Source organism: Saccopteryx bilineata, chromosome 2 (assembly GCF_036850765.1).
Source record: "Saccopteryx bilineata isolate mSacBil1 chromosome 2, mSacBil1_pri_phased_curated, whole genome shotgun sequence".
In the NCBI taxonomy this organism is placed as follows: domain Eukaryota; kingdom Metazoa; phylum Chordata; class Mammalia; order Chiroptera; family Emballonuridae; genus Saccopteryx; species Saccopteryx bilineata.
This window is the reverse complement of record NC_089491.1, coordinates 36,547,990-36,833,923: the sequence shown is the minus strand read 5'-3', so window position 1 is coordinate 36,833,923 and position 285,934 is coordinate 36,547,990. Positions and strand designations below refer to the sequence as shown.

The 285,934-nt window shown below is 47.8% G+C and overlaps 2 protein-coding genes across 9 annotated transcripts in view; one reads left to right on the top strand and one right to left on the bottom strand.

Annotated features, from left to right (window-relative positions):
* Positions 1-49,264: 49,264 nt before the first annotated feature.
* On the bottom strand, positions 49,265-231,756 carry PAX5 (paired box 5). Of its 7 annotated transcripts, none has more exons than XM_066256744.1 (11): positions 231,365-231,755; positions 218,164-218,329; positions 212,908-213,105; positions 204,969-205,033; positions 200,793-200,921; positions 165,369-165,544; positions 134,191-134,247; positions 127,723-127,852; positions 93,382-93,483; positions 62,017-62,103; positions 49,265-56,230 (listed from the first exon to the last, which is right to left on the bottom strand). In XM_066256744.1, the coding sequence occupies exons 1-11, from the start codon at positions 231,411-231,413 to the stop codon at positions 56,154-56,156; spliced, it is 1,236 nt and encodes a 411-aa protein (XP_066112841.1). In that variant the 5' UTR covers positions 231,414-231,755; the 3' UTR covers positions 49,265-56,153. The 7 variants fall into 7 exon arrangements, with proteins under 7 accessions (XP_066112841.1, XP_066112844.1, XP_066112842.1 ...); XM_066256747.1 differs by lacking the exon at positions 231,365-231,755 and adding an exon at positions 228,610-228,684; XM_066256745.1 differs by lacking the exon at positions 231,365-231,755 and adding an exon at positions 224,105-225,255.
* Positions 231,757-271,468: 39,712 nt separating this feature from the next.
* Positions 271,469-285,934, top strand: part of ZCCHC7 (zinc finger CCHC-type containing 7) — a 256,276-nt gene continuing 241,810 nt past the window's right edge. Inside the window, exons 1-2 of one of the 2 annotated variants that reach the window (XM_066256737.1) lie at positions 271,469-271,572; positions 277,588-278,215. In XM_066256737.1, coding sequence (XP_066112834.1) covers positions 277,609-278,215 — 607 coding nt within the window. In that variant the 5' untranslated portion in view covers positions 271,469-271,572; positions 277,588-277,608. Of the gene's footprint in view, positions 271,577-277,587; positions 278,216-285,934 lie in introns of both variants that reach the window. The other variant, XM_066256738.1, reaches the window with a different exon arrangement.

The window sequence follows — 285,934 nt, the reverse complement described above, 5'->3', positions numbered from 1 at the left end:
GCATTAATGGCAAAGTTGGGGGGAGAGTCAGGGTAACTGCACTTTCCAGAACATCTTTTTAGTCTCTCCTTGATTTTAACTTTGTCAACATTTTACTCTTTGGCAACTTGGGTGGGGGGTGGGGGGGGCAGAGAGACAGCGCTGACACTGTGCCTTGTCTGGTGTCCCTGGCTGATACAAGTAGTCTTGCAGGCAACATACCTGGCTCAGGGCACTGTGCGTAGATAATGTGTATCAGAGGCAATGATGCTGGCTGGGTCTTCAGAGATGTTTCCTGGATGGCCCCACTGCCATTGCCCTGGGCTTGGCCTGCTTGTTTCTCATTTGGCTACGTTCCGGCCTCTCCAGCAGATACCATGCCTGTGGTATGGCCCATCCAACCGCCCTCCACTCCAGCCTCCAGGGCCCACTCTAACAGAGAGCTTTTCTACACACCATTTCCCCCGCGAGCCTCCCCAGTCCCCTTTTATTGCTCCCCATTGTCTGAGTCTGGGGCCTCCTGGCCCTTCTAGTCTGGTCTCCCACCACACCTTTCATAGGCCTAACCAACCAAACAGAAGGATCCACCACCTCTTCTGTATATGTTTTCCTACCCATAAGCCTCCTGCTTCTAATTCCTGTCCTCTCCCCCCGTGGAGCTCTCTCCTCCATCGCTCCCTCTTAGGCTCTGAATGTGGCAGGCACTCACTGCTGTGTGTGAACGTTGCTTTCTTTGTAAAAGAACTTTTACTTTTTATCTATTTTAAAAAGAATTCAAGTTCATTTTAGAAAAATTGGGAAATATAGACAACCTCTCAAAACACAGTAAAGAATAACTTGGAAGCCTACATCCACTGTCAATATTTTGGTGTGTATCTTTCCAATCTTCTTTCTTGCATTAATTTTCTTTTCATTGTGAAATATTTCAAAAAGACAGAATAGAGAATAATTCAACATTCTTCTATATTCCCACCCCCTCCTTTATATCAATCCAGTAGTTTTTCTATCTATTTTGGCAGATTTAGATTTAAAAACTTTGGGATGATATTGTACAAATTGTCCACACTGTTTTGAAAGCTTTTCTCCCTTATCCTCCACTCAATAAATCACAAATACTTTATTAAGGTTAAAGAGTAGTCTTTAAACAATATACAATAATAGCTTATTCGGTTAATCAATCTCTTATTTTTGGATATTTATAATTATTATAAACAGCACCACACATCCCTGACTATTTACTAAGAATAAATTCAGAAAAGTAGAATTGTAAGGTCAGAGAATATGGACATTTTGGTATAGCCTGTCAAATTGGCTTTTCAAATGATTATGTTCATTTACATTTCCATAACAACATATGAGAATATCAATTTTAATACATCTTAGCGAGCATTGAGTACTTTCACTTTTATAAGACACTGTCAGTTGAGAATGAATGAGGGAATGAATGGTAAGAACCCTTTTACGAGATTGACAGGGTGTCTTTGAGATACTGCCATCACACTGCCACTCCTTGTGGCCAGTGCACGTCCCACTTCCTGTGTGAATGTGTGTGGCAGGAGGAGGGTGGCAGGGAGGGCAGAGGGCTCGCTTCCAGTCCATCTCAGTGTGGCTTTTAGACTTCAGCCAAGTCTGTGAAGTGACCATGCAGCCAAAGTAATCACCCTTCTGTGGGCCAGGCTAATGTGCTCCTCCCTTGCTGCTTGGATCAATACCATACTTACTGCAGATTCACTAAATGAGCCAGCGCAGCTGGGAATGAGCTTCTAGAGACAATTACTTTGGAAAATGCAGCCATATTTTAGTGGGCACCACATGCATGAAGCTCTTTGCAAATATCAATATATATTTGCTTGCTTGACAAAAGCAGATCAAACCCAAGTCAAGAGATTAATCCAAATGATTGGACTGTAAATGATTCTTGTCGTGCAAAGTGGGGCAAAGCCTTGAGCTTTCCCATGGTTACTATTGTTCAGACTGTGCTGGAAATAACCAGTCTGGCAAAACTGGTTGGTGGTTGGCTCACGTTGTCTTCTGCAAGTTTATTGCAGGTAGAAATAGTTGATGATGCTGATGACAACCATTCATATTTGCATAGCACTGTCTCACTTGATCTTTACCACAACCTTGGAATGGTCAATAAGTGCTTATTTAATCAATCAATTCATTCATTTAACAAATAAGTATTGAATAACCTTTATGTACTGGCATTGTTCTAGAACTTGCAGCCTGCTATAGCAAGAATGATAATAAACAAGAGAACAACAATCAAGTGGCTAAGTAATCATGCATGGAGGGAAGTGCTGCAAAGAGGAGGAAAGATGGTGCTGTGGAAAAACATACAGGGTAGTGATACTTCGTTTTGATGGGTGGGTGTGAAAGGCTTCTCTGAGGAAGTGACATTTAAGTTGAAATTTGGAGGATGAGAAGAGTCAGGATTGAGCCGGGGTAAGAGGAGCCAGGTGTTCTAGGCTGAGGGACCAGCTGTGCAAAGGGTCTGAGCTGGGAATGAGATTGGCAGCTCCCAGGAAAGGAAAAGCTGCCATGTAGGGCTGGAGTGGGGTGAGAAAGGAAGAACAGCGCATGATCAGACGGGAGAAGCAGCCAGCAGCCGGACCATACGGGGCCCTGTGGGGCATGAGAGGAAATCTGGATTTTATTTGGCGGGGGGGGGGGGGGGGGGGGGTTAGAGCCATCAAAGGGCTTTATAAAGGGAAGGACATGATCTAGTTTACTCATTTAAAAGATAGATCCCGGGTAGGGAATGAATAATGTTCTATTCATTATGATAGCTGATTCCAGAAGAATGACAAGTGTGTGTAGACAGGTTGCAAACTGGGAGGGGGCTTCAGGTAGAGCCTCTGAAGGATGTTTTGGGGTGCGAGACCCTGGTTCTGAATTTTTTTTTTTTAATTTCACACTTCCTCTTCCAGTTTCTCTCTTCCTTGGGAGGGTTTGTAACTGACATGATTCTTGGTCCATTAAAGCGGAAGGCAAAGGAGGGCAGGAAAAAGAGGGCGTGGGAACACTTGAGTGGGTGTAGCGAATATCAGTCACGCTATCCCAGCCCTGTGGGCTCAGTGTGCTAGTTTTCACACTAAAGAACAGTGTGAGGGCCCTTCCTCATTATGTGCTTGGGGCACGGTGTGTGTGTGGGGGTACCTTCCGAGGGTCGCCTCAAGTGAGCTGGGCGAAGCTGCCCTCACTCAGTCACTGGGCTGTTGGTGGACAGGGCTCAGCAGCAGGTGGCCTGAAGTTACTACTCCTCTCCCTCCTCCTCCGCCTCCCCCTCCACCACCTCCTCTCCTCTCTTTCTCCTCCTCTTCATTTTTAAGCAATTTTGCTTGAAATAAAGCATTTCTCTGAAAGGCACATGTGAATTTCCTCTTGGGAGCATAAGAAACTTGAGGGTTTCTATTAGATTCTCTCTGGCCCCAGTGCATGGGAACCACGTGAGACTAGTGCCATCCCAGAGGTCTGTGACAATAGCAATGTCCATCACTCTCCAGAGCTTCTGGCGTGAGGCATCACGGAGACGGCTCATACCCACGTGCGTGACCTCCAACAGAGAGACACACCAGCAAGGCAGGACGGGGCCGTGCGGCAGGATCACATTCTGGGCTAGAAAGTGCATCTGCTCATTACCCGACCTTTGCTAAGTACACCAACTAATGGAGCGAGAGACATGAAAGATCTTCACAGGCCATGTGGAAATGTAATTCAAACCCAGCCCGAGGAGGTCACCATAAGTTAGATTAATCTTCATCCTGCCTTTCCTTACAAAGCTAACCTTTGCCTTACAAAAAAGTTCTTTAAAAGAGATAAGTCAGTGTTTATTCAGCATTTGAAGGAGTATTAATGCTAGTAACCCTTTTGGAAGTGTCCCAATTTCCTTGGGATTCATTCCAGGAAACTCTTTATTAATCTTTTACATCAGAAATGATTGTTTGGGTTTGAAATCTATCAAGTATTGAAAATGTAAATAAAGCTATCGGTGAAGTTCTGTTTAGTGAGGGTTACCGACTGAGAGAGTTGGTTGTTAATTGGCCTCTTCACCTCACTCTGCCACTTCTACAGAGGACCAAGTTCCCTCTATCTACCTTTAGATGCAGTAGACAGACCCTTTCTTTCATCTGGGCATCTTTGCCCTCATAAATGATGGTGCATGTCTCTCTGCCAATCCTCCACCTGCTCTCTTTCCATCCCGACCCTCCACACTCCGTGTCTGATCTTTCCCTCTCATTTCCATCATCCCTCCGGTCCTCTCTCTACTTCCTGTCCTATTGCTTCCGTCTCCTCCTCCCTTCCAGTTCCCCGTCTCTTTCTTGCTTTGGTCTGTATCCATCTCTGCCAGTCCTCAATATTAAGACCAACAAACATTACCAAACTGTTTCTCATCAGAGGCCTCTGGAACCCTCCAAGTCGTTCTTCAACATGTTGACAGCATGAGATCTTGAGTTCTTAAAGTTTATCAATCATTTTTTATTCATAGCCCTCCCTTCTTTTTGGCCTGAAGCCATCTTTCACCCACTAGCGGCTGCCTCATAGGCGCTGGGCTGGGAGTGGATGATGAGTTCCCTGTGTCTCTTCTCTGGCTTTCTAGGTTTCCTAGAATGTGACCCAGTATTCTCTCAGCTGTGTGCTCCAGACTGGAAAGTTCTACTATTCATCTGGAAGCCTCCATCCCTTTGAGCGCTTTAACTATCGTTTTGTGAGACTTTGTCAGCTATGGGGTTTCTTGTAGGAGAGGAAGGACCAGACTGGAGAGACGCTTGGAGAAGAGTGGTTGAGAGGACCTTGAAAGGCTGCTCCCCCCTCCTTCACATCTCTCTCTGTCAACCCCAAACCTTTGCTGATGCCCAGTTCCTTAAAGTACCACATTAGTTTCTCACATGTTTGTTTTCATTCTTCTTTTGTTAATGATCTCTGCTTCAAACTTAGGAGGGAGAATTCCTCTGATAAAATTTTCAGAAAACTCCCTTCAGCCTTCTTGCTGTTCCTCACTAACTTTCTGGTCTATGAGGGTCATCCATAGAACCTGCGGGGAATTAGAAGAACATCCCCCAGGGTGTGTGTGTGTGTGTGTGGGGGCAGTGGAGACAGAGAAGGCAAGATCTAGAAACATCTGAGAACTGCCCTGAAGAGCAAGGCTCTCCAAGCTGGATGCCTACAGTGTGGGCTGGTTAGCGACAGAAACCCAAATCAAAGGAGCTCAAGTAAAATCATGGGTATTTATTTATTCATTGGCTCTCACAACTGGCCTCTAGCCACTGGGTCCCAAGTCACAATAGCATCATCAGGACACAGAAAGTATTGCCCAGTGGTCAGACACTGCCTGCATTTGAATCCTGGCCCTGCCTCTTCTGAGCTCTGTGGCCTTGGGCCAGTTACAGAACATCTTTGCGCTTCAATTCCCTCTTTGGTAAAACGGGGATAGAAGCAATACTACCTTATAAGGTTACTGTGAATGTTAAACAAGTTAATATACTTGAAGTGCTTAGATCAGGCAGAACACAGTAAATGTATATAAATATGAGCAGCTGTATTTATTGCCAAGGGCTGCTATAACAAAGTGTTATAAACTGGGGGTGTAGGGGAGCTTTACACAACAATAAACAACACTTTTCTGTGTCTCAGTTCTGGAAGCCAGAAGCCCAAAGTCAAGATGTAGACAGGGCCTGCTCCCTCTGAAATCCACAAGGGACCCTTCCTTGCCTTTTCCTAGCTTCTGGAGGTTTACCGGGAACCTCTGATGCTCCTTGGTGTGTGGATGCGGCCCTGCAAACACGGGCACGCTCCCCGTGTGCCTTCACGGGCGCGCTCCCCGTGTGCCTTCACGGGCGCGCTCCCCGTGTGCCTTCACGGGCACGCTCCTCCTGTGCCTTCACGGGCACGCTCCCCGTGTGCCTTCACGGCCGCGCTCCTCCTGTGCCTTCACGGGCGCGCTCCCCGTGTGCCTTCACGGCCGCGCTCCTCCTGTGCCTTCACGGGCATGCTCTCTGTTGGTCTCCACAGCATGTGCCTGTCTGTCTGGGTCCAGATTTTCCTTTTTCATAAGGACACCAATCACATTGGATCAGGGCCCTAAAAACCTCATTTTAACTTGATTACCTCATGCAGACATTATTTCCAAATAAGTTATATTCTGAGGCACTGGGGGTTAGGATTTCAACATAATTTTCTTTCTGGAGGGGGGACACAATTCAGCCCATTACTTCTCTCTCTCTCCCACTCTCTCCCTCTCCCTGTGTGTGTGTGTTGGCTTCATTCACTGGTAGGTTTTCCATAGGCTTTGGCACAGGCAGTCATTGTAGTTCTGGGCTTCTGGTTTGCCATCTTTCCTAACAGTTTCAGCAAAAGTCCTTGATCATCTCTGTCTTAGCTTGAATCATGTGACCACCTTGGAACCAATTCCTGTGACTAAGGGTACATGGTGCTCACACTGACCATCTCTGGAGTCAGGGATGGGGTCAGGCACACTTAAACCGTGTAGACTGTGAGTTGGGCAGAAGTGGTAGCCCAGAATGAAGACTGGGTCTTGCTTCTGGAAAAGGGATGTTGGGCAGACAAGAGAACAGATGGGCCTAAAGCCTTAAAAGAACACAGTGAGAGGCCCGGAGCTGCCCTCAACCCTCTTAATGTTATCTCAAGTGGGGTTGGGTTTATTGGGGGGCGGGTGGTCAGAGAACTAGGGAAGACCAATAAGCAGGAGAACGAGAGGCAGATTTGAGCTCAGCATCTTCATGCTTCTGAGGCTAAGAACAGTCAACATCAGAAGGGACTTTTGCCTTAGTGGGGGGGGGGGTCAGTATTCTATTCCCAGAACTGAGTAAAGGTTGCTGTACATTTTATGGAGAATGCTGCAGAGGCAGTTCACAGTGTGGAAGGAGCAGGCTCAATCAGTGGCTTTCAGACATTTATTACTGTGAGCCACAGAAATGGATTTATATTTTGAACACACACACACAGTTGAAACAAAAGTTTCTCAATGCAATTTTACCTTTACTATGAGCACTGCACTCTGACACGGTTCCTTCTCGTCTGTTTCATTTTTTAAAACACTCTCAGCTCAGTAAATTGATTTCCCAGCCTGGCCTTTGGGAATCCGGACCATGACCTCTGACGTCCCTGGCAACTCAATGATTCTCTGGGATTTGATGACAAATACCATTGGGCCAAGCGAGAGGAACAGTGGTTTGATATTCTAAACACAACCTCCATAATTAACAGTGACAGCGACACTGGGATCCAGTTCCCTGGGCACTCAGATTAGTGTGCCTGCACACTACCTGCAGCCCACAGTCCTTCTGGGCCTGCTTCTCCATCTTTGGATGACTACTCTGTCAACTTATGACCACATCAGTCCTTTCCCCAGACACCTCTGGGGGTTCCCCCATTCCTCCCAGGGCAGAGGCTCAATATCTTTATCTGCTGACCCTACTGACTTTGTTGGAACCTCTCCTCCTGTTCCCCCAAAGCTGTCCCCATTGCGCTGCCCTTTCTCCACACCCAGACTCACAGCTTCACCCCACCCTCCCCTCAGCCTGAGTGTACTCCCTCTATTTCCCTTCCCCAAGTCCTCCCTGTCCCTTCAGGGGCAGTGCCCCTCTTCTGAGAAGCCCGCCGTGGTTCATTCCCTGGCCGGCAGGGATCATTTGCTCCTCTGAGCACTGTCAGCCTTGTGTCGTACCTGCTCTTCCTGGACCATGAAGTATTGGCAGAGAGGAGTGTGGTTTTGCTTGTGAGTTTCCCACAATACCTAGTCTGGGGTGTCCAGAGGAGATGCTCAGTAAATGCTTGCAGAATGGATGGATGGATTGATGGATAGATGACTAGCCAGATAGATTTCATGACGCTTAATCTAATCCATTTATTCATTTATTTAAGACAAATGACTGTGTGCCAGGTACTGCTCTAAGTACTGGGGACACCACACCAAACAAAACAGACAAAAGATCCCTGCCCTCAGGAAGCTTATGCTCTAGTTGAGGGGCACAATGAACAAAATACAGTGCATGGTACATTAGATGGTCATGAGGGCTAAGGAGAAAACAAAGCGGGCAAGGAGATGGGAAGGGTTTCAGTTATTGCAATTGTAGGTGGGAAGGCCTTTCTGAGCAGGTGATGTTTGAGTAAAGACATGAATGAGTGGGAATTTTGGGGACCAGAGCCTCCCAGGCTGAGGGAAGAGCAAGAGCAAAAGCCCTGGGGCAGGAGCCTGCCTGCTGTGTTTCCTTCAGAAAGACCAAGGAGGCCAGTGTGGCTGGAGCAGAGGGAGTGAGTGCAGACAAGAAAGGGGGGCAGCCCCGTAGTCTTTGTCACAGGTTGGGATCCCCAGGAAGCAGACTGTGATGGAGATTGAGGTGCAGAAGGCTTATTAAGGGGTGCTCTTGCAATCTCTACTGGTGGAAGTAAAGGAGTGGAGGAGAGGAGAGGCAAAGAAAAGGACAGGCAGAGGCAGGAGGTGAGCAGTGATGCCATCTCCCTGGTGATGACCTCACAGGGAGTCTGAAGATGGGCTAACCTTCACAGGTGTCCTGAGTAGGGGTGGGATGTCTGGACCTTACACCCCTGTGCTGATCGGCTATGCCTTGCAGACTCTGGGAGACACTGGAGGGTTTTGAGAAGAGGAGTGACATCACTAGGCCTATGCTTGAAAGGATCACTGGCTGCTGTGTGTGGAAGCAACTGCAGGTCAGTGAGGGAGCAGGGGTGGGGCAGGGAGCAGATTATCCCCCCCGCCCCCCAGAGGTGGAGGCGTGGAGGTGGTCAGATCCGGCACAGATTTTGAAAGCTGAGCTAATAGGATTTGCCAACAGATTCCACGTGGGATTTGAGATAAACAGAGGAAGCAAGGATGATTTTGAAGATTTTTGCGTGAGCTACTCAAAGGGCAAGGTTGAGATAACCTGAGACAAGAAAGCTGAGGTTTTAGAGGCGCCCCAGGGAGTAGATCGGGTGCTTGGCTCCGTACATGCTGAGATCCCGTTAGCCCTCCGAGCAGGCAATGCCAGTTGACTTGGACACCAGGTCTGGAGGGCAGTGTGGGAGCACGCTGCGGACTGATCCGCGTGGGGGTTACTAACACTGGATTATCCTTTGGTGGGTGCGTGTGTGTGCGTGCGTGTGTGTGTGCAAGTGTGACGGATATGGGAGAATGGTTGGATAGCTTATGCATGGCTGTCCCACCTGGGACTGCCCTTTCGTGGTCTGGGAAAGTTGCAGGGACTGCCCACGCCCCCTAGAATGCCATAGTGGTCTGAATCGTGTGCCCCTGTCCCTGAGCTGGGGGGTTTGAGGTGTGGGGCTTAATATTGGGGGGCTGCACTAGTTGCCCCTAAGGTCCCTTCTCGCTGTGATTTGGAGACTCTCTGCAGCATGGGGGTTCCTCTCCCCTCACTCCTCTGGGTTCACACACCTCGCCCTTGCCCGCTTTGTGCCAGTGTGTTCTAGTCATGAGACGCGCGTGATACTTCCCTCCTTGCATTCTCTGTCTCCTCAAACTTTCCGAAGATGTTCGTTGTGTGTGACCTGAAGAGGAGAGGGGCACTGACAAAATGAATTCTGACAAAGGTAATTGCGTGAAGCCTTTGTAGCTCAGCGCTGAATGGGGCTCCACACTGTCAGTTTTTATTTTATTCAAACCTTGGAGTTGAACGTCCGCCTGCAGGCGAGGAGTAGTGGGAGAGGAGGAGGATGGGAGAGGGCTGCAGGCCGACCGCATGGTCTCACCCCTGATGCGAGAGCCTTCTGGAGATAGGGACAGGGTGCCGTGTCCCAGGCCTTCCTTTGGTCTGGGGACTGGGACAATCTCTGGGATAGGCAGATAGACAGGCATGTGAAAGGCTTAGGGGACCAGCATGTTGGCACTGCCTGCCAGGTGGGCATCGCAGCCTTAATGAACATTGAGTTTCTTGATGAGGCAGGCACAGGCCTGTCCCCCGGGTGGGAAGAGGGGGCCACTGGCAGGAGGGGGTGACATTGACCTTGCAGAGCTGCACTGCAGCAGGCTTTCCTTAGGGTCCTCACCCTCACAGCTGACGGGAGTCTCTGGGCCATCAGTGCTGTCCAAGCTTGTCTCTCGTGCCCAGAGGTTCTCACTCCAAATGTTCTCAGCGGTTATTCACTGGACTCTCAGGGCGATTGGTGTGGCTGGTCCCCTGGACGGACCATGTGGCTGAGCCTTTGCCTGGACTCACCTTCCTCAACGTCCCAATTTTCACTCTGTAAAATCCACGTGACTCATCAGCACTTACTCTGGACCTCAGAATCCTTCTCAACACAGGCTCCAAGCAGCTGCCACCACACAGTGAGCACTGGCAAGTGCGATGCAACTTATCTACCATCCCTGATCTTGAAAAGGAAAACAAAGCTTAGTCAGCATTAGTATTCTAATGATATTGGAATTTAGTTAACGTGTACACCATGCCAAAAGTATCAGAAATTGGTCTGGTCCCTGTAATGACAAAGTTTTTCATAATTGTTTGATAATGAACATTTCTTTCTTTCTTTCTTTTTGACAGAGACAGAGAGAGAGAGAGTCAGAGAGAAGGGCAGATAAGGACAGACAGACGGGAAGGGAGAGAGATGAGAAGCATCAATTCTTTGTTGAAGCTCCTTAGTTGTTCATTGATTGCTTTCTCATATGTGCCTTGACTGGGGGGCTACAGCAGACTGAGTGAACCCTTGCTCAAGCCAGCGACCTTTGAGTTCAAGCCAGTGAGCCCCGCTCAAACTGGTGAGCCCACACTCAAGTTGGATGAGTCTGCATTCAAGCTGAATGAGCCTGTACTCAAGCTGGCGACCTCTGGGTTCTGAACCTGGGCCCTCGGCATTCTAGTCTAATGTCTATCCACTGTGCACCGCCTGGTCAGGCGATAATGAACATTTGATCATTGTGTGCCATGTTCTTCACTAGGACAACTTAGACTTAAAGGACCAGTGGGTACCCCATCCTCTTGGAGGTCATGCCTGAACCATCGTTGCTTAACACATGCATATGGACAAATACTTGAATTGCTCACATTACAGATCCAAACATGTAGGTAATTATGTCCTGCCAATCACTTCAGTGAGCAAGTCAGTCAAACTAGTGAAACCAGCCAAACTTCCTCAGCAGGCAATGTCCATGGAGCCTGCCACCCAGACCTAAATGAGGCTTCTCCTTCCTTCTATTTGCGACGCCTCCCCTGCCCCGGCCACCATTTCTCAGAATAACATCTCAATGAGCGAAGGGTGTGTTGGGATGGGGGGAATGTTTATTAGAACTAAGGGCTCCTGAGATGCTTTCTGGAGAAGTACGATTAGTCAGACGGGGAAGTCAAGAAGTGAAGGTACAGCCGCCAGTTGCTTCTGTCATGCTGTCCTCTTTTATAAAATCAGGAATTGTGCCCAATCACACTCCAGAGCATTCTGAAGATCTGGTTTTTGACTCTACAGCTTTGGATGAGCACACTTGAGAGGTTAGACATGTTGAGGACCAAAAAATATGATCCAAATATTTATCTAGTATTCCAACCCAAACTAGTTATCACCTACTAGGTGCTGGGCACTGGGCAGGTGAGTTAGTTAGGTGAGCAGGAGCCAGTTTCTGCTCCCAGGGACTTCACATACTGGTAAGGAATGAGCCCAAGACATGTAGAACTATAATACAGGCATAAAGTAGGATGGCCCAAATAGAGGTGCAGAGACTAGCTCACAGGAGTCTGGGAGTGTGTGTGTTCATATATACATGCATAGATCTGGGAAGGCTTCAAGGAAGTGGTGGTACTGATCAAGGCCCTTTTGGGATTTGGAAATGGAAGGGGAAGGACACTTCTCTGTCTTTTACTCAGGGCTTGGCACATTGGAGAAACCCAGCAAATGCTTGATAACCAGCTGCTGAGTCCCTGCCAATCTAGTTTTCCCCCTTGGGTCCCTCAGGCCATCAGACGGTGTTTACAAAAATTAATCTTGGGAACAGGATGGCAAAGACAAGCACAATTCATCACTTTGTCAGAGCTCTGCTCTGAGACATTGAAAGCCCAGTTAGGAGTCATTTCAAGGAAAGTTACAGAAACCCACTTGGAGCTCAAGCAAGAGGAGGGAGTCATAAAGACAGCAAAGACTGTCATGACGCCCAGTTACGAAAAGTACACATAGGCCCCGTGGAACTGGAAATACCTCAGGGATCTATTTTTTCCACTTTGCCACATACCCCCATCCCTTACCACAGAATGCTTGATTTATTCTTTTCTGTCCGTAGAACTTCTGTTTCATTCTGTTGGCTCTGCAGACTGCCTTTTCTGCCCATTCAGCTGGTCTCTAGATACTGACTGCTCACGTATGACCCACCAAGGCTTCCGCAAAATGGTAGCTTCTGCCCTGAGGACTCCGAGTCCTTCCTGCTCCATTCCTTGTGGTCATTGGCCAGTATCAGAGTGTCCCGATTCCAAAGTGTCAGAGAGAAACTCTGCTGGGTCAGCCTACGCAAGGTCTGCGCCAGCCCCGTCAGCTGGGGGCAGGGGCAGGCTGGGCCCTCACACGCTGCACCTGTCCCCTTCCCGGCTGCTTTTCCAAGAAAAAGGTGGGGAGGAAAAGATGGACTTCTGCAGCAGGAAGAGTGTCCATCTGCTGGCTGTCACATACAGTGTTGATGCTGAAGGAAGGAACGATGGTAGCTTTTATTCATACCCTTTCCCCTAGCAGGCCAAGCCTTTTTTTTTAATTTTTTAAAAAAAATTTATTGTGTTTACATAGATTCAAGTGTCCCATCAAATATATTTCCCTCTTCCCCACCCCCGTGTTCCCCATGATACCCCCCGTTGCCTCCTCCCCCCAACGCCTCTCCCCTTCCCTCCAGGATTTGCTGTCCTGCTCTTTGTCTCTGTGTCATGTATACATAATTTGACTATTATGCTAAGTGAAATAAGCCAGGCCAAGCCTTTGATCGTTGTTAGCAGCTCTCCTAGGTAAGTGGGGTTAGAGCTGGTCTCTAGGTACTGACTGCCTCAAGGGAGACACTGCCTGAGTTTAGACTTTAGAGCAGGGGTCCCCAAACTTTTTACACAGGAGGCCAGTTTACTGTCCCTCAGACCATTGGAGGGCCAGACTATAAAAAAAAACTATGAACAAATCCCTATGCACACTGCACATATCTTATTTTAAAGTAAAAAAAATAAAACGGGAACAAATACAATATTTAAAATAAAGAACAAGTAAATTTAAATCAACAAACTGACCAGTATTTCAATGGGAACTATGGGCCTGCTTTTGGCTAATGAAATGGTCAATGTGCTCCTCTCACTGACCACCAATGAAAGAGGTGCCCCTTCTGGAAGTGCGGTGGGGGCCGGATAAATGGCCTCAGGGGGCCGCATGTGGCCCCGTGGGCCGTAGTTTGGGGACCCCTGCTTTAGAGTTTAACTTCCCATAGAAATAGATATTAAATGGTCATTTGCTCCTGGGCCAGCCCACAAAGGCTATGCAATCAAGCCTTTGAGGGCCTTAATGGCCATTTAATACAAGCTTGTCTACATTTATGTGATAGAAAAACAAATCTAGAAGCAAAAGTTTTCTTACAGCTGGAAAGGGACTCTTAGTAATCCCCTGCAGCCCTGCCTTATACGGGGAGCCCAGGAGATTATGGAATGTGTTCAAAGTCACAGGCTGTTCAGTGGCGGGATTGCTGCTAAACTAACAACATAGTTTCACTACTGGTGAGGAAACAACATTCCAAGTGTACAGAACCAAGGAAGGAATTGGTTATTGTCGATCTTGAGTATGGACGCTTGAGCAAAGCAGGTTGAATTAGATAATAGATGACTGTCAAAAAATTCCAAAGGGCTTCCAAATATCAAATACCTTTAAAGGAATTTAAAGTTATAATGCATGAACCTCCCCCCCCCAAATAAATATTATATAAAATATATAGAAATACACACAGGTAGGTAGGTAACTGTATTTAACATTGTATATGTATATATACAGTTGACCCTTGAACAATGTAAGAGTGAGGGGCACTGACCCTCTTTGCAGCCAAAAATTTACAAAAAACTTTGGACTCTGACAAAATCTAGCTACTAATAGCTTCCTGTAGACTAGAACCTTACTGATAACATAAGCAGTTGATTATGACACATATTTTCTCTGTTATATGTATTATATGCTATATTTTTACAAGAAAGTAAGCTAAATAAAGAGATTTTATTAAGGAAATACATTTACAGTATTTATTGAAAAAATAATTTACATATAGTGGTCCTGAGCAGTTCAAACTCATGTTGTTCAAGAGTCAATTGTATATATATATATATCTAACATATGCATGCATGTGTTTGAGAGTGTGCACCACATAGCATATCTAAGGATACCACTAGTTCTTTATTATGTCTGTTCTTTTCAGAAGTTAAAATTACGTTTCTCTCTTATTTAGAGGAATGTAGAGCAGTGCTATATAATAAACTTTTTGCAAATGGGAAATGTTCTATTGATATATCTAATATAGTAACCACTAGCCACACATAGCTATTGACCACTTGAAGTGTAGGTAGTGCAAAAGAGGAACTGAATTTTTAATGCTATTTGATTTAAAAAAAATTTTCCATTGAGAGAGAGAGAGAACAGAAGTGGGGGAAAGAGAGAGAAAGAAGTATCAACTCATTGTTCAACTTAGATCCATTTAGTTCATTGATTGCTTCTCTCTCTCTCTCTCTCTCTCTCTCTCTCTCTCTTTATTCAGTGAGAGGAGGGAATATAGAGATAGACTCCGCATGTGCCCCAACCAGGCTCTACCTGGCAAGCCCATTAGGGGGCAATGCTTGATTTATCTGGGAGTTGCTCCATTGCCCAGCAACTGAGCTCTTCTTAGCGCCTGAGGTGGAGGCCATGGAGCCATCTTCAGCGCTGGGGCCAACTTGCTTCAATTGAGCTATGGCTGCAGGAGGGGAAGAAAGAGAGAGAGAGAGAAGCAAGAAGAGGAGGGGTGGAGAAGCAGATGGGCGCTTCTCCTGTGTTACCTGACCAGGAATTGAATTTGGGACATCCACATGCTGGGTCAATGCTCTATCACTGAGCCAACTGGCCAGGGCCTGATTGTTTCTCATAGTGCCCTGACCAGGGATGGAACCCCTGGACCTCAGCGCACCAAGACAAGACTTTATTCACTGAGTCACACAATCAGGGCTTAACATTACTTGATTTTAATAAAATTAAATTTAAATAGCTACTGTAGTTAGTGGCTAGCATATCTGACAGTGAGCATAACATTACTATTAAGCTTATCAGGCAAAACACACTTGGGGTTCTCAGGTGGAACAAAATGGGGAAGGACGGGGATAAAAAGGAGATAATAGAGATGGAGGAAGTTTAATTAAAGGCAACTGGACAAAAGTTGCCTTTTGAAAGGATACATGTTGATGTATGAGAGGGCATCTGAGGTGGCATAAACTGAGTTGTGAACAGTAAGAGGCAAGGAGAAGGGGGTACTTGATATAGTCAATATTCTTGTGATGAAGGAGGTGGTGAAGCTGCAATGTTTAGGCAGTTCCCTGTCTCAACCACCAGAGGTCCTCGTGGCCCAGCACAGCTTGGTTACTGAGGTGACAGGTGAGGTGTAGGTGGTGGGAGAGGAAAAATTGGGCAGAAAAAACAGCCCTTGACTGGGTCAGAAAAGAGTGGAGAGAATGGCTCATCACACTGTGCTAAGCCCCACTTTACATTCCTTACAAGTATGTAAGTTCTATTTTACCATCCTTATTTTACAGATGAGTAACTAGGTCACAGAGAAGACAGAACATGGCCCAAGTCACAGAACTGTTAAGATCATGATTAGGAAAGAAACTAAACAGTCTGGCTTCAGAGCCTGGGTTGTTATACTCTGCTACACCCATGGGAGCCTTCCTCTACATGGCTCTAGGTCCCTGCCTAGAAAATGTAGTATTATATGTCAGACTAAACTCAATTATCTCCATTCATCTCTTAAGAGTAAGCTGTTGGGAAGGTTTACATGAGGTATTGTATTCTTTTACTTTTTTCCCCCCTACAGCTACTTTTCATTCATTTGTGCATTTATATATTCAACAAGTAAACATGGAATACACTATGTGCTAAGGCTGGAAATATAGAGTCAAAGGAGCCTACCCTCAGGGATTTAGAGTTCCACAGGGCAGACATGAAATAGATGGAAATACTGCTCTAGCGGGCATGAAGGGCTGACTGTTTGGGGATATGAACAGAAACAGGGGGAGAGAGAGGATCCAGACCAGCTGGGCTGTCCCGGAAGGATTTTCAGAGGAGGACCCTGGAGCTGAACTTTGAGGACCAGGCAGCATTAGAACATGCCCACATATCTCCATTCTGGGTTTCAGTGCCCTCTTGCCAAATGCTGACCAGATTCATTGTTACGAGGAGGATAACCTTTTCTAGGAATGCAGAACTCAAGCTGTCCAATGTCTAACTACCCCCTTGGTGCCGAGTCCCTCGGGGGTCACAGACTGGTGTGCTGGTGAGAAGCAGGCTCTTCAGGCTCCTCCTGCCTCCTCTATGCATTGACCTCTTTCAGACTGGCACAGACAGTGAGAATGTCCCTCCGACGCCCAACCTCAGCGCAGGTCTTGCCCACACTCCAGGTGCCTGGGTTCCTGGGAGGCCAGCTCCGCAGGCTTGTCCAGCAAGGCTTGGAAGCCCAGGTCCCCACAGACCCGCTAGTTAATGAGTTCTGTGAAAACTAGGTCTATCTGTAATCGAAATGGGAGTACAAGGCCCGCAAGGTCCCCGAATTAATTCAGTCCTGTTAGAAAAGGAGCAAGGCCGAGTGCCTACTGCTGCTGGCAGGACCCGTGGAGAGGTTCCGTGTGCTGTCACTTCCATTTGGGGACCCGCTGGATTTCATCACTTCAGCACAATGTGGAAAACATTCTCCGAGTCTGTTATTCCTGTCTCCTGCTGCCACACCGAGGCGGTTGTTAACAATACCCTCTGCCCACCCAAGGCCCCTCCTCCATTTAAATGCTAGTCTGAGGGGCAAAGAGAGCATTGAATGACTGCTCCAGACTAAAAAGTTTTTATTATTTTATTCTCTTCTTATTCTCGCTCAATTTCCTTCCAGATGCAGACAGGTGGGTATAAAGTAAATGAAGCTAGAATTACAATTGCAAAAGACAGGTCTGGATGTAGTGGGGAAATTGGGTGTGGCTGGAAAATTTGTCTGGGTCCTGGTGTGTGTCTCCTGGAAGCTCCTGGGCCATCAGCACTACCATCCCCACCCCAGCCTGGCGTTCCTCCCAGTGGTCTGGGAGTGGGGAATTGGAGTGACCAAAACTTCCTCTCTCAGTGGAGAGGTCTGAGGATCCTGACTTAGCAAAGGAGAAATTCACCAAAGGCATCTTATCATGACAGCTTTTTTTTTTTTTTTTTTTTTTTTTTACAGAGACAGAGAGTCAGAGAGAGGGATAGACAGGGAGAGACAGACAGGAACGGAGAGATGAGAAGCATCAATCATTAGTTTTTTGTTGCGCATTGCAACACTTTAGTTGTTCATTGATTGCTCTCTCATATGTGCCTTGACTGCGGGCCTTCAGCAGACCGAATAACCCCTTGCTCGAGCCAGCGACCTTGGGTCCAAGCTGGTGAGCTTCTGCTCTAACCATATGAACCCGCACTCAAGCTGGCGACCTCGGGGTCTTGAACCTGGGTCCTCCGCATCCCAGTCCAATGCTCTATCCACTGCACCACCACCTGGTCAGGCTTATCATGACAGCTTTCAACAGGCACAGGACATGCCAGCCTCAGGCTGCCTTGATCACCATACCGTGTACTCCCTGTAGAATAGCACATAACCTTTGAATCGTTCTCTGTTTTTTGTTTGTTTGTTTGTTTATTTGTTTTTATCTCCTGTCTTTATTCAAATGCCATCTCCTCTGGGAAGCCTTCTTTGATTACCCCTCCTCTGTGCTTTCCTCAAACTCTGCTTATGTCCTCAATTAAAGGTGTTATTGGTCTGTGGAACCCTTCTGCATGACTGTTTCCACTTCCCACAGCTGATGACGCCCAGTGTAGAGGAGGCTTTGGCGATATGCATGCTGCAGAGTGATTCCTGCCCCTCACTTGTTTGTTGCATTTCTTATATCTCTGGTCCTCCGCAAGTCCCCCTGTACCATGGGACAATAAGACCTACCTTACAAGGCTGTTGGTGAGGAGAAAATAAGATCCCAGGTCCCCTTTCTCCATCTTGCAACCCTTCTTATCCACTGCTATTAGGGCCCTGGGTTCCGGAGCCAGACCGACCTGGATTTGAACCCTGGCTCCACCACTTCTAATCGTATCTTCAGTCCTGTTACAATCTTCCCATGCCTTAGTTTCTTCATTTATAAAATTATGATGGTAACTCTGGCCCCCATCTCACACCTCTGTGGGGAGGATAAAACGGGATAGTGCAGGTCCAGTGCTGAGCATAGGCCTGGCACAGGATAAACACTCCAATTTTATCACTGTTATTACTAAAATTGTGAGTGGGGTGGGGCAGCAATACCAGCCAGCGGGTGTTGAGTATGTAAAGAAAAGGAAATGTTTTTATTCTAAACTAGAGAGCACTATACAAATGTCCCCCTTGATAATGTTATATTTGTCAGTCAGGAATGATTAGGACATGATGCAGGTAGTCAGAGAATGTGGGACTCAGAATGTGCCCGAGGGTGCCTGTCCCTTCCTGGCTGTCACAGCCTCCCTCAGCCTCTCAGCTCTCCTGAGCTCAGCTCGATGCAAGTGAGCCAGAGGTGACAGACACTCACCCACTGATAGCCAGAAACTTAACCCAGAAGGAAAGAAAATCCATGGCTGCCAGCTCACAGGCATCCAGGAGCAATTGCTAGTGAGTCAAGGTCGATGACCAGACAGGAAGAACCAGGGCAAGGGTTGGCATTTGCTGAGGTTGCTAATTTCCAAGCTCTGGCTTATGGTGGAGCAGCAGAAATGTGCTTATGAAGTCCTGGGCCTTCTTTCTAGGCTCTGACAGTCCATGGCTGCCCCACGCTGTGTCCTAGAAAGACTGACTGGCCTGGGGCCATGTTCATGTTTGTACTTATGCCTAGGTCTGCATGTCTCATAGGGCTTATCATGTGCTGGTTTACATGGGGCAGCCTGTACAGTATTCAGTCTTACCTATGACATAGACATTACAGCTTTCTTACTGTGAAATGAGGACAATAACAGGCCCCACAGGCATCAGTCAGGATCAGCTAAGTAATGCTGCAGTAATGAGCACCTTTCAGATCTCAGCGGCCTAAAGTGGCTTCAATCACTTTGCAAAATCCCTCTTGGATAAGCTGAGGGCACTGGTCTGTGCTATTGTCATTGTCACTCTGGGGCTCGGATTGACAGAAGAACCATTATGTGGAACACTCTGATCTCTTGACAGACGAGGAGAGAGAATGGCAAGTCGTGCACTGACCCCTGGAAGTGACAGACCAGCACAACTGTTCATATTTCATGGGCCAAAGTGAGTCATGTGGCCACATCTATCTCCAAGGTGGGAGGGGGCACTTGTAACCCAACTAAGTGCCTGAAGTGGGCACTGGAAATATTTGGTCAACAGCAAAAGGCTCCAATGTCACCTACTGGTGTGGTTTTGGGAATTGAAAGAGTTCATGTACATTATGCACTTAAAACAGTGCCTGGCACCCAGTGAGTTCCGCATGGATATTAGCTAGGACCTCCACTACTGTTTCTACTACTTATCTTAAAGATGAGTGAACAGAGCACAGAGGTGCCAAGTAACCCACTAAGATCGGTAGCACGAGTTCCTTAGAGGTTGAACTCGTAACCAGTGCACTATATGACCCTACCCGTGGAGAATCAGACCCACTCTGAGAGCCGAGGCTGGGTCAAGCTGGACACAATGTGCCCTCAAGGAAAGTTATCATTAGTGAGTGCCTCATCTATGGTCTCACTGAATTCTCACAACAGCCCTGGAGAAGGGATTATTATTCCCAAAGCTAAGAAGGCTGAAACAGAAGTGTAGGGACAGAGCAAGGGAGCATGGTGAGATCCTCTGCCTTTTTTCGAGAATCCTGGCATTAGCAGCATCCCTGTGATGAGTTGTGCTGAGATGAATTGAATTCTGCAAGCTGGGGCAGCAGAGCCAGGGGCTCAGGACGGTGGTAACAATGACCCATGTGGGCTCATGTCTCTCACTGCTCTCACCTGCATGCTACCAATCCCCCCCCCCAAGATAGCGATTATGTTGTGTGCCCCTCGAAGGTGAGATGGGCCTGTTACAGCTCTGTCTCTGCCAGTACAGCTGGCTGGGAGCAGACAGTGAGGGGCTGATGGAGTGACCCGAGCTTAGCTGAGCTGGTTTTGAGTTGATCTGAAAACCTCATTCTGGGCGAACCCCTAGTTTCCACCAGAAGGTGCACCTGCCCATATTATAGAGAAGTCCGACTTAAAAGGATTTTAGAAAACACCATTTTATTTTTTTTCCCAAAATGTACAGCAAGTAATCAAGAACAGTCCTCCTGAGTCTAGTGCTATTTCCTCTCCAGTTCACTGCCCCTCCAGCCAAATCCCAAGTCTGGTGTAATGAATATAGAAAACTCACTTGTCATTAGTTGGACAAAAGCTAATGGACTGGAGTCCTTGAGGAGAGTGGGCCTCTTGAGCAAATTAAACACTCCCCTTGCAATCTTGAAATCTATGTTAAATTGTTTATCAAACACTCCTTCCCAGGTAGCATTAAGGTGAAATTTCCCAGGTTCTGGCCATTAGGTCAGAAAATCTTATTGAGCTGGAGACAGGAAGAAGGAGGAAATCTCAAAAACAGTTTTGTTGGTGAGAGGAAAAAGCACATTAGTTAAGGTCTGGGAAGGATCCATAAATATACTTCACCTCTGGTGTCACTCTTACCTTCACTTAGGGCAGACATTACTAATCAATCATACACTCTTTCCTGTAACTCAAAACAAAACCTACCTGCAAACCAGGGTCTAGGATAAGTGGGTCTGCCTGACTCTGGTAGTCAGAAAAGAAGATGTGTGTGGGGCAGAGGAATGAGAATGGGGCTGGGCATTCGGAAACCTGGCCCTGGTTCTACTATGACCTCCCTCTTTGAGACTGGTTCCCTTTTGTTCAACCGAGACTCCTTCTTAGCCTGCCAGCTGAGGCCATGGTGAGGACTGTCAAGGTCATGGCTACAGGAGCGCTGCCATTCCAGCGGGACTGTCTAGTTGTTCCAGGCACTGCTATTCAGCACACTCAGAAATGAGCTCCTCAGGGAGTTGAGACGTTCTTCGGAGGTGTCTTCCTCACGGGGCAGTTGATGTCTGGGTCCTGTGTGCTTCTTAACCACATGGGCTATGGGGTGAGAGATGGGACTTGGGAGGATGTCTTGGGTCTCAGGCTCCTGGAGCAGGGTGAGAGAAGCAGAATGACGGAGCATGGGAGAGAGAATACGGGAACCCTGTCCTGAGTGGCAGGAATTAACTCAATTGTTCACGCATTCATTCATAAATGTTTTCTGCCAGAACTCAACATCAGCTCAAGTTGGAGCTGGCTAACACCCTTAGATGGCCTTGCAGTCTCATGGCTGACAAGGGTCATCGAAGAGGAAATAGCTTTGGATGCACGTCCTTCATTGACTAGCTGTGTGTCCTTGGGCACATTTTACCTCTCTGAGTCTCAGTTTCCTTATCTGTGAGGTGGGGGTAATGCCCTCTTCAGGGAATTCTAATGGGGAATAATTGAGATGTTTATGTAAAGATGCCTGGCAAACAGTGAGCACTCAAGAAATGTTAGCCAGATGCTGGGCATCAGGACCAATGATGCCTCAGCAAACACTTACAGAGATGGAATTCATTGCAAATACCCCAAAGAGGGGCTTTTGGCGTGCCGGAAGCATTTTTATATTTGTTCGGGAGAAAGCAAATATTATTGGCCCTAAAACTGTGAGGAGCATGCTAAAGGCTCCGAATGAGGCTTGAAAATTGAATAACTTCACTTGCAGACTTTGCATCAATTTCATTCAATTTGTAAGCACTTGTCTCTGTATTCAGCAGGAAAAATGAATTCAGTTCAATCAATCAGCCTGTTAGGGGTGGGTAGGGGGAAGCCACCCTCGCTCAAAGGCCCAGGAGGCTCAGGGCCGCCTGGAGCGGATTAAGTGGGACTTGGTTGTTTTTGTGGTAAATTAGGAAGAGTACATGCCTAATCAGTGCTTCGCTCTTTTTCCGTATTCGCAAATCAGGCATTGGGAGAGGAGCAGCTTTGAGAAGCTCCCATGTTTGGGTGAGCGGGGCAATTACAGAAAGTCAAGGGGGGCAGGCAATGGCTACTCGTGAGGCCACGACTCGATGTCTTTGGAGTTACACCCAAGCAAAATCGGGCATGTCCACCCAAAAAAGGCAAAGGGGAGATGACAGAGGATTCCAGGAAGCAGCCCCTGTTTCTTTTTTTTTTTTTTTTTTTGTATTTTTCTGAAGCTGAAAACGGGGAGAGACAGTCAGACTCCCGCATGCGCCCGACCGGGATCCACCTGGCACGCCCACCAGGGGCAACGCTCTGCCCACCAGGGGACGATGCTCTACCCCTCCAGGGCGTCGCTCTGGCGCGACCAGAGCCACTCCAGCGCCTGGGGCAGAGGCCAAGGAGCCATCCCCAGCGCCTGGGCCATCCTTGCTCCAATGGAGCCTTGGCTGCGGGAGGGGAAGAGAGAGACAGAGAGGAAGGAGGGGGTGGGGGTGGAGAAGCAAATGGGTGCTTCTCCTATGTGCCCTGGCCGGGAATCGAACCCGGGTCCCCCGCACGCCAGGCGACGCTCTACCACTGAGCCAACCGGCCAGGGCCGCCCCTGTTTCTTTTGGTCCTTCTTTCTTCTATTTCACAAAATTTAAACGGAATTGCCTCTGGGCATGCCCCTGGCCATGGTCAAGTACAGAAATACCATTTATTTGGACAAGGACATAGCTGTAGAGGAATTTAGACCTGGATCTCTAATACTCACCTTGTCGTTCTTGCCCTGGTCCATAAGTAAAGGTTTGAAACCAAAAACTTGAGAGGTGAGTCTAAACATAGACATCATTTAAAATGACTTCAATTTTTTTTCAGTCTTCTTCCTCCTCCCTCTCCCCTCTGTCAAACGTGCCAGTTCACCTGAGGTTCCACGGGGAGTCTTTAAGTTAGAATTTCCCACCATGAGCTGCACTTCTATAAATGGAGTGTTCAGGTACAACAGTTGCTACCAAAGGCAGGAAGGAGTGTAAATGACCTATATTCCCCAGTCCCTGGCCACTGACTGCTGTGTGGTGATGGGCAGGTAAGAGCACTTAAAGGAGGCCATGACGTATGGCCAGGGCAGGAGAGGTGAGTGCTTGGATGGGGCCCAGGTTGGCGGCTGTCCTGCCCCACCTCCTTAATAAAAGGAAAATAGGAAAGGGGGAAGGAGGAGGGGCGTCTCCTGAGAGACTCCCTCTCGTCTGTAGGCGTTTGTGTTCAGTGAGAAGACAAGCGCTCGCCCCCACCAGCCTCCCTCTCCACCTCCCCCACAATGGAACAAGCTCTGATTGTGTTAAATGGTGACTATTCTCGTGCCACAACCCCGTGGGGACAGATTCTGGCGAAGATGATAGATAGACCTTGGAGAGGAGAGCAGATGATGTTTGAAAGCACAGCGCGGGGAGTGGGGGGGGGGGGAGAACCAGTCTGGGGCTGAGAGAAAAGAACACGTTTGTTTGTTTCTGTTTGTTTCAGCTGGATCTTGCTCAAGGGAAGTGGAGGGGATGTTGCAAAATGCCCCTTTTGGGTCTGCTGTGGAAGGCCAGGCCTAAGCTGGCCACCAGTTAGCATCCTGTGCCGCAATGGCAGAAGCCCTCACTCCAGGTCAGGCCTTGTGGGGCCTCTCAGGGTGCGGGAAAAATCAGACGTGGTCTCTGCCCTGAGCACCTCAGTTTGGGTGGAGACAGAGCATGTACAGACAAGGATGATGGCAGCACGACTCAGGCTGTGATGGAGGGGAGGGAACTGATATGAATGTTATGCGCACGTGTGTGCCTGTCAGCGGTGGCCAGAGCACGGGTCTCATGCAGATTAAAGACAGCAGTAAAACCTAGAAAGGAAGCAGGCACCTGTTTGTGGTGGGCCTCGAGTGCCAGGCGTCTCTTCTGAGGGCAATGGGAGACATGAAATGGTTTTAATAAAGTGAGCAACCAGTGACATCGGAGTTTTAGGGAAATGGTCACTTGGAATGGTGGAGGGTGATGGGCACAGAGCATGATCAGAAAACTGTGGCAGGGAGGGGCCCGTTCACTTCCTCCCCTGCCCTGGGCCCCAAACAAAAAAGCAAGCAAGCAAACAAAAAACCCCATGGGGAGCGCAGGAGAATTTCCATGGATCGAGGAAGTACTTCCTGCTAGACAGAGCAGAGTTTTACCCTTGGAGCCTCATTACGCACTCCGCAGGCCAGAGGCGCAGGCAGCCGGGTGGGGAACCGGAGAACTGGGGAAATGGGAGGGAAGGAGGAGTGTAATCACGCTGTGGTGGGAGCACAAGCTCTGAAATCAGGCAAACCTGGTTTCCAGTGAAACGCCACAGCTGTGCCACTTTAAGCGCATTAAGGTTTCTATATCACCTAGGGTAGCATAGGTTACGCTGCAATAACAAACAGCTCCAAAATCAAAGAGGTTTAAATGACAGAGGTTTATCTCTTGCTCATACCACATATACTTAAAGGTTTGTTGGAGGCCCTCCTCATTGTGGTAATTCCAGAACCCAGGTTTATAGAAGCTTCTTTTCATTCCTGCTTCCCAGTGACTAAGGCAACATAGAGAGAGCAGGGTGACTCACTGATTTTTTTAAATGAGCCATCTCATTTCCACTCTCCTTTCACTGGCCAAAGCTCATCTGGCTGTGCCTGTCTTCACAGGATGTGGGGCACACCTTACACACACACACACTGAGCCTCAATTTCCTTCCCTGTTAAGTGGGAATAAAACCACTGACCTCAGATGGGCATTGTGAGTCTAATGAGAGAATGCACATGAAGGTCTAGGTGCAATCTAGCCACACTCAAACAATAACACCCGGGGGGGGAAATATGTGGGTAAAAGGGAATAAAAGGTAGCATGAGTTTTAGAGTTGTCTAGATAGCGTGTTTGATTTGCCCAGAAAAAGCTGCTATGCCTGGAACAGCTGTATCTATAGCTCTTGCTTGTGACCCCAGGAGTCCCTGGTGCCCCTGCAGCTCCCTCTGGTGAGAGGCTTTCCTGTCCTCCAGGAGCCACAGGGCTGAGCTGGGGTGTTCCAAGGCAGCCTCAGGCCTCCTCTCCCAGACTGTGCGCTTCAAACACCGACCTAACATCTTTCCTTCGCTGCTGCCGCAGAGGCCCCATGGAAACAGCATTTCTATGCCAAGAATCAGTTCCCATTCATCACCGTGAAGCGCGATACCTGGGGGGAACCGGTAACTGAGACTGCGTGAGTCTCCAAAGACAGGAATGTGTCTGCGTGAGCTGAGTAATTAGAGCAGTTTTCTGCACACATGCCTAATCTTTATTTAAGACATTTCACTTAGGTACACAGCGAAGTTATTCAAAAGTCAGTTAGATTTGAGACATGTGTGTCATCCAACCATCTCTCTTCTCTGTTTTAGAATAGTTGAATAAGCACCCATAACCATAATTGCAAATATTTATTGGGGCTATGCGCTAAGCCCCTGTACTCTTCACTTTACTTAACATAACTCATTTCACTTTCATAACAACCCCATATTCTTTCTTGTACCCGATCTGAGGAACTCATACGATTCCCACGTAGTTTCCAGGTGAAGGAGACATAAGTAATCTTTAAGGGGAAACTGGTGAATAAAATGGAGAGTATTTGGTCTGTGAGACTAAGAAAATAATGGTAGCTAACATGTATTTAGAGAGCTAATTATGTGCCAGGCGCTGTCCCAAGGCCTGTCGTGTATTAGCTCATTAATCCTCCCACCAGCCCTACGAGATAGCTACTATTACCCCCATTTCACAGTTAAAATAACTGAGGTATAGAGGGATTATATAACTCTCAACATAACAACAATCAATAGGTGGTAGAACCAGTACTTTGACCCACATAGTTAGGATCTGAGCCACAATACCATATTGACTCTTGGCGCCCAGCAATCTCAATGTCTTAACTATTGGAGGGATGTCATGTGGAAGATGGTGACAGAAAGGTTAACTAATTTCTTGGTCAACAGAACCAGGGCTAAAGGTATAAACTACAAAGTCAGATTTGGACTCCACCTAAGAAAGAATTTTCCTCAGCTAGTGTTGCTCAAAGATCAGAGTTTCTTGTGGGTAATAAGCTCCCTGTCACCAGAAAGCCTCAAGAACAGACTGGATGAGCTCTCCCTGAGTCGTGTGGCTGGGGCGCCTTCCTTAGGCTCGGGGTTGGCTTCAGTGTTCCCTGTAATGCTTTGGCATGAGGATTTTATGAACATAACTGTCACGACATCTGACTATGGCAAAAAGTTCAAGCTATACCCTCTCCTTACTTAAAATGGGGGGCCAATGACATAGCTACAGGAGTGGCCAACTCAAAGGCCCAGGACACTTTTCCAGAGCTCAGTGGTAGCATCAAATTAAACTCCTAGCAAAGCTACTCTGACACATAATCATGATGCAAATAATTGTTGTTACCTGGGTGATCAATTAACCTAGGTTCACTTCATCGCCTCCGAGCAGTATAATTTTCATTAGTCAAACCTGCGTTTTTGTTTTTCTTTTCTAGCTTTATTAATTTACCTGACTTCTAAAGCAGTGCTCACGGTTGCTAGTTTTCCTTGATGCTCTGTAGGGTTTCATCCTTCTTGGTGCAGCCCTTAAAGAATGAGAAGCTGGGGGTGGGGGAGTGGTCGCTCATTCATTGGGCGAGGAAAGCCAGGCAAGGGTGGGGAAACCGCAGAGGATGAACTTGGGAGTGTAGCGGGGCAGACAAGCTGGCCGAAGAAACTGCAGTGATCCCAAGGAGGATCGAAGCCCCCGGGCCAGGGGAAGGAGTCAGTTAGACATTTTAGAAAAGGGAAGCTTGGGAGGCACAGTATGGACTAGACAAGGCCCTTACCTCAACTTCTGGGCTTTTCGTCTGGGTCCTCTGGGGCAGGAAGCAGTTTCAGCTGGGTGGGCCTAGGTTGGTTCTGGATGCGAGGACAAGAACTTGGTGGTATTTGATGAGGAAAAAGACCCAGCACAGGGGTCTTAGGAACTCCTGGTAGCAAATTCAGACCAGTGTTTGCAAACAAACCTTCTCCCTCCCCACCTCCTACCCCCACGGGGGTAGGTAGGCACAGGGCAGGGATTCTACTCCCAGAGCTGCCCCGACTCAGCGCGCACCCTTGACAGCACCCCCTCCTTCTCTGCCTCAACTCCACAGTGGCAGAACGGGCCTAGATAATTCCCCAAGGACCTTCCAGTTAGGGAACACGGTGGGGGTGGCTCTCAAACATCTCCTTCCCCTTCAAAAAGGCTGTGAGGAGCTTAAACCAACCATGAGTCTCTCCCTCCTCTGCTCCAGAGCCAAGGATTTCTATGAACTGGACTTTTTGATTTACAGTCCCAAGGGCAAACTGGTGCAGAAGGGAATAATAAGCTCTTTAGACTTGGAAGCTTTTTCAAGAAATGATAGATGTCCCCAAGGGAAGGTACATCCAGGAAGGTGTCTCCAGCCCCCCAGCAGGAATCAGTCACCCTGTCCCCTGAATGCCCAACACCTCCCTCATAGCATTTTCCACCTGGTATTTCGAGCAGCTGCTTATGTGCCTTATACCCATAACTAGGTCCCTGGCCCCTGAGGTCAGTGATTGTGTACCTAGTAGGCTCTCAGGTGAGATCCATGGGCTGGCTGCTGGCTGGCTAGAAGACCAGACTTCTCTGATTTTCAATCAAGTGTCCTACCCCATATACTAGGATGTATGGTGCTTAAAAAGCACAGGAGCATTGCTACCTTAGAACTTTTGCAAATAGAGAAAAGGCGATGGCAGGGGTGGTAGACACTGCCCAGTCATCCCCTGCAAGCAGACCCTTGGATGCTGTTCTTCACCTGACTCATTGACACGACAGAGCAGACCCCTGGGGGATGGGAACTGTGCTGGCCTGAGGGCCTCTAGTTCTGACTGTCCACATGGGGCAGAGCTTCCAAGAGCCCTGCAGGAACTGAGGAGACCCAGCCAGGAGGCCCGGGTCTAACCAGGGAGGAGGGCTGATGGTGCTGGGATCCTTGGCTGTGTGTTGAAGAGCACAGCCTCATAGATGCTCCCTCCTGAAGAGGAGGGCAGAAGAGAGAAGAAAGACAAAAAGAAGAGAATAAGAGCAAATTGCTCACTGTGCTTCTCTTTCGCAAACTAAATGCTTATTGAAATTAAGATAAGCTTGACAGACTTTTGTTAGCAGTTTTGGGGCCTGAGAATATTTTGCCTTGAGAGACTTGCATTGGAACTGATTCCACAACTAATAATGTGGTCTCTGTCACTTAACTCAAAAGTCCCTCCTGGACCCGCACAATGAAGCGTTAAAGAAATGAAATCCTTTTTTTTTTTTTTTTTAAACATATACAGCTAAGTTTGATTTGTTGAGAACATTTCTTCAACTGACAAGTTACAAGCCATGTCTGAGAGGCCCACTGGGAACTTTCAAAATTTGAGCAGCAGTTTCTAATCACTGACGATCATTAGCATTTTAGTGAATAGATTTTTGATAAGAAAAATCTTTGCTCTGTGGGAAGAAAAAAAAAAAAACCCTGACATTTGATAATGCAAACAGAGTAGCAATTTTAATTAGGCCTCCAGTCCTCCTTGGCACGGCAAACATTGTACAAGATCCAGATGTTTTCCATCTTATAAGATGTGACTTTAAGGCTGTGCCAAGCCATTGGTGTTGGGTACTATGCCACTGATTGGATCTCCAGGGTGAATGATAATTAACCACTGTTTACTGAGCACTTACTATGGGCCAGATGTGCTGTTTCACATGCATCATCTCAATTAGTCCTCAAATCAATCTGATGAGGTATCTATTATTATTATCATTCCTATTTTACAGATGAAGAAACTAAAGTTTTCAGAAAGGTTCATGAACCCAGAGTCACCCAGCTTGGTGGTGGTGGAAACATTAGCCCAACTCTGTGTGACTCTGGATTCTCTATGCTCACCTACTGGGCTATACTGCCCACCTAGATGTTATTCAAATAGAGACAAATAGAGTGGACAAAGAAGAGAATTGGGTTCTCACTCTGGTTTGTTACTGAGTGTGTGATGAGTTATGGGAACTCTCCCGGCCTTAATCTCCCAGTCCATAGAATGGGATGTGATCTGTCATATCTCCTTCACTGGACTCTGGGGGTAGGGGGGACTCTGAGAGAGGGGAGGCTGTGCTTAGGAGAACATTTTTTCCTTTTATGGAAATAGACCCTGAAACTTTGTATCTTCTTTCTATAGATCTTAGCCTCACCTTTTGGGGTTACCCAGAAAAACTCTGATTCCCTGTGGTATTCAGCTCTTGGGTTTTCTCAACTTTACATTCTCCAGACTAGAGCTTCCGATTTCTTCAACAAGTCTCTATATGCCATGACACTGAGTTTCAATATTTTCTGTAAAAGAGATCTGTCATCTTCAAAATGGGGATAATAGTGGTCACTGTGAAGGTTAAATGAGCTAACATATGACGCGCTGAGAACAAGGCTGGCACATTGTGCGCGTGAGTGCGTGTGCGCATGCATTTATTGTCGCCCACCCAGTTTCCCGTTCTTCCCTTTTAGTGACAGAGCCATGATTTTATTTGGAGCATCAGGGTAAAACATTTCTCAGCTTCCTTTTCAGATAGGGGTTTCTATAAGGTATAATTTGCATTCAGTGAACTGCTCAGATCTTAGGGTACCTTGCCATCATTTTCATGAGTGCATTTTAAGACGGAACATTCTTCAGCAACCTCCACTCTCATCTCCAAAGCAGCGACTAATCTGAGTTTACTATCATAGGTCAGTTTGGCCAGTTCTAGAATAAATGAAATATGTTATACACTTTGTGTCTGGCTTCTTTCGTTCATCATATTTTTTAGATTCATCTATATTATTGCATGTGTCTACATGTTGTCCCTTTGTATTTCTGAGCAGTATCCCATTAGATGACAACACACCACAGCTTACTTACTCATTTTCCTATTGATAGGCATCTAGGTGGTCTTCAGTTTCTAACTATTATGGATAAAATGTCTATGATAATTCATGTACCAGCCTTTTTGTTGATAAGTTTTCATTTCTCTTGGATAAATATCTAGAAGTGAAATTGCTGGACAATTGGGTGAATATATGTTTAGCTTTTCAAGAAATTGTTTTCACTTTTACTTTTAGGTCTATAATCTATCTATCTTGAATTTATCTTTGTCTGTAGTCTGACACAGGGTCAAGATTCTTTGTTTTTCTTATGGATATCCATTTGTTCCAGCACCATTTGTCAGACATTTTCTTTTCCCTTCTTAATGGTTTTGGCATCTTTGTTAAAAATAAAGTAGCAATATATGAGTGGACTTTTCTTTTTTTTTTTTTTTTTTTTTTTTTTAGAGAAGAGAGAGAGAGAGGGAGAGAGAGAGACAGAGAGAGGAGCTGGAGGCATCAACTCCCATATGTGCCTTGACCAGGCAAGCCCAGGGTTTTGAACCGGCGACCTCAGCATTTCCAGGTCGACGCTTTATCCACTGTGCCACCACAGGTCAGGCATGAGTGGACTTTTCTCTGGACCTTCTATTTTGTTTCATGGCTTTATCTGTCCTTTCACCAAAACCACACTGTTTTGATTTTTATAGCTTTATAATAAACCTTAAAATCCGGTAGGTTAAGTCTTCCCATTTTGTAATTCATCTGCAAGATTGAATTGGGTTATTATTGCTCCTTTGCCTTCCCAAATAAATTTTAAAATCATCTTGACTGGGATTACAATGAATCCTTAGATCAATTTGAAAAATAATTGACATTATAATAATACTGAGTCTTCCAATCCAGGATGTTTCATTTAATTTTGAATTTACCCAGTTTATTTAGGCATTTTTAATTCCTTTTGGCATTGTTTTATTATTTCAGCATCGAATTTTACATCCATTGTTAAATTTATCCTTAAGTGTCTGATGCTTTTGAACACTATTACAAATGGTATTTATTTTTAATATTACTTTCTAATGTTCACTCCTAATATATACAAACACAATTGATTTCATATTGATTTTATATATTGCAGTGTTCTAAATTTCTTTATTAGTTCTAGTAATAGTTTTCCTAGCATTTCTTAGGGTCTCTTATATCACACCATGTCATCTGCAAACAGACAATTTTAGTTATTTCTTTGCAATTCGTCTTCCTTTTATTTATTTTTCCTGTCTTATTGCTCTACGTAGGCTTTTTCCCTTTAATGTATCCCCCCAAAAAACTCTTAGTTTTGGTAAAAGTCAGGTTTTATGTCTTCATTAAAAAGCACAAATAGTCAGTTGCAAAAATCTACAGGGTATTTTTCCAGACCTAAGAACAAGCTCAATAATTTGACTTTAATTTTTCTTCTTGGCATGGAATAAAATTTAACTTGCATGGTAGTTTTTAGTGCTGTTTGCCAAGTACTTTTAGTCGTCCCACCTTCTGGACACAGGTAGAATTGCACGTCACTGATAACTCATGGTTAGGTGGGGCTGTGGGGCTGGCTTCAGCCAATAAGTGAGTACTGAAATGATATGTGTCACTTCTACACTAGGGCATTGAACTACTACTAATGTGGGAGTCTCCAGAACTCTCTTTTTCCTCTAATACATCAACCAATGATTTTTGAGATGAAAGTTACCCCATCTGCCTGGATCTCTGAGCGTCTACAATGAGCAAAGTCCCCTCTGCTGACCCAGTATGGATATATGGCTTGAGGGAGAAATAACATTTTGTTGTTGTAAGACACTGAGATTTGGGGATTATTTGTTATAGCAGCAGCACCTAGCCTAACCCGACTGATAAAACTTGCATAAAGTTTTAAAAGAGAGATGGCTAAGCAAAATGATAGGTGGAAGCAATATGTAGGAACACATTATTTGCCTCTCTGGGTGAGACAAAGGACACGCATCCTCAGAGAAACCAGTAGTGGGCCAGAGCCCAGAATCTTATACAGGCCTTGTATACAACCAGATTCCCAGTGTCATGAACATAATAGAATTTTTTTTAAAGTACTGGCTTACATTCAATTAAGTTCTCCTTTCAGCTCGTGCTTTGCAAAGTAGAAACACAGCATTTCCCTTCACTTTCCTCCTTGCCTGAAAATAGGAATGACAAAAACAACTTGTCCTTGAGAATTGTTGAGAGAATTTGTGCTGATTACAAAACGCTTTGCGAAATGTAAAATCCTATCTAAGTGGCAATTTTCTCCATTGCTATGCCAATTGTAATAAATAAATATTGTTTTTAAAGCTGGCCCCTGGCTTGCTTTCCCGTGGCCATCCCCATCAAACACTCCCGTGTGCCTGGGGTTATTGTCCACTCTGGATTTGCATGTGTGTGCATGGCGCTTCTGTAATGCTGTTTACTGAGGAGCTGAGTAAGCCCATCGTGTAGCAATAAAACGGGAATAATGTCATACCCCATTGGAGAGGTGATGGGTCAGAACAACTCACTCAGGACTACTACACTCTGTGCTCCCCAAGGGTAGGGAGGCCTGTTTCAGTTATTTCTACAGCCCTAGTATGCCTGAATTAGGGAATGTTCTCTGTGGTTATTAAAAATTTTCAATTCTTGGCCCAGCTTGAATTAAGGCCCTACGTTCCTGGCTCAGGTTATTACCATGGGTAGAGTCCATGTGTCTGCTGATGGTTAAATTTATGTTCACTGACCATTTACTGTTAGCCACAAGCTGGGAACTGTAAGGAATGTAAAGATTACTGATATAGTTCCTGATCCCAGTGATCTCTCAGTTAGTAAAGGGCTAAGAAAGACAGTCATTCATTCATTCATTCATTCACTTAATTCAGTCATTAGTTCCATTAGTAGTAATTCCACTAATATTGATTGATGTTCCATTTACCATTCTAACTACAAAACAAACTCTTAGCTCTCATAAGAGCATATGTTCTAATAGGGGGATACAGGTATTAACCAAATCATTACATTAATAAAACTTTTATTATAAATATGCACTGAAGAAGAGTCTAGAGTTCTGTGAGCACAAGAAAACCAAGGAACAATTTTGTAAGGGGAAGAGGCCGAGGAAGCCTTTTTGAGCAAGTGACTTTTGAGTAGAGACTTAAAAGAAGAATGAAGAATTACCCAGTCTGTGGGTGGGTAAGGTGGAGGGGGACAAGTCAGGGAGAAGAAACAGTATGTTTAATACAGGATGGGCTATATGGTGGCCACAAAAGGGGCACACAGAGGATGTCCCAGAACAAGTTTCATTGTTTCCAGGGGAATGAGAAAGGCTACCTATAAGAGGTGGTGCTCGGGCTGGGCCTGGAAGGACAGGATAAACTTTCCAGAAAAAAGAGGAGGATCAGTACAAAGCAAAGACCAGAGGGAGGAAGGAATAGAGGATGAGGAAGCTAGGGAAGACTATCAAGAACTTTGAATGCCAGGCTAAGGCATTTGGAATTCCCCCCCAAGGAAGGAGGGTCAATGAAGGTTTGGGAACATGTCAGTTATCAGTGATGTGATAAGAGCACTTGAGTGAGAGAGGCCCTTTCATTCACCCCAGGACACAGCCCTTTATGTGACCCTAAAGGATTTGAGAGCCTCTGGTACCCCTGGATCCCAGAGAGGGGTTCCAGAGGTCAGCTCTTCTCTGCTCACAAGGAGAAACCCCAAGGTTTTAAGGATACAGTGTAGGAGAAGCAGGAAGGTGAGTGGCACAGGGTCCCACAGCTGGGACCTTCTTCCCTAGAGGCAAGAGAATGTATGTGTTCTCCAGCTGGCCCAGAGCAAAGGGCTCTCTGTGTGCCAACTATTGTGTGAAAGAGGCTGACATGAGAAAGGGCCTAGTTTAAGTTTTAGACCTCATGAAGGTGCAGGGAAAAGAATCCCAAATCAATCTAAAATAAAGACTAAAGAGAATTAGTTGAGCCATGGGACTGTGTATCTCCAGTGCATGGCTGAATCCAGAGCTTAAACCAAGACATCAGGATTCTCTTTCTCCATTTCTTAGGTTTGCTTCCATCTGTATATTGACCTCATTATCTCCCACTGCAGTTGGGCTTCCTCTAAACAAGTGATTAAAGGAGTTGTTGGAAGCTCTAGCCTTACATTGCAGTAAAAAAAGGGAGTCTCTTTGGGTCACTATATAAATCTCAGGGAAGCACTCTGATTGGCTTTGATGTGTCACATGCCCGTCTGTTTGACTAATCACTGTTGCCAGAGGGAAGAGTTGCTATGGTTGCTCAGGTTTGTCCTGAGACTGACTGGTAGCCCCAGGCAAATCACACACACACAGCAGAGGAGAACAGAGCTCCAACGGAAGCCAAGCTGAGCTAACAAAAATAACCCAGAGCCACCATGCTCCTTTTATCAGGCTGTCTACTGTAGGGCAATTGACCCACAAGGAGTGTTTGTATTCATCCTAGTAATCTAGAGGGTCAGGTCATTTAAGGAGAGAATAATACCCTGCTCACAAAAGTGAGGGAATATTTAAAAATGAATTTGAAGTGATAAAAAAAAGAAGCATTCGATTTTTTTTTTTATTAAACAAGAACATCAGAAAAGCAAATGACATGTCAAAGAAAGTTGTTCTATTATGCAAATGAGATGCAAAACCAACTTTTATTTCATTGGTGAAAATGCACTATACAAAAGGCGGAAAGTACTGGAGTATCTGCACATTCCCGGATTCCCTAATTTTTTGTGGGCAGTATAATAATATGTAATTTTTTAATGAGCTTTTGGAGACAGACATGGTCAATAATTTCCATATGATAAGACTAATTAAAGCTATGAGTTCTGCTTTCAGTAGGGCTCTAGTTGCTCCTACAAGGGTTTTTTGATGCAGAAGGGTCAGTTGTTATGTTATTTTGGGGGGAAAGCCTTGGAGGAGGGTCAGGTGACCTGGGCTCTGGCTGTGGGCCTGTCCTCAGCTCACTCTTTGATCTTGGATAAGTTCTTTACTCTCTCTGGACCTCGATTTACCCAGCTGTACAATGAGTGGAATGACATCTGCGGGGCTGAAAGGCTGACTGACTGGTATGTGATCACCAGCAGATGTGGGATTATACCCGGTGACAGAGGCAGCAGGTGCCCTTGGCTGGGATGGAACCTCGGGAGGCAGCTTTGGAAAAGGAGCTAAGTTCATTTGTAGACACGGAGCATGTGAAATTCAGGGGAGTCACCTGGAGATTTTGGGAGTAGGAGTGGAGATGGGAGGTTCAGACCAATGTCCCAGATTGATGGCAGCATTTGGAGGCCTCCTGCCCTGGCCTCTGTGGGAAGAGTCAGTCCATCTCCAGCTGGGGCCATTTCTGGACAGGCATTCTGCTTAGAACAGGGATTTCACTGCTTGTTTTCCTTTTGGAGAGCTCGTGGTCACTGGTTCTCAAGGGGTCCTTGACTGTTTGGGGACAGAGAGTTGCCTCTGTACTTTCTGTTTCTCCCTGACAGCTCCAGGCTGGCTTGGAAGGTATGTGGAGATTGGAAGGAAGGGGGAGCCCAGGCAGGTGCACAGATGTGCGGGGGGCAGGGCTTGCTCTAACCCAGGGGTCAGGAGCCCATGGCTCGTGAGCCAGATGTGGCTCTTTTGATGGCTGCATCTGGCTCGCAGACAAATCTTTAAAAAAAAAAAAAATAATGTTAAAAATATAAAACATTCTCATGTATTACAATCCATTCATTTCCTACTGCTCATGTTCATGGTTGCGTGTGGCTGGAGCCAATCACAGCTGTCCTCCAGGACAACACCAAATTTTTATTGGATAATGCCTAACGTACACAGGTCGTTGTATGGCTCTCACGGAATTACATTTTAAAATATGTGGGGTTCATGGCTCTCTCAGCCAAAAAGGTTCCCGACCCCTGCTCTAAAACCATATGTGAGTGTGCATTCCTGTTTCACTAGACATTCCTGGTGAAACATGCTTATCAGCTAGGGGTCACACAAAAGTATATCAGTGCTCACCTTTGCTAAAACATTGGGATTAGCTCTGTGGGTCTGACTTTAAATAAATTTAGGGTCAAGGCCATTTAGAAGGCTTAGGAACTGCTGAGAGAGGAAACAAGTAGATCGGAAGGCTGTAAAAATGAGTTTAAATAAAAAGAAAAAAAGGACACAATTATTTGGCTTCCAAAATAGTTATATTTGTGAAATAGAAAGTGTATTGTGCACTGAAGAAAAGGCAAGTATATCTTTCCGGGCCTCTTCCCCTTTCCCTGCGGGCAGTGGGGGCTGGAAGGGCAGTGGCAGCCCCCTGAGGCCGGCTGTTCCACCCTTGGTCCCAGAGGTCCTGCCCAGCAGGGCTGCGGGGTGGTTGGGGGGCCGGTAGGTTGAGAAGGCCAGAGCCCCCCAGCTGGTGGTGGACCCTGATCTGGAGCCGGCCCCTCTCTGGCCTTGATGACCTCCTCTGGAAAATGGGGCGAGGAGCCCATGGGCCTCCAGCGGAGGTGGGGGGCCGAGCTGATGATGGGCCCAAGGCAAGGGATAGAAGGAGCCGCTGGAAGCTGGTAATTAATAAATGAACCACCCTGGGACCGCTGCCGAGCTGCCTCAGATGACATATCTGTCGCGGGCTCGGCAAACCATTAAATGACCATTTTCTGACAGAACGACTTCCCTGCTGCCTCCACCAAGCTGCCTTGACTTTCGGGGACATATTTTCTCTTCTTACCCTGGTTTCTCCTCTGTTCCCCTCCCCCAGCTCTCCCCACCTAGGACTCTGCCCTCCCTGCGGTGAAGCTATCCCAGGTTTCTTTTCTGTCTCTCCGGGGTCTCCCCGCCTCTGTAGATGTAAGTGTGTCTGTTTCCGCCTCTTAGTTTCTTGCGTCTCTGCCTCTCTCTGACTCGTGTGTCTCTGTCTCGCTCTCCTTCCCTTCCCACCATGGCATCTTTTCTCTTTGTGGCCGCCTCTCTCTTTTCCCGGTCTCTGGTCTTCTCATCTCCCTGGCTGCCCTCTCTCTCTCTCTCTCTCTCTCTCTCTCTCTGTCTCTCTCTCTCTTCCTATCCCCTAGTCCCTGGCCCATGCCACCCGCCCCCCTCTCTCTCTGTTTCTCCCGTCAGTATAAGGCTTAACTAGCCCCTCCTTGTCGGGCGCAGCCTCCCCCCTCCAGCCTCCCCCCTCCCCGGCTGCCTGACGGCTCCAGTTCATTTCTGCCTGTTTAATTGGGCCCCGGATGAGTTTGGTCGACAGGGCCATTCATCATGTGGCCGCGGCTGGCGGCGGAGCCCGGGGGAGCAGGGCTGACAGCTCCGCCAGGCTGGGATGCGGCCTGCGTCGGGAAGTTCACATATTTGGGCATTAGTGCAGCTATTAGTTTAACAAGCTTCGTTTATCCTTGTCACTACCACTTCAGCTTCCCATGTAATCATTTGAAATGTAGATTACAGCCAGACAAATGGGACAGCGCAAGACGCGCAGGGTGGAGGGAGTGACACACTGCTCGTTAGGGCCGCCTTCCCAGCCCCAGCCCTTCCCAGGAAAGGCTTTGATTAGCTTAATATTCCAATGATTTCTGTGGGAAGCACCAGTCACCTGGGCTGAGCCCCTGGCACTGGGCAGAGTTGCCCAGGGTGCACCCAGGCGAGGGTCCAGGCCCTGCCAGGGTAAGGTCCCTCTGGCCCAAAGACCAGCCAGCCCTACAAAGAAACATGCTGTGACCGGGGCCTCAGACCTGCCCCTGAAGTCCCTCCCAAAGGAGTCTTCCTCCAGGGTGAGGTGGCTTCCAGGCTTGGCCCACTCTGATCTGCAGCCTGAACCCTAGGTCACCATCTCCCTGTGTGACCTGGGCAAGGCTGGCCTTCTCTGGGCCTCAGGTCCCATCTGCAAAGTGGGGGCTTCAGATTAGATCACATGGGCCTGCTTGTCTCCATTTTCCTGCCATGACCCTTCTCACCTTGGTTCCTCTGACGGAGTCACCCAGCTTCCCGTCATTTCTATCCTTCACCTGGTGGACTGAAGTCTCTTTTCAAAATGTAACCTGACTGTGTCTATGCCTGCTCCAAAGGCCATCATGGCGCTCAGAATGGAGTTAGGACCCTGGGGCCGGGGAGGGGAAGGACAGGGCAGCGGGGCCCACCACAGCCCACCTTTGAGCTTTCCCTCTGGCCGCCCCTCCGTCGTTCACGCTCTTCAGCGCCTCGTACCCCCGCACATGCCTGGCGCCCCAGCTCTCTCTCACCCCTGCGGTTTCTGCAGGCTGTTGTCTCAGCTAGGAACACCACTCTCCCTGTGCCCCTTCCTCAAACATCTATCTCATCCTTCGGATGCTCAGCTTAGATGTCCCCTCCTCCAGGAGCTCTTCCCTCCCTCCTTCTGCCCGGTTCTTCTTTCCCGTGCGTCCCAGAGCCCTGAGCCCCTGCGCCGACACCAACGCACAGCATCGAATGGCTGATTTGTTTGCATGCCCCACTGGACCATAACCTCCACGAGGCAGGGTCTCCCCAGCACAGAACCTGGGCCCTGGAAGCTTCCCAACCAAAGTTTGTTGAGAGAGGAGACGGCGGGCAAGCCTTGATGTATCCCGGAAGCCTCGGGAGGAGAGGCCGCCATGCACCAGTGCTCCTCCCGGTAACAACCAACCGTAACAACCAGGCTCTGCCCAGGCTTCTTCCCCCTGGCTCCCTTCTCCCTATCCCGCTGGCTCAACCCGCTGTTCCCCCAGCACACCTTCAGCTCCAGGGCAGCAGAGTCTGGTTCCCGCCGGGAAGTCTCTGAAACAGCCAGGGTCCCAGGAGACAACGGTTGGCCACTTAGAGTTCAGCAGAGAAGAGTGTAAATGATGAGACTGTTTGAAGAGGTATGAGTCACACTAGGGAGACCCCCTGGGATGATGGGGGGTTGGTGGGGAGCCCTTACATCCCTAGGCTGAGGGACAAAAGGGAGGGAATGAAGCTGCCAAACCTGGAGAAAGAGCAGGAGCCATGGGGAGGGGCTGCAAGATGATGTATCCTCTAGAAGGCGGCCCCTATGTAACCAGGGCAAGGCAAGTAGAATCGGGGAAGAAGCCTCTGACCTCTCTCTGCTCTTCTCTCCCTCTTGTCTCTGGCTGGTGTCCCCAGATAGTCAGAGGGTCTAGGTGATGAGCTCCACAGAAATCAACCTCCTGGGATATAGGCAAGGCAGAGAAAACCAATGGTATGGTGGCGCTAGGGGACAAATGGAGAATACCCCACATACCCACCCCACCCACTTTGCCTCGGGCTGACCCCTCTGCAGGGGGGCCAGGACTGAGAGTAAATCCCCTACAGAGGACTCCACAGGGCCTGTGCACGATCCTCAGCTGCCTTATACATCTTCTCTCTGTCACTTCTCCCTGCCCGACCCAGCTGGGCCCCGGCCCTCCTAAACTCCGTTTCTGTTTCCTCCTCTCCCCCCGCTGAGGAGCTTGTCTGCGTTTTCTTCCTGACACCTTCTGAATAATGACACCAGACCTTGAAGCCAACGAGTCGTGAATCAAAGTGGCTTCTCGATATCATAAAAGAGATGTTCTAAACCCCAAACATAAAGATCGTTTTATCTTTATTAATAGTTTAATGCATCTGAGAAAGCTATTTGACATTTTTTACACCTCCAACTCTTTCCTTCATGCATTGCTGGTCAGATTACACCAGGGTTCAGCCACTTAAATCCACTTAATAACTGACTAAATTCTACACTGAATTTACATTGAGCTACAAGCTGATTCTAGGATACAGATGAATTTTCTAGTGGGAAAAAGAACCCCACACCGATGCCCTGACTCCAAAGTTGTAAATCCGCTTTAATAATGAAAAAAAAAATTAGCGAAAATATTGGGATTGATGTCATGTTTAATAGCGCAGCAGAGTGAAGAAATGTACCTTGGTTAATAATTTGGAGTATTTTCTTCACATATTTAATTGAAATGCCACACTTGCAAATACACATGTGAAACTAATTGAAAATACATAAAATTTGGGACATAGAAAGCAATGCAACTCTTTCTAACAGCGGGCAAGGCCAGCACATGTCAGTGCACCATATTGTCAGGAGGAAGGTTGGTCATTAATGACATCTGAATTGGAATAACATCTAATCGGTGAATTGTATCTATTGCAGATACATATACCAACATCACCACCACATCATAAACACATATGACTCCACTTAACATATAACTTACACATGCTGAAGCATACCTCTCTCTCTCTCTCTCTCTCTCTCTCTCTCACACACACACACACACACACACACACACAGACGCCCACACTCTGAGCACGTTCATGCAAAAATTCAACAGCACACACACATGCATCGGTTCATAAATTGTACACAGCTACTCCTTAGCTAGTCTTAGTGGAAAAAGGGGGAAAACCTGTCCTCTGCCTCTCCCTAACTTCCAGGAAAGAAAAAAAATATGTAACTGTCAGAAATGTGATAGGACTGTCGAAGACATATGGAAAAAACTCAAACAAACTATGTAAGTTGTACAACATAAATCCCATTTCTATTTGTTCTGCGACAGTGTGTAAACCACACATTTTTCATCAAGATAGAAAATTAAAACCTTCAGCAGGTTTAGAGTTGCTGGGGAAGTTGGATAGCAACCCTAATGTCCTGGCAGAGGAAGAAGCAACTGGTATTGCTGTACGCACATCAGGACCGTGATTGGCCAAATATTCCATAGGCATATTCTTCGTTTAAAATATTCTTTGGTTAAGCATAAGTTCAACTTCTGCGGAGTCCTCAGGAAGCCCTGACCTTCTCATAACACTTAGGGCTGCGTCTCTACTCCCCCAACCCACAGGCAGTGGTTTTGCCCGATGGAGCTCATCTGATTCTGCTCAAGCCTCCACGCGGCCCAGGAGCTCTTCCAGTGCTTTAACTCTAAACGGCTTAGCTTCTTCCTCATGAGGAATGTGCCCCAATAACTCTCAAATATTAATGAAAACCAGTAGATCCCAGTCCCTGGAGAATTAGATGATGTTACTATATTTCATTCACAGAAGTGTCTGTTTATCCCGAGATTTGCTCCCCCCACCCCACGCCAGTTTGTTAATCATAAGAGAATGTCTCAAGACTTCTTGAAAAGCTAGTGGTTTTGGTGGGCTTGCTGTGGAATGTCCCCCAAAGTCGTTTGAAGGCTAATTAATAACATCCTGTGGTTCATTCTCTTCTAAACATCATTCTTCCTCAAAAAAAAAAAAGAAAGAAAGAAAGGAAAGGAAGGTTCCTAGATCAGGCAGGCAGCCTTCTTTTACCAAAGCCTCACTCCTCTCTTCCCATGCTTTTTTCCCTGATGGACCCCAAAACCACCATTTTTAATAGGTCTCCCTGGACACCTTCTGTTCACAGGCAGTCTACTTCCTGGGCAGCCTGACACTTCTTGGACTTGTGGTGGGTGTTTTCCAATGACAGGTGCCTCATTGCGGCTCGAGTCCCGTGATTTCATTCTCCATTTTCTCCCCAGCATTGGGCGGATGCCAGCGTTGATTAAGATCCAGCTCACTGGGCAAGGAGGCTCCAGTGCCCTGGGGTTTCAGAGGGTTTCTTTGAGAGATGAAGATCACCACGGAGAAGGCCAGGTGCAAGGAGCTCTCAGTATCTTTGATCTCACATCTGGGACCCTGAGTCATCATGGTCAAGGTTTGGTCTCTGCCTTTGACTCATTTAGACCCACAGACTCATTGAGCCTTTGAGATGGAAGGACTGGAGAGCATGTGATTCAACCTTGTCTCCTTTTCCACTGTGCAGACGGCGAGGCTGAGCCCAGGCGAAGACCTTCTGATGTGGAAGTGAGAGGAAGTAGGCAGGAAGATGACGTCCTCTCTGGGGAGTGGGGCGTCTCAGTGGTGCCTCTTGAGTTTCTGAAGCAGAAACCCTGGGTCCCCTGCCATCTTCACACAAATCTGCGTCCCATCTCCCGCCTCCCTTCAGTGAATTCAACAAGCATTTATTCAATAACAATCAGTTGCAAAAAATAATGAAACGAGGCTCTACTCTGAACCAAGCCGTGTGCTACAGGTGATGGACACACAGCAGCGTGGCAGAAGTGTTGCTCGTGTTCCCACGCCCACTCTCTCCTCTTCCCAGAGTAACAGAATTTGTAACTGGACAAACAGGCCACTTAGCATAAAGGTCACATTCCTCAGTCTCCCGTGCAGCCCAATGTGACCCTGTGCTTCAGCTCTGGCCAATGGGATATAAGAAGAAGTGTCAAGTGACAGTTTCCTGGAACCTTCTTCAAGAGACAGCTGGTCGTCTTTCCTTTGTCTCCTCCAACCTGCTGCTTAAAATCCTGATGCTGCCACCTTAGACCTTGGAGCTGAGTAACACAGCCTCTGGAGGGCCAAGGACAACTAAACACGCCTGGTCCCTGCGGGCCGCCTGCCGCTGAGTTGCCATTTCAGCCCCGGATCCCCAGCCTCCAGACTCCACACAGGAGAGAGGGTAATCCTCTCTCTTGTTCAAGCCATTATTTTTCTGGATTTTTTCCCAGTCATTCATAGTTGATCTGTTCTAGTATGGTCAGTAAGATAAATTCTTGACAAAGGTTTGAAAAAAAATTCCATTCTTCCTATCTCTGCCAAGAAAACACTGGAGTTTTATAAAAGAAATTTTATTAAGAAACTCGATTCTCTGGCTGAAAATATTGGAAATAAAGAGATGTGTGTATGTATATAGATACATACAATCTATTTACGTCTATGCTTATATAATAATGCATACATTCTCTTTGGAAGAATAAGAAGAGACAAGTCATGGGAAAGAGAACTGGGAGCTTTGGGGTTGGTGTGGGGAAGGCACTACCTGCTTTTATGTTCTGTTTGAATTTTTTTAACCACATGTGTGTGTTATCTTTTTTTTTTAATGCACAAACTTTTAAATGAGTGAAAATCCATTTTCCACCCTAAAGGCCACCAGTCCAGTCACTATCACATGAGCCTTTCGATGCTGCCAAATGGACGTCCAGTTCCATTGTGGGCGTCTCAGTGAGGAGAGGCCCACCTCCTCCGCAGACAGCTTCATCTCTCCGTGGAAACGAAGAAAAATGACAGACCCCTCTGCACTGGTCTCTTCATCTGGGGAAGACACAGACCCTCCTCACAGCGCTGTGGTGACAGCGCCCGGAGAGTTGGCACATTCTAACTGCTCTGCGGAAGTGCCAATTACTATCATCACAGCCGGGCCTGCTGTCCTTCCTGCCTGTCCCATGGCACCTCCTAGGAGGTGCTGCCTGCTGACCTGCTTGCTCCTATAGTACAGCCTCATTTAACATTGCCATTGACAGGTTCTGTGACTTTAAGCAAAATGACATATTAAGAAGCCAATTTTACCATAAGCAAGTCCTAAGACCTCTCATCAACATTATAATGAAAGGATGTTATTCAAAGACCTCCTGCTGTATAACTGTCACCTGGGTTTGCCTGCCGCCAGCAGATGGGGCATGCCCCAAGGGTGGGGCCATGCCCAGTTCACCTTGGCACTCCCAGCCCCCAGTGCCGCCCGGTCCTGGCAAGGACCACTGACTGGCTGAAGAAGGGAGAAAATAGACTGGCAATTAAGTTTGAAATGCAGATCCTGACAGCAGCCCCCAGCTAATTGATGATTTTTATTGGAATTTTAGTTTTCCTGGGTTCACCTTTCAGCTGTGTCAGGGAGTGCCACGCCGAGGCCTGAGAGGAAGGGCCCCGGAGCTCTGCCTGCAGGCGCCTCCGAGCGAGTGCTTCTCCCACAGGGAGGAGGAAACTCCCCTTGGCATCGCATCAGGGTGGCAGTGCCTGCTGCTGGGTTAGGAACTGGGCACACAGCCAGAGCGGTGACACTTGGGGACTCTGCTGTGGGGTCACACAGCCTGGCTGCCCCTCTTGGTGCCCCTGTTTATCAGCTGTGTGAGCTGGGGCAAAACATCAGAGCTCTCCGGGCTTTGTTTCCTCATCTGTAAGAGTGAGGATGATAACACCTGTACCTCTCTCATCGGGTTAGTGTAAGGACTGAATGAGATAATGTGCTCGAAATTAATTTATTAAGGAGTCACAACTCTTTGAGGTATGCACATGACTTGACTGAATTTTCCCGAAGCTTCTCCAACTGTGCTGTGTGAAGCTACCCCGCCTCCTTTTCTGGTCAGGAGGCAGGCCCTTTATTGACATCTTGGTTATATCTAGAACTTTCTAATAAATTCCAATTACGGGAACACCCATACTTAACAGTTGTGTGAGCGAAAAACAGACTGCTGTTGTGTGAAGACATTGAAATTATTTTGTTACATGAACTGGCATTGCCTTAACCAATACACAGGTGCACACAGTAAATGAGGACATTACACCCACATCATACACGCTTTAAAAACGTCTAGGACTTTCAGCCAAGCTCCATAAAGTATGCACAATGTTTTAATTCCACTTTACAGGAAGGTTTCCTTTCTGATCTCTTCGGGAGCCTTCCCTATTAAAAAGGCCCCACTTATGGAAACTACTACTTAGCATTTTCGGAACTTGTTATCCTATTCAGCAGAGTCTAAGTCAGGAGGCTTTGAACTCGGACAATTACTGCTTTTGATTAACAACAAGAACTGATGAGTTGGCCTTTCCAGTGTGCTAAGCAAACTCAGCCAAGCAGAAAATATCACTGAAGGGGAAACAACAGGAAGTGATTTTTCTTGGTTACATTACGAGCTGTCGCGATATTTACACATGTTTGTGGATAATGTGGGAACCTCTGCTGCTCGCATGCCCTTCCAGACTACACGGTCGGGCTGGAAACGCCATGTTTCCCACTTGACCTGGGCTGTAAATGTCATTCTGTGACTGCAGGCAGCCAGCCCAGTGGAAAAGCCACAGGCCCGGGGGTGGGCCGGCCCGGGTGCGGCATCCCTGCTCTGCTCCTTTGCAGCACCTGCTCCGCCAGGGGTCCCTGGGGCTGCACCCAGGCCTGGGGACACCTGGACAGCTTTGGCCTCATATCGTCAGAGAGTTCGTCGGCCACGTAGAGCAGTGCCCGTTTCCTCACACCCACGCCAGAACTGGGTATTTTCAAAAAAGATCTTTGTGAAGTTGGCTCATGTTGCTTTAAATCTAGGATAGAAGTAATTAAGTTAAAATGAGATCATTAGAGTGGGGCCCTACTCCTACACGACTGGTGTCCTTATAAGAAGAGGAGACTGGACAAGTACAGAGGGAAGTCCCCGTGGAGACACAGGTAGAAGATGGCCATTCACAAGCCAAGCAGAGAGGCCTCAGGAGAAACCAACTCTGCCGACACCTTGACCTTGGACATTAGTTTTCAGAATTGTGAGAAAGTAAATTTCTGTGGTTTAAGACACTGTTCTGTGGCACGTTGTTATGGCAGTCTGAGCAAATACAAGCGGGCTCTCAGGTAGATGCCCCTGAGCTGGGTTGAAGTGGGGCTGGCAAAAGGTTCCCATCCATTCATCTTGAGATGAATCAAGAAAACAATGTTAATAAAAAAAATTGAATTGAATTTATTGGGGTGACACTGGTCAACAAAATTATACAGGCTTCAGGTGCACGATTTCACAACACATCCTCTGTACGCTGCATTGTGTGTCTACCGCCCCAGGTCAAGCCTCCGTCCATCACCATTTATCCCCCCATCTCCTCCTCCACTGCCCCTCACTCCCCCCCCCCAAGGCAACCACCACACTGTGGCCCCTGGCCAGGTAGCTCAGTTGGTTAGAACATCAGCCCAATATGCCAAAGTTGTGGGTTTGATCCCCATTCAGGGCACATACGAGAATCAAGCAAAATAAAATTATCTTTAGATTATCTGTAATGCGTGTTCACTGAAGAAAAACCAGGACATACAAAATCTCCTGGGAGGCTAAGGCCTGCAGTGGCCCAAACTTCCTGTGGTTGTGTGTCCTGCAGAGGGGGCCTCCCCTTGAGTGGCTCCCTGGGATGGTCACCTCCTTCTCCCTGAGGTGTGCAGAGCACGTCTCTCCCAGAGACAGTGTTGTGGCGTGCGTTGGGGCAGCTGGAATCGTCTCCTTACCCACCCCCACAGAGCTAGCCAGGAGGTCCCAAGCTGCTCGGGCTGTGGGGCTGGCGCTCCGTATACTCCCAGCCGCTCTGCAGCCTCCAAGGAGGATCTTCAGCTTCTCCTGGCACTCGCCACTGCCCCTTCCTTGAGCAGCACCATTGGCTAGGAAATGCCGAGCCCAGGCTAGCCCTCACCTCTGACCCAGAGCCCAGGTTAGCCCTTGCCTCTGATCCAGTGGCACCCACAGAGCCTCAGAAGGTGGGGAAAGGCCATAGTGTCTGGCTCCCTCACAGGTACACTGTCTACTGTCTCCTCCCAACACATCCCTTTCCGCACCCTGGAGCTTTGTGCCAGGGTACTTGGCATGCCTTTTCTTCCTACTTTCTCTAAAATTTCCTGATAGATTCCTGACCATTCTTCATGGCTCAGCTCAAAAGCTACCTCTTCCAAGAAGCCTTCCCAAACCATTCCTCCCCCAACTGATTGGAATCCCCTCTGTGAACCCACACCTGTTTGCCCTACCTATAGGTTGGAATTAAAATACACATTTCACCTGCCCCAGATGTAGGTTCCTTGCTGGTTCATTTCTGCATTCCAGGCTTCTCTTGGTCATTTTGGGTTGCTATAACAAAAATACCATCAACTGGAGGGCTTAAACAAGAAACACTTATCTCTTGCAGTTCTGGAAGCTGAAAAGTTCAAGATCAAGACTCCCACAGATTCAGTGTCTGGCAAGAGCCTGTTTCCTAGTTCCTCACCTGGTGGAAGGTACGAGGGAACTCTCTGGGGTCTCTTTTATCAGGGCACTAATCCCACTAATGAGGGCTCCATCCTCATGACCTAAGCACGTCCCAAGGCTCCACCTGCAAATATCTTCACATCGGGGATTCAGTTTCAATATATGAATTCTTTGGGGGGGCACAAACATTCAGTCTGTAGCAACCCTCCTCCTGCACCTAGCTTAACTCAGAGGGTCTCACCAGACTCCTGCCTTTGGATGTAAATTTTTGACTTCCTCACAGCAGGGAAAGTATCTTGACAAAATTCACATTTGTCATTTGGAAAAACTTTCACATGATGTATAAGATTTGTTCCTCATAACACCTTTTTTAAGTAAATGTTATGCAGTTTATACCCATGGTTTTAGGTGAAGGAACCAAGATTCCTGGAAGTTGACTTTCATCAGCAAACTGACCAGCAAGAGCCAGAGCCGAGACTCTCAGCCAAGGCTCTTAGGAGCCTTTATCCCTCTGCCAATTCCGCAGCCCAGGTTCGGCCCACACCCCCAGAGATCACCTCTGTACCCATCATCTGGCACGGAGCCTGGCTCTCGCAGGAGTGAGAAATGGCTGGGCCTGATGCTAAAGCATCCCGTGGCGGACTGCAGGCACTCCTCTGCCCCTCTGTGATGGCCGCAGAGGGCACAGGTGGGGCCGGAAGCTGCCTCATCTTCAGGGCCGGCACTGCCACCCGGACTGCAAGACTTGCTCCTGGCCTCTGTTCTGTGGTCATGTGGGGGCTACACACACCCTGGCTACTGATGTCCCATGCCCGAGGAGAGCAGGCGTGTGGCCACTATCCCAGGAGACCCAGGGACAAGGGCTGCCACATCAGGGTGGAGGCACTTGCTGTCTACCCAGTTTTAAAATGCTGCCACTCCTCTTTGAAGTGTGTGTCTCTCAGTCATGAACACTGGGAAGAAGGAAGCTGGGCCTGGGTTCCACCATGGCAGTCTCTCTCTCTCTCTCTTTCTCCCTCAGGAATCACCTTCGTCACCATCCATTGCTGAAATGAATAGAGAGGCCCTGCAGCCAGCTTTATTAAATATGAATGAGTCACAGCCCACGGCCCCCATGCGGTCACTCGCCTACTCCATCTCTGGCAATTACTGTGTTGCACATACTGTGCCAAGGGTTCGCAGCGGTCCCTGCCTGCCCTTGCAGACTGACACCACCCAGCAGGGGCAGGGCTCAGGTCTGCAGCTGCCTTGGCCCTGCTGGAAAGCCACCTCTGGGCTCCCATGCAGCCAAAACGCTCAGCTCTGAAGGCACAGGTACCTCCCACCAAAGGACTGTGAATCATCGAGCTCTGAGCTCTGGCCAGATACGGCCTGCAGCTCGGGAGCCCAAAGACAAGGTCTCCAGCTCTGAGCTTTGTTGGTATGTCTGAAGCATATGGGAGCACCCAGTTTTAGGAGCCAGCCTAGATCAAGGTTAAGAGCATGTGTGCATGCACACACTAGTAACTGAGCACAGATTTGATGTGTGTTAGCTTAAATCTCACAAGAAGCTCCTAGATTGGAAGCCTCATGCTAGCAGGGTCCTTGTTAGCCCTGTTCACTGCTGTGTCCTCAGTGCTGGGGACAGAGTAGATGCTCACCCACTATTTGTTGAATGAATGAATAAGTGATGTGAATGTTACTGACCATTTTAGAGCTAACAAAGTTAAGGTTACAGGACTCAACCAAGGTTCCCCAGCCAGTGAGAATCAGAGCCAGAAGTCCAGTCCAGGGTGGGGGTTCAACCACTGCTCCAGCCCTGGCCGGTTGGCTCAGCGGTAGAGCGTCAGCCTGGCGTGCAGGAGTCCCGGGTTCGATTTCCGGCCAGGGCACATAGGAGAAGTGCTCATCTGCTTCTCCACCCCTCCCCCTCTCCTTCCTCTCTGTCTCTCTTTTCCCCTCCCGCAGCCGAGGCTCCATTGGAGCAAGGATGGCCTGGGCGCTGGGGATGGCTCCTTGGCCTCTGCCCCAGGCGCTAGAGTGGCTCTGGTCGCAAAAGAGCGATGCCCCGGAGGGGCAGAGCATCGCCCCCTGGTGGGCAGAGCGTCGCTCCTGGTGGGCGTGCCGGGTGGATCCCGGTAGGGCACATGCAGGAGTCTGTCTGACTGTCTCTCCCCGTTTCCAGCTTCAGAAAAATACAAAAAAAAAAAAAAAAAATACATTCACTGCTCCATTCTGCCAAGCCCTGGCTGGAAGCTTCCCTGGACCTTCTCCCGGATAAAATTATCTCTCCACCCCTGCCCAGGCCACAGACCACCATTCTAGTGACTTGGGTTGGTTTGGACCCCAATTTCATCAGGAGAGCCAATAAAATTCCCCACAACTCCATGTGGCTTTGTCAAAGTTGCCAAAGACCATCCATGAGATGGTAAAATAAAACAAGACCAAACTTTATTCTGAACTTAAAAAATTACTTTTATTTTAGGAACCAATAAAATTATGGCAAATATTTACAAATAATTATCTCACATAAAGGTTACAACACTCATGAAAAGACACACAGATATTGAAACTACCTCAATCTTATTGCAAGTTTCTCCAACTAATCTAAAATAAAAATCTTGCAGTCAAACATTTAACTTAGAATAAGACCACATATTCCAGGTTTGACCAGAAAAATAAAAGTTAAAAAATTAAACCAAAACCCCACCCCCATTTTCTCCCAAATCCCACCCCCAGCCCCTGCCCTTCTCCCAACAAAAGAAAAATATGTCCAACATCTTTGGCAAATTGGCACTGCTGTAATTACATTCAAATATTATTACACACAAAAGCAACACACGTCACTAAGAAAAAAAAACACCACCATTTCCAATCAGTTATTTTCTACTAGAAAAAAAAATACAAAACATACACATTTTTAAGAAGCATTTTTTTTTTCAATCTGTTGGAGACAGATCATCTCCCACTTTCAAAGGCAATTCAATTGTGGTTTTGTTCTGTTGTTTTTTTTGTTGTTTTTTTTTGTACTTTTCTTTTTTTTACAAGTAAGCGTTTATGCAGGCATCACAAACTTTGGCGGATACAGTAGATACGTATTTCTTTGATGCTGGAAGGTCAGTCCCTAAGACAAAGTCAGCTGTCAAAGAATGAAAAGCAAAATCTGTGTGTCTTCCTGGCAAAGACTTCTATTTGCAATGTAATCTGTATTTCTACAAATACTCAATGTCCAAAGGCCACTAGAGGGTGAAAAACCAGGGCGGCATCTTCCAGTCACAGTCAGGGCAGAACCCCAGTCAGATTTCTACCCTCAGCCTGAACTTGGAAGCCCAGCAGCTGGGGCCAAGGAGTGGGGCCCTCGGTGTCCCGTACCCCACACCATGCTGGCGGCTCAGGGTCAGGGGGCAGGCTGGCCTCTTCCTGAGCCCCAGGACGGGCTGCTGCCAGGCTGGCTCACCTTCTCTAACCAAAGGCGAGGACAGCAGGCAAGAACTGGCACAAGGAGACTCAGCGCTTTCTCTGAGTTTCCGGTACATCCGAGATGTGGGTGCGTGTGCGTGCATGCGTGTGTGTGTGTGTGTGTGTGTGTTTGTGTGTGTGTGTTTGTGTGTGCACGCGCGCACACTCATGTGCACCTGTGGAAGGGAAGGTTGAATTTGGAGGCTCAGAGCTTTGCAGGGAGTTTCAAATAGACTCAGGACTTATTTTCTTTTCGGTTTTATAGAAATTAATTGGCTATTGATTGGTTGGAATGTTCAACTCTTCATTTCCTCAAATACAATAAAATAGTTTCATTAAAATGTATTCATGCTTGAAAATAAGGGAGCCATTAAATGGTTTCCTTTCTGTTCCACTCCGAGGGAAATGCACTGTTTGTGAATCAAAAATCCATCATCCCAAATCACTTGTTCTTAATGGTGCTTTTGGAGGAAATGAAGGACGTGGTGACAAGCGTCATGATTTGGGGGATAAGGGCAGCCCAGTGTCCACAGTGTTTGGACAGAGTGGGCCTGGGGTTGGGTGAGCGAGGCTGCAGCTGGGCCTACGCCAGCCAGGCCTTAGCATCAGGGAGGGGAGGACACCCTGCTGTTCCCCAGGCTCCTCTCCCTGGTCTTGCTCAGAGCTGCCCCAAACTGAAGGGCAGATTCCTGCCCTCTCCCTTCTGCCCACAGGCCCAGCTCACTAGGAAACCCACTCCACTTTTAGAATCCATCGAGATTCCCTCAGTAAACAGAGAAGTAGCTGCATTCTCCACGAGCCCCCGAGGGGTCTCAGATGGGGGAAGAAGAATGTCTAGACTCTGTGAATGGTGGCGATGTTCACCCCCAACTTGAGATGGACTAAACGGGATCCTTGGAAACACATGGACTGAAACTCTAGAACCTGTGATTCTGGGGGTGTCTAGGACAGGACCCCAATACTGAAAAATTATAGCAGACGAAGGAAGACTGGTGCCTGCCTGCTCCCAGCAAGCAGCCACGACAGAGAAGCACAGCCCCCTTGTCAGGAGAGCAGGTGGGCAAGAGGCTTGCTCCCAGTCCTCCCTGCGTCCCTGGGGACCTGGCTGCCACTCTGGAGGGAGCTGACCCCGGGAAAGTGCGGATCAACGCTGTGGCTCCACCATGAATATGCAAGAGGGAATCCTGAAGTATGGGGACAGGAGGGGACAAGGTGCTGAAGGGGCTGCGGAAGGTGGGGCAGACTGCTGGCTAGGAGTCACGGCCTGACTGTCCAACTTTCCAATAACGTATTTTGTTACCTTTTAAGAAAAGCATTTGCCTTGGACTTCCCTGAGGCCAAAGGAACTAAAGGAAAACATTCTCCAGGAACACAGGTATGTGTGCCTGGAAACCATCAGAGGCAGGCTCCTGGGTGGGAGACAGCGCTAGACTGCAGGGCTGGCTCTCAGTAGGGCCACAGGAGAGGTGGTCCAGCTCAGAGTGCGGGGGGCCCACCCCTCGCCAGGGGCCTGGACTTCCCTCTACCCTCGGGGCAGCTGTCTCAGGCATGTCTTGTTTCCAGGTATTTGTCAGGAGTGCTTGGTTAGTTTTTAAGATTTGCTCCCCATGGTGAGGAGCTAAATTCAGCTGAAATGTCAGCCAGAATGGGGTGGCTGGTGCCAGGTGCTGCCAAAGGCAGGCAGTTGCTCTGGGATGTGACTTCTCATAAAGGGATTTCACCCCTCGGTGCCCTGTGCTCACATCTGGGGCTCTTCCCTGCACGAATGAAAGACCCCAGTAGCACTGACCTACCCTCAAAGCCAATGGGGTAGGGTGGGGTAGGTCCATCATTTGACCTCACCCACTTTCAAAGGCCAAACTGTCTGCAAGGACCCAGGATAGGGAGGGACGGGGTAGAAACCAGGGGCTGGACAACTGAAGTTCATCAGCCTGGGCTCCTATCTCCTCCAAATTTGCAATGGAGGGAAGCAGGTGAAGAAGAAAGGGAGCACTGGACGCAGATTGGGGGTCACAAGTGGTGGCCTGTAGCCCATAGGCATACTTTTTTGGTTGACAGAGCATTTTAAAAGCTTTCACACTCGAATGCCATTGGAAGAGGCAAGCACTCTTTGGGTCCCAGGTCCTTCCACCCACTCTGCCCTCTGACCTGCCCGAGTTGCCAGGTTGCTCCACTGGCCTAGCCTGAAAGCAGGTGGTTCAGGGCCCTTGAGATTGTGATCTGTATATATTCCCAGATCTGTGAGCACCCTGATGGCCCCAACAACTCTGCCTAGCGGCTTCTGCATATTGTCACGGCCAGGCCTATACTCTGATCCACAGCAGAGAATTGAGGGAACATCACATGACACTGAGAGTCAGAGCTGGGCCATGTCCATGCCCTGTCAGGCCTTGTGGTGGTGTAGCCTCGGATAAGTGCCAGTCAATGCCTCTGAGCCTCAGGGCACAGCAGGAAAGGAGTCTAGATGAGTCAGAAGTGTTGGTGTAAATCTGGATAAGGACTCCGCAGGTTGGTTTTGGTGTTAAGGAGAATCAAGTTGGACCAGCAACACCACCAACACACCGGTCCCTCCATCAGGCCAGCCTCTGACTCCCTGCTCTTTCTTTCCTCATTGTGGGACTCGAGGTTTCTAGGGGATTGAAGGGTGTCTCTAAAACATACTCTCCCTTGTCAGGAGCATGATTCTGTTGAGAGCGAACAGGGCCTGGAGATCTAAGCATTCACTTCGCTTCCATCTTGCCCTGTGAGCCCCAAATCTCAAACTTCCTGTCTGTAAAATGAGCATCGTGATTGCCCCAGGGGGATGGTCACAGAGCACAAAGCACCATAAGGAACATCAGTGATGAGAGGGCAAACCGTAACTATGGCACCTTGGGAAAGGGATATTGAGTTTGATATGTCATCAAATTTTTCTAGGTTGGCGCTAAAGTATGAAAAATGTTCATAAAGTCCACAATGTCCTTTTCAAAAATTCAAAGCTAGAACATGGGGCTGAAGACCCACAGAGAGATGCTCAGGCCTCTTGCCACGGTGCTGGTGAAAGCCCTGGCCTTGTGTTTTCCATGCAGAGTTCTCTGGCATCAACAACTGTCCCTTGGGACCCTCCTCTCCAAGCTCCCAGGCAGCTCCGCTGGGCAGCGTGGGAGCCCAGTGGGCGAGAGCAGCTACGAGTATAAGAAAATGTGTGGGCATCATGTGCTCTTGTGCTTCTGTCTGGCAGCCAAGTAACCAAGTGGCCGTCTAATGAATACAGATGCGACCTGTGGACCAGCAGAGCCCCGGGGGAGAGAGGAAAGGCATGGAGGGAGCTCATCACAGGGCTGGAGAGGAGCAGGGACAGCTGGAGGGGTGCCCGCGGGGCCAGGCGGGCTCTGCTGAGGAAGGATGGTCGTGCCTGAGGGAAGTAAGTGCTTAAGTTCCTAAGTTGTGTTCAGGGAAGGCTGACCTCTTATTAATGGCCTTAGTCCATAAGGGGGACCGGGATCTAAGGATGCAAGAGGCCGAGAGGTCTATGCAGCAGACCCCTGACCCAACCACTTCCTTCAGAAGGGAGGAAGGTGGGGGGCCGGTAGTATCCTTTCTTCTCCCTTGCCCGTTAGGAGGAGGCTGGAGTTGTTCCCTCCAGCAGGTTCCAGGGGGGTAGGTGTGCCTGCAAGCCCTCATGGACTCCACCACACCCCAGAGACCAGGCTTCTTCAGCGTTCTAACAGTCCTAGGGAACCCCATTTTTGGCAATGCCTGAGAACCCTCTCCTACTGCCCCCACCGTGAGCCTCCCTCGCCGGGGCCGAGAGCATCACCACGTGCCCGGGGTCGGGGCCAGGTCCCAGCCCCCTCTGCCAGTCACTGCCTGGGGACTTCACTTTGCTGAGCCTCAGTTTTCTCTCTGTCCCACTCACTGTGGGGGGCACAGGGGAGGCATGTGCTGGTGGCCAGAGGAGGTCTGTGTCTCCCTGCATAGTCCTGGGCTCTCACAGCTGCGCCTCAGTTTCCCCTGAGGGGAGCTGGACTAGATTTTCTTCAAGACTGATTTCTACCCCTCTAGGTGCTCTTGTTTCCTACTTGGTCTGAATATTAGTGGGCCTCAAGTGCTCCCCTCTGTATGCTTGCTCAGCAGTGGGGGCCTGCCCCAGCTCCCTGCTTGGGAGGAAGGAAGGAGAGAGCTATCAGATGACCCTGCAGGCAACCCTGCTGTCCCAAGGCAACCCGCTCAGAGAGGTGAAGGTCTTGTCTGAGGTCCCACCGCAAGACACAGGTGCAGCCAGGACAAGACCTCTCATGGCCAATAACCTCAAGTGTGAGCTCTCTCTGTCCCAGGTCTCTGCCAACCTGGTGACATGCAGACATCAGGGACTGTCACATGAAATGACAAATTGCACTGTCATTGCTATAATTTAGCCCAGATTTAGATAGAACCTCCATCTGGCTGTTCTGAGTGAGCAAGGGAGATCATGCAAGGGTTGAGGTCTCAGGCAGAGAGCTGGTGGTCCCTGGAGCCCCCATCTGAAAGCCATTCCCAGTTCACCTACCACTTTCTTTCTGCCTGTCCCGTCCCTCTCCCAGGCCTTCCTCTGTCCCCCAAACCCTCCCCACTGGCTTTATCTGCCCACTCAGCCCCCATGAGTTCTACATCTCCCCCTCTGAGCTCCTGTGGCCCTTGGCCATGGCCCTCACCACCACGGCCCCTTGATCAACAGGCAGATACCCACAGTGTGAAGTCAGGTACCTGCTACCACTCGGCACCTCCATTCCCAGCTGTGGGCCAGGTTCCACGAGGACAGGGGAGAGCTGCCCCCAAGTTCCGGCTGACTGCTGCAGGTGTGTGGTCTCCAGTGCAAGCAGAGTCCTTTCTGTTAATTGTTGTCTACATGGCAGAACAGGCTTGCCCAGCATCCGCTCACTGGGGTCCTGGAGGGTGGGGGCAGTGTCCATGGTGGGTGTCCGAAGTGATCAGAGCTTGGGAATGCCCCAGAAGACACATTCCAGTTCAGGTAAGCGGTTCCAAGGGCCAGGGGGTCGGGTGGGGGGGTCAAGAGGACCAGGCTCCACCTTGGACCATGATCTCTTGGGTCCCGTCCAGCCTTAACATTCAAAGTCCACAACAGAATCAGCACCTGGGACATGTTACTTTAGAACAGTAGTTGATGGATCTCCCAGATGGTTCTTTGAGTCGTCTGGTATATGGAAAAGACCTGTCTGCACTGTATTGGGCCCAGGGAAATGGAGGCAAGAAGCCAGGGTATCTCCCCAACGTGTATTTCTCTTGGGGAGGAGTCTCAGCAGGGGGCTTGGAGCATAACCAGTCCAGCGAGTCTCCTAGAGAAGATGTTAGCGATGAGCAGGAGGCTGGGGCCCCGAGCTGGGCATCCTCCATCTTATGGACAGCTCTGCACCACGCTACAGGGGCCCCCAGGGCGAGGGGATGCTCCGCGCACAGGTCTAAGACATCCTGTGACACAGAGGGAGTGCTGAATGCATAACGGCGCGCAGTCAGCTCACTTGGACCCTTGGGCCCACAAAAAAGCAAGAAGGTATTTACACAGGTGTTGTTAAAATGACAAAAGCAAGCTCTCCTTCCCAGACCTGGGGCAGACAGCTGGGGGACTGGCAGGATGGGCTGGGCCTGCAGTTCTGTGCGGAGCAGTCGGTTGGTTTGTGGAGACCCTGTCACCTTTGGGAGAAGCTCACCGATTGACTGAGAAATAGACAGGTGTCTAGAAGTCCAGCAGCTGTACCATAGAACCCCAATGTCCCGGGCAAGAAAGTGACGTTTCAGGTGAGTAGGGGCTTGCTGGAGGATGGTCTCGTCGGGCCCCTCTGGCGGTCTTTGGAGGGGGCTGGGAGGCTATTGCCCTCAGTGATATGTGTCATAAGTGCTTGGCGTCTGCCTGGCTCCGAGGGTCAGTGACGGTCGTAGGCCGTGGCGGCTGCTGGTGGGGCCGCTCCTCGGGCAGCAGCACTGTAATAGTACGGGGAGCCTGGAAGAGAGAGAGGGGGCGAGGAGGTTGGAGGGCGACGCTCTGCCCACAGTCCCACGCCTGAGGCCAATGCCCAGAGAAAGGAGGGTGATGGCACTGGTGAGAAAAGAGCGGGGAACACAAGAGTCCTCAGGCAGGGCCAGGCTCCCTGGAGGAAGCAGGGCAGGCTGGGTTTGGAGATCTGGACGAGAGGAGACTGAGGTGTGTGAGTACACGGAGCAGGGCAGGGTGCGGGCGGCCTCCTGAGACCGCTAGACAGGACCAGTGAGAGGGCCCTGCAGGGGCACTGGGCTCCTCCCTGTCTCTTAGCTGCTTTATGCGACCGCGCCCGCACGTTGGGTGAGGCCTCCAGGAGTCTGCTCTGTGGTCAGAGGTCTCCCCAAGGATGGAAGCAGGAGGGGCTCTGGAAGACCAGCAGATTCTCAGAACCACAGAGGTTAGATGTGCCAGGCCATTGCCTCCTCCTACAGGCAGGGAAACTGAGGCTCAACAAACCAAAGTCATGTGCCCAGAGCCACAGAGCCCCTCAGAATCAGAGCTGGGCCTGGAATTCAGGGTGCCTCCCCCTGGCTCCAGACCTTTCCCCCACACTGCAGTTCACGCCTGGCCCCTACGCTGCAGGACTGGGTTTATCCACTGGACAGCAGCTGGGGCCCTGTGAGCCCTCCCAGACCACACGTCTGCTGGGTGGAAATAGTAAGCTTCTCAATTTCCCAGGGGAGGTGGCAAGTATTGATTCTGAAATCTCACCCAAATCCAAACCCGCCCTGGCAATTCTCTCGGATATCATTACGGGCACCAAGGCCTGGCGAGTGCCAGCTAGGCTCTATCAGCTTGGCTGAGTGAGCTTGGGCATGTGGCCTCCCTCCCCTCAGCCTCAGTTGTTTCATCTGTAAAAGGGGGTCACAGTAGTGCTATATGAGGGCACCATCAGACAAGGATATGAAAGTGCTTTTCTAAGCACTTTATATCCATCAACTCTTTTAGTTTCCACAATAATTCTATCAGGTGAGAACTAGTACTGTTTCCATTGAGCAGAGGAGGAAACTGAGGCACAGAGAGAGTAAGCAGCATGCCCAGGTCATACAGCCAGTGGTACCTCAGCACGTGCCACCACTCCTCCAAACGCAGCCCCGATGAGCAGACACACTGCTCCCTCCCCCGGCCCCCGGGAATGCAGCATGGCTCTGGCCTGCAGTGACAGGGGAGGAGTGGGCAGCGCCTTGCTGGGCTGTGCCTGAGGGCCACCCACCCCATGCCTCAGTATTCCCAGAGATGGAGTTTCGTGCTGCTTCCTCCGTCACCTCTCTGGTCAGAGCCTTGACCTAGAGACACTTGTCAGCCTCTTCGGCACACTCTTCTTCTCTTTTCTGTAGGATGGGGACAGTGATAGTTCCTGTGTGCCCTCTCTGCAGGCCTGGGTATGGCACAGGAGCAGGAAGACCACAGGGGCTGCCCCCTCCCTCAACGGGCCTCAGGGAACAGAAGATGGAAGCAAGCCTATTCAGAGGACCTGGGCCGGGCCTTCTGAGTCCCCCGCCTATGCCTCTCTCCCTCGGCTCTGACTCATCCCCTCTCAAAGCCGAACCTGGGGCCAAGCTGTCCCACAGGCGGTCGCAGGGCCGCAGCGTGAGGGTCCCATGGCAAAATAAAAAACACTCGCATTTACTGTGAGAAATGAAAACATCACCTCACAAAGCACTCTGTCTTCCTGGTGCCCATTAGACCTTCATCTAGAATAAACTTGTCCTTTCTTCTGTCATTTTTTCCTCTCTAATTCACATTATCATCAATTTGCTTCTTGACACAGTCATCATTCTGGGCTCCCACTCACTCCCTAATCCCTTTAAAGCGGCCACAGGGCTCCCATTCTAATCCTAATTGACCGCTGCTGCCTTTCCTCCCACCGCCTGCCCCGCCCGCTGGCCCCAGGCCCCACTGTGCTGGGCCACACTGCCCTGCCGGCTGGGCTGGCAGCTCCTGGGAAAGAGGCTCAGCATCGAGGGAAGCTCTCCTGAAAAGGAAGCGTGCAGCTTCATTCGGTGGCACTGCCAATGCTTACTTTGCTGGTGTTTCTGTGGAGGAGGCTCTGACCCAGCCAGCCGCGGGGTGGGCAGTGTGCGTGAGGGCGTGAGCACCTGGGAGTGTGTGTGTGGAGGGTCCCACCTGTTCCCACAGCTCCCGCTGATCTCACAGAAGCACCAAGGGGCCTCAGAGCAGGTTTCCACCCCTTGACACCCTCCCTAGATGGCAGACATCAGTCTACTTCCCTGCTCCATGGGACTTTTCCAGATCAACCCTAAAGTCCCTGTGGGAAGATCAGGCTGCTAGAGGTGAACGCGCAGCCAGACTCTGGCAGAGGGAGCCTGGCTCTCACTCATCGTCTGGAAAGTGAGCCTCCAGACAGCGTCGTGTTCGGCTCCTGCTTGAATAAAGCTGCCCGTGGCATGCCTGCCGCCCACACTGGTTGATGGCCTGGCCGTGATTCCCCAGGGCAGCACGGGGAATTCCCCATTGCTCATGTTTGTAACTGCCCAGCATTGTCTAAGCTTTTCCTGTGTTTCCTGTAGTACGAGGCCCGCCTCTTTGAGCTAGACGTCAGAACTTACTTTCCTAGCTTCCCTTGCTGCTAGGGCACAGGGGTGGCCCCTGGGACCTGCCAGGTAGCCTCTCCCGCATATGAGCTCATTTGGGAGGGAGCAACTTGAGCCTATGGGCTGAGAGACCCCATCTCCTGGGAGTGGTGGCAGAGACATTGAGCACCAGGCAGGGGCAGGGCAGGGCCCTCAGGCACCCTGGACGAAGCAGCACAGAGCGGGCAGCGCAGGGGTGCCACCTGGCAAGGGCAGAAGTGTTTACACAGAGCAGCCCTGGCGGTGTGGCTAGGTGTGGGTCCTGGCTATGTGTCCCATGCCTGTCTCTTTGGTCCTCCCAGAAATTCTTGGGGCCCCCAACACCCCTTAATAGACTTTTTTCCCCTTGAACCAGTGCTTTTCAAGAGCTAACCACTCTTTCACAAACCAGCACGAAATTTCTGGCAGGCCGGCATTAATCCATGGACTGGCAGTGGAAACCACTGGCTTAAATCAACCAAAATGGATTCTGTTGCTGGCAACTGAAAACCTGACAGATAACTACAATAACCTGGCTCTCAAAAAAATAGACGAGAGTTGTTCTCATCACATACAGGGTCTGAGTATTTAGAATTCTCAAGGCTTGTCCCTGCACAGGGAGGAGGTGCCTCTCTTCCTGGCTGTAGTCCTGTTCAAACCGGTCAGGGCGAATGAGAGTACCACATCACACACTGGCTACGAATAGAGGCTGCTGAGTCAGGGTGGCCTGAGTCTGGGTCCTCCTTCCGCCATCTGCATGCTGTGTGACCTCAGGGAAGTTAATTAACCTTTCTGAGCCTCACTTTCTTCTTCTGTACAATAGAGATAATAGTATAGACCTCCTAGAGCTGTTGAAGGATAAAACGAGATAATCCACACGAAGGGGTTTTGTCCAGTTGCCTGCACAATGAGCAAGTGCTCATTGGGAGAACAGAGGTTTGATTCTTCTTCCTCCTCTCCACATTGGCTCTGGCCCTGTCAAGGCACTGGGCACCTCCCCGCATGAACACACTTGTCCAACGTTCCCTCGCCTCCCGCCTGCGAACTCCCTGCATCAGAGTTCACATCTTTCCCACATGCAGCCCATGCCTATAAATGGGGATGTGAACTGGATTTCACTGCGGCTTGAGCAGCAAAGGCCTCAGACACAGGCCAGTCCCACTCTCCCCTCGCCATCCCTAGGGCTCCCAGGTGCCCACACAATGAGTTGAGATTTCCCAGTCTCAAGGTCCCCCATCCATGGCCCCATAGACCACCCACTTCCTGTGCCATGCCTTTGCCACCCTTCCTGAGTAGCTCCTTCCCCACTCCTCAGCCTCTCCAACTACCAGGCAAACAAGCCTACGGACACCTCATGAGAATTAGAGAAAGGTGCCCACTCTGGCCAGCTGTAGCCTTGTGCTGGGATTTGGGGCTCTGTGTCATGTATGGGATTCATTTCAGCCCCCACTTGTCTCCATGGACAGTTCATAGTCATATGTAAAGGTCCTAGGTCAACATGACCTTCTTGGGGTCATATCCCTATCACCAGGAGCCTCTCCCACAGTCTGGCCCAGGCCTCCTTTGTGTCACATCCCTGTGGGTCTTACAGCAGCTCTGGGACCAGGACTCTGCGTGAGGCTGATTTGCAGGAGGGGTCCCCAAGCTCAGGCCTCCAGACCAATCTCCCCACGCTTATCCCTGCTGGAAGACACTGGTTCAGGGAGATCATGGCCAGCCTTTGCCTCCTGAAACTGACAGCTGTGCCAACTCAAAGCTCAGAGCCTCTTGGTGGAGTGTTTAAGGAAAAACATTAAGTAAGTGGTCCAATACTTAGAAGTAATTTTTACCAAAACCAAAAAGCAAGTCTGAGAGATTGGTCCACATGTTTAGCTCCTCCAGGAGGTCAATGGTTAGAGCCTAGTTGTCTAGGAAACTGGAAATCTCCAGGCAGAGGGACCTGGAACACTCACTGGCATTGTTCCTTATTTCACCTGCAATGGTACATGATACACCAAAAGGCTTTGGGCAGCCCAAGGCCCAAGTGCACGGAAGGGTGGTGGCCAGCAAACGATGGTGCCCATGTCATGTGTCTGTTCTAACCACCAGAGCAAGCTTGGGAAAGGGCCAAGGCTGACTTCCTGACCTCCTTCACAGGCCCATGGCTTAGCACCTTGAATTTCAAGACGCCAGGTTCTTGCTTTTCTGATGAAATCTATGGTTCTCAGTCCTAAAATAATTCAGGATCCAGGGAATCACCAGGTTCTCACTTAATCAGGCCCTATTAAGTTGGACAGACAAACCTGGATGGTCTGAGAGGCACTCCTTTGTCCTTGGAGGAAAATTCCCAGCTGACTGCTGGGGGAGGGATTAGTGTGCTGCCTGTAGGCTGACTGGCTGGCTCAGGTGGTGAGTGACATTTGTGACCCCTGGGCTCCTGCTTCATGCTCCAGAACCTTTAGCTCCAGCTTACTCACTGGTTTCATGTAAGTTTATTTTAACAAAACAAAAAAGGCCTTTTGAGGATTGAGTGAGCCCTGCTTGCTCTTTGGGATGGCCCAATTACATAGATAATGTTCACATATCAGGCTGACCCCTAGCCATGGACAATCTACCCGTCTGAGGCCTGGGCAGAGGCTGGGCATCAGCTAAGCTGGGAATGGCATGCCTTGGCAGGCCTAGAGCCACATGGTAACTAACCAGTTTCGAATGGAGCTGATTACGGTGAAGTCCACAGCAGACATCACTAATCAATTCCTGGGCCTCAGAGTCCTCATCAAACACTGATAGCCACTATCAATCTGAGTTGGCCTCTTTGCTTGCTTTTATTTAGAGATTTCTCATCTGAATAGCCAATTAGTCTTAAGAAATATAAGTTACTTTGGGGCAGGCACTTCCCTCACTGTCCTCTTTCTGCCTCAATGCCCTTTTTGTCTTTGTTTCCCTTTGGTGCCGTTTCCCCTTACCACCAACATGTCTGGGGGAGGGCGGGGCCCAAGCAGGGCTGGACTGGTGTTTACTGTACTGTTCACTGTGCCCACCCAGCACAGCTCCCACACTGCATATGTCTGAGCAGGCTACCCACCCCCTTTCAGTGCCTGGGCTTTGGGATGTTGAGCGCCCTCGGCCCGCCTAGGCGGTTCCCCCGGGCAGCCGACGGCCCAGGGGCCTCGCAGGCCCTCTGTCAGTACTCACCGAGCAGCCCCGGGTTGGGGAACCTCCAGGAGTCGTTGTAGGAGGGATACTGAGGGTGACTGTAGGGGCTCCCGGAAAACTCACTCCCTGCATGTGGGGGGGGGGGGGAGAGAAACAGGAACCAAATGTCAAAGCAAGTTCAGAAAATGCAAATGGCGTTTGCCTCTTACACAAAGTGTAGCTGCTCTAGGAAGCAATAAAGGCAGGTCCAGTCCACACCCTTATTAAGTAGACAGCTGTCACTGGCATTGTCTAGATTTCCCCCTATAACTCTTTTCTATTACTGGAAGGGAAAACCAGCCTCTCACATGCATACCATGAAACTACTATGCTCCAGGTGTTCCTTGGGGTTACTGACCCATTTTTCAGGTGAAGAGACTGATGCCTAGGTTCTCTCACAAAACAGCCTCAATACACCAGCCAACTCCAAAACCCCAGACCGCCTGGTTCTCAGCCCTGACTGAGCCACTCCAGGACCCCAGTGTGGATTCAGCTCCTCTTCCCATGTGTTTCCTGAGTGAGTGTCTCTGGACTGAGAAGCCAAAGGTAGCTTCTACTTAAGTCTGGCCTTCTGTGCTGAGAATCCAGAGGTGGCTGCTCCCCGGGCCTCAGCCAATGAGGAAGATGGGACATCAAGTCAGGCCCTCCACCAGGGGGAGGCACACGGTACTTTGCTGTGATGAAAGGACAAGCCACAGAAGAGGCAGAAGGTGGGGGCCTCTGACATTGGGGAAGGGGTCGCTGTTAGCTGCTCCGTTTGTGCTCAAGCAGGAGGTGCCCCTGTGCTGGGGTGGGGACAGCATGGGTGTGTGGGGAGGCATGGCGGGACTTGAGGATGACTCCCTCCTGCCCGGCTCATGGAGCGGTGATGCTTGTGTCCCGCACTTTCCCGTGCTCTCGCTTCCAGCCCCAGGAGAGCTCTTCACCACCAGCCAGCCAGTCCCCAGGAGGAGAATTCACAATTCCTTCCCCTACAACCTACTGTCTGTCCCGTCCCTGAGGCAGGGCTTGGGTCTGACTCATTGCAGTCTCTCAGTGCCTGGCCCAGGTTGTGTTGGAAGCTGGCTGCCGAGTGGCCTTTTATGCCACTGGTTACAGAGCATGTGGTGACAGGAGTTACACAGCCCATGGGACCACCCTCAGCCCAAACAAGTTTCCATAGAATCTTCTTAAGGATGCCAAAGGGCCAAAGGGCAGGAGCCCCCAGAAGGGACCAGCCAGATGTCAGAATGGGAGCACTGCTCTTCCCCCGCCAGCATAGGCCCCAGTGCAGAGCCCACAGGACTTGCCAGGTGTGGCCAGCTGCTCCCAGTCCGGGCCCAGCCAGCCCCTCACTACCTCCCCACTTCCACAGGCAAACACACACACACAAACACACACACACACACACACACACACACACACACACACACACGTACTCCTCCCCAGACCTCTCTGGGGGCCACTCCCAGCCTGACAGGCTGAGCCTTCCAATTCTCTGTTTTTTATGCCTCAGTGGTCAGGGTGTCAGGTTCCGGCATAGGGAGGGAGAGCATGGTGACAGTGCCGGGCTGCAGCAGCCCGGCCTCGGCATATCCATCAGCGCCACGGCGCCGCCGCCTCCTCCTCCTTGGGGGCTGGGTGGGGGAGCGGAGAGCCAGAGCAGCCTGGAGAAGGGGGCGGCCGCCCTCGCCAGGCTCTGGGCGCGCGGTGTGAAGCTGCCCCGTCAGAGGCACTTCCTGACAGTGCTGCACCTGGGCCGGGGGCATCTGGCTGCGTGGGCAAAGGCCACCTCTCCATCTTCCTCCAGCAGCACTGTGCCTGCCTGCCAGGCCCAGCTCCACGCCACCTTTTTTTTTCCCCCCCATTTTTCCGAAGCTAGAAATGGGAGGCAGTCAGACTCCCGCATGCGCCCGACCGGGATCCACCCAGCATGCCCACCAGGGGGCGATGTTCTGCCCCTCTGGGGCGTCGCTCTGTTGCATCCAGAGCCATTCTAGCACCTGGGGCAGAGGCCACAGAGCCATCCCCAGCGCCCAGGCCATCTTTGCTCCAATGGAGCCTTGGCTGTGGGAGGGGAAGAGAGAGAGAGGAAGGAGAGGGGGAGGGGTGGAGAAGCAGATGGGCACCTCTCCTGTGTGCCCTGGCCGGGAATTGAACCCGGGACTCCTGCACGCCAGGCTGACGCTCTACCACTAAGCCAACTGGCCAGAGCCCACGCCACCTCTTCTAGGAAGCCTCCCTGATCAGCTTCGTTTCCCCTGCGGAATTCACCACCCTCGTCACACCCAAGAAGCATTCACCTTCCTTCCCTCAAATGCCACGACAGCAGCTTAGAAAAGTGAGTCTTGTCCAGTCAAGAGAAGATCTGGGCAAAGCACTGGGGACACTTTCTGGGGTGAGGGGAGCATACGAGCCAGGATGGATAGGACTTGACAAGCAGAGGGAGGCAGGGCATCACAGGCACAAAGCCCGAGGGCTGGACTGGTCAGAACATGACAGGACATGGCCAGGTGTTCATGAGGCCCCAGCAGAGGCAAGCCACCACGCACAGTGGGGTGGGGCAGGAACGTTCTGCTTTCCTCCCATTAGGGTTGGGAGCAGGGAAGCCTTCAGACTGGGGAGGGCCAGAGCCGGGAGGACAGGCCAGCAGAGGCAAGCCTACGGTCAGGCTGGGGAGACCAGCCGAGTGAGTGCGGCCCCAGTCTAAGTGAGAGCAAACCCAAGCCCAGGAGACAACGTAGCTACAACATCCAAAGACACAAAATAATGCTCCTTAAATACAGAAATGACATTCTTATGGCAGATAATGAAAGTCCCCAAACATCCAAAGACACAAAATAATGCTCCTTAAATATAGGAATGACATTCTTAGAGCAGATAATGTAAGTTCCCAATTTTGGCTCATTGTCAGGCCCCTAGAAGTCCAGCCAGCTGACCCAAGATGAAGATCACACAATAAACACCTTCTCTTATGATTGCCCAGCACAAATAACTCCCTGAGCCCTTCTCCTCTTTCCATAAGTCACCCGTATTGGGAACTATACCCCCCCTCCATACATTTAGTGAAGACTGCAACACACTCGAGCATCTCGTACAACTGGGTTGGTGAGTGAGTGGAAGTGTCCCCCTGAGGAGGACGTGGACCTTCCATGAGGCGGGGAATGAGGGTTTGAGTCAAGTCTCTCTTGATGACACAGGGCCAGGAGAAGCCAGCCAGCCAGCCATTGTTGGTATTCTTTGCCTTGGGAAAAGGCATGGTGGGGCCAGAGGGGGCACTGCATGAGTAAAAGCAGGGAGGTAGGGTGAGGCAGATGGTACACGGTGGACCTCTGGACACTCGGGACTGATTCCTCCTCTTCAGCTGCCACCAACAGGACCAAGAACAGAGGGCCGGTACCCTTTCAGACTCATGGCTAGGGTCACACCCACAGGTATGCTCTGTCCCCCCACTCCTGCCCTGAGCTGCCTACCCTGAAAAAGACCACAGAAAATGGCTCCAGACAAAGGGTGCTAACAACAGTTGGTGGCTGCTGGCTCCTCCTGGCATCTTGACATCAAGACCAGTTGGGCTCAAGCTCATGGAAGAGTCCAATGTCCTTCCCCAAGATTTTGGCAGATTGGTCAAGGGATTTGCATTTACAGCCCAGGTGGCCCTGGGCAGGTGAATTTACCTCTGGAGCCTCAGTTTTTACATCTATAAAATGAAGGGAAGGAAAGTCCCTACTTCTTAGACTGGTGGAGAACATCAAACAACTTCACAGTTGCAGAAGACCTTTGCACGCCCGTGTGGCAAGCATTGGTGCCTCTCTTCATTGACGGTAGAGCAAACAAGCTCAGTCACTCCTGCCCACACCCCAAACCCTCTGAGCACCCCAGTCCTCCCACCCCTGCCAGGCTCCTGGGGAAACAAAGGGGCAGAAGGAAATACAGAGTTGCAGAAATGTCAGAATAGGAAGGGAGCTGAAGAGTCATCAAGCTTTGACTTTACAGATGAGGAAACTGAGGCTCAGAAAGGAGAAGGGATTTGGCAGAGGCCAGACACGGAGTCTCTTGAGGCCAGAAAGGCAGAAAGGATGGCCTGCTTGGGAACTATCTCTTGGAGAAAAAAACAAAAAAGAGGGCGAGACTAGGAGATAAAGAATGCTGGCAGTTACACAGCCCTCCAAGGGTGTGGCCTCCCTCTGACAACACCCTGGAAGACAGTAGAGCCTTAATGGCTGCAGGGCCCAAGGGAATTGGCTCCCCACTGGGCATCCAAGGACTGGCGACCACTCCCCTCATTCCCATCCAACCCCAAGCAATGTGCTCCTTCCCGGCATTGATGAGAAATGAAATCCACCCCCCCCCAACACACACACACACAGAGCTATCTTACATGGAACCTCACCAATGTCCGCTATTACTCATCATCCCAGATGATTAGGACTGGGACAAATTTGAGAGATAATTTCCCTCAACCTCCCTTGTTTCCTGGGCCACATAGCCAGGCAGGGACAGAACGGGGCCATAATATCCCAACTACATTCTGGGCCCTGAGACTTTTACCATATTAAGGAACACTTCATTGGGCTGAGCCAGCAGGGGGAAGAGGAAGTCCTCCCCCTCCCATCCCTGGTAGGTGGGCAAATTTTCAAACACACAGCAGAGTTGAAAGAGTTTTTATGGTGAATACTTGTATACCCACCACCTAATTCTCATCAATATTTCTCAACTTGCTTGACATCTATCTCTCCATTTCTAGCTTTTCATTCATCGCATTTCTTATGCATCAGAGTAAATTGCAAACATCAGTACATTTTCCCCTAAGTATTTCAGTGTGCATATCATTAACTGAAATTCACTATTTGTTTACAAGTTTTTTCTTTGGATGTAAAGTGTACATATAAGGAAATGGGCAAATATTAAATGTATTCTTGCTATATTTTGACAAATGTGCACACCATGTAACCCAAACCTCTATCAAGGTATTGAACATTATCATCAGCCCAAAGAAAGCTCCCTCATGCTGGAGAAGGAGACTTTGGTCCACTGAGAACCCAGTTATCTGGGGATCTGATGGAGTTAACCTCCATGAATACAGAGCTCTAAGATTCGCACTGACAACCCAAACCCCGATTGTGGAAGGAGGCCCCTGGCCTGCCAATCAAAAACCTTCCAAAGCCAAGAAATGTGTCTTCTTTCCTCGAAGACACAGAAAGAAAGCAGAGGCTTAAGAAGTTTAGGTTACATGGTGGCTTTCCCCCAAACAGCACTGTCTTCTGAATAAAGAGGAGCTAGTTGTAAAAACCAACAAGTTAACAAGAAAGGACTGATTAAAATAAAAGTTTAGAGGAGGCCTCAAAAAGTGCACTTAATGTAGCTGTCCTGGAGAATCAGGGCCAGGAAAAGCGTCAGAACCAGAGACGGTTTCAATTTCCCCTTCACTAAAGCTGGGAGATGGCAAGAAAGTCGAAGTTTCCTAAAATTCTCAGAAGTGACAGGTAACCCAGCTCAGTGTAGCTCTTAATTAACCCAAAACGACACCTGCCAGATGATGGGGATTTGCAGAGCGCGCTGGGGGCCGACCCCATCTGCAGATGGTGGGCTCCCACCTCAGCTCGAGACCTTGGCCGGCTGTAATTAACATACACAAAGTCTTTCAAAGTGACTTCGCAGTCAAGTTCTGTTTCTGAAGGGTTGAAACTGGGCTATGAGAGAAACTCTTTGCAGATGAGGAGGAAGATACGGATTTGAAATGGATCGTGAGGTTTCTCCAGCTCCTCCCCGTGGTTTTGTAGAACTGCACGATGTGTCATGGCTCAGGGTCGGCAGGTACCTGGTGCAGAGCTATCTATGGTTACAGTGACCACAGCGCCCCACACAGGCAGAGTCAGCCTTCCAAACATGTATATTACATATATATTATATATAATAGTGTGTGTATTATATTACTACATTGTATAATGTATTACGTACATAATACATGTATATACACATAATATATATACACATGTGTATATATAATAATCTGTATCACATATGCATGTACAGGGTGGAATAGAAGTAGGCTTATAGTTGTTTGTATGAAAAGTAATACAATAATTAATAAGTAATAATACAAGAATAAGCTCTGTGCTTCTTGTACTCTCAACTGTAAACCTACTTTTGCTTCGCCCTGTATATGGATATGTGTACACACACACACACACACACACACACACACACACACACACACACACAATGGATTCTGGGACTCTGTCAAAGCTCTATGAGTGACCTTGGTTAAGTCTCTTCTCCTCACCAAGACTCAATTTTCCCATCTGTAGAAGTGGTGTGTATGGGACAGGTTTCAATAACTGACTGCAAAGGGCTTTCAGTGCTGAGAGTCTCCCCTCAACCGTGGCCCAGCCCCTTGGGGGCCAAGGCTTCCCAGCCTCTGCCTATCAGGGCCAGTCCTCCGGGGCTCCCAGCGGGAAAGGAGAGCCAGGTAAAGCACTCAAAGGTCAGCTCTGTCAGCCGGCTGCCTGCACGCGGACCATCGATCCATTCCTGGGAAAAACCTCTTCTCCCACCAGCCCAGGCCAGCCACGAAGGCCTTCAGAAAAACCAAGAAGAGAAAAACCGAGAGAGAGGGCGAGGGTGAGGGAGAGAATGCAGAATGTGTCTCGTTTCCCTTTCGCCCAGAGCTGTTGGCTTTGAGGTTGGATGGTGGAGCCGGGTGTGCCACAGCGAGGTGGGGGTTGGAGCGAGGGGGGGGGTTAGAGCGAGGGGGGGGTTGGAGCGAGGCGGGGGTTGGAGCGAGGTGGGGGTTGGAGCGAGGCAGGGCTGAGCCTCTCACTAACCAGGAAGTGGCTGAGTGATGGTTCTGGGTCTCAATTGTGCCTTCAGCCCACTTCCTGTTGTCTGTACTACAAAGACCCAAATGTATGGGCCCTTCAGGGGACTCAAGGGAAACCCCACTGTCCTATTCCACAGCACCCCCACCACACACCAGGCTGGAGGACCAAGCCTGTTAGTAATGTCCAGAAGTTCAGTGGTGGCATTCAGGCCTTGCAGGGTCTGGTTCCTGAGGATTTTCCCAGCCATCTGGCCCCTTGCCCCCCTGCCTGTTCCAGGCCATGGAGATGCCATTCCTCTCATTTCCATGGGCCCGTCTCCGCCTGCTCGTGCTGCTTCCTTCATCTGAAATGCCACCTTCCTCCCTCTCCTCTGTCTAATCCTCCAACTTGTTGAGACCCAGCTTTAACACCACCTCCTCTAGGAAGCCTTTCTAGAGCAACTGTCCCAGCTGAGAGAGCATCCCCACACTTTCCCTGAGCCCCTAGCCCTGGGTCCATCCTGCCCGCCCAGACTCAGGGTGGATGTGACCCCATTTCCCTTCTCCTCGTGGTGAATCTGTGCCTCTCCCCTGAGGGCAGAAACCAGGACTGGTCACATGTGACTGACAGATTCCAGCAGCCCCTTTGGCCCCCGGCACAGGGCCCTGCCCATAGCACAGATGCTGGTGAGTAAGAGCTGCCTGTGCCGACAGATGTCCCTTGAGCCAGTCCCTTCTGTGGTCAGACAGAAATAGGTACTAGATAGCATTAGTGAAACACTGGACTTTCATCTTTGAAAGATGCATGAGACAAAGAGTCAGAGAAAGGCAGCAAAACGCACAGAAGAGGAGTGGGCTATGTTTGCTGCAGAGGCCAGGGTGCAGGCCCCACAGGGGGAAAGGGACCCTGACTGGGTGCTCTCCTGAGGGACTAGGACCCCCACCAAGCCTCTGTCGGCCCCCCTGCCACAAAATCACAGCACCAAAGTTAGCTCATTCCAAAAGAGCAAAGAGGTATTTTTGTTTGTTTGTTTTAGCAAAACCCACTAGAAGTGACAGCTCAAAGAGAGCGGGACCAACTGCGTTTCATGAGTTGCAGCTGCAACACTGGGAAGGCTTTTCCTTGCCACTCATTTGGCCATTGGAAGATGCTAGGTCTAGAAACCTGAAGACTTTTATTTGAGTGCCCAGAATGTTGCCAGTCTAAGCTGCCAGGCGGCAGGTTCCAAGCGTTACTTTGGAATAACATTGAATTGTATTCCTGAAAACATCCAACTCACTCACATACCTGTGATGGATGTCTAATAAACTCACAAGGATCTTGGTCAGCCCATTCAATTCAGCATTCACAGTGGCTCTATTCCATTCAGAGCTCTGTGCTAGGTCCCCCAGTCCTCAGGAAAACTCCCTGCATCTAAAGGGATTCGTAGACCCAGAACTAGACATTTCAGATGCCAGCGAAGGGCAATGCAAGTTTATGAGCAGAGCCAAGGTTATCATTTGTTCTGGCTTGGAAGTCTAGGAAGCCTTCTTGGAAGAAGTGGCAATAATCTGGACGCTGAAGGACTTGAAGCTGTATCTTTTAATGGGTCACCAAAATCTGTCCCTCTGCACCTTTCACCAGTCCCAGCTGCATTTTGAGAAGTCAAAATGCACTGCCCTGTCCCCATGGAAAGGGGCCTGGGGACAAGGCCAGTCTCCAGCTCCTCAAAAACAGGAAGTAGTTCAGCAGGACACAATGTGTCCTAAAGTGGAACAAGCCGCAGAGGCCCAACTCCTCCCTCTGTCAACTCCCTGACAAGGTCACTGCTCATGTAGTACATTGGCTGATAGACCCAGAAACCCTTGACAGCTCTGAGCCACATCATGATTTTTATAAATAATTGTGAAAAGGTGGGCACTGATCTTCTGCACAGGTGCTGAGAGCAGCAGTGGCTGCCGTTCTGTGTGGACAGCTGAGGTGATGGAAGGCAGTAGGTTTGGAGTCAGCCAGTCTCTGTCAAAGCCCCTCAGCCACTTAGCTGAGTGTCCTGGGACACACATCACTGGACCTCTCTGAACCTGAGTTACTCGTCTGCAATGCACATGAGAGCACTTACAGGACTAAATAATATCGACATATTTCAAAGTCTTTTGTGAATCAAAAAGTGACGAGCTATTTAAGATGTGGGCTTATCAGTCCTTGGGCTCAGCACATGCTCTGACTGTTGAAAACTAGGAGGCACAGGGCCTTGTTTTTTAATGAATATTACATTTCCAGATTTTGTTCCCGTATTTCAACAGGTGCCCCAAGTTCTTTTTTTTATTATTATTATTATTATTTAGAAATTAAATTTAATGGAGTGGCATTGGTCCATAAGAGCACATAGGTTTCGGGTAAACATCTCTATAGCATTTGAACTATTGATTGCATTGTGTGCCCATCACCCAAAGTCAAATTATTTTCCATCACCGTATATTTGTCCTTTATTACTTCCCTCCCCCTCAGTAACCACTTCACTTTTATCTATGTTTATGAGTCTCAGTTTCCAAATTCTTGACTGCAGGAAAAGTCTTGAACTAGGAGCCAGGACCCTAATCTTACCTGTCTCTACCACTGAGACCTTGAGCATGTCCCTTTCAGGTTCACTTAGCCTTCCTTGACTCTGGAGGAGTGGGAGGCATACAAGACTGGTTTCCAGTCTTTTGCCACTAGAAATATTTTTGCTCCCTGGCTCCCTCCCGAACGACCCTTTGCTTGCTTAAATGAGACCAACCTATGCTTTTGAAAGTGTTCTATGAGGCCTTTTTGTGGGCAGACCAACAATTTCTACCAGGCTGCCTATAAAGCTCAAACAAGCCTCCAGCCCCTATTACCAGTTCCCAGACTCATAACATGGCCTGGCGGGTTCTGAGCCCCCTGCCCCCACCCCCCAGTGCACTCCCAGAGCCTTCAGGGGCTTCTCTTAGCCTGACATCAGCCCTGAGCTGAGTTACTTTTCTGTGGCCTAGACCTTGGCCTGTCCCTCAGAGCAGCCAGAGGCCCTCCTCTGAAGAAATTGCCTCCCCCTGGCTGGGCCTGGCTCGGCAAGGAGGCCAGAGCGTCCCCACCACCGACTAATGAGAGGGAGGTGGTGGTGTCATACCTTGCTGGGAAGTCACAGTGCTAGTCCCGACCTGTGCCGCCTGCCATCAAATTTTAATGCTGCTGCTGACATATTTATGGAATATCTCACCAAGTGTTTGCGAGAAGACCAGACAAGATTTACCTCCACAATTACCAGCACGATGCGCGGGCTTTGCAGAGCACCGGGAGCTGGCGGCGCATAGGCCTGGGCCCCGGTGCGTCCGGGGAGCACACTCAATTCCACACTCCTTTCCTGCCCCCAGCACCCAGGGCGTGGGGGACACGGAGATGAATCAGACATGGTCCCTGCCCACCGCGAGCCCGCACTCTGCGGGAGGGGGCAACACACACATCCATTACTCGAATCCTGGGTGGCTGGGGACGAGCACGGGTAGAGGTAGGAGAGGCAGGCTGGGCAGAGGAGGGCATGGGGAAGTTATTTCTCTATCAAAGTCAGGGTCAAGAATGAGGCCGCAGATGGGGCCCTGCAGGGCCACCCAGCCACTTTAGCTCTGCTGGCCGCCCCTCAGCCTGGAAGGGCTCCTAGGGCTCTCCCCCCTTCCCGCTGCTGGCCTCAGGGTCTCAGAGCCCCCTTTCCTTCCGGACCCTTGCCCCCTTCAGTCCTTGGGGTGCCCTCTCCTGGGGCTGCCTTGGAGAGGATGAAGCCCCCCTGCCCCTCACCTCTCCTCACTTTGTCAACAAGCCCCTTTCTCTTAAAAACAAATAAAAACAAGCAAATAAACACCTTTCTGTAAGTTGAATTGTTGTGGGGCGGCTGTGTTAGGCTTGCGGGTTTACCGGCTGCAAGCACTTGCCTGATCGGTGTGAGCACGTGGCAGAGGCACGTGTGCGCAGCCTGTGTAAGGCTACAGGTGCTGCCCCGGGAGGGGTTCTCCCAGATCTCTCTCCCGCCACCGTGGGGTGCGGTTTCCCTGCTCCCTTGCCCTGACTTCGAACAGCAGGTTTTCCTTTGTTTACTAGCTCTTTCCCTTTTGTTGTTTATTTGCTCGTCTGTCTTTGTGAGCCTCCAATAAACGGGTATGGCCCGACGCTTTCCGGCTCCGCAGTTTCTCTACCGTCTGCCTGAATTCAATGTGAACCTGCCTGACCTCAACCACCGGCATTACAATTGTTCTACAGTGGAGCTGCCCAGAGGGCAGGAATAATGTGCAGTGACCCAGGCCGGTGGTTCTCTAAACCAGGACACCCCTCAGACTAGTTAAATCAGAATCTCTGGCCGGGGTCCGGTGTCAGGACGTTCAGACTTCCAAGGAGCCCGCATATGCAGCTGCTGTGAGAGCCAGCAGCACCCGAGGAGCTGGCAGCAAGGCAGCATTCTGGGCCCGCTCCAGGCTTCCCGGAGCTCTGAAAGGCAATCGCGGCTGCTGTGCGTGCAGTCAAGTTTCAGAAGCGCTGACCCACATTAAAGAGTTGCCAGTGTCTGCAGAGGCAGACTGGTGTCCAGCCCCCAGGCCCTCTGAGGAGCGTACTCGAAGAAGGCCAACCTGTAAGAAGTCTGGCTGCCAAGAGGGGCCAGTGGGGTGGGTGGACTCCGAGCAGGTCGCTTGTCAGCCACCACCATTACTCAGCAAGCTTGGTAAGGCACATGTTCTGTGGAGGGAGCTGAATCGAGACCACCCCTCAGCCCAGTTCTCACAACGGCCAAGACTGAGCCAGGAGGCAGGAGCCCCAGTGAAGTCCTGTCTGTATCACAAAGTCACTGGAGCAAGGCCCTTCCCCAGTCCAGGCCTCAGTTTCCCCGCGAGTGTTGCCAGTAAGTCAGCCCTGAAGTTGGAGAGGCTGATGGAGATCTCTCTTTTCTTAAATTAAATGGACACATACATCCATGTCTCCTGGGACCAGCCCACACACCTGGCTGAGAAGTGGCTTTGTAGGGAGGGATCTGGGAGGAGAGGAGGGGAGATGTCTTTGGGGGCCAAGGAAGGAGGAGTGGAGAAGCCTCCAGGGGGTGCGAGAGCCCCACAGGTGGGCTGGGAGAGCCAGGGAGTGTCTGCCTGGATGCAGGCACACAGAAGCCAGCATTTCACCCACCTAGCCCTTCCCCAGGTACTGAGTGCCTGGCACTGTCTAGACACTGAGGATACAGCTGTTGGTTCCTGCCCTCACAGAGCTTATATTGTAATGGCACAGACAGCAAATAAGACAAATAAAAAGAAAGCATACAGTATATCTCAATGAGAAAACATAAAGCAGTAAAATTTTAGATAGAGCGACTAGGGATGGCTTCACTGAAAAGGTAACTTTTGAATACAGACCTGAAGGAAGTGAAAGTCATGTGAAAATTCATAAGAAGGGCACTCCAAACAGAGGGAACAGCAAGTGCAAAGGCCCTGAGGCAGGAGTGTGGGTGGTGTGTTAAAGGAGCATCAAGAAGGTCTGTGTGCCTGAAGAGAAGTGAGGAGTGGGGAGGTAGAAGATGAGATTAAGGAGAGAAGTAAGAAGGGGGAGATCATGTAAGGACTTTGGCCTCTACTCTGAGTGAGCAAGAGGGACACAACCTGCCTCAGAGTTTAACAGGCTCACCCTGGCTGTTATGTTAAAAATGTACTAAAAGGGGTAAGGGTGGTAGTGGGGAGACCAGTAAGGAAGCTATTGCAAATATTTATTGAAAGATTGGCCTACCCACGGAGCGGGCACCTCTGGCCATTGGAGCCTAATGCCTCGAGGCTGGGAAGGGCCAGACTGTGTGGCCATGCAAGCAGATGGTCTGCTGGCCAAAGCCAAGGACCCTCATGGAGTGTGGCCAGCTGTGGACTGTTGGATGGAAGGGAAAGTATCATGGATTATAGTCCTGGCTCTGAATGACCTTGGGAACACCCACTTCCTCCCACTGAGCCTACAACAAAAGCAAAAACCAAGAGTACCCTCTAGGATGCGGTAAGGATTCCAGGACAGCATGGATGTACCAATTGTGTGTAAACTGAAAAGGGGTCTGTGTGTGGCAGCTGTAGGTGGTCCTGTCTGGTCCTGCCACACACCGGGAAAACGGGAGGGCGACACATCCCTGCTCTCCACTAGGGGGAGCCTGGGCAATTCATCCTCGAGCAGAAATGCAGTTTGCAGCCACCAACCTGGTCTTATCCAGGGAAATTTCCGAAGTCCCCAACATGGCCCTCTGGGATGGGAGTGAATGTGTCCTGGAGCTGTCCTCAGAGTGCCTGCCCTGATCCTGTGGTTGGCAGGACTTACCCTCTCCAAGAGATGCTCTGAACAGCCCAACAGCAGCTACTGAGAGGCTGGTACACGGAGACCTACAGTTCCACCAGGCTCATGCCCTGGTTCCCAAACAAACAAAACAAAGAGTAGGTGGAAAGGAAGAGCACAAGGAAATAAAAAGTCACCCCTGGCTCAAGGTGTTTGGTCTGCAGTAGGCAGCCTGGGTGGCGTTTAGTCCATTCCTGCACGAGTGTGTGTGCGTGTTTACATTCTCTCTTGGCCCACATGTCCTTCCGTGTGGCTTCTCACATCGTCGTGGAGCATCTGCTCCGCGCAGGCTCTGAGCTGAGCGGTGGCTGGCGCTGTGATGCGGTGGAGACTCGGGCCCGTGAGCCCCCTCTGTCCCCAGGCAGGTGGGGGCCAACGGGGGTTTGGATTTCCCAGGGTCTCTCTTGCCTCTCCATTTATCTGGAAGCTAAAAGACCCAGAAAGATTGCCTTAAAACAGGCAAATGGGGCAGGGCAGCCATGCATGGATGAGTAGGTTGTTCACTGAACAAGAACCACCAGCTGACCGGGCACGTGGGGACTGAGGTCCAGCCTGCTCTCCACTCACCAAACCCTGAATCTGGGCTGCGTCCCTTCACGGGGAGGAAGGAACAAGGTCCTGGAAACAGCGTGGGGACAGCCTGGGGAGAACCTCGAGTTACCTCTTCCTCGTGCAGTAGCTTCTTCACTTTGCTGTCACACGTCAGGAGGGGACCGTAAAGACGGATACAGGGCGTCCCCAAAGGCAGTCATTCCTGGGCCCACCTGGGTTCCCTTCTCTCAGCTCACATGTATTTGGCACTGAGGACGTGCTGAGCACTGACAGAGGAGCAGACGCCTGCGGGGCAGCACTGCCAGCACCTTTCACAGTCCGGGCAGAAACAGGATCCAGCTCTCAGGCTCCCGCATCTTTTCTTGTTAAAAGGGCTCTGGAGCAAGCAAGATGGACTCTGTCACGGTCCTGCTGCTTGGGCAAGTTGCTCTGTGTGAGCTGAGGCCTCAGCCTCCTCCTCTGTGAAATGGGATCACATCAACACAGGCTTGGTGGGTTTATTGTGAAGAGCAAGCAGCTTAGGAAATGAAAGGCAGCGCAGGTCTGGCAATAGAAGTTCTCACTAGACGTCAGGGCCTCTTCCCCCTTCTTATCCTGGACATCTCTGGGGGAAGACCATAAAGATGCCTCCACCATAAAAATTTGGAGACTAAAGTCCAGAGGGGGAAGGTGACTTCCCCAAAGGCTAGTAAACCTGCAGGCAGGACTGAGACCCAAAGGTGCTGAGTCCTGGTCCAAGGTGTCCTGCTTATACCACACACCTCCTCAGCCTTCCCCCCTCAGTCCTCCATTACAGCTGGTGGGATTCCACACACAGATGTGGACAGTGGTATCCCAGGGATGGGGGAGGGAGAGCAGGGGTATGTTAGGGTCAGCCCTGGAGTACAGAGGAGGGAAAGCAACGCAAGACTTGAACTTGCCCCTTATGGACGTGCAGGTGGGAGAAGGTGCCTGAGTTCCCACGGGGACACTCTCAGAACCCGCCAGACGTAAGGGTCCTCTGCCCCAACCGGGTCCTCAGTTGGAGGCCACCCCCCCACCCTCACTCTGCCCATCGCCCCAGTCCGGCCAAGACTGGTGGACCCGAGCCCCGGCCAGCCTCCCCCACCAGCCCACCTGCCTGCCTGCCTCCTCAGTCTGGCCAGCATGGTGGCAGCCCTGCCTGCTCCCGAGGGAGGCTGCCGCGAGGCCTGATGGCGCTGACGGAGGGGAGGGAGACCGCCAAGCTGTCAGTCTGGAGGTGCCCCTCTGAGCCCCTCCTGGCTGGAGCGAGGAGGGTGGGCTGGCGCTGGAACTGGGCTGTCAGGGCCTTCACAGAGACAAGGCCAGAGAGGCGCTGCCTGACAGCTCGCCCACCGAATTAGGACCATTTGCATGCTAATTTCCAGCGCTCTAACGGGCTGGCAGGCTGGCTGGGGTGTGGAGAGTGTACAGAGAGCAGCGCAGGGGCCTCCCCGCCTGCGAGGGAACAATGCTTGACTGATCGAGCTGCGTTAACGAGCAAATTATGGTAATTTTGTTATTGCAAATGCATAGAAATTTCCAAGGCGGGCAGCCATTCTGGCTGCTCCCTGCCCCTCCCCGCTCCTAAATACTGAACCCCTGTTTGTACACACGGGGTCTGGCACCCAGCTCAGGAATGAGGATTTGCAGGGGCCAGGCTTCCCTTGGAGCCCTCCTGGGGAGACCCGGGGGAGCTGGCATGGGCCAGAGCATCCTCCCAGCAGCATCAAGCCGTCAGACCCTGCACCCCACAACCCTCACCCTTTGTTGTCCCCCAGGAGGCCCTGTCTGGCCCCTGGGCCTAGCAATTCCTCAAAACCATGGAAGCTGGTTTCTTCCCATTCTGAGCAGGTAACTTGGGTGATGCTCCTCAAGGATACTCCTGGGCCTTGAGAAATTCAATTATTTCTGTGTCTACTCAACTGGGCTCAGCCCTCAGGAGAGCTCAGGGATTGTCTGATGATTGACTGGCTGAATGACCAACTGACTGAATGAGTGAGTGAGTGAAGTAAGGAGGAAGAGAGAAAGAAGAGATGAGAATAAGGGAGGCAGGGGAGGGAGGGAGGGAAGGAAGGAAGGAAGGAAGGAAGGAAGGAAGGAAGGAAGGAAGGAAGGCAGGCTTGAACTTCTCCCACAAATGAGGACAATTAAGAGAGAAGATCTCCCCCCCCACACCCCCTGTCAGCCTATTGGTGGTGTAATTAATCTAAGACCTAACCAGAGGAGTTTATTTGCCACCTGGCAAACCCTCCTGGAATTTGTAATTATCCACTGTCAAATTCACAATTTGTCCCAGTTTTTCTAGTGATCTTCTTTTTGATTAAAAGTATGTTTTTGGAAGTGTGCTCTGGAATGTACCCAGACAGAAACTATTTCCAAGAATGTGAGCTCCCTGCTCCCAGCAGCGAAGCGTAGGTAGCTCCAGGCACAGGGCCGCCTCAGAACCCAGGCTCCATAATGCGAACCTGTTCAAAACCAGTCAACTTATGGGTGGGGCCAGCAGGTCACACCTGGGCCACCCCATGTGCCCCATCGGCAGACCTCTTGTTTTATGACAGAGATTTCAAGTTCAGGCTGATGTTATTGACAGGTCGAGAAGCTGCCTCAAACCCATTCTGGAAGTCGGTGGGGAATAAACCATTCATTACAAGGAAGCCCAGTGCCAGGGAAGGTCTGTTCCAGGTGGCCGAGGCAGCCTGAGCCAGCCCAGCTCACAGACAGGTGTGGGAAGCAGAGGCCTAAATGCCAGCAGAGACTTGATAACGTCAGCTGGGTCGCAGCCAGATTTTTCTATTTGTCTGATTTTCTAACTGGGCCACAACTTCCAGAGGGAGATTGAATCCAGGAAAAGAAAACAATCATTTCTTTTCGTCTGGCTGCCTGACTCTGGGAAGAAAGCAGAGAGCAGAGGAGCTGGGGCCTTGGCGTGGCCCGCAGGTCCCAGGCAGGACCCCTGACAGCACTGGGCACAGATACTGCTGTGTCCCACGAGGCGCTTTTGCAGCTGGCCAGGCCCGGGGCCTGGGGGAAGGATGTGGGCTCAGGAAGAACGTGACAAAGTTGGGACAGGTGGGGTGTGAGTTCTGTTTTGAGTTGATCGAGAGGCCAGGTCATCCAGGGACCATCCCAGGGGCCATCCCAGGGACACTAAGTCTGCCTGAGGTTAGGAGACAAAGTGCCTCCTTTCCAGTGCTTCAGTGAAGACCGAAAGTGGGGGCGGGGTTGATATTTCCCGCTAGCCCAGGGGAGACCACAGAGCAGGCTGCCACCACAGCCAGAGAGCCGGCCTGGCTTTTCCTCTGACATGCCATGCGACCTTAAGCAGGTCCTCTTCCTGACCTGTGCACTGGGCTGAGCTCTAAACTCTGGTGGCGTCCAGCCCTGTCCAGGACAGAAGGAGGCGTGGCTGCAGGACCTATAGGGGCCATCTCCTGTCCCCTACGAGGTACGTGTTAGAGCAGACCCCTCCACCTACCACTCAGACGTACCCCAATCTAGGCCTTCAGGGCTTCTTTTTCAGGCAGATGCCTCCACAGCCAAGGGCAGGGCCCTCAGCCTGGACCTCCACTGAGTCAACGCCTTTGTTGCCATCCCCAGTTACTTGCTCTCCGTCACCCCCGAAAGGTCCTGGGTGCTAGTCAGTGGCATATGTCAGGTCTCTATGTACCAATTCCCTGGCAGCCATTTTCCCAAATGTCTCTTGCTCCTTGTTGGGGAGTTCTCTTTCCAGGAATTTCCCACCCAAAGTGTTTTCAGAAAGTCTGCACGTTCACAAAGCCCTAATGGAAAGAAAGTTCCAGGAGCCGTGGGGATTGGCCTCATTCACGACTCCTCTGTACGCCCCCAGGACCTCAGGGCTGTTTGTGCTGCCCCTTCTCTGTGTCACACAGAGAAAGCAATGTCTAGATTTTAGCACAGTGTTCCTAGGGTCAAACTCCACGTTGGCAAAGTCCTTCCCTTGTCATCTGGGCTCAACCACACGGTAGCTGCGTGACCAACCTTTAGCAAAGCACCGTTCCAAAGCCTCAGTTTTCATCTCTGTGAAATGGGGCTAACAACCATGCCCCCCAAACGGGTCCTCAGAGATCACACACGGAAGAGACTTGTATGTTATAACTATCTGTCCAGATGGTGGTTCCTATTCTTCTCATTGTTGTGAACAAGACTTCAAAATGGCCACAACTGTCACACATCCCGCTCTGGCAGGACAATGCCCAGGGCATTTGTGACCTGGGATTGCTCTTTAGAGAAAAGGACATGATAACTCAGTTGTCATTTTAAAATATCCTTTCCTCCCTCTTTCCTCTTTCTATTCCCCTTTGCACTCCTTCCCTCTTTCTTTCTCGCTTTCTTCCACCCTGGATCTCCGTCTCCCCGATTCGGGCCCTTTATTTGTGCCATTGCACATAGACTCCTTATAAAGAAAATTCATTTGTTCAGGGTCACCGCGTGGTTTTTCATTAAAAACAAATTACCCGCATTCAGGGAGGACATCTGGGCTTCGCGGGTCCCATTAATGACTATATTTCCAGCCTCCCCGGCCCGGTTGGGCTCCCCTTGCCTGTCACCCTGCGTTCCCGGCCCCAGGAGGACAATGAGAGTGACAGTCAAGTGAAAGGGAAAACATGAGGGATGAGGGCGAGAGGCGAGTCCCCTGAGAGGCGAAGGAGGGAAAAGTGAAAAAAATAAATAACTCAAACAGAGGGTAACAAGGGCCATTGTCTCAGTGCCTTCCAGAGAGGAGCCAGAGCAAATATTGGGAGAGCGAGCAGGGGCGCCAAGGTCGAGCTGGAGCCGGTTTACCACACGGCTGGAGTCTAAGCCCTGACTCCGCACTGGACAGGACAGGGAGGAGCGTGTTCACACTCAAATAAATCCACGTACATGCACTGAGCGCCTACTGTTTGCAGGCACTGGGCAGACGGAGGGTTCTGAGAGGAGCAACTGGGAGGTGGGAGCACTTGGTCACTGCAGCTCTGACGGGCTGACCGTGGGCAGTGCCCGGGGGTACGCTCGGGGGAGAGATGAGGCCCCTGTGGGGGTAGGCTTGCTGAGAGAGAGAGCATGTGATTTGGGCCTAGCGGGATGGGTCAAACATGGACAAGTAAAGATAGAAAGTAGAGGGAGTATACTAGAATCGGAAGTGTGGTTCCCTGATGTCCCAGCTGCGAGGCTTCTTCTGGGCCATAACAGATCTCTGGGTCAGGAGGGCTGTCCACAGCCCTGAGGGAGTTCTGAGGAAAACATGACCTTCCCCTGGGCCCGGAGCCCATTCCCTCATTCTCAGGGGAACCAGGGCCTGGGGGAACTTGAGACACGTGTGCCAGCTGCCAGGCCCTGCGGCACCCCTGAGTGGCTGTACCCCTGGTGAGGCGTGGCACCCCTCTGAACTCAGCTAGCATGTCTCTGAGATGGGGATAAACACCCAACCTCACCAGGTGCTTTCAAACTGCAACTGGGGATAAGAGGTGTGGCTTCCCTGTGTAGACTACAGAGCCCCGGGCAGGCTGGGGGGAGGCCTGTTGGTGGAGTTAGCTTATGGGCACAAGCGATGGGCTTCACTGGAAAGCTTTCGCCTGCCCCCTGAAGGCTCCGGGCACCACCGGAAGCTCTCTGCGGAGCTGTCCCAGACCAGTGGCCCAGCTGAGGGCTGACAGATGATGAGGGCTTGGAGACGAGGCTGCAGATTCCAGCAAATCAGAGAGAGGAGAACACAGACAACCCCAGTAGATCCAACCTGGTTTTTGGAAGGAGCCCAGCAGGTGTAGAAGCAAAACAGGCTCAGAACCTGTGTGCTCATCGCCTCCGCACTGCCGGAACCCTCCCTCTGCTCCCTCCTCTCTCCACCCCCATTGCTGACACAGGCTGTTCTCTGAGCGACAAGCCAAGCCAGAGGCTCGTCTCCTCCTGGATTCATCCCCCGACCCGGGGCAGCACCATGGGTGACCTGGGACACTTCAGCTACGCCCTTAACTTGCCCCATTATTTGATGTGGACAGTGTTTCTCAGATTTAGCAACACTCTCTGCAAAAGCAGCTTCCGACATGCCCTTCCCTGCCCCAACTCTTCTATGGCGAAATTCTTGAGCCTTCCATGCCTGACACCCCCAGTCTGGGCCCCCCGAGTCCCTGAGCGTACCTGTCATCACATCTGTCCCCCTAGGCCCTTACTGACTTGCCGTCTGCAACTACACACTGAGACCTTCACACAGACAAGGGCCATGGCTTCCACCTTCGCATCCCAAGCCTTATGCTTGGCACATGGAGATGGTTCATAAATGTGGAAGCAAGGAAGGGAGGAAGGTTAGAGGGAGAAAGGAGGAAAGGCAAGAACAAATGATGGTCAGATGGATGCATGGCTGGCTGGTTACTGCAACCTAATCAGCTCAAGACCCCACCATTATCTTTTATGTTCAATACAGTTCAACAGGAAATTAGTGTCTCTCCAAGCCCCTCCTTCCCAGACCCCTGGTGTCATCCTGTGGAGGCCTCTGTCTGTGCCACCTTACAGCACATCACACATTAAATGCACCACAGTAAAACTTTTCTGGCCCTGGCTGGTGGCTCCGTGGATGGAGTGTTGGCCCGATGTATGGATATCCTGGGTTTGATCCCCAGTCAGGGCACACACGAGAAATGACCATCTGCTTCTTTCCCCCACCCACTCCCCCTTTTCTGCCTCTTTCCCTCCAGCAGCCAGTGGCTCGATTGGTTCGAGCGTTGACCCCAGGCACTGAGGATAACTTGGTTGGTCCAAATGCGTCAGCTTCAGGTGCTAAAAATAGCTCAGTTGATTTGAGCACTGGCCCCAGACAGAGGTTGCTGGGTGGATTCTGGTTGGGGTGCATGCAGGAGTCTGTCTCTGTCTTCCCTCCTCTCACTTAAAAAAAGAAAAAAGAAAAAAAATAATAATACTTTTCCTTCTAAAAATATGAAAGGCTTATTTTTTATATTTTGTTTTTGAAATTATTTGGCCACAAGGAACCTATTTAATTTATGATTAGCTATGATTTCTCAGCAATCAAGACACAGACTAGGGAATTCTTGCAAACCGAGAAAATCTAACCTAAATATTGTTTTCAACTGTAATGAAATTTTTATGAGCACTAAATTTAATAGTTAATGAAGTTAACATAATGTTACAATTTGTAGGCACTTAACATTTATTAATGCCCGTTTTCCAGCTTCCTTTTTGAATTTTAGAGGCAAAAGGAGTTTTGGTGAAGTCCCAAATTGTTGTTAATTCCTGAAAAACTCTTAGGCCTCTAGTCCAGATCCCCTCCAGTACTCTGCACCCCGCTCACTGTCCTATAGGAAGTCCTGGCTGGGAGGCGAACCGCCTCTTCAGGAGCCCGAGTCTGGATAAAGACACAGTCAAAGATAATGTCATACAAAGTAGAAGGAGGGATGACTGCAGAGGTGAGCTAGGTCTTGAACCACGCATGGGCAGATGACTGCTAGCCAGTGGCTAAGGGGTGGTCTGAGCCCTGGACCCTGCAGGGCACTGGCTGCTCCGAAAGCCCCTAGCCAGGACTCAACCACCTCACCAGAGAGAACTGCCACCCAGCAGTCTTGGAAACCCCCTGGCAAGAAGTGGTACTGGGAGGCAATGCCGAAAGGTGCCTCAAAATCGCAGGGGCTCAGAGTCGGGCTGCTCTGCCGCTTTCTGTGTGGCCAGGTGCTGAGGACAGCTCCCCTGGGCTGTGCTGGAACTGCTGGGTGTCCCTGGTCTGCAGCCCTCAGCTGATCCTGAGGGTTTGTCTCCTGGAAGCTGACTTGGCCGTCAGGACTTAGGAGGATGAAGGCCCAACACCCAGCAGGCTCACCCATTTCCCTCAGGACGCCCACACTCTGCGCCTGTGTGCTCCTCTCTGCACCAAGTGGTCTGCCCTACTTCTCTCCACCCAAGTCTCAGACACCCTCCAATAATTCTACTTCCTCTAAAGCAAATCCCAACTCTATTCTCCCTGATGCCCTAAAAAGGCATCACAGTCCTGTTTGGGGTTTTGTTTGTTTAAAGAAACACCACTTGTACAGACACTTTAGGAAGACACTGGAGGTCAGGATCCCAGACATACGGTGTCCCGTACTCATAACTGGGTCTGCCAACCGCCATCAGAAGGAGCAGAGACAGGAAAACAAGTTCACTGGACACCTGAGCAGCCCGGAGGAGGTGAAGGTGTCCTTAAGCCCTGCTCCAAGTTCCCCAGCCCTGCACGGGCTCGGCTTCTCATCTGTCCTTGCCATGGGGGCCTGAGGTGCTGAGAAAACCTAAACCAGCAATGCACTCCCTCCACCTCCATGCTCCCCACAGGGACACTGCTAAGACATTAGAACAAATCATGGTGATCTTTGCTGCCTCTCTTGCCCTAAGGTTCCAGATTCCAAAGTCTGTAAGAACCATCCTAGGTGTGGAGCCCCTGACAGCCTGTCCTGGCCTGCCACCACAGTAATGACCTTCCGTACAGAGAGATGTGGCAACGGGTGTGCAGGAGTAGCATACCCCGAGACCCCCTTCCTACAGCTCCACCCCAGAAGTTACTACCAAATCACACACGATAGCCCAGGGCTGTTGCCTTTTCACAGCCCAGAATTGACGGCAACTTGAAAACATTTGCTGCCCACTTAGAGGTGGCAGGGCTCAGGGAGCCCTCTAGTCCAGCCAGGAAAGATACCACCAGGCAGGGAAGTCAGACTTAGAAGCCCTTGAATGGCAGGACCAGAAAACCCCCTACGGAGCATCTAATCCCATCTCCCCGAGCCCCTGACTCCTGTTGTAAGAGACAGCAGGAAGTTCCAACCCATGTCCCAAAGTAACACTGTGTCTGGCAGCTGGAACCAGAACCGGGGTTCCTAAACCTCAGCAGAACCTCCATGCTCCCAGCGTGCTTTCCACCTCTAAGTCTTTGCTTTTGCAATTGTTTTCTTCCTTAATGCAGCAAAGGTCTCATCAAGCCCACACTGGATGTCAGATTCTCTCCAGTTCCAGAGTCACTTCAATGCAGGAGCTGGTCCCATGGGCTGTCTGGATCAGACCACTCCAGACTCTTGTGTTCCATTCTAGGAGGACACAGCAGCCTCACCTCTGACCTCCATCCAGATTCGCCTGGGCAGAGCCTGCCACCAGTCAAAGCTGCTGTCTGTACCGCCTCAAGCCCCAGAGGTGTCCAGGGGGTCGAGGCTTCGGTGATGAAGGAGGCTCAGCCTGCCCTTCCTGCTCGTCTCTGTCAGCACCCCAATGCTTTGGCCACACCCAGGTCCTGCCTGATGCCCATGCTCTCTGGTCCTCAGGTCTTCTCACTCACCAGTCCCTCACCCAACAATGATCAACCGTTCCAGGTCCAGCTCCAATGACCTCTGGGAAGTCCTCCCCAATTTCCCCCACCTTACCCACTGCACCAGCAGACGCAGCAGTCTCCTCCTCTGCATTTCCTCAGCACATACCTAGATTTTAGCTCTTCACATAGCATGCAAGGATATTTTATGTTTCTCCAACTAGACTGTGAGCTCCCTGAGGGCAGGAGCTGTGTCTGCAACAGCGCACCTAGCTTAGAACTAGCACTCGTGTCTCTCAGGAAATGTTTGAAGAATGACAGAATGAACAAATGAATGGCCACCTGCCATTTCATCCTGGCTCTGCCTGGCATTCCCTAGGGTCAATTCCATGTTCCCGGTGTGGCAGAGTGCCTGGAGGCCACTAGAGGGCAGCAAAGAGTCAGACACGATCAACAGGTGGGAGACCTCAGCACTGTGAAAGGTGTGCAGGGAGCTTTGAAAGTGCCTGGGCCACAGGACTGCCAGGAACCTTGGCGAGGGGGAAGTAAGAGCTAAGAACAAAGGCCATCAATAACCCTGAGCAAACACTCCCAAGCCTATGCTTGGGTTAGGAAGGCACTTGGGGAGCAATGGTCCAATCAGCCACCTGATGCTCCTGTCTCGCCCACCTCACTGGCCAGCAGGCTCCTCTCGAGCCTGCCCATTCCCCTTCCTTTTGTTTTAATTATGGGAAGGGGCTGTATATAAGACTGGAAAAGGTGTCGCTCTGACTCCCACTCACCAGTCCCGACCATGCCTACAGAACTGTGCAGAGTGTGTTTTATCCCTGTCCACTCCCCGAAGGAGGCCCAGAGAATGGAAGTGGCATATCGCATCGCACAGTGAGTCCTGGCTGAGCTTGGCCCCCAGCTAGGCTTTGGCCCCCCTGCCTGGTGCTGAGATCCCCAGCACCCAAGCTTGCATGCTCAGAGTCAGCAGGGGCTTAAGGCGGACAATAAAGACCCACTCTCCTCCCCTCCAGACCTCAGTACCCTTCCTGCCTCGCACGGATTAGGCCTCCATAACTGCACAGCCATCATTTCAAATGATCCTTAAAGCAGCAGGCAAGGCAGGCTCAGAGTAGTCTTGGAGCTTGTGCCTAGTCACACAGCTAAGCAGTGGTGAAACCACACTCCTTCCACGCTCCCCCTCACTTCTCTTGGGGCAACTCCACAGCTCTCTCTCTCTCTCTCTCTCTCTCTCTCTCTCTCTCTGGGCCCTCCCTGCCCCTGTGCTCTCCACCTGCTCTGCCACCTGCCTGCATAGGGCCTAGCCTGGATGTCTATGTGGCCTCCCCAAATTGACAAGTCCAAAACCTAACCTTGCTGGCCACCAGCCTCCTCCTTAATCAGTTCCCTTCCTGGCCAACCCCATTCACCCAGATTGGGTACGTGAACCCACTCCAGCCAAGGGTGGAACTCATGCCCCATACCCAGTGCCCCTGCCCTCCTCTTCAGCTGGCCAAAGATACACGTCAGACCCGTAGCATTCAGCATCCGCCCCCGCTCCTGCCTGGAAACACTCTTGTTGGCAACTGGTTTCTCCCCTAGTCGGTGCTCCATTGACCCAGGGGGTATGAGCTCTGCTGGAGAGCTCTGGATTTAATGCCTGCTCAGCCAGGCCTGCTTCAGTCTTGCCAGCTGGGCTTCTCTTCTCCCCACCGCACCCAGCTCAGACCCCTATTTAAACAATCCGCAGCAGCAGCAGCAGCAGCAGCAGCATAATGAACACTTATATGGCACTTAATATGTGCCAGGCAAGGCTCTAAGGCCTTTTAGCTATATTACATTTCATGCTCATTCTTATTATCATCATCATCCTTTTATAGATGAGGAAACTAGGGCACAGAGAAGTTATCTAACTTATCCCAAGTCACACAGCTAGTGAGAAGCAGGTCGGTGATTCAAACCAGGCAGTCTGGCTCCAGAGCCCATGCTCCTAATAACCCAGCCTCCCCGTTTCACCACGTGGCTGCCCAGCAGCCATGGCTGCATTGCTCCAGCACTGGCCTGGGCTCTCATTGCAGCCTGGTCCAGAACCCCATTTCTTATTTCCACTAGGATTTCCCGAGTACTACTCAGGGCTAGGCACTCAGCCAGCAACAGGGGCATAGCAGCAAACAAAACAGACACAGCCTTGTGACTATGCAACTCTTAAGCAGTGCGCTGACCTGAGGGGAAAGCAGACAAGGGAGGGGTAGCACTGATTCAACTCCTTCCATTGTGCTTAGAATCACGAGTGAAAAGAAAAGGGTGCTGGCCCTGGCCGGTTGGCTCAGTGGTAGAGCGTCGGCTTGGCGTGCAGAAGTCCCGGGTTCAATTCCGGGCCAGGGCACACAGGAGAGGCGCCCATCTGCTTCTCTGCCCTTCCCCCTCTCCTTCCTCTCTGTCTCTCTCTTCCCCTCCCGCAGCCGAGGCTCCATTGGAGCAAAGATGGCCCGAGCTCTGGGGATGGCTCTTTGGCCTCTGCCCCAGGCGCTAGAGTGGCTCTGGTCACAACAGAGCGACACCCCGGAGGGGCAGAGCATCGCCCCCTGGTGGGCATGCTGGGTGGATCCCGGTCGGGCGCATGTGGGAGTCTGTCTGACTGTCTCTCCCCGTTTCCAGCTTCAGAAAAATAAAAAAAGAAAAGAAAAGGGTGCTTTAAAAGGGGAACAGTGGGGGCCCTGGCTTAGACGGTGTGGTAGGCAGAATGATGGCCCCCACCAAAGATGTCTACATCCTAACCCCAGAACCTGTGAGCAGGGTAGGTTATATGGCAAAGGGGAATTAAGTTGACCTGAAGGTAAGGAGAGTAGCCTGGATTATCCAGGTGGATCCAATTAAATCCCAAGGATCCTTACAAGTGAAAGAGGGATGTGGGAGAGAGAACCAACAAGAGGGCATCATGATCAGGACCCCGCCCAACGTTGCCAGCTCTAAAGGTGACGATGAAGAAATATGGGCTTATGGGCCGTACCCACCCGCTGGAGAAGGTGAGGAAACGAGCCTCCAGGACGAGCACAGCCCTGCCCACGCCCGATTCAGCCTGTGAGTCCATTCTGGACTCTAACCTCCAGGACTGTAAGGGGGTAAATTTCTCTTGTTGTAAGTCACTTGTTTGTGGTCACTCATTACAGCAGCAACAGGAAACTGGTACATTTTGGGTCAAAGGGAAGACCTTTCAGAGGAGGTGAAACCCACAGGGTGAGGGGGGCAGGGCTGGCTGGGCCAGGCGGGTGGGAGCAGTGGGAAGGGGCCAAGCCCTTGAAGCAGAAGAACTCACACGTGTCCCTCACTCCTCCTGCAGGGTCCAGCGGGCCTGGGCCTGCTCGTCTCTCGCCGCTGTTCCAGACCTCCTCACTGGCCTCAAACTCCTGCTCCACCCTCACCCTTACCTCCTACTTTGTCGAGAAAATAAAAACCATGAGTTAATTGAGCAATTTAATTGAAAGGCACTTAGAAATGATATATACCGATCTGTGGCAAGCAGAGAGCCCAGGACTGAAGGAACCCAACATACTCCTCCTGGGGCCTCCCAGCAAATAGCTCTGGTCTGTTGCAGCCCTGGGGGGTGAACACGACATGGTCAAGATTTCCTGGCGCTCCGGTCTGAAGCCCCCAAAGAAGTAGGGGGCCCTGGGGCCTAGGGGTGCATGGGAACTGGCATTCCTTGACTGGTTCATCTCAAAGACGGTTACCTTGCTTCTTGGACTCAATAGAGCCACAGGGCAATGAACGCCCCCTTTCTCTTCCCCAAGCTCAGGTTTAAGTTTCAAATGCCATGTTGATTTCTATAGGATTAAACAAATACCTTCAGATAAGAACCAATTATTACACTGGTCATGTCACTATGGAATCTTCGGTGCCAAAGTTTTGGCATTTGTTGGGACTTGATGAAAATAAAATATGAAAACTGTCTCCATTCCGAGCTGATGGGATGTGGCCATGTTTGCTTTATGCAGCGTAACGGATCAGTGAAGAGCTATATGGGGTGTGCGGAGCTGCAGGAACTGAATCGGCACACACCAGGGAAGACCATGTTGCAGATGTGGGGATGCCTCTGAACCAGAAAGGGCAGACAACACCCCGATGGCAGAATCAGGCTTCAAATCAACAGGAGTCCAAGCCAATAGGCTAGCGTTTCATACAGAAAAGCATAATGTCTGTATTTTCAGGCCCAGAAGTGTGACGCCTGAGTGTACCCTGGAGACAATCCCTCTCCATTGTCCTGAAAGCAAACCTCACAGATGGAAGCCTTCCCTTTGGAAGAGGTGGCAGCCAAGTGTCCCAGAACCTAGAAACCTAGCCTGGGAAAAGCAACTCAGATTTCCAGTTTCTACTTAATTCCCTGCAGGCAGGAGAGAGAACTGCTCCATACAATGAACCAGCCCATTGCTCTGCCCTGTAACAGCCTCAGAGAGACACAAGCATGATAACCTCCCGGGGCTTTGCTCAGCCTGTTTTTCCCAACGCTATCCACTGCCCCTGGGGGTCCACGAAGTGGTATCACCTTCAGCACCGTCATAATCAAATACATGCATCTGAGATTCAGAAGCCCAAGAGGTTAGAAACCAGAAATGTGAACAAATACAAAGTTGAAATCCTCCAACAGGTTGTGGTATGTCCATGTCCTAATCCCTGGAACCTGTCAATGTGACTTCTGTGGCCAGCGAAGGCAGGGGGCTGCTGTTTCTTCATCGTATGATGAAGTTAAGGATCTTGAAATGGGAAGATCATTCTGGATTACCTGGGTGGACCCTAAATTCAGTCGTGTGTATCTTCATGAGAGAGGCAGGAGGGGATGCAGCACCGCAGAGGAGAAGGTGCAAGAAGACCGAGCAGAGAGAGATCTAAAGATCGAGTGACACAGCCACACCCCGGAGCGCCAGGAGCCACAAGAAGGTAGATGAGGGAAGGACCAGATCTTCCCCGGAGTCTCCAGACCCTGCTAACCTTGATTTTTGGCCCAATGATACTGATTTCAGACTTCTGGGCTCCAGAACTGTGAAAGAATATGTTTCTATTGTTTTAAGGCACTAAGCTTGTGGTAATGTTGAATAGCAGTCACAGGAAACAAATACATGGGTCAATATTAATTTTCCCTGCCTCCTTCCCTTAGCAAACACCCACAAAAGGACCCTACTATGTGTAAGGGTCCATGAAGAGTACAGAAGACAAGTTAGGCCTGGTCCTAAACGAGGTCACCCCAGGGCAGAGGCTGATAATGGTCGGTTGAGGCCCTGGGTGCAGAAGAAAATATTGGGTCCCCTGTCATTAGAAAAAAGTGTAAAGTTGGGGTTTTGCGGGCCCTTCAGAAATCGGGGCCCAGGGCGCTCGTCCAGTGCACCAGCCGTTAAATCCGCCTCTACCCCTGGGGCATACCTAACTGGGCTACACACACGTGGCCACGTGGTATAACAAAGCCACATGTAAAGCTGTATCCCCAGGGAGGGCCACATCAGAAGGCTTCATGGGGCAGGTGATATCTGTGTTCAACCCTGAAGGGTGATATTGGATCTTAACAGGCCGGGGCAGGCAGGGGTCTAAATGAAGGGCGCAGAATCACAAGAGACAATGAGCAGAAAGAGTGAGTGATGCTGGGAACCAGTGAGTGGTCAGGCTGGGGACAGGCTGAGAGACGAGACCAGAAAGGCAAGTTGAGACCAGACCGTCGTGACGCCTGACTGACAGGCCAAGGACCTGCTCTGTTGAAAGGCCGTCTTAGCTCTAGGCCAACCCTGGGAGAAGTTCCAGCAAAGACCACGTGTACAAGCCAGCACCGTCCCGTGAAGCCATCCAAGAAACAGATTTGGATATCATGTTGGAAACAGTCTCAAAGACGGGATACTGATTTGGACCATGAGGACCAGGAACTAAGGAGTGTGTACACCAAGTATAGATTCCCAGCCCTGACACACAGTGCAGCATTGCATGAATCCTGGGGGGTATACGAGAAGGAAAGACAAGAAAAGTAAGATGAAACGGAAGGCAAGAGACATGCACAGAAGGATACACATGTGCCCTCCCTCTATTTTGGGGACAGAGTCTCAGGAGACTGCACTGCTGTGCCAACCCTGTGCTACCCCCTGCCCAGCTGCTGCCAGCAGGTTTGGTTTGGCTCATCCTGTGCTTCCTGCTGCCACCAAATGGGCAAGGAGCTGCCATCAGTTTCCACTGGGGCTCTGCCAGGCCCGTGCCCATTTGTATTTTGAGCCCGGTAATCAGGGCTGGAGGAATCACGGGGGCCAGAAGGCAGCCTCTGTTTGGATAAACTCAGGAGGGTTCAGCTGCTTCTCTGAACTCAGACTCTTGGGGGTTTGCAGAGGGGAGGCAGCAGGGCCAGCTCGGGGGCCTCAGCCTCACCTGCCCACATGCTGCCGCCTACCCCTCTGGCATCACTGAGAAGCCTGTGTAGATGAACTCGGAGCATACACAGCAGCGCAGAACAGAGGAATGAGTGCCGAGTGGAGGGCAAAGATCCAGCTTCAAGCTGTGCAGCCTCGGAAGATTCCCTAACTGCTCCGAGTCTCAGTTTCTCCTCTTGGGAAACAGAGACTACACTCCAGACCAGCCCACCTCACAGGGCTGTGGCATCAGAGGGCTCCTAGGAAAACACTTTGCATTCTTTCAAATGCTATGTAAATTCTAGGGGCCACCTGAGGGGCTGTTCGTTCAAGTGGCTTGGTGAGGCTGCCCTAACTTGCTAATAGTTGGGAAATGAGTGGGAGTGGGGGAGGAGGGTGTGTGCCCACCACCTGTTCACCATATGTCTGGTATTTCCCTGTGCTCTGCACTGGCCCGTCCGTGCAACAGAAAAGGCAAAGGCTTTACAGGTGTGACCTTGGCAGGCCTCTTCGGCATTGGCAAGGCCCAGGGCAAGAGTACACACGGAGGCCACTTCCCATCTGTCTCATATTTAAAAGTCATAAATCAAGCTAACAAACCGTTAAATGAAACATGCTCTGTCCTCCTACCTTGTTAAACACATCTTCGTAATAACCTGGAAAGCCAGGAGTGAATTTAGAATTCTGGGACTCCTCGGCCTCTGCGCCAGGACCTGGCTCTGTGGGGAGAGCCTGGCTGAGCCACGCTCTGCCCTGCTCCCCTCCACCCCCGGCTCCACTCATCATCCTGCACAGCCTCACACACAGGTGTGGGCACCGAGCCCTCCCAGCCAGGCTCTGTCCGCACCCCCCACAAAGAGCCAGCCCCCGGCCCCGGGGTGCATGTGCCTGTGACACAGATCAGGGAAGAGGCTGGAAGAGGCGAGGGGCTCGGGTACCAGGTGGACGGATCCCTTTGGCCCTGCAGACCGTCCATGGTCCATCAGGGTGAGGGGGCCTGCAGGGCCGGAGTCGGTCCCTCTTGCCTGGGTCTAAGGGTGGTTCATGCTGGGTTAGGGCTTCTACTTGCTGGGTGACTTAAGCATGTCCTAACCCCTTTCTGGGCTCCATTTCCTCACCAAGAGAGCAGGGTGAATGATTCATCCATCTACTTCTCAGAGCTGTTGTGAGGCTCAAAAAAGAAACCCATCAGTTGGGAGGGGGGTGAAGTAGCCAGCCTGGCTCTGTCACATGCCCTGAGAGAGGCGATGGAATGTTCTGGAAGAGGAGCGGCCCCTGGAACCCCCGGGGTGTGGCCCCTGTGAGTGACTCAAAACGAGGGACAAGAACCCTTAAAAGGATTGAAACAACACTTCAACTTGATTTTCCCGCTGATCAATTTTTTCAAACATTTTTCAAAGAAATAATCCTTAGAGAATCCCTGCCACGCTCAGGCCCTTAGCATACAGCCACCAGTGCCATGTGATGTGCTGTCCATGGAAGGACATGTGGTGGCCTCCTTTCCAAGTGTCTTGAAAGAAACTGACACATTGCTGGCCTGAGGGCATCAATTTCAATGGCCACAAGGGTGTTCAGTTTAGAAGCAAGTGACAAACCGACCAGACAACATCCTGTCTGTTCTGAGCACACGGTCCTCAATTTCAAGGAGTAAGACCATAGAGACCACCTCAGGGATGCTTCCTCATGTTCATGTCACATCAGTGAGGTGGAGGAGGGAGGAGAGAGGATAGGGGGGCCCCCACTCCCCACTGGCTGGGTGACCTTTGACCAAGTCATGCACCCCTCTGTGTTCAGACTTCCCATGTGGCCAGTGAGAGGCTGTTTGAGTGACAGCCCAAAGCCCCCCTCCCTCCGATGTCCTCCTGGGTGCCGCCACTAGCTGGTCCCAGCCCCACCGCAGGCCCAGCTGCATAGCAGGCGGCTGAGAGTGCAGACTTCTGCCTGATTTATTCAGGTCCACTTCTCAGAAGCATAGAGGTCACCAGGGCTGTTTGAGGGGATACCCCCCCCCCCGAAACCCCATCCACTGCCTGCTGCGGAGACGCCAGCAATGCAAACTCACCAGGCACCATCCCTGTCAGTGTCGGTGCTGAGTAGCTGCCCTGTCCGGCAGGGGGGACGTGCGGAGGGTACCCAGGGAGGGTTGTGCTTGCCAAGTCTCGGCCTGAAGAATCAAAGCAACAAATCACAGGGTGAGCGTCTCTGCAGCTAGCCACTCATGTCCACAGCTCCCTGGACATCTGCACATTTGTCACGTCTAGACGCTGAACACCGACATGCCCCCAGCTCCTCACGTTCCTCGCATGGACACATATACACACACTCCACGCTCACACACACACACCTCCAGCCACCTTGGATGGCTCTGTTGTGTCCCTGAGAAACTGGAGCTCCTGCTCACCTCGCTCTCTACCTCCTCCCCCAGTAGGCCTTGGACTTCTGCACGTGAAGCACCCTCCCCTCCAGCTGCACGCAGTCCAACACCATCCACCATCAAAGACCAGCTCAGATGCCTCCCTCCGCCTCACACCCCAACAGCTCTAGTCCTCACTGAACTCTTCTTCCTTTGTCCGAGAGCCAGTCACTCATTCAACAAAGGCACAGAAGGCACTCCTGACACCAGACACAGTCCTGGGTACTGGGACCTGGAGGTCAAGGCCTCCGCGCTCAGAGGCAGACGCTGGTGAGTGCATGTCACCTCTCTGCAGGCTACGAGCCCCTGGAGAGCGGGTGTGACTCCACGTTCACCGCCCACACAACCTGCCTCCACCCCATGGGTTGGCACCTTGTGAATAGATGTGTGACCCAATGGCACATCTAAGTGTTACAGGAGCAGTGAGCAGAACTCCGAGGGAGATGCAACCAGAGATACGGAAGAGATGATGTTATAAAACAGAAAATGCATGGCCGCTCAACACTAATAAATGCAGAAATCTCAACCAAAGTGAACTTTCTAGAAAAACATGAATAACCAAAATTAACTCAAGAAGAGGGAGAAAATATGAACAGCCCACTAACCTTTAAAGAAATACAAAAAGTTTTTTAAATTATTTTTTTAAATAATGTGCATCACCCATTTAGCTTCTTGGACAAGTATTTTGGTTCTGTTTTGGGCAAGTTCTTTTGAAAATCCAAGGGACACATACTTCTATTACTAAACTGTTTCAGGATATGTGAAAACTAAAAAAGCCTTTCCAATTTATTTTGTCAAGCTAGAATAATTCTGATGTAAAAACTTAACAAAGGCCCACCAAAATGAAAATTAAAGGCTAGTCTCACAATTTATTAATATACATCAGAAAAATCAATCTCATTGATCAGGCAATATTAGAAAAAGAATAGTATACTATGATCAAATAAGGCTTATCTGGGTATGCAAGGATAATCAATATTAAAGCATTGGTTGCAAAATCATATTAATGTATCAAAGGAGGAAAATCATATGATTATACTAAAGTTATGGAAAAGGTATGGGCTAGAACTCAATACTAATTCCTTACGATACCTCTTAGCAAATAAGAATTAGAGGATACCTCTTTGATCTGATATTGATCTTAAATCTAGAGTCAACATCACACCTAACTGGTGAAATACCCGAAGCCTTCTTATTTAAATCAAGGACATGTCAAGGAAACCTGTTATTACTGAAAATTGTTCTGAAGGTTTGAGCCAGTATAAGAAGATAAACATATGAACATTAGGGAAGGGGGGAACACCAAACTGATTATCAGTTGACTATATCTGGAAAATCACAAGCAAATCAGCCCATCCACGAGAAACAGTAAAAAACTTTGGTGAGACAGCCAGGTAATGGGTGTCTAGAATCAATATTTTTCTAGAGTCTAGCTCCCCACTGCCTATTCAATTAAGTATAGATTTTTCAGTTTGGCTTCAAAGACCCTCCTCAATCTGTGTCCCCAACCTGTGACCTTTCCAGCCTCATCCACTCTGACTTCCCCAGCTAGCCCCCAAACTGCCCCCTATTCCTTCCTGTCCCCACGCCCTGCTCTTCTCTCTGTCCTATCAATTTCACCGGTCTCCAAACGCCACCCCCAAGGGCCTGCTCCTCTGTGAAGTGTTTCAAGGCCCTCCAAGTGTATGCCTCTTCTGAAGGCCGCCCTGCTCCCCACCCCAACCCTCCCAGTGCTATGGGAGCATTATGCCAGGGGACGGACACGATGGAGGTGACGATGTTAGTAACAGTAAGATAGCACTTACTTGTGCCTGACACTGTTACTTTTCTCCATACATTAACTCGCTTTATCATACTGACAACTCCACGAGGTTCGAACAGCCATGCCCACTTTATAAAAGAGGGAGCTGAGGAAGGACTAAGTTACCATCTTCCCCGTGTATAAGACGCACCCTTTCCCGAAAATTTTGGGGTCTAAAAACTGGGTGCGTCTTATACAGTAGTTGTAGATTTTTTTACTTGCATTTCCCGCTTTTTCACGCAGATGAGGAGTTGTATGAATTTTATGATGAATAAAACTAGAGTTCAATAACTTTATGTAATTTTTTTTCTTTCAAATCTCAGGCCCCAAAATTAAAGTGCGTCTTATATACTGTACATGGAAGCATCTTATACATGGGGAAATACGGTAAGTAACTTGCCTTAGGTCACACAGCCAGTAAGAAAAAGAGTGAAGATCTGACCCTTGTAGCAGGGCTCCAGCCGGAGCTTTTTGGGTGGAGTAAGCAGTGGGTGTGTGTGGGTGGGAGGAAACAAGTAAATGAGGAAGGATGAACAGATTAGAGTCGGGAAGAGAGGGTGCCGGCTGTCAGAAGCCAGAACAGAAAGTGGGCGTCAATGCCTGTTTGGGAATTAACTCACCAATGTTCGTCTGCTTCACCCGGGCAGGGCTGCCGGCTCCTGGCACACAGTAAGTGCTCATAATTATGTTGGAGAGCCAGAACGATAAGGTCAGCCAGGGCCTTTTAGCTGATCTGAGCCCCAGTTTAGCTACTGACCTTACTGTGGGGGCTCTGGGCACCAGTCTTTCCCAATTATTTTAATTTTTGTAGTTTTTTTTAAGTCTTTCCCAATTTTAAAAAAGAGCTCTTAGCTCAGTGATACCCAAGTGTCAATACTGGTCTCCATGTGCATATATACAAAGAATAATTTAGCTGTGAGTAGATTTTTTTATCTTAAAGTTCAAGTGCGCCAAAGCTCTGAAACCTCCACAATGGATCCTGTAATGTGAGCTGCTGCCTAGAGGGCGCCTACGTCCTCCGTGGGCAATGGCAGGCTGTGCTCCCAGCATCCAGCCACAGGGGGACCTGGTGTTGGCTCCAGCAAGGGTTCAGGGCTTGGCCATCATGCTAGGAGACCATTCCATCCCCAGTCCCTCCTCCCTGTGCACAGTCAGGAGCTGACAAATGGACACATATACCCTACAAATAACTCAGCCTCTGAGGTCTCTGTCACTGGGGAACTCCTTTGCATTGTCCATGGCTCCAATTTCATTCAGCAAATGTTCCTAGAACCAGGAGCTTCAGCCTGAGTCTGCATGTACTTCCCTTGGACTGGCCCCCAAAGCCTGGAGTCTGAGTTATCACTTGTGGTGTGGTGGGCAAAGAGGAGACAGTGTCTGTGTCTCCAGATATGTGGACCCCTCCCAACTCTGTGCCAGGCAATGGTGTAGGCTGTTCATAAACATTATCCCTTTTCGTCCTCACAGCTTATACAACTCTCAGTGAACTCCATGAGACCGTGTGGGGAAGTCACAGGGAGGCTGACCACAGCTTAGAACAGGAAGGCAGTAGAGCACAGCAGTCGAGCCCACTGTGCCCAGGCTCAAATCCCTGCTTTACCACCTACTGGTGTGTGGCTCTGAGAGACTTCACTAGTCATCTGAGCCTCAGTTTCCTCCTCTGTGAAACGAGGATAATAGCAGCCAACCTTCATCTAGCATAAACAATAGCTGAGACGTATAGAAAGGAAACTATGACCCGCACAGAGGCAAATTTAATGGCAGGCGCACTGGGCTTACACCCTGGGCCCCGACTTCTGAGGGGCCCCATAAAACCCCAACTTTACACTTTTTTTCTAATGACACCAAGTTTGGTTTCATATGTGCAATTTTAACATTAATAGTACATAATATTTTTTATTTATTTAAAAATATGACTAACATGTATTTTTATTTTCTCTGTCTTCTCTTTTTTTTTTAAGGGGCCCAATATTTTCTTCTGCGCCTGGGGCCTCAACTGACCTTAATCTGCCTCTGCCCATTTATTCTTGCAATGACCCTGTTAGAGAGCCCCTACTGTCCCTATTTTACTGTGGGGAGACTAAGGCACAGAAAGTTTAAATGACTTGCTCACAGTCGCACAGTAAGTAAGAAAGCTAGGTTTCAAAGCCAGCTGGACTGGCTGGCAAGTCTGCACTCAGCACACGCTTGCTGTGCCACCCCAGCAGCAACAACAACAACAACACGCGTCTTTCACGGGGCACTGTGGGGTCAGCAAGAGGAAGCATGCACACACACGGCACAGTGCTGGCCCAGGAGCAACTGCACAACACGGAATTATTGGCTGTGACCCTTAACCCCGGGGGCCTTATAACCATCATCTTGAAAAAGAAGTGGCAATTTGACACCCAAAAAACAGGGTCAGTATAATATTAAACTTTAAAAAACCAAATACATTAAAAATAGTAATTATTTAAATAAGTAAATCTAAATAACTGTAGTTCTAGTCTATGAGAAACTAAGAAGAAACCCTGTGCAGTTCCTCCCCCTGGAGGCAGTGTGCTTCTCCGCCCCTTCAGTGTGGGCTCAGCTATGGGCCTTGCTTTGGCCAGCGGGATGCGATGCCAGCAGACTTTCAGCAAGCTGCTGCAGCTGGGCACGCCCCCCACCCCCACCCCGTCCCTCTGCCATCACCGTGAGAGCAGGCCCTGGCCAGCCTGCTACAAGGAGGAGGGGAGAGAGCAGACGTGGGCCCAACCTATAACAGGAATCAAGCCCAGCCCAGATCAGCCAACCCCTGGGCAGCCCCCAGGAGCATGACCAAGAAGAGATGATTATTGTTTTAAGCCCTGAGCTTTGGGGTGGTTTGCTAAGCATCATTGTTATGGAGATAGCTGATTGATACAAGACTTTGGAAATGTGACCTGCTCTTAGATACCTATCCAAATCTGAGCAGAGGCTGGACACCAACCACCCAGTGGGAAAACTCAGATAGGAGTCAAGCCTCAAATTGGCTTTGATGGCCTGCAAGGACTCTTCCGGCACTGAGTGGGAATCCTATGGCCTCGGAGTGTATGGGCACCTTCACGGTCTCAGTCCTTTCTCTAACATGTTTCAGGCATGTCCCCCAGGCTGAGGGTGTTTAACAATCAGTCAACACAAGGCCCCTGCACGGGCTGGCACGTGGTAGGTACTCAGAAAATATCTGCCAAGATGAAATTAAGCTCAGCACGTTCAGGGTGATATAGCCATAGACTGCCAAGATGAAATTAATCAGACACTAGTTCTACCGTCCGAGAGGAACTTGGGTTCCCATCTCACCAACATCTCAGAAAGCCCTTTATCACGAACTCCACAGAATAAGTAGGTCTGATTTATCTGTTTTTTTGCTTAGATGCAACTTTTTCTTTTTCGTACAGCCCATTTCTAGGTAGGCTCTCTCTATGTGCACTAATGGGGGGAAATGTGAATCCAATTAACTTCAAATTTAGCTCATAATGAACTTATCTCATTTTGCTACCAGCTCGGTTCTCATCGTGTGGCAGTAATTAACCACTGGGGGTTGTCACTCCCAGACACATGACATGGAGATCCTCCCAGCCCCTCTCTTCAAACCCGTACAGAATTCATTACCCTGACAATGTGAAAACCCTTCACTTTGAATACCACAGGGCACCAACCCAACTCCCCCTCTACCTACCTGACTGCGTGTGTGAGCAGGGGAGAGAAGGAAGCAAGCCACTGAGAAGCCATGAATTGTTGTGAACAAGGGAGGGGGGGAGGGAGGATGCTGGTGGTGGCTCGATGGCCGGAGAGGGTCTGCCAGCTTGGACAGCCCTGGGCCAGTGGTTCTGCCCACAGGGGGCCATCTCCACACATAAGACCCAGGCTTTGAAGGAATATGGCAGAGCTGGTTGAGAGAGGCAATCTTTCACAAAATGGTAATCATATCCACTGGGGACTCTGAATGCCCAGAAAGCCTGCACGTCCTGGGAAGAGGCATCGGTAATTTGCATGTGACTTCAGCTAAGTTCTACCTCTCTCTAGGCCTTTGTTTTCCCATTTGAACACTCAAGCAGTGGGAACAGATGGCCTCTCGGGGCTTTTTCCTGCTCCAGCATTCCCTAAGTCAGAGGCAACATTTTACTCCTGAGTTGATGAACTGGAGGCTACCACTGGCTGCTAGAGATAGGTGTGGCGGGGTCTCCCCACCTGACCTTGGCTCTAATGCCCACAGTGTCAGACTCCCTGGGGCCCCTGGATTCAACCCTAGTGAAAGAAGGGTGAGTATTTGTCTTATTTTCCTGTCTCCAGGAAAGGAACTTTCAGAAGCAAATGGGGTTGCCAACCTGCACACTGTTGCCATGGCGTCCCACCCAACATCTGCCTGGGTGACCAAGCCCCTGTCCTGGGAGAGCAGCCCCTGCTCGCTCTGGCTAGTCTGCAGAAGGAGCTAGAAGTCTGATTTCATTTTGTTTGGGAATGTCTTGTCTGTGTGAACACTGACACTAATCCAGTTTTTGAAATATACAGTGAGGGCCAAAGAAAACTTGTACAAAGACCATGTTTAGTCCTCACACTGCTAATTTTCAACTTTTATTCATCCCTCAAAGTCCTCAAGTCCTGCCATCTTCCTTGTCTTTGTGGGTGACAACCCCAGCCTCTGAGGCATCCCAGCTTCAAAGACACCCTCCTCCCTCCTGTCCAGTCAGTCCCCCAGCCCCTCCTGACTCTCCACCCCCCCCCCACCCCCCGCCCCAGTTCCCTGTCCTCCATGGCCCTGATCTGTCCGGATCAGACTGTTCTTCCTTTTCCCCTGCCTTCCTCATAACCTCTTCCCAGGCCCCTGCCCCACCCTCTGTCTGACTGCCTGTCAAGGCAGCTCTCTAGCGTCCTGTCACAGAACCACACAGCTCGCCCTGAAGGGCCACGTGGAACCACGCAGGAACTCGGTGAGGGCTCCAAAGCCAAAGCTCTGATTCTGTCTCAGTGCAATGATTTAACCAGAACCTGCAGACCCTTCTAGAACATTTTCCCAGAAAACCCTTCCTCAAGGTCACAGAACCATGAGAAACCTTTCTGAGTGTAAACAAACATTAATAAAACTTTAAAAAGTGGGTCACGAGGGTAGGAAGCATAGCCTTCCAATGCATCAGGCACACACGAGGGTCATACCTCTAGAAGAATGTACCTGTGCTCGATGGTCCTTTACCATTATTAGATCAGAGCCGGCCACAGAGAAGTTACAAGCTAATGTGTAGGTTTCTAACAGGTAAAAACGATAACCCCCAACATTTAGGTGTTTTTCTCTGTAGGACATCAACCACTTTTGTATCTAATCTAGCAATTTTACTCAACACTTTTTAAAGATGCCTTTCCGATGGACAGTATAGACCCCAAATTTCTGAAATGCTCTTGGAACCAGAAGCTTTTATCTTTCTACAGCTTCCTTAATTTAGGAGTTGAATAAAATCTTTCCAGGTATTCCTTTTCTATGTGCATATGGGTTAGGTGCTTAATGTTTTCAAACTATAGTTTGATACTTGTTACAGAAAATAAGTCTACCATGCCTGAGTGACATGAGCTGGAAGATCTTCAACCAACACCAAAGCGGAGGACAGTAACCTGTCACCCGAGGGCAGGAGGAAAGAAACATCCCAACACCCGGGATACTCGGAGGGGAGTGATGCTGCTACACAAACCCTGGTGTGTGTGTGTGTGTGTGTGTGTGTGTGTGTGTGCGCGCGCGCGTGTGTGTGTGTGTAAACCACCAGGCTCCCTCCTTCCAGTGGCATTTGAAACGTGTGGCAATTTAAGCAGGGGCTGCTCTAGATCTCCCTTTGTTTGGACCTGCCACGAGGAAAGAGCGCGCTGAGCCAGAGGTGCACAGGGGGAGAATCATACGGGGAGAGGAAGGGCTGGCAGTGATGGAACTGCCCAACTGGCCGGCACACAATGGACGTGCTAATTGCCGATGAGCCCATCTTGTCATTATCGCAGACCTGGCCGGCTCCTAATGACAGGTTTATTAGCCATTAGTTTAGGGGGTATTATTTACTTAAAAATAATAACCCTAAATTTCTTTTCTCAAAATCACTTAATCCCCGCATTGAACTAATTCTGACTAGCCTTCCTTTAATTGTCCTGGCTAAAGATCTAATCTGGATGTGTAGAGCGGGGAAGACAACTCTGACAACTCATTAATCAGGGCACTGTTTATTCTGCAGTCTCAGTGCTCCCCATTCCTTCATGTGAACCAGCCTCATCCACTCCCTGGAATCACTGGGAACTTCCAGACTCCAACTCTGTTTAATTTCAAGACAGTGTTTGAATTTCATCTGCCTGGGATTCTAGGACAGACACTGGGGGTCAGCCAATATTTCCATGCACATTTATGACAAGATCTTCCTTGAACTAGCAACTGTCAATCCTACATAATAAATATACAAAGGCAGAGTTCTAATAAGCAAGGCTGCAGAGAGATCTGCCACCCTCCTGACTCTGGGCCTCCCTGCCAGGACAGGAGCTGCTCCAGGGACAAAGGGAAGCCAGTATTCACAGCTGGGGAATGCCAAGTATAGCTGTGAGCTAGCTCATGTCTTCATTCATTCATGCATTCAATTATACATTCATTCCTTCATTCATTCATGCATTCATTCATGTATTATTTGACACCCACTAAGTTCTAAGCACACTCCTGAGTACTCCAGAGGACCTGGGAGATAATAAGAAGGGTAATAGAAATAATAATAATAATAATAATAATGTCCCAAACAGGAACAATTAGCATTTGTTCAGCTCTTACCATGTGCCAGGCACCATTCTAAGTGTTTTGTATGTATTATCTCATTTAAGTATCATGGCCACCCTGAGAGATATAAATCTTTATAACCCCCAATTTGCAGATAAGATACCCAGCTAGAAAGAGGTGGAGCTGGATGCAAACCGAGGCCACCTGACGCCCAAGTCATGCTTTTACCACCCACCTCCTGCACTATGTTGCCTCCACAGGTGAACTGCCCAAGACAGAACACACCTCCCAGCAATTCTATTGTAGCACTTTACCAATGGAAAGGCACAGAAAACTATACCAGGTTTATATTTCATGGAAATGCACAGAAAACTATACCAGGTTTACATTTCATGGGGAAGGAGGGAGGGAAGGAGGGAAAGAAGGAGGAAAAGAGGTAGGGAAGGAGATAATCCAAGTGTCTATCATAATGGCTGTTACATAATTATGGTATTTCCCTATGATGAAATATTACACAGTTTTGAAAAACAGTGAGGTTGATTTGAATGTGTGAATTGTGGAATTGTGGAAAGAGCGCCAAGATACATTACTGAGCGAATAAAACAAAGTGTAGTAGAACACTCCGGACAGTATGATTCCATTTGTGCTAGTTAAAAATACATAAAATCTATATGCTGACAGATGTATAAGAACGTTATACCAAGTCTACACAAGGTGCTGTTAACTTCGGGGTGAGGGACTGTGAATGGGATGGTTGAGGTTGGAGGAAGATTTCCTTTTCATTTTATATTTTTCTTTATGGTTTGAATATTTAACTACATGCATGTATTACTTTTTATTTGAAATTAACTTTTTGATTTAAAATTAACTTTATCTTAAGAATCAGACACTGTCTTTGCCCCAAGGGGCTCACTCACAGTCTCAAAGGGGAGACAGTAACAAACCCAAGATGCTCAGCGTGCATGGTGCCTCCCTGCCCCCACTCCCACCTCTGCAGCTCTCAGGACGAGCTACCACAACAGGGACTCTGGCTCCCAAGGGCAGCGTCATGATGCTATGACCATCTTGGCCAAGTCACATGTCTACAGCTCATGGTCCACCAGGCCTCCGCCAAGCCAGCAGTAAATACAGTGATGTGCTGTCAATCTAAAACATGCCATCAAGCCATCTCAGTCCCAACAATCTGGCTATGACTAGCCAAAAGGTGGCACAAAACCTGACCCTGGAGTCCCTTGGGGCACCAGCTCTGACGGGCCCAATCATCATTTGCACATAGTTCCAATGAGCTCAGTACCTTGGTTTTCCAGCCCCTAGTAGAGTGAAAACAGCAAAATAAAGAGGAGAGAGACTTCTAGAGTTGGGAAATTTGACATTAGGAGAAGTGACAGGTGATAGGTGAGCAGCAAGAATGGAGACAAGATAACAACATAGTCAGACCTAAGACATACAAGCCTCAGCAGTCTGGGGTGCTCGGTGGAAGGGCGAGCCGCCTGCTTACAGACCTCAGTGTCAGGCCAGGTTCAGTAATGCCGGAGAGGTGACCCTCGCTGCTATTGATGGAGGGGAGTGAACTTATGTCACTCCAGTATAATGATGTGCATCTCTCTCTTTTTATTTTTACTTTGCTTTTTCTTATTCACTTTTAGAGAGGAGAGACAGAGAGAGAAAGAAAGGTGGGGGAGGAGCAGGAAGCATCAACTCCCATACGTGCCTTGACCAGGCAAGCCCAGGGTTTCAAACCTGCGACCTCAGTGTTCCAGGTTGACACTTTATCCACTGTGCCACCACAGGTCAGGCCTAATGTGCATCCCTTATGCAAGAAACTGATATTAGAAACCAACGTTTTGAAAGTTGGCTCAGGACCTATGTAACAATAGGTAGCAGATGGAGAAAAGCTCAGTTGTCCATCTCAGTCCTGGATAGGTCCCTGAAGAACCCTCACACAGTGCTTGGCAGCGGCAGAGATCGCCAGGAGGTTAGACTGCTGATGGGACCCACCATGCCCCCACTCCTCGTACAGCACACCTCCACCCATGCTGCTGGGGAACACCAAAAATGTCTCTTTGCCTCATGATGTCTCAGAATCATGGAGTCCCGTTGCCAGCGACCCCCAACTCCAGGCCAACAGTATTTCATCACATTCGCCCACCTCCAGGTTGCTAACATAAAACACACTTCCCAAACCTGATGGTCGGGGAAGCCCTCCTTCCCAAGAGTTAAAGTCTACATAAACTAGATGATTTCTAAGTGGAAAAAGGAAGAAATATGTGAACACCCAGAAAGCATCGAGTCCCCCTGAAGAGGTCTTTTCTAAAAGGGAGCAGTGTTGCAAGAGAGTCAGAGACAAGGGTCACAGGCTGGCAGTCTCCATCCGGACCCTGGCTCCACGCTTGCTGGATGTGTGATCTTGAGCGACTGGCTTAGCCTCTCTATTTCTGTTTTCCTATCTATAAATAAAGATAATCCTTACTGCCTTACAGAATTGTTGCATGGATTAAATTAACAAATGCATGTACAGCTCCCGACACAGCGAGGACACTCAGTAATGCCACCCACCATTGTGTGTGCCCTGCCCACAGTACCAGTGAATAGCGTGCGGTAGTTGACAGTACTTGCTCTGCTGAGCAATCCCTATTTGCCGGGCACTCTCCCATGTGCTTCAGGCACCTCATCTCAGTTACTCATCAAACAATCCTACCAGGTAGAAACCGTTGTTGTTGCGGTGGTGGTGATGGTGGTGGTTACTGAGAGCCGAGTGAGCCTAGTGGTTCAGAGCAGAGAGAGGCTCTGGGAGCAGACTGCCTGGATTCAAATCTCAGCTCTACTACTTACGAGTTGTTTTGTAACTGTGGGCATCTATAAAATAGGGCCAATGATAATATTATCACCTCATTAGACTGTTTAAAAGGATTGAAGAGTTAGGGCATATAAAGCATTTAGGTGCCTAGCCCAGGTAAGTTCTCCCAAACGTGAGCCATGTCATTATTACTTCCAATATTCAGAGAAGGTGACTGAAGGCTGAGAGGTCGAGTAACTTGTACAAGGTCACACAGACAAAAAAATGGGGTGTGTGGGGGCAGAAGGAATAGGTATCCAGGCCACCTGTGCTCTTGACCACCAGATTCCATATCTAGGGCGGGTCTGAAATGAAGTTAAGCGTTGTAGGAGGGCCTACTGGACTTCTCAAGCTGAAGTGTAAGGTCAGGGCAGAAGGACCAAGTGTGAAGCTCACTGAGGCCCAGCCAGTCCCGGACTTCAGGTCAGAAAGCTCTCTACCTCCTTACTGTGCCTTCATGCAGGTTCCCGACCCCTCTCTGGACATTCTCATCTGTGTACCAGAGTCTTAACCCCTGGCTGCCCACTTGGGGGGTGGGAGGAATAAAACAACCCTAGAGATGTGGGAAAAGCACATCACCCAGTGTTCTGTCCTACTACATCTGTCTGGCTCACAGCCCACTTATTTAAAGAATAATCAATAGGTAAACGTCTAAGGCAGAAAAGCCTCAGATAGGCTTCTCATCTCTTGTTAAGGGGCGTAGGCCAGTCATAAATCCAAAACCAGTGGCTCAGTTGGTCCACTTTTGGTTCAAAGGGCAACCAGATGGCAGACGTCACAGAGAGCCAGACCTGGAATCGAGACAGCCTAGCTACTTCTCTCATAGTTTCCCCAAACCACACAGTGAGGCCACAGTTGATAACTGCCGAGGGGGCCCACATGAGAGACAGGCTGGGCAGGTGTGCTGCTTGCCAGGGAAAACCAAGCCCACCCCGCAGAGTCACTTCCTAGGGTGCACAGCAAATTAATGTACAGCGGAGAACATGAGTTAAATTGCACTGCTAGCTGGCACTGCAGGCTGCCCAGTCTTCAGCCCATTGCTCCCTGCCCCCCCCCTTTCAGAGAGGACGAGGCAGGTGTAGGAGCTTCTGAGAGGCCCAGTATAGCTCAGATTCTTGCTTGTAAACCATTGCCAGTTCTGAGATCGCCCGTGTCCTGCCTCCCTCATGGGCCATCGGGAGCCCCGGATGGGATCACAGAAGTGAGAGTGCTTCATGCAACTCGGGGTAGGGGTCCTACTGAGCACGGGGAATTACATGGGGACAAGTGCACAAATCAGTCAGGCCTGGGTTCAGTGTGCCGGTTACTCACCACCTCAGTGATCACAACTGGGGAAACTGAGGCTCAGAGAGAAGACATTGTCCTGACCAATATCACACAACTAGCTAAGCACAGACCTAGGATTCAATACCAGCAGTCAGACTGCAGGCTTCTTGGAGGAGGTGGCACTGGAATTGGGTCTCAGTAAGTAGGGTTCCTCTATGATCGGGAGCAAGGCTCAGGCAGAGTCAGGTCCGGGTGGGCAGCAGGGCAGTACGATGGGTCCCATCACACCAGCGGAGGAGCTATGAGAGGCAGCATGCTGGGGCCTTGATCTAAACTTCCTCAGGCAGAGACAGAGGTTGGGGTGAGGCAGGTGGGCAACTGGGGTATAAGGTTTGAAAACTGGGGTTTCAGAGGTGGGAATGGAGAGCTAGGTTGAGTAGAGGGCACACATACTCTGTGATCAGTCCTCACTGTGGCTTGCAAGCCACTTTAGAATTGGGGAACCCCAGAGCCCAAAGGACACTAATGGTCAGCCAGTGCAGGGGGTCCCAGCTGTGTGTCTCTGGACCTCCCGGGGGACCCTGAGTCCTGTGAGACTGGTAGCCCCCAAACCACTACACCTGGATTCTGACTGCTTTCCATAAATAACTTCCCAGAAAGGTTTTATCTGAAGAAAAGTTTCTTGACAAAAAAAAAGTTAAAAAACTTAACAGCTGTTGGAAAATCACCTATTGCTCACACTGCTGGTGAGAGAAGCCCCTTCGAGGGCCAGGCCCTGCCCAGGGAGCGTGCACAGCCAGGCCTGGGGCCCTAGAACCGCCCTGCCCCAGTCCCAGTTTCCTTTCCTTGGTTTTCCTATTCTTTCTTGCCTCTTCCCGCTCCCTTTACGGAACACCTCTCAAGCTCAAGACACTGATTCTAAATAGTTTTTTCTCCCAGTAGTCCAGGCCACAAAGTCCCTGATGAAACAAAAAAAGCACTTTCCCCTATGAGCAGATCTAAGGGTGCAGGCATTCTCCTGGGCTCTGCAGGCCTGTCCAGCGTCAACAGGGGCTCTGGAGCTGGGAGAGGGCTGAGCCCTCATGGGGCAGGAGCCCAGAATAACCTGGGCCAGGGACTGGCGAGCACTAACAAAACCAGCTGGTTCCTGCCCAGAGACCATGGTTCTAAACCTGCTACGTGTGTGTGTGTGTGTGTGTGTGTGTGTGTGTGTGAGAGAGAGAGAGAGAGAGAGAGAGAGAGGGATTTTGTCACATCTTTGTATTTATTGACCCTGCTGGTCCAGGAAGGTAGAGGGACCACATGCAAGAATCAAATTTCACAGAATTTGCCACTGGCTTCCACCCTATGTGCCTCCAACAAATGATGGTATTTCACTGAGCCACACTTTCCAAATCTGCAAAATGGGAACCTACCCCTTGTTCTGCCTCTCAGGGCTCTTGGGCTTTGGAAAGAGAGGAAGGAGAGAGAAGGGGAATGAGAAGGAGAAGGAGCAAGAAAGAAGGCAGACCCTTCTGGTAAAAAGATGGAAACATTCAAACATGCATCAGCTTAAGATGTTGAGGGGAATATGAGGGAGGGGGGATGCATTCAGGAGAACCTTGAATCTATGTAAACACAATTAATTTAAATTTAAAAAATTAAAAAAACGTTTTAAAGTCCCACCGGTGAGTGCTTGTCACCATAGCCAACTGCGGACTATTTATGTGACCTTGACAGGTAATCACATGATTTCTGCCCTCAGTGTCCTTGTCTACAAAATGGGAACAAGAATGCCCTCTTCACAGGGCTGTGTGAGGTCTAAACCAGGTCACCTGGGAGGAGCAGCCACTTGGAGCCTGGACTTATGGCCACTGCACAGAAAAAGCCTGCCCGCCCCCTGGGCCTGGGCCCCAGGTCCCTAGCATTCCCCTCCCATTGCCTTCTGCTCCAGCTGTCCCCACCAAAATGAACGTACCAGGCAGGAAGACTCAGAGAATTAAAACGCGCAATCAAACAGCTTCTTGACAGGAAATGCTTTGGAAATTTTCGGCTCCATTTACTTCTCAATCTAATTTTGTCCTCGGATGCACATTATGCGCAAGATGGGATCTCATGTGGTTTGCCCAGCACTCCGCACACCAGCAGGAGGCAGCCGGCGGCTCGATCCCTGCTCTCGTCTCTCCCCACCCATGAACGGCGTAATGAGGGCACCCAGCAGGCTCCAGGGTGGCCTTGGGCAAGAAGGCCCTGCCTGGACCCCCTGGCACCCACAGGCCCAGCCTCTCCCACCAGCACCCGCGGAGTGGAGGTTGGGGACATCACCAAGTTACAGGGCTCTACATGCACAGCCACCTCTGGCCACAGCTCAGACTTATTGCCACCACCCCAACTGTCTCCCTTCCTGTTGCCAGGCTGCTCCAGTACGCAGCCCCTCTGCAGAAGGACCCTGTGCTCTTCAGCTCCCCACTGCCTCTGGCTCAAGTCCAAACCTCTCACTGCCCCCCATTCCTACTAGAATAGTGTAGGCTCCAGCCACCTCATCCCTCTGGCCCTGACCTTACCTCCCAGCCTTAGCAAATGTTGCTGCCATGTCCAGACAGCACCCAGCAAACGCCATCTATGTCACCTCCCGTGGAACACCCCACATGCCTTTCCCTGCTCTGCCCACCCACAGCCAGACGTTCCCCCCTCAGTGCTCTTGGCCGCTGTGCCCAGCTCCACGGCACAGCGCTTGCTGGCTGTTGGTAGACGACCCTAGACTGAAACTTTCCAAGTCAGGGACCGTGTCCTGTTGATCTGTGTCCCTGTGGTGCTGGCCCAGCGGTTGGCCTAGAGCTGAGACCAAACAAATGCTTACTGGTTCGTTCACTCATTTGCTTAGAAAACCTTTCCCAAGCCACTCTACTGGGCTCAGTCCTGTGTCTGGTGTTGGGAATTTTGTTTCTTTAAGAACAGGAGGTTTTCTCTTTGAGCCCTAGAGGCGACAGTCCTCCCCAGTGGAGAAAAGCTACAAGCTAAAGCTCAGCAGCTGCCAGGTTCTGGCAAAGAGAAAGGGCTCCCAGCCACCCTCAGAACCCCCGTGGTGGAGCTGTGCCACTGGGTCCTTGCTTCTTCCCCCAGGCCAGTCACTCACTATAAAAATCATTCAAATCCGATAAAAACAGCCCAGTCCCGTAGGCTGCCAGTCCCACAGCCTCTTCTTCCCGGGGCTCTCCCGGAATCCAGTGCCATCACGCCCCCTTTCTTTCCGTGGTTTCTGGCCTCATGTACAGATATTTTTGGTTTACATTTTTTAATTTCTTTATTTTTTAAAATTTTCACTTTTAGAGAGAGAGGAGAGAGAAAGAGAGAAGGGGGAGGAGCAGGAAGCATCAACTCCTATATGTGCCTTGACCAGGCAAGCCCAGGGTCTCGAACCAGCGACCTCAGCATTCCAGGTCGACACTTTATCCACTGCGCCATCACAGGTCAGAATGGGTTTAAATTTAATGATGTTACAAATCCTATACAAAGGGGTTGACTATAATCATTAAGTGACTCAAAGAACAAGGCCCTCCTAACCGCCAAAGCCAACCTCTGCTTCAGTCCTTGTATCCTGGATCTCTTTGCCTGCTTCTTAATTCTTCAAACATTTTTGGCCACTCGACACCATTGAACATGTTTCCTTTGTTTCAGGAAATTTCCACCTTAAGACTTTAAGCTCCTCAAGGCATAAGTCAAAGCTTGAGTTCCCAGCCTCTTCTGCAGCTAGGGCACAGGCACCTTACTGGCTCCAGCAAGCAGACACACGTGTGTGAGCCGTTAATTCATAAGGTAGTGACACAAGAAGTGGGCGCCTGTGAGTCCATCTGACAAGACAGAGGTGCCCAGTGAGAGCAGTATGAGCTGAGGGCTCCCTGCCCACAGGCCTATGTGTGGCATCCCCACAGAAGCAGTCCAGTAATGTGGCTCAGCTGTGGGTCAGGTGTGGTTCCTGGCTGTGAAGTCTCCAAGATGGTGATGAGCTTTGTCTTTCACCAATCACTTCTTTCCAGACTTCTCCATGACATCCTCTCTCCAGCCACCCCTGTTCTCTAGAGTCTGCTCCTCTCGACCCTTTTCATCTTTACATCTTCACTGAGTGACCCATCTCCTCCATGCCCATGACTTCCACATCCATATCTCCAGCCCTGTCCCCTCTGCCACTGCCCTCTGGACATTTCCAGTTGGGCATCTCTGGGGCACCATAAAGTCCAAGTATTCAAACGTTCCTCTTCCTGTTGTCTGCCTCAGCTAGCGGATCCATGATCTGCCCACTTATCCAAGCTCCAACCAGAAGAGTCACTCTTGACTTCTGCATCTCACCGAACCCTGGTATTTGACTATTGTCAATTCTATCCCTCTCTCTCCTGCCTCCATCCAGGTTCTCATTCTTTATCTCCCGGACTTGTACAACCCCCTTCAACATGTTAGGTCTTCTTGCTGAGTCTCATCCTCATTACGTCCACCCTCTGTCAAGACCCCAGAGAGACTTCTTTGAAGATGTCACTTCTACTTAAAGTCCTCTGAGGCTCACCAGCAACCGGAGGCTATGATCCTAGGTCCCAGGTCCTTCCTGGCCTGACCCACGTCCTCCTCTCCAGCTGCACATCTCACCACCCCAGGAGCTGCTGCACTTCCTTCCTCAGCCTGGGCTGTGTTTGCCCTCATCCTGTTGTTCCCTCTGCCTGGTATGTCCTTCCTCACTTGTCTCCCCAGCCAGGCTAATTTCTACTCATTCCAATCAGCACAGTGTCTCCTCCTGCAGGAAGCTTTCCTCGGCCACCTCCCCCCACAACCTCAGGAAGGCATAGGTTGCCCTCCTCTTTCTCGTGACATCTACTGCATGCTTCTCTTATTGTAGTTCTACCTTTTAAAAACATTTATCAAGCACTCTTGATGGGTCAGGAACCTTGCTAAGAATCTACATGCATTACCTCATTTAATCTTTATAACAGTCCTATGAGGAGAGTAATATTCTCATTCCTGGGTGAGAAAATTGAAGGTCAGGAAATCAAAGTGACCCTCCCAAGAAGGTCAGCAGGTAAAGAGTGGTGTGTCTAGGATGAGGACCAAGGGCTCTCTGACTCCACATCCCAAATCCCTAATGGTGAGGCTCTGTTGCTTTGCCTGGGAAGTCATCGGAAGTCAACATCCTCTGCATGTGCCCACTGTGGCATGACCTTGGCCAAGTCACTTCACCAAGTTTCCTCTTCTGTAAGAGGGGGGATCAAATCTCTCCCCACTATCCTCCCCCACAAGAATGGAAGGAAGATCTGAAAAATCATTTAGTAAAGTGTAAAGGGTGGTGCACATGCAAGAAAGTATTAGCATACTTTTAGGACCTGGTTTCACCGAACACTTTTCCTGCCCACCTTAGAACCAAAGGCCTGCCATCTCCTGGCTTTAGAGTAGGGAGGGCTCCCACTTGCCTGCCTGGCCCAGGTTGCCTCTGAGGTTTGTTTGTTGTTGTTGATTTTTGACAGAGACAGAGAGAGAGTCAGAGAGAAGGACAGATAGGGACAGACAGACAGGAAGGGAGAGAGATGAGAAGCATCAATTCTTTGTTGCAGCTCCTTAGTTGTTCACTGACTGCTTTCTCTGATGTGCCTTGACCAGGGGGCTACAGCAGAGTGAGTGACCCCTTGTTCAAGCCAGCAACCTTGGGCTCAAGCCAACAACCATGGGGTCATGTTTATGATTCCATGCTCAAGCCAGCAGCCCTGTGCTCAAGTTGGTGAGCTCACGCTCAAGCCGGCAACCTCAGGGTTTCGAACCTGAGACCTCCGCATCCCAGTCCGATGCTCTATCCACTGTGCCACCACCTGGTCAGGCACCCCCAGAGTTTTTAAAATTACCATCAAGCTGTTACATCCCCCATCCCAAAACACAATTGTGACACTCAAGTCAAGAAAGGAGAGAGGGGAAAACCTATGGCGCCTCGGCAAAGCGGCAGCTGGTGGAATTCTCCAGCTCCTGACCACCAGCTAGTGACGTCAGGATTTATAACTGTATTAAATGGTGTGACAGGCAGGCTTGATATATCAGTTCCCCCTTCTTCCCAAATCACAGACAATAAAAGCTTTGTCAGTGAAAGTCATTCATCATCATAAAGACCTGAGACATCCCAGTCATCAATTTCACTCACATCTTTAATACACTGGAGAGAGTGCAAGAGTTGAGCACCTCGGAAAGGGGGGAGGGAAAAAACACGAAGGAAGATTGAACAGGAATAATTACAAAGGTCAAAGAAGGGATTCCTCCGGGGGGTGCCACGGGCAGGGCTGGTCCCTGCTGGAGGTGTGCTCAGCCCACACAGGAACTGGGCAGTGGCTGGGTGTGCTCCGGGCAGCCCCAACCAACACAGACCCTGTGAGCCTGGGGCAGGAGCCAGCTGAATGGGTTGCAGGACCAGAGGGAGAATTGGGAGGACAGGGAGCCCTCCCCTGGGCTCCGGGGCCCCAGACTGGGTTCTATGGGAGTCTTTTACTTCATCAGCCTCATTAATACAAAAGAGATTTAAACAAAATAAGAAAATCACAGATATCTTCTTGGAATATACCCCTATACTGGCATAGGTGGCAGTTTGTGCCAGCTGTCTTCGTTTGAGCAACTATCCAGACAGACACTCCTGGTTGTGAAGGGTACCATCAAACTGCCAGGCCAGCTGGGAAAGTCACTGCCTAGAGCCGTTAAGTGTACCCTCTACCACCCTGCCCCTCCCCTGGACCCTCCAGGTGTCCTCTTCAAATTCAGCCACCTTGACCACCATGGAGACAAGGGTATAAGAGAGGAGGAAACACACCCCAAGGCTCCATCTGATTACACAAGTGGTCGCGCCCCAGCCCAGTCCCTGTGTGGACCCAGACAGCTCCCAGCCCAGTATCCTCTCGGGCACCCCAGTGTGGGTCCCTGCCAGCCTGCCCAAGTGCCTGGGCCAAGTCTTCCATCCTTCACCACCTGGACTGTTGCTTGGCATCTATTTTTCCTTTCAGGTGGGCAGGGCAATAAAGGCAAGCAAGGGAGCAGGAGGCTGACGGGGTGTGGTGAAGAGCTGGGTCTCTAAATGACGTGTTCCTGCAGAGAACTGGGACCCAAAGGGCACCCTTCCTCCTGCGCTGGACTGGAGAAAGAGTAAGAAAGCCTGTTTAACAAAGGCACTGACAATTAATGTGCTTTTGCGTTCTTTCTTGAAAATAAAACAACAAAGGAGAGCTTTTGTCTAGGTGGGAAGTTGTGGAAGTGCTGGGTCCCTCTCATTTGACAGAGAATGGCCTGGGGTGGGGAGTACCACTGGGGCCAAGAGCTCTAGGGCTTCCAGGAAGTTGCCAGAAGGTACAATGTACTGTTTCCCAAGAAAGAAAGAACAATGATACCAATTGTTGTCTGCCTTCCACTCTAATAACCTTCACTGGGGGCCTACAATAACCTAGAAGGATAAAGTTTGGGGAAATTAGTAACAACCAATCACAGCAGATAGCTCGTTTGTCCATCCATGCATCCATCCATCCATCCATCCATCCATCCAGCAAACACTTCCCAAGTACCTACTATGTTCCAAGCCCTTTGCTAGGCTGTGTTAGGGAAAGCAGAGATCAGAACCTCATGGTCTAAACTCTAAAGAGACAGTTAAGTTGGACACAAACAATCATAAATCAAGGTACAACGAGACAACAAGCCAACTGATCCTGGGCCCAGATAAAGGGAACATCACTCTGAATAAGGGGTAATTGGGGAGGGCTTCCTAGAAGAGGTGGCACCTGGGGACTGCTCCCTGGATATACGCCCTAAAGGCACATGGCAGAGACTGGCAGCCTGCTGGCTCCTCTGCCCCTCAGAAGGTACTGGAGAGCCCTTCACAGGCAAAGCCCTGCACCAGCTCGTATTTACCTTCCTGCTGGTGACACAGGACCTGAGTACCTGGCACCATTAAGGTGGCACGGGCTCCATGAGCTCACAAGAAAGGGTGCAGCGCCTTACAGCTTCCCGCTCATGTGCACTTCAACGTGGTTCTGCAAGGAGAGACTCGACCAGGACTATAACTCCCATTGGGCAGGTGCGTACATTGAGGCTCAGAGAGGGGGAGGGTGTTTTCAAGGTCACCGGAGAGTGATGGCAGAGCTGGGCTGAAGATCTGTGACCCTGACATCAAGTCAGCCCAGTGCTCTTCCTTTCACAGCAGACTGCCACCACCTACGGGCAAACGACAGACGCGTTCTAAGCTGAGGAACCAGCAGAAACAAAGGCCTGGAGTCAGGACCGGGCATGGCTGAGTTGGGAGGTGGTAAAAGGACAGGCCTGAATCAGCTTCCACAAACCCCAGGCCCCATCAGGCTAGCTGTACTGCAGGTGAATGTGAGAGAGCTCTGCTTGGATACCTCTGATGATGTGGAGCTTACTACCAACAAAAGCAATAGAGTAGAGGGGTTAGGAGAAAACCAGCTCTGCTACACCTTGCTGTTTGAACTCACTAGTACCTATGTTTCACAGAGTAAAAGATTTAATGAAACAAAACATATAACAAATGCTCAATAAACACGAGCTATCATTGCTATTGTCTCCTGAGGCGGCCTATTTCAGTTTCCAGGAGCTCAACACTGTTAACAAAAATTCTTCTTTGTGCTCAACTAACGCTTGCCTCCCGCTGGCTTCCCTGATGCTCCCCTTCCTTCCCCATGGGCCTGAGCGGCAGGGAAGGCAGCAGCCAGGCCCAGGTCCGCTGTCTTGAAGCCAAACATCCCTGGGCCGTGGATGACAAGGTTCCTTGTTCTCACCTACTCCTGGGCCTAGTCCTTTTCTCTCTGTAGCCCTGGGTGTCAAACACTCAGGAGTCGACCCTTAGCCCTGAGGATATGGATTCGCTCATCTATACTGCTTGAGAAAAGTTCATGATGACCCATTCAGAACATTGGAGAGGATGGGAGTTCTGTACCTACTGACAACGTGGGTGTCCATAAAACATGCAATAAACATTTAAAAAATTGAACAATATATAAAGAGTAGAAATCTGTTTGTTTTTTTTATGCATAGAAAAGGTTCTGGGAGGCCAAAATATCAAACCATCAACTCTGATGACATCAGCAGGATGAGTTAGGAATGGGTGAGGAGGTACCATCATAGGTTGCTGTATCTACTTCCCAACCACTTGATTTATTTTACAATGAGCCTGTATTACTTCCCTTTTTTTTTCTTTTTTTTTTTTTTTTTACAGGGACATAGAGAGAGTCAGAGAGAGGGATAGACAGGGACAAACAGACAGGAACAAAGAGAGATGAGAAGCATCAATCATCAGTTTTTCATTGCGACACCTTAGTTGTTCATTGATTGCTTTCTCATATGTGCCTTGACCGTGGGGCTACAGCAAACCGTGTAACCCCTTGCTTGAGCCAGAGACCTTGGGTCTAAGCTGGTGAGCTTTTTACTCAAACCAGATGAGCCCATGCTCAAGCTGGCAACCTCAGGGTCTCGAACCTGGGTCCTCAGCATCCCAGTCTGATGCTCTATTCACTGCGCCACCACCTGGTCAGGCGCTGTATTACTTCTTGATTGATAAGGGAATTATAAAAGGGAGGTTGAGAGAGACTAAAGCAAGCTTTAGAGCAGAGAAGCCGAGGGTGTGGTTCCCCCAGAGTAGCTCAGACATGGCTATCCTCCACAAAACAGTCCCCAAACCCTAAGAGAAGCATCCTTCCCTCCTCCATGCCTTCAGAAGCACTTGCCTTCTCCCATGATTTTCTTGTTTGTTTTACTTTGTTTTGTACATTTACCCGCATTTGCCTCCCCTATCAGACTAGGAGTATGTTGGAGGTGGGATCCTACAAACCTGAAGATCCAGCCTAGGCTATGGTCTGACGTGAAGGAGGAGGTGGGTTTTGATGAAAAGATAAGCGAATGAATGAATGAATGAATGAATGAATGAATGAATGAGTAATAGCTGAACAACAGCAGCTTTGCTAACTGCCAAGCACTACAATTTGGTGCATTTTCTCTTTCTGATAATGGCAAGGCAGGGGAGATCTCTGACCAGGAGAACAAGCAATTTCCAAATAATGAAATCGCTATTTTAGGAAGATGGATCACAGCAGAGTGGGCTGGGAAACTGAAGGCCCAGGAACCTGCTCGAAGCCTATTTGGAAAGGTCGGCTTCGGAGCTGCCTGCAAGTGTAAAAATCTATGAGTGCATTACCAGGACGGCCATCCAGCTTTGTTTATTTTTATCCTACAAAATACAAGGTCAGTAACAACCAGAGTACTTCCTGCTGAAATTACTTTTTTTAATTGACACTGCACTTTACACAAATATTAATTCATTTATTCAACAACTAGTTCTTGGGAACAGTGTGCTAACCTGAAAGCAGATCCTATTTTCCTTTGATCTGCATTTTAATCAAAGCGATGCTTGAATTTCAGCTCAGCTTTAAAATGATCAGCTCTTCAGTGTCTCTGAACCTCCTGAGTATCCTCCCACACACAAAGATTCCAAAATTCCAGGTTTCTAAAGAATCTATAACTGTGAGTCTATTTAATAATCGAAAGATAAATTCTTTAAACTCCAGTCAGATTCACATTGAATCTTTCTGGAATGCAAATAGCTTTCTATATCTGGTAAAGTTCACATCTTGGATATTAAGTTTTCTCTCTGGGTTGTGGCCCCCTGAAGCAGGCCACCAACATTTAGTTTGGAGAGGGAATGACATCACGGCCCTGGGAGAAAACACCGCGTTTTTCTGGAGAACTTTGCACTGGGCACTCCAGGCCCTCCAGGCCCTCCCTGCCGGACAGCTTACACACGGAGCTAACATTTAGGGAAAGCCATTCCAGGCCGGCCGGACAGCCTGAGCTAAGGCCCGGAGTCGGGCACAGGCAAGGCCTGCTGGACAGCTGTACGCAGCCCTTACTGGTCTGACAGGGAGGTGTTCTGTTGGGCCAGAGTAGAAATAAGAGGACACAGGAAGGATGGGGCTGGAGCTGGGTCAAAAACTCCAAAGCTCACAGAGGCCAGCAGGCAAGGTGGGAGAGACAAGCTGGCCAGGTGGAATCTGGGGCAAACAGAGGAGCACAGCTCATTTAGGGAGGGCCCCCACTTCTCAGCTTAGTGCTGAGTGGGGCCACATGGGTGTGTGAACCCAAGGTGGACAAGCTTGCCAATTTTTCAAGAGAAGTTAGACATTTTAGTCTTTATGTTAAAGCTCCTGGTTTTTCAGGCACTTTAAAATTTAACTTTTGATAGTGATAGATTGATAAGGTCCAAACAATTAAAAATGAAATGATATTCAATAAAAAGTCCCCTTCCCACACTCAGGTCACATGGTTATCAAGTTCCTGAGTATCCTTCCAGAGTTTATGTGTGTATTCACAAATATAGACATGCTGTCCCTCTCTTCCTTCCACAAAAGGTAGCATCTGGCTTTTTTATGAATAATGTATCACAAAGATCCTTCCCTATCAGGACATAAAAAGCTTCCTCCTTCTTCCCTACAACAGTGCAGTAGTACTCCAGAGTATGAATGAGTTATTCTTTATTTAACCAGTCCCCTACTGATGAATATTTGGGTTGTTCTCTGATCTTTAAAATGTTAGAGCTATTTTTTTTAAGTTTAAAAAACACTAAGCAGATGGCTTTCTGGCTGGTGACTCAGTGGTAGAGCATCAGCCTGGTGTGTGGATGTCCCGGGATTGATTCCCAGTGAGGGCACATGGGAGAAGCAACCATCTGCTTTTCCACTCTTCTCTTTCCCCCTTCTCTCTCTCTTCTCCTCCTGCAGCCATGGCTCTATCAGTCTGAGCACCTTGGCCCTGGGTGCTGAGAATAGCTCCATGGAGCCTCTGCCTCAGGCACTAAAAATAGCTCAGTTGCAAATATAGCTCCAGATGGGCAGAGCATCGGCCCCAGACAGGGATTGCAGGGTAGATCCAGTTGGGGCACATGCAGAAGTCTGTCTCCCTATCTTCTCTCCTCTCACTTGGAAAAGAAAAGAAAAAAAAATTAAAAACACCAAGCAGACAAAACAAACTTTGGGCTGGATTATGGGGATACCAAATACCAGTGGGGGAAAGTGTTGAGCAGTGCCTAGGTCTGAGTTCACAGCATGAATGCTGGTCTGAACTTTGCAGATACCTCAGCCTCTGGCTTGCCAGTGGAAAAGGAAATCACTTCAGTGGAAGACAGCTTCAGATGAGTCTTGTTTAAAGCTTCTTTGCCTTTTAGGTAATGAGATCCCCATCACCAAAACGACCAAGCCCTGATGTAGAATACCTCTCACCAAGGCAGAGTGAGAGGTTGGGTTACCTAATCTCATAAGTTAGTTTCCACTAACTTTGACAGTCCTCAGACTTGAATGTGAATTGGACCCACTGGCAGTGGAGAGAGAACTGAGAAATGGTCCCATCAAAGGCATCTTCTGAGGCTATATCTTCTTTTGGAAATGCCTTTCCCCCAAATTTTCAAATGGTTGGGATCATAAATCAAATACCATCTTTCTAATGAGGTTCCGCTTCATCCCTGCCCCCATCTCACTCGCTACCTCCCCTCAACCCCTATCTCTCTCCCCTTTTTCCCCACAGTCTGGTTCCTTCAGAATACCCACCACTATATCATGTTGTCATTTTTTGTGTGTTTGCTGTGGATCATGTAGCTCTCCCCAGCAGGGAAACCCAATGAGGGCAGAGACTGTCCACCATGGCCACCATCACACTCCCAGCCGGGCACAGAGTGACAGCCCACTAAATAGTAACTATTGGTATTCTGCTTCCTTTCCAATGCACACAGCAGTGCGGGTAGCCAGCACCGCCTATGAATCCTAGAAAAGCTCCCCGCCTGAGCGTGGTTATGCGGTATTATGCTGATCATAGCCTTTATTGTCACTTTCCCTGCACCTTTTGGTTGTCTGGACGCTTAAGGTATTTCTTGTTGTTGTTGTTGTTGTTGCTGCTGCTGCTGCTGCTGTTATTATTCATTATGATTTCACTCTGGGGGAAGAGTTATTTAGTTGGGTTCAACCAAGCCTCAATAAGGGTCATAAAAAAACAGGTCAGAGGAACTGTTCCCCAAAGAGAGATGAGCAGCCAGCCTTTCAGGGTAGACTGGCACTTGGCTACACTTTTTCGTACAAGAGCTCAGGGACATTTACTGAGGGTTTACCATGTGCCAGGCTCTGTGCTCAGACCCTGCATGGACCACACATGTAATCTTCTAAGGAAGTTGGGAGGAAGCTGGACTGCAGGTCCCATTTTGCAAATGAAGAACTTGGGCATGGAGGCTTATAAGTTGCCCAGGGTCATGCAGGTAGAATACAGTGAAGATGGGTTTTCGATTAGGCAGCCTGCTGACATTGTCAATTATACACTAAAAGAAATGTTTTCTGGAATTTTATTTTTATTTTATTTTTTCTAGAAATTAAAATTAATGGGGTAAAACACTCAATAAAATGGGTATAGGACGATAAAAAAATATTAAAAAAATGGGTATAGGAGGAAAGTACCTCAACATAATAAAGGCTATATATGACAAACCATCAGCCAATATCATACTAAATGGTGAAAAACTGAAAGCTTTTCCTCTAAAATCAGGAACAAGACAAAGCTGCCCAGTCTCTCTGCTCCTATTCAACGTAGTATTGGGAGTTCTGGCCAGAGCGATCAGGCAGAGAAAGAAATAAAAGGCATCCATATTGGGAAAGAGGTAGTAGAGGCATCACTTTTTGAAAATGACATGATCCTGTATATAGAAAACCCTAAAGACTCCACCAAAAAACTATTAGAAACAGTAAACCAATACAGTAAAGTCACAGGATACAAAATCAATATACAAAAGTCTATTGCTTTCCTATATGCCAATGATAAAACTTCAGAAAATGAACTCAAAAAAATAATTCCTTTTACAATTGCAACAAAAAAAATAAAATATCTAGGATGTGAAGGACCTATATACTGAAAACTACAAAGCATTATTGAAAGAAATTGAAAAAGACACAACAAAATGGAAAAATATTCCATGTTCATGGATCAGAAGAATCAAGATAATTAAAATGACCATATTACCCAAAGCAATATACAAATTTAGTGCAATGTCCATTAAAATCCCAATTTCATTTTTTAAAGAAATAGAACAAAAAATCACCAGGTTTGTATGGAACCATAAAAAACCCCAAATAGCCAAAGCAATCATGGGGGAAAAAAATGAAGCCAGAAGTATCATACTACCTGACCTCAAATTATACTAGAGAGCCACCATGGTATTGGCAGATAAACAGACATACAGACCAATGGAACATAACTGAGAGCCCAGAAATAAAACCAAATATACATGGACAAATAATTTTTGACAAAGGAGCCAAAAAACACATGATGGAGAAAAAAAAGCCTCTTTAATAAATGGTTGCTGGGAAAATTGAAAAGCCACATGCAAAAGAATAAAACTTGACTACAGTTTTTCCCTTTGCTTTCTGAGAATTAAAATTGGAATTGTTTAATTCATCTGATCACATAATAGCAGCAGGCTGTGAAGGCCAGGGCACTGGGTGATCCCCAGATTCAGCTTTAACTCACTGGATGTGGCCTTGAGGTCACCCCCATCTCTGGACTTGGGTCTCTCTAGCTTTGAAGTGAGCAGTTGGACCGGATGACCCCCCACCCATCCTACCTATCTGTAATAGTGATATGCAGATCCGGACTCCTCCAGATCTCCTCCTCCCACAACTGCCCACACACATTCAGATGCCCCCCTCGGCAGCGCTCAAACCCTCTCTCCCTACTATCTCACATCCTTGAATAGGCCAAAGGAGTCAGGCAGGGTAGAAATCGCCATGCCCATTTCACAGTTAGGAAAACTGAGGTTCAGAGAGGACAATCTGTTTGCTGAAGGACAGGACAGTTTAGGTGGCAAAGATGGACTTAAACCCATTCCTCCAACTCCTAGTCTAGAGCCCTTTCCTCTAGCCGCCAGCTACTGCTTAGATGAAAAAGGCAGAGGGGGTGGACTTTTCTTCACATCCAAGTTTGGGGTCCTGAAGCTCCAAACATCAAATCTCAGAGGTACTTGGAGGTCATTTTGTCTGTCTTTGTGGGTGTTCACCTGCTTCCTATGTGTGGTCTCTGTTAGAGAGGACAGTACCCAGGGGGAGAGCCTCAGACCCCAGGGACTAGGTCATCCACCAGGCCAGTGTTTCTCAAACTTCTGACCAGAAGAAGCCTCTCTCAGACTCTCCCTGCCATTCCAATCTACTGATGCAGAGAGATGGTCCTCAGGGGAAGGGGCCGGCAAGGACACAGGCTGCCCTCTGCCTTTGTTCTCTCAGGCAAAGGGTAGGGTGGGCACAGCTGGGGGCAAGTTTGCCAGGCCCTTCACTGATGCCCACCCACCGTCCTCCCTGGGAGGTAGGCACAGTGGCTGCCCCAGCAGCAGGCCTGTGGCCCAAGGACACACATGCAGATAATTAGTCCCAATCAGGATGAGCCCAAACTGCTGACGAAGCAAGAACTGACTGGCCATGTCACTGGTTTGCAAATAGTGAACAGTTTCTGAACCGTGGCCCTGGCTGTAGTGCAGGGGTTTAACTTAATATTTAATGTGGCATATAAACGACGGAGAGAAATCGACTCATCTCTAATGAGATCTTCCCTAGGCAGCCCAGAGTGTGAGGGTTGTGCTGGAGCTGCATGGAGGCCTCCTGCCCAACCCCTCCCCCAGACACAGGGCTGGCACGCCCCAGCTAGAGCCTGGGGTCAGGATCACAGTCCAACTGTGGGAGAAGGTAAGGCCTGGGGCTGGAAGACTCATGCTCTCCCCTGAAGAGTTCAGAACTGTGTCAGCACATCCAATAACAGGTGGAATCCAATTAAGACCACGTGGCGGTGTGGAGGCCCACTCTACCGGAACAGCTTCTGGGGGCATTCCTTCAAGGTGTTCTAACATTGCGTAGTGGGGTCAGCAACTGCCCCCTAGACAGTGTTTTGAAATTTTGTGGGGCTTTCCCACGACTGAAGGGCATTATTGGTTTATAGTGGAACAGTCCCATGAAATAGTTTTCCTTCGTTCTACACTATTGTCATATCTTGCCAAACATTCATATAGGTGAAAAATCTGTTTGTAATTATTTAAATCCAGAACTGAACATATAAATGTGAACTTACAATTTCCACAATCTTATAATACTCTGAATTTTCTAGGAGTACAACTACCGTGTAAGCCGGCCAAAGAGCATGCCTTGTTTTACCTGGCACTTTGCCAGAGCTGCTCACCTATTGGCAAAGCCACGTTCACAGTAGGAGTCAGTGTGAGTTCCTGTGTCCACACTCTTACATAAGCCTGTGTTCAGAGCTACTGCATTCACCCTGATTCTGGGCACGGGGCAAGCCTCAGACGGCTTCATTCAGTCTTGCAGTTAGATACAGAGTATTTACTTTTCAAAGACACAGCATTTCATTATAAACAATTTCACTTTTTTTTCATCTCATAGTTAAGGAATTATTTTGATTTTATTTGAAATCAGATCTGAAGACAGGCTATATTTTTATGGACTTAATTTCAGGAGAGTAAAGAGGCATTATTAATATTTGCTAACCCAAGGGGACAAGAAGCTGGATGGGACTGGGCAGAGAAGCCCGATTTGAGCACAGTACCACAATGCCTGTCAAGCAGGAAGAGGGACTGGGGATCTTCTGCTAAATCCTCACATACATGCATCTGACATGCGTGTATGTGTTTGTGCCTCTGTATGTATGTCCTTTATATTTTTTCACACTAATGGGATCATACTTAACACATTCTTCTACAAGCTGTTTACTTAAAAATATATCTTGAACATTGCCTGACCAGTGGTGGTGCCATGGATAGAGCACAGACTTGGGATGCTGAGGTCCCAGGTTAGAAATCCCAAGGTTGCTGGCTTGAGCAGAGGCTCCTCTGGCTTGAGCACAGGTTCACCACCTTGAGCTTGGGGTTGCCAGCTTGAGCCCAGGGTTGCTGGCTTGAGAATGGGATCAAAGATTGACCCCATGGTTGCTGGCTTGAGCCTAAGGTCGCTAGCTTGAGCAAGGGGTCACTGGCTTGGCTGGAGCTCCCCCGGTCAAGGCATATATGAGAAGCAATCAATGAGCAACTAAAGTGCCACAACCATGATTTGATGCTTCTCATCTCTCTCCCTTCCTGTGTCTTTCTCTCTCACACACACTGTATACATACACACACACACACACAAATATATATAGCTTGGACACTTATTCATATTAGCATAGACAGCTCTACTTAGTTTTTCTTTCTTCCTTTTTTTTGTATTTCTCTGAAGTGAGGAGCAAGAAGGCAGAGAGACAGACTCTCACATATGCCTGACAGGAATCCACTCAGCAAGCCACCTAGGGGGTGATGCTCTGTCCATCTGGGGCATTGCTCCATTGCAACCAGAGCCATTCTAGCGCCTGAGGTGGAGGCCATGGAGCCATCCTCAGCACCTGGGCCAACTTTTACTCCAATGGAGCCTTGGCTGCAGGAGGGGAAGAGAGAGGCAGAGAGAGAGGAGAGAGGGAAGGGTGGAGAAGCAGATGGGCACTTCTCCTGTGTGCCCTGGCTGGAATCGAACCTGGGACTTCCACACACTGGGCTGATGCTCTACCATTGAGCCAACCGGCCAGGGCCTACTTAGTTCTTCTTAATGGTTGTATAGTATTTTGTTTTGTGAAGGAGCCATAATTTATTTAATCAGCTCCTATTGATAGACACTGTTGTTTGCCGTTATAAATAATACTGTAATTAATAAACAGATGTAAGTGTCACTGTACGTCTGTGCGAATAAATCTGTGAGATAAAGTCCTAACTATGCATATAAACGTTCTAGGTTAGAGGGTAGGTGTGTGCATTTAAAATTGTCGCAACATGGCGACGCCCAGGATGGGCAGAGCATCGCCCCCTGGTGGGCAGAGCGTCGCCCCCTGGTGGGCGTGCCGGGTGGATCCCGGTCGGGCGCATGCAGGAGTCTGTCTGACTGTCTCTCCCTGTTTCCAGCTTCAGAAAAATGCAAAAAAAAAAAAAAGTAAAATTTTGATAGATATTGCCAGATTTTCCTTCAGAAAAAGATTGCACTGATTTAAACACTAGTAACAGTGTATGAAAATATCTGTTTCTCATACCCTAACATTGGACCTCAAGAAACATTTTGATTTTTGATAAGTAATAGGTTTTTTAAAAAGTGGCTCATGACTGTCTTAATTTGCAGTTTTAAAGTTATGAGTCAGGGGCATCTCTTTTCATATGCTGTTGGACATCCACATTTCTCAGTGACTTTCTTATTTATATTCTTTACCTGTTTTTTCAACTGACTTTTCCCCCTTTATTCATTTCTAAAGCTCTTTAGGAATTAGGGAAATTAGCTCTTTGTCATCTGTGTTCTACTTTCTTCCCTCCAATTTTATTCTTACTCTTTTTCCATACATACAAAAGATTTATATTTACATAGTCATTTATATAATTTTTCTTTGTCTTTTATATTTGCAACAGATTTTAAAAGGCCTTCACCACTCTAAGATTATAAAAAAATTTCCTTCGTGTTTCTTTTCTAGTTTTATTTTTTTACATTTAAAGTTTGATCAACCTGGAATTTACTTTGATATAAAAACTGAGGTATGGCTCCAACAGGCCCAGGGCCATTAACTGAACGATTAATTTTTATTTTCTCTACTGATTTGAAGTGTTGCATTTATAAATGCCCAGTATATTTAAATCTATTTTTGGACTCTCTATGCTGTTCCATTTGTCTACTTACTTCAGTTTCAGTAACAAATAGTTTTAATTATTGTAACTTTATCATAATATTTTTAAATATGCTGCTTTCCTCATTTCTCTATTTAAAAAATTTTCTAGCTATCTCTGAGTGTTTATTTATCCAGTATGCAATGTCATTTTGTCAAGTTCCAAAAAAAAATTGTTATTTTTATAGGATTGCTTTGAATTAATAGATTACTTAGAGGAAACTGATATCTTTATGATATAGAGTCTTCCTTTCCAAGAACAAACTATATTTCTCCATCTATTCTATATTCCTGTGTAGAGTTTTAAATTTATCCCTCAGCATTCTATTACATATTTTTGGTGCTATTATAAATATTCTATTATGTTTCTAGCTAGTTATTATTTACTTATGTAAAAATTAATGATTATATTTATAATATAATATATTTTAAATCTATATAATAAGTAGATTTGAAATACATATTTATAATTAGGATACTTCTAAATTTCAAAATTAAGCATAATTCTGACTTTGGTCTGGAATATTTATATATTTTTTCTGCGTGATAATGTAACTTTTAAATGGATAAATCAAACTACAAAAAAGTTTTTGGCCGAAGGTTTACCTGAAAGCCCAGCCCATACCCAAACTGGCCACTTGGGCCTATTGAAGCCTCTTGCAGACCCTTGGACTGCTAAACCATCCAGCTGGCTTTTGGCATCAACCGTAGATCAGGGTGTTCATCTCAAATTCCTCTGCAGGCAGGCTCTCAGATAGACGAGAGCGTGGCTGGCTGGGGGCCCGCGTTGAGGGGTGGCTGCCTCTGAGCCCCTGCCTACCACGACCATGTAGATGAATATGGCCCAGTGTGGCCAGAGCTTCTGATTTTTTCAAGGGAAGCCAGAAACTCAGATTTAAATATTTTAAATGTTGACTCAAATTTGTCAAAGTCCTATGTGGGCCCAACTTCCCATATCTGTGGGCTAGATTGTCCTTTGTCCAGTCTACTGCTTCAGTAGGCTAGAGTCTCAGAAGTGCAAGCACAGTCTCGGTGTTTACTGGCTCCTTTTCCTCCCAGACAGGCTGTGCACAGATGGTAGAAGAGATCTACTGGTGATCGGCCTAAAGCCAAGCTTCCCGTGAACCCCAATCCCAACAGCAACAGCAAAGCCTCCCTCCGCAGAGAAGTCCCTTCGGGGATCTCATTGGATCCTTAAAGGGCTCTGAGAGACCAGGACCATTTTACAGATAGAGACACTGGGGCTCAGCAATGCATCCAAAGCCAGACAGCAAGGAAGTGAACAAGGGACCATGTCATTCTTGCCACTTGACTGATCCCCAACACGGTGCCTAAATCTATAAACAGGGCCGTCCTGCTTCTGCCTGAATCCTGTGAGCCCTAGTGCTGGCAGACCTATCATCCCAGGTCTCAAAGCAGGCCCTTCCTGCTCTGTAACCTTGTCTGTAACCGGCCACCTCCTCGAAAGTTCTAACTTGAGTCCAACCTCCAGCTTCTGTGATGCAACTACAGCCTACCTGCATTTCAAAGTACCCCTGTCTCTGTCACTACACTGAGTCCCGTCTACCAGTTTACAGAGACATCCTGCTAACTCAGGCTGGACCCAAAGGCTCTGGCCCAGGTGCCACCTCAGTCCCTACTGTCTGTATAGCATCCGAGACTGAGTCCTGCCTGCCAGGTTGGAGCATCTCCCAGAGCTGGCAGCGGAACTATCCCAGTGCTGCTGGAGCGGGGAGGGGGTCTGTCTGGGTCCTTCCTGCCCAGCCCCTTCTGCAGCAACAATCTCAGCAACGACCAGCCCCCAAGAGTGGGCTCTTAGAAATAATAATGGTACTGGGTGCTTGCTATATGCTAGACAAAAGTCTAAGCATCTTATATGCATGAATCCTCACAACGCTATGGGGTAGGTGTGATCGCCATTCCCATTTTAGAGGTAAAAGAAAAAACACGATAGCTCATAATTCTTATATAACTTACTGAAGTTTACACAGCTAGTCAATGACAAGTTCAAACCCTGCAGCGGGCCTCCAGGGCCCCAAATCTTCATCTTTACACTGATAGCTGAAAGGGCAGGCCCTGGGCCTTCCAGAAAGGCAGCTGCTTTGCATACACCAAGCACCTTTCAGCCTAGACCTCCTGCCCTTCTTGACTCAACCTCTGCTTGGAAATCTGAAATGCCAACAACAATCTGCCAGGAGGCCCACTCATCCCTGAGGCTGGAGCCAACCGGGGCTCCCCATCTCATGAGGTAGATAAATCCTAAAGACCTCTGAACACTCAGCCCCCCACACAGGGGATCCTAAAATCACCAGGCCTCCCTGACACAGCGACTCCCCCCACCCCTCCCAGCCCACAGTCCCTGTGGCATCTGTTCTCCTCCGGTCTCATCGGAGCAATCTACAGCTGTGTCTTATGGCAGCCACAACCCCTGACCCCAGCAGTCTCCTGCGTGACCTGTTCCAGGACCTCATAATCTCATTAAAACGAAAATGACCATTCAAGTGCAAAAGCACCAAAAAGCCATTCTTCCTACCACATAGGCATTCTCAATCTCTCCTCTCTCTCTCCACCACCCCCACCCCCTGCCATTCATCCCCCCCACCCAAGTGCCCTCACCTGTCACAATGGGGTATGTCTGCGGCCCGGGCACGCTGCTCCCAATGTCGGCGGGGGTGGGGCTGGCCAGGCTGGCTTTCATGTCGTCTAGCCCGCCAGTCAGTGAGGCCATGGCTGAATAATCAGGGGTCTGGAAGAGAAAACAAACAGAGATGTCTCAGCATCGAGATTCTAAAGTACCCCAGGCACATGCCACTGCCACATTCCAGGCCCAGACACCTAGCTGGGCTGCCGGGCCAGTACCAGGACCTCAGGGGGCTCACGAATACCCAGATGCTGAGAGGGCAGATTCGGCTCGACAGAACACGCCAATGTCTAGAATTGACGGTTCTACCCAGGTGAGGAGGTGGGCAGAATTCAGTGTAGCTTCACAAGAACTCAAACCCCGCTCTCCGTGGTCAGCAGGCTCCCCTCGCCCAGCCCCCGCCACCAGACAACCAACCTTCATCTTCAATGCGGGGAGAGAGACATCAGCAACCAGAACTGAGGCAGAAATAAGAGCCTGCTGCCAAGAGGGTAGAAAGAAAGGTTTCTGATTCTGTGCTCTCACACCACAGACACAGAGCCACAAGCGGGTTAACAGAAATCCAGGGCATCATCCAATCCAAACCCACATTTCACAATGAATAAACTGAGGCTCAAGGGGAAAAGGGCCTTGCCCAAGGCCCACAGGGCAGATCACAGTGCAGGGGATGGTTCAGCATAACCTCTTACCCCAAATTCAATACATCAAGTCAACTGACAGTTTGGCAAGTGTTTGAGGATTCTGGAAGCATGGAAACACCTGTGTGCTAAAAACTGTGAGGTGCATATATCTGATTTACCGAGTCCACGCCAACCATGTGCACTTGGCCCATCAGTCATGCTCCTTCCTTTAAGCCATTTCATGAAAGCAGTGCTTGCCATGAGTCATTTCCTTGGCATCCAAGCCCACTGTCAGAATGGTCTCCAGAGACGGCAGCAAAGATGCCACCTGGGTCTGCCCATTCAAGAACAGACTAAATTATAAGGGTGAGTGACAGCCTCTTCCTCTCACCCAACCCTCAGGGATATTTTCAGGTAAAGAAAATATTTACAAACACCTAAGCCAAAGGCTTTAGTTGTGCATGCCATGCTCTGGTGTGGGGCATTCCCCCCAGGATCCTGGCATTGTCAATGGAAGACACGTTCTTGTTTGTCCAGAATTATGTCCTTGGCAGACAGGGAGAGGGAAGCAAGCAGTTTTCTGAAAGGAGTTGCATGCGCCCTGGGTAGCACAATGAGGACTGAACCACAGGGAGGGGACCCAGAGGAGTCGCTAGGCAAGTGGCAGGCAGAGGGGACTCAGACCTAGGCACATTCCTGGCGCTTTCCTCTGAAAATGAATTAGAAAGTGCTTCCTGGGCCGCTCAGATGCCAACCAGAGAGGATGGCAGCGTGAGTCCAGGAGGAGCTGCAGGCGCAGTGGCTGAAACGGAGCCTGGCTGAGGACAGTCTGGCCCGAGCTCCCAGCCTCGTCCATCATCTCTGGCAGAGGCTGATTCTGAAACACAAAGAGCACTGGCCTGAAGCCAGCCCAGGTGCTTCTAAGGGAGAAGGACAAGATAGGGACACGCCTCCCTGACATCAGGAATCACTGGAAAGCTGCAGTAATTAAGACAGTGGGGGATTGGCATAAGGACAGAAAAATAGAACAACGAAACAGAAGCAAGTCCAGAAACTGACTGGTGCATACACGGAACCCTGATGCATGAGGGAGGTGGCGTATAAATCAGTGAAGGATGACTCCAATGAACAGTGCGGGGTAACCTGCTAGCCATTCAGAAACAAGAGGGGAAAAAAGCAATCGGATCTTTACTTTACACCAGGCACAAATATCAATTCCAGGTGGATTAGAGACCTAAATGTGAAAGGCAAAAGCATTGATGTGATCAGCTCTAGGTCCAGCCAAAAATCTTAGGGAACAAGTCTGCCCTTCATGAAAAAGAAAACAAGTGGCCCTGGGATGCTCACACAGGATTCTCAGTCGCTGTGAGGACAGTAATGGGTCCCAATCAGACTGCCATTCTTCCCCAGTGATTCTGCCACCAGGAGTCCTTCCTGACTACCATTTTCCAGGAGGCGGAAGTCCTGCCTTCATTCTGTTGACCCTTACAAGTGGTGCCACGGCATAAGCTTCACAACCACGTCAAAAGCTCACATTCATCAATCACTTACTCTGCGTCAGGAGCTTTGCCTGTATCGTCCCATTTAATCCTCACAATCCCTCCATGTGGTAGGTTCTTTGCTATCCTCATTTTACAAATGAAGAAAACTGAGACTTCTATTACAGAGGGGAAGTGGCTTACCTAAAATTACATAGCTTTTAGGTGCCAGGGCCAGGATTCAAACCCAGGTGCGTCTACCTCCAAAGTCTTGACAGTCACCCTAATTATTTTCATACCATAGTACATCTTGACCCTTTAACAGATACGAAATCAATTTGCTAGTACCAACATTTAAAAAAAATGCAATTAGAATGGACCAGAACAGGAAATATCCAAGGGTCTCACACATAGGAAAAGTTCTGTTTGTAAATCTTTGTTTCACATATAAGTAGATACGTATGTACTAAGTGGAGATGAAAATATATTTCTTGCTATAGGTCACAACCAGCAGTCTTCATTCCATGAAATGAGGAGCTGTTGGGGAAAGGTCACTGTCTAGACTTCATCCCGCATCTGTAGAATGGCCTTGGTCATGGCGTTAGCCTCCTAACTTGCTAAGATGAAACTGTGAAGTAAAGCTCACCGGAAGCAGCTCTTTCAGTTCATTGGTATGTGCAAAGGCAGGAGATCAAAATGCCTCTGATAAAGGTCTGTCTCTTCCTAGATGGCATCTGCTGGAGTTTCTGGGGTCCCAGGGGTGGGGATGATGCCTCCTTCCTCTCTGTGCACCTGAGTGCCCTCATGGAGACCTGAGCACAGAGGCTGTTGTTCAGCATTTATTGAGCCTCTCTTGTGTGCAAGGTAACAACATGTGAAGACCAGGCATGCTCTTTGACCTTCATCCACAAACCCCAAGGGAAATGACACATGGTCCTAGAAGCTCCATCCATGAGAGATAAGAGCACAAAGTCATTAATTTTTACAAGATGGGAAGTGGTCAGGAAAGGTTTCTTGTGGCAGGCTGTACTCAACCTGGGTCTAAGCAATCCCTGACCAAGGCTGAGAAGAGCTGAAGGAAAGCTCAGAGGTTAAAGATCAGGAGTGACTCAGAAATAGGACACAGGGGACCTGGCCAGTTGGCTCAACAGTAGAGTGTTGGCTTAGCACGTGGGAGTCCCAGGTTCGATTCCTGGGCAGGGCACACAGGAAAAGTAACCATCTGCTTCTCTACCCCTCCCCCTCATCTCTACCTCTATCTCTGTCTCTCTCTCTCCCCTCCTCCCGCAACCATGGCTCATTGAGCAAGTTGGCTCCAGGCACTGAGGATGGCCCCATGGCTTCTCGTCAGGTGCTAAAACAGCTCTGTTGCCAAGCAACAAAACAGCAGCCCAGATGGGCAGTGCATTGCTGGGTAGGGGGCTTGCTGGGTGGATCCCGGTTGGGGCATGCAGGAGTCTGTCTCTGCCTCCCTACCTCTCACTGAAGAGAAGAGAAGAGAAGAGAAGAGAAGAGAAGAGAAGAGAAGAGAAGAGAAGAGAAGAGAAGAGAAGAGAAGAGAAGAAGAAAGAGGAAGGGGAAGGGGAAGGGGAAGAGAAAGGAAGGGAAGGGAAGGGAAGGGAAGGGAAGGGAAGGGAAGGGAAGGGAAGGGAAGGGAAGGGAAGGGAAGGGAAGGGAAGGAAACAGGACACAGGCCAATAGTTAGAGAGGGTGAAAGTAGAGAGGTAAAGGTGGAAAGGCCTACAAGCTGGGATTTGACTGTGAAGGGCGTGCACAATGAACACATGGAGGAACAAATGAACAAGTGACCCTTTGGAGGGCCAGACAGCATCTCAGCTGAGAGACAGCATCCCTGCACCCTCTCCACTCTCCACCCACTGCTGAGCCTTCCCCACCCTAGACTCCAGGCTGGAAGCTGGGTCTGCAAAAGAAAGCTGCTATTTCCCCTCAAAAAGCAGAGCCATCCTGGGTTTAAAGAAATTAAAAGAGGAGACATCCTGCCTTTTAATTTATTTAATGTCCACATAGAAGGGCCTTTTTACTATTTGATTTTGTTTTTGTCAACTAATTCACTATCAAAGTTTGTTCAGTCACTTCAACAGTTAGGTTTGGATCATCTTTTTAAGACATAAAATCTTCAACTTGTGCTATACATGTGAGAGAAGGTCCAGACATCCAGTCGCCCAACCACCACTGGCTGCCAGAGGGTAAAAGGAACTTCCCTAAAGAGCTGGGGCTCAGGGGCTGGCAGGACTTGGAAACCAGCCCTCGCTGCCCTTTTCCCGCTGTGCCTCCACCATTACCACCTCCCAGGGCTGGCCTGAGCCCAGTCTCTCTGCTTCAGTGGGATCCCACAGCTCTTACTCTGCTCCTGCATGGTGTGTGATTATTCCCCAAGTTCTCATCACCGTCTGTGTCTCTGAACTGCTTGTGATTTTTAAAGGCAACTGCACTCTCCCCAGTCTCCTGGGCTCCCTGGAACTCGGCTACACCGCTGCTCCTCAGCCACTCCAGACACTCTCCTACCTCTGCCTGGAGGACCCAATTCACTCTCATTCAGTGAACTCATACATTGTCCACAGGTCCCAGTTCAAATGCCACTTTCTCCGTGAAACCATTCCTGAGCCCTCTACACTTCTACAAAGAAATTGTAACTCCCTCGTCTATGCTTCCATATTTGCATTTTTCACAGACCTCCATTATCACACTATTATATATATATATATATTACATATATATAATGTTTGTTTATTTCCCTCTAAGTTGCCTTGAAAGCATAGAACACAAAACATCCCTAGAGCCCCCTAAGTGCTTGTTGAATGAATGAATGTATGGTCCATTAGCATGACAATAGCCACAACATTCAAAAATTAACTAGATTAGTGCTTCCACAACAGGTCCAAGCAATACACGAACCATCTGCCTCTACTTCTCAAGTCAGGTGCTCAGAAAATAATGTCCCTTTTATAGCATTAGTTAAAGCCCCAGAAGTGCCTTCACTGGTCTGTGATGGGATCAGGCACTCATCATTGGTTAGAGGCAGTGAAAAGAAACAGCCACACAAATAACTTTTTTTTAACCCCAGGAGATACAAGCATTAGAATATTCCAATTCCATGTCAGTCCTTCCTACAGTTCATTACCAGTGAACACTATTTTCTCCCGATAAATGGTTAATTTGTCTCTGATGAAACAATTGGAACATTGGAAACCACTACATATCCCTCTTCACCTTGGCTGCCAGGAAGCTCAGTCAAATTCAGTACTCCATGGCACAACTACATCATTGCTGGCATGTGGTGCAATGATCTTCCCCTTTCCTCCACATAATTTCTGGACTTTTTTTCATTCTTAAATTAAATTAGACACCTGTAATTGTTTATTTTGCAAGACATTTTAAGTCCTTTGTGAACGTGGAGGCTGGAAGAGGTAGAAAAAAGGAAGATGGGAAGAAAGATCAGGAGAAAAAGAAGAGAGAAGGCGCTTTTTCTAGTTACAGGAAAGCCAGGGGCTGAATAATGGAGGCAGAGACACTAGGAATGCACAAAGGCACACGTGTGTTTATACTGGTACACCCATGCACTTGTGAACAAAGCTGCCTGCCCCCCGCCCCTGGCCACTGACAGTCACAAACAGTAGCGGAGTTCCGTATTTCTACTTCTCTGAGCTCGTGGAGTTCTTTCCTAGGATATCATTTTGGGCTTCTGCTCCCTTCCCATCAGGGCCCCCTGTTACAGTCCTTGACTATGACCCAGAAAGAGAAATAAACTGAGGTCAGCAATTGACAAATTGTCCACTCCAATGCAACCAATTGAGATACAACTTCTCTGCCCACTACCTACTGTGAGACCTCAAGATTAAGAGCACCAGCTATGCACACCCTTCTCAGGAACACCACTCCAGATGTCTGAGCTAGAAGGACACTCAGGAACATCTTTCCCAGTCAGGAAAAGCTGTGGTATGGGGTGGGAAGAATGGACTTCATTGGCTCATTCTTATTGGTAGCATTTAGATCCTTGAGCCCCCCCCCCATGGTATAAAGAACAGGAAACTAGGAGTGATAACATGGGGTTCTTGCCTTAGCTCTACCTCTTTGTCACTTGTGAGACCTTAGGCAAGCCAGGAGAGCTCTCTGAGCCCTGTTTTCCTCATTAGTAAAATAAGATTTAGATCTAACCCCTTGCTATCTGCTTACCAGGGTGGCTGAGGATCTGAAGGAGAAAAAGAAGGGTAGCACTCCAGAAACTCAGCAACATTAAGGGTTAAGAAATCCTAGAAGGGACTCAAGGAGGCACGCGCCCCAGGAAGGTGTATGTTGGGTATCATTTGGGTCCCTAGGAAATTACCTGGAAAAGGACTGCCTGGGGTTGCACCAAGAATTGTCTCATCAGCACGGGGCACCACTGCCATAGCATGGAGGAGAAAAGAAACAGACACGTGAGAAGGAGGCAGCATGACGGAGGGCAGCGCAGGGGAACAAGGCTGCAGGGCTGGCTACCTCAGGCGTCCACCTTAGGCCACGAGGCTTCCCCATCACTTGCTGATTCCTCCAGGCTCACTGCTGGGCCTCAGGTGGCCCTCGGGAGCTGGGCCAAAGTCAGGTCAGCCACTCCCATCCTGAGGGACCAGACACCTGCCTATTTCCACACCTACGGGGGGCAGGATGAAAGCTGGAGTAGGAGAGGCGTGTCCCGAGGGCCGAGCCCGGTGACCTGAGGCAGCCAGGGTGGGACAGGGGTCTATGAGCTGGTCTCTCCCTTCACTGGCCTCTGCTTCCCCACCTGCCTGAGGACTTGCACTTGATCTCTAAGTCTCCTGCCACTGCTGACGCTCCCTGCCTCTATAACTGGCCACAGGACAACATAGAGATTTCCTCTTACACACATGAATACCGCCGAAGCAAGAAAAGAAAGATGGAGGAGGTCCTATAGGTTAAAGACTTCGAGACACATCCATCAATCACAATGTGGACCCTGATTCCAACAAACAAACTGTAAAAAAAAATACAACTGTAAAATAAAATAGGCACATTGAAACATTTGGAAATTGACACATTGACTGGGTATTTATTGACATTATAGAATTTGTGAATTTGTGTAATAATAATGGTATCAGGGTTATGCTTTTTAAGGCCTTATCTTTTAAAGAGTCATTTTGAAATAATAACAGATGAAGTAATATGATGTCTGGAGTTGGCTTCACAATAAAGTGAGGTTAACAAATGTGGTATATCTATGCAGTGGAATATTAGTCAACCATAAAAAGGAAAAGGTACTGACACATGTTACATGATGGATGAACCTCAAAAGCATGTGAAGTGAAAGAAGCCAGAGATAAGCAGAATGTCCAGTAGTGGTCACTGTACAGTCACAGGCCGCAGAGCAGGGCGGTGAGCTGGGTGGGGGTGGGATCAACTATAAACAAATACGAGGATGGTTGTAAAGGGACAGAACTGTGCTAAAACTAGACTGTAGTGTTGGTGGCACAACTTTGTAAGTTACTAAAAAAAATCAGACTTGTATGCTTCAAATTAGTGAATTTTATGGTTCAAACAATTTCATACTTCAATAAAGCTGTTAAAAAAAATAGAGTGTGCAGAGTGCAGGAGTATCAGTGAAACAAGACTAGTATGAGTCATTAATCATTGAATCTGAGTAAGGGCACTTAGAGGGTGATTAGACTATTTCATCTACTTTAGAAATTCTCCATAATTAAAATCAAAATACCCAAACAGTATGTATCTGGCTCAGGGCACCACTTGCTGGCATCCATCAGCTGCCCAACAAATACCCACGGAATAATGAGAAGACCCAAGAGGCGGGGGACAGCCAGGCATTTGTTCTTTTCATGACCATTACTGCTCCATCTTCACGGACTCCACGGTCCCAAACACAAGAAGTATAAGGTCTCTCGTCTGCCTAGCACTTTCCAGGCTGCAAAGCCCTTGCAGGTCCATTATGTCCTCGGGAATCCTGGGGTGTAGGCAGACACAGAGACAGCTCAGAGAGGGCAGCCTAGGTGTGCCAACTCTAAGCTCAGTGCCAGGTCATTGCCCCAGAAGTGACTTGGGAGAAGGCTTCACTCCCAGCCCTGAGGGTAAAGCTCTGACACGGTGAGACAGTGGCCTGTCCTTTCTGTAGAGCTCCCTGGCCGCAGACCGAGCTCTGCTCCTCCACTAGGAAGAGAGCTCTGAATCTGAGGCACCTTTTAAACCCAGGTGCACAGAAACTGCAGCTGCGGAGCACACACAGAGGGCTAGTTCTGTCTCGATGACAATGGATTGTACTGATGGGCAGGGAGCCGGGAGACCTGGGCAGACCCCACCCATCTCTAGGCCTCAATGATTCCATCTGTCAAATGAAGGAGATGGACCAGAACTGTCACGGTCCTTCTGGTTCTGAGACCTCACCAGGGTCTGTGTCCCACAGAGGTGGGATCCTCATCGTGTCAAGTGCGTTTCTGCCTGATGTGGCCGAGGCTGGGCTTAGGCTACATTCTGTGTTGGTGAAGATGTTGCCCATTTCACCCAGGCCCCTGCAGCCCTCAGGGAGGAGTGTGGCTGAAGCAGCCCACCAGCCGTGGGGCCAAAAAGATAGGGTTTAAGTCTGATATGGCCAAGTTCATGCTCTGTGGAACTAGGCCAGGTACTTCACATTTTTGGCTCCTTATCTCATTTGTAGCAAAAGATATATGACCTATCCCACCAAGTTGTGAGAAGGCACAAAGGGGGTGTTTTTTTTTTTTTTTTTTTTTTTTTTTTGTTCTCTGGGCCAAACATATAAGTAATCACTTTTAAAATGTGGAAAAGGGCAGTCGGAGGGATCCTGTGGTGGCATCAGTACCACTATCCCAGGGTGATACTGAACTATTATATAATTTTGCAGGATGCTATCATTAGGGGAAACTGGGTAAGGGTATATGGAATCCCTCTGTATTAGTTCTTACAACTGCATGGAAATCTACAACAATCTCAAAATAAAAAGTTCAATTCTTTTAAAAGAATGAAAAACAAAAAATAAGGTTTTAACATTCTATACCCATTAAACCTAATAAAAATTAAACTTGAAGAAAAATGTTTGCTGAATGAAGGGACTATGTATGATGCTTGCAAAAGTACTCCATATTCTACAAAGTGCTGCTGTTAGTATTACCTGGGGGAGAAGGGGTACCGCTAAGGGTTCTGAATGGCCTCCCACTTCCAGGAAGTCTTCCCTGATTTCCCCTGCTCTGTGTTTCTAGAACTCCTAAGTGGGCATATCTCTACCACTGCACTTAGCACTCTGCATTGTACACTTAGTTGTTTAGGGCCCTCATCCCCCAACTAGAGTGTGAACTTCATGAGGATGGGGCTGTGTCTCCCTCATCTTTGTGACAGCAGCTCCTGGCCCAGTGCCCAGCTCTGAACAGATGTGACATAAATGTCTGTAGAACCAAATGAACTGGGACAGGTATGAGGGCCTGGCTCTGCCAACAGCACCAGAGGTGCTTCCCAGGGTCACTGAGAGGATAACTGATCTCAAGTTGCTTTAATTCATCAGAAAGTACCATCGTCACAAAAGCCATATCTTGTATTCATTCAGCTCTCCAGAACTGCGCCTATGCTTGAGCCAACCGTTTGCAGTGAAATTGAGGGGCTTCCATGAAGAGATTTGCAAAGTTGAACTGACTCATCTCTTCCTGTCCTATTTACAGCCTGCCAGGCCCCCCCAGCACAGCTGCACAGCCCACACTCCCAGGTGGTGTGGAATAGCAGGGGAAGCCCCTGGGAGGAGACTAAACTCAGATATTACGGTTTCTTTCTGGAAGAAAGTTCTCTAGCAATGACTAAACAGGAGGTACCCCTCTCTATGGGGGCCCAGCCCGGCCACTTACAGAATCTTAGTGAGCCTAAATCTCAGGGCACAAAGTGGATCAGGGGTTCTAGAGGCTAATCTTTTTTTTTTTTAAGATTTTATTTATTGATTTTAGATAAGAGAAGAGAAAGAGAAAGACAGGGGGAGGAGCAAGAGGCATCAACTCATAATTGCTTGTTGTATGTGCCTTGACTGGGCAAGCACAGGGGTTCGAACCAGTAACCCCAGCATTCCAGGTCAATGATCTGTCCCCTGTGTCACCACAGGTCAGGCTGGAGGCTGATCTTTATTTGATGCTTGAAACCCACCAGTGATGGGGAGCTCACTACTTATTGAGGCAGCCACTCCATGGCCACACAGATCTGGCCATGAGAAAGTACTAAATCTGCCTCTTTAGTCCTCTCTATATTAGTCTTGGGTGTGCTCTCAGGAATCCAGTCCCAACAAATGTCCTCCTGAGCACAGGTGTCAGTGCTGTCCCCACCAGAATCCAGTACAGGTTGCTAGTCCCCCCACTCTTCCCTGTGCTCACCAGCTGGGGTCTCAAAAGCTTGCTTCTGCTTTTCTTGTGGCCTCATTACCTGGCTGACTCATACTAATCTCACAGTCAGTACAGAGCTCACTACAAAAGTTCATTAGAAATGGAAAGTCATTTTGCATATGAGTTTTCTTAAAGCGTTTGTTTTCTCTCACCCTTAACCAGTGTGCTATTTGCAGAGCAGAACACGCAGTGCTTATAAACCTTCCCTGGTTTCCCACTGCCTTTGGGTAATGTTGATCCAAGACATATAGGCTCCAATCCAAATCCCAATCCTTTTTCCCACTTTAATTCAGATCTACCCTACTTCTGAGCACTGCCCTCTACGTGAACCACACTACACACACTCAGTGCCCAGGTCCCTCCATTCAAAGGCTTTGCTCACGCTGTCTTCCCAGACTCACTCCAGTCCAAATCCTTGTCCTCTGTGGCCCAGTCAAATACCATCTCTTGCTGGATGCTTTCTTAAGTCTCTTCGGTTGAAATAAATCATTTTCTTCTCTGAAGTCCCATGGCATTTCCCCCATACTCTGTTTAGGACATCTGTCCCATGTTATTTTATTCCAGTCGTTTGGCACCAGGTCTGCTCTCCCTTTGGGATGAAGAGGTTCTTATAAGCAGTATCTCTGCCTGGTGAAGCCAGGTCCCACCAGCAGACTGGGGCAGGTCCTATCTGACTGAAGCTGGGAGAGGGAGAGAAGGAAGGAGCAATGGATTCTGGGGCCTCCCTGAACCTTGAGAAATCTGCAAGAAGAGGAGGAAGAGAAGGCCCTGGGCTCAGAGCATTCTGCTTCTTGAATGTGTCTTCCCAACTACAAGAGAACAGATGACAAGGCTTGGAGCACTAAGCTCCACTTCTAGAGGATGAGAGCCGGGACCACCAAGGCTCCTGAATGATAAGAAGATGCAGTGGGCAGAAGTCGTGTGGGGGGAGAGGGAGGAGGACGCCCTGTCTGGGAGATCAGGGTCTGCTTGTGTGATGAGCAGCTGTAGACCCTGGTGTGGAGAAGAGGAGGGAGGATTCTAAAATACAGCTCTGTCCTGGGCAGCCAAATTCCACAGGCTTCTTCCAGGCGGCCATGGTATGGCCCAGCTGTCCCATCCTGCTACACGGCTAGGAAGAGAGGCCCATTACCCCCAAAGAAATGCAGGCTTCTACCAAGGGGCCTGAATAGGAGCATGCAAAGGAGGCACCCCTCCCCCATCCTAAGCTGGTATGGGGAGTGCAGGGGGCATCCCAGGATGCTCACAGTTCACTTCCTTTTGAACAGACTCTCCAGCTGTGTATCCTGGGCCCATACATGGAAAGACTTCCCTCTGCATTCTAAGATCAATGATCAACAGGGTGCGTGCAGAGAGGTGGGCATGGCTACCCTACCACCACCACACCACCTCCACCCTGCTGCTGAGTGGTGACACATGTGTTCTCTCTCTCTCCCACACACATCAGGTCAAAGGCTACTTCTCTGCCCCTTCAGCTCCCCATCAGAAAGAACTTGCTGGCTCTGGCCGGTTAGTTCAGTCAATTAAGAGCACTGTCCCAAAATGACAAAGTTGCAGGTTCAATCCCTGATCAGGGCACACACAGGAAATAACCAATGAATACACAACTAAGTGGAACAACAAATTAATGCTTCCTTTCCCCCTCCCCTCTCTCTCCCTTCCCTTCCTCTCTCTAATTCAAAAATAATTAAATAAGCCCTGGCCAGTTGGCTGGAGTGTTGTCCCAGCGCTGAGGTTGATGGTTAGATCCCTGGTCAGTGCACATACAGGAACAGCTCAATGTTCTTGTCTCTCTGTCTCTCTCTCCCTGCTTCCCTCTCTCTCTGCCTCTCTGCCTCTCAAGGAAGAAGAAGAAGAAGAAGAAGAAGAAGAAGAAGAAGAAGAAGAAGAAGGAGGAGGAAGAAGAGGAGGAGGAGGAAGAGAAGAAAAAGAAGAAGAAGGAGGAGGAGGAAGAGGAGGAGGAGGAGGAGGAGGAGGAGGAGGAGGAAGAGGAGGAGGAGGAGGAGGAGAACAACAAGAACCTTCTAACAGGCAATATTCTGCAAAAGCAAACAGGCAGCCTTGGGAGGGAGTGCCCACTTTGTCACCAAAGTTTGCTGGGGCCAAACAGAAACTGTGCAAGGGAAGTACCAGAAAAAGAAGGCTGAGAAGGCCAGGCCTCCTACAGCTACTTTGGACTCCTGGGTTTGCAATTCAGAAGACTCTACCAGCTCTCACCTTAACGCTCACACACAGAATAACAGTCAGGCTCCCTTGCATGGCCTAGATGCTTACTACATACCACCACGCCAGCTACTGTTCTAGATGTTAAAACACATTAATTTATTTAATCCTTGCAACAATCCTACGAAGTAAATATTAATGATTCCTCTTTTACAGATGACAAAAATGAGGCACAAGGGGCCAAAATAATGTATCTGAATCACCGCCAGCAGTGCGACCCCAAGTCCAAGGTCTTGAACACCACCCTACACCAGCTCTCCGCCGTTGTCATTACCTCATGCCAGTGTGGATGAGAATGCTGAGGCAGAGCAGGTGTAAGCTGTGGAGAGGGACGTTAGACTCAGGCATCGTCTGGTCCCAAAGTCTGTGTTCCGCACCGTGATTCTAAAGTGCCTCCGGATGAGGCACCGGGGCCCTGAGAGAGGAGTGCCCACTGCTGGGCCAGCTGCACCTGCAGGTGCTTCGTGATCTCTTCCGACACCTACCTGCTCCGACCTGTGACAAGGCCCTTCCTCCACCCTGAGTGCCTCTTCCCTTCCTGGTCTACCCACCCCTGGCCTGTAGGAAATGTTTACAGATGGGTTTAGTCATAGATGTCAACTTTATCCTTTACTCTCCCCGCTTAGACTCAGAAGACAGCTGTGCTAGGATTTTTGGTCAACATTAACAATCAATCTTAACGTTTCTGGAAAATAACAGAAAAAAAAAAGAAAACGTGACATTATTAAGGAAAATTTAGGCATTAAGACTGTTTGCGGCCCTGGCCGGTTGGCTCAGCGGTAGAGCGTCGGCCTGGCGTGTGGGGGACCCGGGTTCGATTCCCGGCCAGGGCACATAGGGGAAGCGCCCATTTGCTTCTCCACCCCCGCCCCCCCCCTTCCTTCCTCTCTGTCTCTCTCTTCCCCTCCCGCAGCCAAGGCTCCATTGGAGCAAAGATGGCCTGGGCGCTGGGGATGGCTTCTTGGCCTCTGCCCCAGGCGCTAGAGTGGCTCTGGTCACAAAAGAGCGACGCCCCAGAGGGGCAGAGCATTGCCCCCTGGTGGGCAGAGCATCGCCCCTGGTGGGCGTGCCAGGTGGATCCTGGTCGGGCGCATGCGGGAGTCTGTCTGACTGTCTCTCCCCGTTTCCAGCTTCAGAAAGAAAAAGGAAAAAAAAAAAGACTGTTCGCTTGGTTCAGGCATTGTGCTTTTTACTGAAGGTAATTAACATTCAGCCTTTTCGAAAGATCAGAAATTAAAGAAAGGGTGCCCCTAGGTTTGGATTTTATCTGTTATCCATAAGCCCAAATCTTAGCTAATGTAAATAAGAGGGGGCGGGAGAAGGTAATAGAAAAAAAACAACTAGCACAGTAACAACGGTGTTTCTGTTTAACCACCTTTCTATCAAGATTAACTAAAGAGCCCTTGCTTTTAATTACTGAAAATACATTTGCATTTTGCAGTTATGCGTCAATTCCATGAATCTTGCATTTTGTACCCGGAAACAAAGCATAATAATTATTTTTTGTGCTAATACCTATAATTTTCTTAAGCGACTCAGCCACTGGCCTTGAGATTGGGCACATATACAAACACACCTGTGACGGTTTGGTTGTGGTTTGATTTTTAACAATTTCTTTTTCTCTCTCCTCTACACACACGTACGTCAAATTTAGCCTCCTGGATTTATTTCCTTCACCTCCCTCCCACAAATCAGACCTCAAATAATATATACCTGCTGGCTAGAAAGAGACTTCACACAAATAAAAGCTTTCAAGCCAGAAGCAGAGAAGTTCACATCTCCACCTCCTCTGGCGACTCCAACAAAACAGCCACTTTCTGCCCAACTGTCCAGGAAAACCCTGAAATCTCTCATTTTCATTTCCAGGAGAGGATGAGATTTGATCCCCAAATAAAAGAAAAGTTCAGTAATAACAGTAAGCTGGAAAAACCCAAGCAGACTTCTCCTTGCCACTCGTGTCAAGCTCACAAAGAGAAAAAAATCGTACCATCCGACATGGTTGGGAGAGTTTAATCCAAAGCAGTGCTAATTAATATCCCCGGCTTTCCAGAGCCAGCACCACATACAGCTGCAAGGGCAGCGAGACTGCTCTCCCTTCAATTTTATGGGAAGAACATTTTCATTACAAAGCCTCCTCCCAGGCCCTCCTCTCCCAGCCAGACTAGGAGCTGGAGAAGGGAGCACATGATCCATATATCAGAACTCTTTCTCTCCTCATTAATTTTATTATTTATATCCAATTCTAAAAGTTTATCAGTGCAACTCCCTGTGCACTGGCCAGTGCCCTTCTGATAAGCCGTGGCCCCTTCCCACATCCTGTCCTCAGGGGCACTTTCTGCACTGGTCACCAGAATGCGACAACTTTTTAAAATCTGCCTTGGAGAGAGAGCTGACTCCTGTGGCGTTTTCTGCCTTTCCAGCACACGTACATCTTTTTTTTTCTTTCTTTTTAAACAAATGTTGAAGATTCTGAACTTACTCATTTGTGAAATATGTGTGGATTTAATGGTTTAGCATGAGCTCTGGGGGATTCCCCAGAGACCCCTAAACCCTGGAGGATGCCCCTACGAGCCCCCACCCAAATCAAGCATCTCTCAGCTGTTCCAGGAGAGTTGACCCATTTTTAACCCAAACTGCCCAACCTTGGGCAGGCCTGGTGGGACTACGTGTCTTACCGTTCTATTCTGAAACTCCGCATGCTCAAGGTTGTCTCTTTCCAGCCTCCTAAAGGGACCCCAAATCCAATCTAAATGTCTCGAATTTACCTGTTTGTCTTTTATACATATAAATAGCTGCATTTCCATTCTCTCTTTGTTTCTCATTTTCATTTGGTTCTAATATCTGCATGTAAATGTCGGAAAATAGCATCTGTAATTGGAGATTATGAAGTATGGCCAGCTCCTGACAGGCCGCTAAGGAAGATGGATTATCCTCATTTTTCTGTAAATTTTGTCAATTTTGGAATTCATAAGCTATCAACACTGATCAAAATGGGACTTCACAGCTGTGTCAAAAAAGAAAGAGAAAAAGAGATCGGGAGCGAGAGTGAGCACGCAGGCTGGCGGCTGCGCACAGGGCTGGCGGCGAGCGGAGCTGGCACAGCAGACTGGATGCCCAGTGGCATCAGCGGCCACCGCGCTCGCCTGCGCCCTCCTCCCAGGCTGGCAGCTCCCTCAGCATGGGGTAGCCCTGGAACGCAGGGTGGGGGCTGCCTCATCCCCTGACTAAATCAAATAGCTAAATCACACCACGGGAAAGCCGCAAATCCTCCAAGGCACCCACTCAAACCCAAGACTTAATTTATTGCCAGGCGCTGCTTCCCTTATTTATCCGCAGGAGTCCGCAGGCTCCCTCCGCGCCGGCCTCCGAGATGTCCGACTCTTTCCAGACCCTCACAGCCCACTTGAGGCAATTGTGTTGGTCTCTCTCTCTCAATTTTCCCATTACTGGGAGTAAGTACTGTTGGGACTCTGTAATAGCCCAACTGCAGCCCATATCAATAACAGATGAGGTTTAATCGTCCAACACAAAAATTATTTAGGCGCAGTAAGGACATTCAATGTCATTTGCATAATGGCATTTCTATCGCACGCACCTAACCCGTCTTGCATAAACAAGGCCTTGGGACCATAAATAATAATAAATCATGACGTCTGCACGCCTCTTGCGGTAATAGGAGCCACTCTTTGTGGAAATTATTTCAGCAGGAAATGGGCACTGTAATTTTAAAGACATGTGGCACGGTGAGGCGTGGTAAATCACAGGGCGGAGGTTCCCCAGGGGCAGCCTAGGACCTGCCCTGCGCCCACAGCGACATCCCCTGGACACTATTTAAAAAAGGGCAGATTTTGAGGGGGAACCTGCCGACCCCTAAAACAGACACCAGAATGGCCAAGCAAACAGGAGGACAGGGCAGCCAGAGCCCAGCACAGGGGCAGAATGGAACCTGGAGAAGCCACCAGGCCTCAGGGCAGAATCCGTCTTTGTTCCAGGGAAATGGAAGCATGGTAAGGACAGCCACTGTCCAGTTTTGTCTGTTCTGTACCCTGCTATACCCAAGAGCAGTGCCTGGCACCCAGCAGGGCTCCAGAAATACCCTAACAGAAATATCCTAATGCCACGAGAGGAGAAGAACCTGGGCCCGGGGAGTGAGTGGATGAGAAGAACCTGAGAAAAAGGTGAAGGTGAGCCGGACAGAGGCACGGACCATGGGGAATTAAGGCAGGAACTGGCACTCAAGTGCTGATACCACTGACGTGAGTGACAGAGTAAAAGTGCCTGGTAAACTCTAAGCCAGACTGCAAGGCTGTGGTGGGGTGAGAGAGGCACAGATGGGGGATGGTGAGCAGAGCAGCCAGCCTGCAGGCTCGGGAAGCAGACACACTAGGTTAGAATCCCAGCTCCACCCATCACAGAGGGGTCACCTCACCCCACTCCCTCGTCTATAGAACGAGCCTAATAACGGTACATCGCTCACAGAGTTTTTCTGAGGGTTAAATGAGATCATGCGTGTAGCGACCAGTGCTGGCCCAAGCTTTGCCATCATTATTGGTATGGCTGCTAGTATCCTTCAGGAGAAGTTAGTTCAAGTACAACTCTGCTTCTTACTAGCTGTGTGATTTGAAACAAGTTACCTCGCCCCTTCTGGCCTCAGCTTCCTCTGTCCAAAAAGACCCTTAAGGTCCCCACTTAGAGATTCTATGAAGCTGCTATGACCCAAATGAGGTCATGCTGTGAAGCTCATTGTTAGTATAATATGCTGTCTGCCTGGGAGGGACAGGAACACTTCTCGGGAGTATGAGCCAAGAAAGAAGGGGAGAGCTTCCCGACACCTGCCCAGTGCCATCTTCAGCTACCCCTATCCTTGGCTGCACCCCAAAAAGTGTGGGCTTCTTAGAAAACGGTCTGGCAGGATATGCACCAAACAGCCACAGTGTTGCCCCTGGGAGGGAGAAGAAGGGGTTGACATTGGAGCTACTAGTTTAAGTTATTTCCGCAATGTGTTCATTTTACTAGATGAGAAGTACTACTGTGTAGTCAAGATCTCTAAAGTAGACGAAGTTTCCTAACTCTATGCCTTGGCACATGCTATTCCCTCTACTGGAAAACCGAAAGCTAGGAAAATGCCAATGGATGAGCGATAAAGGGCCTGTAAGTGATTTAACAACAACAGCGTCTCTCTCCCAGAGGAACTAAGAGAAACAGCAGTCACTTCTCCATTGAGGCCATGCTGTGCTAGGAAGGATGTAAATCCCATGCCCGCATAACCTCGCGGGAGGCTGGGCGTCTGCCATGCCATCTTTGGCTTACACAACACCTCAACCCCACCAAAATGTGAAGACTTCGCTCAAAAGCCAAATGAAGTCTGCAGTTTAGTTATTAGTATTGTGCTGATGTCAGTTTCTTTGTTTTGACAAATGGACCATGGTTAAGTAAAACATGAACAGGGGAAGCTGGGTGAGAGGTTTGTGGGAATTCTCTGTTCTATCTTTACAACTTTCCCACAAATTTAAAATTATTCCCAAATAAAAAGTGTTCGTAAAAGTAAGTAAGAAGTCAGACTTCACTCATATAAGAGAAAAGTAAATTAAGACTACTATGTATCGGCCCTGGCCAGTTGGCTCAGTGGTAGAGCGTCAGCCTGGCGTGCAGGAGTCCTGGGTTCGATTCCTGGCCAGGGCACATAGGAGAAGCACCTATCTGCTTCTCACCCCTCCCCCTCTCCTTCCTCTCTGTCTCTCTCTTCCCCTCCCACAGCCGAGGCTCCATTGGAGCAAAAAGATGGCCCCGGGCACTGGGAATGGCTCCTTGGCCTCTGCCCCAGGTGCTAGAGTGGCTCTGGTCACGACAGAGCAACGCCCCGGAGGGGCAGAGCATCACCCCCTGGTGGGCGTGCCGGGTGGATCCCGGTCGGGCGCATGTGGGAGTCTGTCTGACTGCCTCCCCATTTCCAGCTTCAGAAAAATACAAAAAAAAAAAAAGACTACTATGTATCATTTTTCATCTATCAAGTCAGGAGACTGCTAATACATTGTGTGGGCAGAAGGGGGAAACAGGTCTTCCCACTTCCCAAGATGAACCCTTTGGAGAATGGGGGTCTGTCTTTCAAAATTCACAATGCATAATCACTGATCCAGCCATTCTATATCTGAGAATTTATCCTGCAGGTATAATCCCACATGTGCACAAATAAGCATGGACAAAGATGCTCACTGCAGCCTTTTTTGAAAAAGAAAAAGATTGGAAGCAACTATTAGGAGATTTGGGCTCCTATGATGTATCCCACATAATGGAATACTACGTTGCTGTTAAAAATAATGATATGGAACAATCACCCAGAAATATCTATTAATGGAAAAGAGCAAAAATAGAATAATGCATATAGTATACTATCATTTGTGTTCAAGAGGGGGGAAATATATATACATTGAAATACACATATATACATGTATACCTTACCCTCACCAAAGTATTGTATGTATATCTCTAAAGAATACAAAAGAAGGCCCTGGCCAGTTGGCTCAGCAGTAGAGCATAGGCCTGGCGTGCAGGAGTCCCAGGTTTGATTCCCGGCCAGGGCACACAGGAGAAGCGCCCATCTGCTTCTCCACCCCTCCCCCTCTCCTTCCTTTCTGTCTCTCTCTTCCCCTCCCGCAGCAGAGGCTCCACTGGAGCAAAGATGGCCCGGGCGCTGGGGATGGCTCTGTGGCCTCTGCCTCAGGCGCTAGAGTGGCTCTGGATGCAACAGAGCGACGCCCCAGAGGGGCAGAACATTGCCCCCTGGTGGGCATGCTGGGTGGATCCTGGTCGGGTACATGCGGGAGTCTGTCTGACTGCCTCCCCATTTCCAGCTTCAGAAAAATGAAAAAAAAAAAAGAATACAGAAGAAACCGATAATGTTGGTTGCCTCCCAGGAAGGGAACTGGGTGGATGACAAGAAGGAGTAAGGAGGAGACTTACTTTTCATTGTATACGTTTGCTATTGTCTAAAATGTTTACCACTTGCATGTAGTATTAAAATTTTTTTAATAAAAAAATAAGAATATTGTTCAGGTAAGTAGCAATGAGCATGTGCTCCCTGGATTTGAACAGGCTACAGCTATGCCAATGGGCCCCTCAGGATCCCGTTTGTTCTGAGAGGTGCCCTGTGTACCTCTGCATCACCCAGCACATCTGGCATGAGTCTCCCAGGCAGTGTGCTCAGTGGCTGGCAGCTGGATGCATGAATTCATGCATTCACCTGTCCAGACCCCCGCCCACTCCTCAGTTCGGGGGAAGGACTGAGACACCCCTATGCCAGACTCACAGCTCCCGGCAGTGTCTGAGCTGGAAAGGTTTGGGGGTATCTCTATTCACCAATTTTCAGATGGATACTTGAGACCTGGTGAGGGAAAAGACTTGCTCAAAGGGACACCACAGGAAAAAAGGTGGGTCCAAATCAGAGTTCAGGTCTCATAAAAAGTGACCCTTGCAATTGAAAGAAGGAAAAAGGCAGGCTACATTTTTCTGGTTCTCAATTGCTTCATGGCTTTGCATTGCACAGGGACACTCACTTAAACCTCACCAGCCATATAAGGCAGGCACTCATAATCCCCACTTCGTAGATGAAGAAACTGAGGCTTAGCAGAGCCCTGTAACCGGCCCAAGACCATGCAGCTGGTAGACAATGGAGTTGGGACTGAGTCCAGCCAGTCTGGCATTAGAGCCCACACTCTCAAACACCATGCTCTCCACTCCCTCAAAGCCACGATTGGGGCTAGAGGCTTATGAACCTGTTACTGGGAGACCACAGCTGGCCCTCCCCGCTGTTAGAAGAGAAACCTGGTGTGTTACTTCACGCAGTCCATGAGATGCAGACTGTCCGTTATTCACACAGGTTCTCCCAGGCCCTCCTAAAGAGCAAACAGAGAAATCACGACTGTCCTCCAGACCCAGGGATGACTGCCACGGGTCACTCCTTAGGGTGTGCCCCATGGAGGCTCAGGCATCACCCCAAAGTGCAATTCAGTAAAAGTAACTCTAAGGGGACTACATGGTGGTTACCCAATTAAATGACTTTATTTGGGAATAATTTTAAGATAAATAGAAAACTCACAGATTATATGTTTTCCAAGCAATCCTCTCTAAATATTGCATCTCTGAATCAAACTAATAACAATTGGAGCATTTTGATGCCTAACAACTGGGAGGAGGGAAGCTACTCTGTGCCCACAGTTAGATGCAGACCCAGCGGGGAGTGGCATTGCCATCCTCTTGTGAACACGGAGGGCCTCTGACAGGGACTGACCCTGATGCCTTACAGAGGTGAGCTGAGCGACCACTGGTCAGCAACGACAGCAGCTCCTTAGAAAACTGTTTGAGTCCAGGCCAATACAGAGATCTCTGGATGATGGAGACCCCGAGGTCCCCTCCATTTAGCACTGTCACAGCAGCTCTGCCCCAGAAGCTTTCTGGGGCAGGTATAGCCGCACTCCCAACTCTGTTGTTAAAAAACAAAGTCAGTGAAATTCATTTTGGACAACTAGCTTTGATCAATGCTACTTCCAGTACCTTCCAAGATGAAATCTATGTCAAGGTAATCAAATCTAGTATCTTGGTAAAATAAATTGCTGTTTACAAATCTGTTCAATGCTGGGAAACAGGTTCTAAAAATAGAAATTGTTCTTAGATTTTAAAATTTTTAGAATACTTGGCTCACAGCCATTCTTCTTGACAAATTGGATCAGCTGGTCCAGTTTCTTGGGCCACACTTTGAATGAGATAGAGGAGCAGGTCTTCAAATCTCAGCACCACCACTTACCAGCTGCAGGGCCTTGGGAGAGTTACTTAGCCATTTTGTTCCTCAGTTTCCTTATCTGTAAAATTAAGATAATAAAAATCCCCACATCATAGGGATATTAAAAGGATAGTTGAGTTAATACACTTGAAGTGCACAGACCAGTGCTAGGCACACCGTAAGCACTCTATTATAAAGCGGCATGGTCATAAAATGGAGAGTATCCAACTTCGAGTTCTCTCTGCCAGGATGCAATACATACATCATTCCCAAAAAGAACTTGAAAAGTGTAATGGACACGTGTGCTGCTCCCTCAGAGAGGTGCCCCACCCAGCCCCCCCTAACCTTTGGGAACTCTGCCATGCTGAGCAGCCCTGCTCTGAGCAAGGCTGTGTGTGTCTCTTGGTGCACAGGTGGCCAGCTTGTTTTGAAATCAGGTCACTGTTACTGGAAACCAGTTCGAGATCTAGAGAATTTCAAGTAGTTGACTTCAGTTCCTAGAGCTTGGAAAATAAACTTCCTTATAACCAGCCAGAATCAAGGCCCTCATTTTCCAGGTTGCAAAGCTGCTAGAGATTATGACCCCAAATCTGCCATGTTATAAAATCTAATGGCCGCCTGACCTGTGGTGGCGCAGTGGATAAAGCGTCAGCCTGGAAATGCTGAGGTCGCCGGTTCGAAACCCTGGGCTTGCCTGGTCAAGGCATATGTGGGAGTTGATGCTTCCTGCTCCTCCCCCCTTCTCTCTCTCTTCTCTCTCCCCCCCTCCTTTCTAAAATGAATAAATTAAAAAAATTAAAAAAAAAAGATTCTGATTAAAAAAAATAAAATAAAATAAAATCTAATGGCCAACGTCAGGCCCTCCCATAAGACTGTCCTATAGCTGAGCTTCTAAGGCAATGAAGGTTCACCTTTCAAGGTTGGATGTGAACATTTCTGAGTTGTTCTGCACACTCCCATGTCCCAGCACAGATGCAGGTTTTTGACTTCTGAGCAATGAAAGAGAAAACAGGTGCTACTGATAGATCCCAGGCTCACCCAGGCCTTTTGTGGTTACAGCCAATTGTAGGGTAAGGGTTCAAGGGTGAGCTGGGAGGCGTCCCTAGAAGACACTTAAGGCAACTTATTTACCAACAGGCAGGCCCCCAACAGAATCTGAACACCCCATGGCCCAATATCTGTTTCTTAGCTCTTCACTTCCCAAACCACAAGAAATAAAGAAGGAATCATCCATGACCAGGGTCAAAACAGGAGAGAAATGGTTACTTTTTCCAAATCCCAGCAGCCCAGACAAAAGTTAGTAGCAAGAGAATCTATAGTGAGGCCCCCAGGGCACACTTAGCATGGGATGTCTCCAGACTTATTCCATATGCTGTAATTTGACACCCAAATTCTGTTCATAAATGAATTTGTTGAGAACAATCTGTATAAATTACTACTCCTGTTCCTAAGAGTGTCCCATAGGGAGGCGACACTCCCCCTCCCAGCAGCTCCAGACGCTATCCTCACACTCCAGCAACCAACAATGATGAGCACTGAGGTTTCAAAGACGATAAAGACCACACTGTGTAACCAAACGTACTGCATGCGTCTTGCCAGGAAAATGTAATGTACAAAAATTTAAACCTTGTTGGGCATCAAGCGTCATCCTCTCAGTTTCCTCATCTTTAAAACGAGGGAAATAAACACCACCCTGGAAGAGTTTGCTATGAGAAGTAAATGAATAATACAAATAAAATATTTAACTTCATGCATTGTCCAGATATTATATTATTACATTATATGTTGTTATATTACATTGCATTATATTATGTGTGTATATTGTTAAACAGGCTTTCCAGAGTCACCAACCCTCCCACTCCAGCCACCTGCAATGACTCCCCCTTCCCTAGATTATATGTGCACAGGTCTCCATGCTTTTGCTCCTCCTCCTCCCCATCTGGTACCCCTTGTATATCCTCCTCCATACCCACTTCCTGTGTAGCCCCTAGACTCTAAGCTCTGAGGGGGCAGGAGCATTGCCTGCCTCATTCAGGCATTCTCTGAGGAGCTGAATAATAATAAATACCATCTATTGAGTGTTTCCATGTGTACACACAAGAACCTCACCTCTGTCCTTACACCAACTCTGAGAGGGCATCCCCAATTCCTCCTATGGATGGGGAAAATGAGGCTTGGTGAGGCTGGGCAACTTGATCAGATCACAAAGCCAGTAGGTGCAGGCACCGGGTTCCGGGCAGGACCAGGCGAACTTCAGGGCCCTTGCTCTGGGCCACCCTGCCATATGGCCAACATGAGTGAGCAACAAGTGCTGCCTGGGTCCGCAGACAGGCTGAGTGTGGCGGGCAGTGGCAGGCATCCCTGTGAGCGCAGTCGCAGGCACTGGCCCCCCAGCCCTTCCTCCCAGGAGGGACATTCACAGGCTCAGAAGTATGGGAGTCTAGGTTTGATGACCCACTTCTTCCTTTGAGACAAATCTAGGAGACCAGAGAACTCCTGTCCTTTCTCTGTTGCACCAACAGAGGAAATATTAACTTGCTTGTTTGCAGGGGATGATTCTTATAATACAACCCGGAATTAATAATTCATTATGAAGATTTCTTAGCTCCTCAGGCACAAGTTCTAAAAGTGGTAAAAATTGTTGTTCTGATTAGTTTAATGGGATTTCCCCCTCCAAGCCTGAGCTCATCTGCCTGTGTACTCTGTAGCCAGGCAAACAGCAAAAAACAGAGAGAATCCAGGGAAGTGGATGTTCCCAGCAACTCCACAGCTCAACTGCTCCACCACGGCAGGTCAGACAGCGCCTCTGGTCCATCCCTCATCCCTCCCTCCTGACAATGCCAGCCTCTCTGCCACCTCTCAAACTCCCATCCTGCCCAACCAGCCCTGACCTCTTTCCTACAACGACCTCTTCTCTCTGCCCTGCAGAACTTATGCTGTGGCAAAATGCTCCTAGGTCTGTGATGGCGAACCTTTTTATAAAAACCGCCCACTTTTGTAGTGCTGGTTAACCTGGTCCCTCCTGCCCACTAGTAGGCTGTTCCATGTTTCATGGTGGGTGGTAGTGGAGCAACCAAATGACGCCGTGATTGGCCCATTATGAAAGCTGGACTGCTCACTAGTGGGTGGGAGGGACCAGGTTGACCAGCACTGCAAAAGTGGGCGGTTTTTATAAAAAGATTCACCACCACGGTCCTAGGTGATAACAATAATAATAACAATAGAAGTGGCTTTAGCCGGTTGGCTTAGTGGTAGAGCATTGGCCTGGCATGTGGATGTCTCAGGTTTGATTCCTGGTCAGGGCACACAGCAGAAGCGACCATCTGCTTCTCCACTCCTCCCCCTTCTCCCTCTCTCTCCCTCTCTCTCTCTCTTTTCCTCCCACATGGTTCAAGCGAGTTGGCCTAGGGCAGTGGTCCCCAGCCTTTTTTGGGCCACGGACCTGTTTAATGTCAGAAAATATTTTCACCGACCGACATTTAGGGTGGGACGGATAAATGTATCACGTGACTGAGATAAGCGTCAAGAGTGAGTCTTAGACAGATGTAACAGAGGTAATCTGGTCATTTTACAAAAATAAAACATCGTTCAGACTTAAATATAAATAAAACGGAAATAATGTAAGTTATTTATTCTTTCTCTGCGGACCGGTACTGGTTTGCAGCCCGGGGGTTGCAGACCACTGGCCTAGGGTGCTGAGGATGGCTCCATGGCCTCTGCCTCAGACACTAAAAAATGGCTCAGTTGCTGAGCAATGGCCCCAGATGCATTGCCCACTACTGGGCTTGCTAGGTGGATCCCGGTCAGGGTGCATGTGGGGGTGGGGTGGGGGTAGACAATAGAAGTAACATTTATCCACTGTCTGTTATGGGCTGGACCCCCTGCTAAGCTGTTTTTATGTTCACCTCATTTAATCTGTACCACCAAAACACAAAAACTGTCATTATCCCATTTTACACAGGAGAAAACTGAGATGAACACAGTGGGAAAGCCAAGTTGGTTTAAAACAATAACTGCACACAGAGGATGAAAAGCTAATGTTTGTTTGGGTAGTGAGGGTGACTAGCATGTTCAAAGCCAGTTGGACATGATGTGCTGGATTATAAGAACTAAGGTAAACAGGCCTTTAGTATGAGATTTTCCATTCATCTGACAGATCAGCTGTATTTTCTCTCTCTCAGATTTGGCAGTATCTGTTCGTCCTGCAGTCTTACTTCTTTGAAGGGTCAAGAAAAGTTTATGATTTTCAGTTTGCTCACCTTTATTTCCGGTTTTAAATATATGAGTGACAACTTCCAAGCTCTTTACATGTCAGAATTGAAACTGGAAGTCTCTCAGATCCTTCTTTTATTAAAATTTTTATTTTATTTTATTAGTGTGTGTGTGTGTGTGTATGTGTGTGTGTGTGAGAGAGAGAGAGAGAGAGAGAAAGAGAGAGAGGAGAGAGATGAAAAGCATCAACTCGTAGTTGCATCACTTTAATAGTTGTTCATTGATTGTTTTCTCATATGTGCCTTGACCAAGTGGCTGGTTCCAGCCAAGCCGGTGACCCCTTGTTCAAGCCAGCAACCTTATGCTTCATACCAGTGATCTTTCGGCTCAAGCCAGAGCCTAGACTTGAGCTGGCAACCTTGGGGTTGAACCTGAGACCTCAGCATCCCAGACTGATGTTCTATCCATTGCACAACCACTGGTCAGACTCAGATCCTTCTTATAAGAGTACATTATTTAGCTGTTCAGCACAAGTCTGTGAGTAGTAAACTCTGTTTTTGTCTGAAATGTCTTTATTTGACTTCACTATTAAGTAGTCATTTACCTGAGTATAGGTTAATTGTTATCTCTTAACATTTGAAGATATTTTCTATTGTCTTCAGACTTCTGTTGATGCTTTAAAAAGTGCCGTCAATCTAAAAATTACACTTACTCTCTGATTGCCTATATAATTTTCTCTTTGTCTTGGATATTCAATTTCACTATCATTTTACCTAGACATTCTTATATATATTTTTTAACTTCCTTGGGATTTAGAATGCTTGTTCAACATAATGATACATGTCTTGAAATAATTGTATTCTACAGCCTAACCAGGCGGTGGTGCAGTGGATAGAGCGTCAGACTGGGATGCAGAGGACCCAGGTTCGAAGCCCCGAGGTTGCCAGCTTGAGCGTGGGTTCATCTGGTTTGAGCAGAAGCCCACCAACTTGAACCCAAGGTCGCTGGCTCCAGCAAGGGGTTACTCGGTCTGCTGAAGGCCCATGGTCAAGGCACATATGAGAAAGCAATCAATGAACAACTAATGTGTTGCAACGCGCAATGAAAAACTAATGATTGATGCTTCTCATCTCTCCTTTTCCTGACTGTCTGTCCCTGTCTATCCCTCTCTCTGACTCACTCTCTGTCTCTGTAAAAAATAAATAAAAATAAATAAAAATAAAAATAAAAGAATTATAAAAAAAATTGTATTCTACAAATTCCTTAGCCATTATTTCTTCAATACTGCTTCACATCTATTTTTTCTATTTATTTTTCCAGAGCAACTATTATATCTTTTTTTTTTTTTTTTTTTTGTATTTTTCTGAAGCTGGAAACGGGGAGAGACAGTCAGACAGACTCCCGCATGCGCCCGACCGGGATCCACCCGGCACACCCACCAGGGGCGACGCTCTGCCCACCAGGGGGCGATGCTCTGCCCCTCTCGGGCATCGCTCTTTTGTGACCAGAGCCACTCTAGCGCCTGGGGCAGAGGCCAAGGAGCCATCCCCAGCGCCCGGGCCATCTTTGCTCCAATGGAGCCTTGGCTGCGGGAGGGGAAGAGAGAGACAGAGAGGAAGGAGAGGGGGAGGGGTGGAGAAGCAGATGGGCGCTTCTCCTGTGTGCCCTGGCCGGGAATGGAACCTGGGACTTCTGCACACCAGGCCGATACTCTACCACTGAGCCAACAGGCCAGGGCCTTCAGAGCAACTATTAGATGTATGTTGGACCTTACCATGAACTTTTATCTATCTTCTCTTTCACACTTTCCAACTCTAGATTTCTGCACTGCATTCCTGGCTATTTCCTCAGCTCTGTCTCTCAAGTCACTAATTTTCTATTCAAATGTGTCTAACCTGGTATTTAGAAAATAAATATAATTTTCAATTTTGATGACTAAAAATTTTATGTCTAGAAATTTAATAATATTTTCTTTCTAATTTGATTATCCTATTTTCATGATGTTTTATTCTTTTGTAATGTTTCTAGTCCTTTTTTCATCTCTTTAGTCATTTGACAGTCTTTTTCAGTTTGCTAATTTAGGTTCCTAAGAGTACTAATTTTCCCGGTATGTCTCCTGACTTGCCCCCATTTTCTGTGTGGTTTGCAATTTTTTAAATTGTGAGCTCACCTTTGGCAATCATTTACTCTGTCAGCTTGTATATCCTGGATTGTGGAAGAATCCCGATAAAGAATTCTTCCTGTGCTTCTGCTAGGCATCTCAATAATTTCACAGGTATGAGCCCAGTTTTTATATTGATTTCTCTTCTTGGTTTTCTTGTGAATGATACAAAGTGAGATACCACGCTTGTACATGGCATAAGTTTGGGATTTCAGCTTCCCATGGGAAAATTTTGTTCCACTCCAAGTCCCACACAGAATCAAGCTTCCTCACTGCTTTCTCATGCCTGTAGGTGAAATCTGCCTTGCACTCATTCCATGGAAAGTTTAGTCCTTCTGGGTTTCAAGTATTTTGCAGGAGTTCATGTTCCAGCTCCTATCTCTCAGAAGTCTAAGGCCATATCATTTGACTCAACACCAGCATCAAACCCCAGCCTCTGTTTACTAGGAACTGTATCCCAGACCAGGACCCTGCGCCGCTGGGTCAGTAGCTCATCCACTTAAAGTACTGGCTCTAAGCTCCTTCTTAATTTATAGCACCCAAGGATTTCCCTCTCTTTATTTGGATCACAGATATATATCAGAAAATAATTTATTTTTACATTTGCTCCAGTATTTCTATTGCTTGAGATGGGAAGGAAGTTACAATAGTTCAGACCTTATTATCAAAACCAGAAATTTATATTTTCTCCCTCTCTCTTATTTTTTTTTAATTTACAAAATAATAAAGGTTTGGGTTTTCTTTTTTAAAGAGCTTTGTGAACAGCCAAATTTCTTAAGCCAGACTTCCAGTGCATCCTCAAAACAAACAAGCTATAGGACTGAAATTACCTGTTATTTGTCTTTTCTTTGTCTTTAGTTTATTACAGATATTGGTTAGTCCTGTTTAGGGGGAGATAGCTCTACTCAAAAGTTAAATTTCACACAGTACCTTTGGTTGCTTCTGTTCCTCTTATGTTATGCCACATGGCACAGCACAGGTAGGTGGTCAATGTCACTGACATGACATATCTGTAAAAATTTCTTGGATGAATGAATGAATAAATGAATGAAAGAACATCCTAGCAAGGCCTAGGCAGCTCTTTGACAATTTGCTTGTAATCTTTAAATCCCACATACACAGAATTGGCCTGTCATCTAAAAGAATGAAACAGACAGGAGGAAAAACTATAAACAAGTCAAAATAAAAAGAGATGGAGCTCCAATTTGTTTTATCTCTTACAGAATGTGTGAGTTGAAACGGATCTCAAGGATGATCTAGTCTAATCCCCCACCCCAAAAGCGGAAACCATGACCCAGACAAAATGACTATCCCAAGAGCCATCATAAAAGCCCTGCGGTCTGTCCTATGCTTTTACACTATGACAACTTGCTCAGTATGCCCTCAAATATTCCCCAGTCTTTCAAATCCGACGAAGTAATTTTTCTTGTGTAGACAACCTTCTGTTTTATCCACAAGAAGGCAAAGTGGCTCGGAACATTCAGCTGTTTAGAAAATATTTTAAGTGCTCTTTAGGAAGAAATAGGTAACACTTGGAAACAGGCAACTCCAGTCACCACAGCAAGTGAAAAAGACCGAGACCCTGCAGAGTCTATGTAATTTTTATCCTTGGGTCACTTTGAGATGATGACAGTAGAAGGATAAGGGAGAGTATGGCTGGTCTTGAGATACCCAGTACCTCTAGAGATTAAGGGCACAAAAATTCCAGCATGATCCTGGTCATTATCTCATTATGAAGGCAAGATGACATCCAAGTTAAATGTTGTGTCAGCATCTCAGTTCAGAAAGAGGGGGTTTCTACTCCTTCTCCTCATGCTGGGAGGAGCTGAAAAAAGAACTCCTACTCTTCTTGCTCCTCCCGCCCTGTTATAGTTCCTTCCATGGGAGAAGTCACTCATCTGACTGGTCAGAGCCCAGGACATTCACTGGGCCATGTTTACCCTGGGCAGCATCACTGTGCCTTGGGGTCAGAGGTCTTACTCGGTTTATCAGGCTTTCAGGTGGCAACTCAGTCAGACCGTGCCTGCTTCACAGGGAAGGCCCAGCCATGACTTCTCTCGGTTCCATTTTCTCCATCTGCAACTGGGTGGATGAGCCATCTGCTTCTTTAATCTTTAAAACATATGATTCTTCCTTCCTTCAATACCCACCAAGTTCCTGCACACCAAACCCTTGTCATCAGAGAAGTCAAATATCAACCACTAAATTCTCCTTCTCAGCAGAGTTGAGTTGATGGTGAGGTATATTTCTAAAGACAGAAGCTTCCCCAACTGGGTGGGGGGACATCTTTGCCCACGTACCTTGGGTGGCAAAGGTCACAAAGCCCCTAGGTAGTAGCACATCTTCCTGAAGTATCAAATGTGAATATCTAGGAATGGCTACCCCAGAGTGTCTGGGATTTTTCTTAGTTTAAACTGGGCTATTAGAAAGGCTACATTCTTAAGCTGTGCGTTCACAGCTGCCCTGCCCCTACAGAACGCACCTTTAGCAGGGTCATCACATTTACCCACAGGACAGAGCCCTGTAACACCTGCGGCAGCACCTCTATGGGTATGTTGAAGATTGTGTCCACTGCCTCTGCAGGGGCCCCCACTAGAACCCCATAGGACAATTTTCTTCCCACTTAAGTGTCAGAGAAAACATGGCTTCCTTTGGGGAACTGGCCTATTTTCTCCTAGTGGACAATGAGAAGCACACAATTATGTTTCCCATTTTACTTTGACCAGCAGGAAGTTCAGAATCAAATCTGAGCGCAACTCTAGTAACCCAGGGAGCCTAGCTAGAGAGTAGGGGGATCTGGGGTAGGTGGGAAGAGGTAGGGGAGTAGAGGAGAGAGGAGAGATGCAGTGCATCGTGAGGCCGCAATTCCTGGACAGTGCCACAGACTGGAGAGATGACCAGCCCCAGACAAGGCAGGCAACCGTCTCCAGGGTACATCAACATCCAGGGGACAGCAACATTGTCACACCTTGGCAACAGACTCCTAGTCCCCAACCCTCCAACTCTCCTCACAGCAGCCAGAATAACCTTCCAACATACACTGGATTGAATCGTAATAATCTGGTTTAAAGTCTTGTAGAGGCCTCTCTTTGCTCGATGAGGAGCAGGAAGGGGCACGAAGAGTTCTCCTTGGAATATAACTAGGCATACAGTAAGCAAGGAATACATAGTCACTATGACAACTACTACAGTAATGGTGAGGACCTGATGCATTTTTTTTTTTTGTATTTTTCTGAAGCTGGAAACGGGGAGGCAGTCAGACAGACTCCCGCATGTGCCCGACCGGGATCCACCAGGGGGCGATGCTCTGCCCATCCGGGGCGTCGCTCTGTTGCGACCAGAGCTACTCTAGCGCCTGAGGTAGAGGCCACAGAGCCATCCCCAGCGCCCGGGCCATCTTTGCTCCAATGGAGCCTCGGCTGCAGGAGGGGAAGAGAGAGACAGAGAGGAAGGAGAGGGGGAGGGGTGGAGAAGCAGATGGGCGCTTCTCCTGTGTGCCCTGGCCGGGAATCGAACCCGGGACTCCTGCACGCCAGGCCGATGCTCTACCACTGAGCCAACCAGCCAGGGCCGACCTGATGCATTTATGAGCTCCGACAAGGGCAAGTCAGTGCAGGCTGAAGTGGGTCAGGGAAGGCATCCCAGGGAAGGCAGGACCTGCTTGGCCTAGACAGAATAGATTTAGAAACAGAATGATAGAATGTTCCATGCAGGGAAACCCTGAGCAGGAGGTTGGAGTGAGAACAACAACATTGAAAAAGTAATAATAACTGCAGTCCCTGCCACCCTGCCTGCTCAGAGCCATCCCTGGTGTTCCACGCACACACATGCACACACACAGGCACATGCCGGCTCATGGTTGGTGGCCCCCTCAGACAGAGAAAGAGCTCAGCCCATATGGGGCAGTGAGGGGTCAGACCCAGCCACAGTCAGAGTATCTCCTGGGCAGGCAGGGAGACATGGGGTGGTGAAGGGTCATGATGGGGATAAAGGGCTGAGGTTGGGTTTTGAGTGGTGGGAAACCACGTGGGGTTCTTATGTGGGGCTGGGCTTTCGGAAGAGAGATCCAACAGTCGCAGCAGGGTCGGGGCGAGGGGCAGAAGGCCCCAGTGGAGGCTGCTTCCTCGTGAGCAGAGTAATCCAGACCACAGTCTCAGGGCTGTTTAGGGCACAGTCACCACAGCAAAGCAGAGCCTCCTCACCTGCACATCCCAGCCCTCTGGGATTTAGGTCCCCTCCGGCTGGTCCAGCCCCATGGCCCTGACTTCCTTCCACTCAGTCTGCATTCTCCCACCCGGGCCAGCTTACAGTTCCCTGCCACACCTGCATTTCTTCATTACTTCACCCACGCTGTTCCTTCTGCCTGGAATGCCCTACCCAGACAACTCTACAATCTCCACAGATCTGGACTCTGCCTGTCTCTCAAGGCACAGCACCAATGACACCTCCTCCAGGGAGCCTTCCCCCTTTCTCAGCTTGCATACCTGTCTCCTCACCCCCTCCTCTCCTGATGGACACAGAACCGCTACACAGGAACACGAGCTCCCTCAAGAAAGCAAGCATGTCTGGCACCTCATCTTCTTCCGAACAGTCCCAGCCCTTTTTCTGACTCAGGTAGGTGGTGGTTCAAGGCCACCCCTGATGACCAAACTCAATCATGCTCAAAAACACAAACCGGGCCCTTCCCAGGGGTAGGAGGCCCACAGGAGTAGGCACTGCTCGGCCCCAGACCTACCAGCCTGGAAAGATGCCACTGTTCAGAGGGCAAAGCAGCACATGAGAGTAGGAGGCATTTCTGGTGACTTCCTCTGTTAGACAAGGGACAGGCCTTCTTCTAATTTAACCCCTGTGACCTTTGAACTTCCTGGGAGGTCAGCAGCACGTCCTCCTTCCCCAGCTGTCTTTCTGTCTCTGGCCCAATGGGAGGGAGGGCCCTGGGCCTGTTCCATTTTGTGCCCGTATTGATCTGTTGGCAGCAATGGGCTGGATAATTAGCCAGGAATTAGGGTTTCTATTACAGCCAGGAGGCTGCTCCAGCTGATTTATCACCTGAATAATTTACTGTGATTGAAAGGAAATTAAAATGAACTCCATTTGACAACTGTGAGCTTTTATGGGCTTTAGTGAAGGCTCAAAAGCCAGATTAATAGCCTGGTGTTGGTTAATAGTCTTCCGAGAGTAAATACGGCAGGCTGTGCTCAGTGGCAGCCGTCCTGCCGCGGCCGGAGGAGGGACCAGCTCCCGCCAGGAGCACAGCGCTCACGACAGCGTCAGCTCGAGTTTTCCTGAAACAGATCTCACCGTTCCAAACAGAAACACGCACGCACACACCGCCACCAGCAGTTGTTATTAATTTTTTTTCCCTCTTCTCCTCCAAGGTGATTTTACTCACTCCACATGTAGGAAAACAGAATTGCTTTTTCGATAACCATTTTGAAAAAGAAGTGTTTCAATGCCCCAGGAGTGTGAATATATTAACCCCTTCCACCTGGGGCCAAGGGTTTACTAAGTTTCTCTGTAAAGTGAGAAGCCTGGGCCCACCCACCCAGGGTAGATCTTGGCGAGAAAAGCAGCAAGGTGAGAGTGGGTCCTGAGCTCATGGAAGTCACTGGCAGGACCCCAACCTGGCCTTGAAGAAGGTTCTTGCCATGGGCGTTTGGGTGGATGATTTAGGAGGATTTGACCACGCAAGCCTTTGTAAGTCTCTGAGGGTTCTGGAATGATAGGCAGGCTCTGGCTGCAAAAGGCCAGTTTTGAAAATCAGCCAGTCAAAAAAATTGGCTTCTAGAATTTTTCAGAGGCATGAAGGCCCGTGCAACCATCTCGTACAAGATGAAGACAGAAGATCCTGAGGTCAAATTCTAGCTCTGTGACCTGAACAAGTCCCAGAAGCCCCCTGGGCCTGGACATAGGATGAACAGTCTGAAAAGAAATGTTCCAATCTGTAAAATGGGGTACACAGGTTGTGTCCAGCTTGCTTAGTAGGCATTTACATTGAGAGTCCAGCGAGAGAATGGACGTGAAAGGTCTTTGAAAATTGTACAATATCATGCGTAGGTGAGGAAGATCACTGTTGTTATTTTTATTGCTGCTGCTGTTAGTTATTGTTATCAAATCACAACTCTACTGCTGCAAATATGGAAACTGAGTTCCAGAGAAAAAGCCACTTGCCCAACAGGGCAGAGTGAGGACTCAAGTCAAACTCTCCCAACTCCAAAGCCAGCAAAGGCTCTTTCCCACCAGGCTGCTTGCTGAAACTGACAGCAAGACCCCGACCTAGGCTGCTAGCCCTTGGGAGTCACGGCTCTGCTCACAGTGGAAGAGGGACCAGCCTCAGCAGCCACAGCCCCAGGCCCTTCCGGGCACCACTGCCACGCCTGCGCCGACACTCACAGGCAAGGTAAAAGCAAGCACGAGGGACTCAAGGAACCTGTATCCTTGATGCGCCTGCCTTCCTGGCCCGAGGCCCCTTGCTTGGACCACCATTTGTCCAAAGTGATTGGGGACCAGGAGCGAGGGTATGTCATTCATAGTCCAGTGCCTTGTGTGTGTGCCCGGCAGCCCCGCAGCCTCACCTCCCATTTCTCCTCATTAGCGCACATTACCAGGAGGTGAAGCAGATTAACCAGAAAGCCCTGAGTCCATCATTACCCCACCACCAGGTTCGCCTGCAGGCCCCGCCTCAGCCCACCCAGTCAGAGACAGGCCCACAGCCGTGTCCACGTCATTCTGAAGGACACCGCACAGCAACACTGCTAGAGACAGCTTGTAATTCAGGTCTCTTCCCTATCAGGCCCCATCTCAACAACGGCCTATCGACCTGTCCCCCAATATCACCTCCTCTGTAACATCCCTTCATGCTCCTAGCTGAGGCAATGTCTCCATTCATCAGGGCTACAGAACCTCCTCCCTTGCCTAGCAGAGTATGAATCTACATCATACTGCCCCTGCGAGCTGGTGCCTGATGCAACCCTGCCTCCCCTAGGTGAGTGGCACTGTGCCAGGCTCACAGCCAGCGTGCAAGAAACACGTTGGATAAATGAACAAATGTGTGTCTGAATGAGTGAATGGATACATACGGGGGTGGGAGGGTATACTCCTCTGATTATGAAGTCCTACGGTCTCTGCCCAGTCTTTCTGGGCATTCTAAGCTAAGTGTTCTATGATTCAGATGCTGAGTTTCCGTGAGGATTATGTGAAACAGAAGGAAACACAGTCATTGATACTGAATGTCTGCACTAAGTAAATAAGGGCTTCCTAGACATGCCACAGGCTTTGTGTCTGGGCCCTCACTCTTCACCACTCACTCACTGGGTGACCTCACACAAGCCCTGTCCTCTCTCTGGGCCTCTTAAAGATAGAGGGTGGAAGCTTGCCTTTGTAGTCCCTGCAAGAGCTAAAGTTGTGTGATCCTGTCAATGGTTGGAAGATAAATTTTCTCCCAGATTCTGGAGGGAAAGGCCGGCTCCATCTAAGGAAGTTTTCCTGACTGCATTCCTTTTCTTTCTCCTCCTGTATCAGATGAAATGTGGCCTTGGCCTTCTCTCAGAAGGTCTCTGAGCCATGGGAGAGGCTGTTTGAGAAGAAAACAGACTTCTCTCTAAAACCCGGCAGCTAGGGTGTACAGGATCAGGTCTGTCCAGCCATACAACTCAGTTATTCCTGGAGGAGACTTCACTCCACTTGTAGGAGAAAGACCAAAATCCTGACCACAGCCTACATGACCAGATCCTCTCCCCAGTATCTTCTCCCACCCCATCTTGGCAGCCCATACCCTGAAGGAAGCCACTGGCTCTCTTTCTGGTCTTCATTCCCGCCACTCTCCCTCTTACCTCAGGGCCTTTGCACTTGCTCTTCTTTCTGCCAGACATATTCTCCCACACCCATATCCCCTCTTCTTCTTCTTCTTTTTTGTTTTGTTTTGTTTTGTTTGTTTTTTTCTGAAGTTGGAAATGGGGAGGCAGTCAGACAGACTCCCGCATGCACCTGACCGGGATCCACCCAGCATGCCCACCAGGGGGCGATACTCCACCCATCTGGGGCGTAGCTCTGCTGCAATCAGAGCCATTCTAGTGCCTGAGGCAGAGGCCACAGAGCCATCCTCAGCACCCAGGCAAACTTTGCTCCAATGGAGCCTTGGCTGCAGAAGGGGAAGAGAGAGACAGAGAGGAAGGAGAGGGGTAGGGGTGGAGAAGCAGATGGGCGCTTCTCCTGTGTGCCCTGGCCGGGAATCGAACCCGGGACTCCCGCACGCCAGGCCGATGCTCTACCACTGAGCCAACTGGCCAGGGCCAATATCCCCTCTTCTGATGCAGCCTAACCCCTTCAGGGCTTAGCATAAATGCATTTGCCCTTTAAGCTGACTTATTCTCTGCTTTATGCCTTCGAAGAACCTCAGACATCCCCTCCTCAGCACCTAGCACATCTGTAATACACAGCACTTTGGGTAATTCTTATGTATTGTGAGTTGTCCACACATCTGTAGGCTCCCTGAAGGCAAGTCCAAAGCCTATCTTGTTTATGAATGTACCTCTAGTGTTTGGCTCTATGCTGTACACATAGTAGACACTCATAAATGGTTGTTAAGTGAATACATGACTTGCAGCATGGCCTTAGGCAAGTCCCTTTGCCTCTCTGCTCTTTGGTTCCCCCATCTGAAAACAAAGTGGATAGATGGTCTGTGATACCCTCATAGGAAATGCTGAGAGGCAAGCAGACTGTGATAGGACGGTGACCCAGAAGCCTTGCACACTCCTCACTACCCTCTGGCACCTCCCCTCTGCATGGGAGCTTGTGCACACACAGCCTACAGGATTTTGAATGGCTCTTTCAGAAAAATTCCGAAGCATCATCTAAATAGCATGTAGAAGAAGCTCAGCATGGCTAGGCCTCACCACCAGCACCAGATAGTGAAGTTCTGAGAAAGTCATCGCTCAGAGGTCTCCGACTCACCCACCAGCTGGGAGACCTCAACAGGCAGGAACCATGTCTAAGCCACCTGTGCCGGCAAGGAGACCAGCCCAGGCCCTGGCACAGACTGGGCACCAGGAACTAATCTCCTGAATTGAATCTGGATTTTATCCAGGCCCAGGAGCCTCTCACTGGGCAGACCCTTTCTGGTCCCATCTCTGTGACCACAGCCAGTGACTGCTTCTCTCTCCAGGCAGAGCAGGGAGCTGCTCAGCAAGGGGTACTCCTCCTGCCTCCTTCCCTCTGCTGCGAATGACTCAGCTGGGTGTTTGTCCAGTGAGACACTTCTTTGTTTCCAGATGCTTGGATTCAGTCTCTAATAGCATGACAGGGCAACCTGGCAAGAGGGCTAACAGTGGGCACACCAGTACCATCATAACATGGCTACGGCCATAGGGTGATTATAATTATATATTTCCACCTTCACCCTGATAGGAAAATAACTCAAGACTACCTCAAGTGGCTCAGAAGATCATTACACCCTGCTGTGCAAAGAACCCTGGGAAGGACTGCCATTCAGCAATGGCAGAGCAGCCAGACAAGTCAAGCCCCCCCCTCCCAGCTGGCAGGAGAGACAGAGACACCAGGGCAAGAAGTCTCCAGAGCCCCAAACACATTCCCCTGACCTCATGGGATGCCTCGGCCAGCCCAGTTTGGCTGAGAACAGGAGAAGCCGCGTCTGAGTAGAACTTGGTGCTCTCACCCACAACCAGCCAGACGCCTTCAGGAGGACCCCCCAGGCCTGCGTTTGGGCAGAGGTGCAGCGGGCAGCGAGGCCTGGAGCATACCTGCTCAGGCTTGATGGGCTCCGTGGTGGTGAAGATGTCCGAGTAGTGCTGCCTCTCAAACACGCGGTCCAGCACCTCCAGCTGCTGCTGCGTGAACAGGTCTCCCCGCATCTGCTTCCGGAGGAAATCTCTGCCCGGCAGTGAGTGGCCGTTCGGCACCGGAGACTCCTGAATACCTTTGATGAGCATGAGAGAGGAAGGATGAGTGCACTTTACATGAGCTGCTGAAAAAAGACATGTCAGACACTGAGATTGGGAAAAGGGCCTGAGAAACCCACGAGCCTAGAAACAAACAAGGGGGTCCTGGCCCAAGTCATCCTGCTGGTTAATGCAGAGCTAGCCTCCTATAGCCACATGCCAGGCACTGAGCAAAACCCTTTTTACATGCACCATCTTATCTAATCCTCTCAATGACCCCAATGAAGACAATTACTTTCCCATTTTTCAGATGAGAAAATTAAGGTCTAGAGAGATCAAGTGCTTTGCCTGAGGACTGGAGCTCAGGTTGACTCAGAGGCTTAATCAGCAGGTGCCACTGCCTCTCTTGCACTGACAATCCACTTGGAGGCACAGTCTCCTCCCAGAGTCCATGCCCTTACCCAGGACATTTGCCACCACATCATATGACCAGGCAATAAAACACTGTTAGGAAGGCTGTGGGGAAACAGATACTTGTGTACCATTCTGGCAGAAGCCTGCCTATTGGTCACACACCTACGCCAGACAATTTGACAAAATCTATCAAGATCACAAATGCACATTCCCTTTGATAGAGTAACTGCACCTCTGGGAATTTATTTTATTGCTGAACTTAAATATACGGGAAGTGATACGTGTTCAGGTTCTAGCAGCAAAAGACTGGAAACAACCCAAGAGTTTATATTACAGGGACTGGTCAAAGACACCATGGTACGCCCACACTGTGGAGGACTGTGTGATGGCAAAGAGGAAAGAGCACGCCCTCTGGGACTTGATATGGAAAGAACTTCAAGATACATCACCATACAAAAAATAAGTACAGTAAAGCACAGCATGTAGAATTACATCCTTCTGTGTAAAAAGAAAGAAAATAAGACTTTATATGCATTTTGTATAAGGTATTATGTATTTATATATAATACACATATACAAATGCCTGTTAATATGACATGTTATAATTGTATAATATATACTGATATAATACATATATGCTATATACCCGTATTTCCCCATGTATAAGACGCACCTTAATTTTGGGGCCTGAAATTTTAAAAAAAATGTATTATATAAAGTTATTGAACTCAAGTCTTATCATAAAATTCATACAACTCCTCATCACTGTCAAAACTCCCATCCATTAGCTTGTCCTCATCTGTGTCTGATGATGAATCACTGTCCTTATAGATTGCCTCGTCCTCAGTTCCATCTATGGCATTTGAAATACTACAACCACTGTATAAGACGCGCCCAGTTTTTAGACCCCAAATTTTTTGGGAAATGGTGTGTCTTATACATGGAGAAATACGGTATTATATATAAAGCACGTACATATTAAAATGCACACACACACACACACACACACACACACGAACTCTGGAAGGAAACATTAGAGTGGTACCCCATTCAGGGAGGTAGGAGCTACATGGAGGTAAGTGAAAGGGTGGGAGATTTTTCCTAACATGCTTACTTTGTTTTGTTGTTTTGTTACAGAACTTTAAATGCATTGCCTATTCAAAAATGTAAATTACCAAGAAAGTACAAGGATTAAAGTCTCTATATGTTTTTTATTGTTAGCTCTTTACACTGTGATAGTCTCTGATGATGATGCTTACATGTCAACGAAAATATTATGAATTATCAATTTTTTAAAAAGCCAATTGGATGGAGTATCTTTTGTGAGCCTGGGAAGCGGCGGGGGGGAGGGGTGGTGCTTGAACCACTCAAGATGAGAGAAAACAAGGAAGACAGAAGTTTCTGGTGAAGAAATGGCCTCAAGAGCCATCATTTCCCAGGGCCTTCTAGGATCAAGTTGCTCATGCCAGGCTGACTGGAGACACTGCTGGAACCCAGGGCCAGAGGCACAGCCTCTGCCTTTGCCATTGGGAAGCGCAGGGGGACCCGGCCTGCATCAGATCCCACGCTGACAGGTGCCCTTCTCACACGGGACCCTGCCCTACCTCCCCTCCCCACACCCCACCAGCACACTCCTGACCTAGACTTCATTTATCTTGTCAGAACCCACCCATGTGAGGAATGAGGCCAAACCACGGAGCTTGAAGCAGTGGGATATTGTGTCGCTGAGATGCTGCCAAAAGTTGGTGTCTTCCCAACTGTCCCATCTGAGGACAACTGCAACACAAGGTCTGACATTTGAAAAAAGATACCAGTCTGGGGTTCACATGAGTGTTGGTCTTTTAGAATCCCTGGGGCGGCTGACAGCTCTGAGCACCCTGGCATCTTCTACAAGAAGAGCCTTCAGAGGTGGCTCATGAGAACCCTGAGAAAATGGATTCCAGATGGATTTTGACCAAAGAGGATACCATAGGCTGGGTCCCTGTGCTGCCCACAGGACATCATCCTCATTAACATCATGATGCCCCTTCTTTCATAATGACCCATCCCCACGGGCACCAAGACTGGCAGGATATAAGAGGGCATGACCCTGTCTGTGTCTGTCTGGTGTGTTCTCCCATTAGTTGGCATCCACCAAATTACCCTGTTATCAAAGGTGCTGTGTAACTGTGCACATGGACACACACTGCACACACACACGGACACAGACACACACACAAGGGGAAAAAGACTCCGCTTGCTCCTCCTCGGCTGTTACTCTGGCCAGTCATTCTGGCCCCAGCCACACTTGCCAAAGCGTGACCTTGGCCTTGGCCCAACAGCATTCCCACCAAGTTTTTCCATGTCAGAGAGACCATATCCGCTCATAAAAACTCTGTCCACCAAGTTCCCTGATACTCCCCACTCCCCATTCTGCCAGCCAGGCCTCAAACTCCTAATGCATGCCGGCTGGCTCCTTCTTTTCAGCCACCTCCTCAGGACTCCCACCAAGGCCTCACCTGCCCCCAGATGGTAGTGCCCACCTCTTCTCTCCCACTGGGGCTCCCCCATCAGACATGGTCTAAGGCAGCACTCTGCCTCCCCTGGGGAAGCTCAGACAGGGTGGCTCAATGGAGGACTCCTGTGTGCAAGGTCACTGTCCGGTCACTGAGTAGAGCCCAGCACAGAGTAAAGACTCAGGGCACTGGACCAATTCAAGTGCATGCGCTGGGGGTCCCAGCAGCCTGCCCAGGCCACCACACATAGGCCAAGCAGAAGACTTGCCGCGTCCTGCCCTGGTTTTCTGAAAGTCGGCCATAGCCGAGAGAGTATCTAGGCTGTGTTGGTGACCCAGACACTCCAAGGGGAGGCCTGTGGGCTGGGAAGAGCCACCTCTCGGGCCTCCTTCCTGACCAGGACGGCTCCTGCTGCTCCCAGCCCACTCAGCACCTCCACTTGCTTTCGCTGCTGAGCAGGTGGGTGAACTCTACCCTGTCACTTCGCACAGAGCCTAAAGTCTGTCCTTTTCTAAAGAAGGCTCCAGACACTCCTAAACATCATCATTTATTCACTCATTTAACAAATATCGATAAGGTGTTTACTTTGTACCAAGCAATGTTAAAAACAAAGACAGAGGGTACAGTGATGACCAAGAAAGGCCCCTCTTTTCAGTCTACAAAGGACAGCCCACTTTTGTCAAGTACCCACAGAAACAGACCTAGGACTACAAACAGTAATGCTTACAATAGGGGAGGAGTCAGGGAAGGCTTCCAAGGGAAGTCATGCTTGAACTGAGAGTGGAGGAGGAGGGGTCAGCAGGGCAAAGAGGGCAGGGGTGGGGAGTGTGCCAGGCAGGGCAGACGGCGTGCATACAAAGGCCTGGAGATGAGAGAAGATAAAAGGAACCAAGGGAGTGAGGAGAAAAGAGCCCGGGAGGCAGGGGTCGCCAGACAGCCACAGAGGCCCCAGAGAGGAGCTGGGGCCCTGCTGCAGGGACAGTGGGAAGCCCTGGAAGGGACTGAAGAGACATTCGCCCTTCACATTTCTCAGTTCCAGAGCCCCAATCACTAGTTCTTTCCGATCAGGCCAAGCTTTCTAATCCCTGCTCCCAAATATCCTCTTTTGGAAAGACTAGGGACTGGCAACATGAATTTTGCATTTGGGAACATCTGAAGGTAATGCATGGAGTCAGCCTGCTGGCCACAGGTGGTCCACTATGCCTGCGTGAAAGGTAAACCACTTGTCACTGACTGCACAGTGTTGCCAGGACAGACACAGTTTGCAAGCACATTGTCTCCTCCCCCAGGATGCCTTCCTTCATGTCCCAGCTGCTTTTCCCTCTAACTACTTTCTCTCTGGACCCTTCACTTTCACTCTGCACTATTAGCTACCATGAGGGGGGGAGAACAAGGGGAATCACAGCTAATTCATCTCTGTCACCTCCACAAGGAATATTTCTGGAATAAAAGAAAAATTAGTAATACTATTGCAACCACCTTCACTCTGCAGGTCTGGTCTGCAAATGTCAGGATCCCTCTGTCTGACCTCATTCATTCATTCCTTCTTCCCTCAACCAATCTCAGTGAGCCGGCACTGTGCTTACACTAGGCGTATAGTGATGGGCAGCCCTGGTCCCCATGGAATTATGTCCAGTAGAAGAGGCAAATGCTCATTGAAAAATAATCAGACCAGTAAAGGTAAAGTATCAATCAAAATAAATACTCTGACAAAAAGGCTTATGGTTTTCAGGCCAGGGACACAGTTGATCTGCCTCGAGGCACCACACACAGTGGGTGCACAAGCAAACAGATTATACGCTCAGAGACAACTAAAAATGAATACCAGAAAATCACCCCGAGCACAATGGCAGATTCTGAACCTCCAGGGCCCCAGCGGAAGCTACCGTAGTGTTTCTCTCATCTGGGCCATAAAGATGCTCTCTGATTTCACTGGGAAATGTGGTCTTGGAGACAGGCTGCAGAAACACTCGGACCCATTTTATTCCCCAGAGAAAAACCTGAACTCACAGTGTGAATAGTATGCTTAAATATATGGACAGATATGGGCAAAAGCACAAAGGTATACAGAGGGCATGGTATCTTTAAATCTTTTTTTTCTACTCCAAATCAAATAATATGTAATAGACCCAGTGCTGGGCTTAGTCAACCATGGCTGTCAGAATTAACATTCTGGAAGCTAGCTTCAGGGGAGCAAGGGGCAGGAAGCCCGTCTCGGAGAGCAAAGAAATGCTGGCTTTAAATTTCAGGTTAAACCAATGTTATTCACAACCCGGCTTTGAAGCTAAAAGCTTTACACAATCGGGTCTGGTCACGCAAAGGGGGAGGAAGCAAAACAGCCTCAGATTCCCATCTGTCACAAGAAAGCTGTCTCTTGTGTGTCTTAAAAGATCATAAACCCACTGCGTTTTCTTCAGAGCACAGCAGATTTGGAGGTTTTGCATTTTTCTTGGAGGGTTCTAGTTTGTTTCTTTAAAAATCATCATGTATTTTATGCCTGCAGATGCTCACTGGGAGGAAAAAAATAAAAAACAAACAAGAATCTCCATAATCTCTTATGGCATCATAGTCTTTGGGATGCAACCCCTGCCGGAGGCCTAGGAAGCCCAAGAAAGGAGGCTGGAGCCACTGGGTAGCCTCCCACCTCTCGTGGAGTCCCGTTTTCCTACAGAGCCCAACTGAAGCCTGAGCCCTTACACAGCCTCCTTCGTCCTTGCAGTCATGTCTCAGCATGGCAGCGCAGTGGCAGGGCCCAGTGGGAAAAAGGTTGGGAGCCAGCAGACCTGGGTTCTAGCCCTAGCTCTGCCCTTACTTGCTGTGTGAGCCCAAGTAAGTTCCTCTCCCTCTCTGGGCCTTGGGGGCCCCATCAATAAACTACGGAAGCTGAGTCAGTCATTTCTAACTGTTTTCTCCTCCAAAATCTATCCAGATTTTCTCTACTAAATAGTACTAAATGGGCATTAACTCATCTTCCCATTTTGGTTGTTTGTACAATCTTTGTAGGGGACTTCTCCTTCAATATTCACTCTACCCTCAAACAACTGCTGAAGCCTACCTTTGCCAATACTTGGTTTATGAACGGGCATGTGAAGAGAATGGGGCTGTTAAGGGGCTTCTGGGAGGAAGTCAGAGATAGGAAGAAATCTCTGTTTTCTACACTGGGGTACATTTACTCGTAATCTCTTATGAAGTTGTGAAGGTAACTCCCAGATCCCACCATTATTGATTTTATGTAGTACAATGTCCCCAAAAGACTTACCAAGGGTCCAAGGTCCTCTACAGATCTGGCCTGCAGGGTTCCTTGGAGTCTGACATCCAGCCTATTTGCTGCTTCTTCCCCCAGGACTCTGACACCTACCATGCCCCCAGATCTGCCTCCCCCATTGAAAACGAGGGGACAGAGTCAGGTCTTGGCCGGCCGTCTGCCACAGCAGCCTAGAACAGTTGGGAAGATTGAACTGGTGTAATCTGGGACATTTCCAGCTTGAGTCAAGTGAGCCAGGGGGCTTGGGGTTGATCTCCTCAGGTGGCAGCAATGGCTTAAAAGAAGGCTATAAAGGCCTGACCTGTGGTGGCACAGTAGATGGAACATCAACTTGCAATGCTGAGGTCACTGGTTTGAAACCCCAGGCTTGCCTGGTCAAGGTGCATACGAGAAGCAACTACTGTGAGTTGATGTTTCCCACTCCTGCCCACCCCCTTCTCTCTCTCTCAAGTCAATAAATAAAATCTTTTTAAAAAAAGAAAAACCAGGCCCTGGCCGGTTGGCTCAGCGGTAGAGCATCGGCCTGGCGTGCTGGGGACCCAGGTTCGATTCCCGGCCAGGGCACATAGGAGAAGCCCATTTGCTTCTCCACCACCCCCCCTTCTCCCTCTCTGTCTCTCTCTTCCCCTCCCGCAGCCAGGGCTCCATTGGAGCAAGGATGGCCCAAGCGCTAGGGATGGCTCCTTGGCCTCTGCCCCAGGCGCTAGAGTGGCTCTGGTCGCGACAGAGCGACGCCCCGGAGAGGCAGAGCATCGCCCCCTGGTGGGCAGAGTGTTGCCCCTGGTGGGCGTGCCGGGTGGATCCCGGTCAGGCGCATGCAGGAGTCTGTCTGACTGTCTCTCCCCGTTTCCAGCTTCAGAAAAATACAAAAATACAAAAAGAAAAAGAAAAAAAAAAGAAAGAAAAACCAGTCTATAAAGCAGAGACTGACCAACTTCAAACCAGGACAATTGCAACTTTAAGAAATTGTTTCAGATACAACAGAATGGAGCTCCAGTGGTGCAATCAGTTAGCGCATGGTACTTACACAGATACAACAGCAGCTTGCCAACGGTAATAGTGGCTCTAGAATTTCACAGGAGGGACTAAGCATGACTAGGAGTTATAAAAGTACGAAGACAGGTATTTGTTCTGGGGCAATATTACCAAAATGGCCTGCATACAGTTGAGAGAGCATCTCCTGCTTTCAGCAAAGAATGAAGGGTACTGCCAGAGATGATGGGTACACAGGCTTCTCCAAGCGCCCCTGAGCTCACCCTAGATGGCACACTGCTTGGGGCCAGGCACTGAGCCAAGTTATTTTTTCAGCATTAAATTCCACTGATCCTCAAAACAATCGTGTAAGATATGTATTATTATCTCATGTTACAGATGAGAAAGATGAGGCTCAGAGAAGTTGAGTAACTGAGCCTCAGCTGGAACCGGTACCTTGATCTTCTGCCTGAAGATCCAGTGCTCTCTCCACTTCCCTTTATTTTCATGTCAACTACTGAGACCAAACCCAGTGTTACCTCACGTGTAAATGGGGAAAATGGTATGCGGGACAATCCCTGGGGTTTTTGTAAGGACTAAATGAGACACGCCTGGGAGGTACCTCGCAGGGTACCTGGCATGAAGGAAGTGTCCAAACAATGCTAGATGTTGTCATCATCATTTTCACCAGGAAAGCCCTTGTAAGGCTTCCCCAGAACACAGCCTAAGCCTTCTGGACCCCCATTATCTGCCCTTCCAGACAGGGTCACCACTCCAGTCTACTCTTCATTCCTCAAGTGTCCCTTCCTATCACTTCCCTATGCCACCATTCTGTTTGTTCCCTCTGCTGGCTCACCTTTCGCCTCTACCCACCAAGACACAGCCTGAGCCCCACTTCCTCTCCGAAGCCTGCCTCTAAGTTCAAAAGCTGAATTAACTGTCTTCAGCTTGGGTTTCTTCAGCAAGCTGCACAGGCTACCACTCTGGCCTGGATTTTACTCCTACAACCCATCCTGCAAGTCAGTCCTCTCAGAATCCCCATGCTACTGGCAGAGGTAATAAGAAGCTTGTTCAAGTTCACAGACAATACATGACAGAGCACTTGCACACCTCTTACCATATTTTAGCATAAAGCTGAGCATTGTGATGGACATGGTACAGCACACTAAGGAAGTCTGGGTACCCCAATCAGGCCCAAGTTCAAATCCTCACTCTGTCTTTTACAAACCTATAATATTTGAAAAACTTCCTTAGCCTCTCTAATCCTCAATTTTGTCATCTATAAAATTAGGCAATAATGACACCAGGGAGATGATGTCAGCGTAATGGCGCAGTAGGAAGCGATACCGATAAATCTCCCCCAAAACTCAACAAGATCTTCAACCAGAAACAAAAAAACCTATCCTTGGAGCCTCCAGATGTTTCGCAATACACCCGAAGGTATGGTCAAGCAAAAAATTGGCTAAATATATAATCAAACCCCAAAGGAAATAGGGAGTAAGAAATGCTCCGCTTTCCTCACTAACCTAAACAGGGCTGCTTTCACTAGGAACTGAGAATATAGAAACTGAGGCGGGCAAAGGAGGTGAATAGATCCAGGCCACGGCACAAACGGCCGAACCAGGCTGTGGCACGGAGATCCAAGCCGAGGAAAAACTGTGCCTGTGGCAACCCAGTCAATACAAGCTAACACTTGCGCCAAACCCAGACAAAGAAAGACAAGTGGGGCAGCCATTCTCCCCATCTCCTGGTCGGCACACGCAGATAGTGGGCAAGAGATTCCTCTGAGTGCCTCAGCAGTGGGCGCTCGTGTTACCCCACAGAGAGGCAGAGTCAGGGGCCTTCGTGTGGGCTGAAAGCAGAATCTCCGGGCTGCCCCAGCACCCTGAAAAAGCCGCGCACAGGGAGGGAGCGAGAGCCAATTCCAACACTGGAACTTTTCCGTGCGGACGGGGGTTTCACTCAGAGGGTGAGGTGGCTGGCCTGATATCCTGGTTGGCGAGCATGGAGAGTGGGCAAGAGACACCTCCTAGCGCCTCAGGAGTGGGCGCCCGTGTTATCCCACAGAGGGGCAGAGTCAGGGGCCTTTGTGTGGACCAAAAGCAGAATCTCGGGCTGCCCCAGCGCCCTGAAAAAGCCATGCACGGGGAGGGAGCGAGAGCCAATTCCAACGCTGCAACTTTTCCGTGCGGGAGGGGGTTTCACTCAGAGTGTGAGACTTCCGGCCTGATATCCTGGTCTGCGCACAGATAGTGAGCGAGAGTTTCCTCCAAGCGCCCCAGGAGTGGGCACCCGCCAGTGTTACCGGACAGAGTGGCAGAGCCAGAGGTCTTTGAGTGGGCGGAAGCCCAGACTGATTATGCTAGCAGCTCTGACTGACTGAGCCTTACCCAGAGCCCTGTGCTGAGTGGGAATAGAGTGGGGAGTTGCCAGCTCTTTGAGCCTCTTACTATCCAGGCAGAGGCAGCAGCAACCCCATAGCTGGATTATCAGGCTACTAATTGAGGAAGGAAAGACTAGGAGAGAGGCTCTAGGAACACGGACTCTCTCACTGTCGGAGCCTATAAATGCTAATGAGCCTCGACTGCCAACGAGACTGAAGCACAATACATGACATCGCCATAAAGACTTATCAACTGCAAACCTCTACCTGAGCGTGCCAAAGGGGCAGAACCCGGGGTACAGAGTCACCGACCAGGAAGAGGGAGAAAAAAGAAAAAGCAAGAAGATAACCTCTCAAAATCAAGAATAATCTGCAGACTTTATAACCTATCTCATTTTATTATATTTGTTCGTTTGTTTCTCTTATCTTCATTCTTGATTTTTTTTTTCTTTTTCCTCCTCCAATTTGGTCGTTTAACTCTCTGCCGGTCTTACTCTCTCCTCTCCTTGAACTACACTACCCATAAGTGTTACATCTCCCATTATCTTTTCTTTCTTCTTCCTTTCTCTCTATGAGGGTTGCACTCCAAAACCCTTAACTCTCTCTCTCTCTCTCTCTCCTCTTTTTTCTTCTTTTAGTGGTTCCCTCTTTTTTTTCTCTTTCTCTTTCTTTCCTCCCTCTATATTAGTTTCTTCCTTTCTCCTTTACGTCTCCTCTCATTCAAACCTCAATAACGAACAAATTATCTTATCTGGGACTCAAACTTATGTTTGTGGCATTTTGGGGGGTTTTTACTTCACCTTTTTAATGACACCAGCAGTTGATGAAAGAATTGAATGAAGATAGTGTAAAATGCTTAGTAGTACCTGGCACATATTAAGTGCTCAATAAACATGAGTTATTTCTAGTAGTATTACTTATTTCCTTCCCTACTAACAGTAGGAACTCTCTGAGGACAGAGCCCATGTCTGACTCACATCAAACATGGGAGATGAAAATCAACGTTTGTTGACTGAATGAGTGACCTCAAGAGGTTGTAGGTCTGAATGGTCCAAGGGAACTCAGCAGTAAGATGGCCTGTGGCATCATCAGAGAACTCAGTAAAGAACTTTGAGGAGTGACCTCCAGTATACCAGTGATCCCAGAGGAGGACACAACTAAGGGTTTACATTCTACCTACTTTTCAGAAAGATTTGAGGCAGATCATAAAATTTTAATAAAGTTAATAAAATTTTTAATAAATTAACAAAAGTCAGTTCAGCTCTAAGCTTCCTGGAACACATACCAAAAATAAAACACAACAAGTCACATATTGCTCAGAGTCCAACAACAAAATGCCATTAATTCTTCTATTAAAAATAATTCATGGAGTTTCTAGTCTCTGTATGGTGGCGTCTGGATGTTCAGGGTGACCTAGAGACAGCTAACAACAAGGGGTCCTGAAGGAGGGCCCATCTAAGCCAGACCTGAGACAAGGGGAGGGAACAGACACTGAGATAAGAGGTAGGATTCCAGGCACAGACAAGAGTCAGTCAGCAACGTTTTCAGAGCATCTATTGTGAGCCAGGCCCTGTGCTGGGGACCAGGGCCACAGGGCTAAAACTGTCCCATGGCAGCCCAGAACGAAAGTCGATATACTGAGCGGCTGTATAAATCCCATCCTAAACTGGAACCGCAGACTGAGAAAAATCAAAATGGCATGGAGGAAAATTCCATCGGAACTACTATTATTCAGCCATTAGTTTCACTCAATCTTTCTTCCCGGAGAAGTAAAACGCGAAATTGTAAAATTGCCAAATACGTTCAGGTTCAACCAGAGTGAATCTGATTTGTGTCGTGTGTTACCCAATGAGTCATAGGCTGTCAGGGAGAGAAAGGTCCCAAGGGACCTATGATTGCACACTCAGGGATAGCAAAGGGATTTGTCTGGGGCTAGTAGGCAGGTCCTAGGTGAGGCCGGTCTGAGGTGCAGCAGGTTCAAAGACAGGTGGGTTTAGGAAAACACCAGGCCCCGGATTCCTGTTCCAAGCCTCCTGGGTCCATTCATCCTGAGCAACATACACCAAACTCCTGCTGAGTGTCTGGCCCTGGGCTTGGCACCTGAGCTACAGAGAGGCTTAAGTCCTAGCCCCTGCCCGTAAGTGGAGGGCACAGACAAGAGAATAATTCCAGCGTAGTAAAGTAGTGCTGGGATCCTGGGAAACGGAGACAGCCAGAGAGTCAAACTGTAGTGGCCGACCCTTATCTGTGCTTCCCCTGCACTAGGCACTATTCTAAGCACTTTACCTATTTAATCTTCACGGCAACCCAAGGATGTCAAGTCTGTTGGTGCCCCCTCCCACTTTGCAGGTGAAGAAATTGAGGTACAGAGAGGTTAAGTGACTTGCCCAAGATCACATAGCTAAGAAACAGAGGAGCTGGACTCCAAACCCAAACAATCTGTCTCCAGAGTCTGCTTGTAACCCTACGCTAAGCCACTCACTGAATCCAGACTTGGGGCAGGTGATCCAAAAAGGCCCACCGGAAAAGATGAAGCCCCAATCTTAAATATGAGTAACGAAGGAGTTAGCCAAAGAAAGGAGCAGAGAAGAGGAAGTGCGTTTCACCCAGAGGGAACAGCATATGCAAAGGCTTAGAAACTCAAGAAAGCATGGTTTATGGGAAAGGGCTGTAATTCAGTAGGAATTGAATGCAGGAGTTGGGTAGTGGGAAAGCTGCAACATGTGCAAGGCTCTTTCCTTCCTGTCTAGCTCAGCACCCTTATCTATTATCCAGAGCCTAATATATACTCTGATGTACAAACAGAACAAGTGCATTATTGAAGCTCTCATAGTGTTGGAATGAAGAGATGAAATATCTTTGTGTTTAAAGGAATCAAGATGACCTCAAAGAATAAGCAGGAAGGAAGGAATACCTTGTGTATTGCCACAGGACAAGTTTGTTCTCTCTAATCCATACTGTCCAAGTCCATTACCTCATACGGTAGTACCTAATTACTCCACCTTGCAGAGAGATATGCACACTAATTAGGAAGGATGTTAGCCACCATAGTGAAAATATTCCAAAGCAAATGAAATATTACTAGGAGCAAAAGGGTGATTTGTTTCTGTGAATCGTGCTTTTAAATTAGATCAAAGAATGCTAAAGGCCTCGTTTTAATTATACCTGGAAGGACTTCTCATGTGTGCCTTCCTTTCGGCTTTCGCTCACATAGCTGTCTATCCTCCACTCCACCCCCACTAGGCAGAAATAAATAAATAAATAAGGTTTAAAAATCATATTTACTCTGATATCTTTGCATTACTCCCATTTGAGTTTTTAAATTGCTCTTTATTTTTTTCCAAAGACAATGTAACTTAAAAAAGAAAGAAAGAAAAAGAAAAAGCTTCATATTTTGAAGTGTATCTATCTGATCATTGCACAAATGTTTTCAGGAGAAATCACTATATTTCTCCAAGATGGGTATGGGTTTTGTCATAGATCAAAGTGAGTGGGAGGAAAAAAAAGATAAATCATCAGAGATCCAAAAATACTTTTCATTTGGAGAAGATATCAGGCCATTTCGATGGGTCTGATGGAGTCCTTGTTCTGTCTCCATTACCCAAGGCAGGCAGCCCAGCCAAGAGCCGGCCACTGAGATTATATTCCCCATAAGATGGTCCCCAATATATATATATATATATATGATCTTCAACCTCTATTGATTGACCAATTTCACAAGCAAAGACTGGTGAAATGAAGCTGAAATGAACATCATGCTTTAACTCATTGAACCTATCAGGCCTGAGTTAATCTCACTGTCCACTGTCTCTGATAGAATTCAATTGATCAATCATGTTTCGGTGATAGTACCATTTCACTGGCTTATTGCTTCTTCATTTCAGACTTGACCTGTTAGATATACTCAGACTGACTCGACTCCTCTTGGATACACAGAGATCAGCCTCTGTCTGCCAACGTGTGTCATCTCCTGTCCTAGCTGAAAAGAACTGGAGAGGCTTTTGTGTATATCTGTGGTGTGTTTTTCCACCAAAAACACACATGTCAGTGGTAGATTTATAATGGCGTGAAATGAAGCCAGCACAAATTAAGAGGGGCTCTTCATTCTGTATAAGGCACCATCACTCCCTTTTACATACAACTGACTCGTTTGGGCTCTGTACTCAGTAGGGGCATATTCTTGTATTCTACTGGCAAGCGTGTGTGCCTAGCCAGGATAAGGCACATGTGGAAATGGTAACAATAGCAACAATAACAACTACCACTCCCACTACTCCTCAGGTAATATGTACGCTGACCTTCACGTTCACCTGCTGTTCTGATTCTCATGTAACCTCAAGACATGGACAAGCAATTATCATTTTCATTCAATAGACGACAAAATGGGCTCAGAGAGAAGGAAGTGACTTGCCCAAGGTCACAAAGCATAACAATCTGGCCAGGTGAGACTAAGGGCCCTAGTGTCTCAACTCCTGAGCACCTCTCCCTCTGCTAAGGCTGACTTCCAGGCAATTTTGAAATTTTAGAGCAATTTTGGGCTCACCATTCTGTTTCTGACTACTAGATGAAGAAAACATTCTCAAAATTCAATTCAGAGAATTTCAGAGTTTAGGATGGATTCTCAGACTGACTCAGCTTGGAAACTGAGGCCCAGAGGACAGTAAACAGTTATGCAAAGTCACCAAAACACACAGCAGCCCAGCCGAGACTCAAACCTGTATCCCAGGCTCAGGATGTTTTGTGCTGTCTCTCAATGCCTCCTCTAATTTAAGCCAAGCCACTGAGCTCCTATCAACAGAGAGAACTTCATTCTCCACTGTCAACATGGCCCAATGTGCTGTTACGGTTCCTTCGTGGCACTTAATTTAATTTTCCCAACTGCAAGCCAAGATGCTGCGCTTTGGGAAATCACGGGATGGGCTGGGCCCGGCTGTCTGCCTGGGGGAGGTGGCTCTTGGAGCCACAAGGCTGAGCCCAGCATGTAGGTCTCTGGAGGAAGCAGGGCAATGACAGTTTGCAAATAAGCCTTACATCTGCTCAGAGCTGGTTGTCTGCAAACACACTAATGGACTTTCCTCTGCCCGCAGGGAGCTGGGGAGGAGCAATAAACAAAGCAGGCGCCTCTTGGGGGAGCCATTGCTGAGGCCAGAGATGGTGGAAGTTAGGGGCTGTGAGGATTGGGGGAAGGGCTTCTGGGCTTCCCGCTAGAGCATGAGACCTCCCTTAGCCACAAAATGACAGTCTAGTCTACCTTCCAGTTACCCCAATCTCCACATCCCAGGTCCCCCAGTGGGGCCCTTGTCTGGTCATATTGATATATTCTTAATTTACTTCAGACATGGGAGGGATGTGGGGTGGAGGGACTCATATGGTCTGATCTGGCCACAGTGTAGACACCCCAGTGTAAAGAGATGAGACAGAGGCCCCTGGGCCAGATGGCCCTCATCCAGGTTCAGGAGATGGGAACGGCTACCCAGGTTCAGGAGACGGTTGGGAGGGAAAGTCTGCTGGATTTAGTGACTCACCAGCAGGAGATAGGACATGCCTCTCAAGTTCCCTGTTAGACACTCTGGGCTGCCATGCACTGGTGCCCCATCTCACTCTGAGCAAACTCCACAGTGGGTCGTGGCTTACAAGACCCTGCCATATCTGGGTACCCTGCCCTGCAGCCCCCACCTTACGGACCTCTCTCCTCCCTCTTATTCTGCTCCAGTCACACTGGCCTCCTTGCTGTCCTTCAGCTATGCCAAGCACAGCCCTGCCTCAGGCCTTTGCATGTGCTGTTCCTTCTCTCTGGAACATTCCTCCCCAGATACCAGTTTGGCTTGCTCCTACCTCCCTCAAGGCTCTCTCTGCTCCAATGTCATCTCATCGTTATGACTACCCTCCATAAACCAACAGAGACCCACACATGTCAACCCCTGCTTCTCTGGAGCACTTAACATGCTCTTTATTATCCTTATTTATTTATTCTCTCTTCTCTCATTAGAATGTCACTCGCAAGGGTAGATTTTTGTCTTTCTTGTTCACTGCTGTATCTCCAGCACCTAGAATAACACCTGGCACATAGAGGCACACAATAAATACTTGTGGAACTAATAGATAAATGTGAACATTTTGTTCAAAGTGAAAAAACAAAAAGAGGTACAAAGAAGACAGCCACTCCTTGATAACTTCCTCTAGAAAAAAAGTGGTCAGTCCCTCCCTGGAAGCTCTTGCTCTGTCACTGGTCACTTGTGACCTGACTCAGCTCATCTCATCTGAGCAATGGGATCAATAAACCCTGTGCCAAACCTGCAGCAGTGGGTCAGAGCGAGCAAGCCAGTGGACTCCAGATGGGATAGTGCTGTCTGCACAACAAGCATCTCGGGTCAGCCAATGAGGACAGAAAGTAGAGACAGTAAAAGGAAAACCATTTGCTTAATAAAAAAGGAGAAGATGCCCTGGCTGGATAGCTCAATTTGTTAGAGCACCATTCTAAAGTGTAGAGGTTGCCAGTTTGATCCCCAGTCAGGGCACATACAAGAATAGATGTTCCTGTCTCTCTCCTGCTCTTCCCCTTCCTCTCTCTAAATTCGATAAAATAAACATTAAGAAAAAGGGAAAGAGGCCCTGGCTGGTTGGCTCAACGGTAGAGCGTCGGCCTGGCGTGCAGGGGACCCAGGTTCGATTCCCAGCCAGGGTACATAGGAGAAGCGCCCATTTGCTTCTCCACCCCCCCCCCTTTCCTCTCTGTCTCTCTCTTCCCCTCCTGCAGCCAAGGCTCTCTCTTCCCCTCCTGCAGCAAAGATGGCCCGGGCACTGGGGATGGCTCCTTGGCCTCTGCCCCAGGCGCTAGAGTGGCTCTGGTCGCAACAGAGCGACGCCCCGGAGGGGCAGAGCATCGCCCCCTGGTAGGCAGAGCGTCGCCCCTGGTTGGTGTGCCGGGTGGATCCTGGTCGGGCACATGCGGGAGTCTGTCTGACTGTCTCTCCCCGTTCCCAGCTTCAGAAAAATACAAAAAAAAAAAAAAAAAAAGGGAAAGATGTGAACGGAGAAGGGCACCTGCCTAAGCTACACCCCTCGGTTCAAGTATTCATTCATCTTTTGTTGACCCCAAGCTTAGCCCTCTAAAAGAACCCAGTCTCAGGCCTCGGGGTGCCTATTCTCTGTCAGGGAGACATGGCCTGGAGATGGAGTTATGATTCAAGCATGGAAAAGCACCCTAAAGGAGCCCCAGAGAGTAGGCAATGGGGGAACAAAGAGACAGAGAACCAATCTAGTATTGGGGGTGAACAGAGAGGGGTCAAGGAAGGTTTCCTGGAGGGAGGAGGTAATATTTGAGACAGGATTTGGACTTGGGGGTATTAGGAAGGAGGCAGAGGGTATTCCAGAGAGGAGAGAAGATGTGGGCAGGGCTATGCTCACCAACTGAAGCCCCTGGGAGCTTGGCACCCGCAGACTAGGGTCAGATAGCTTTCATAGCTCCAGACACAAATCAGGCCAAGCTTCTCTGTCTGCCCAGCACTGGGTCTTGCGCCTAATAGGTACACAATATATGCAGGCTTTGCTTTTTAACTGAGTCACAGAACTTCCTCAAGGAAGGGACCCCAGAGAGAAACTCATTTGTTCCCATGGATGTCAATAAGAGTCATGATCAGATCAGATATTTTGGAAATCTGTGAGTTACTGTTATCAGGGAAGGGTTATGGCCTTTTGTGGGAGAAGTTAGGGGTGCTACCCAGTTCCATCCTGGGGCAGAGTGAAGAAGGATCGCTTTTGCATCCCACACATCCTTGGAATACTCCACCACATATTTAGGTGGGTAAAACCCTCTTTATAAGTATTTTAGCCATTAACTTAACTCTGTTTTACTGATACACATGAACTGGGGGTTTTAATTTACACTGACTTTTCCACAACCATCACACAAATTAAGGGAAGGTTATGCTTTGCTTTGTTGGAATTTTATCAAGGCATGTTCACAATTTCTGAAAATCAGTTTGTTGATAGTAACACCACCAGAGGTGTTGGTATTGCCAAAAAACACAGCTGTCCACATTTGTAGCTGCTGCAGTCATGGTAATTCTACACATAAGTGCAAGCGACTGACGATTTTATTATGTCTTTTGGTGTAGCCATGCCTGAGCATTTACATAATGAAATACATCATTTTATTATGATTTTACTTTTCTCTCTCCTTTTTGTCACAATCGGGGCATTGTACTGACTTTTTAAATTATGTATGTGGGTAGGTTATTTTTCTCTAAATTTCACTTTAGGGTAGCAAATGAAGCACTACAAAGGGTTTGTTTTAAAGAGGAGACATTACATCAACAGGATTAAAATCACTGTGTATGATTTCCAAAGCCTGTCCTGTTTTGCCAGTTGGTATTAGCCATGTGCAAGACTATCATTTTAACCTGTCCTCCTGAAAAAGGGTATCACCCAGGAGAGAGAATTCTCCAGAACCATCCTGAAAGACAGTAAGATGGGTGCCAAAAATGACCCTAAAATAAATGTGCTTTCTCAAGCGTGAGTAGTGAGAGCTTGTTCCTATGAGACAGCACCTGGATTCCCCAAACCCTCTGGACAATCATTCAGCTCAGACTGAACCAGAAAGGGACACCGATTCCTTAGAAACTTGTCCGTCGTGCATTTTCTCAGCTGTGTATATCAAAGTAAAGAGCAAAAGACCCAGGAAGGAAAGACATCCTGAAAAATCAGTGCTCTTGCTGTCCTGGAAAACATGCAGATTGAGCTCAGAGAGCAAGGGGAGACTAAGAAGGGGAAGACTAAGATTGGGGTGAGGTAGAAGAGCAGGGGAGGGGTGGAGGGGGTCTCCCTGCGACTTCTGCCACTAGCAGAGTCCGTGCATACATACCTCACTTTACTGCCCTTCACCTTTGTCATGTTTTGCAGATATTGCTTTTTTTATTTTTACAACTTGAAGATAAGACTCTCTACTATCAAAAAAGACTATGACTCGCTAAAGGCTCAGATGATAGTATTTCTCAGCAATAAAGTATTTTTAATTAAGGTATGCACAGTATTTTTTAGACACAATGATATTGTATGCTTAACAGACTACAGTATAGGGTAAACACAACTTTTATATGCCCTGGAAAGCCAAAAAATTTGTGAGGCTCACTTTATTGTGACACTTACTTTATTGTGGTGGTCTGGAACCAAACCTGCAGTATCTCTGACTTCTGCCGACAGTTAAGTGCACAGGCTCTGAAACAAGACTGTTTGGGTTTAAATCCCAATCCGGTAACTTATTAGCTGTATAACCTTGGACTGGTTATTTAACCTCTCATCTTTCCGCTCTGCAAAAGGGAAATAGTGATGGTACCTACACTTCTTAAGATTGCTGTGAACACAGTACCTATCACATAATGAGTGCTTCTGCCTTACTGCCAGCCTCGTAGAGCTGAAAACAGAGAGCATCCCACCCCACCACTGGTCATGCTGCAAAACCAGGGAACACTGGGCTCGAAGCAGAAACCGAGGTCCTGATGCCATCTTTCCTGTAGACCACTCACACTCAACTGGCCATCAGAGATCATCAATTCCAACCCCCCTCCATTTACAATGGGGATACTGAGGGCCAGAGAGGAGAAGAAAATGGACAGAGCTCACAGAGCAAACTAATGTTCAATTCCCAGTCTAGGCTCTTTCCACAGAACCACACTGCTTCTTAAACACTCTAAGCATCAGTTTGTACATCTGTGAATGAAGGCAGTTGTCACAGGGTGGTACCACAGATCACTGAGTGCAGTGACAGCAGGAGAAGCCCCCACTGAGCCCTTAGTAAGCCTTTACCAACTCAAGAAATGTCAGTCATTAATCAGCACACACAGTAGGTGCCTGACACATATTTACCGCATGCATTGTATTATCATCTCTCACTGGTGGGTAAGTCCCCCAAAGTGCAGGGCCTGTTATATCAGAGTAACTGACCTGGTTGGTTCTCAGTAAATATTTGTTGAGTGGATAGACAGATGACAGTAAGCCTGAAAGCAACTGAAAAAGAAAAATAAAAGGAAAAGGAACTCTGATGTCTGTCTGTAACCAGAGGGAAAGCGAGAGCTAGCAAAAAAGAAAGCAGCTCACTCCCTTATCTAATCCTTTAACATCTGTGCCATGTGTCAGGCCCGGTGCTGGGCACTAAGGGTGCCCCTGGGATGAATTGGAAGTGGCCCTGCCTTTGAAACTCATGGTCTGATATAGGATGAAGGCTTCTGTGCTCAGAAGCAGTCATGTAGCTCAGTGGTCCCCAACCTTTTTTGGGCCACGGACCAGTTTAATGTCAGAAAATATTTTCATGGACTGGCCTTTAAAGTGGGACAGATAAATGCACAAAATAAAATTATGCAACCGGCGTAAAAACTGTGGTATTTTTAAATACAATTGTCTAACTTACGAGACAAGCATCAAAAGTGAGTCTTAGACGGATTTAACAGAGGGGATCTGCTCATTTTTAAAAAATAAAACAGCATTCAGACTTAAATATAAATAAAATGGAAATAATGTAAGTTATTTATTCTTTCTCTGCGGACTGGTACCAAATGGCCCACGGACTGGTACCAGTCCGCAGCCAGGGGGTTGGGGACCACTGATGTAGCTGACAGCATTCTCTGTGTGAGCAAGGAAGGCTTCCTGTGGGAGGTGCCATGCCAAAAAGGAAGGTGGGGTGGGGAGTGGGGTGGGGGCTGAAATGCAGCCCTGAATTTTGGCAAACCATGGCATAACAAACAGGGATGCTTTTGTGCCTTTTTCTGCTTTTCCACTAATGCAAGAGACAAAAAGTGGATGTCAGAGCATCACGTCAGCAAGGCCAGACCTCCCCAATCCCTGACAGGCCTCAGTACAGAGGGAAGAAGAGGCTGTAGGGACACCCAGTAGGACTGGACTGGCCAGTCCAACAAACAAGGAGTTTATGAACCCCCAACCTAATTGTGCGCTGTGATCCAAGGGGAGAGCGGTGTGCATCAGCCACCCCAGCACCTCGGTCCAAGGCGACCTGGCCACCAGCCTCTCCCCCGCGGGCTGTTTGGGGGCCCGACCCTCGTGGGCCGACCTCCCGCCGCCGCCAGAGCCCCTCGCCTGGGCTCGCATCATCTGCTCCGCTGCCCAGCTCCCGGCTGCCGCCGAAGCGCTCCCCGGAGCCCGGAAAACTGGCATCCGTTGTTACCATAACAAACTCAATTGTTCTCAGCAGGGCCCCGGCAAATAAAGTCATTCATTACGGACCTCTCCCGGCCGCCTTGGGCCGCGCAGCAATCAGCGGGCCGCCGGCTGCCCCCTCGCGGGCCAGGACACGCGCCCGCGCCATTACCTGCCGGCGCCGCGGCCGCCACGCTGTGCCCGCGGCCCAGCCGAGCCGCGCCGGCGGGCGCAGCGCCGGCCTGCGATTAGTTTTATCTTGGAACGTCAATGGACTTATACTGATTGGCTTCCTGCCGCCAAATGTCAATTAAATTGCAAATGCTTGGCGGAGGCCGGGCAGGAGGGCCGCCTCCTTCCCGCGGGCGCCGCGCGTTCCCTTCTTTTTGCGCCATGTTCTGACGCGTTTGAATTCATTTCTCCTTCCACACCGCGCAGGAAGTCCCGGTGCCCTCTTGAAAAACCTTCGCCCTACCTGCCGGGCCAAGGGGGCGCCGGGTGAACAGAGCCCAAGAAGAGGGGCTGGCCTCTTGGAGGGGCTTTATCAGCAAGGCAGCACAGAGGAATCCCTGGTAATTTCTCAAAGATCTTGGCATATGTGTCCTGGTGCGACCCTGTGCAAATCCCTCTCTCCTCAGGCCTGGCTTGAAGGAAGTGGTAGCTGGGGTCCTGTGTCTGGGTGTGTGCAGCCAACAAGGTCTAGTAGGATCACTAAGATTCACCTGGCCCTGACTCTGTCCCCAGGCTTTTGTGGGCACTGTCTGACCTGCTCAACCCTCTGAAGCTGACAGTATATCCTTTACAGGCAAGAGAATGAAAGGTTAGGGATGTTGCCAGAGATCCCCTAGCCGAAAAGTGGCACATTGGGTTTCAGGCTGGGTAGCCAGACTTCAGAAGCCTGTGGCTTAATTATTGTGCCTTGGTGGAGGTAATGTGAAGAAATAAAGGGAAAGGGACAAGGCACTAACCTAGACCCTAGGCACCTGCCACCGCCAAGAACTATGCCAGGTGTTTCACATTCATGATGAAATTCTCACAGTAATTGTATGGCCTAAAGATTACAGTCCCCATTTTACAGATGGGAAAACTGACCCTTGGAGAAGTTAAGGAATCTGTCCAAGGTTACAAAGCAGCCACATGAAATAAACTACAAGGAGACTCTCATACTTCCATAGAGCTTCTCAGTTTACAAAGCACTTCCTCACCCATTGCTCCTCACTGAATTTGCACAAGACTTTGAGGAAGGCTTCCTGCTCTCTCTTTTGCCTGTAGGACCAAGGCCCAGAATGTGTTGCCCACGGTCACCAGCATGGGAGTGCAAAGCCATCACTCAAACCCAGCGTCCTGTGACTCCAAGTCCAGTGCTCCCTGCCCTACTTCAAAGAGGTCTTGAGACAAAGAGAACTCAGGCACGGGCTCTGCTCTTGTCCCCCGCCCCATTCTGTGGGGAGCTAAGCGGGGATACAAGTCATTACTGGAGTCAGGCGGGAAAATCCTTAAGGTCCTGGGAAGAGTGGGAAAGGGGGCTCCCAGAAAAGAAGTCAGTTGCTGAGGGGACTGACCAGACAACCAGGCCCCCAAAAAGATTTTGTTGCTTTTCCTCCACTGTCTCCCATAAACTGTCCTCTTTGCTGCTCTGTCTGTGTCCTTAAGGCTATGTCTTGGGAGAAAGGTATGCAGGTTCTTAACTGATAAAATGTGCTAGCATTTAAAAGATACAAACCTGACTGATCCTTCTTTTCAGAAAAGAGATGTTAGCAGAACAAAAGTACCATTCAAAAGTGCTGGATGGCATTTGTGTCTCAGACAGAAAGGAAACCAAGAGAGAGAAGATAGAGGAAGGAGGGGGAACTATACGGAGCAGGGAGGAGGGAGGAAGGAGAATCAGGAGCTGGAGGGATGTCTGGGCTTATAACATCCAAATCAAGGACCCAGAGGGCAGGGACTTGACAGATTACACAGCAAGATAGTGGCTGAGCTGGGACAAGAACCCAGGCCCTCCACTCCATGTCCAGCTCGTCCTGCCTCTACAAGCTGCCCTTGTCTACAACTTAAATGATTAGCTTCTGAAACATAGACCTAAAATTCTGCCAGTCTAAATTCTGGTAAGTCTTTTTTGTTCTGATGGTAGCCTGAATAATCCTATAGTTAGACCTGGCAGTATAAATAAAATTATCAGGTGGCAGGTAAGGCTACCTGTTGGGAGGGACAGTCTCAACACTGCTACTGTGGAGCAGTGTGACCTGAGGCAATTTCCATGATCTCTATAAAATGGGGATAATAAGAATATCTATCTGGTACAGTGATGTCGAGTATACAATGTGTTAATAATTTAAAATATACATAATAAACACTCAATAAGTGCTAGCCATTATAGCTGCAGTCTTTGTTTGGGGCCCTGATCTACGTTTATACACCTGGAACTTATGACCAAGTAAGGCAAGCAGCACGAGGCCCGCAGGGCCCGGCACACCTATCTGTGCGTGTGTATGTGCATGTGTGTATGCAGACCATGGGAGAGAGCACCCTCCAAAATGGTTGCAATCAGATCCTTTCTGGGGCCAGACTCAGATGGAGAATGGAGATTCTGAGGTCAAGCAAGAGTGCGAAGATGTTTGATGAGCAAGGCTCTGCGTTCAACTCAGCAGTCTGCATCCACCACATGGGCTCCAGACTTCCATAACATTCAAAGTCTTATTCAGTACATATTTGTTACCATGAACCAGGCCCTGTGTGGGGCACCAGATGACAATGGTGACTGCTACAGACACTGTTCCAGCCGCCATGGGACTCACAGTCTCACAGGGATGACAGACAAGTGACAAATGTGGTATTTTTGTCAGGTTCTGTGCACTGCAGATAGGGCCAGAGGAGCCCACAGTGCAGCATCAAGGAAGCCTTCCCTTAGGAAGTGACATTTAAACTGGATCTTGCCGTTTGAGCATGTCAGCTGGGTAAAGATGGTGGGGTAGGGAGGACAGTTTTTCAGGCAGTGGGGACAGCCTCGTAATAAAAGGCACCTTTTATTGCGAACATATCATGCATCAGGAGTCATCCTGAGCACTTTACACACATGACCTCATTCAGTCCACATAACCCCATCAGAAGCACAATTGTGCCCTCGATTTACATACAAGGAAATAAAATAACTTGCCCAAAGTCACGCGACCAGGCATCAGGGGAGTCAGCACCAGAACCCCAGTTGCCTGGCCGTACAATCCGTGCAAGTAACCCTTAGGCTACAAGCAGGACAGAACAAGTGGTACTCGAGGCATGGGGTGACTGGAGTGAGTATGAAAAGAGGACAGTGGAGAGGTATGTGGCCGGTGAGATGGTCTGAGCACAGAAAGCCTTGCAGCCTTGTGGAAAAGCTGGCTTCTGAGAATAAAGGGCAGCCTTGAATGGTGAAACCCCTCAAGCAAGTCAGTGTTCAGCACTGTATTTCAGAAGTGCCACTGGGGCTGCTTTGTGGAAGGTGGACTGTTTGGAAAAGTCAGGGACATTGGAGGTGGGGACCCACTAGGAGGCCACAGCAATAGTCCAGACGAGAAGAGAAGGTGCTTGGACCAAAGCAGTAGCAGTAGGGATGGAGATAAATGAGTAGATTTACAAGATATCTACGGCAGAGATGCAGTGACCTTGAGCATACACCTGCCACAAAGCCTTTTGTCGTGGCCACAGGCAGAGGCACAAACTTGCCGAGCTGTGAGGATGGCAGAATACCTGCTGCTGGCTAACTTAAATTCCAGGGAAAATAATAAATAGCAACCTCTCCCTCTCCTGTAGCACCAGAAAAGATTTCAAAGCATTTCTCACTTTGCTATTTTACACAAAAGTCTGTAAGGGAGATGTTACCATAATCCCAACAGATAGGAAGTGAGCTACCTAAGGTCACATAGCTGACAGAGGAAGACCTTGAAATGAACTCTTACTTCAGGACTCTCTCCTGCAACCGTGGAATGTCAGAGCCTGAAGACCCTTAAAATCATCTGTTCAAATCTCCACATTTTAATGTGCGGAAAACAAGGCAGAGAGGAGTGACTTGCCCAAGGTCACTCAACAAGTAAAGGCTTAGAATAGAACCAAGGACTCAACTCCCAGAGTTTATATCAGGACATCTGCATGCAGAGGTGAGGAAGGACCAGACTGATCCCCAATGGCGATGGTCCCGCCTCCGCCTGCCCTGACTGAATGCTGGCAGACATGAGACTCTGGCAAAGGGTCAACCGACCTGGGCCCTGCCTCCTCCCACCGAGTTACCAGCATACCACAAATGGCCAGTACACACTGCCCTGTTACCCCTCTTGTCCCTAACCCTGGATGGCAACTAAGCTGTCTTGGGTCAATGGTGCCACCTGGTGGCTGGTGCTGGGAAGTGTCTGACCCTCTGGTCGCCTCCCATCCTCCTTCCCAGTCTCTTCAGACAAATCTAATCTCCCAGCCCCGCCTTTCTCTCTGTTTCCTCATAGCTCAGTTCTTTTCACTACAGGCAACCTCCTCACATGTCTTCTCTAGCACCTTTCATCCTCCCTCCCTCAATGCTTCTCAGATTACCTTAGGTCAGGACATTTTCTTTATCTCCCTCCCTCCATGTTAGTCCCTTAGAACCAGGAAACGCTACTGAATATGATAAACTTGTACCAATGAAAATGAAAACTGGGCATTTCAAACTGAAATTAGACAAACACACACACACACTCACGCGAGTGACCAACCACCAGCATTCCAGAAAAAACCAGAATCCCTTATGGAATCAGAACAAAAATCTCCCTTTTCTCAACTGCGTTTCAGATCTGCCTTTCTCCAAATGCCAGGAGTCGAGATAAATACCAAACCCACCTCTTCCTCTTCTTCTTTTTTAGAAAATTAAATTTAACAGGATGATGTTGATCAATAAGAGTATATATGTTTCAAGTAAACATTTCGACAGTATTTGAACTGCCAAACCCACTTCTTTATTTCATTTTATTTTGTTTCATTCCTAATCAATATCATTAGTTGGTTTTCTTCCCACCAAATCTATGGCCAGGGTGGGGGTCTCAGGGGTCTTTAGGCTAATGCAGAGCTAAGTCGAGAAGAGGAGTCGTGGTTGGGTCCCAAACGCCCGCTCCCAGGCTCTCAGGGAGCATTGGTGGCTTCTGTCAGCCCCCCCAAAAGAAGCCTGCCGGGGGGAGAGCAAACCTCAAACCCTACAGACGCTCCACCGGAACTGGAAGGAAGCTCGGTCTCGGGAGAGGGTCCAGAAGCACTGCACACGCGTCCGCAGGAAGACAAGCCCGGCGTGTGTCAGGCCCTCCCCGGCGCAGAGGCCTGTGCCTCTCAGTGCCTTCAGGAGCAAAGCACAAGACAAACTGATGGCACCTTTTCAAGAAGTAAAAGCACCTAAACTGCTCTTCCTACCTGTATGAGTAATAACCTCAGAGTTTGCAGCAGCCTGAGCAGAGAATATCAAGGTCTAACCCAGGGACCCCTGGGCAGGGACTCCTTTCAAGGGGTCTATGAGGTTGAAACTGTTTTCATAATAATACCAAGACGTTGTTGAACTTTATCCTAGCTCTCTCACAAGAATACAGGGAGTTTTATCAGGCTCTAGGATGCCTGATATCACAACACATCCGATGCAGAAGATGTGAGAATCCACTTCTGTTCAAATCAGGCACTAAAGAGATTTGCAAAACCCTAAAACAACGCCACTCTCACTAAATATCCCTAAATATCCCTAAGGTCACCAGTAAGTCAGCCACAGAGCCAGGACAGGAACCCGGAGCCCCAGCTGCCCCCTCCCAGGCTCCCTCCCTGCATCCTGAGTCTGGGTGTTTGCATCACAGCACGGTCCCTGAAGCGCAGACCCTGCAGCCCAGGATTAAACCATAGTCCAGAGCCAGGGAGAAAGGGCCATGGGACCCTCTGTCCCACAAGGCAGCAGGGCATGGGGGAGTGAAGAAAGCTACTCCATTCCACCCCGAGGTCCAGACTTCCCTGGCAGGGACCTGCTCACAGCAGATGGGCCTATCCCCTCTGTGACCCCACAACTCCTGTTCTGGTGACCCCAGAACCGATTCTTTGAACTGAGATCCTCACACTGTGCCACCCTGCCCTTCACATTCCCTGGGGCTTTCCAGACACAGGGGCACAGTCCCATGGGAAACAGTGCTGGTGGGGGCTAGGGGACAGGGCCCCTGGGCAAAGCAGGTGGGCAAATGGGGGAGGGGGGAGGGGGGAGAGGGGAGGTGTTCAGTAGCACTGGCTCTCACGCAAGCTCTCACTCAGTAAATCAAAGTGAAACTCGGGGACCTAGGGGCCAGAAGGAACTGAAACCTGACCGACCACCCAAGGGACAGGCCCTTGGCACTAGGGAAAGGCCCAAAAAGCCTCTCTGATTGACCACCTGGCCTCAGGTCTCCTGCTTTACCAAGGAAACCTCTGAAACCTGTCTGACTGGGGCTCAGCTAAGGGGCTGGTGATGGCAAGGCTGGAAGGAGGAGCCAGCCAGGCTGGGGGATGAAAACTGGTCCTTATCTTCTCTGTCACTAGCTACCCCTGCAGTCCCCCGCAAGCCTGCCCCCACTGTGGCTGGACTACCCGGTGGTCTGAACAACCTCAATCTCACTGGTCTTCTGGGCTGCCAGGAGGTGTAGCTCCTTGGCCCTGCCCTACTGCTTCCCTTACCGCCCGGCCTGGCCTGAGAGCCTGACTGCCCACTTCCCTGACCCCCCCTCCTGACACACACACACACACACACGTATGCACGCACGCGCGCGCAGCTTCATTAAGTCAGGGCCCTGCTTCCCACAGGCTTCAGCTGCCACAGACTGGACTCAGCCAAACATGTTCTTCAGAGTCCACACTAAGACTCCAGAAATGCAAAGGCCATCGAGAAGAGAATAGAGCGCCAACGCTTGGGGCAAGTTGAGCAGGGAGCAGTCTGAGGACCGCAGCCCTAGACGATTGCTGCCATGGAAGGAAGCCTGCCAAGCAGGCCAATCCGATGGTTTTCCCCAAGGAAAACCAGACATCTACATGTGGAATCTTCTGATTTTTTAAATGTCAGTAACTAACTCAAAATCATTGTAAAAGCAAGGCAAGCCACGTAAAGCATGACTGCCAGGCTGGCAACTGCCTCCTGCACTCTGAGTGATGCCCTCCTGGCAAGTCCCTTGGTCCTGGTCCCTATACCTGCATGCCTGTGCATGCGACTGCAGGAATGACCTGAGGGCACATCCAGGGGACACCTTATGGGGTACCAAGAGGTGGTTGAGGGACTGTCCTGGTGAAACCCCAGGAGCGACCAAGATAAATTAGTGGTCACTTCCTCCCCTATCGGCAGTACGTCTGGTCTCCAAAGCTCCATGCTAACCCCTGGTGAACCTGAGGACCTTGGTCAGCTGTGAAGAACCACTGGCTCAGCATTGACTATACCACCCTCCCACCCCCCAGGGAGTAGGCTGGTTCTGGAAACCAGGCCAGGTCAACAGAACCTTCAAGCTTCAAGGATAGCATTCTTTGCAGAGGACCCTGCATGGATAATGGCCCAGTGACAGAAAAGCTGAGAGACTACACAGGGACAAGAAACACAGAAGGGATAAAAAGGAGGAATGGGAGGCCAGGGTAGGAAGGTCAGGGCTCATTGTCAAGAGCTGAAGTTAAGGGTTTAGTGAGTCAGCTGTTCCCAACCCCAGGGTCTGCTCAGGGTCAGAGTCAGGCTAAGGGTCCCTGGTAGCTTTCAACAGGGACAGAAGCTGGGCCTAGGAGAATGGCAGAAATGAGGAGAGAGGGAAAAAATGAGATCTGTCACATCCAATGGCAGCAGGATACCCAGCATCTTCTGAGTCCATTCTCTCCCTTAAGCTTTTCTGGGTTTCACTGTATGACCTGGTCAGACCCTTTCTCTTCTCCAAAACTGTTTTCCCACCTGAATAATGACTGGGTAACATGTCCTAGATGCTCTCCAAGGCCTTTCCAGCTCTGACAGGGGAGTCTGGAGGTCAGGCTGGTGTCCTCAACTCCCAGATGGCCAGCCCTCCCAGGTCCGGGCGCTCTGCCTTCTGCCCTCCGTCCTGAAGGTCCACCTTCTTGTGTACCCAGGGCCACTCTTCATGCGAAAAGGAGGCTTAACCCTTTTATTTTTCCATCAAGGGGGCTGGGAAACTAGGAAAGCCAGTGGTCCTTGCTCTGTGGCTGACACCTGGGGGCACTATTGTTCAGTCTTGATGCCCACAGCAGTAAACTGTAACAAACAGGAAGTTGGGGGTGGGCAGACCAGCTAGTTTCAGCCGACAAGGAGAACTGTGGTTGGAACCTGCTTGCCCTCAGCCGGTGACAGCCTCATAGCCTCCAGCCACAGCCTTACCACCAAGCCCTGGGGCTAAACACCTTCAGGGTATGACTCCATTTTATCCTCACAGTAAGAACTATATGATTTCACAAAAAGGTGGGATAGAAAACTGAAACTCATGGACATAGACAAAAATAAAGTGGTTACCAGAAGGGGGCAAGGGGAGTGAAGAGGGACAGATAAACAGTGATGGAAAATAATTTGACTTTGAGTGATGCGTACACAATGCAATCAACTGTTCAAATGCTATTGACATGTTTGCCTGAAACCTATGTGCTCTAATGGACCAATGTCACCTCATTAAATTTAATTTCTAACTTTAAAAATAATAATAAAAGCTTTACTATTCAGAAAAACAAAACTGGTGCCAACTCTATTTTCCAGAAGATAACAGGGAGGCTCAGAGAGATTAAACAACTTGCCAAAGGTTTCATTACAGAAAGTCCTCAGACCAGTTCATCCCTGGCCTGCGAGCCTGTGTCCTTGCCTCAGTACCTCAGCACCTTATTTTGGGCTCTCCAGAAATCAGAGGTCTGTGGAACCTTGGTGCCACAAAGGCTGCTTACAACTCCTGGCTCAGACTTGGCTGGCAGGTGGGGAAAAGAAGTAGGCAGGACCATTTCCAGATAGAGGGCAGTTACTGGAGCAGGTGCTGTCCGGATTGTAACAGCCCTCAAAAGTCATGGAGTCCAAACCAGAATGCCTTCCATGGTTCCTCTGCCCGTCCTTTGTCCAGCCCCTGCTCCACCTCCCAAGACGGGAGCTTTCCACACATCCCAGTCCCTTCTGGGAAATCTGAGAAGGGTCCACAGCCCAGGAGCAGCAGACAGGGTCTAAGTGTTCAGCAAAGGAAGAGGGTCCTGAGAGAGGAAGGCCAAGGCCTGCGCACAGTCAGGAGGACCCTGCCCCCCTAAAAAGTCTGTCAGCTTCTGAAACCCCTTACCTCCCCAAGATGGCTCCCACTGGAAAAGGGGAGTTGGTAGGAGAGCGCAAGAGTGAATACAAAAAGAGAGTGAATGAGTGTGTGTGTGTGTTTGTGTGTGTGTGTGTGTGTGTGAGAGAGAGAGAGAGAGAGAGACTGACTGTGAGAAAAAGAAAAAGAAAGAGAGACCAGGAGAAAGAAGCAGACACAGAGGGAGTCTCAATAAACAGACATAAACAGAGGCAGCTAACGCTGGATGAGGTGCACCCCCAAGCAAAAATATGAGAAGAAGCCCTGGCCGGTTGGCTCAGTGGTGGAGCGTCGGCCTGGCATGCAGAAGTCCCGGGTTCGATTCCCGGCCAGGGCACACAGGAGAGGCGCCCATCTGCTTCTCCACCCCTCCCCCTCTCCTTCCTCTCTGTCTCTCTCTTCCCCTCCTGCAGCCGAGGCTCCATTGGAGCAAAGATGGCCCAGGCGCTGGGGATGGCTCTGTGGCCTCTGCCCCAGGCGCTGGAGTGGCTCTGGTCGAGACAGAGCAACTCCTCGGAGGGGCAGAGCGTCACCCCCTGGTGGGCAGAGCATCGCCCCTGGTGGCCGTGCCGGGTGGATCCCGGTCAGGCGCATGCGGGACTCTGTCTGACTGTCTCTCCCTGTTTCCAGCTTCAGAAAAATACAGAAAAAAAAAAAAAAAAACAACATGAGAAGAGACAGAGAGAAGGCAGACATCCCCAGAAAGAGGGATGAACAGTCATGATAGGAGCCCCTGCTAAATGCCCCCAAACGTCCCCTGTGGGTCTTGCTGGACTTGGCACCTCTTGTGAAGGACAGGCCACCTCTGGGTTTTGGCTGCCCTTCCCGTGCCTCTATAGGCAGAGGGCAGTCCAGGGCCCAGAAGGCCGGAAATTCCTCTACTGCCTAAAAAGAAGCTTCTGGCCCCAGAGTCCACACCAGTGCTGGATTGGGCAGCTTTCTGAGTTAGTGAAAAGGATTCACACTCAGCTGACCTCGGTGTGTTTGAGGCCTTTCAAACTCTGGCGGGATGAGAGAGGGGGTGGTCGAGGGGACCTGAATGGGTCCCTGGAGACAGGCAGAAGGAGGCCCCACCAGAGATCAAAGGCCCAGGAAGGAACAGAGGGTCTAGGACTGCCCTTTCACCCAAGGCCGCTATTCACAACCCTGCTTGCTCTGCCAAGTCTGGCCGGTCACTACCTCCTCCTGCCCTTCAGGGGCAGGGGGAGGCACAGCCTCGGGCTCTGTGCCCCTAGCTCAGCTGGACCCCTGAGGCCAACCCCACAGCCTTCTCCATGAAAGCTCTCAGGTCCACCCAACTAAGAGACAAGAGGCTACAAGCCACACCTGGGCAGCGCCCTAACCTGGCTCTCAGTGCCATGCACAAGCCTCCTGCGCGTCTCTGTGCTCTGACCCTGTGCCAAGTGGCTGGGCTAGGGATAGAAACACCCCTACATGATGTGGCCCCTGCCCAGACAAGGCCATGAGAACGGCAGACTCAGAGTCAGGTGGCAGGAGGGAAAAACAAGCAGAACCACCTCTAGACAGAGGGCAGTTACTGGTACACGTGCTACCCAGATTGTAACAGACCTGAGAAGTCACAGGGTCTAAACCAGAATGCCTTCCATGGTTCTTCTGCCCGTCCTCTGCCTAGCCCCTGCTAACACCTCCAGTGATGAGGAGCTCACTACTTTTCCGAGATAATGCTTCCACCCTTGGAGCAGCCAGGCTGCTGCCTGAAAGCTGTTCCTTGCATTGAGCCACACCTTGCCCTCCGTAGCTTCCTATAACTTGCCTCCACTCTGCCCTCAGAAGCCCCAGGGACTTTATCTGCTGCTTCAGCCGCAGAACAGTTCATCTGAAATCTGGACACAGTGACCACATTTCCAAGGCTTGTGTTAGAGCCAAAGTTCCGGGGAGAATCCTAGGATTTCTAGACTGAAAGAGCATATGGCAATCCAGTGGTCTAACAGTGTTCTAACTTGTTTATTTTTGCTACAGAACTCTTGACTCAAACAACTTTCTGTGAAAGCCCAATATATCAAACAGAAGCACTCCTGGTTGAGACCCACACATACACATACCATCCTTACTAACTGTGAAACCTCAATAGAAATGTGACTGATCCATTCCACCAAGAAGCATTTATTGAGCACCTATTATGTGCCACACACTTATATTCAAACCACATTATCCAATGCAGGAGCTACTAGCCACATGTGACTACTGAGTGTTTAAAATGTGGCTAGTGCAACTGAGAAACTAAATTTCTAATTTTATTTTATTTTAATTAATTTAAATTTAACAACAGAAGCAGTGGAAAATATTTTTCTCTCACTAAAGTGCCACTTCCTCTAAGGAGTGTTCCTACATCTTTTCGGTAAAACTTGGCCCCTCCCTGCCTTGCTCTCTTTTCTGGTGTCATCTCACCATCATACATCACCTTACACTGTCCACTGAAGGGACTTTGGGCCTGCCAGTCTTGCCCACCAGCCTGCAAGCTCAGACAGGCCCTCTTTGACTGAACTCTATTACCACCCAGCCCTGCCCTGTGGCCTCGGCAGAAGAATGGCACCAGGAAATGCCCACAGAGCAAAACCCATGTCCAAGTTGGAGATGCCTGCGAACCAGAGCTGAACAAGTGACTCCACCTTGCGGAGCCCCAGTCAGTTCATCTGAGAAATGGGAGTGAGGACCCTTAGTAGTCTTCTTCTTGTTCCCTAATGCCTCTTTTGCCCCATGGCCTCCCCCCAGGCTGCTGAGGTCTCCTGAGAAAAGTGGTGCCACCGTCTGCTGTCCCAGTAGGCCAGCCCTCCAGTGCACCTGGCAATTCCCCTGTGATCCCCAGTGGCTGGCTCTTACTTTCTCCCGCACTCTGACTGTGCCCTTCTGCTGAAAACTCTCCTTGCACCGTCCTCAGGCTCCGCCCAGCCCCAGGCTGCTCCACCTCCAAAGTGCCTCCCTGGAGGGGCTGAGGGGCAGCAGGTGGCCGGACAACACTAGGGCACTGAGGTCACAGGAGCTCTCCAGCTCCCCCACCCCTACCCCCCAGGCACATCAGTTATGTGGCTTTGCCAACTTCTAAGTCCTCCCTTTAAAATGGGGGTGGCAATCTCTGACTTTTCATCTCTCCCTGAAGTCCATGGAAGGATCCAAGGAGCTACAGAGGGAGTTGGGGAAAGAGCAGTAGGAGCACTAGGCAGCATTCCTTCCAGAGAGTTCTCTGATGTGAGCCAGGGCACTCTGGCCCCGCCTCTCTGCTCAACTATAAACTCTCTCCGTGATGCCGGGTGGCAAGGTGGAGGGTTTCTGGTTTCTGTTTGGGTTCCCCATTTTTCTCAAACCTGTAAGCTTTCAAGACCATTAAATCATTCTCTCTTAGCCTCCAGACCACAGACTGGATCATCTCCCAAGTCTTTCTGGGGATCAAGCTCAATCATAAATTTCAATACAGGAAGATTTCTAAGATCATCCAATCCTGCACCTGATTCCTAATACTGTTGTACAGGAGCCCAGCAAGTGGCCATCTTGGCTCTACTTACATAACCGTAGGGACAGGGAACTCACTACTTCCCAAGGCAGCCCCTTCTTGCCCTAGACCATTTTGATATTTACAAAGCTCCTTTTATACTGAGCTGAAATCTCCTCTGCATCTGCCACACACTGTCCTTTGAGGCCACACAGCAAAGTCTCATTACTCCTGCCTTCTATGTCCCTCCAGACCCTTGAAGGAAACAATCCACTTCAGCTCATTCTTCTCTTCTTTGTGCCAAGACACCCCCAGAGCTTTGAGATGTTCTCCAGACCCCTCTCCACCCATATTACACCCATCTGGACAACTCCTAATTTGTCATTGTCCCTATTAAAGGTCAACATGCCTCATGGGCCACAGCCCTCAAGAATGATCTGACCAGCACAGAGCAGTTTAAACTAACAACCCCACACACTGACCATTCTACACATCTTAAAACAGCTTGAGAGGCTAAACAGTGACTGCTAATCAGAGACTGGCAGCCAATACAGCACTCCACAAACACAGTAAACAATCCCTCCAAATCAGGACCTGTCTGTTTGGCGGTAAACATCAAACTAGATTTTTTTTTCTTCCTCCAAAATTTCTGCCTGGCTCCTTCAGCCTCTGAGGGAGCTGTACCCAACTGGCCCCTCCACCATGATCAAACACAGCCTGGCCCCAACTTGGGCACATCTGCTTCAAGTCCAGGTGACAACAGGAGAAAAGATGACACCATCCACCCCATAAACCAGCAGAGATGGCAGGCCCGCCGCCTCCTGCAGTAACACAGCAGCACAACCACACACTGTGTTAAAGATGTCTGATACCGGCTGGGCGTCAGGAGCAGGGGAAAGAGGTGCGGGAGGTTCCCACAGCTGTGACTGTCCCCACGCACTCCCACAGCTCCAAACGCAGGCCACAGGTCAGCTTCTTCAATGCCTGGAACACGCAGACCACAGGCCAATCCACTGCTAGGCCGACTCAATTTTCTAGTTACAGATCTTAAGTACTTAGGCATGTGGTCACCAGAACATACATCCCTTACAAGGAGCTGAGAAAGGGAATTGTGCCAAGGAACAGAATAATTGAATCAAGATTTCTGTCACACTGCTCTCAGGCCCTAGACCAAGGCCTGTTTTTTTCCCCCTTTCCTAAGGATTTACAGACTCCCAGGGGGTCACTTTCTCTCTCAAACCCATTAATGTCAGCAGCACTGGCAGCCCCTCCAGGGGAAAGGACAGCCGAGTTAAGGTGGGCCAGTGTCCAGGATGGGGCAGCCAGCTCTAGCAATCCCAGCTGGTACCCCTGAAAGGCTGGAAAAAACCAAAGGGAAGACTGTCATCTTTGTAAACCCCAGGAGGCCCCGCACGCCTTGAGGCAGAGATGAGATGATTATTAACTTCCTCACCCCCGCCAGCAGCACCCCTGGAGGGCTTCTCCTGAGAGAGGTGTGCACAGCCCCCCATCCCCTCCACCGTGAGTGCCCGTCTCACTGCAGGACACCTAGCCTCTCCTTCTCCTCCAGGGCTCCTCCAGGGGACACCAGCGCTGCGCTCATACCCTCCACACCCTGCATCATATCTATACACGCAAGGTCTTCTTAAAGGCCACAAAGCTGGGGTCACAGGGCTCTGCCAAACTCATCTTTCTCCACTCAAGGGGTAAAGATAGGGGAGGCCAGCGAGAAATCCACAGCTACAGCCCACCACAACCCCGTGTCCCCACGTCCAGGGAAGGGAATGGGCATCTTTGTGTCAACTGCTGACTCAGTGCCCTGCTGCAGATCCTGTTGGGTCCTTCCCAGAAAGGGCGGTGCCTGCATCTCTTACCTTCATCTCTCTTACGCTTGTTGGTGTCAGCGCTGGGGGACGTGATGCCCAGGATGCCGCTGATGGAGTACGAAGAGCCAGCAGAGTCTGTGCTCACTGAGGACACCTGCGTCACGGAGCCCGTGGACACTGCACAGAGGGAGAGGGGCGGTCAGGGCCCCGCAGGAGGGCTGCGGGGACATGCAGGGTACAGGGGGAGCGGAGGCAGGGGGCTGAAACAAAGGCGCCCACTCTACACTGGGCTGGATGTGACCACGAGCAAGTGAATGGAAGTGCAGGGCCAGGGAAGAGAGTATGTGCTGAGGACATTCATCCTATGGCAGGCCACACCTGGGTGATGAGGGTGGCCTGTGGGCCTTTTGCCCAGGGTCTCAGCTGCTGGGGAAGATAACAGGGGAGGATGGGCAGTGAGGAGGGCGGACAGTGCAGAAAGGAACAAGGGACAGTGTAAGAAGGGGATTAGCTCAAATCCCAGCCTGCCCAAGGATACAGGAAGCAGGGAGATGGAGAATAGAAAGCGGGGAGCTGGCGCCCACCATCAGCCAGTGCTAAAAAAAGACTCATTAGGCAGGTTCACTCCTTGCTTACATCCCCACCCACCCATGCAGACACAAATACCCACACACCACACACATAGTCAACAAAACTCCCAATGGCAGACTGTCCCTTCTTTCTACAGATCCTCACTATCTTTTCTCCTTCCCGTATACCTAGATTGTAATATTAATTACATAATATTAATATAGTACTACATATAACATGTAATTATATATATATAATATATAAAATATTATGTTATGTTATAATGATAACATTTCCTGAGAACTTACTCTGTGCCAAATATTGAGGCATTATCTCATTTAATTCTGGGAACAATCTTATAAGCTAGCTCATGTTATTTATCCCACTGAAGAGATAAAGAAACCAAGGCTCAGAGAAAGTAAGTGACTTGCCCAAGGTCACATAGCTATTAAAAAACAGAGTGGTGACTAGAAACCAGAAACTAGTCTTAACCCCTATAGTAATCTGCTCTTCACTAATTAATAATGAAATGCAATAATACGCTCTACATAATGCAGTACTTTTCATTTGATCCTTGCGACAACCTAGAGTGCTATTATTTATCTCCACTTATCAAATGAAGAAACTGAGACTTCACAAAGGTGCAGTGATTTGCTCCAAGTCATCTGCCAATAAGCAGTAGCACCAGGACTCAGCTGTTGGTCTACTGACTTAAAAGTCTAGATTTCCCCTGCCCAGAAATGTAGGCAGAGGTCAATGACTTGTGACCGAAGCCAGATCTCTGAGTTCTTAAGGATAAGAATGGGGGAAGGGAGGTTTTGTGAGTTTCGCCTGAACTCCTGGCCCCAGAGTCCAAGGGAGAGGCCAGCCAGTCAGTCATCAGGGCCCTCTCAAGCTGTACAGCTGAATTTCCATTTCTGGGCTGTGGGAATTCTTTCTTGGTTCATTAAAACCTACAAGCCAATCTCAGACACATTTCCTTGGGCTATAACTAGCTGGAGGCAGGTGGAGCCGCCTTTGACTGGAACGGGTAGGAAATTGCTAGCAATGTTAGTGATTGCGTGAGAAGCTGTTTGTTGCTTTCCTTGGAGCACATCCAGCTCTTGCTCCTACAGACCTAGAGGGAACAGCGCCCTTCTTCCCATATTTGAGTTTGATTTTAGATCTTCCTTAGGAGACACAGAAGTAGAAAATCGTTAACTTCTCTTTTCTTTCACCAGAAGAAGATACTCAAAATAGATTTATGCAAATCACACAACCTTTTCTGTTCTTTGCATTAAGGCTCAACGGACAGAGGAAGAAGGAAGATCACAAGTCATCTGGTACTTGAAACAACAACAACCACATTAACCAAGGCTCATCCTGCTGCTATCAGAGCCAATGAGATTGGTTTCAATATTTTGTGATTACACTAGACTCAGAAGACCCGGGTTCCAATTCTTGCCCCACCACTTGCTGGCAATGTGACCTTGAGCTAGTTATTTCATCTCTCTAAGGCTCCCTTTCCTCACTCATCATGAAGTTTGTAAACTATAAGGGGCTGTACACAGATAAGATGTGGTTTTCACTAAAATTTCAGACATAAAGCAAAGCATTCTGCTGACCCTACAAGTAGAATTATTCCTCACAGTGGTCGGCAAACTCATTAGTCAACAGAGCCAAATATCAACAGCACAACAATTGAAATTTCTTTTGAGAGCCACATTTTTTAAACTTAAACTATATAGGTAGGTACATTCCTTATCGAGGTAGCGCCCACACGTGGTGTTTTATGGAAGAGCCACACTCAAGGGGCCAAAGAGTCAAGAGCCGCAGTTTGCTGACCAGGGCTAACACAACTGAAAGAATATCATCGGTTACTCTTATTGTGGCATTCATTGCTAAGTGACCTAAAATAGTTAAAAAGCTGTGTTAGTGAAGTCTCGGCCACCCAGAAGCCTTCTTCAAAACGCTTGGCCCAGCTCAGCAGAGCTGGTAGTTCCCTCCCTTTAGCTACCACAGCACCCTGAACTTGTTTCTTGAGCTTTATTCAGTGGTCTGCAAACTTCTCTTTGTTATATTCCATTAGACTGAGAAACCCTTGAGAATGGGGATTTTGTCCTGCCTCCTAATTAAAATATTAGTCTCCAATGCCAAGGTCTGCATAGCAGGGGCATAGCATACACTTTTTTAAATTGATTACTAAATGAAGAATAACTTATGGCAGGGAGGAATTCTGTCTTACCTTCATCCAAAGAGCCAACCATGGAGGATCACAGACCTCCAAGAATACCTAGTTTGTGTCCCTCGGCCCGCAAATAGGGAAGCTGAGGACCCAAAAGGTGAAAGAACTTACCCAGTTTACTGGGTGAGTTCATGACAGAGTTGAAACTATAAGCCAGGCTCTGCCTGTCTCCCATCACCATGGGGAGTTCAAGTTTTAATTTAAAGGCATGAAAACAGTATAGAATCTGAGGCATGATTAAGTGGAATTCACAGGGACTGCGGCAACCAGAACTGTCAAAGGCTTGCTGAATAGTTGCCCACTTTCTTACAGTAAAAAAACATTCCCCCAGCTCACCAGAGGGGTTTCCTTTATCTCAAGTGGATAAATAGTATGCCTTCAATAGACACGTGTCATTTTTATCTCAGTCTTTGCAGAGAAGGGAAGGCCAAGGTAAACTTCTGAACTCTTGATAGTAGACCCTTGAACAGCACAGGTTTGAATTGCGTGGGTCCAGTTAAAAGTGGATTTTTTTCAATAGATATACAGACAGCCCTCTGTGTCCTCTGGTTTCGCATCCACAAATTCAATCAACTAACGGCGAATCAGACTAAAAATGTTGTTTTTGATCTTCAGAAGCAGAGGGCCTACTGCATACATTGTTTTGTGCCATTTTATATAAGGGGCTTGACCATCACAGATTTTGGTATCTGTGGGCAGCCCTGGAACCAATCCACTGCAGATATTGAGGAACACAAACGTGTGGGAGCAGTCAAAACTTACACTCAGATTTTTGACTGTGGAAGGGGCAGAGGACGGGGGTGGTGCGCCTTCCCGAACCCCCACATTGTTCAAAGGTCAACTAGTAGGAAATATGACTCCCATTCTTATTGAGTTAGGGTCACTCTCAGACTTCACTCGTGAGTGTCAGAAACTTCACTGGCAGGCTTTGATAGTTCACAGAGTACACGAGATTGAAGCGAGAGAGAGAAAGTTTGAGAAGTTTTGCCACCTCTTCACCCAAGACTGCAAGTGCACAAAGAATTGCAGAAGGGCTGGTTGATAGAAGAAAAAAACACATTCAAAACTACTTACTGACTAATGATGCAGAAAATGTTATGAATAAGTACCCCTTTCTTGATTTATTACTTTAATTATCTGACATTCTATAGACCCCCATTAGTAGATTTTTTTTTTTTGGCTTAGATTTCAATTTTCTGTCTCATGCTGAAAGCTATTTATCATAATAATCAGTAAAATTCAAAACCTTTTAGCAGTATTTATAAAATTCATTTACCGGGTTCAGCCCTTGGAGAATGACAAAGAAGGCGCATTAGTACGTGTGCCGAAGTGTTTTATGCAGAATTATCTGTCCATAAGAATGATTAAAAGTTCTTTAGAATATTTGGAACCCATTTGATTTTTCAAATTTTTTTTAATAAAGTTCTTACCAATGCTGTGACTGGAAGCTGGGACCGGCTGGTTGGGTGGCTGTTGTACTTTTGTCCGGATGATCCTGTGGGTAATGGGACAAAATAAATGGCTATTTACCATGATAGAAAAAACATCTCAACTAGCTACGCATGGACAGCCAGAAACCCCATATTAAACTGGGTCACAGGTCAAGCTGGAGCAGAGGGGAGGGGAGATTATGAACCCAGGTTAGCAGTTAGGAAGTTGGAAGAATGATGGGCTCGTCCCAACTCAGCCCCTAACTCCCTGAGTGTCTTTAGGTAACTTGCACCCTTTTTTGAGCCTGAAATGCCTCTTGTAGAGAAAAGGATATATATTAATATTGTGAAGGCATCCCTTTTTTGGGGACAGCTCCAGCTCCAGTTCCATAAATTCACTGAGTGGTATTAGGGAGTTCCTTCCCTTTCCTGGACCTCAGCACCCCCATCTGTGGAATGAAGGAGCTGATCAAAGTGACATCTCTACCCACCCACCCCCACCCACCCACCAGAAGTCTTCAAGCTCTTGTTTTTCTGTGTTGGAGAGCTACGGGAGAAATAACATCCCCACCCATTGGAAGGGGATGTATGAGTTGCTCTGAAACTAGAAAGGGTTAAAGTGCTGCCAAGAGAGGCTTGGCTTGGTTTTGCTAAGAGAAATCTGCAAAGCCCTCGTGGAAAAGCTTCACAGTGCTGGGAGCCAGGTGTACCCTGTCTTGCCTTTCCAGGGACCTTGCTTCAGTTCTAATAGGAACCTGATTGTGACCCTGGGCAAGTCCATTCCATTGTGGACTCAATACAGTGAAGGAAGTAATTGAATCCCTTATACACCCCCCCAACTCTTATGGAAAAACCCAGTATATAAAAGGGATCATAGCAGTGCTGTCTTCCCTTGGCCACTGGGCAGCTCTGATGTCTTTCTGTAGAACCTTGGGCTCTAGGAAGCTAGTTTTATAAATTTCCAGCTGGAACCATGCATGGGGCCTCCATGAGACCCTAATCCCCTCACCCTCTCCCATGTGTCGATCAGGGCCAAGTCAGAAGCCCCTTTGGGGTCTGCAAGACACTTCCCTGGTGTCTGGGAGGAAGGTGGGTGGTAATAAAATAAAACTTTCTCAGCTTCTTTGAAAAAGTTCTATTCCAGCCTTCAACTATTCTCTTTTTAAAGAGCATTTATTAGAGTTTTTCCTAATCATAAAAGTATTTTTTGTTCACTGTAGACTAATTGGACAACAACTTTAAAGAAGACATCCAAAACCACACTTTGGTGTATAGTTAACCCTTGAACAACATGGGTTTGAACTGCATGTGTCCACTTACACGTGCGTTTTCAATAAAAGTACAGTCGACCCTTGGTATCCCCAGGTTTTACATCCACAGATTCAACCAATTGCAAATCAAAAACAGTATTTTTGATCTGAGGTTGGGAATCCACAATGTGGAGGGCCAACTATATGCATCATTCTACACCATTTTATATAAAGAATTTGAGCATTCAAAATTTTGATATCCACAGAAGTCCTGAAACCAATCTCCTATGGATACCGAGGGACCACTGTAGTAGAGAGTCAAAAGTTACAAGCAATTTTTGACTGCTCAGGGGTCAGCACCCATTAATCCTGCATTGCTCAAGGGTCAGCTATATTTCCTGTATGTTAGCATTCCTGTGAATATTTGGAACTATCCATTTTTTTTCTTAACAGAATCAAGAATAAATCATGTATACAGTTTTGTATCCTACTCTTCACTCTATAGTATAGGAATTTTGCACATTTCAGACCATTATTTCTGGAAATTCGTTTCAAGCTGCACTGGGTCTCCAGCTTATACAAACGGAGAGAAAAGAGAGGAGCGCAGGTGCCTCCACATAGCCTCACCGGGCTGCCGCCTTCTGTGAGCTCACGGTTCAGCACTAAGCACCTTGTCCTAGGGCATTCAGCATCCTTGGCTGGTCACCCGGACTGAACGTTTCTGTTCACACCCTAGCTCAACCACAACCCCTCTGGAGCCCAGACCATGTGAGTCTTCATAGCCTTTTGCCCTTTTTGACATGTCAGCATGAATATTGTCTCAAATACATCCACATTGTTTGTTTGTTTTGTATTTTCTTGCAACAATTAAACCACTTATTTTTACTAAGCAAACATGGAGCATATTGACAAAGATCTGGGAGAAGGGAGTCTTTTTGATCCCCTGGAATCAAGCTAGCATCTGATCTAATCTTTGTATTTTGAGCTATGTCACTATGTGTGTGTGTGTGTGTGTGTGTCTAAAGATATATAGGTATGTGAACATAAGTACATATCATATGTAAATATAGTTTATCTATGTACAAATATAGTTATCTATGTAAAATATATCATCACTATTTCCCACTAAAGTCCAGCATAAAGTCCTAAGTCTTCAAAGCATTGTCTGCCACTTAAATTTGTACATAAGCTCAGCAAAGAAAATTATAGTTTTCTTATTATTTTTTAAAATGTATGTAAGTGATAGGTAAAACATTACCAATTATCATAAATCATTAAGAGGCAGCTTCAGCATAGTGATTGAGTCTACAGGTTGCAGATCCAGGCTCGAGTCTGTAACCCAGTCTTCCCATTTGCCAGCTGCATGACTTCGGGTAAATTACTTAACCTCTACATACTTCAGTTTCTTCATCTGTCAAATGGGACCAAGATTCATTCCTACCTCATAAGGTTATCATGAGGATTAAGTTAATAATTAAGTATTTAGAGAAGAGGCTGCTGCATAATAAGTGCTCAATAAATTTTAACTGTTATCACTAGTGGTATCTTCACAAACATTAATGATCAGCTTCAACCTTAAAAGGTTCCTATTTTCCACAAAAGCTGGGAAGCTGGGGGGTGGAGGGAGAAGGTAGCCATCCCCACACCCAATTGTAAGGCTGCAATGGGGCTGTCCTGTCTGGGCAGGACCCGAATTAAAGGGAAACCTCCAAAGTTTTCCCCAGGGGTATAAATTTTGCCCATCTGCTTCCTGCAGCGGCCGGGAAAAAGAACAAAGAGCACCATCTTCACCAAGAAGAAATAACAGTGGAAGAACAAGACTAATTGAATCATAGCAATACTTAAAAAGAAATTAAAAATAAAAAAATAACTAGCAGCACCAAGACTTATCACAATAAGAGTCACACGCAGGACCTTTTTAAATGAGAGACAGCAGGGCTAACTGGCAGCTCACACTGACGGTACAAGCTTTACTTTGCTGAACATGAGTGTGATCCTGAACGCTACATGAACATCCAAGATGGTCCCACAGAGGAGGGGGCTCAGCAGTCAGCTAGTGCCCGTGAGTGAGGAAGCTAAAATCCAGAGTGCTCGAGTGACTTGCCCAGGATCACACAGGGAGTCAGCTCCCTTTCCTGAACACTTTTTTTTTGAGTCACATTCAAAGGAAATGGTCCCTTTGCTAAATACTTGCCTTATGAGGCATAAAATCTCTTTGGAGTCCAAATCCACTTAGAATCTGAACTTTAGATATTACAGGCATTTGTAATGATACCATTTCAACATCATCACCCCCTTCCACACACACACACACAATTTACATCGAAAGTCACATCTTTAAAAAAGAAATGGGGAGATAAGGCTGAAGAAATACCCGCATTGGCCACATTGATCAAACTACCTTTGGTACAGTAAAAACATTGGCCAGCAGCTGTTCTAAGAATCCAAAAGCCAAAGGTCCACTGGGCTAAGCTGGGAGAGGGCTCACGGTGACACCCCAGCCTGTGGCTGAAGGGAAGAAAGAGGGAGTGGTAAACAGTGTCGGAAGTCTTACTGCCCAAGTAAGGATTAAGAGCAGACTTTGCAAACTGTCATCCCCAGGCCACATCCATCACTGGACAATTTTTGTTTGGTCTGCATAGTATATTTATTTTTATTTGACTTAATTGCTAATATTTGAAAGGTAGGCGCTCTTACATAACTACATAGACTTCTAGCTTCTCTTGAAAAAACAAAAGACCTGGCAATTCTGGCCCCACATTCTCATGTGGCAACAACCAGTTGGTGCTAACGGAGCTGCTCCTCTACACTGGGAATGCCACTCAAAGTTCCCCACCATTTGGCCCCTGATTTAGAGACATGGGACTGGAATAGAAAAAGAAATATTCCTGTTTATTCCAATGTTTGGGCCAGCTCTGGGACAGTCACCACCATCTGACACTTGGGTTGGATTCTATTTTTTTTTTCTTCTTTTTCAAGTGAGAGGAGGGGAGATAGTGGGACAGACTCTTTCATGCCCCCCAATCAAAATCCACCTGGCAACCCTTGTCTAGGGTTGATGCTCTGCCCATCTGGGGCCATGCTCACAACCTAGCTATTCTTTTAGTGCCTGAGGTAGAGGCTCCATGGAGCAATCCTCAGCGCAGGGCCGATGCACTTGAACCAATCGAGCCATAGCTGCAGGAAGGGAAGAAAGAAAGAGACGGGTTGGATGGAGAAGCAGATGGTTGCTTCCCCTGTGTGCCCTGACTGGGAATGGAACCCAGAGCATCCACACGCCAGGCCAACGCTCTACCAATAAGCCAACCAGCCAGGGCCTCAGGTTGAATTCTAAGACTCCATCATGCAGGTTGTACAGCAGCCCAACATGTATTTGTCCTTAAAAAGTCACATCAAGATGATGGTTTGTGTCCCAGGAAATCTCCCACAAGCCTAGCAGAACTGGTTCAGAGCTGTTTAACCCCATGCCAGTCATGGTTTCCTAGGCTGGTCCCCTAGAAGACAGAGGTAAAGCAGACACTTCTAGTGGTGGACAGTGAGGATGACCCTGTGGCTACCAGACAGCTACAAATTCAGCCACCACTCCCTCCCTAGTTGTCTAAAGTATGGGAATAGTATAAGAATTTGCCTCCCAGGGAGGCAAGGGCTGGGAGAGGGAGCTGTGCACCCTTTCACACAATGGCATTTGCAAGACACATATTTAGAAGCTGCATCCCTATGAATGTAGTGGGAGCTTTCCTTCATATAGAAAATAAAACCATGCTGGGGTGGCTCAGGCTTCCTTGAGGGAGGAGGGACAGAAATGCAGCAACATGAGATTGTCCCATACCTGGTTTATTTGCACTGCAGGGTCAGTTGTTAAAGACACCAAAAAGCTCTCACTGAAGAATGTGGTGAGGAGCCAGAGAACGCTCCCAGAGAGGAGAGAAACCCTCGTGGAGGGGGACAGGGGAGGGATAGGGATCGCAGAGGAGGCCGCAGACAGGCAGCAAAACATGCAGGCTGCCAGGCTGGGAAATGGAGAGGGAATGACAGGCTTACTCCTGGCCACTCTTCTCACAGATCCTCAGTTCTGTCTCTGGCTGAGTCCTACAGGGCTGTGGTAGAAAGAGACCAACCTTCCTCTTACCATCAGGGGACTCAGGCCCTACTCCCTTCTCGATCTCAAAATTATTGTTATTTTGTACTTCCCCTCTGGGCCTCAGTTTCTATACCTGTCACAGGACAGTTAGGTTTTGAAGGCTATAGGAGACCACAGATGTGAAAACACCATGGAGGCATAGCTAGCCAGATCATGGGTATGGATTAGGACACCCAGGCGGCCTGAGGTTACCCATGGTCCCAGCAATCAGCAATCAGAACCCCACCGCCAGCCCTGCAGAGCACAGTTCTAGGCGCAAAGCACCAGCTGATCCAGGATTTCCCTAGACACTCATTCAAGTTCCCCTCCACAGTTTCCGCCACATCTGTCATCACTGTTCTCTAGTTCATATATTTCTTTCAAATAACTTTTTGACTTTAATAGGCATTATTAGTTCTTTACTATATATAAATGGGGCAGGAGGAGTTCATAAAGTTCACACTCATTGGTTTGGTGTGCTCGTTATATATCTACAATACATTCAAACAAATTCACCACAAAACAGTTTTCATCCTTGTGTTACAGAGGATAGAAACTGGAGCTTTGCAAATAAAGTATGTTTGTCCTGCAAGGCATTTTTTTCATGGAAATTAGTTGCTGCAATTTAAAAGTAGAGATTTCATATATACAAACATACATACGTACGTACATGCACACACAAGCCCTAGTTTCTAGGTTCTCTTTAAGAATGGAAAAGACAAAGGCTGGCAAACACTGGGTCCACATTCCTGGCAGCACTCAGCTGGAGCTGAGAAGCAACTGCCCCATTCCACAGGTCTTGTCCTATCTAGTTTGCACAGACCCATCTTTTCCCTATCATCTTATGCCTGCCCTGTTTCACTGGTTAAATTATCTGTCTGGCCAAAATAATTAGAGTTTGGGACCCCCACAAGCAATCAAAAGTTAATTTTTGATCCACCAATTCCATGTGTACCCTACACTGGGAAATCCCAAAAGCCCAACCACGAGTTTGGCAGAAGTCTCTGCAGAGCAGGCTGACTGCTCCTTCACCGCTCTGAGGAGTACATGCTTCACTCTATCTAAGGCTTTTGGAGACCCAGGAAAAAATCATGTTGCTTCGTGTCATGGAAATCCTACAACAAGCCAAAAGTAAGGGTCTCACAAAGCACACTGGAGCCCCTCATAATCCAGAAAAAGAACAGGAGTTATTCTTTGCACAATACCAAGTCTACCATAATAGTTCTCATTTTGTGCATAACTCAGGCTGTCCAGACTTCTACGTGCACGCCAGATTCCAGCCTGGACAAGGAGCCCCTCTTGAACAGAGACTAAATACTCTGCGTCTGATGCCCCTCTCTCTTCTCAACACCTTGCATAATGTCAGGGCCAAGGTAAAGGTTTACTGAGAAAAGAAAAACAGGCTAATGGTTTATGAAATAGCAGGACTCAAAATGTCAGTATATATTCACAGTACTCTGTGCATCTGAGTCACTATAGAAGGAATGACTGTCAGCACCAGAGGGAATCTAGAAACATTCTAGTATGACCATTCTTTTTGGTGGGTGTTAGGGGTACCCTAGCCCAGACAGGCTCTGCACTAGCAAGGATAGCGTATGACCTTGAAGAAATGGGAGTCAAATTTTCAGTCTGCTGGTTTCTCTTTTCTTTGAGGAGTTTAGAGAACAATTATTTCTATTCATCTCACAACCTCATCCCTGACTCTGTGGGGTTAAGAGGAGTTGAGACGACAACATCTACAGTGGTAAAATTTTTTCCAGGAATTTCTTTTTAAAGCTCTGAGAACTCTGTTAGACGTACCCTGGATCAGATCGGAGAGAAGAAGGAGCCACCATGGCTACTAGGAGGATCCCAAGCCTGGCACTCATGGTATTTCTCTGGTTCTTTCTGTGCATGGGTAAGATTTGGGGCAGCCGGGAAGAAAGGAACTCCCTAACTCCATTGCATGTTAGCATCCTGAACATATTCATGGAGATCCCACACCCACTTGAAACCACCAGGGCCCTAGGCTCAGAGAGAGGAAGAGCTCTGTTAAGATCACATATTGTGTTTGTGGCAGACCTCAGACAAGGAGCCAAATCTCCCAACTCCAAGGCAGGGGCTCTTTTCCTCACACTCATTGGCTCAATCTCTGCCCCAAAGGGAAGCAGGGATTTTCTTCCTAGGAAGTTATGAAATGGGCCAATGCTCAGTTCAGACCTTGAGCCTGGGCTTACAAAGGAAGTGACATTTAAAGGCCTAATTAGGACAATTTACTGTTAAGTGCTCCACACACGAAGTGGGGTAAAAAGAGCAATGGAAACCACTCTAGATTCACAAGAATCTCAAGCAGCTGGGGTGTTGGCATGGCCTCCTTTCCCTGAGGCTAGAACTCCTGCCCACTTTGGAGAGAAGAGAAGGGCAACAGAGAGACCCATCTCGCCCCACGAGTGTCCCTCCTGTCCAATGGCCCCTAAGGGATTTCGGTGAAAGGAGAGACCAGGTCTTCAGGAAAGGCACACACAGAGCCTCCAGGAGCCCCCATTCCACTCAGATCCTTAGTCCCCCATCACAAGCAGCAGCCTCTCACCTGTTGATGGAACTGACACTGGGCACCGTGTCATTGTCACACACTCGTTCTGCCAGCAGCCGGTCCCTGATCTCCCAGGCAAACATGGTGGGATTTTGGCGTTTATACTCAGCAATTTTTTCCACCACTTTGGGCGTGGCGACCTTTGGTTTGGATCCTCCAATTACTCCAGGCTTGATGCTCCCCGTCTCATAATACCTAGGAGCAAGGAGAAAAGAGCTTAGCCATGAGGAGCCAACAAAACGGATTTGGGCAACAAAATAACGGACTACCGTGTCCAGGAAATGTTCAGATTTGCACTGTCCTATAAAGTAGCCCACTAGCCATATGTGGCTTTTGAATGTTTGAAGTGTGGCTCATTTTAACTGGTACATGCTGTGAACTTAATACATGCCACATTTTCAGAACTTAGAATAAACAATGTAAATTACCTCATTAATAATTTGAATACTGTTTATATGTTAAAAAATTTTTTATGTACTGGGTTAAATAAAATATAGAATAAAACTAATTGTACATGTTTATTTTTCCTTTTTAATGTGTTATTTGACTACTTTAAATTTCATAGGTGGCTCACAGTATATTTCTATTGAATAGTGTTGGTCAAGATACTATGAAATCATTTATTCCTTTCTATTTAGCTATCATTTTACAGTTTATAGACTGTTGTCAAGTGAGTTTTCCCACCTGATCTCCCCAAGAGTTCTAAAGCACATACATGTTTTGAATGAGTGAATAAATAAATGAATAGGTCCCCATCTACTATAAAACAGGGATCAACAGATGTTAAACAGCTTTCTCATGGTCATACAAACCCCACTGGCCAAACCAAGACTATGGCCCAGCTTCCTGAGCTACAATTTCCCCAGAAGGTTGGCTGAAACATTTAAATGATCAGCCCTCTTGTCCCCTAGCAAATCTGTCTGCCTTCGATAACACTGTCCTTAAAATGCAACTTATGTTTCCATAAGAAAAAAAAACAAAAAACAACAACCCTGGTGTAAAATCAAAGGGACAGTAGGATTTCAGCATTAACTAGAAATATAAGTCAAAACCCAAGCAATAAAAAACACATACACACACACAAAAAAAAAACCCCGCAAGTCATGGCAGCTCTTCCAGGGGCCTCCCCTGAGGTAAATTGCTGTTTCTAAGGACATTTCCATGCTATCAGCTCTCCCTCGTTAACGCAAATAGGATGTCAGGGTTTTACAGTAAAACCGAGACCAGGGAGAAGGGTGCCATGAAAGATCATTTCAGGGGAAAAAATGACTTGATTCCTTTCTGAATCGGAGCCTTCCCTGGATGCCTCACTCAACCTTTACAGAGGGATTCTTGACTTCCTCTTGCCAAGGAGATTACCCTGCATTACCTTGCAGGGAAATTTCTTTTTAACCAGAAAGACGTTTTAGAAATGACTAGTAATTTTCAATCCTCACAAGAGTTTAGAATTGGTAGGGAAAGAGGTGATCCTCTCATGGGATGATCTACATTTAAAGAGAGGTTGAAATTCTCAGCCTAGGTTAAGTCTGGTTAGGGCCAAGTTGGGACTATTCTAGAAACAGGTGAAATAATCCAAGAGCCATGATCTGGAGGTGGAAATTCTAGTTTTCATTGAGAAGAGTGAGTCATATACAAATTTGGACCATAAGGCAAAACTCAACCTATCCTCCCTCTTGCTATAATTGCTGGAAAAAATTTTTTTACCAGTCACAAACAGGTTTTTAGAAATATCTAAGAAAATACTTTTTGGCAGAAGCCTAGAAAAGTACCTAAATCAAGGCACACAGCAATCTCTGCAGTCTCCAATTATCCTTTCAATTTTACAATAGAAAGTCATTCGGTAATATCAACACAACAACTTATTATTTAGGCACAGTGCCCTAAGGTTTACAGAGCTCTTCCTTCAATTATCTTGATTCTCACACCAATCCTGAAAGGCCAGCGAGGTCTTACAGAAAAGAAAACCAATGACTGGAAAACTTAGTGACTTGAGGAACACCCTTCTGGAAGTGAAGGGCAGCTCCAGCTTTTAAACCTGACTTTGAATCAAAGTTCCTCCCACGAGAGTGAACTGCTGCTTTGGTTGTAGAATTTTAAACAATAATAATAACCTCTTGCAATTGTAGAAAGCTTTACTGTTTACCAGGAATTTTAACATGTGTTTTTTCTTTCATTCACTTACTCAATCAATAGTCAATGAGTGCCTATTAGGACAGGCACTGTCACGGGGCAAGGGTCACAGACACACATACAACTCTGTGCTGGGTACTTAACATATGTTAGTTGAACGGAACTGAAATACTCAGGCAGCAACTCTGAAAAGGTGGCAGGATGAAGTGCCCCCACCCCCAGCACTTGTCCCATTTGCATGGCTCAGGTGGCAGCGCTCATGCCCTCCACCTATCCCACCTGAGCAGTGCCAACCATAGGAAGCTATGCTCTTGACATGAGAAGTCTCTTTTGACTGACACATGAGTCTGGCACTTAGAAGGCAACCCTGACACGCCAAGAAACCCCGTCAACTGTGTCAAGTGAAGATTCAGACTAAACGATCACTTTTTCATCTCAGCAAAACAGTCACGCATGCCTTTGGCTTACACACAGACAAGCAGCAGCCACCAACACACAGTGTAGTTCAGTGCAAAGAGCATTAGTTTGGGAGCAAAGGGGTGCAGATGCTAGTCAGTGGCTCTGACACTAGCTGTGTGACCTTGGCCAACTCACTTAGCCTCTCTGGGCCTCAGTTCTCCCATTTGTATAATAAGGGGAGAGTGTTTACCCTGCCTGCCTTGCAGTGCTGTTGTGAAGGCAGAAATGCAGAATGGTTAAGAAAAACTTTGCAAAATATAAAAAGTGCATGTGGCAGATTAAAATCTTCTCAGTATTTATTACAATGTAATTTACCATCCAATTCCAATTGGCCTAAACCTCCCAGACAGGCTCTAGTGAAAGAAGACACAGCCCGGCTTTCCGGGTGGATTTAAATGGGCCTCACATGCCACCAGGCTGTGCCTCTCAAGCCCCTCTGGAGCCTGGAGCTCTGCGGACTGAATGCCCTCACTCCTGGCAGACCGCCACCTTCCCAAGATGACGGGGGTCTCTTCCAGCCCCAGGGACTCTGCCTGCCTTGCCATGCAGCATCTGAAAACGATGGCCACCATGCACCGCACGCTCTCTACAATCTGTCACCCCGTGTGCACCCATCAAATTCTTTAGCAACCAAAAAAAAAAAAAATCCGTGAATGGAACAGCCCCAGTTCAGAAATTCCCAGTCACACTGTTTTAGGGCTGAACTTGTTTCTTAAAAGGCAGTTTTAATTAGAGTGACATTTTGTCCACTGTGGTTCTTAGTTATGAAAATAATGAGCTATGAAATTCCAATTTATTGTTGACAACTTAAACGGCCAGGCACCAGAGCGGCACATAACTTCCAAGTGCCACTCTACCTAGTGACATATCTATTCTGGGTTGCAAGAGGCTCCCAGCAGGGCCTGGGAGGGTCCCTGTCCCCTTCATTCTCCAGAGGAGATCTGGAGGGCTCCTACGCACCAGAATATAAGAACCCAGCCTCTAGACATCTCCTCTGAGAAGGGCTCAGCATCTTGCCCTGAAATGATTTCAATAGCAAGCAAAATGTCGGCTCAGCAAAGATGTCTCAGCAAAAACAAAGGAAGGGCCTTTCTTCCTCTTTCTCTCCCTCCGTATAATGAAGAGGCTTCTCAAGAAGATCCATTCGGCTCTCGGAGTCTGATATAGTCTAAAATATTTCCCTTCTTTCTCTCTTCTATTTTTGTCTTCATTTCTCTTTTATAAATCAACCATTCTCTTTTCTCTTTGTTACCTCCCCTACTCTATCCTCTTCTGCTGTCATTCTCATCCTCCATCCAAGAAAACCACCATGTAATAAGAACACCACAGCTGATGTCCTGCCCTCCTCCTTGAACTCTGCCTGGGGCTCATTTGCTGCCTAGTGCCAAACAGGAGTGGAACCCACAGACTTCACGGCTGAATTGACCAAGATGGACAGGGGAATGAGGAATAAACACAGGGATCAAGGTCCCTATAGGGGCTGCCAGACCTCTGGCCCTGAAATGTCTTCCTTGGACTCCTGCAAGTGTCCTCAAGGTTAGGAACTGCCGTTTCCGTCCATTTGAGAGAATTTCTTAAATTTTAGCAGAATGAAAAGAAAGAGCAAGCAGAAAGTCACTATGTCACTGACATACTTCAAAGTATTTATTTCCTATTCAGGCGTCTGTTCTCAAACCAAAATGCAAGCTACAGGATAAAGGTTGTTCTCTGACCCAGGGAGAGAATTCCTGAAAGAGCACTGAACAGCTAAAACCCGAGACTGCTCCCGGCCGCCAGGGCAGTCCCTAACAACTTCACACGCCTGGAAAGAAACCTGGATCTTTGGTTTCTGGGTATGGTGAGATGCGCAGAGTCTGGGAATCCTGAAGCCCTCTTCCTAGCCCGGGTACAGACTGGCTGGCCAGCCCTGGGTCAGTCACTTTGCCTCTCCAGGTTTGTTTCCTCATCTCAAAACTGCTTTCCTGGATGGTGCTGAGCCTCACTCTAGAAAATCAACGGGAGTGTTAAAGGCTATACAGCCCTTGGGGAGAATCAGCATTGTTAGTATTTTGCTTGTAGCAAATCGCTAGGTCAAGTGGCAACTTTCAAATGTCAGACTTCAGAGTTAGTGTTTGCTTGGATCTTTCCCCTCTAATTTAATATATACTCAAGGTGCCTGTCACTAGGAAGGAAACAAACCATTGAAGGAAAATACTGCCACCCAACATATGGTTGATGAAAACCCCAAACTGAAAATGAGAGCTGACTTTATAAAATGACATGTGTTTTTTTGAAAACATTAAAATAAAACATTGAACTCTGGTAATTTTGGTGATTTTAACTTGTGAATTTTCCACCCAGCCCTGCCGAGGCCCTGGGCTCCCCTAAGAAGTGCTGGGGAAATTCCTAGGAACCTCTTAGTCTTAGGCTCTTTGGAATAATTCACCAGGCTTTCAGAAAACATGTCATACTTCCTGAGACCCCGTTTCACCTGCCACTGGGGTTTCTCAGAACTACCCTGAATTGAATAGCCTCAAACGGGCTTTGCAAACTCTAATGTGCTGTGTACATGGGTAAAGGACCACAATGATTCTCACTGTGACACCGGCACACTGGACAGCTGATGGGTCATGTTTTAGGCCGTAATTTGAAAAATCAAGGGAAGCCTGGAGCTTCTGCCTTTACCTGCCAAGGATTTTGCTGACACAACCATGGCTGACCCGAAGCTGCCTGGAGATGTCGCAGGGCCTGACACCTTGATGAGCAAGTTCCACTATCCTTTGGCGGACTACATCCGGGAGTGGCCTTCCGTTCACAAAAACCCCCCCAAGCTGATTCACTCCTCCATGTCCTGAAACAGATCAGAAACAGAAAGCAAGGGAAAGGGTAGTTAGAACCAGTCACACAGAAGGTGAAGCGCTGTGGCTAATACCCAGAGCCCCATGGATCAGAAATGGCTGCAGACTGAACGTCTTGAGCCTGGAGTCTGATCGTGCAGACTACATAAACACCTCAGATCGCTTTGTAAAATTAACCTTAGCCTTTGTCAATCCTCAGCCAGTCAATTGGGCTAGTGAGAGCAAGCATCTCCATACTATGTTTCCTTTACTAGCATTTTCCTTGTAATTCTTTTTTAACCATCGAATATATGAAGACCTCAGTCTATACTAGGGACACAACTTATTACATACATGATGCTGAGGTCTAAAAAAGAACCTTGGGAGAAAATACATTTTAAAATACCTCAAATTTAGAGAGAATTTTAAAAATAAAACTCTTCCTTTTAACAAATATCTTCAAAAGTGAAAGGGACTACCCCAATAAACCTAGATCTCAGGGAAACAAATGTTTTTGAAATCAGCAATCTGATTAAGGGCTATGTACTTTTTTAAATTTTTAAATAGTATCTGCATGGTATTGAGATAAAACCCAACCACTGCCTTGATGAAAACACTTTAAGAAGATGAGTTCCATACCTCAATGAAGCAGGGGGGGGGGGGGTGAGGCTGATGTGCAGCTGTGACCACTGTACTCTCTCAGAGCACACAAAGAAATGGACAGATGATCACATTCCACTCTATGGCGCTAGGATTTGCTATAAGGGGATTTCCCTAAAATTTTTGGAGTATTTTGCAATTGACTAGCAGCTATTAGTTGGTTCAGGGGAAATAAGCCAAAAAAGGCTTCTGAGTTTCAGGTTTCACAAAGGTTCTGGGACAAATTTTAAGTAAAAAAAGAGTCTGGGAAAATATCTCCTCCACCCAATAAGCTTCCTTCTCTTACATCCAGGTCCACCTGGAGAGAAGCAAGGATACAAGTAACTTAAGAGCTAAACCAGGAAACACGGGGGTAACAACATTATTAAACATATAGCTACTAATCAGCCACAGACATCACTGAAGACTGTCAAAAGCCAGAAGCCAAGTTCAGGCATACCCATGTTGCTGGCAGCTCAGAGGCTGGGAGGGGGGCATATTCTAAACTGGGACTGGACTGTACCAGGAAAGCCAGGGCATCTCAAAGTTCTCTCTCTCTCTCTCTCTCTCTCTCTCTCTCTCTCTCACACACACACACACACACACACACACACACACTCCAACTCTAAAACATAAATAGCCACCTCATCTCAGCTCTCCATCACTTACTTCCCCAGCACTCAACTACTATCCAGGTTCATTAACATCTGAAATGGAGAGGATAAAACTACCCACAACATAATCTATTTCCTACAAACTACCAAAGCCATTCAGGAAACTTTCCTTCCAAGGAGTGTCCAAATTGAATATTTCCCCAAATTTCCAATTTCAGGTTGGTTTTAGAGAAAAACACAATTTTATAGATAACAACAATATTTAATTCTAGTTCTAAGCTGAATTTCTCTCTGATTTTCAAAATGAGCTTGAACTGATTTTGAATATTCTAAAGCACTCCAGACATAAGAAAAGGAAAACCATCCTGAACAGGATTTTGCAGTTAGGAACATGACTGCTCAGTTCACCTAAAACCAAAAGACTGCAGCCACCCCCTGGTCAAAGGCTTTAAGAAGGCTTTGTTCTGAGGTTGGGAACGCCTAATTTAAAAAAAGGTTGTATAGATCTTACAAGAACAGACTGGATTTAAGAAGAAAATAAATTCAAAATTGGTTAAAAAAAACAACTCCTCTGAAAGGACTAAAAGGAAGCTAAAAGCACACAGCACATGTTTGAGATAACCTGTTAGTCCAAGCATTGTAGCCATCTGCAACAGCCTGTTACCTATACCACCAGCAATTTAAACTTCCTGCCCAAAACACAGTGCCAACCTTCAGAGGACTCAAATTTCAAGAGCAGTCCTGTAAGACATTTGTGAACTTTTGAGACCATTGTATCATAGACATTCTAGGTGACAACAAGCCTCTAAACCCTATGCCCCTGACCACAAAGACTAGACTACCAATACTCTTCCAGAGTCTGATCCACATGTGCACAGCTGATATCAGACCCAGCTTATGGAAAGGCCCCCAAATGCACCTAGCCCTCCAGGGTGGTAAGGAGATGATTTACAACTGTGATCTGAGAAGACAATGTTTTCCACTTACCCTGAGATTAAAAAGAAGTGAATTAGATGCCTGAGAGAGGGGAGGCAGGATGGGGAAAGAAAAGAGGAAAGTGAGGTATAAGGGGATAAATGAAAGAGTAGGAACTAAATGAGACCACAAGAAAAGAGAGACTGGAAAGGAAGCCTCACATTAGAAAATCACAGGAGGAGGCAAAGAAATTAATTAGCCAGAATAGGTGAAGAAAAGAAAGGTGTGTTGCACAGAGGAGGTAAAGAGACAAGAAGAGAAAATGGAGAAAGCCCAGTCAGGGGGAATCTGGAGGACAGGGGACTTCAGTGGAGGGGGACTTTTGTTTTCTGGAACCCAGGCTCCAACCTTCCATCTCCTGAGAGAACACAAGTCTGCTTCTACTTCCTGTGGACTCCAACTGGGTAAGGGTTCATCCTGTGGGGAGTGCTGAGGGGAGACACAGACTCAGCTACACTTTTCAGAGCCAAGAAGAATTTACAGGGAGACCGACATAAAGATAGATGGAAAAAAATTAAGGCAAAGACCAGCAAACTGATACACAGCCCTGCCCCCACAAGACTGACAGTAAAAGGGTTAGAGCAGGGTTTGGGGGGAGGAGAAGAGTTGAACTGAAGCTGCCCCTGGGGCCTTTGTGGCTCTGATCTAGAAGGGCCAGCCTCCACAGATGCTCCTCAGGCCCTGTTCAGAACATGCTGTCCACCAGGGGCCCTGTCCACACCCATGGCTGGCCATAGGTCGTAGAGAGTGGGTCCCTGCTGACTCCGTCACAGACTGAACTTCATGACTTAAGGGATCACTAAAATTTCTCCAAGCGGCACCCAAGAGGATAAATAAAGGGACACACAAACATGCCAACAGGAACACAGGAAGAGGAAGGATGAAATTTCATTAATGGACTCTCTAAATGACAGACAGGTGCTGACACATATTGGCAGTCGGGCAATAGATACAGATACAGTTAAATCAGACACAACACCTTGCACACATGTGTAGACACCCAGACAGTGCACTCTCCTCTTTCTGGAGCCTAAGTCCCTCCCCCTACCCTTCTGTGAATCCTAGAAGAGCCAAGAACCAGCTCCAGGTTTGCCCATGTGAACTTCCTGTCAGTCCTTTTATCTCTCTGACCTCGATATCATACTCCTTAAAATGGATGTAACTAATGGTCTCAGGTAAGATGATGGTTATAAAAGTGTTTTATAACTGGTAACCATACCTGAGGGAGGGAAATATCTGGGGAGGGGGGGAAGATACATTGTGCAGATGGAAGTAATGAGTCTGGAATAGGAGGCAGGAGCAGGGGAACTCAGAAGCTCATTTCCTGGCAGTGCCTGCCCCACCATCCACGCTACTTCCCCACACAAAGCTGTCCCGTTCCAATGTGGGTTGGGGGGGACAACAAAACTAACCAGGGCCAAAAAGGGAGATGAAAAGGTGAGATTTTTATCTGAGCCTCTACTGACCCAGCCACTTCCAAGGTTCTACTGTGCACCCCACCTCTACTTCCAATTACCAACAAATCGAAGCCCCAGAGCTGGCCTACATTGTGCAAGCAAATAGCTTTGGACATCAGAACCATGGGCACTTCCAGAGAAGCCAGCTCTGGAAGCTAGGCTCGTAGGGGCCCAGCCCCCACCATGCTGCCCGGGACGTTGAAAATGGAAGGAGGGAGCACTTCTCCAGGAGGGGTTAGGATGAAGCCCGGGACAAGGAGGGACAGAGACACAGGCTTTAGCGGTTGGCTAACAGAACCTGGAAATAGCTGCCTTCTCCACCCTCGTGCACAGCTGGGAGAACAGCGGGTCTGACACTAGTTCCCAAAAGGCTTCTGCAAGACCTCTGGGGCGCCCCGGTCCGCAGAAGGAGGCAGTGAGGGTCTGTTGATCCCCTTGTCCTCGGGCGAGAATAGAAGCGGAGGGGCCAGCCTTCCCAACTTGTCCCCCAACCGCTCCCAGGCTGAGCTAAGAGCTTGCCTATCTCTCAGAGTATTGACCCCAACTCGTTTGTTTTCTGGCTCACTCACTCTTCGAGATCAGAGCCTCCCCCGAGCTCAGCTCAAGTGTGCTCAGGAGACGGCTGCGGGGGGCGCTGGGATCACCACGGACTGGAAACCGCTCGTGTACAGGCCCCAGACGATGAGGAATCGTTTGGTATGGGACCGGAACAAGCGGCTTCTCTGCGCAAACATTCGCGCGGCTTCGGTGGATTACCTCCGACTCGGGAAATTGACACAAAGAGAAACTGACCTGCAGGCAGTCAGCCCCAGCCGCCTGGATCGGCATTTCTCTGCCTACCAGGCCACTCAGCCCTCCGGGTAAAAACGGACCAATCCGCCCAGGGAAGCTCGCCTTCTCTCCAGCCGGGTCTCTGCTGCCTTTGTTAAATAAGGGATCCGCGGCTGGTGAGCAGGATCTAGGGCTGTCTGAGGAGAAGCTGGGTTGGGGAGGGCCCCCAGGCAGGGAGCAACCTTATGACCCGCGGCCCGTAGGGACCCAAGCGGAGCACCCGGCTGGATGCCGCCCAAGCCTGGCGCCTCGCTCCGGCCCAGCTCTGCAGCGCGCAGGAGGGAAACGCGATTCGTTCCACTTGGTCTTTCCTTGAAATCTCCGAATCTAATCCGGCGCTAACTCACCGTGAGGGGAGCGCGCATCTCGCAGGAGGCTGTGCTACAGGGTGAACTGGAGATCCGGGCAGGTCAAGCGGCCAGACGGCCGGCCTCGCTCCCGCCCAAAGTGACCCTTCCCGTCTCCTACACACACACACACACACACACACACACACACACACACACACACACACACGGTTTCTTTCAGGTGGGGGCGCCTCTATAGTGACTAATTGGCTCCTTCTTCTTGATTTTTTTTTTTTTTTCCAGGGGAGAAGCCATCACAAGGCAAGCGTCCTGCAGAGAAGGACTCGGTGTCTCTAAGGGTCTGTGTGTGAACCGGCAGCTTCTAAGCAGAGCCCAGCTTAGGGACCTCTCCTTGGCTGATTTTTTCAAACCTCACTCTTCAACTCCAGACGCCTTTGGAGCTCTGGAACCTGGTGTTCATTTTTATCTCTCAGCCTCTTTCTTCACATATATACACACAGAGGCACTGGTTGGGGCCCCACTTTCTCTTCAAGCCCTTGTCTGGATCAGCCCCACCGCTGGGAAAAAAAAAAAAAAAAAAGGCGCTCTCCGGGTTTGCGTGTGGGGCGCTGAGACTCAGACTGACCTTTCGCTACAACTTCGCGCCCTCCAACCAGACCGGCCAGAGCCCTCTCCGGGTCCCAGCCAGGACTCTCCCAGCACGCCGCGGTGTCGCCGCCAGAAAACCCGAGAGGCTGCAGCTCGCTGCCTGCGTTCCGCGTTGGTGGAGGCGGGATTCCCGGCGCCAGGTGCTCCAGGCCCACGCGACCGGGCACTTTGTTCCACATCCCCTGCCTGGGAGCCCTGCGCTTTGCAAACTTGGCCGCGCAGCGACAGAAGTCCGGGGTCCTCCCGGCCCCGCAGTTCGGCACCCCCAACCCTGTCCCGGCCAGAGAGTGAGAGAAGCGAGCGCGCCGCCTACTTACTATGCATGGATGCAAACGGGTCGTGCTTACAGTGTATTTCCATCGGGGCGCTCCAGGCTGCAGGCCGGCCCGCGCCGCCGCCTCCCGGCGCCCAAGGGCTGCCTCCAGGCCAGGCACGGTGCGAGCCGGGCTCAGCGAGCACCGCGGGAGCCTGCGGGCCTCTCCCGGAGTCGCCCTGCCGGGGATTGCCGAGAGCTGCGCCTAGAGGCGGGAAACCGCGCGAGCCCAGTCCGGCTGGAAGCGGGGCGCCCAGCTCCTCGTGGTTTCCCTCCGGGGCCGGCTCAGGCGGCGGCGCGGGACCCGGCCCGGGGCGGCTGGTGCCGAGGCGCCCGCAGCTTCGGGGACATCGCGCAGGGGCCCCCCTCTGGGGCAGCCAGGCGCCCTGGGCCTCCGAGGGGAGCGGCTCGGAGGAGGCCTGCGGGACGCCCGGCCCCGGGCCTGACTCAGGGGGCAGCGGGGCCCGCGGGCTGCCAGCCTGGTTCCGCGGCCCCGCTGCCGCTCAAGTCGCGCCTCGGCCCCTCGCTCTGCACCGGGTTCCTTCTCCCTCCGCTGTGAGTCCTGGGGGCGCGGACCCGCGGCCTCAGCCTCTCCGACGTCTCGGGTGAAGTTGCAGAGAACTTCCCCTCCGGCGGGGCCGGGGTCCGGACGGGCGTGCAGACGTTTCCGCCGCTGACGCTGGGGCTGCGACTCCGGCGTCCCCCGGCGCGGGCCGCCCTCATGCCCCGGGACGCGCTGCCTTCAAAGTTCCCGCGGCGCCCGCTGCTCCCCCATCGCGGGACCCGGAGAACTGGGACAGCGGCGTCAGTGTCCTCCTCGCCCGAGCGTCTGCTCACGCCCACCAACTCTTTGAGCCCCGCCGCCCTCTCTCGGGGGTCCGGCTCTCCTGTCTTTCGGTTGCCTCTTCCGGGACGGCCGCCGCGCCTGCCGTAGGTGTGCAGCGAGGGACAGAGGAGGGAACGGGAGGTCCTTTCCTCCAAAGCCGCCGGGACTACTTGTGCTGAGATGGAGCCGCGCTGGCTCTGCCCGCGCTGCCGCCGCCGGCGCCGGCGCTAGCCCTCCGCCTGTTCGGCGCTCACAGTGCGCCACCGCGCCGCCCCGGAGCCGCTTTCAGGACCCGCTGCGTGTGGACAGCGCCGCCCGGGGCTCAGCCTCCCTCCGGGCGGGGGCGGGGGCGGGCGCTACCATGCCAATCACGCTTCATCAAGCCAATCATAGAGGGGGCAGCCGGCCCTGGCCCGAGGTACCGGCCCATTGGCTGAACAACCGGCGGGCTCCGCCTAAATAGCGGATACCTGGGCAATGGGAGAGAATGGGAGGCGGGGCCCAGGCAGCGGCGCCACGTTCATTGACAAACGCGCGGCGCGAAGGCCTAGTGAAGCGCGGATAGAGGGAAGGGGGAGGGGATCCACCTTCAGCCTGGAGAGTCCCTTCTCACGTCTGGAGGGAACCTGCCCTCCTGGCTGCGGCATTGAGACCCTGGGGTGCCCTGAAGGACTGGGGACAGCCCAGGCGGGGCTGGAGAGTGAAGGTGAGGGAATGGTCTCCAGAAACACACACACACACACACACACACACACACACACCCCAGATGTTGGAGAAAGACAAGGAGTGCAATAGAGGACTGGCTTTGACTCTAAGCACCATCAGGCTCGTGATGGAATAGTAGTGTGAGTACATTTGCCCTGTTCTCAGTTTCTTCCATCTGTAAAATGGGCAGAGTTGACTTAATTAGTCTTTAATGAAGGTTCCTTCCAGTGGAAACATTTCATAATTTTACAATCGCCTACTAAGCCACTGTTTCCTCGTCCATCCTTCTCCCTCATTTTACTCCCGGGGCCTCCAATTCTGAGATAACTGAAAAGCAGAGACATTGAGGTGAAAGAAATCTCACATTCCTTTTAAGTTGGTAGCCAGGGTGCTCCTGAGGAAAGAGGCTATCTGAAGCTATGTATCGGGGTGCCCAAGCACTGAGCCCTGAGCGCTTCTTCCCAGCCTCCGGCCAAGAGCAGCCGGACGCTTTGCAGGCGATCCGCTCAGCTGGAGGCCTCTGTCCACAGGGGCGATTCCGCATCCGGCGCGAGGCCTCTTGGGAACTGAATGAGCCCAGTCGTGTCCAGGGCTAACGAGGGCCCCTGAAGGGGCGGGCGGGTCAGGTGGCGCATTCTATCTCCAAGGGCGGTGGCCAAGCCTTGCCAGGCATGCTACCATGCTGCAGCTTTCAGCTGTTAAGAAAACCTGACCTTCCCTATTCTGGGGAAGTTCTTATTTTTAAGACAAAATGAGTGGAATTTATAACAAAACCCTCCTGGTCCAGAAGGGCAAGGTCTTTGGCCAACGAGTCTAAGTTTCTCGGGGGTGGGGGGTGGGGCGGTAATGAGAACCTGGGACCACGATCAAAGGAACTTATCTTTGAAAAGGAAGCCTGTGACAAGCAATAAAACCCAGGAGGCAATAGTTCTGTGAGCGCTTGTATCTGCCAGGGTCCTGGCAGAGACACGGAAGACTCCTGCTCCAGCAGCCTGTTAGAGTGGCCCCAAGTCCTACCATTTCGAATTCATAAGCGATAATACTCTTAATATTAAACATAAACCCACCAAAACAAGGGCTCTGAGCTGCCCAATCCAGACCTGGGCTTGTAAGGAGGGCAGAGCTTATGTTGACCCCGAGAGGACTCCCGGGACATTCTCCTTTTCAGCCTCCCCTCTCTCGACCTCTGACTCCATTTCTCATATCCCTACACGCGTCGGTCCTCCCGCGCACCTTTTGTTCCTCTCCCAGGCCCAGCTGCCCCTGAACGGTAGTTAAGTTTCCGGCACTGACCTGTCCCCACCCCCTCCAGGGCACAGCTGCGGGAAACGGCCTCAGGCGGGCCTCTGGGGGGCCCGGGAGACGGCACCGTGCGCTGAGGTAGGGTGGTGGCGTTCTCTCTTCTTTGTCTGGAACTCGGCCTGTCCGGATCTTCACATCCCCCCGCCCCCGCCTCGAAGCAAGAAGATCCCAACAGAGAAGAGAGACCAGAATGAGTTAGGGTTCCCTCTTTCACTCCACTGATGGCGCACGGTGGATCGAAAGTGACTAGATTTCATCAGGGCGGCTTTGTGTTCCCACCAGAGAGACGAAGGTGGGAGGACGCCTTGAGGGATGCAGCAAGTGACATCTTCCACCTCCAGCCCCGCTCATTGAGCTCAGGCCTGGAAACTCAGACTTTAAAGTCTTTGAGCTTTAAAGGGCCGCGAAGCTAAACTTTTCCCATTTTACAGATGCGGAAGCTGAGGCTGAGGCGGGATGACTTGTCCAAGGTCACTAAGCAAGTATGAGGAAAGGCTGTGGGCCGGGAATCTGTTTCTCAGAAGGATCTCTCCAGTGCCACCCTCGGGGTGGCGGGGCGTTTGGGGGTGGGATAGGGTACAGTACCAAATCGAAGAACCCATCCGGGCTATGCCCGCGCAAACGGGTTCCCTTCCAATACCTGGGAGGCTTGGACAGAGTCCCCGGAGCGCTGCCGGGTGGGATGATGTAACTGCAGATGTCCAAAGCAGAATTAGCTCGGATTCCCATTTCACACTAAAGGTGTTCTGCTCCAGGGTGGTGTCGGGCTACCTAACCTCTGCGGCGAGAAGAGCCCCCTTGCGCACTGTGCGCAGCTCAGGGCTGAAGGAACCTCCTTCTGGGTCGGGAGTAATTCACCACCTCCGGAATGGGCCGGCCTCCGGGAACTTCTAACGCCAAAGAGGCGCCACCAGACCTGATATCTTGGCCACCTTGCCCAACATTACAGAGCACCGAACGGCGGCCCAGAGAGGTTACGAGACCAATCCCAGATTATACAGCGATTCCATCCATAACCAAACCGGACTTCCGCGCCTCAGTCCAGAGTCCGAAAGCTTACGAGCCCACGAGTCTGGGGCCAGGAGAGAGACCAGCAGGGAGTTGGTCTCGACGCCGCCGCCCTGAAAGCGGTTGGGCCTCGCTCTGCGCAACAGTCGCTTGGTTTCGTTCCCCGGGCAGCAGGACTTGGGTCTCGGCCCTGTGCTAAGCTGGGGAGACAGGAGACCCGCGACCGAAACCTTCCGGAAAGAAACCCAATTTATGTAAATCGAATTGCCTTTGAAAGTTTTGTTACCGAAAGAAAGCCTATTGAGAATAATGCTCGAGAAGCCAAAACACTTTCAAAGGAACGTCCACCTCGGTCCTCAGCCACAAAGCCTGGTTTCACTCGAACACACTCCCTCCTGCATCTCCTCTCTCCCCCACAGCTGGCCCTTCCAGGGCCCAGTTGCGTCTGGGGTTTGTGGCTGCTATAAACTCCTTGGGCCTGAGATTGACACCCCCAGCTCAAGTCGAGCTCCTTACTTGCTCTTGTTTCTGGCAAAGAGAGGCCCACAGGGCTCACACTGGTTACTCAGTTCGGGGAAAATCAGAGATGACACGGCTATGGCGGTCTTACCTTGGTGGGTCCTCTCTAATCCCCATTTTAAAAACATCAAAGAGAGAAAGCAACTGACCTGAGGTTACACAGCTTGTGGGGTCAGAACTGATTCCTGCTCCTGGGTCAGGGGTCTGCTCTGCCTACACGGATCTGTCTGTAGGAATTGTTGAAGTGGGTGAAAAGAAGGAAGAATTAAACCAGATTTTTGAGGAACCAATTATCTTTGTCAAGGTTTGTTTTCATTACCAGTGTACCCCAAAGCCAGGGGCCCTGGGACTACTTTTCCATCTCTAAAGACTTTGTGGAGGCCTTCTCCTAGGGCTTAGCTTCCCCATATGTCTAATAAGGAGAAGAACCCTTGAGATGAGCCCCCCATGGTGCTGAAAGCTGAAGATCCCCGGGTATTGCCATCATTCCACCAGGCTTGTTCTAGAGCTGGGTGTCTGGATGCCATTGCCTGGTCTGGCCATGTTTAGCCTAACCTGGTTTCCCTGGCCTTGGGAAGACTTAATTCACAGAGCAGCTAGCTCGCCCAATTGTAGTTTTTCTCCAAGGGATCTTCCATAGGTGTGTGGTTGGGGGGGGGGGGCGCATCTATCTACTCTTCCAAAAAGAATGAGAGGTCTAAGGGCAGAGAAATCTCCCACAAGTTCCTGTCCCTCTCTGGACCTCAGTTTTTCCTTTTTGGTACCACAAGGAAAAAACTAGACAAAGAAGATCCTTAACTGGCTCCCTGCTCAGGGCTGACCTACCCAATCTTGGGCTTAGAGCTAGAAGGGCATAGACTCCTTCCTCATTGTACAGAAGGTCAATGTGACATACAGTTGAGTATGTGCCATACATACAATCAACATTGAACTGAGGTCAAGAGACAGAATAGAATACAGTTCTAAAGAAAAGAAATGGAGGTCAAGAAGCTCGTAAAAGGCCTCAAAGTTAGGACAGGGAAGAAGCCCATGCAAAAACCCCAAAACCAGACGTGGATGCCCCCAGCCTGGCTGGCTTCTCCTTTCTCCCCTTTTCTAGCTGGGGCCCAGGCTCGGGCAGACAAGCAGAAGTGCAGTGTCACCTGAGATGTTTGGTTTACCCAGACAGATGGTCTTAACTCAAACCTGTCTTGAAGAGGGGGCGTGGCTCTTCAGCTTTTTAAACTCAGGCGGGCCTAGGGCACCCCCAAGCCCCACCCAGGCCCATCTCACTGAGGAATGAAATGCTTTATTGATTAAACGATTATTCGGGCGATTGAACTAATCAAAGAGCCCATCGACCGCCATGAATTACATTCTTCGTAGACAGCTTGTCGGGAAAGGCAGTCCTGGCCAGTCAACAGACCCTCCCCTGAACCGTCACAGGCCTCCAACCCATTCCCAACACAGACACAACTCCTAGTCCTGACACAGGCCCCTCTGGGAGTCTCACCTACTAAGAAACCCATTGGGAAAGAGAGGAGAGAGTGGGGATGGAGCAGAAGGGGTTTCCAGATTACCCTTCCTGCCTTCTCAGCCTGGGGAATCTTCTTCAACTCTACCTCTTCGATTGATTTCTGCCCTAACTTCTTTTCAGTCATGATTTTGGGAACATATCTAAGCCCCAGCAATTGTCCTGGGATTGGGGTATAAATTCTCTTTCTGCTTACTGACCTATATTTAAGGCTGAGGTACAGATGGAGGCTCATAGATCCACAGGAAGGGGGGAAGGAGAGTGCTTGACTCACTATCTGGGCCTGTGGGAGGCACACCTGGTCCTGTACCAGAAAGGCCTGTATGCATAAGTCACCAGAATTGAATGCCCAGGCGAGACACACATGTCCACTTCACTTGTGCTCTACTCCTTTGGAGGGTCACTCACAAGATAAAACTTGAACACATGGCACGCACACACACGCACACACACATACACACACAACAGAGACTTGTCCAGGTGAAATCAAAGTCAGGCTGGTGGGGGGGGGGGGGCTAGAAATGTCTCAACTAGCCTATCGGCTGCCTGCTCTCATCTGCCAACGTTGTGCCTGCTACTGGAGACACTTTTATATAAATAGTAGACTCAACTGTGCCCACAGAGGGAAGCAGTGCACACAATACACGGAGGGTCTGCACACCCTGAATGCACACTTCCACTCCTGGTTCGCCCAATAGAATGGAACCTGAGCCTGGCTGTTCACAGGCTTAGGACCACAGGCCCTACACCCAGCTCTGTGCCTAGAGGCTGGCACTTTTGTGTCTGTTGGCATGTACACAGTGAACAGCCATTGACATCCAAAAATGGAGAGGTCACTGTAACCACATCTTTCTCACTTCCAAAACTACTTGAGATATGACAGATGAACACAGACCCTTGTAGAAGTAGATATATACTCACTTATCCAAATTATTTATATGACACTCATTTTGTATACGAAAGAATAGTACCCAGAACACCAACTCATAAAAACCCATTAACACATTCATGAATATAAAGACATTCAAGCACATAAACTCTTGGATACACACTCAGACATTTGAAAATACGGTATACAGGAACACACAAACTCCTCACTCATGCACACTCTGAGTCTGCATGTAAACACATAAACCCCAACAAACTTTCAGGCCCCCAGATACCTACATAAACGTTATAGAAAAAAAAATAGACAAACTCTCAGGCACTTGGACTGATGCAGAAGACCGTGAATAGATTGGTGAAAAAATACACAAACGTGCCACAGACAGACATGCAGTCAATCTGGTGAAAATGAGGCTCACCCCCTCCCCCAGGGCCCACGCGCTTGGGGGCCAGCACCCGGTGGGCTCCCAGAGTTAGCGCGCCTGGAGCCCGTACCGCGGTCCTACCTGTCCGGCCGGTCCGAGGAGGAGCTGGGTAATTTTTCTCTAAATCCATTTTGATTTTTCAGAACTTGATGGAATATACAGGGGAGGAAAAGTTTCCACTTATTTTGTGCTTCTTCTTTTTTTTTTTTTTTCTTTTTTTTCCCCCCCCTGGTGTCAGGGGCTGCTCACAGGTCGGAATAATTCAAGCCTTCCGCTCCCCCGCCGAGCTGGGGTAGCTGATCACTGAGCTGAAACTAAACGTTTTAGGTGGAAAAAAAGCGTCCGAAGGCACCGTGAAATGATTAAGGAACTAAAGAGCTTCTCGCCATGTGAGATCATGTCCTGTTCTCGCCAACATCACAAGATGTCCCCAGACACGCCGCGCCCCCAGCGTGCGGCCCCGCACTGCCGGCCCAGAGCCGTGCGAGGGTGTCCGCGCGGTGCCACAGGCCTGCCCAGTGGGCCAGACGGGGCGGGCGGGCGGGCCGGGCCGGAGCGGTGCCGGAGGCCAGGGAGCAGCAGTGCTGCCACCGCGCAGCCCTGTACTTTTATAGGGGGCTCGGGGGGCGGGAAGGAAGGCTTCAGGTAGCGAGAAGCTAGCCGCGCACTTACGGGAAGGGGCCGACTCAAGGCGAGGCTGGGGCCCTGGTTTGTCGGCAGCACCTTCTACTTCTACAAACCCCTGCGTCTCGGTGTCTTGGCCCTCTTCCCCGTGCGCGGGGCTGCTGACCCCTCTGGGTGCCAACCCGGACGCGTAGGCGGATGCAGGCAAGGTTTTTGTTTTTAAAGAAATTAGCCAATCTGTCAAGCAGGTGCTTTTGAAAGAAGTGCAAAGGCCGAAGATGTTGCCCGGCTTCCAGTTTCCTCAGATTCACCCCTAGGGCGGCGCCCGTTCCCAGCGCTCCCAGCTGCCCCACACCCGTCCCAATTTGCAGCTCTAATTCTGTTGCGGGGTCCCTAACTCTGAGGCAGTGCCTTAACACGGAAGCCCCCGGATCCCACCCTGTCCCCCGGTTGCAGGTCTCCCCACACCACGTCTCAGTTTGGCCCGGAGCACGGAGGTTAAGCTGTGAAATGCTGGAGATAAAATCTGGGCCTCTGCTTTGGAGTACCCGGGCTGAGCAGAACCATCTCGGGCGGTCCTGGACGTTGGCGGTAGTTCTGGACACCTGACCCAGGCCCATAAATGGAATCCCTCTGCCCTCCAGCCCCAAGACGCTGCGGCGTCCCCGAGGCCCTGGACCTGATTCCAGAGAGGAACTCGGCCCGAAAGAGACCAGGCAGAGGTGTGGCATGTCCAGCCTGCTCTCCTCGGCTCAGGCTCCAGACTTCCTCTGCCTTTCCCCTCCCCAGTCCCGAGTCCGGCTGCTTGGCTCGGCCACTGGAAGCCGGTGGGGCCCAGCTGCGGGGTGGTCGAAGGGGCACGGTTCTCCGGGGCGGGGGAGCGTCCCCCAAGAGGACTCCTGGCCCGCCGGACAATGGCAGTTTCGGAAAGTGACTCGTCCTCAGCGAGGGGGTTGTTTGTTTTTTGGAGGGGGTGGTCACGAGGCTGGGCCGCAACCTAAGGGAAAGAGCCCAGGGCTCGAGCAAAGGGGGTGGGGGGCGCGGCGGGAACCGGACATCGCTTATTCACTGAGCGGATTTCGCCACAATCGGAAACCTGGCTGCGGATTCCCGGGCGCCCCACCACCACCAAGTAGTCTGCGCGGTCCGCCTGCGCCGCCTCCTTCCTGCAGCCTGCGGGCTGGGGGTCCCCTGTCCGGCGGTTCGATTTTCGGCCATTTCGGAGAGCTCGACTCTTCCCTTCGCGGCCGGGCCCCAGCTCCCGCTTCCCACCCACCGGCTCGGCCTGCGCGGGGAGGTGGCGCCCGGAGGAGAGGCCTGTCCGCACCCAGAGATCAAACGCCCTCCCGGAATTGACATTTCACCCCGGCCTGGGGGCGGGAGTCGTTTGGGTTTTGTTTTGTTTTTCTATTTAGAGGGTTTGTTTAGTTTAGTTTTCTGTGAGTTCTTTTCTCATGATCTGTTAGAGTCTTTTGTTTCGGCGTTCTGCGTGTTGTTTTTTTGTGGATTTCATTTCAGCGGGTTTTGCTCTGTGACTCTCGACCTTTCGGGTGGGTTTTGTTTTCTGTCTCGTGTGTTTTGATTTTGTGCGTGTTTTATACTTTGTCCTTGTAGGTTGTCTTTTTGTGTGTTGTTTGGAAGTCTGTTCTTCTGCGTGGTGCTTTGATGTGTTTTGATTTTAAATTAGTGGGTGTCGTGTGTTTTGTGTTAGCTGAATTTTGTTAGCACGTGTTTTGTTTTCTTCTATTTTGATTTTGTTTTTATGAGCTGTGCGCTCGGAAGGGGATTTTGTTTTTATGTTTTCATGTGTTGGCTTTAGCTCTCGTGTTTGTGGAATGCTCTGGTGAGTTTTGCGTGTGTGTTTTGGCTTTGTGAGGCTTTTGGATTAGGGAGGGGACACCGGCCACTACTCCGTTCCTGTCCGCACCCAAGAAGAGGAAGAGATTAGGCCAAGCGTCACAAATGGTGGGTTCGCCAGGTTCCGAAATACTTGACCTCCGCACCACCGCGTCCTGCTCTGCGTGTTCCAGACCAAGGCCAAAAAAAAAACAATTGTGCGTTCCAGAGGGGGCGCCCACCCCTAGTGACAACCCTGCACGGGTCGTGCGGCTCCAGTGTCCAGGTCAGAATTCACAGCCTCCCTCTTCACGGGGTACCCAGGCCCAGGCACGGTCCTGTTGACCAGTCTGTCTGCTGTGGGTCCGTCTTCTCTTGCGCCTGGCCAGCGTGCTTCTGACCTCCCGGACTTCCGCAGCGTGAGACCGAGGGCCGGCTTCCCGCCGCGGAGCAGGTGGCAAACCTATTCGGAGGACGCGGAATTGATACTGCGGCCCTAGAGATACTGGGCAAGGGGCTAGGGATGCGTGGAGTTTAGAAAAAGATCGGCGTCGGGGCCCTTGAAATATCCCCCAATCTCTCACTTGTCCGCAGCCCTAGAAGCCTAGAAACCCCAAGGCCGCTCGCTTTCGGTTTGGAGAGCCTGCCCTGGTTTGCAACCACAGACAGACAGATAGATCCACACTCGAACACACACACGCACAGCTAGAGAACGAGAACGAGAGCCGACGCCGTAGCAGCAGCGGCCTGCACGGCGGGACCAGCGGTGGCATCCCCTTCAAGGGGAAGCCAAACTGTAGTTAGTGTCCGGAAACGTTTTGAGGACAGAAAGGCATTTTTTTCCCCTGTCCATATTGCCGGAACTTTGATCCCGATACACGTGGATTTGTTTGATCCTGGACCAGGGAGAAAAGGACAGGCAAATTTAGAGGCAGAAAGACATGCTGGGTAAACCGGCAAGGAAATGCGAGGAAAAGAATATGGAGAGGGAGGGACCACGCTGTGGGGAAAGGCAACCTGGAGGCCCAGGAAAGGGGCTGGTGCCCGAGCTCCTCTGGCCCCCGCGCGCTCCAGCGTCTCTGGGAGAGAGAGAAAGCAGAAACCGAGAACCGTGTGACAGGAAAAGAGGAGTCGCGGCAGGGCTTGGCCTAGGCACGACCGGAGCGTCCCTCCAGCCTGGGATGCTGTAATCTCGGAAGGGGCGATCGACGTCGCGAGGCGGGAAGCCTAGCTCGGACTCTCCTCCTCGGCCGGGAGACAGTCGAGGACTCCAGGACTCACGGAGCCGGGATCTGAGCTCAGTTCCGGCGGAGCGCCCTCCCTCCGCCTCCCCCCACCCCACCCCCACCCCCTGCTCCCCGTCCCAAAAGGCCCAGCCGGGGATCGAGCAAGGGTTTGGCCAGGGCGGTCCGCCGCCGGGCCTCCCACTGCCCGAGCCCTGGGAGAAGCCGCGGTGAACGACCCCGGTCCTGGGCTCCGGGCTGAGAGTGGGCAGGAGCCCCTGTCCAGGCGGGAGGCGAGGAGGAGGCCCCGCCCCAAAGCCAGGAGCCCACTTCTGGCCGCGGCTGAAGCCGCAGCTGGACTCGCAGGACTCGGGGTCTCGGCAGTGGGCACGTGGCACCGCATCTCGGGCAGGCGGCGCCCCTAAAGCCCAGCCCCGCCCTGCTTCGTTTCCCGGGCCTGGATGGTGTCAGAGCTAAGGGTGGACGCCAAGTCAGGGCAAGGAGGTCTCTCTCAGCACGAGGGTGGCGCCGCGTAAATGGGGGTGCCCCTCCACACACCTTTCCCCGCGCAGAGCGGAAAGAGCGCACAACCCAGGCTAGGCGCGGCCGCAGGTTTTCAAGTGGCGCTCGCGGCGGAAAGGGGATGAGGAATGGTTTGGGTCAAGGCGCCCATTTCTGCTGCCAGGGGCGTCCTCTGCGCGTGCAGGGCTTCGAGCGCTGGCCGCTGGCTCTCTGGGGCATCATGTGCTAACGTCTCGCTACCCAGAAATACTTGGGTACCGCTAGAAAATGTGATGGGGTTGTGTTCGTTGAACCTGGTGCTCCTGGTGGGTTATTGCTATTGTTGCTTTACTTTACTGCCTTTCTTGCTTTTAATTAAAAGTGTTGAGAGAAGCCTCAAAGAGCACCGACTTGGGTCATTTAGATGGGTTCCTTTCAACTCAGATCCAGTAATTCAATTCAGTTCCTTGACTGGTTTCCAGCGCACAGGTACATATGGCAGTCGTCCAGTGTATGCCGTATACGTATGCACAGAGATGATTTCAAGGCAACTCTTAAAGAATTTTGAGATAAAATTTACTCTCCTGGAGTTACATTAAAATATATATAAATATATAAAACAAGCAGTCATTTTTCAAATTTGCCAACACATCCCAGCAATCCACTATTACCTATGAATCCAAAACGAAGCATTGAAAAGATTTACTGGCACTCATTGTTTAACATTGAAAACAAGTGTAAATCAGTTTATTTCTTCTTCTATTTCCTTTTAAGTTTAACAATGACATAATTTGTAAGTAATAAAACCTTAAGTTGTTAAAGAAAGTTTACATGTAGGATACTTTATTTCTAGCAATATTTATATGATGAACTGTTAGCTCTCCCAACCCCTTTTCCTTCTGATATTTCTGTGTAATGTGAGCTTTAAATATTCATGCACCAGCCCAGACTTGCATTTATTTAATATGTTTTAAGCTAATAACATTTTAATGTGATATAATTTGATTCCATGAAATATTGGAACATGGAAGAGCCTACTGTCAAGCGATTTTGAGTGAGTGCACAGGTTAAACAGTTCTTTAAGTTTTTGGACACAGATTAGAATGTTAAACGGAAATGAAGCCTGCCTATAAGTAGGCCCTTTAATGTTCTCCCTTACTTCATTCTCCATTTTCCTGTAATAACTTCAGAGCTCTAGCAGAGGATCACAGCAGGATTGGGGCACTTTCCTTGGAGCCTATAGTGTGACCTTGCAGATACCTCAGTCTGCTGGCAGGTTGTGGACTGATTATTTATGGGCTTGTTTGGTGGTTGTTGTTGTTTGGAAGGAGAAGAGGGGATTGATGGATTAAAAAGCCTGGATTTGAAAACATGCCTGAAATAAAACTGTGCTCTAAAATGCTTTCAGATTTGCTGCTGATTGCCTAATTTTAGCAAGATGGGGGGTCATTTGCTGGTAGCTTCCTCCAGAGCTCAGCCCAGAGTAAAATGGAAAAGAGGAGGTGGGCTGGGGTCCCAAAGGCCTTTGAGGTGAGCCCTGTAGCCAGCACCAGTGTCTAGCAGTCGCCAGAGATGCCACCCAACATGTTTACCTTCTTTTTCACTTTGTACTGGAGGTGGGGGGCAGACCTTCAGGTATTAAATGCCAATAGACTAAGAAATGATCTAAAAGAAGAAAATTTAAAGATGACCCCTAACTTATTTGCAGGCAGTCAGATGAAAGCCATTTAGCATACTAAGTTGGTATGAGGAGCTTATAAATATAGAAAAAAGTCATTTACCTTCTAAATGGTGAAAATATTTCTAATGGGAAATCATGACACTATATTCTCCTTTTAAATATATGTGTTTACCTATCACACAAGAAAACTAACAATCTCCTATTATTAGGAAGCCAAAAGGGGGCATTGGAAAGATTGGAGGTCTAAGACAAAATGTTTATACTAAAAGAATCATATAAAATTATTCATACTAAAATGCTACTAAAAATCTCAAGGAAAACAATTTTTAGGGCAAATGTTGGTAATTTTCTAGGGAGAGCTTTATAAATTCTTCCAGACAAACAATTAAGAAATATCTGTTCAGATTTTATTTAAAAAATATATATATTATATATATATATGGTTCTGTGCGTAGGCAGGCGGAGAGCTCTCAGACGGCTTCTTGTTAGGCACAAATTCTTACAAATAAGATATGAGATGGGAACAGCTTGGTGAATTGAAAGGGGGTGATTTTTTCCCTACTTTGGTACAGCAGTTGGAGTCTCATTTTTCATGCAATTTGCACGTAGACTCTTGTACTCCATGAAGTGACAAAAGAGAATTAGGCAGGATGAAAACCTGCCGGTGTTTCCATCCGGTGCCTCGAAGCGGTCCCTCAAAGCGGTCTTTTGGACACACGTTCCTGGTGGTGGGGAGTTTGCTGCCTCCAAACCAGGCCTGACCTTTTGTCTTTTGACCTCTGATGCATGAAATTAGGTAGCAAAAGAAAATGCGAAGAAAGGGATACAAAAACATGGAAAAACAGCCCTCCTTGACAATAGTCATTGTATCAGATCATAGCGGAGTTGCCCTGCACAGCCCAGAGTGCTTGTTTATAAGGTTTCGGGTCTTCCTGGCCGCTGGCAGTCCTGTTCTCCTTTGTGGGAGATCTACATTTGTTGGGGGCAGGGATTAAGCACTCTTTAATTAAGTTCAGAGCTGAGTTTTGTCCTGGCTCCTTTTACCAAAACCCAGTTAGTAAGCACCTGGTTCGATTCCTCCTTCCTCTGAGGCCCTCAGTGCAGGCCAGGTGCCGGGTTTGGGCAACCCAGGCAGATTTGGAGACCCAGACGAAAGCTCTGCCCCTAAGCCCTCAGGCCACCCAGGCAGAAGCTATTTCCCAACTGTCCTGGGGGAGGAGGAGCACCATACCACCCGGTTCAGAAGGGCCACATACCACACATAGCCCTCCACTCTTTCTCCAGACCCAGTAGGAGAATCTGATGCTTGAGGTACTGGGGTTCCCTGCCTCCTCGGCCCCATGGGCCAGTCCAGTGCCCTTCACTGTCATGGGTGCCAGAGAGGAAAACATGAACATTTGCAGAGAAGCCCTCAGTGAGTCTCCACACAGCAGTCATTTGATTCTCACAGTCACCCTGGAAAGAGGTACACAGCCCTCTTTCTGGGTCCAGGGTGTATTGTCTTTCACTTGAGCCCCAGGCCCTGTCCAGAGGAAACAGACCTCTATCTAGCTCCTAAGAATGTGTGGATGGGTATAAACAAACGGGGCTGCGGGAGAACCCAGCAGGGTAGTCAAACCAGACTCTGGGAAGAGGAGACCTTTCTTGGGGGAGGGACCTAGATGAGTGTTGAAAGGTCAGTAGAACTTTGCTAGATAAATAAGGACATGGAGAGCATGATTAATACTGCCCTTTTGCAGATGAGGCTATTGAAAGTCAACATATAAGCAGAATGCTGTGGAAAGACCAAGGGCTGATGGAGAGTTTGGAGGCTGGTAGGAAAGGCAAGTGCTTCTGAGGGAAGGAAATTTATAGTGGCTTGGGGAGTGGGGCAAAGGAAAAAAATGGATAAGGTGGGCAAGGCCCTGGTTGGGTGCCTCAGTGGATAGAGTTTCGTCCCAGAGTGCTGAGGTTGCAGGTTCGACCTCTTCAGGCCACTTTTGAGAAGCAGCCAGTGAGTACACAACGAAATGGCACAACTAAGTGGAATAACGAGTTAATGCGTTGCTCTCTCTCCCTCCTCCCTCCCTTCCTTTTTCTCTCTCAAATCAATGGAAAAAATTTAATAATAATAATAAAAAGATAGGTTGGCAAGTCCTTGTTAACCTCCCTTAAGATTGCCAGAGCAGCAGCTGCAGATATTCCCCCCTTACCAGACGGAGTGAGTGGGTCCCAGAGTCAAAGGGAGAGTGGTGAGGGAAAGGCCCTGGAACCAAAGGAGAGGAACACAGGAAAGCTTCATTTCTATTGATTTTCCACCTTCAGCCCTGGGAAATTTGTAACAATCCTCAAAAACCTCATTCTGAGATATTAAACAAAACAAAGCAAAAAACAAAAACAAAAAAAAACTCAGCCTGAAATATTTCCCATGCACCTAACTAAATCCTCCCAGGCTGTTGGAGACACTTCCGGAGCTAGAGCTGGTAGCCACCAATCACTGCTTTGCCCACACAGCCCTGAGTGCTGCTTTTCCAGTTTCCTTGTTTGCTGGCAAGAGAGCTCCAATGGGCAGGGTTCCACCTGGGACTTAGACTCTTCCAGCAGAAAGGCATTCTGTTTCCTTAGAACTGAAGCTTCTAAACATCAATGTTAGAAGAATCACATGCAGATCCCTGGGCTCCAACTCCAGAGAGCTTGATTTAGTGGTATAGGAAAGAGCTAGGAACGTGAATGTTTAATAACCTTCCCCAGGTGAGTCAGATGAGGTACCTGAACCATCCATTGAAAAGTACTGGCTCAGCCTGACAAGGCGGTGGTGCAGTGGATAGAGCGTCAGACTGGGATGCGGAGAACCCAGGTTCGAGACCCCGAAGTCGCCAGCTTGAGCGCAGGCTCATCTGGTTTGAGCAAAAAGTTCACCAGCTTGGACCCAAGGTCGCTGGCTCAAGCAAGGGGTTACTCGGTCTGCTGTAGCCCCACGGTCAAGGCATATATGAGAAAGCAATCAATGAACAACTAAGATGTCGCAACGAAAAAACTAATGATTGATGCTTCTCATCTCTCTCCGTTCCTATCTGTCTGTCCCTATCTATCCCTCTCTCTGACTCTCTCTGTCTCTGTAAAAAAAAAAAGGACCAAAGCACTGGCTCAGAAGCTCTTCCAGGTCAAGGACTAAACTGCTGTGATCCATTGACTCCTGCCCTCTTCACCAAATCTATACCTGTCTGAACATTGGGAACTTGAAGCTTATAAAGGTGGCAGCACCCAGATCCCAAAAGTACCAGCAACCCTATAAAAGTACCAACAATCCTATTTGGAAACCATTCTCTATGTACCTCCAAAGGACCAAAAAATCACTTGTATCCTGCTCACATTTTTAATTCAATTCCATTCAACAAAGAGCTCAGTGCTTAGTATTAGAGGGAGATGAGACTCTCCGGCCCTTGAGTTACCAAAGTCAGGGTAGAGAAATAAGCCTATAGTAAACGGTAGAATCATTAGGCTTTTAATTAAACATGGTTAGGAAAATGAAGGGGGAATCCTTTTCTGCTGGGGAGAATCTGTGAAGATTTCTTGAGGGAGGTGGCATTTGATCTAAGCTGGGAATTTGGAAAAGATAGGCAGAAAGGTGTTACAGACCAAGGATATGGGCAATGGTAAAGACTGAAAATCCTTGGCCTATTTAGGAATTAGCGGAGCATGAGAACAGTCAGTGAGTGTTCCCTGGTGATGAAACTGGGGCCAGTCAAGAAAAGAGAGTGCCAGAGATATAGTAAGAATTGCACTAAAGCAATTTCAGTTTGAACCACTTAGCCATCACTCCCAGGTGGTACCCATAGAAACATCTGCACATCTTCTGAGTGTTGCAAGAGCCTCCTTCTTGCTGAGCCCCTCTGGCTAAGCAGAGGTCACTGCCGCCTGCTTTTTGGGCTTTTGTCTCTGCCTTATGCCTAGGGTCACTTCCCAAGTAAGCACATCAGTGTCCCTCTTCTGCTAATGTCTTTGGTCATTACTATCAAGGCATATTTTGTCTTTCTTTTCTCTCATAAAAGCATAGAGAGTGTCTGATCCATCTCTGCAACCCCAGCACAGCATAGTACTTGCACATAAAAGATGCTCATTTGAGTTGTGTGTCTGATGAATGAAAACCTGGCAAAGGGGAGATCATCTCAACTGGGCCTCTTTAGTCCATGTCTCAAGCTTTCTCCTTTACCACATCGTAGCAGTATGACTTCACCTCTCTGATCCTCAGTTTGCTAACCTGTATAATGAAGAAATTAATTGTTAAACACTCAGCCTACCTCTCAGAGCTGTTGTGAGGACCAAATCATATAATAGCCTCACACTGGCAACATGAACTACTGTTACACTATGGGTTTGGATTCCCCAATGCTATTGAAAAAAAATCATTTTTAGCTGACTAAATATATTTCTCCTTTGGTAGAAGCACCAATGGCCCAGCATTTGACAGAAGCTAAGAGTGAAGGCTGAACAGGAAAAGACTGACAGTACTCATATGTTGAAAAAGCATGTGGTTCTTTTTGAAGTATACTTTGCCAGCATTGCAAGAGAGAAAGCAAAGAACAAGAAGTTTAACTCCAGCACATCTGAGAGCCATAGGTTAACAGCTGTCATGATTCTGCTGCTCAATTTTGGAAAAGACAATGTCGGATCTAGAATTTTGCTGGGAAAAAACACAGCTGGGCAGAGCTAAAAGGAGAAGGAAACCTCAGGTCCTGAAGGAAACATGAAAAGACATAATTGCAGTCAATAGTGCATTAATGAGGCAAACTCTCCTATACACACACATATCATAGACATTGTAGAAAGAATGTCGCTGTGGGAAAGCTGTTAGAAAGACAAGTCCTAAGTCATGTGTTCTGTCTAATACTTCTTAGCCCCTAGTTCCAGGAGACTCCTAGTGGGCATTCTGTTTGGAGAGAAATTGGAATAGGGCAGAGTCTCGAAGATGGTACAACAAGTAGTTTATCAATTAATGTATTGTTAAAATAATAATAAATCAGTAAATAGTTCATTAATGGCACAGAAACTTGGGGTAGTGAGCATCATTAAATTGTATAAGTTGTATTTAGACTGGCCTTTATACATCATCCCTTTGTTTTATTTTATTTTCTTAAATTTAAATGTATTTATTGATTTGAGTGAGGGGGGGGGGAGAGAGAGAGAGAGAGAGAGAGAGAGAGAGAGAGACATTGATCTGTTCCTGTATGTGCCAGGACAGGGGATGGAACCAGCAACTTCTGTGCATTGGGACAATGTTTTAACCAAATGAGCTATCCAGTCAGGGCTATAGCATTACTTTAAATAGTTAATCAGTCTGAGCTTGAATATCTCCATGGACAGTGAGCTCACTACTCCCTTATGGAGTTGGTATTATGGAATGGCTGCCAGAAAGTTCCTTTCCTCATTGAGCACACATCGGCTTCCATGTAACTTCTATCCACTGATCTTAGTTCTGCCCTTTGGGGATCATTGCTCTCAGGAAAGAACAAACAAGGTGGCATTGTGAAGGTTCCTGTGAAGATATCTGTTCAGACAGTATGAAGAGAGTTTCAACATCTTCCCTATATCATTGGATAAATAATCCCAGCTAGACCAAGTAGCCTTGGAATGGCATTTGGGGGAAATACATTCAGGTATAAAACAGGAGCAAGATTATGGGGCTGAGAGTCCAATCTGAAGAAAGTTTATGGAACCCCATTCCCATGGCTGTGTCACCAAGGGTTACAGATTCCCCATAAATCTAACTTTAAAAGGGCATTGCTGTAACCACCACTGTGAAACCATTGTCCCTAAGACAATGCTGGAAAGCTATTGAATTCAGCCCCTGGCCCCATTTGACAGATGGAAACACTGAGGCCAAGAGAAGGAAATAGAATTGCCAAAGGTTCCACAGTGAGTGAGTGGGGAGAGTAGAACTAACGAGAGCAACTGACATTTCTTAAGAGCTCACTATTCGCTGGGCACTGTGTTTTATATTTTACATATGTTACCACTATGAATTGAGTGAAGTCTCAACTCTGAGGCTTAGCGACACCAAGATGTACCCAGGATCACACAGTTAGGAGATGGCAGAGAGGGTGTTTGGAAGACAGTTCTGACTTCACAGTCATATTTCTTAACTGCTAACACTAACGGCTTCCTTAAAACTCCCTCCCTCCCTCCCAGATGCTCACTCTTACCCAGATTCTACCTCTGTGTGTCTGCCCTTGTGCCACACTGACTCCTAAAGAAAAGGGAGCCACTGGACATGGTTCTGGAGGATTGCAAAGCACTTTCATGTCTTCCTACACTTTATTTCAGGGGATCCTGACAACAGACCAAGGCGTCACTGGGCAGAAATTCGTACGCTCATTTCACAAAGTAGGACCAGTTGGGGTCCCTTCAGTCTTACTGGACCTTCTCCAGTGTCCTATCTATACATCTGAGTGAAGATCCTACAGGTTGAAAATGCAGAATGTAGGAATGAGAACCCATGCCCTTTGGACAGGGAAGAACAGACATGAAACTTGGCTAAGGAAAGTTTTAATTCTAAAGAAAAACGAGAGCATTTTCCTTCTTTATATGTTTTGAATAGAATAATGAGATAATCCTGGATTTTAAAAACTCAACCCTGGTGTTTATATTTTAATTTATTCTGAAAAGGGTAAGAGAGTCTGAAGGAAATGCAGTATGTGGGTCTTATTTTATGATTTGCTATGGTAAGCCACATCTAATCCCTTTCTTCAGTGCAAGGATTTACAAAGTATACAACAAAATGGACCTATCTGTTACTTTCATTGTATTTTCCACACAGTTTTATTTTTATGTAGCTTATAATGTTATAACAATAAAGAAAATTAAAAGGGAAATAAAATGATCTATAATCTTATCATCTTAACAAAAACAAGTCAGTGCTCCGCTTCTGTCCTTACCTGCTGGCAAAATTTTCATAGATAATTTATTAGTGTAGTTACAGCTTTATATTCAGGTTTCTCACTTTACAGTTTATCACTATAATTCCTCCCAGTTTTTATAATTATCATTTAAAAATAAATGTTTTCAATATTTATTTTAATGGTTGCCTAATGCTATTTTAAGTGGATATAGCATTCCCTAGTATTGTATATTTAGAAAGACTCAACTTAGCACTATTACAAATAATCCCAAAGTGCCATTTTTTCTGTTTTTTGTTTTTCCCTAACATCACCAGATCTAGATTTGCTGGGTCAGAGGGCCTGAATTCTTACATGCTTCTTTTTTTTTTTTTTTTTTTTTTTTACAGAGGCAGAGATAGACAGGGACAGACAGACAGGAACAGAGAGAGATGAGAAGCCAATCATCAGTTTCTCGTTGTGCGTTGCAACTTCTTAGTTGTTCATTGATTGCTTTCTCACATGTGCCTTGACCGTGGGCCTTCAGCAGACCGAGTAACCCCTTGCTGGAGCCAGCGACCTTGGGTCCAAGCTGGCAAGCTCTTTGCTCAAGCCAGATGAGCCCGCGCGGGACCTCGGAGTCTCGAACCTGGGTACTTCCGCATCCCAGTCCGACGCTCTATCCACTGCGCCACCGCCTGGTCAGGCACATGCTTCTTGATATATATGGACAAATCACTTTGTAAAAGGCTTTTTTAAATTTTATAAATTTACTGTGCCTCTAATAATGGATGAGTATGATAATTTCATACCATCCTCTTGTCCCAACCGAAGCCATTCTACTGACAAATGAAAGATAACTTGATGAGCCACATTTTTACTTGTTAAATAAATGGTTTGACAAACCTGTCATGGGTTTTCTACTCTCTTATCTCTATTGCTGTCATCAATTAAATGCCTTTACCAAGAATTTGAGTAAAGCAGCAACACAATTGTTATACCCACTTTATAACTGCTGCAACTGAGTCTCAACTCGGGGCTTTGCCCAAGGACACACAAGTGAATAAACGGAAGTGCTGAGACTTGGCAGTATCAGTCCTTGTATTGAACCAAAGATTTCTGCATTGGTTTCTTAAAACCTCCTGTAATATCTTTGTGTGTCTGTTTGTTTTTGATCTCTGCGTTTTTTGAAGAAGCTGGGAAAATACATCTACATCAGGTACACTTGTATCTCCTTTTAACAACCATCATAGACCTCCTTGCCTCCAATTGTTACTCCAAACATGGGCTCACTGTGGAAGAGATCACTGGAAGGAACTTCAGAGATAATCTCATACAATCTGCTCATTTTAGAGATGACAAAACTAAGGTCCAGAAAAGAAAGGACTTGCCAGGTACATTCATAAAGTTGGCAGCAAAGTCAATATCCACCTTTCCCTCACCCTCTGGTTTAAAATGTTGCCTAGAGCATATTCATGGGTCACTTATGTTTTATGAGATGCTAATAAGTGACTATTTTTAGAAAGGATTTCAGGGTCAAAACCTTTGGGGAACACTGGATACTTTATGTTTCTTTTGGAGCTCTCTGGTGAAATAAATCGGACAACACTGAGTTAAAATAAAACAGGCTTATTTATTAAGAGGCTTCCCAAAGTCTTTAACCCCCCAAATGACATTTGTTTTTATTTATTTGTTTTATTTTTTTGGTGTTTTTTTTTTTAAATTTTGAGCAAATATTTCCTCTTTACTAGATTTTATTTTTAAATTAAATTGTTCCTCTTATTTATTTATTTTAAAGTTTTTATTTAGTGAGAGGAGGGGAGGGAGAGACAGACTCCCGCATGTAACCCAACCGATCCAGTGGGCAAGCTCACTAGGGGTTGATGCTCTGACTATCTGGGGCCCTTGCTCTGTTGCAACCAGAGCCATTTTTAGCATGTGAGGCAGAGACCATGGAGCCATCCTCAGCACCTTGGCTTGAGCTCTAATTGAGCTATGGCTGCAAGAGGAGAGGAGAAGAAAGAGAGAGAGAAGCAAGAGGGGGGAGGGTTGGAGGAGCAGATGGGCACCCCTCCTATGTGCCCTGATCGGGAATCAAACCTGGGACATCCACATGCCAGGCCGATGCTCTACCACTGAGCCAATCGGCCAGGGCTTATTTATTTTTTTACTTGGTAGTACATACGTAAGACTCAAACTCAAAAAGTACAAAAAAAAAAGTGGAAATGCCTCTTCCTACCTCTGTCTCGTAACCACAGTTCCCCTCCCTGGTAATCTGGGACTCAATGTTACCAATATACTTCCAGAAGTAGTCTATTAGGTGTACACTTAACAATGTATCTTGGTGATTATTCCACATTGGTATCTAAAGAGTTTCTTTATTCTTTGTATTTTTTTCTGTCACATTGTGTTCTGATCAATATTTGAATCTCCATTTAAATATATTCTCCACCCTCAAGGAGCACACAGTTGCCTGGAAAAATGAGGTGTGTTCATTTATGACCACTAAAATAAGCTAGTGCCGAGGGAAGAGCCGATAAAGTGTGGTGGGCACGTAAAGGAAAGAGGAGCACTCTCGTGCCGGTTTGATTTGGGCTGGGAGCTGGCCCCTGTGCAGGTGCCTGCAGCTGCTGAGTCTCAGCTGAGGCAGAGTGACAAGCAGTTTTTCATCACATAACCTTTGTTTAAAAATCAAAAAGACCAGCATGCCTATATCTGGTCAGTCGCAACATTTAGATGCTGAGCACAAAAGCTTGATTTTTATTAACTATATTTGTTGCCCATGTTAATGGAACTGATCTTAAAGTGGAAGTCAGACATGTATATCAGATATCATTTGGAGTAATGAGTGTATTTTTCTAATCTTTCCAATACCAACCTTACAACTCATCTCCAACAGCATGCATACTAATTAATTTGTTTTCCATATAGTAATAAGATTAACAACCTCACATTTACACGGGGTACTGAGTCATGTTCAAATAAAACAAGTTCTAATGAGAAAAATTGGATACGGCAACAAATTATGTCCCACTCGGCAATCCAGGTTTATGTGTGTTTGTCTGTCTTTGCTACAAGTATTTTTGTCAGGAGCTCACTGTAAACAAGATGATTTCTTTCATGTTGGGTTAGTCTAGATAAATTTGTTTAATGAACAACAAAGTCATTGTAAACATAGCACATATCTGAATGCCTTGCAGCATGGCTAGGAATCTTTTAAGCTGCTTTAAAAAATAAAACCTGTTAACCACAGAAACAATATTAGGGGGAAACTATTAATATATCAAGGCTCTTAGATATGGAGCCTGGTTCAGTTCTCTCCTGAACAATTGAGTTTGTAGTAAAAATCCAGATTCTTGGATCCCAGACTCCAGAGATTGGAGTTTAAGAAAGACTGAGATTAAGTAGAAAAGTTTGGTTATATATATAATATATAAACCCCCAGCTGATTCTGGTGGGACATTCATAGGCCTAGATAATTCTGTCCAGCTAACAGAGGAAGAAGCTGAGGTCCACATTAAGGAGATTCAGAATCTCAGTTTACCACAAACTCACCCCAAGGAGCAAGAAAAGCTGGAATTGGGATGAGTTGAGTTTGAAATGGAGGGAAACCATAAGAGTCTTGGAAGTGACTGGCTGTCAGCTGGGACACATCCTCATGAAAAGGAACCTCTGAAAAGGAACCAGATGGATCAGAACCCACCATGAGGGAAGAGCCAGAAGGGGACTCCCTGGCCTGGGAAAGAATTAGTAGGTTACTGCAGATGATTACAACCAGCCTTCACAACCATCTCGTTTCTTGAAAGTCAAGTAAATGGCAGATTATGTGCAAACGGATGAATCCCAAAGGCATCAGAAGTTAGGCTCTGGAATGTCAGAGCAGAAGGGCCCTTCAACATTGCTTAGTCCAGTACCCTTGTTTTGTGAAGAGACTGAGATCCAGAGTAGAGCTACTTTTTCAATGTCATCTAGAAGCTTGAGGAGAACCCTGGACTAGAATCCAGATCCCTGCCTCCAGTTCTCCTTCTTGGCCCAGACCAGAGCAACAGAGTTTTCTAACATCAGTTTTTAGAATCATGGGTTTTTATGGTAATTAAATCACAAAGAAAATAAACATAAGAGCTGGTAATCTGTCTGGTCCAGTGAGTCCCAAAGCAGGCTTGTCATCAAATCCTTGGGGCAGAATCTATGCCAGATACTGCCATGCTATCTCCCCATCATTCCTAGCCCAGAGGTCCCGATATAGTAAGATATCCCAAAGCATCTGAGAAATAAATGAACAAGTGAATGAAGTCATGTGAGGTGGCTTCTAGCTGTATTCTTCACTGCCTCTGTGCCTCTTGCTTCTCAATGGTTTCCAAGCTCAATGGAGCAGAGGGCAAGAAGGCTGCCTGGTCTATACATGCATAGGAGTGAGCAAAGAGCTCGGTCATTTTGTCCAAACATCGAGTCAGGCAGTTTTCTAACTTCCTGTAAATGGGATCTTACTGGGTTTATTCTCTGTGTCTTGCTTCTTTCACTGAACATTATACTCTTATTTCCTGGCTGAAGTGGAGGTTACCAGTGTTCACTTTTAATTAATCATTAAACTATATGCAAATTTTTCAGTATCTGCATTATATTTCACAATAAAAAAAGAAAAACTCAGAGAGTCCAATGCAGTTACTGTTCAATTTTATCCTCAAGGGACAATCTAGAATGAGTGTTCTCTTCTAGTCTTAGGATAAGTGAACTGGGATTCTGCAAGAATTTTTAGAAACGGTAAGGATCCTTGGGGAAGTTTTTCACTTGGTGACTATAAAGAGAGTAGTGGCCACCAACACAGGCGCCTGGCCCATACAGGTTCGCATTTGATTTGGACAGACGGTAATGAAATACCAGAGCCAAGAACTGGTGGGCCATTAGCTTTAATCCTAGCTTGCACCCAGCCAGCAAGAAATACACACAATGGGAAAACACTTCCCTTTCCATTCAGGGCTCCCAAAGCCACTGACTTATCCGAGTTTCCTAGAATCAAAGGTTTCTAGCTCACCAGACTTATTCGCCTCTGTTTCCCATCTCCTTCTCTCTGCACAAACTCTGCACAAACTGGCTTCTCCTTCAGCATTTGGCCATCTTGACTGCTTCTCTTCTCCTCCATGTGGTCTATCTCTGCTCTCCTACAGCATGGGCTCCTCCTAGAACCTTATCACTCTTCCCGAAACAACGTGATCTCTCTTCCTTTTAAAACCTTTTGGCGCAAAAGCCCTCCCCTAACACACATTAATATAATCACGCCCATCCCAAGCAAGAAAGGCAACTAATATTATCACCTGGGTGAAGGGCTTCCACGTGGGCAGCGCCATCTTTAACAAAGTGAGCATAATATATTTTATCTGCCCAACAGCGACATTGCCTCAAAAGTTCCCAATTACCTTTCATTTCTTTCACCCCTCAAGCAACCATTCACTCAAGAGGGAGCAAAGCAACCCTGTAAGGCCAGGGGCTGCTGCCACCGTGGCCATTCACATGCAGGTTCTCACTGAATTTGAGCAGACGGTAAAGAAACAGCAGTCAGAGAATGGTGGGTCATTCTGTTTATTGGTGTCTCACCAAGACAGGCACGCCACAAGAAAAGCCAAAGGAAAAGCAGAAAACCCGCTTTTCCCACGGAGGGCAAGGGATCAGGGAGAAGAGAAAAAAGAAATCCTACCGCACCTCTCAGTTGTGGGGCAGAATCTCCCTTCCAGTAAACAATGGCCCCTCCCACGCAGGAAGGCAACCTGCAACCTCACAGATCACTATATCTGGCATTGCCCAGCCCCCAATGCAAACTATAAGTGAGCAAACAAAAATCATATTTACAAACTTATTTGCCCAATAAGTCCACACTTCTTAAGTCACACACAACTCCTTGTGCCTCCCTTAGCAAGTCCCCTAAAGTGTTTGAGCTTTGGTTTCTTTATATGTAAAATAATGGTATCATCTGCAGCATGGGGGGAGCAGGGAGTGACAGGTATACCTCTGATTGCGTCTGAATTTACATGTGTGGCAAAGTAGCAGTGTGGAAAATGGGAGTCATAGGCTTTGTGTTTATAAACCCCCAGAAAGAGTGAGGGGAAATCATTTTCCATTAGGAGACCCAGTTCAGCAACACTTCAGTATTACCTGCCTGGGCTGCCTTCCGCGTGCTCTGTGGGGAGTCAGGGTTTAATGAAGTAGGATAAACCACACACGCAGAGTAGTTAGCCTCAGCACAGGCAGGATTAACTTTACACTCCATTTGCAAGAGCAAAGCTCCTCTCCTCGAGTTTGTTATAAAGGGATTTAGAATCACAGAATGATAGAGCTGGAAGAGAGCCCCTAAGACATCATCATAATCCTCCCCCGTCATTTTATAGAGGGTCAAACTGAAGTCCAGAGAGCGGAAGGGACGTGCCCAAGGTCACCTAGTGAATTAGTGGCAAGGCTAAGGTCAGATCAGGTCTCTTGATATCCTAAAGCCTGTGTCCTCTCCATTTCATCATGGATTACTTTTATGGTTGCCTCGTAACAAAGTTGAGGTAATGCATTTCTCTTGATGGCTTTGCTTTGCACCCTGTTATACACATACCCTCCATATTAGTTTTATGGGTATATGAGCAAGCCAGGTAATGCTGGGGAAGAAGAATCCATGTTGCACAGGTTGCATTAGAAACATCTGAGATCTTGGGTTAAGTGCTGTACCCAAACCCAGGGGCTAAAATCAAGTAGCTCTCATGACACTACCACTAGCAGCAAGAGCAGCAACTAACACGTATATAGCATTTGCTGTATGCCAGGCTCTGTTCTAAGCACTTCCTACATTTGAATTCATTGGATCTTCACAACAATCCTACAAGGTATGTACTATCCTGTACATATTAGAATCATACACATTTTACAAAGGAGGAAACTGAAGCTGAGAGATTACATAACATGTTCAAGGTCACACAAATTGTAAATTGTCCAGCTGGGATTCAAAGTATGCAATCTAGTTCCAGAGTCTGGGCTCTCCTAATCTAGTTTCATCTACCTTTCTTCTCAGTTTACTTTTCTTCTGGATGCTACCCTCTAGAGCAGGGGTAGTCAACCTTTTTATACCTACCGCTCACTTTTGTATCTCTGTTAGTAGTAAAATTTTCTAACAGCCCACCGGTTCCACAGTAATGGTGATTTCTAAAGTAGGGAAGTAACTTTACTTTATAAAATTTATAAAGCAGAGTTACAGCAAGTTAAAGCATATAATAATAATTACTTACCAAGTACTTTATGTTGGATTTTCACTAAGTTTGGCAGAATAAATCTTTATAAAACAATTTACTATATAGTTAAAATCTATCTTTTTATTTATACTTTGGTTGCTCTGCTATCACCCACCATGAAAGCTGGAACACCCAGTAGTAGGTGGTAGAGACCAGGTTGACTACCACTGCTCTAGAGTATACATAACCCTCTCCTTGTTTTGTGTATTGTCCTCTGCTCTGGCCATGCTGGCCTGAGAGCCACGGCACCTCAAGCATGTCCTGACCTTAACTCACGCTCTTCCCTTATCCCAGAAGGCCCTTTCCTATCTGTACCTGTTAAAGATCGCCAAAGCCCAGTTCAAATGCTACTCCTTCATGAAGCTTTCATTTCTAGATTTCGTCGGTCTTCTCTATTCTTACAAGTCTTAACTTTTTGAGGAAGGTGCTGAATGTTTTCAAGAGAAACAGATGCTCTTCAAGATCCATTCTCTAACCTTCTCCCTTCTGTCTGGTGCCCTGGCAGACTGACCTCTCTAGACTCCATCAATGAGACCTTCGTGCCATCTTACTTCCTATTTGATGCTAACGGCAATGGGAAGCACCAGATAGAAAGCGGAGGACAAGAAAAGAGAGAAGTTAGAATATTTATTCTTTTGGCTCTGTGAAAAGGATGTAGCTGGCAATATAGGATTAAAATGATGAAAAGTAAAATGCTACTTAAAACTCTTCTGTGGCTCTCTGGTCCTTTAGAGTAAAGTGCAAACTCCTTAGCATGATGGTTAAGGCCCTTGGTGATGTGATCCCTGTTCAGCTCTCAGTTGCATCTCTCCCCACAGACCTCTCTGTGACACACCATACCAAAGGCTTTGCATTTACCCAACTGAGCCAAGCAGCCTCACATCAGTGTAGCTTTGCACTTGCTCTTCCTTTTGTCCAAACTGCCCTCCCCTCTCTACTCCTTGCAAGAAAAGTCTGTTCAGTTCCACCTCCCCTAAGAAGCCTTCTCTGAATCATACCTTCTCCAACCCCAAAAGACTGTGAGCTCCTCTAGAGTAGGAACTACTTCTTCCTTGTCTTTGGGTCCCCCCACCTAGCATAGGAACTGCCATACAAAAGACAGAGAGTAACACTTGTTGAATGAATAAATGACCATATGAAACAATTAATCAATAATTAAATTCATGCATGAAGAAATAAAGGAAGAAAAGATGGAAAGGAGGGAGGGAAGGAGAGAAAAAGGGAGAGAAGAAGGAAGAAGCCAACTAACCTTGAGTTCTTAACAACTTGGCAATATTAGGTCATATCTCTCCTGGTGCAGGTCTGGGTTTTTCTAGCTAGTTTCCATGGATACCATGGCTCATGTCCTGTCTCTTTGAGATTGGCCTGAACTTTGACCACATATCATCACTGCCTCAAATTTTGGCACCTTCCGCATCATGATTGTATGACTTATATCTGCTATTATAAAACAGCACCATCCTGGGGGGTGCCTAGGCACACTATGTCTGCAGTATCCTGGCTCTGGAGGGAGACATAATTGCTCATTGAATTGAAGTTCATACGGCCTCTTCTGAGCTAGGTCTATCATGAGCCTGGGCTTTTCGTTCAGGCCCCAAATAGACCTGCAGTGAGCCATCATGTCACTCTTTGCCACCATCCTCAACCAGTTCCCCTTGTGCTGCCCATATGGGAGCACCTAGGAAATTGCCACATGAGACCTGAAGTAACACTCCCAGACTTTGAGACTTTGGTGACAGTCAGCTCCTCAGGTGGTGTGCCAACACCAATTCCCCATCAGCATCTCAATTCTAACAGGTCTTAGTTGAAGAAGGTGCCTTTGGATGTCCCTTATTTATTTATATAAGATTCCTGAAAGGGTAACTTGAGAGAAAGAGAGAGAGAACACACATACGTATGTGTAGCATATGACCACAGAATAAGCACTGAGAGAGAAGTCAGGAGACTCGGGTTCTAGCCTCACCTTTGTCAGTCTGGTAAAATGGTTAAGTATGCAGACTCTGTAGTCATATTGCTGAGTATGAGTCCCAGCTCTACAACTTACTATCTGTTCTGCCTTGGCGAAGTTACTTAACCTTTCTGTGCTTCATCTCCCCATCTGTACAATGGAGATAACAATATTGTTTGCCTCATAGGGCTGTCATGAAGAATACTTCAGGCAATATATGTAATGTGCTTAGAATAGCGCCAGGAACACAGTAAGTGTTAAATAAATGCTGAGTTATTACTATTACCTCAGGACATTAGTTTATGCTATCCCTTCTGTCTGGAATGTTCTTTACTGTGGCTTGATGCACACCTAAGCCTTTCTCAACCTTCAAGTCCTTTCTTAAATATCATGTCCCAAAGAGACCTCCCTTGACAAATTTATTTAGAAAAGATCTCCCCCCAACACCAGTTATTCTCAATTACAGCTCTGGGTTTCATTTATAGCACATAACATAATTTGTAATTGAGTAATTAATTAATTAATTAATTTTAAGATTTTTATTTCTTGATTTTACAAAGAGAGGAGGGGGGAGAGAAATAGTTGCTTCACTCTAATTGTTCATTGGTTGCTTGTCTTATGGTTGTTTGTCTAGGCAAACCCAAGGTTTCGAACTGGCAACCTCAGTGTTCCAGGTTGGTGCTTTATCTACTGCGCCACCACAGACAAGGCTGTAATTGATTAATTTTTTAATTGTTTTGGCTTCTCTCCTCTAAGACCGAAAACTCCATAAAGGCAGGCTAGTTTTGATAGCATTCCCAGTGCTCAGCAAGGGGTCTGGCAGATCGTAGGTGCCTGAGAAATGTTTGTTGATCAAACACATGAACTATTGACTATGTGACTATGAAATGGCCTCATCCTCCTTCTGGTCTCATTATCTCTATCAGTAGATTAAAGGATCTGGGCTAGGGGCTTCTAAGTTTCTTAGAGTCTAGGATCTGTGTATGGGGAGACAAGATTTTTTTTTTAATTTATTTATTGGTTTTAGAAAGAAAGGAAGGGAGAGAGATGAAAATGCAACTCATTTCTGCATTTGCCCTGACTGGGGATTGAACCTTTAACCTTTGCAATTGGAGACAATGCTCTAACCAACGGAGCTATTGGCCAGGGCAGAAAAGATTCTTTTTTCATTTTTTTTTTTAATAGAGACAGAGTCAGAGAGAGAGATAGATAGGGATAGACATACAGGAACGAAGAGAGATGAGAAGCATCAGTCATCAGTTTTTTTGTTGCGACACCTTAGTTCATTGATTGCTTTCTCATATGTGCCTTGACTGTGAGCCTTCTGCAGACCAAGTAACCCCTTGCTTGAGCCCGCGACCTTGGGTCCAAGCTGGTGAGCTTTGCTCAAACCAGATGAGCTCGTGCTCAAGCTGGCAACTTCAGGGTCTTGAACCTGGGTCCTCCACGTCCCAGTCTGATGCTCTATCCACTGTGCCACCGCCTAGTCAGGCATAAGATTCTTTTTTTTTTTTTTTTATTTGTTTATTTTTTACAGAGACAGAGAGTGAGTCAGAGAGAGGGATAGACAGGGACGGAGAGAGATGAGAAGCATCAATCATCAGTTTTTCATTGCGTGTTGCAACACCTTAGTTGTTCATTGATTGCTTTCTCACATGTGCCCTGACCGTGGGCCTTCAGCAGACCGAGCAACCCCTTGCTGGAGCCAGCGATCTTGGGTCCAATTTGGTGAGACTCGCTCAAACCAGATGAGCCCGTACTCAAGCTGGCGACCTCAGAGTCTCGAACCTGGGTCCTTCCGCATCCCAGTCCGACGCTCTATCCACTGCGCCACCACCAGGTCAGGCCATAAGATTCTTAATGGAGCCTGGTTGGGTATGTGTGTAAAGGTGGGGTGGGAACTGGAAATGTCACATCAGCTTCTGAAACTGTGTTAGCTGAAGTGGCTGGTGCTGCCCAGGATTCAGTCCCTCTCCTTTCAACTCAAAAAGGTAGCCTTGGGTCAGCAGTCAAAAGACTTGGATCCACTTTTGGCTCAGCCTTTAATTTGCTGTGTGGTCTTGGATAATCTCTTTCCTTCTCTGGCCTTTCCTCATTGATTGAGAGGATTCCTTAAATAGCCCTGAAAGAGGTGCCCTCTGTACATCAAAGCCAAAACCATGTGGATCACTGATTTTGGCTTTATTCTTTTTAAATGGGAGTCTCCTCATTCTATCTCTTTAGACCTTCTTTTCACAGATATTCATGCCCACCTGAATACCTCAGTCACCTTACACTGAGCCTCTTGCACCTTTACAACCAGAAGGACGCATCAGAGCTTTGTAGCAGGAAAGGTTGTGCACTCTTTCTTCAGTTTCTAAAAACATATGCAGTAGTGGAAAAGGAAGAGGGTGGGGAATGGCTCCTTGTGCCTTGTTTAAATCTCACCCTTTACTAGTGTGACCTGGAGCAAATGGCTTAACTTCTCCAAGTCTCAGTTTCTTTGTATGAAACATGGGGACAACAATGCCCACTTTGCAGGGTGTTACAATTATTAAAAATAAAAGGGTAAGTAAAGGGCTGGCACAGTCCTGAGCACATAGTAAATGTCATCACAGTGGCTGTCCTTATCATTGGGAAGATGCCCATTTTTCAGTGGGTTTGTGGTCACTTGGGCTGTTGTCTTCCAGGAACACTAAAAATCATCTCTAGATTCTCTACCCTGGGTTCCAAGTGGTAGGGCAGGACCCATCTCATAAAGACACAGCATCTGGTGATTATTCTGAACACATTCAGTGGAGGGTGCCAGGTTTATTAGGACCAGAGACCTCAAAATTTAAAGAATAATTGAAGACCATGGGGTTCTAAGGTCCAGAGAGGAGCAGGAAGGTGAGGAGAATACAAAGGTTGTCTTCATTGCCTGAAGGGTCATAAAAAGAGTTACCAAATACTCTTCTTTGACAGGGAGGGACATGAGTGCTTCTGACTAGTTCCTGGGCCTAGAGATTTTTGCCAACATTACATGTTGGAGAGGAAAATCAAGCATTAGTCAGCAGTATGTCTGAAGAGAGACTGAGGGAAGCAGTGGGAACTAGTAGAGACACTGAACACTGGGGGGAGGGGAGAAGGAGGAGCAGCAAGGCCAGGGAGGGCTAACAGGATGGGCTGGACCCTTGCTGGAGGTGTGTGAGCTGCAGAGGGTGGGTAGGAGCTGAGAATGCTGTGGTCCCCAGAGCTGAGAACCAGGTTGACAGAGGGAAGTTACAGAAAAGCAGATTTGGGCTGCCTCAAAGGGATACTAGATTTGTCTCTGTTGCTCAGGCTTATTTTTTTGGTTAAAAGTGACAGAAACCCAAATTGTGGAACTTAACAGGAAAAGACTATTTTGGTTAATGTAAGTGGGTAGTTCAGGATAGAGCTTCAGGGACTTTAGGAACTTGAAGGATGTCATTGGATGTCTCTACAGCCCTTGCCAGTTCTTTCTCTGTGCTGACTTCATTCTGTCACTGAGCAGACAGGCACTGTAGACGTAGCTGCAGACTTCAATCTTATCCCATCTAAGTTCAGCAACCTCCATCAAAAAAAGTAGATACAGTCCCAAAGAAGGACTCTGATAGGCCCAGCTTGTGTCATATGCCCATCCCTGAGCCCATCACTTGGCTGGAAATAAGCTCTATGACTGTCGTCGGGTCTGGTCATATGCAGAACCATATATGTCAGGATCTGACTAGGAAATAGACACTTCTCTGAACAGAGGAAAGTTATTGGTTATACACAAGAAATGGAAGAGGTACAGAAGCCTTCCTTGGAACAGTGAAGCAACTCAGGTGTTACCGACTCAGGTATTACCAATGAGAGGCCACTGCTATTCCTAAACTGGAGGGACAAAAGGAGAAGGTAGAGTTACTGGGGTCACCCAGTGGAAGTTGGATTCATGATGGATCTGTCCAGGGGAACTTAGAGCTGAGGCATGGAAGAAATGCAACTGTAGTGGAGAAATTTGGCACCATCTCCCCTTCTAGAGAGGGGGAGAAATGCCATGGCTCCTCCTTTTCCTTGCCCTCCAATCGCCTGCCAATGCCTCTCATTGGTCAGGCCCATCAATACCCAGCTAACATGGGAGTCTGAGACTGAGGGCCTGTGGGGGCCTCCCCCACTGAAATCCTGGGTAAAAGCAGTAGATGGATGTAAAGGCAAACAGGCCATGGAGCAGAACCACATGGAATTAATGAAGATATAGCATTTCCCCAAAGAAAATTGGTACAGTTTCAAGAAAGGGGAAAGAATACTGGACAGTATTTGCCAACTGTCCAAGTATGAAATGGTTGCTTAATGATACAGTGAGATGTCCAGCACAGAATGTGTTCAAACAGAAGAGATTGGATGCTCATCTATCATGGATCCTATTAAGAAAGGCATTGTTGAGTATCTGGGAAGCTAGACAGGATGGTCTCTAAATCTCTTCTGGTTCTTACCTTGTATATTTTTGACAAGATTAATTATTTTCGCACATGTTGTTCCTCCTATAAGCATAAGCCATTCGTTTCTGTAATTAGCACAGAATAACAAACTTGTAAATGCAATGTTTTGATTTGGAACATGCTGAAGAATCTGGCACCATCAAGTGGGCCATTGATTGTGTTTCCATGTCGCACCTGGTCCTTCTTGTTACATCTTTGCTCCTATGCCCAAAGGATGGTTGCCAAAAATAGTCATAGACATAAAAGTTTACTTTTACTTTTTAGCAGAATCCGTAAACTGGATTAAAGTTTTTCTTCCCTCTTTGAAACTCCCCAAAGAAAAGAAATCACAAGAACAGATCTTGGCATAGAGAGAAAATGAGACAAAGAATGTAATCATTATTCTAGTGAGTGGTTTTCAGACTGACATCTGTACATTAAGAATATGTAAAAATACCAATTTCATGCTCTGACAACTTATTCTGCATCAGAGGTGGGGTAGTGCCTCGGGAATGCCAAATGGCAAAGCGTTACATAATGTCAGCTATTCATGTGCTCCTCTGATGAGACATCACTGGGAATGGGAACTCCTTAAGGTAGAGATGTCTTAAAAAGAGGGAAGGAAAAGCAGAAGCATAAGGAAAGGGAATGAAGGAAGGAAAAGGGGACAAAAGAAGAGAGAAGCTGTCAAATAAGAACAAAAGGATGACTGTGCAAAGAAAACTTTTATACATTAAAAAAAATACATACAATCCCAAATCTAAGTTACCATATCTGTTTTGATTTTTCCTGTTAGAATATCCATGTTTGATTTCTTTTTTTTATATGTGTAACAGTGAATTTGTATAACATCTACAGAAATCTAAATGTAAAAATGCATCCATGACTTCATTGCTCTAACAAATCAAAGTTGTATTTTCTGTCCCATTATAGTTCTTGTCCAAATGCATAATTTCACACAGTGGCAATCATAATATTGTAAGTAAAAACTCACCTGCTTTCTAAAATTTTGGTCATAGAAATTTCCCCGTTATCATTTGGACTTCACAATGACCAATTTAATTAAGAATATTCCAAAGTAGGTACTCTTCCCTCGAGGGAGCTCACCTGCACCTCTTCCCTCCTTCTCTTTCTCCCCCCAAGTGCTACCTCTGTCTTTCTCTCTCCTAAGCCCCAAGAACCCTTCTACTAACTCTATAACTTTCTAAATAAACTTTCTCTTATAATATGAAAAAGAAAAAAGAATAGTCCAAAGTATATCTGTACTCTAATTAACATCCATTCTTGTGTTATTGGTGGATCTTTTCATAGTTGTAGATAAAGCCAAATACACACCTTCATATATTCAATATATCCAACAGACCTTTATATGATAGACATGGTGTAAGACAAGAGGGATTATCTGGAAGAATTCTCCTTCAGGGTCTAGAGAGGTACAGAAGCAAAAGAACATAAATTACCATTCAGAGCTCTAGCCTCCTGCTGCTCAAAGCATGTTTCCTGTGGTTCACTGACCAGCAGCATCAGCTTCATCTGAGAGCACGTTAGGAATGCAGAATACTTGGCCCTGTCCTAGATATACTGAATCAGAACATGAACTTTAACAAGATCCCATCTTCCCCCCACCCCCACCCCGGTCTTCTTCGGTAGGTCTCTTGATTGATCATTTCCAGTCTTCCCTGACTTTCTAACCTCTTCTCTACTTTCCCACAGCCACAAACATACTAAGGTATCTCTCTCTCTCTCTTTTTTTTTTTTGTATTTTTCTGAAGTTGGAAACGGGGAGGCAGTCAGACAGACTCCCGCATGCGCCCGACCAGGATCTACCTGGCACGCCCACCAGGGGGCGATGCTCTGCCCATCTAGGGCATCGCTCTCTGTTGCAACCAGAGCCATTCTAACGCCTGAGGCAGAGGCCACAGAGCCATCCTCAGTGCCCCGGGCCAACTTTGCTCCAATGAAGCCTTGGCTGCGGGAGGGGAAGAGAGAGACAGAGAGGAAGGAGAGGGGGAGGGGTGGAGAAGCAGATGGGCGCTTTTCCTGTGTGCCCTGGCTGGGAATCAAACCTGGGACTCCTGCATGCCAGGCCGACGCTCTACCACTGAGCCAACCGGCCAGGGCCAAGGTATCTCTTATTTTAAAAGAACCACTTAAAAAAACCCTCAAACCTTGGTGTTGCTCACTTTGTCCTATAGCCCTCAAAAGACTTTCACATGTTTGTAACCTTATCTCCCACTTCCTGTCCAATCAGAGCACGCTGACTTCGGCTTCCCCCTACTTCACTTAGTCTGCTTTGAAGATGGGCTCTGGCTGCACACAGTGGACTCTTGGCTGCTGTAGGATGCTTCAGTTTTCACCTGGTATTGTAATCTGACACCACAATCAATCCTGTCTCCCAAAGTCTCTTCTGGAAGTCACTACCTCCCAGTTTTCTCTTACTTCTCTTACCATGTTACCCCAGTATCTGACACCCCGTTTCCTCTTGATCTTTTGCTGTTAACTCCTTGGCCTGCCTCTTAACCTTGGGATCCAATCCCCAGGGTTCTGTCTTTGATTTTCTTCTCCTTCTACACATTGTCCCTGAAGAAGCTTATTTCCATGCAAGGTCTCAGTTGTCATCTCTCAGTTGAAGACTCTTGAATATACAATACGTGTGCATGCAGAACTCTCTATTTTGAGCACTCTCCCTCTATACCAGACATTACCACCCGGATGTCCAAAGACATCTTGAATTCAGTGAGTCTACAAGTGGTCCCCTTAAAAAATCCGCTCTTTGGTCTTTATGTCTCAATAAACGGTTTCAGCAGCCATCTGAAACCCAGTGACTCTTCCCCTTCCCCACACTCAACCAGTCACTGTGTATTGTTAATTCTACCTCTCCCACGTCTCTCGACTCTCGGGTCCATCTCCATTGCCATTTTCCGGGTTCAGTTCTTGTCACCTCTCCCCAGGAGAGCAGCAATTGCTCTGCTGGTCTCTCTGCCTCTACAACTACCCTCCTTCTTTCATCTTTTTCCAAACTAAAGTGATGCTATTATTTGTAATATGAAAATATGATCTTGTCATATGCCTGATACCACTGCTAAACCTTTCTAAAGATATCCAGACCCTTTCAATCAAAATCTCGGGGAGGTGGAGGGAAGAGAGGGTATTTTTGACATTCTACTCTCCCTTGGTTGCAAATTATTGGCCAACAAAATAACACCCTTGGCTCTGCAGAATCAGCAGGTTCTTTGGGAATCAAAAGACTAGCTGCTCTCTGTTGCAAAGTCCCTGATTGACTCTAGAACAGCACAGTGCCTTCTCAGTGGAAGGCTACTGAAACTAGAGGATTTTTGAAAAACTAGTACATTGACTGCTTGCCTAGGTAGTAAAAAATTCTACTACTTCCCCTTTGTCTCAATGCATCTTTCTCCATAGTAATCACATCTAGTAGTGTGCTGTAAATGTTTAATAACTGGCACTTGCTGTGGGTGAATGGAGTCCTGTTTTAAAGCAGCAGCTAATTTCCTGGTATAAATATTCCTACAACGGCTGATTCAAGTTAGCAATGTGATGTCTTTCACTGAATATGTTGTCGGAAGAGCTGAGCAGTAGCATACCGTTATCTAGTATTTCCACTGTACAGATACAATAGAGGAGAGGCGAGACTCACAGGGAGAATATGGTCATGTGCCAACAGAGGCTGAGATTGGAATGATACAGCTACTGGCCGTGGAATGCCAAGGATTGCTAAGAACCTCGGAAGCCATGAAGAGGCACTGAAGAATACTCTCCTAGAGCTGTTAGAGAGAGTATGGCTCTGCTGACATCTTGATTTCAGACTTTTAGCCTCCAGAACTGTGAGAAAATAAATTTCTATTGTTTTAAGTCATCAGTTTCTGGTCATTTGTTACAGTAGCCTCTGGAAACTAAAAATATATGTTGCCAGCACACAATACATATGTTTCCCTAGACCAAGAGAGGTAGCATCCATTAGGACCTTTGTGATGGAGGCAGTTATGGACCAAGAACTGGGCTAAGCTCAACTCCTTGGAAGCCCCAAAATTCAAGCATCAAGCATGTCATTGTCAGATGCTATCCCAGGATATTGGCAATGGATGATGAATAGAATCAGAAGTAAAGGTAAAAGGAATATTTTTGTTTCTACTTAAAGAGGCTGTAGTCCTAGTTAAAGAGACAGACAGACAGACAGGAAGGGAGTGAGATGAGAAGCATCAACTCATAGTTGAGGCACTTTAGTTGTTCACTGATTGCTTTCTCATACGTGCCTTGATGGGGATGCTTCAGCTGAGCCAGTGACCCCTTGCTCAAGCCAGCAACTTTCAGCTTCAAGCCAATGACTTTTGGGCTCAAGCCAGTGACCATGGGATCATGTCTATGATCCCACACTCAAGCTGCGATCCCACACTCAAGCTGGTGACCCTGCACTCAAACTGGTGAGCCTGTGTTTAAGCTGGATGAGCCCATGCTCAAGCTGGAGACCTTAGAGTTTCGGGGTTTCAAACCTGGGTCCTCTGCATCCCAAGCTGATGTGCTATCCACTGTGCCACTACCTGGTCAGGCAAAGGGTATATGGTAAGTTTTAACTGCCTCTTTGCAGTTCTTCCAACACCATTTATCAAATATTTCATCTTTGTTCTACTGATTTGAAATGCTGTCCTTATTATGAACCAAAATGCCTGAGTCAGTTGTTTCTGACTTTTTGACATTTATTGGTGTCACAGTGCCACATGAGATCCATTTTAGTCCTGATAGTCTGAGGTTACCCTGCTGCTCCTTAACTGGTGGACTACTGCTATTTTCTTATTTTCATTGATTTTCTGCTGCCCAGTACAGCTCCTAGCAATACCTGCCCATTGCTTTCCTGGTCTCATTTTACACAATTCTATCCTGTTCCAATCTGGTCAAGGTTTGCCCAGATGGTCTTTGAAGACAAGAAACAAGAGCTTCTGTAATGCTACCTGAACAGAACCAGAATTTGTGTCTCCTGAGCAGCCTAGGGCTTTCTTTGAGTAATGTTCAGTCAAATACATAGACTCTCTTTCTTTCCAAGAAACCAAGGCAGACAGTTAAATCTCTTACAGCTCTTGCACAGCCAAGAACAGGCACAGAAGAGAGAAAGTAGAGAGTAAGTGCTGAGAGCAACAACACAGCAGGGCAAAGGAAGCCATTCTCGAGAGAGAAGCATTAAACTTTCTCAAGAAAATGTGCAGTAATAAATCTGTCCAGTAACAAAGCAAGAACAGGGATTGTTAGGGCCATGCAAAAATAGTTGTTGAAGACTGCACAGAAAATGTGAGGTTTGAGATATGGTGGATAGAAAGACAGAATATTTCATAATTAGTAAGTCTGATATAAGAAATACACGACACAGGTGCAGACTGGCATCAGCCATAGAAGAACATCAGGTCTAGAATAAAGGCAGAGGAAGAAGATATTGACTCTGTCAGAATAGAAATAGACCTTTGAAACCCCTTTACTAATGGTTTTACCAACTTAGTAAAAAACAATGGATATTAATGGCTGAAACACAAAGCATAACAGCTATAATTAATTGTGTATAATTGTGCTTAAGATGACATTGTAAATTAGTGGTAGTCAACCTGGTCCCTACCGCCCACTAGTGGGTGTTCCAGCTTTCATGGCGGGTGGTGGCAGAGCAACCAAAGTATAAATAAAAAGATAGATTTAACTATAGTAAATTGTTTTATAAAGATTTATTCTGGCCCTGGTCGGTTGGCTCAATGGTAGAGCGTCAGCCTAGCGTGCGGAGGACCCGGGTTCGATTCCCCGCCAGGGCACACAGGAGAAGCGCCCATTTGCTTCTCCACCCCTCCGCCGCACTTTCCTCTCTGTCTCTCTCTTCCCCTCCCGCAGCCAAGGCTCCACTGGAGCAAAGATGGCCCGGGCGCTGGGGATGGCTCTGTGGCCTCTGCCTCAGGCGCTAGAGTGGCTCTGGTCGCAACATGGCGACGCCCAGGATGGGCAGAGCATCACCCCCTGGTGGGCAGAGCATCGCCCCTGGTGGGCGTGCCGGGTGGATCCTGGTCGGGCGCATGCGGGAGTCTGTCTGACTGTCTCTCCCTGTTTCCAGCTTCAGAAAAAAAAAAAAAAAAGATTTATTCTGCCAAACTTAGCGAAAATTCGACATAAAGTACTTGGTAAGTAATTATTATTATATGCTTTAACTTGCTGTAACTCTGCTTTATAAATTTTATAAAGTAAAGTTACTTCCCTACTTTATAAATCACCATTACTGCGGAACCGGTGGGCGGTTAGAAAATTTTACTACTAACAGAGATACAAAAGTGGGTGGTAGGTATAAAAAGGTTGACTTACCCCTGTTGTAAACTGTATACAAAACTCATTTGGCAGGGTGATCTTGATTATTCTCAATTAATTTTTACTTGTTGTCAGTCTACAGTCCTGAGTAAAATAATTCATGCAAATGTCACTAAAAAGACATGTCTGTACTAAAAATTGCATGACTCTGGAGTCTGAGACAGGCAGGTGAAGAAAGTTGTCCCCTTATAGAATGAGACCTGAATAAGGTTTGCCCCTGTTTAAACATGTGTCTCCCTTCATGCATTAAGAATCTGTGGGGGCCCTGGCCGGTTGGCTCAGCGGTAGAGCATCCGCCTGGCGTGCGGGGGACCCGGGTTCGATTCCCAGCCAGGGCACATAGGAGAAGCGCCCATTTGCTTCTCCACCCCCCCCTTCCTCTCTGTCTCTCTCTTCCCCTCCCGCAGCCAAGGCTCCATTGGAGCAAAGATGGCCCAGACGCTGGGGATGGCTCCTTGGCCTCTGCCCCAGGCGCTAGAGTGGCTCTGGTCACGGCAGAGCGACGCCCCGGAGGGGCAGAGCATCGCCCCCTGGTGGGCAGAGCTTCGCCCCTGATGGGCGTGCCGGGTGGATCCCGGTCGGGCGCATGCGGGAGTCTGTCTGACTGTCTCTCCCTGTTTCCAGCTTCAGAAAAATACAAAAAAAAAAAAAAAAAAAAAAAAAAGAATCTGTGGGATTCAGGGTTCATAGACATTTAAAATAAAGACATTCTTTTTGGAGTGTGCATATTATGTCAACACATTACTGAAGACATGCTTTAAGATTTTTAATGATTCTTAAACAAATTAGAATCTCAATAGTTTTGCTAGTCAATGTTCATGATATAGTCACATAGATGTAAGCTTTGAGGAATACAATTTCAATTAGGAATGAAAACAAATGAGAACAGAGTCCTTGAAATACTAACTTCTTATTCCTTGGATTTTATCATAATGAGATTATACAGATTAATTTATAGTACATAAATTTTAAATTTCATGATTTTATAAGGAAAAGCAGTCTGTAAGAAAAATTAAAAGCCATCTATATGAATGCCCAAATTTTCAAGAATGATTTCATAGCCTGGATGAAAATTGCGTGCTCTCTCCATCACCTTGCAATTTGAAGAACTGCAAAATCATAAATAATAAAAAAGGATGTTAAACTTTTCAAGAAATCCAGATGGGTACCAATGTCATTGAGAATTCCTGAAAATCACCTTGATTGCTGCTTCAGACTTGGAGCCTGATTAAACAGCACTTACCAGTTGCGGTGTAAGGGCTTTAAGTGACAACCGTTTCTATAATTACATTTTAAATCTATAGGGGGTCCTTGGGTTACAACAGTCTCAATAGACAACATTTTGAGTTTAGGATGCTCACTCCCATAAAAACTTAAAAGAATTGAGATGTGAGTGTTTCAGCTTATGTCATTAGCGTTGTACTGTACTTACAGACGATGTGGGCAAACTAGTTTGGTTGTGCAGGGTGGAAGAATGCATTCTAACATAGCATACGAGTGAGGGAGTTGGCGTCCCTCTGTATCCTTACCATTTTGGACCGTTGCTGTTTTGGACTGTTAAAAGCACAAGTGTTCTATTTGTGTTAGGCTAAGGTGTGTTTTGACTTACACCAAAATTCAGGTTATGTCACTGTCGTAGGAATGAAACTGTGTCATAACCCGAGGACCCCTTGTATACAGGTAGTAAGCTCATATTTGTGGCAAATAAGAAACAAATTTTAAAGGGTAACATTTGGTCGTTTTACTTGCCAGCCTCTATTTCTGCCTCAACCTTTAAGACTTTGATGCCATAGAAGGAATAATGAATGGTGAACTTGATGCCAGTGTTAACACTAACTTCTGTTGGGACTTTGCAAATCCCTTCTCCATTTTGGGCCTTAGTTTTCCCTTCTGCAAAATAAGGGAGTTGTGCTAGATGTCCCTTTTAGTCATTATTCTATAGTCACTGGATGAGGAGAAACTGCCAATAAAATCATTGGGCAGCCAGAAGAACTCAAGTGTTTTCTTGCAGGGATTGACACTGGGTATAAAACAGGCTCTAAATCTTTATTTGCAGTATTAAGTAGCAGTGATTACGTCCATTTGTGAATTGGGTTGCTCATCATTCCTTAAAAAAATTTTTTTTAAAATATTATTTTAGAGAGAGAGAGGAAGGGAGAGAGAGAGAAACATTGCTTTGTTGTTCCACTCATCTGTGCACCCACTGGTTGATTCTTGTATGTGCCCTGACTGGGGATCGAACCCTCAACCTTGGCATATTGGTTCAATGCTTCTACTGAGCTACTCAGCCAGGGCTGCTCATTATTTCTGGCCTCCCCCGGCTCCCTTTCTCCCCACACCATGGTATGTATGTTCTGGACACTCAGTCACTGGTTATTTCTCCACACATGTGACTCACACTTGTTAGTTTCTTTTGCTTCTCTTGTTCTTTTGCCAGAAGACTCCCCTGACTTTTCTATCTGGTGAACTTACTCATTCTTTTTATTTTTTCCTTTGAATTTTATATTTTGACATAATTCCAGACTTAGAGAAAAATTGCAAAATTGTCATAAAGAATTCTTGTATATACGTTTTACCCCGATTCTTCAAATGTTAACCTTTGAACCACATTTGTGTTATCCTCTTTCTCTCCTTCTCCATTCCCCTAACATTTTTTTCTGAACCCCTTGAAAATAAATTTCAGATGATACTCCTTTACTCTTAGGTACATCAGTGCGCGTAGCCTACAAGATGGACATTTTCTTATATAATCATAATATAATCATAAAAATTAGGAAAATAACATTGATAACGGCACTAGATTTATTTGAATTTTGCTAACTGTTCCAATAATATCCTTTATGGCAAAGAAAAAATCCAAGACCGTGCGTTGTACTTACTGTGTGTCATGTCTCTTGCTTTTTCGCTGCTGTCCTTTATCAGGGAAGAGTTTTTCAGTTTAACTTTGTGTTTTATGACACTGACATTTTTTAAGAGATAGAGTCCTTCATTTTGTTTGTCGAATAGTTTCCTCATGATTATATTCAGGTTATGTGCTTTTGGTAGGAATGTCACTTAAGTGATGTGGTATTCTTCTCAATGAATTATGTCTTGCTTTTTTTTTTTTAAGTAAAAGTCCCTTTCCATTGCCCTCCACTTCCATTCCCCTCCTCAGTGGTTATCAGTTGGTGCCTAGCCAGTATTTTCTCTATGCATTTATATACACACTTACCTTTTTAATTATAACAAAAATGAGTACATAATAAGCCTATTGCTCTGCAATTTTTCACTTAACTGTATGTCTTGGAATTCATTCACTATATCAGTACATACAGATTCATATAATTCTTTTAAAAGATAGATGTATCCTTATTTATTTTATTCCCTATTAATTAATATTTATGTTATTTACATTTGTCTATCATAAACTATCTTTGTATATACATTTAAGAACATAGTTGCCTGACTGGTAGTGGCACAGTGGATAGAGTGTTGATCTAGAAGGCTGAGGTTGCCTGTTTGAAGCCCAAGATTGCTGGCTTGAGCACTTCTTTTCCTTCCTTCCTTCCTTCCTTCCTCCCTCCCTCCCTCCCTCCCTCCCTTCCTTCCTCCCTTCCTCCCTTCCTCCCTCCCTCCCTCCCTTCCTTCCTTCCTTCCACAGTCAGAGACAGTCAGACAGACTCCCGCATGCGCTCGACCGGGATCCATCCGGCACGCCCACCAGTGGGCGATGCTCTGCCCACCAGGGGGCAATGCTCTGCCCCTCCGGGGCGTCGCTCTGTTGCGACCAGAGCCACTCCAGCACCTGGGGCAGAGGCCAAGGAGCCATCCCCAGCGCCCGGGCCATCTCTGCTCCAATGGAGCCTCGGCTGCGGGAGGGGAAGAGACAGAGAGGAAGGAGAGGGGGAGGGGTGGAGAAGCAGATGGGCGCCTCTCCTGTGTGCCCTGGCCGGGAATCGAACCCGGGACTTCTGCACGCCAGGCCGACGCTCTACCACTGAGCCAACTGGCCAGAGAGCACTTCTTTATCATAGTTCATGGCCTTTAGGGTTTCTCCGGAGAATTTCCTGTTGGTGTTTTTTGCCATTAGAAAGCTGGCTTGTTGGTTGTTTTCTGACTACTTATTTGGCTTCCTTCTTAATAGGAAGGAAGGGGGTTTCTTTATTTCCCCTAAGCAGCCAGTTGTTCCCTACTCTGCTGTCCCACAACACTGTTCATACTGCACCCAGGCCTTCATTTGACAGACATTTCATACTGGGTCCACTCACTCCACAAGCATTCTCTGTGAGTTTACTATGTGCTTGGCCTTGGGGCTGGGTGTAGAGATAGGAGGAGGTCATCATAGTCTCCACCCTCAAGGAGTTTAGTTTTGAAAGGCAACTTTGGGCATAGAAAAGAGCATGGGTTTGGGATTCAGACAAGATGTGGGTTTGAATCTGTATAATTTAGAGCAAGTCACATGACCTTGTCAAGTTACAATTTCTATTCTAGTGAAATGGGTTAACACCTCCCTTACAGAGTTTTTTGAGAATGAGAGAGACAATATATCTCAAGTGGCTAGCAAGGGCTTGTTACATAGTAGCCTCTCAGCAAATGAATGGTAACTGAAAGGCAGTCAAAATGACTAGTAGTTCTCAGAGAGTCTAGGTACTACTAAAAAAATAGAATAAAAGAAAGGAGGTAGCTCCTCCCTTTGCAACGGAAGAGTAAGGATAAATACTATGTGTCTCTTGCCTGCTACAGTTCACACCTCATCCTCCCTGCTATCTGTATCAATGTCAGCCCCTTTGTCTTGGCCCCTCACCCAATTCAGTTGCTCACTGTTCATGTGGTACCACCACTGTCCCAGGGAAAGCAGATGCTTCCTTCCTCACATAAATAGGCTCTTAAGAACATTCTCTGTAAGAGAGGCTTCAGGATAGTTGTGTATTCTGCCACCCACGATCTCAAAATGTGGGGACCAGAGTCAGCATGAAGTGGAAAGACAAATACTGTGTGTGTGGCAACCTTAAAGGGAGAGACTCAGAGATTTGTATTGCACAGTTCTGCCTTTGATATGTGAGTGACTCTTGGCAAGTCTTCCCTTCTGAGCTTCAATTTCCCCATCACTGCAATAGGATACTGAGTCTTATGATTTCTAAAAGCCATCTGAATGAGAACTCAAGTAAAGGCAGTGTGTATATACACTGTTCTCCTTAGAAATTTCTTTATCCTTGGAACCCTTACAGCTCCTTATATCCATCTTAATGTCAAAGAACACTACACTGCATTGCAGCTCAGTTATTGAGGATTATGATATGGTTTTCACATTGCACCGACAGCTATGGATCCACATCTGGTTCTTGGTTTTATAGAGTGTACGTGGAATTAAGAGTATTTTCATTCCTTTAACACCTTTATTGATTGCTCATTGTCTGCCAAGCATTGTTAGCTGTGGAAGCTACAAAGATAAAATGTCAAAGTTTCTACCATCAGGGAGTCCACAATCCAGCTGGGAGACAACTATAAGATAAACAGAATATAATTGCCTTGATGGAGATTTGTCCAAAGTGTAGGAAAGCCTAGTGGAAGAAATGCCTGTTCTGTCGGAAGGTTTCTCCGAAGACCCAGGGCATAAGCAGAGGAGGATAGCAGTGTGTTCGATGGCCAGGGAGAAGGACTTTAAAGGGAGTGGGAATGCCCTCTTTAAAGGCACAGATGTGGAAGAGCATAGTATATTCTGGCAACTACCCAGGATTTAACATGGTGGTGAATAGGTAGGCAGATTCAGCTCATGAATTGCCCTTTATGCCATCCAAAGGACTCTAGATTTTATGAAATAACTTAGTGTGTGGGGGGAACTAAAACATTCTGAACACGGGAATGTAGTAAACCTTGGTGGAATGCATGAGTGAGTGTGGGGATTGAGTACAGTGATTTGGAGCATTTTCTAAGCTTGTGGACTTGGGCAACTTAACTTCTCTGAATTGTTTCCTTTTTTCGTGAAATAGCAATTAAAAATAAACCTCCACTTGATAAAAGGTCAATATATTATTCTATTAAGATAACATTTGTTTTACACAATACATGTTAACTAAATAATCTAGTAATCTCTGTGACTCATTTCTCAGTTGTTTCCTCTTTTGCAAAATGGGTCTTTCAATTTTACCTTTCATTATACCCTGTCCTTCCTTGCACTTACCATAACTTCAATTAAATTTTCTAATTACTTTTCTGGCCAAACTCTGAGATTTATAACCAAATTATCTGAATTTTGTGTTCCACACTAGACTTTTTGGTCTATGTGATTATAGACTTTATAAATTGTACTATAGCCTGACCAGTTGTGGCGCAGTGGATAGAATGTCTACCTGGATGCTGAAGACCCAGGTTGGAAACTCAGAGGTCTCTGGCTTGAGCGTGGGCTCATCAACATGATCCCAAGATCTCTGGCTTGTGCAAGAGGTCACTCACTGGCTCAGCACGAGCCCCCCCCCCCCAAAGCAAGTATGAAAAGCAATCAGTCAACAACTGCAGTGAGGCAACTTTGAGTTGATGCTTCTCATCTCTCTCCCTTTAAGTCTGTCTCAGAAAAAAAACCCCACTATACCAGCAGTTGTTAACACTGCCTGCCTCTTAATAGATGTTCAATTAATGTTGGCCGAAAGATCAATGTTAAGCTTGTCTTTAAGGGCTAGCAAATTGATAAACTATTTATTTGTAAAGTTGTATAGAGGGGTTTATTATTATTAAGTATTAAAGTGTGAGAACAGGAACCAAAGCCAGAGGCTCCCAACACAATCGTGTAGCCTCTGGAAACTTCTAAAGGCTCAGTCTTCACTTCAATCTTTAGCAAGAGTACAGCTCTTCAAGATTCAGAGTTAAATCTGCTGCCTTGTAACAAAAACACAGCCGGAAACGCCCTATTATGAACTAAATTCAACTTCGAGCTAGAGGTGGAAGGGACCTGCGTAGGTCACCTAGTGTACATAAGTTAGAAGCCAGGCGATCTCGAAGAGATTTCTTCCTTGCTGGGTACGGGGAGGGGAGATCCATGGGTCAGCTGGTTAAGCCGCCCGCTGCGGGCATCCTTCTGCCTACAAGAGTATTGATTGGGATCCTCTGTCACCTGGCCTAGGGAAAGTGATCCACGAAGTCAAGAGAGGAGGAGGCGGAGCCCACCTGAAACCCGTCCAGGGGCATCATGGGAGATGTAGTTTTTCTCGCGGGCACATAAGGGTGCGACCTCCCCCTGGTTCTGCCAGGTAAGCAGCATATCTTCTGGGAAAGTCATTCTAAGAAAGTGTCTCCGATTATATATGCATGTTAGGTATATTTGAAAGAAGCAGTGAAGGGAAAGGGGAAAAGCAATAAAGGCAAACCAAAAGATTACTAGAGGAGAAGGAAAGGGTTAACAAATATTACGCATGCGTACAGAGGGCCCGCAGGATGGGCGGGGACGGAAGATGATTCCCAGGAGCTGTGTTTTCCCCGGAAGTGCCTACCCTCCTCCCGGGTCCACACGGACGAGGTTTCCTTACCTCATTTGTCCTCGCCCCTCCCCGTCCCTCTACGCGTTTTGGTTCCTGGTTGGTGCTTCCTGGTCGCAGCTGCGGCAGTGAGTATGTGTGTGACGGACCCCAAGCCGCCCGTGACTGGGGGACCCTTGCCCGCCCTCCGCCTCGTTCTCTGGGCTGTGGAACTAGCGCGTGTCCGCTCGCCGGGCTCAGAGTCCCTCATCTGTCCCATACCCGTGGCGGGGCGCGCGGATCGTGGCCCCTCAGTGCGGCTCTGCCCCGCGCGGCTGACCAGATGGGCTTTGCGCTTTCCCTCGCCCGGGCAAAGCCTGATGTCGTGGTTTGAAAAGGGCGGGGCGCCCATGGCTTCGGTGGGGAAGGCGGTTCTGCCTGTTTTTACCTCCATCCACTACCCACAAGTTTCTCCTGTCTTTTGGGGAAGCCGGTCAGTCAGTTTCACGCGGAGGTCCCGCCGCACGGAGAGAGGGCCCGACCTCTGAGGACCGAACAGTCCTGGGCCGGCTCCAGCCTCTGTTGTCAGCAGCAGCAGCTGCAGGGTCACAAGAATTTCGGGAAATGGGCTCCTTCCCTCATGTAAAACGGGGTGATGGGGGCTCTGTTCGCTGATTCCTTTATCCCTCACATCCCGTGTGCCCGCAGTTAACTTTAAGGGTGAGCTGCTGGTGCGGTGGGAAAACTGACTGGAGGGCAGCAGGCCCGAGGTGTAGCCCGGCTCTACCGAAGATTAGCTGGTGACTTCAGAAATCGCATCTTTAGACTGAATTTACCCTTATTTCAGAGTACAAGGTTGAACTTAGGAGCTCTTTACAGCTCGAAGAATAAATAAGCTTCTCAGACCTCCTTTCTCTAAAGGAGATCGTTCAACTTAGTGACTGTCAGGTCCTTCCAGATCTCGACTTTGCGTTTTGAATACTTCTTAGGCTATCACGTCTAACGACTTTTAAGTGGGCTGTGTTTATATTTCCGACAGCATCATGCTTTGCGACAATGAGCATTGCTGTTTTCTAGAGAATGTGAGGGTGGGGAATGTACTGAGGAATAAGTGAAAGTGAGGATTGTTAAGATAGTCACAAGGATAAGATAAGATATATAGCAGGGCAAAGGAAAGAGATGAAGGAAAGGTAAAGGAAGTGCTTTGAGATAAGAGGAGTTATCATAAGAGGATTTATTTATCCCAAGAACAGCTGGACTTGTCTGAATAAATTTAGCATAATTTTTTCCCACCAACATCTTGTATTCTTTCCTTTTTTGTGTGACTTCTACGCATGTTTGGGGTCTCTACAGTCAGATTTTCTTCATGTTGACAGTCACTTTTGAAGAATTGAGCAGACATGTTAACAGAGTCAACTTCATATCTGTTACTGTCAGGATAGCTCATTAAAAGTAAGTTAGATTTGAGGTAGAAAATAAACTATTGATCACTGTCTGACAAAAACTGGGTTTAAAATCAAGCTGCGAATTTAAATTTCCTTGAGAAGGGTACCTCTGTTACCCAGAAGAAATGTTTTTTTGGAAGGAAATAAAGGAGCAAAAGGTCCAGAATGATCAGTTGGTAGACTGATAGAGAAGTATGTATTGGTGTTAAAGATTTTATGGCAAAATCCAAAAGCTTGAAGAAGCCTTCAGTTATCTAGTTTAAAGATTCAGTGAATGAATACTGCTCCCACTTTTGAATGTTGAGAGCCTTTGCAGTTACTCTCTATGGCTGTTTTATATTTGTTAAAACATTTTAATTGTTTAGGTAAGTTCATTCCCAAACTACTATTTAGTTTCTTAACATAACCTTAATCTTTCTTGGCCATGGGATTGCTATAAACTTTGAGTACCAATTTGGGAGTTTCTTGAGTGGCAAACTGACAAACTCAATGTGTGCTTTGCCTTCCCATTAAAATGCCCCTTTCATGGTTTTTATACTCCACTGGGAAGTAAAATGGATATTTGTGAAGTAAAGTTAGGTGTAAAATTAATTCAAATATAGCTTTGAAGGAAGGCTTTTATATATATATATTATATAATATATATTTGAAATTATTTTAAAAATTAAAAAAATTATAGTGAACACTTGACTGAGAGTCAGGGAAATGTGAATTCATCCTAGTTATGTTCTTAACTAGCTACAAAACTGTGGATAGTCCTCCTTATCTCTTTGGACCTCAATTTCCTTAAATGTAAATTGAGGGTGTTGTGTGAGATAATCTGAAAGGTCTCTACCAGATTTACAATTCTGAGATTCTTTTAGGGACTTTATGTTATCTAGTTAAGTATGCTTGAGAAGTGTATATGCATTGATCAGAAAGCTGAGAAAGCCTTCTGAAACAAGATATATTTCATATTCATCCTCTGAGTATACATTTTTTTTAAAAAAAAGCAAATTAAATGCATTTGAATGTAATTAAAGTAGTAACATAAACCAAAATAGCCTCAGGCAAACCTTAACCCTGGCATACATAAACTACATAAATAGAATAGCAAGTTATGCTGAGCACAGTTTTCAAGTACAGGAGATACAAAATCCTCTTAAAGGCCATAGGGGCTAAATTGTTAAATTCATTTTTCTACATTTCAGGGAAAGAGATAAACCCTTAGACCCAAGGAAGTCAGTTTTTATTATATTTCTGTAGTTTATTTTTGGCATACATTCACAGGTGTGCCTATGGCTGTATTCTTAATCCCTTTCCTTTGGGATGGCTCCAAGAGTAGTACAAATTTGTAACTCTGTAATTTAGCTCTTTAATTTTTTCTGTGCTGCACCGGAATTATGTTTTATCTTAAGTCCACACTGGATCCTCAGGATGGATCCAGTGAGGATTTTGAAGGAAGCATAATTCGTTTGACTTCTTTCAGAATTAATTTACCTATTAAATAAAAAGGAAAGGATTCATCTTTTATTTGAATTCCTCTGAGGCTAACATTTCAATATAAACTGGTAAATGCTATGAGCATTATTATTCAGACAGCCACATTCAGCTTGTATGAAAACAGCATAGCAACCTGAATGACAGTGCAAGAAGGGAACAGGTAAAACAAACGTACTTTTTAGAAGAAAAAAGGCAATAAAAGTTTGTGTCTTCCTCCCATCTTTATTGAGATGTAATTGACAAATAACAGCAAATTTAAGACATACAACATGATTTGATGTACATATATGATTTACCATATTAAGATTCATTAACACATCCCTCACTTCACATATTTCCTTTTATTTTTTCCAGGGAGAACATTTAAGATCTACTCTCTTAGCAGATTTCAAGTATACAATACAGTATTGTTAATTCAGAACTTAATTTAAGTTATTTGTTTATTTTTTGTATTTTTCTGAAGTGAGAAGTGAGAGGCAGAGAGACAGACTCCTTCTCTCACACTACTGGGATCCACCCGGCGTGCCCACTAGGAGGTGATGCTCTGCCCATCTGGGGCATTGCCCTGTTGCAAACTGAGCCATTCTAGCGCCTGAGGCAGAGGCCATGGAGTCGTCCTCAGTTTCCTGGGCCAACTTTGCCCCAATAGAGCCTTGGCAGCAGGAGAGGAAGAAAGAGTTAGAGAGAAAGGAGAGGCAGAGGGGTGGAGAAGCAGATGGGCACTACTCCTGTGTGCCCTGACCGGGAATCAAACCTGGAATATCTACATGCTGGGCAGATGCTCTACCACTGAGCCAACTGGCCAGAGCAATCATTATTTATTTATTTATTTTTAAACATTTAAAAAAATTTATTCATTTTATAGAGGAGAAAGAGAGAGAGAAAGGGGAGAGGAGCAGGAATCATCAACTCCCATATGTGCCTTGACCAGACAAGTGCAGGGTTTTGAACTGATGACCTCAGTGTTCCAGGTTGATGCTTTATCCAGTGTGTCACCACAGATCAGGCTCATTTTTTTTTTTAAATTTAGCTGTATTGAGATACAATTGATATACAACATTGTGTAAGTTTAAGATATACAACAAGGCCCTGGCCGGTTGGCTCAGCGGTAGAGCGTTTGCCCAGCGTATGGAAGTCCCAGGTTCGATTCCCAGTCAGGGCACACAGGAGAAGTGCCCGTCTTCTTCTCCATCCCTCCCCCTCTCCTTCCTCTCTCTCTCTCTTTCCCTCCTGTAGCCAAGGCTCCATTGGAGCAAAGTTGACCTGGGCGCTGAAGATGGCTCCATGTCCTCCACCTCAGGCACTAGAATGGCTCCAGCCACAACAGAGCAATGCCCCAGATGGGCAGAGCATCACCTCCTGGTGGGCATACTGGGTGGATCCCGGTTAGGCGCATATGGGAATCTGACTGCCTCCCTGCTTCTAACTTCAGAAAAATACAAAAAAATACACACAAAAAAAATACAGCAAAACTTGCTTTTTTTATTTCTGTAAAAACTTCTTATTCTAATAATTCCATTGTTGACTCTTATTTATTTGTTTCTTGAAGTCAGCTAGTTTTATCTCTAAAACTACCATCAGAACACCCTGACATTTTGAGCAGAGAACTGGTAAATTGAGAAAAGGGCTAGTGTTTCTAAATTATTATCTGTGTAGCTTAAAGGGGAACAGAAAGAATAAATTGTCATTGTTATTGTTCTCTATTTGTCTCTGGTTTTTGAACAAACATGAGTTATTTTTCTAGAGCTCTCATTTTGATCAATATTCCATAAGTACCTAATTGAAACATCTACTGTATAGATTTTTTGGTTGATAATATGAGAATAGTTGGAGACAACTGCAAAATCTATCCCATCATAATTTCCATATTTTGGGCACATATTAGATTTATCAGGGCTGAAGAACAAATGCCTGATGATTTATTCATTTATTCTTTATTAATTCAATAGACTTTTATAGAGGCCCTGCTAAATAATAGTACTCTGTTGGGTTTTGGGGACCCATTGTTTAACCAAAAGCATATAGTAGTTCCTGCCCTCTTGGAGTGTGTGATATGTGCTTGTGGGAGATTTACTTTAAATTAGTAATTAGAAATGTGATTGTTTTGAAAGTGCTATGGAAGCCTGTGAAGGGGACACTGAATTTAGTCCGGTCGATCAAGGAAAGCTTCTCTGAGAAAGCAGTGTTTAAGCTGAGTTGAAGGATGACAAGATTTAACATGCTCACAATCAGAAATAAAATTCTTCCAAAGCTGAACTTTGCCTCAATTTTAGGTCCTTAGTAAGTTTATATTTTATACATATCTTTATAGCTGCCTCCGCAGTAAACCAGGTTTATCAGATATATTTCTTTTCCAAGTGAGAGGAAGGGAGACAGAGAGACTTCACATGTGCCCCTACCGGGATCCACCTGGCAACTCTCGTTTGGGGCGGATGCTCTGCCCATCTGGGGCCATGCTTGCAACTGAGCTTGAAGGGGTGACTTCACGGAGCCATCCTCAGTGCCTGGGTAGTGCACTTGAACCAATCAAGCCATGGCTGCAGAAAGGGAAGAGAGAGAGGGAAGGGGGTGTGTGTGTGGAAAAGCAGACAGTCGCTTCTCCTGTATGCCCTGACAAATCAAATCCAGGACATCCACACACCAGGCCTATACTCTAGCACTGAGCCCAATGGGCCAGGGCCTTATCAGATATTTTTATGTAGTTTTTTGATCAAGGATTAGAAAGCCATGAGATTTTTTAAATTGACAAAGTATACACAAAACAGTAAATGTAATTGTTACCTGTTGTAGATTTTAGTCGTAGCTGAAGTAATATTCCTATATGAGAATTTATACTCAAAAAGGTGAGATCCAGTACCAAGAAGAAGATGAAGGATGGACGGAATAGTGAGAATTACCTAAAATATATTTTTGACTTTTAACATTTTAGAGTAAAAGTATTTGGTGTCTGAAGCAGTAGATCACAACCTATTTTTCCTTTCCAATACACTTGCAAAGTACGATATTTCCTTTAATAACTATAACTCAGTTTGTTGGTAGAGTTTTCATTTGGAAGAGGTAGGCATTATTAGAATAGGTTATAATTAGATTTAGAAATCCTTGAAAAAAGCTTCTCTAAGAGAAAAGATTATTTTAATATGTCATTGAGAAAAGTGATGGCCTTTAAATAAAAGTTAGCAATAAACAGGCATTATCTGAGCTTTAAAAATGCATTCTTTGTGTGACTTTCTCTAACAGCATCACAGTTACCAACTTTCCATGATGTTTGGTGGTTACGAGACTATAGAAGCATATGAAGATGACCTTTATCGTGAAGAGTCATCTAGTGAACTGAGCATCGATAGTGAGGTGGAATTTCAGCTCTACAGCCAAGTTCATTATGCCCAGGATCTTGATAATGTCATCACGGAGGAAGACCACAAGGAAGAGAACTCTGGTGATTCTGAGTCATTTAGTAGTAAGCCAAATCAGAAGAACTTAATTATCCTTTCAGATAGTGAGGTTATCCAGCTATCCGATGGGTCGGAGGTCATCACTTTGTCTGATGAAGATAGTATCTATAGATGTAAAAGAAAGAATTTTAGAGTCCAAGCAAAAGAAAAGACCCAAGGTTTTGCTTCTCTTCATTCTGATGAGTTGGATGATAAGAAACGCCAGAGGGATATTGAGAAGCCTAAACCTGAAGCGAGATCGGGTAACATCCGAGAGGTTATGATTATAGAGGTCAGTTCAGGTGAAGAGGAAGAGAGCACCATTTCAGAAAGTGACAACGTGGAAAGCTGGATGCTGCTGGGATGTGAAGTTGATGATAAAGATGATGATATCCTTCTCAATCTTGTGGGATGTGATAACTCTGTTAATGAAGGTTAGTATCATATTGGCCATTTTGAAAAGTAGTATCATCTTTAGAAGACTGCTTTCCTAGACAAAAGGGGTCTGCTCCATTTAATTCCTCACATTGTGGTCTTTTATTTTGCCTTGTTTCTCATGAGACTTTCTTACCAATGGCTACTCTAATGGTGGTCTGTCTGAACATCAGAAAGAGTATGTCAGAATATCAGTGACTCTGCTTCTGCTGTAAGCAGTTTTATAGCTGCTTCTTCCTGTTTGGCTAGAGCCAGTTCTGGACCTGAAATCTTAGTTTCCCTCTCTCTCTGCTTGGTACTACAGGTGAGTACTCTATCCACCTCTGACATTGGTCCTGTGCTCTCATTCAACCAACTCTCTTCAGAGTGCTTCTTCCTAAGTGATTTGCTTACCCAGGAGTTAGCCAGGTAGCAAACATGGGGAATGCCTTGTACACAGAGGATATGGAATTAGTATTAAGGTGGTAGGAACTCCATAGTCAGTAAGGTAGGAAACTGAAAAGCTGTCAGACAACAGCAGACTGTAGGAGAGAATGCACATTCAGAGCCACATCATTGAGGATTGAAATTTCAGTGTTAGCTTTGTCTCCTCTGTCTATGTAATCATCTAGTATTGATGCTTATTCTTTAAAAAAATCCCTTTCATTTCTTACCTTTTATGCCTAATGCCAAGTCTCTTGTAGTAGTTTCCTAAGCGATTTTTAAAAATACATATCTTCGTTGCACACTGTTGTTAAACTAGTGGTCCTGAAATGCCCTTTTACTCATGGTACTTTACTGCTACTCCACCACCTTTTATGGTACCTACCCACTTGTCTTCAGAGGAAATGCTGATACTGAATGTAGATCATGCTTTGGAGCTCCAGAGATTGATAAACTTTAAGTAAGGAGCCAGATAGGAAATATTTCAGGTTTCCAGACCACAGGATCTCCTAATTACTTAACTTTGCCCTTATTGTGGGCAGAATTCTTAAGAAATGCAATGGTTATTTCAACAAAGTTTTATTTATAAGAACAGGTACCTCAGGCAGCAGGCCAACACTGAGAATTTGATAGCAAAAGGAAGAAAAGAAATAGAATAGTACATAGGAAAGAAATATAATAGAACATAAAGCAAAATCAAGTAAAGTTTTGTCAGAATAAGGGAGATCTGATAATGACTTTAGGTAGAAGGAAAAGACTTTTAAAGCAGAGATTAAACCTATTTGGTAGATTAGGGTAGGGGGACCAAGTAAGAGATAGAGTCAGGTATATATGTCTGAATTAGTTTTAAAAGGGAAGAGACATACCAGTAATTACTAAATTATTAAATATTCATAGAGTGGAGAAGAATGGCATTGTTTTGGGGGGATATTTGTATTTATTTTTATTGAGGTGAGATTAACATAACATAAAATAACCCATTTTAAGATGTTTGATTCAGTGGCATTTAGTTTATTCAAAATGTTAAAGAACCATTACATCTGTGTATTTCCAGAACATTTTCACTACATTCAGAGGAAACCCTAAAATATTTTCACCACATCCAATGGAAACGCTGTACCCATCAAAGTTCCTTTTATTTCTTCCTTCTCTAGACTCTGGTGGCAACCACTAATCTGTTTTCTATTCCTATGAATGTTACCTCTTCTGGATACTTCATGTAAATGGAATTATACAATATGTAACTGTTTGTGTCTGGCTTTTACTTAGCGTAATGTTTTGGAGATTTGTGCTTGTTGTAGCGTGTACTAGTACGTTATTCCTTTTTAAGGCTGAGTAATAATCCATTCTGTGAATATATCACATTTTGTTTATTCATCTATTTGTTGATGTACAAATATGTTATTTCTACCTTTTGGCTATTGTGAACAGTGCTGTTGTGAACATTCTTATATAGGTATTTATTTGAATATTTGTTTTGGGTATTCTTTTGGTTATATACCTAGGAATGGAATTACTGATATTTCTGTTTCACTTTTTGAGGAACTGCCAAACTGTTTTTCGTAGTGGCTGCACCATTATGCATTCCTACCAGTAATGTACGAGGTTCCACTTAACATTGTTTTTTATGATGACTTGTTGTGTTGCACATTTCTATATGATTTGCACAATTCTATGTAGTAGGCTCTTTGTTATAAGTTTTTTTTCTCTTAGTATTCTGTTTTCTATAGCTGTTGCTTTGTTGGCTTATGTTTTTCCAGAATAGCTTTTTTGCATAAATATTCCTCATGTTTTCATTCATTTATACTTTTTAAAGAAACTGATTTATTCTTATAGGTATGTATTCCTTTAAAGTTTAGTGTGTGTATTAGTAAAAATGTTTGATACAAGACCTAATAATTCCAAGTAATTATTGATTCCAGACATTCAGGGTATTCTATTATGCATATTGAAATTTATCTCTACTTTTTGCTCTTAGGATTTTTTTTTGTTCCAGCCAAATTGAAACAAATTCTGCAGTTCTACAAATTAACTTGCTTGACTATTGTCAACTTATACACATATTCAAATATATATTCCTATTTTATTTCCTTGATCTGCTATGCTGTAATCCTATCTCTTTCCAGATCATAAGCAGTATATTCAGTACTGATGCCTGTTTGAGTGTATTATTAATCTCTAATCATTGTTATCGTTCATAAGAAGATCTGGGGATAGGACTGGTTCAGTTTATATAATAGTTTTTATTGGAAAAAATATTTTTTTTTCATGTCAGTGGAAGATTTTGGAAATTCTGGCATACTTTTGAAATGATGATTGTTAAATAGCAGCAGTAACTATTTTGTGTACTGCTATCCCTCCCCAAAACTGTGGCATATTTGGAATATTAATAGGATAGAAGAGAAGAGAAGAAAATTAGAAACTCTTTGAGGGCAGGTCTTTTTCATACTCAGAGGTCTTATTATATTTAGAGTAATTCCTTGCTATATATATTATTTTGTTTTTCATTAATTGCTAAAATGCACAAACATTTATTAAGCATCTACTCTATATAGACTACATAGAGGGGGATTTAAAGTGGTAAAAAAACAACAACATAGTGGCTTGTGTTTCACTGAAGAGATAAAATATAATAAGTTAAGTAATTTGTGGAGGTCTCTTACCCATGGGAGTTAAGTGTCTGAAAATACTGTTTATAGATGTGGTTGAAAACTTAACTCTTTACAAAAGATAGGATTAGTGAATTTGAGGTAGCATATAGAAATATGAAGGACTATATAAGGTAAGTTTCCTGAGGTTCCATTGAGGCCTTGGGGATGTAACATTCGTGTAATGTGCTCAGCATAGCCTTCCTCAGCATATGCAGTTTTATGATGAGGGTTTTGCTTATAATAAATTTATGCTAAAAGATAGGCCTTCAGTGCCTGTTACATCTGGCTTTCTCAGTTTTCTCTATTGAGGGAAATAGGTGTTTATTTCTAAGGTCTAGGCTTAAGTTCCTTCACTTCCTTTACTCTTCCCTTTAGAGAGAGAGAGAGGGAGAGAAAAGCATTCATGTGTTGCTCCATTTAGTTGTGTGTTCATTGGTCCCCTCCTATATATGCCCTGAGTAGGAATTGAACCTGCAACCTTGGTGTTTTGGGACGGCACTCTAACCAACTGAGCTAATCGGCCATGGCCGTAGAATGTTTTTTTATTTTTTTTATTTTTTATTTATTTATTTTTTATTTTTTTATTTATTCATTTTTAGAGAGGAGAGAGAGAGAGACAGAGAGGGAGAGAGAGGAGAGACAGAGAGAGAGAGAGAGAGAGAGAGAGAGAGAGAGAAGGGGGGAGGAGCTGGAGGCATCAACTTCCATATGTGCCTTGACCAGGCAAGCCCAGGGTTTTGAACTGGCGACCTCAGCATTTCCAGGTCGACGCTTTATCCACTGCGCCACCACAGGTCAGGTCGTAGCATGTTTTTTAATTTGTAAGGGTGATCTCAAGTTCGGGAAGGATTAATGTAGAAGACAGCCAAATGATGGAGGAGACAATGAATGCTGTAAAAATTATAGAAGAATTGTCAGCAACTTCTTTTCCTGCATAGGGAAGGGATATTATTAGCTCTAGAGTAATTGCTGTTTCTTTCTTCTATGAAAATTTTAAAGTATACAAGAATACAATGTTATAATGAACTCAATGTTCCAATAACCAGCTTCAACAAATTGTCAAGTTATGACTAATCTTTTCTTATCTTTAACTCCAAGCCCCTATATTATTTTGAAGCAAATCAAGGATGCATATACAGGGTGGGGCAAAAGTAAGTTTGCAGTTGTTGGTATGAAAAACAATACAAAAATAAACTGTTTGATGTACTTGAAACTGTAAACCTACTTTGCCCCATCTTGTGTATGCATATACATACATCTGTGTATTTTACGTAATATGTATTTCTGAAAGATAGAGATTCTTCTTAAGAAACATAATCATTAATCTGTGGCCGGATAACTCAGTGGGTTGAAGTGTTGTCCCAAAGCGCAGAGGTCGCTGGTTTGATCCCAGGTAAGGGCAGATACAGGAACAGCTAGATGTTTCTGTCTTTCTCCCTGCCACTTTAAAAAGAAAAAAGAAAAAAAGAAACAGTCATAGCATTATCACACCTAAACAAATTACCGGTAATTCTTTTGTCATTAAACAAGCAGTTAGTGTTCAGATTTCCCTATTTGGCCCTTAATTTTTTTTCTTACAGTTTGCTTGAATTGAATCTGTTTATTGTAATTGGTTGATAAATTGTGTCCTTTGTAGATTCTTGTTTCTTTTTTGGGGTGTGTGTGTGTGTGCGTGTGTGTTTTCTTTATTATAATTTAATTGTTTACTAACTGGATTGTTTGTCTTCTAGAATTTCTTGTAGTGTGAACTTTGTGATATTATTTAATGTACTCTACTGTTCTTTGTATTTCCTGCTAGATCTAGAAGCTTGCTTAAATTCAGGTTTCCCTTACTGTGATTAAGCTATCAACTAGATACATAGTTAGGTTCATTTGTTTTATTTTGCTTTTGATATGTTTGTTTTGTACTATGATCATTTAAACATTTAATCTGTTTTATAAGTATATAAAATGTTTATAAGTTTCTAAATTCAAATCAACAAGAAAAGATTAAATATATTCAGAGAAATCGACCTTTTATCCAGTATTTACCCTGTTCCTTCCCTTTCCTTAATAAGTAACTGTTAAAACACAATTGATAGTTTCCCCTTACATTTAAAACAATAAAAAAGCAAATATGTATATATCTCTTTTTTTTTTATTTTATTTTATTTTTTTTTGTATTTTCTGAAGTTGGAAACGGGGAGGCAGTCAGACAGACTCCCACATGCGCCTGACCAGGATCCACCCGGCACACCCACCAGGGGGCGATGCTCTGCCCATCTGGGGCATCGCTCTGTTGCAACCAGAGCCATTCTAGCACCTGAGGCAGAGGCCATAGAGCCATCCCCAGCGCCCAGGCCAACTTTACTCCAATGGAGCCTCAGCTGAGGGAGGGGAAGAGACAGACAGAGAGGAAGGAGGGGGGGAGGGGTGGAGAAGCAAATGGGCGCTTCTCCTGTGTGCCCTGACCAGGAATCAAACCCGAGACTTCTGTACACCAGGCTGATGCTCTACCACTGAGCCAACCGGCCAGGGCCTGTATATATCTTTTTAAAAAAATATATTAATTAATTTTAGAGAGGGGGCGGGGGGAGAGAGAGAGACATACAGAAACCTTGATCTGTTCTTTTATGTGCCCTGACTGGGGATTGAACCCACAACCTTTGTGTATTGGGATGATACTCGAATGTCAACTCAGTTATCTGGCCAGGGCTGTATATATTTTTCCACCCTCTCTCCTCCTTCTTAAAATAAATAGTGGTATACTATCCTCATTTTGCTCTACTTTGTATTTTCTGTTAACAGTATATTCTGGAGATTAGTCCATAGTACTATGTAAAGATATTTCTCATTTCTAAGTCTGTGGACTATTTTTTTGTGTGTTCTACACTAATCTGAGCTGAATTCATTAGGAATGTAACAAATACTTTTGGAAGTAAATGAATAGTAACTCAGACTAGTTGATGATTCATGTACTTGTTTTAGTCTTAAAATATATTTTAAACAAATGTATAACAGTCTAATTCTACTTTAGAAGCACACTTTACACTTACTTTTGGTCTTTTTTCTTCTTTTTATTCTTTATTATAAAGTACAGAGAGAGAGTCAGAGGGAGGGATAGATAGGGACAGACAGACAGGAACGGAGAGAGATGAGAAGCATCAATCATCAGTTTTTCGTTGCGACACCTTGTTCATTGATTGCGTTCTCACATGTGCCTTGACCACAGGCCTTCAGCAGACCGAGTAACCCCTTGCTTGAGCCAGCGACCTTGGGTTTAAGATGGTGAGCTTTTTGCTCAAGCCAGATGAGCCCGCGTTCAAGCTGGCGACCTCTGCGTCTCCAGCCTGGGTCCTCTGCATCCCAGTTCGACGCTCTATCCATTGCGCCACCACCTGGTCAGGCTATTCTTGGTCTTAATGTATTCTCATTTAGTAATTTTGAAAGGCTTAGATTTAGCAAAAATATAATAGGTTCAAATTTTAGAAAAAATACATTTGAAGAATGAAGAATATAGCATTTTTGAGACTTGAAGAAGCCATACTACTTTCTAGTATGTGACTGCTAATGGTGCAGAATTGAACATTAGTGTAGAGCCCCTGTACTATGTACAATTGGCACATTGCTCCTTTAGTTTGTTAGCACAGAGAGGCTATCTAGCAAATCTTAGATGAATTTCTACCTTTGTGTATAGAGTAGTACTCTTTATATATATATATAGTACTTCAAGATGAAGTTGAAGTGAAATTGACTTGATTAAAGTGAAATCACAGCGTTTGAAACTGAAGTAAAACTATGGCTTTTACCAATTTAGGTCAGTAAATCTTTTAACTGTTTTTTGTGTCAAGTCCCTTTCTGTCCTAAAATGTGCATATAAGAATTTTGGATACAAGCTATAATTTCAGAGAATGAAGAACTTGTTTAGAGGCAATTGATGAATCCTTGGCATTTATTAGGCATTCAACCAAGACTTGATAACTAATTAAAATTTGATTAGAGTGGATTACCTATTTGAATTTCAGTTTTTTAAATGTGTCATATTTTATTAGATCTGGATCTTTACATATGCTGTTTTTTTCTACCTGGATCCATTTCTACCTTGTTTGGCTGATGGTTTCAGTTTAATGTGTACTTCTGGGTGACGTAACAGACATAGATATAGATCCTCAATTAGTGGTAGTTATTAGATCTATTGTAGCTCTGCAATTGACTAGCTGTGAGGTTGGGTAACTTAACTTCTTTATTGGTAAAATAATAAATTTTATTTTGTTATGGTTATAAAGCTAAAATGAGACAATAGATTAAAGAGATGTATAGGGAAATATTTTGACAAAACTCTTATGATTGCAAGATCAGTTCATGATCACTGTGGCAAGCACGAACATGTTGCTTCTACTTTTTTGTTGTTGTTGTTGTTAGTTAGAAGTTCTCAAGTTTTCTTTGTGAACTCAAGTTGTGTCTGAACAATATGTCTCTAGTATGGCACTTTCCATAACCAAAGTTTATTTCCTTTGGTGACATTTTATGATCTACTAATTAAAAGTAAATCTGTATGAAGTCTTAAAATCATCCAACACTACACTTGTTGGATGCTTCCAAAGTAAAAGCCGCTATACCATTAAGATGTTGGGATTCAAGAATTGCTGTATAGTTCCTACCTTT

Excerpts from the sequence above, each read along its gene's own strand:
- PAX5 (XM_066256742.1), bottom strand. The coding sequence starts at position 223,966 with ATGTGGAACAAAGTGCCCGGTCGCGTGGGCCTGGAGCACCTGGCGCCG. Across the intron at positions 213,106-218,163 it reads GTCAGCAAAATCCTTGGCAG|GTATTATGAGACGGGGAGCA; the intron begins GTAAAGGCAGAA and ends CCTTGCTCCTAG. Across the intron at positions 205,034-212,907 it reads AGTGTCAGTTCCATCAACAG|GATCATCCGGACAAAAGTAC; the intron begins GTGAGAGGCTGC and ends CATTACCCACAG.